The sequence below is a fragment of the Marmota flaviventris genome, chromosome 6 (genome assembly GCF_047511675.1).
Source record: "Marmota flaviventris isolate mMarFla1 chromosome 6, mMarFla1.hap1, whole genome shotgun sequence".
NCBI lineage: Eukaryota > Metazoa > Chordata > Mammalia > Rodentia > Sciuridae > Marmota > Marmota flaviventris.
The window spans coordinates 10393887-10652967 of NC_092503.1; the positions used below are offsets into that span (position 1 = coordinate 10393887).

The window sequence follows — 259081 nt, forward strand, 5'->3', positions numbered from 1 at the left end:
AATGGAACCCAGGGTTTCTTTACTACTGAGCTACATCTCCAGCCCTTTTTATTTTTTATTTTTGAGACAGGGTTTCACTAAATTGCTGAGGCTGGCCTCAAACTTGCAATCCTCTTGCCTCTGCCTCCCTGAGCTGCTGGGATTTGTGCCACTACACCATTGAATTTCTATCTTCTTTACCACAACAGTACTCATCACCTTATTTCATCTTTTTAAGAAACCTCTATGGAAATAACAATAAAATATCTTTAGCAATTATTATCGATTGATCACTTCCTATATGCCATCACTATCCTGGGTACTTTACATAAGTGTCTCCATTTAGTTCATACAAATCTATATAAGATAGGTACTCCTGTCAACCAGTTTCCAGAGGAGAAGACTAAATCTACTGAAATGTTAAAATAATTTGTTCTTGTTGAGGTATTACAGAAAATGGTAGATTCAGGATTTGAGCTAATATAAGACTCTGAAATCTAATTTTTTATTTTTCTTTTTTGCGGAGCTGGGGATTGAACCCAGGGCCTCACACATACTAAGGGAGTGTTGTACCATTGAGCCACACCCTGGACCCAATGTAACCACCCTGCCTCTTAGGAAAAGAGAAAGATGGAAAAGGGCACAGGATGCTGCTCCTTTTACTTCTTAAAGGGAACAGGTGTCACCTTGGTCTCCTGCTTTCAGTCCTCCGTGGTTCGCAGGAGGCTGTGAGGGAGGGTGGGGAGCACAGAGCTCCCCTGGGGGCAGCTGGATTGGCTGCTTTCCTGCTCCGCACCGGCTTTCTCCCCCGAGTCGGTTCAGGCAGGGGAGGCTGTGACTCCAGGGGGAAGGCGCTTCTTGCCAACTCCAGTCTTAAATTGCAGCACTCCGGAGGGGATTAGCACCTTGGAATCAGTGTACAGAGCAAACCTGAGTGTCACAAAGCAAATATTTCACATTTCATGTTAAATCAGATCCTAAAACAAGTGTGAAGAATTGGGATTAAGTGAGAAACGTACATTTCAGGAGCTGAAATGGGTTTTGATCAGGGAGAAACCCTGCCCTGTCCCATCTCTTCCTGGGGAGTCTGGATGCCATTCCATGGGCCGGATGTCACGAGGTGCACTGAATAGCAAGAGATGCTGAGGTGAGGCAGGGCAGGCTGGGTGGACAGATGTGTGACCGGTGTCACACCAGCTTTTAGACCTAGGAGATTAAAGTGGGACTTGGCGTTCAAGAAAAGGTCTTTAAAATTAAATTAAAAGGACACTAGGGGAGGAATGGCGGCCGCTGGATAGCCGCAGCATCTCCACGGCCAGGTCGGCATCCTGGCAGGGGTCAGGCTGCGGGGCAGCCCTGGGCTTTTCCTGGATGCCGCCTTTACCCAGCAGCCGCGGCCGAGGGAGGAGCGCGGGTGCCCCACGCTGCCCGTTAATCTGGGGCTTGTGGCCTGGGTTTTGTGAGTGCGTGTGTGCATGGGAACGTCCGTGCTGCGTGTCGTCCTTGAGCAGAGGTAGGACCCTAGCATGTCCTGGCAGAACTCCCCATCTCCTTGTTCAGCGAGTGTCCGGCTGTGAGCTGGAGCCGTGGGATTGGAGGCAGGCAGGGGCTCTGGACGCCCAGGAGACGAGGGAGAGGCCCAAAGTCAGGGCCTGGGAGGGAGGACATATGACACCCAGTGAGCCCAGCGCTGCCCGGAGGGCGGCAGGTGGCAGCTGAGGCCGACCTTGCAAGAAGATCCTCCGGCTCCTTCTGTGCTAAAAGGAGGCGACTTATTTTTAGTTCTTCCCGCCTTCTATTGCTTAAGTGTTGGCTTGTTTAACTAAGAGGCTGTTGCGTTTAAAATTCTCTAGATTTTTCTAAGTTGTAGTTCTAGAGCTGACACTGTCACGCTGACTTTGTGAAAAGAATTTATTTTTAAAAATAAAATCAAGTTTTTCTGTTTGAGGTTTCCACAGATAATTACCATAACACCACGATTGATGCCTGATGTGTTATCGATCACCCCAACGACAGCAGGGTTCCCCTTCCTTGTTGCTCACTGACCATCTGGAATGGCAGGGTGGAGGCCTCCCAGGAGATGGGGCTCTCTGGGGCTTGGATGCCAGCGTCAGTTACCCAACCTCTCTCCAGGAGGATCCGGTAGAACATGTGGCTCTGAGAGGTGCCCTTCTGCTTATACTCAGGCCATGTCCTTTACCTACAGGACAGGACAGGGCTGTCCCCCTTGTCTTGCCCTGGGTCCCTGCCCCCACCTCCTATCGACCACTTGCTTTACATCTGCAGGACTTCAGTACTGGCTGCAGTGTCTGCTCAGGCTGCCAGAACAAAGTTCCATAGATTTGGGGGCTCCACAGAGACTTCTTGCCGTTCTGAGGTCTCAGAGTTGGAGATGGAGGAGTTGGCAGGGTGGTTTCCCTGAAGCCTCTCCCCTGAGCTGGGGACGCCCAGTCTCGCCTTCTCCTTATTTCTCCTGGGGGCCTTGTGCAGTCAGCCTCTGTGTGTCCTAGAAGTTCAACAGTTGTTGGAATAGAATCCCTCAGGTGACCTTAGCTTGACTGATTTTCTCTTTAAAGACCCGTCTCCCAGTACAGTCACATTCCAAGGCACTGGGGTTAGGACTTAACATACCGGGACGGGCACGTGAACAGCCTTTCCTTGCTGGACCAGCCTCCAAGCCACATCTTCTCATCGCCCCCCTGACCACCTGCTCCTTTCACCTTCACTGCCAATGCCAACCCCAACCTCTTAGGCACCATCCCTCTCCCTTCCTAGGACTCCCAGAAAGGGGATCTTGGTGACCCGACATCCAGCTGAGATGGTAATTCTTCAAGACCCTGTTAGAAGCCCCTGCCTCCTTTGTGCCCTTATTGAGGCTGTACAGAGCTGGATCTGGTGCGGGGACATGCCACAGTGTGTTGGAAGGGAGCTGGGGGCCGCAGGAGGTCCTCACTCTTCCAAGTTTAGTGCTTGGGGGCCACCCCCTCCCCACCCTTGGGGTGCATCATGCTCAAACCTCATTTTTTTTAATCTAAAATATATTTTAGTTGTTGACGGACCTTTATTTTATTTATTTGTATGTGGTGCTGTGAATCGAACCCAGTGCCTTGTGCACGCTAGGCAAGTGCGCTACCACTGAGCCACACCCCAACCTCAAACTTCATTTTTGAAGTAAGGTTTCCATTTCCCCTCTGTTCCCAATTCTGCTGAGCAAAGTGGACCCTTAAGAAAAAAGGGAGGGCAGGGGTTGTGGCTCAGGGGTACAGTGCTTGCCTGGCACACGTGAGGCCTGGATTGGATCCTCAGCACCACATAAAAATAAATAAACAGAATAAAAAAGAAAAAGGGGAAACACAGGTTGTGCTTTCTGGGGTGTCTATGCCTCATGTGTGAAGATGTGTCTGGGAAGAAGAGGTCCTGGCTTCTGAAGAGGCAGTGGCTAGTGAGGTGGCTGTGGAGCCTGGTGGACCTTGACTGAGGACCCCCAAACCTGGACCTCGGTGTAGTAACCAATGTGGAGCTCTTGGGGCACAGAAGTTGCTTCTCTGCTCTTCTGACCACTGCCAAGTGAAAGTGATTTGCCAATCTAAGGCCCGTGGCTCTCACAGGTGGTCCGCAGACTAGGAGCAGGAGACCCTGTGGAATCGGTTAGAAGTCCACCTTGTCTGCAGAGTCAGGAACTCTGTGTGGACCAGCAATCTAAGTGCCTAACGAGCCCGCCAGGTGTGCTGGTGCTGCCGGGTTTGCCCCCTCCGCTGCGAGGCCTGGAGTTCAAGAAGGCACCATTGCTCTGCTGTCCTGAGGCAGGCTGGGTGGATGTGGAGAAGAGTGACGCTGAGATTACTATGATCTAGCCACTGTCTGAAATGCAAACATTTCATCAGGTTATTCCACTCAGAAAATGTTTTTAATAATTGTTGTATTTACATCTATATCATACTTTTAGGCTGTGGTGTTTGGTCCTTTCTGAGTCATTTATTTGTTCACAAAAATGTATTGCAGACCTACTATGAACCAGCAATTTGCTAGCTCTTGAATTCAATGATTAGGAAAACCAGGGAAGTACGTTCTTTTGAGTGTGTTTGTGTAGTGGCCAGAGGAGGGATGGATGTTAACTAAGCAAAGAAATTGTATTTGTGTTTAAGCCTTTACGTGAGGTAGAAATAGCAATTGAACAACCAAGTAATTATAAAATTACAAATCTGTTACAGTCTATGGAGGGGAGGTGTGAGGTTGGTTGTCTAAGGGTCAGGGAACCTTTCCTTAAAGAAGTAACTTTCAAGGTGAGGAAAGTGGTCGTTAACAACACAACAGAGGTGGAGGTGGGGAGATAAGGAAAGGAACATTGGCCTGTTGTGAGGATGCAAAGATACTGTAAGGAAATGAAAGTAGGGATTTGGAACCATACTGTGGGTTTTAGGTTTTAAGAGTAATGGGAAGCCCCATGTATTAGTTTGCATTCACTAGGTAATGCTGTGTAACAAGCATGCAAAAAAAAAAAAAAAAATCTCAGTGGTTCCCAGTTACAAATTTTTTTTTTTGACTCATGTTACATCTTGACTCTGGGCCAGTCACAGGTGTGCTCCATGGGCCCTCTTCACCCTAAGACCTGGCTGAAGCAGCATCCTAAATCTGGGTCATGTTTTTCTCACAGCAGAGGCAAATGAGCCACCAACAAACCCTGAGATGCCCCAGGCATGGACCCCTCTGATCACATTCTACTGGGCAAAGTGTCACCAGGCTGAGTCTCAGGGAAGGGTGGGAAGGTGGGGGCTGGAGGTGGGCAGTTAGGGGCAGACATAGTCAGGGTCAGGGTTCTTTCCACGGGCGGGCCCTTGAAGAGTGTGCCTGGGGCTGGTGGCAACACAAGAGATCTGTTTTGAAAAATAAAGCAACTGGATGAAGTGGGCCCCCGAGGAGAAGGTGGGGTGAGGACGGGTTTCATGTCCTATTCCAGGCTGAGACGATGATCACCAGGGTCAAAGGGGCAGGGCTGCAGATGGAAAAATGAGATTGGAGAAGAATTTTGAAGTAAAAATAAATAACCTTGATATTAACATGGGCTTGGTTTGAGTATGTTCATTTTGAGGTGCCCTGAAACCTTCCGTGTGGTGTGTCATATCGACTAGAGTAGGGTACAAATTCCTCAGAGTCCCCCCCTCCCGTTTCTTTTGGAATGTGACCTGAAAGTTGTCTGGAGAGTAGCTTTCTTAATGGGAATAACCTTTGTGTCTTTATGTCCTTGATTTCAGAGTCTGTAGATATTGAAATATTGTTCATAGGTGACAGCTCTTCCCCATTTTTGTCTCAGGTTATTCAGAAGAAGGAAGAGCATTCCTCCTGTCCTTCCCACCTACTGGTAGAGTGTCCCCCTTCACCAGGGGCCTGTGCCTCCTTCCCCTCGGGGTGGGTGGGAGCTGAGGGAGTCCCTTCCCGGCTCTGCGTCCACAGACTGAGGCCCAGCACAAGGTTCCAGCATCTTCCTCTCAGAAAATTGACAAATATGGTCCCGGACGGTGAGCAGCTGAAACCACCAAGGGCTCTTGGACCTCGGGGGCGGATTTTCATCCTAAACCAGCCCACCTCTGAGTTCAAGAGGTGTCAGTACTTGGAATGCAGAGCGGGTGGAGCCAGGCTTTCCTGTTCCAGGAACCATGCCGCGAGATCCCAATGCACCTTTGGGCTGGACTCTTGGTGACAGCCTCCTTCCGTTTGTGACTGAAGTTGCAGGGACAGGAGCACACATCCGCCAGGTCGGACGTGTGGACCTCGGGTCTGGTGTGGACACACTTGACGCTTTCCCTCCTGAACGCCATCCTGCGATTACGCCTCCATTTCTTGCCCTCTTCAAAACTCCCCAGAAGTTCTGTGTAAGGACAAGTCACCAATATCACACAAGTGTGTACTGGGTCCTCTGCATCTTGGTGCTTCTCAAAGTCCCTACCTTGATGCACAGAGAGGGGGCGCAGGGGCTGCTCATTAGAACCAGTGACCTCTGCCTTGGCTGGGAGGGGGAGTGGTCCCCCCCAAGGGCAGCTTCTGCCTGCTGGGGCTGGTGGCGGGAAGAGTTGAACCTGAGCTGACTGAGGTCATCGAGCCGAGCTGGAGTCCCGGCTGGGTTGGTCACTGAGCTAGTTATGTAATATTCAGACCTTAATTTCCTCATGGAGCATGAATAGGAATGGAGGGGTGTAATGTGCACAAAGCACACCGATAACTAATGATGTCACCTCATGGAGACACGGTAAAACCTACCACGGGTTTTGTTTGTAAAACAGGGGTAGAGAAGTAGTTCACGTGTAAAAGTAATCCTGAATTGCCTCAGGATGTGGCTCATTATGGACGGGGGACTTTATTCTGCCAGTTATTGGACCAGGAAACTTCACCTGGATAAGGACATCCAGCCACTGTGCCCTTGAGGGCTCTGTCCTTCCCTGTGGCTCAGTCAGGCCTGGCCACAGTGGGGTTTGTAAAGGGCCTCAGAGTATTGAGTGGCTTGTCCTGGAGGCTTCAGCTGGGGTGGGCTGGAATCGTTATTTATTGTTGAACTTTTGTTAACCCACTGCATTGAGGGGCTCTGGGGGAGCCACTGAGTGATCTCTGCAGCCAGTTGCTTCTTCCTAGTTGAGTTTGAAGCCTGGGGTCGCCCTTGGGTTCGCCATGTGGGTGGGAGGCTCTTCCTGAGAAGGAGCATCTCTCCATGTCCCTGTGCAGAAGACTGATGGCGGAAGCCAGCCGCCTGCCTGCGGAAAAAAATCCCAGGAGGAGGCCTGGCAGGGGCGCAGGACTGAGCAGAGGACCTGGATGTGAGCCTGAGGTCTGCCGCAGCCTGGTGCACATGTGGGTAGGTGAACCTGGGGCTCTTAATCCCCCACTGAAAGGTGACCGGAGCCACTCTCCACCTTGGCTTGTGGCTTTCCAGAAGGGTCTACCCCCGGAGGGTATCCAGTATAAGAAGGAGAATGCCAGAATATTACTCAGCCACAAAGGAGTGGAGTGCCCACACCCCATGGTAGGCATCCACGGCTGCACCTCGAGGAGAGCAGGGTGGATGCAGATGCCAGGCACAGAAGGGCAGTGCCGTGGGACTCCTCCTAGCTGAGGTTCCTGCGGCAGGCACATCAGACCAAGAGGAGCAGAGGCTGCCAGGAGCTGGCGAGGTGGCAATGGGGAGCCGGAGTTTGCTGGTGGAGTTTGGTTTAGGAAGATAACAGTTTGGGAGAGAGATGGAGGTGGTGGTTGCACGGTAACGGGCATGGATTTGACGCCATGGAATCATCCCCCAAAGCGGCTAGAGTGGTAGATTTTATGTATACTTCACTACAATAAGAAATAAAGAAATTAAACTGTAAACACGGAACAAACAAGTTATAGAATAATTGTCTTTTTCTTTCTTTTCACAGCCCAGGAAGAAGCACCTGGCTGCAGAGATTACTCAACGGGCCGCAGAGCCCCTCAATGCAGTGGACTGGAGGACACGGACAGGGACCTGGGCTGCTATGTCCGGGCCGTGGGAGCCTTCTGGCCTGGACAGTGTGCCCTGAGGGAACCCAGGATGGGAGTCAGGCACTGGCCTGGGTCAGGCCTGGCTCAGGCCTGGCTCCCGCTCTTCAGTGGTCAGCGTGAGCGCTGCGATCCTCCTTTCTTTGTCTGTGGATGCGGGGTCATTGCAGTCGGCCTCAACGCCCCCTTAGCTCTTCAATTCTCAAATTCCATTTACTTTTGGATCCGGTTCCATCCTTTTAAATGCTGTCACCTTTGCTTACTTTTATAAACACACGAGAGCAAATCATATTTGTTTACTAACTTAAGCAATGAATAACAACAAAAACGTGAAAGAGAATCCATCACCTCTGAGCCTACAGGTTGCGAGAAACCCCCTGGCTCCCCCGGAGCGCCCCAGGCCCGGCCAGCAGCCTGGGCTACCGGAGTCTCCGGCCCTGGAGGGGGCGGGCAATGCTGCTCTGCCGCGCCCTCTGGTGGCCGCTTTCCGTCATGGTCACCAACCGCAGGGTTGTGCCTTGGGCTGCCCAAGCGAAAGATTTAATTTACTCCGACAAATATTACATCTGGTGCTTCGGGTAGAGACACGGAAAATGCCATCTCTCTTTTCTGGAAGTCTCTGTCTTAGTGGCCAGTGATGAAGATGCCAGAAAAAAGTAGCCCATTCATTATATTTATGTTGTGTGAGATTGTACCTCAGAGGGTGAAGTCAATGAGAAGAATAAGTAATTGAAACAAGCATTTTTGTTCCCTTGGCAGAAATTCAGTCATTAGCAATATACCTATTTTACAAAGGGAGATTAGATAAATTAGAGATTAAAGAAAGTGGAACAGATGTTTTTCCTCTGATAAGCATCGTTCTATCAAAAAAGCAAAGAAACAACAACAAAAAAAGCAAACCTCCCGAGACTTGGACTTGGTGCAGAAAATGTGGGGGCAGAAATCCTAGGTTGGGGGAGAGGTGGCCTGCACAGGGTCACACCTGGACGGTGTGGACGCTCTCATCGTGCCATGACTCAGCGCAGTCCTTCCATGTTGTGAGGGTGCCAGGCGCCCCATGAGTTTTGTGGGCTCTGCGCCAGACGCCTCGTGGACCTTATCTTCACCCTCGCAGTAGCAGCCACTGAAGGGCGGCCATGTTGTCATCATTACACGGAGAGCAAGGAGGCGGGGGCTCTGGGCGGGTGATTTGATTCAGATCAGGCCCAGCACAGTCATGGTTCTCAACTAGGGCAGCAGCAGCACTGGGAGCAAATTCTGGGCCCCGGACCTCGTGAATTGAGAACCTGGGTGGTGGGGACAGCAATCTGATCTTCACAAGGCCTTGGGTGGATCTGAGGCTGCTCAGGTTTGAGGACCTCAGAGGGCCTTGGACTCCTCTAGGAGACTGAAACAATGAAATCACAGGTGCTGGGACCCCAGGCCCCTGGGAAGTGGATACGATTCACAGTGCAGCCAGCTTCAGAGCCACTGGAGTAGAGAGGCCAAGTGGGGCTTGAACTTGCCTCTGTCTTGCTCATCCGTAGACCTCGCCTCCTGGCAGATTCTGTAGTGTGCAGCCTGCTTCTCCGTGCGTGGGGAGAACGCGGAAGCCGTGCACCTGACTACCCGCAGTGCAGAAGTGGCTAGTGGCCCAGCAAGCAAGGCCCACACGGACCTGGCATTGTGCCCTCCCGAAAGCCAGTTGGCTCCAGAGTGGGCCTGCTGTCCAGTGCTGTGGCTTCCCGGGAGTTGGCTGCCAGTCTTCGGGGAGATTTATTTTCCTCTGAGAGAGAGCCACAGGGAGCCATCATGGGCTGAACTGATGACCCTCTGGTCTTCCTCTGAGCTTGGCTGTGTCGCACTCTGCACCTGTGAGAGCCACGAGGAGCCCACGTGAGCCTGGCAGAAGGTAAGATGGCAAGAGCCGGTTCCTGATGGAGCTGCGGAGAGCACGGAGGTGACTCTGCCAGCGGAAAACTTTCCCTCTCCAGGTAGAAACCCAAACACAGCCTTCCCCATAGCACCTACCTTTCAGGATCACCAGGTCCCATTCTGTGCTTCTGTGTGGGTCCCCTGTTTGGAGGACTCTGGCTTGGTGACCAGCCCTCCGTCATCTTGCCTATTTTTCTCTCTCGCTACTTACCGTGGTCTGTTTTGCAGTGTGGGCATTTCAGCACGTATCTTATCTTTTTCTGTCAAGTTCATGTTTGAATTTGCCACATGGCCTGTCACCAGGTCTGGGGGGAGGCTGGGGCATGGTCAGCCCTCCGAAATCAGTTCCTGTGTCATGAACAGATGATCGGTGATGGATCCGTCAGAACCTGGGGTGGGGTCAGAAGAGCTTCAAGAGACAGGTGAGGAAACCGAGGCCCCAGGAGGAGTGACCCCCAGGGTCAGGCAAGTACCTGAGGGTGGATTCCTATAACCAGCCGGGGTCCCCTGCTAACTCTGTTACTCCCTGATTAGGGCCTGGCTTTTCTGTGTGTCCCTAACTGTTGACTCAGGTAGCCTACCTGTGGGTGCCTGTCCCTTCTTACAGAGGTCTTCTCAGGGGCTTCCTTCCATAGGAGGGAAGGTCCGTTTCTGTCTACAACTAAAGCTTTATGACGGGATCTACCTAGATGGTAAACATCACGGGAGAGAACCATTCAGAATAATGGCAATGATAATGCTCAGTTTGCTCAGCCACTCGTTTTTGATTTGACGGATGTTCATTGAGCATCTGCTACGTGAGTACTGGGCGCGCACTTCAGTGAGTTCATGGGACATTCAAGTACACTCTGCAGGGAGAACCCGTTGCTGTGGGAGCACGGAGGAGAGCTCCCACCCAGCGATGGGGAGGGCGTCAGTCAAGGCACCTAGGGTAGGCGGGGAGGGTGCTGGGAGGTACAGGAGAGTGTCTCAGGTGAACAGGAGGAAGGGGACCGAAGCATGGAATGTACACCATTTTCAAGTGTGCCATTCAGTGGGGTGTGGTCGTTTCTATGGTCGGTTCTCAGGTCGTGCAGACATCACCATGTCCATCTCCAGCAGTTGCTATCATCCCCAGGAGAACTCTGTCCTCTGTAAATGACACTTGACAGTCCCTGGTCCCCGGCCCCTGGCAACCCCTGTTCTGCTTTCTGTCTCTAAGGATGTGTCTGCTCTAGGTACTGCGTGGAAGTGTGATGATGCATTTGTCCTGTGCTTGAAGTTTTCTCTGAGGATGATGCTTCCAGCGTCAGCCTTGCCTGGCGTGTGTTGGTGCCGCATCCTTTCCAGGGCTGCATAATATTCCGTGCATGTGCGTATCCACCTGGCTGTTCCCAGTGCGGGGCTGTTGTGGACCACGCTTTTGTGCACATGGGTGTACGGGCATCTGTTTGAGTTCCTGTGTTCCTTGGTTTTAGGTATGTAAAATAGTATCTATGAGTCCCAAATTTGGAAAGCCCAGCCTTGCAGACATATGACGTCACTGAAAGGTGGGTTGCCTGCTCAGGTGGGGACAGTGAGGACTGCAGGAGCCAGCAGATTGGACAGTGTGCAACAGGTGCTTTTTCCTTCAACAATTTACAGTGTTCTGTGCGGCCGTGTGAGTTCACCGTGGAGTCCGGTTGTCTCAGCCGCAGCTTCTTTGGGAACCATTGCGTTTGGAAAGACTTGATGAGGAGGGCAGAGCTGGGGACCCACCCGGGGCCTGGCTGGCCATCCAGGAGGAACTCAGTGACAGATGGAGCCGAGGGTGAGGGACTGGACCCGAGAGGGGTCGAGGGACTGGACCCGAGAGGGGTCGGGGGACTGCAGTGAGCCCGGGAGGCCCTTCTTGTGCTCAGCCTGGTGGACAGGGAACCTTGGTGTGGTGGCTGACCCTGGTGTCTCCGTGGCGGGGGATCCGTCCACCTCCCTGCCCCAGGCTGAGGCCACTCAGTGGGGCCGCCTCTATGGTTCTTGAATGCAGCTCAAACCCTTTGTGTGCTTACAAGGTGCTTGCAGACACACGCATCTGGCAAACTAACCCGTTTTAGTTTTTCTTTGAATCTTCTGCCTGGAGAAGTGGAGGAGAGACAGTTGAGTTTGTGGGTGCACAGAAGGAACTTCCCTCGGGAGTAGAGAGCCTCTGTTGAGGATGCTCTCGCTCACTCGACAGGGAGAAGGACATTCCCTTAGTCATTACAGACATGGTGAAGAGAGCAGTCCAGCGTTTGTCTGATTTTCAGTGATAACAACTTGCCTGGATGATGTGGGCACAGGAGGCACTCCAGCTGAGGTTCCTCTTTTGTTCCAAGAGTTGTGTAGACCTGCATGTACTTCTGATGACACACCTAAAAGCAATCATGTGAGCTGGCCATGGTGGTGCATGCCTAGAATCCCAGCAACTTGGGAGGCTGGGGCAGGAGGATGGCAAGTTCAAGGCCAGCTTCAGCAAAGTAATGAGGCCCTAAGCAACTTAGTGAGAACATGCCCCCCCCCTGCCCCCCAAAAAAGGAAGGACTGAGGATGACTCAGTGGTAAAGTGCCCTGGGTTAAATCCCCATCACTAATCAACCAGTCAGTCAATCAGTCAAATGACTGTAGAAGTAGCTCTGGTTGAATCCAGTAAGAATCCGGTATGACAGGATCAGTTCCCTGTGGGACTTTGTCCCAAAGTCATACTTAACATGCCACACTATTTTCTCTTGTGGGAAGGGGCCTCCACCAGCAGCGGGGAGGCAGGCCCCGCAGCCTGAGCTGTGAGAACTGGTCCCGTCCCTGTCTGCGAGATGGGTGTGGTGGAGCCTGCACACCTCCCTCATTGGTCTCAGTCAGATCATGTTGGAGGAAGAGCTTTGCAAACATCAAGAGCCATTAGGCAACATCCTAAATCAGGAATCCGTGGCGGGCTGTGGAAAATCAGAAAACCAGGACTCAGATGACCGGTGTGTCCCTGGAGGCGGCCGGTGGTGTGGTGTTTCCCAGCAGCGCCAGCGCCCTGGGCCCTGCGGCCCTCCTGGTGTGAGGAGCTGGATCTGCTGCTAATGGTGTTTATTTTAGAGTCTACACCCCCCCCCCCTACTTCATCATGCCACAAAGAGAGGCATTTAGGTTGGACCATTCCACAAATATTTATAGAGCACCTCCTAGGAGTCCAGCATTGTTCTGCTTTCTGCCAACCAGGAGAACAAATAGAGATTGTTCCTGCTCAGATGGGGCCTATAGTGAGGGAGAAAGAGACATAAAAAAGCAACAGCAACAGCAAATAACCCCACACTAATAAATATGTGACTCAGAGCTGTGACAAATGCTATGAGGGGACACCGAGTGTGGAGCCTTCCTCGCAGCACGGCTGCCAGCCAAGCGGCCGCCTCTGGCCTCTGGAGGCAGCGGCCTTGGGCTGAGGCCTGACCTTGAAGGGGAGTCAGAAGCTTCTGGCAAAAAGGAAGGCGTGGTTTCAGGGCAGAGGGTCGTCCAGGAAGGACTGGGCTGCGCTGCCCCGGCCTGGGCAGGCCTCGGGGGTTTGGGTTTCATCTGCCTGAGGGGGAGGGAGGTGAGTATGGAGGGCTAGAAGGTGGGTGGTGACGGTCCCCTTGGGGAAGGGCCCCCTGTGGGGAAGGGCCAGTCTGGATGGTGAGCCAGGACAGACCAGACTGGCCAAGGCCCGCATGGGAACCAGTCAGGAGGCTCTGGCTGGCACCAGGTGGGAGGTGGCTGTGGGTGGAGCCCTCGCAGGAGGTGGGACGGGAAGAGAAGGTCAAACACTGCCACCTGTTTCCCTCTACAGGTTAGAAAACTTCCCTTCCAGCCTGCCGGGTTGAAGGACGCTGGGTGTCACAGGTTGGATGCGAGTGCTTATTATTACTCCCAGTGAATGATGAATGCATTCAGGCTCTTACTATTTTAAAAACTTTCATTAATCGTTTTGAAAAACAAATGCTCCTTTTCTCATGAGAAGAATCAACTGCGTAACATGTTATTTTTTGAGTTTTTAATTATATTTATTGGTGGCACCAGTGACACGAGTGACACCTCTCTCACTGGACTGACGTCTGGATGATAGATAATGAAGGACATGTTAAATTCCAAAGCAGTTGGTGATCACAGGGAAAAGAAAGTGGGCAGTCATGCCCAGTCTGGGGCACAACAGGCAGGCTTCCTGGATGCCCTCCACCCGGGAGGAACCTTAAAACAGAACAATGTGACAGCTTAGGATTTGGGTTGAGGCTGAGTGGAGTGCTGAGGTGCAGAGTATGGGAACCAGCACTTGGTCTAAGTGTCAGTACTCGCTGATGCTATTCTGGGATAGATGTTAGGATGAACCCTGTTCTGTGAGTGAGGATTTGGGATCATGAGAAATTGAGGGGTTTGCCTAAGTTGTACAGTAGAGCTGGGAGGTTTTTTTGGGGGGAGGGGCAGGTGGTACTGGGGATTGAACTCAGGCACTTGACCACTGAGCCATGTCCCCAGCCCTATTTTGTATTTTATTTAGAGATAGGATCTCACTGAGTTGCTTAGCTTTTGCTGAGGCTGGCTTTGAACTTGTGATCCTCCTGCCTCAGCCTCCCGAGCCGCTTAGATTACAGGCATGTGCCACAGTGAACTGGGATTACAGGCTGTGAACCTCAAAGCCTGGCTGAGCTGGGAGTTTTGTTCTTCCCCAAACTTTGCCTTTAATATCATTTATGTGACTGCTGCAGGACGCTTGCCCAGGCCCACCCAGTCACATTTACGAGGCACAGTGGCTGACCCAACTGCGGAATAAAGCCAGAGTTTTTACTTAGCCTGGGGCAGCACGCTGGGCTGGGTATCCAGGCTTCAAGAATCATCAGGGGAATGTGAGATCTTTATGTGAAAATGCCACCCACGGCCAGGCACACCACAGAGCCTGGTGCATCAAAATCTGCTGCCCAGGTGGGGGCATTTAGTTTGGAAAATACCCCTGGGTCACTTTGATATGCACCCCTCTTCCAACTGACAATACAGAGCTGATGATTTTGCTTCTCAGGTTTTCCCAGGGTCAATTGCAGAGAAAAGATTACGTGGAAAATTCCAGAAATTTGGCTGAGGGGATAGTTCAGTGGTAGCATACTTGTCTACCATGTGTGAGTCCCTGCTCCATCCTCAGCATTACAAAAAGGAAAAAAAAAAAGTTTTAGGTTGCACGACGAGTCCTGTGATGAAATCTTGGCACCATCCCTGCTGTTCCTACCTGGACGTCGTTATCAGATCCATTGTCACAGTAGCCAAGTGCTTGCAATCAAGTAATCCTTATTTTATGAATAATGGCCCCAAAGCTGAAGAATAGTGATGTTGGCAATTTGGATATGCCAAAAGAGAAACCCGAAGATGCTTTCTTTAAAAACTGGAAAAAGTGAAAAATCCTTGACTTAATCAGAAAAAAGGAAAAAACCTCATATGCTGAGGTTGCTAAGATCTATGGTCAGAAGGAAATTTCCATCCCTGAAATTGTGAAAAAGGAAAAAGAAATCTTGTAATTTTGTTGTTGCACCTCAAACTGCAAAAGTTATGGCCACAGCAAGTGGTAAGCAATTAATTAAGATGGAGGAAGCATTGCATCGCAGGGCTCAGTACTCTGGCCTCCACTGGGAGTCTCGGAACGTGTTCCCTGAGGAGGAGAAGGCACTGTGCAGCCTCTGCAGGGCCCGGTGTTGGAGGATAGACGCTCATCAAATTGGCCTTTAGTGTGGCCTTGCTCACAGGATCAGGTTATTCCCAACCAACCGGAAGCTCTAATCTAAGATCAAGGGAACTTTGATTTCCCAGGTGGCGGAAGCAGATGAGCTGGTGATGGCAGCAGCAGCAGCAGCCAGAGCGGGCGAGGGGGCTTCAGGGGGGTGGGGCACTCAGTTGTCTGAGCAGAATGGACGTAATGGACAGAGAAGTTGCAGAGACCTGGGATCAAATCTCAGCTCTTCCAGCATGAACCAGGGAAAATTCTTTAACTTTAGGGTTCAGTTTTGACTTCTAAAATGGGGTATCTCTTTCATGAGGTTGAGCATATTATTGGACATATATATATATATATATATATTAGACATATATTATTGTACAATAATATTGGACAACCTCATGGACAGCATACTGCCTAGCTAAGGTGACCATCTTGTCTGTTTTGCCCAGGACTTTTCTGCTTTTAAAGTCCTGTGCCCTGGGAAATTCTTTAGTCCCAGCCAGATTAGAACCGCTGATCACTCTGTGCTTGGCACAATTACAGGCTCAGGGATGAGGATGAATCACCTCCCATGGTTGCCGTCCCCCAAATCCCATCACACAGGGGCTGGAGATGTGGCTCAAGTGGTAGCACGCTCGCCTGGCAAGTGCGTGGCGCTGGGTTCGATCCTCAGCACCACATAAAAATAAAATAAAGATGTTGTGTCCACTGAAAACTATTAAAAAAACTCTCTCTCTCTCTCTCTCTCTCTCTCTCTCTCTCTCTCTCTCTCTCAAAACAAAACAAAACAAAACTCCCATCTCATGGTTGTACCTACCCCAAAAGGCACCATCCCTGGAAGGCAGAGTGGGGGAGCCTTGCATGTCTGTCTTGTGGAGTGATGATGCTCTTGAGTCACTGTTGAGACCATAGCCATGTAAATTCCACCTCTGATCTGGACCAGGTTTTGTCTGGAGCCCTGGTGAGATATGGGCTGAATCTGCAAAATCAATGACCAGAGCTAAAGTGGGAGTAGTGAGCATAGAATGCAGAGGGGCTTACAGCCTCTTGCAGAAGCAGACCCCCTTGGTAGGTGGACTCATAGCTAGTTGGTTCCCTCCTCCTTTCATGGGTAGATAGAGTAAGGCACTGAGCTTCTAGAATCCAAATCCCCCCTGTAACGGGCTGAGGCAGGTTAACAGAGCCCCTACTAGAGACTCTCAGTTCCATGCCAGGAAACACAGAGCTACCCATGAGCAATCTGTGTACAGAATTAAGCTCCTGAAATTGGGCTAAATTATTTGATTTAAATACCGGTCTATCTAGGAATGAGGACCTAGGCAATGTAGATTCCCATTAATAATGAATGATTTGCAGTATTCTAATCCTGTTAAGCATACAGTTCCTTTGCAAATGTATTAGTGGCAATGTGTGTTTGTGAATTAAACCCTTGGTGTATCAGGTTTATGAACCTAATTGTCTATTCAAAAGGCTATCACTTTATCACCTCATGAAAATTAAAAAGGTTCCTTTTGTTGGAGTGTTTTGTTAATCCTCCGAATGATATTTTCTCTTTCTTTCTCATTTTCTTTTTATTGAGCTTTATTATGATTCAAATACAACGGAAGCAAATCCTGTCATTACACTGAAATTGATTATTAAAATAACAGTGATAATTATACATAGGTACTAGAAAATAACACATATGGTATGCTCACAGGGAGATTAAACTCCCCTTTCCCCATTATGCTAAAAAAAAAAAAAATTCAAGGCACTAAAAATAGGAGAACAGTTCAATATATCTCTGATATGGGTTAAAGATTGAGTGACTGTTCTACCTCAAGGAAGTTTGAGTGATTTCCACTAAAATTATCATCTAGATCCAAAAATGACATCTAATGAGAAGATATGAACAATTCATCTGAAGATATCTTAATACTAGGCTCTAAATGGTTTGCAGGGCTTTCCTATTTAGCTTCTTTATTCATTTCTTCCAATTCTGTCTCTTTCCTTTTTGAAAGGCTAAAGTCTTTTAGGTGAAAAAATTTTGGTGCCTGTTCTCTGTTGCAAAATAGTACTCAGGGGAAAGTTTTAGCTGAATTCTGCCTGGCTGTATGTGAACACCAAAAGGATTCTTTTTTTTTTTTTTTTGTAAGTTAAAAAAACGCTTTTCTGTTAGTATGTGTTTAGAAAACTCAAAGGTATCTTTGTTTTTAAACTTCAACTGAGTAAAGACTTGTAACTGCTTTGTTTGAAGAAATTTTCTTTTGAAAAGCAAAGTTTGGGAGCCCAGAAAGTGCAGGCTCAGCACTGAGCCAAGCACCTCTTGCAGCTCTTCCTCTCACCTTTAGGGAATGTGGAGTGAGTGCATGGCTGAATGTTGGCTGCAGTGGGTCTGGGGACATTGAGACATTGCTCAAGCAAAGCATTGATCCTTGAAGTGCCATTAGGAAGAGATAGTAAGTGTTCTTTTCAAAAATAATTTCAAAACTCTGTTGGGAGACATCAGGCCTTCCAGTTAGGCTCCAGTGAGAGTTAGAATCACAGATGGAAGCCACCTTCCAGGCCATTTTCCAGTTCAGATACAACATATGGTTGTCTTTTGGTATGACAGTTTCCCCCCACCTTTGGAAAATTGGTTTTATATATATACTTTTCCAACACCAGTTGGAGTCCAATCTGATAAATAAAGTAACTCCCAGAAGTGGAGAGCTGTTGGTTTGGCCTTCAAATGTTTGTTTCCCCTTTTCTGGGGTAGCTCCAGGACTTTTCTTTAGGGAATGCAGTCCTCCCAGACTCTCAGTCCACATGGATTGGGTGACCAGTCTCACCTTATGATCTAGCAATGGACACAACTGCTCAGGTATATCCATTGGCAAATTCTGTCCATTCTGATTGTTCAGGAGGAATGACATGATCCAAATAAATCAGTGAGAGTCGAGCTGGGACCTTGTGTCTTCATTTCTAGGGTGAAAGGGGAATAGAAACCTGGGCTCTTGGTTGCCATCTTGCCACATGAGTGAAGAACCAGTTGGAAAATAAAGCAAACACAGAGGAAGGCAGAACCGAGGGACACAGAGAGGCAGGGCTGCCAGCCTTGCCTGCACTCCATCATTCCATCTTGTTTTTATTTTTAAAATATATTTTTAGTTGTCAGTGGACCTTTATTTTGTTTGTTTATACGTGGCGCTGAGCATCAAACCCAGGGCCTCACACATGCTAAGCAAGCGCTCGGTCGCTGAGCCCAGCCCCAGCCCCTTGCCTTTATCTTTCCTTTGTACATTTGAATTTCATTTGTGTTCTTTTCATTTATACAAGAAAGGATTCTGTCTGGTATTGTTTTCAAACTGGATAAAATACCTAAGGAAAAAAACAATCGAAGTAAAGTGACAGAATGCTATTCCTGCGTGACACAGAAGTAGGCTCTGATGGCAAATGCCAAAAAGGGGAGCTATCTGTCGTGTGGCGTTCTCACTGGAGAACCCTTTTGCCCTTGACAGGGAGAGCAGCACTGAAAGGGCAGAGGGTGTGCTCTAGACGTGGAAGGGCATGACTTTAAATTCTGGTGGAAGAAAGAGACTTTGTATTTGCATGTAACAGGTGCTAAATCACCTTCGATCTTTATCTGAAGCCCTCATATGTGACACAGCAGCCTCGTGGCTCCCGATCCTGTTGGGGAGTACATGTTGGTTTGGGTGTGGGGGTGATGGTTGTCAGGAGGAAGCAGAAACCCCAGTCCTGGAGGGCGTGTTAGCATCAGATTGTGCATTACAGGTAGACACAACCTCGGTGGCTTAAAGTCCCCTACATTTACTATCTCACAGTTTCCATGGGTCAGGAGCTGGGATTTCAAGGATATGATTAAGCTCTGGGACAGACTAAATTCCTTCTGAGGTAGAGGTCCTCTTTCCAGCTCATTGGTGGTTGGCAGAATTAAGTCACTTGTGATTGTGGGACTGAGATCCCTTCTCCTTGGTGACTTTGATTCTCGTCCCTTCACAACGTGGCAGCCTACTTATCCAAGGCCAGTGTGCTAGTTTCTTATTACGGTTGTAACAAATCACCACGGTTTAGTGGTTTAAAACACCACTGACATATCTCAGACTTGTGTGTCAGAAGTTTGGGCACAGCATGGCTCACCTGGTTTTGCTGCTCTGAGTCCCACAAGGAGTTGGCCAGGATGGGACCCTTTCTGGACTTGTGGGATGTAGCTACTTCTTCCTCACCCAGGTTCTTGGCAGGACGCAGGTCCTTGCAGCTGTGTAGGGCTGGGGTCTGTGTTTCCTTGTTGCCTGTCAGTCACAGGCTTCCCTTGGCTCCTAGGGAGCTTCCTTTGGGCATTTCTTTGGTCCTTGCCCATGGGCCCCATGTCTCAGAACCAGCATGTCGAATCCTGCTTAAACGGGAATCTCCATGACCCTCCCTGTCTGCATCTCGGCTGCTTCTCTTCTGCAGTTTCTCTGAGTCCAGCCAGCAGAAGTTGTCTGCTTTTAAGGCATTTATGTGACTCAGTTGGGTCCTCTTGGATAATCCCGGATAAGCTTTCTATGTGGGGGTGAATGTATCTTTAATTATATCTGTGAATTTTTTTTTTTTTTTTTTTTGCCATGTAACATAACATCACAGGTTCCTGGAATTAGTGTGTGGAAGTTCTGTGGGCTAGGGACCATTATTGTATCTACCACAGCCAGTAAAAGGCTCTCGCTCCAGTCTGCTAAAGTGGAGTCCTACAGAAGGTGACCCAGTCTCAGGAAGGGCTGTCCAACCACTTCTGCCATCTTCTACAGGCTAGATGCGAGTCCCAGGCCACTTCACCTAAAGGTGGATTACGTGAGGCTGTGGGTCATGAGGTCACCCTAGGGTGTGTTCCCCACAGTGTTAGCTGGTAGCTGGGTGGGAAGGGTCATTGGCTGCCTCACAATCGTCAGATAGGTGGCCTTTAAAACCTGTGCTACTGTGAGGGAGGGAGGATTTCATCCACCTTTCCAGAATGTTCTTTTCCTACTGCAGGCTGGCCCCAAGCAGCTTTCTCTTGCCTGACTCTTTCCGCCCCTTGTCTTCTACTGTTTCTCCCCAGCTGTGCATGAGATCTGCTGGGACTTCTGAGATTTTTTTCAGGGCATGGTCTGGCCAGGTCTTTTATAGTGCAGACGACAGAATCTATTATTGCAGGCTGAGAAAGGCAAGTCTTCGGCTTAGGTGGGGGCAACTCAGTGCCCGAGGGTGGTCCTGGGGGACATCTGGTGCTTCCGTCTAGGTTCTGAGTACAGAGCATTCTTGGCCTAACTGCTTGCTGGGTACGGCCCAGGGAGGTGGCCTGGTTGCTGAGAGGTCACAGAGTACAGCGTGAGGGGTGCTGAGGGAGTCCTTGAAGACCACACCACCACCTGTGCCAACTCGCCTCCCAGCCTCGATTTCGTGGGCTGCTCTTCTCAACTTGCTTCTTTCCATCTCCAGAAACCATTTGCAAAGTCAGACATTTCTTAAAGACTGATATTCCTAAACATCCCTAGGCCCCGGACCCCTCTTGCATATGGAGTGAGCTGGCCTCAGTTACTGAAAACTGGGCTCTTTGTTAAGTGGGGGTTTATCACCACCACAGTGAGAGGAACAGAAAAATGTCATTAAATATGTGAATGCAAACATGTTTCCTGGGTTTATATTCGCCAACTAAACATAATTATGTTCCTCCCCAAAATAGTGATACTTATTTTGTATCTTTTCTGAAATAGACTGTTTTGCATTTTGTCTTATCTAGAAAACAACCCGTGTAGCACAACAGTTCTCAGCAAAAGCATTCTATCTCCTACGCCATTTATTTAATCTGATTTCCTCTATTTCAGCTCTCTGGGAGTTTTGAATTTGTGTGTGTGTGTGTGTGTGTGTGTGTGTGCGCGCGCGCACGTGCATGAGAGAGAGAGAGTGATTATGGGTGGCAATCTTTGTGATAGGTAGGAGTTCAAAAATTGACCCTAAATGAATTTTATAACGCATTAAAATGTTGCCCCTATCCATTATCAATTTGTGTAGAGAGGGTGATATTCCGAAGCAGTAGCTATCATTTGGTGTTTCAATTTAAAATTCAATTCAGTTCACCTAGTTGCAATTTAATAGTGCTGCAAACATTTCCCGTGTCTAATAAGACACAAATCCACACTTCTCCTATGCATGGAAAAGGGCTGAGAAAAATAAGACCAGCCCCATCCAGTTCTGGGTGTGAGTTCTGCTAGCTCCAGGGCCTTGCTGGGGATCAATCTCATGTGTCTAATTTAAGCTGAAACTCAAAGACAGAAACTATAAAATGTAACGTGACTCTTCTGGTTCAATGGTTTCATGGGCAGATTAATTCTGAGATGTATTTAACCAACTTGAAGTTTAGGAGAGTTTGATAGATAAGAATAAGAACTCTAAAAGGACCCTTTAATAAATGAAGACTTACTGGGGTCTCTTATTTGCTCCTCTGACAGCAATTTCATCCAAATGCCTGGGCTTTAACTTTGTTACTGTATCTTTCTTTAGATAGATGATCTCATATCCATTTTGGAAATCCTGACACTTGAGTTCAGTATGCTTTCTTTCCCTTGACGTGCATTGTCTGCGAACTGTTCCCACCTGCAAAGACTGGTCTGTAAAACTCAACTGGGTCCCTGGTACCTTTTGCCCGAGGTCCCAGATTATCACCCATATAGACAATACAGAATACGAAATAAGTGACATATTTCCTGTTCAATTTCTGTTAAGATGCATGTGCTGACTTACATGTAAATAGCCAGGAGATCCTGTGGCTGGGTGGAATGAATCTGGGGAGGGAGACTCCCTGGTGGGTGCAGCTGCCCTGTGTATGTTTTCTAATGTCCTGGGTTCTGCAGAACTTTCAAAAAATTAACACACTCACCAAATATGTTTTTCTTGCTCATTAACTTGATAAAGCCCAGTGGTTTGGTAGAATCACAGCAGCAAGCTGTAAATGATGTATGAAATGAAAAGTCTTTGCTTGCCCAGCGAGCAGGGGGAGAGCGCTGACGATGCTTCGTCACCACTCTGGCTGCTGCCTGCAGTGACAGCTAGGCACGGAGTCAGCGCCTTACTAGAGGTGACCTCAGGAGTTGAGTGAGCCTTGAGCTCATGGGCAGACCCTGGAAGTCCCAAGGATTCCCTCGGCTTTCACACCCTTCCCTGGGGATCCACAGACAGTGTGGAGGGAAGAAGTGAGCTGGTGGCCCAGGGCATGTTTGGGAGTCCCCTCTTGGGCACATTGGTGTTGGAGGCTTTGCCCTTTGGCATTCAGCTTAGTTTGTGTCACAAAGGGGCTTCACTGTGTTGTTCAACTGCAGTTGCTCCTTCACTTGATAAACTAACAAATATTTGCATACTCATATGCCTAGAACTGGGTCAGGCATTGTAGAAAACAAACATAAAGCACAGATATATAAAATACAAAACCCCCGCTTCGGCCCTCAAGCTGTCTACACACCAGTCAACAAAATATTTCATTAACGTTTCTTCCCCAAGTGGAGTAAGTCTGTTTGCATTCTGTGTGCTTGTAGGCGTGTGTGATGCTGGGAGTGAACCGGGGCCTTGCACATGCTAGTCTGGTGCTCTAACCCTGGCCCCTTATTTGTAGTCTCCTTGTTGGGCTTGTATTGCTCTCACGCTGTTTCATACATCGTAACTGAAGGGCCTTCTAAGTGTTTACCCACTTTTGTACATAATACTTGCCATCATGTTAAAAAAATGGGAAGATTAATGATGAGAGAAGACACTTTTCATTGGACCTGACTCATGGGGATGACCAACATTATCCAAATCCAAAAAGACTGTTGTGTACACCCAAGTGCAAATTTATTGCTTTTAAATGTGTGTGTGAGCTGGGAAGCCACTTTATAACAAGGTTATGGATGACCATGAACTTCCAACTGGGGCCCTGGTGAAAGATTTTGAGTGCATCTGGCATCAGGCTCTGAGAATCAACTCCTGCATCTTCCACTGAGAAGGTGATGTGCCCTGGGGCTGCCTGTGTCCCTGGGCCAGGCTGCCCGCTCACTCGGGCAGGACTAGAGGCTGCCCTTTCTCCCTGTTTCCACGGTGTCCCAGAAAGACTCCTCCTGACTGACGTAGTCTCTTTAGGTATGTAACCTAATCGTCCAGGGGAAAGTCATGCTCTCTACCTCCACAGGCTTTCCTCTGGCTTTAAGAGGCTTTGTGTGTCTTTTTGGTCCATTTTATAGTCCAACTGCAAGAGGACTATAAAACTTATAAAATAAGACATGCAAACTCATGTCTTATTTCTGTCTCTGTTCTCCTCTGCTGCTTAGAGCTGGCCACCGCATACCTGCTGTGCTACCCTAGAGCAGATGATGTCCACTTTGGGAGTCTTGATGTCCACCAGCAGCAGGACACCAGGGACTCCAGGAAGAAGAACTGTGGGTTTAGGTTTGGCTTGGGTAGCGGTGTAGGGTGAATTTCTGGGAGACTCTTTTCACCTGTTTAACTCAGGGACTTAGAAAATAGCCTCCTGATGGTGTAGCACTGTGTGAGTGTGAGTTTTCTTCTTGGGGAGGAAGGCACAGGACTTACTGCAGAGGAATGACTGTCTAGTAGATTGGATGTCCTGACCTTCTGTCTGTTTTTGTGGTGAGTGTGTATCACGGTATCATTAGGAGTTCCCCATGGTTCTGTCCTGGACCTCATGGACCAGAGAAAAACTGAAATAACCGAATTGATCGGACCAAGAAGATTTCGGTGGCCATGTGTGTATATATTCTCATTCCTTTTAATACAAAAATCCCAATAGATCAAAAGCCTCCTATAGCATTCATCAATACATTGAATGTGAACTAAAAAGGGCTACAGTCGTTGGTAAAAGGCCCATGAGTACCAGGAAGGCATTGATCTTGGGAATTAGGTTAGCTGTATGTTTAGAAGACAGAACTTCCACATTTTGATATTCATAGAAATACGCCAACCCCACCCCCCCTCCCAATAGCCATCAATGCTTTGGGGCCAGTTCCATTTTGTACAAAGATTAGCAAACACCAGTCTGAATCCATCCAGATGTTAATATGATTACTGTCTATGAAATAACATTTTTAGACCAAAAAATCCCTGGATATTCCCTACAATGAAGTCATCCCTGAAGCCACAGAATGCACTCAGCTTACAGAGCCTTTCGCATTCTGCTGAGGATCCTGCCGTGGAAAACCCAGTGGTGAAGGCAGATCCGAAAGAGCATGACAGGACCTTAAGAGAGCAAGAGCCTAATGGAGGGAGGTGGACCTCGATGGAGTCTCTTTAAAACCACAAGAGGAGTGGAGACTGAATGGGACCATGAAGGCATGTAGCCCTGGCAGAGTGAGCATAAGACAGAGGCCATACATACATCTGCTATAGGAAATCTCAGATCTGAGCACAGATGTGTCGTCAAGAATCCTGCCATGTTTAGATGCCTCCTGCCGCCCAGTGGCCGTGATTTCTGTTTTCCTTTCAGACAAACCCTGAAAGGAGATGGCTTGGGTGTCACCCTTCATAGTGAATCTGCCCCAGAAAGCACACTGGGTTTTGCTGTTTATGTATCTCGACAGACTCAGCCTCTGAGGCATCCCGCGGAGAACCAGCTAGAAAGACATGGAGGTGAAAAGCTGGCCTCTTCCCGCTCAGTGAAATGCTCACTTGAAGGCAGACCCACCCATGGCCTGCGTGGGAAGGTGTGCTTGCCAGCGGTTGGAGGTAGTCTGAGAGTTAGCTCGCTGCAGAATGGACCGCTATCAAAGGGGAGATTGCCCCTTAAATTTTGAGAGTGTCAGACATGTGCCTCACCGGGTAGGACTCTAATGGGAACAGCAGAGGAGGCGCACATGCATATTTATGACACTTTCCTCCTGTTTCCAGGACCTTCTTCCAGGAACTCAAAGGCTTTCCAGTGTTCCCTCGGGGACTGCGTGCTGGGGAGCCCTGAGATCACCCGGTTGCTCCTTGCCTCGGGCAGGCTGCGTGGAGACACAGCGCAGCCCCTCTGTGCTCCTCCTCCTACTTCGGTCTCCTGGGTGGGGGGGACTCACAACCCCAACCACGACCCATTGAATAATGAAATTCCTCCTGTTACCGTGGAAGCCCGTTTGTTCTTCTGCCTTTAGAAGGGCTTTAACAGTCTGATCACAACTTGTACACTGGGGCTGTTTTAAAGTCACCTTCTCAGCATTCTTAGATACTGCTCCCAGGAGCACCTGGTTGATGTCCCTGCTTTCCTCTGCCCTGCACCGCGGGTGTCGCGGAGCTTGCATTTGGGGTCAAACAGGCATCAGTCTGAGTATTTTCTTCAGTTCCAGTAATTCCTGGCTATGACTGGGGCAAATGACCTGGCCTCGTTAACCTCAGTTTCCTCTCTCTAAGTGGGAATGAACAGAGGTCTAGGCCATGGAGTCATGGGGAGGATTCAATGAGATGAGCAGGAATTTTGCACACAGCTGTTTCCCTCCTGTGTTGCTTTAAGACACAGTGTTGCTCATGTTCTCAAACGGACCCTCTTCTGAGGAACTGTGTAGGGATTGCAGTTTGGTGAAGGTGAGGCTTGGAATGGGTCATCTGTGGTTGCCTCCTGCTTGGATAGACCTCCGTTTCTTACCATACCCATTGCCAAATATTGAGAAATGAATGAACTGTAAGTCCAGCTGGGAACTAGTTAAAAGACCATACAATCACCTGGAGCACACCATGTTAAGTGAAATAAACCTGTCACAAGAGGACCAACACTGTGACTCCACTGATCTGAGTCAGAGCCACAAAGGAGGTAGAATGGAGTTTACCAGGGGCTGGGGAAGAGCACGGAGGGTCAGTGTTAAATGGGGACAGATTCCAGTTTGGGATGAAGAAAACATTCTGGAGGTGGATGGTGGTGATGGCCACACTTCATGTAGCTAAAGTGTGTACACTTAAAAATGGCCAAAATGGTAAATTTTATGGGATGCGTATTTTACCCCCATCATGAGCAATTTGCAGAGAGAAACTGATACTGCAAATAGTTGGCCTGGTTTTATGGAGGTGTGCTTTCTGTTTCAGGCAATCCCTCCATCGATCACAAGCATATTCCAGACTTGCTCTATATTGGGTAATTCAGAAGCTCATGAAAGCAGCGAAAGGCATGCCCTCCTGCCAGTGGAGTCCAGAGAAGGGTGCACCGGCATGCGTGTGGGGAAGCATAAGGTGTCTACAGAATGATCATGTGCTCCTCATGATACCTGATAAAGAGGCAAGGAAACGAAAGAAAGCTGGAGAATGAGGACAGCTGTGAGGGGAAGGTTGGAGAAAAGGGGTGACCATTGAAGATGGCGGCATTGGCTGGGCCCAAGGCAAGGCTGAGCTATTGGAAGGAGAGAGCAGAGCAGAGCAGTCCTGTGGGAAAATCAGAGAAACAGGGCTCGAGTGCCAGGCAAAGTGCTTTAGAACTGAATCACCAAGGGGCCGATTTTGAATTGGAAAATACCATTCAAAAAACATTTGTTAGTGTCAGGAGCTGGGATTTGGAGAGGGAAGCTCAGTTCAGGGTGGCCTGTATTTTTTGTCTCTGCAGCCACCTTCTTTTGCAGAATGGGACCAACTCTTTCTACTACAGATAGCCTCCTACCTGGGTTTGGATTCAGCTCTCCATGTGCTGAACGTAGCTAAAGTTCCCCGGGCCAACCAGCTTCTTCCAGCTTCCCAGCTTTTGTTTTGGCAACACATTCTAGACACACAAAATACTAATGTTGTCTTGGCCCCATGCCTCTCCCCCAATCTCCATATTGTAGGCATCAAATCATTTTGTTTTTCCTTTTGACAAAGGCCTGTTTGCAAGAGAGGCAGTCTAGTGTTATGGAAACCAAGGGGAACAGGAACTTGAAAGGAGCCCATGGGTTTGGCAATAAGGTGATCACTGACAATTCTCTGAAAGTGAACGTCAGGAGCCTGTGGGACCATAAGTGGCCGCATAGGGATTTCCTGAGTGGGCTGTGTCTGAGATAGGTATAGCTCCTTGCACAGATTTGTTTCTGATGGGATGTTTGCTCATTGCAAGGGCCAAAACCTGAGCTGAATTTTGCACAAGATGGTCATTCCAGGTGTCCTTCTGCGTCCCCTGGTTGATGGTGAGGGTGGTGGATGGGAATACTCCCCGTCTGTCTGCAGTAAACAAATCACACCTGGACTTCACTGCCACCAGGAGAAGCCCTGGTCAGTGTTAGGTCACACACCTGGTGGGGCATGGCTAGCTGAAGGTCCAGATGTGAAGGAACCTGTGATTTCCCCTCCTTGGGCTTTTGTCTAGATTATTTGCTTCTTGAATTAACAATCTGTGCACTTTAAAGCATCGTACGGAGTTTATTGTGGGTTTTAAAGTCCATCATCATCAAGACCATGACTATCGACAACCCAAGAAGCAGAAGAGAAAGACTGAATATTTCGTTCTCTTGGGTAGCGCGATTATCATTCCTGTCTGTATCTTTGCTCTGTGTTCACTCAGCCCCTGCAGGCCCCACGGCACGCCATTGTGGACTGTCAGCAGCAGTGCCCCGCTGGCTGTGGTCCTATGCCCAGGTTTGCTCTGTCACCTGTGCTTGCTCTGCCAGCCCTGGCCTTGGATTTGTGGCTGTGCATATGGCCAGCCTCCCCTGCTCTGTAACCACTGGACTCCCTGTTGACCTCTTGGTGGGAGCTCCCAGTCACTCTGCTCTGCTGTCCTCGGGTGTGGTTCCCCCTCAGGGATCTCCAGGCATGGTCTTGGCCCACCATTGGCCCGGGCTCAACCTCCTTTTCTCTGGGGTGAGGGTGAAGGTTAGGATGGGGAGGGATTCAATCCTTTACAGGTATTTATGACATCACCTTAAAACAAAACAACAAAACCCCATGAGTCAGGGTGTGTAATTCACCAGCTTAAAACCAGTCCAGGGACCTCCTCTCCCTGTGAAGTCCTTCACTCCAACCTGCTTGTAACAGACTGTGGGCCTGCTGTCTCTCACTGCTGAGCCTTTACAAGGGACCCTGCCTGCATCCACTGCTGCCCTGGGAAGTCCCCAAGGTGTGGAAGGACATCATGTGAGTACCAGACTGTGCATCCAGCTTGGTGGGATTTGATGAAGCCAACCTGTACCCCAGAAAGACAGAGCATGGGGCTCACGGGGGAGGGAGCGACATCTGGGGTCAAGTGTGTAGTGGGGAACCTGGTATCTCAGCAAAGGCAGCTTGAAGATGAGCCCTGAGAACTGGCTACTCAGTTCCACAAGGGGAGTGTGAATCCATTCCCAACGCTGACTATAGAATGGGAGAATGTTTTGTACACAACTTTTCCCACTGTATATTGATTCTAGTTAATATAATATAAACTTATTTGAAAGTGTAACTGAGTTCACAGTTGTCTATTAAAAATTATAATGTATTTTCTCAAATATTGGCTACTAAATGCATGTTTGTCAAGTGAATGTAAGTCTAGATTTATGTCCTAACCTGTCTATTCCTTCATCCACAGGCTGGGGTTTGTAAACTAGGAATCATCACATTGTTGTGTAGTTTCATGGCACAGTAGCTGTGGCAGGTTATGAACATGCCCAAATCAATTACAAAAGATGTGTGAGATTCCTTTTTTTTTTTGAAAACCAAACAGATTCGGCTGAAAAGGCACTAAAATGGTATGCAATTCAATGGTGCGCGATCAGTTGAATTTGGTGATGAGCTCGTTAAATGTGGAACAACTGGCTCTTTGAGTGTAATTTTCATACAGATGGTTGATATTTTCATTTATGTTAATGAGTTATATGGAAGTGAAATAATAAAGACGTATTTGAGAACTTCATTAGTCTGCAACATCACTAGATGTGAACATCTTCGTTATTGAGTTGGATAATAGTTTTGATTATAGGAAGAACATTTCTTTTAATTTTTTGTGCTGTTCAAACACAGCTACAGGCCACAGATACAATACTCTTTCATGGTTTGATCTGTATTATTAGCATTTTCTCCACTTTTTAAAAAATTGATTTTTATTTTAACTTTACAAATTTGTGGGGAACAGTGTCATAATTTGATACATGTATGCAATGTGGAACAACCAAAATAGGGTAGTTAACATTTCTCTCTCCTCAAACATTTTGAAATCAACATGGAATAATTGTACATATTTATGCACAACGTTCATTACTTTCTTAAGTCTACGTCAAAGATGAGAAATTTTTTCTGTAAGGTGCTGGGTAGTATATCCTTAGGTTTTGCAGGCCATGTGGTCTTTGCTTAACTACTCATCTGCTGTAGGAAAAGTGGCAAATGCAGCAGAGGAAGTGTGTGAATAAGTGGGTATCATTGTGTTCCCACAAAGCTTTATTTATAAAAAGAGGTGATGGCTGGATTTATCTCCTGGTCCATAGTTTGCTTACTCCTGATCTAGAACAATGAACCAAACCCTGATATGAGGGTTTGCTGATTCTGTAGTATAAACACTCATCCAGCCTGATGTTGAACTACCAGTGTGACGTCACTGCATGGGAATTGGCAAGGTTGTGCCTCACTGTTTCTCTTTCTTCATTTCTGACTCCAGATGTGTGGTGAGTTTGTCACTATGACCAAAAGACTAGACAAGAAAAATTAGGAAGAGGAAAAGTTTATCTGGGGCTCACAGTTTCAGAGGACTCAGACCATAGTTGGCCAACACCATTGCTCTGGGTTCCAGGTGAGGCAGAACATCATGGCGGAAGAGTGTGGGGGAGGAAAACAGCTCAGGACATGGCAACAGGAGGCAGAGAGAGGGCTCTGCTCACCAGGGACAAAATATAAACCCCAAAGGTGTGCCCCCAGGTGACCCAGCTTCTCCAACCACACCCTGCCTGCCTTCAGTTACCACCCATTAATCCCTATCAGTGGATTAATGCATGTATTAGGTTAAGGCTCTCATAACCCAATCATTTCATCTCTGAAAATTTTTGCATTATCTCACACAGGAACTGGAGGACACCTCACATCCAAACCATAATGTGGGATTTTATATACTTCTTGGTGGACACCTACTGGGACTATTCTGACATCTATTCGGACACTCCTTATCTGGAGATATCAGCAATTTCTAGCTGTCACCTGTGCTTTACTGACTTTACATTGGAGGTTCCCCCCAATCCCCTTCTCAGCTAGAATAGTCCACAGAACTCAGAAAAATGGTCTACTTACTAGATTTCTGGTTTATTACAAAACGATGCAATTCATGAAGAGCCAGGGGGAAGAGATGCTCAGGGCAAGGCATGGGTTTGGGGTGTGGGGTCTCAGGGCCCCTCTTCCAGCATGTCCTTGTGCTCACCAGCCTGGAAGTTCGCCAGCCTGTCTTTGAGGTATTTATGGGGGTTTTATATGTAGGTGTGATTGATTACATCATGTCTACTGGTGACTAAGTCGCTGTCTGTCCCTCTCCTCTCTCTGGAGGTCTGGGGTGGGGGCTAAAAACTCCCACCTCTAATCACAGGGAGGATTCCTCAGGCAACTGGCCCCCATCCTGTGGTTATCTAGGGGCTTTGCAGAAGCCACCTCATTAACATAAACTCAAGTGCGGTTGAAAGAGATGTGTTATGAATAATAAGAGATGCTCCTATCACTTAGGAAATCCCAAGGGTTTTAGAAGCTCTGTGCCAGGAGCATGTGGAAGACCAAATATGTGTATTTCTTATTATAAATCAAAATATCACATACCCCATTCTAGTATTTCCACCTTTCAGATATAGAAAAGAGAAATAACACCAAGAACAGATAACAGTAACATGCAGTCAAATACTTCGGAAGTGATGCATTTTGATTACTTCATGTGCTTTATTTAATGTGATGTATTCAAGTTTATATGAGTTAAGTTTCAGTAATGACTGTGTTTCACAGCTATCTCACAAAATTCCTGGCAGTTTAGCGATCGGCTCTTACGAGGCAGCAGGACTGGCCCCAGCACTGCCCTGGTTGCTTTCCTCCATCCAGAGATCAAAGTTCCAGGCATACAGGGTGCTGGGAAACGAGAGAAGGAGCTCCAAAGCCTTTGACCAACAGTGCCCGTGAGATGTCTCAGCCCAAGTTGGTGGCTCTTCTCCTCTGTCCTTAAATTTTATTGCATATTTTGATATGCAGAAGAAGGAATGGTTTTTGCTATTTCAGGTGGATTTGAGTGTCCCCGAGGGTCCATTGTGATTGAAGGCTTGGTCCTCAGTGGGGTTCCTGGGAGATGGTGGATCTTTGGCAGGTGGGACCTAGTTGGGGTCCTTAGGTTGTTGGGAAGGTGCTCTTGGAAGGGGGTTCACATAACCCCTTAAGTTTTCATGAGATGGTTGTTATAATAGGACCACTTCTGGCCCTTCCAGTCCTTTCTGCTCCTAAGACATAAACACTTGCTTTTCGTGACATATCCTCCAGCCATTGCCATGTATCATCTACTGTCCCCCATAGTGCCTGCACCAAAACGGAGCCAGTGCATGCCTTGAACCTCCAAAACTGTGAGCTAAATAAACATCTTTTTCTTCACGAGTAGCCTATGTCAAGTATTCCATTATAGCGATGAAAAGATGACCGTGGCGCTATTAGTCTTACATAGCCTTCATTTCACAGAGTTCATTATCCCCTTTTCCTGTTCTTTTTGAGGGGTGCAGAGCTCTCACTCAGCTTCTCAGCCATCAGTTCTCATGGACAGACTCCACAGGACCTCTGTCCAGCCTCCTCAGGGTTGTGCATGGCTCTGGCCCCTTATGGGTTCTCCCTTCTCACCCACCTCCATTTCCCCTTCTCTGGAGCTTCCTCCTCTCCCTGGTGGAGCCCCTCTGTCTCCCTTTAGGCTGTACTTGTCCAGCAAAGCCAGGGAGCTCATCTTCCAGGTGGCTGGCTGACCGGTGTTTCTCACACGGGAGGAATGTCAAAGTCCCCTCTGCCACACACCCTGTTGTGGTTTGGATCTCCAAAGTCTCAGATGTCCCCAACAGAGCAATGTCCTAAGGTGGGGCTCTGGGAAGTGATTAGATCACGAGGACCCTGACCTCATCAGTGGATTAGTCCCTTGATTGCTGGATGGACTACTAGGAGGGGGAAGTAGGTCACTGGTGTGTGCCCTGGATGGGCTTACCTTCCCCTGGCCTCTTCCCTTCTCTCTCTCCCCCTCTCTCTCTCTGTCCCCCTCCCCCTCCCCCTCCCCCTCCCCCTTCCCCTCCTCCTCCCCCTCCCCTCCCTCTCCCTCTCCCTCGCTCTCTCTCTCTCTGCTCTCTGGCCAAGCAGCTTTCCCCTGCCATGCCATTCTGCCTTTATGTCCTTCTTCACCTTAGGCCCCAGCAGTGGAATCAGATGGCCGTGGACTCAAACCTCTGGGACCAGGAGCCAGAACAAGTCTCTCTTCCTCTCAGTTATTCTTGTCAGGTATTTTGGTCACAGCAATGAAAAGCCGACCAACACACACACCTGCCCCACACCAGGCAGAGAGGAAAGAGGAAAGGAAAAACATCTCTCTTATTCTTTGGAGATTCCTCTGAAGTGAGAATAAGACAGGAATTGCTCATCCGTAGAATTATCTGCCTACCAGTTTCTGCTGCTTAGAGCAGTGCTTTGTTTTTGGACTAAGCTCTCAATAAATGTTAGCTATCATTGCTAATAAACGGAGGAAACTGGCTATCTAGGTTTTACAGAAATTTCGCACTGGAATTAAAAAAAAATAGGTCGAAATAAAGGAAATATTGTCTCATGCTATAATGCTATATAGTTAATTTAGATTTCTAAAAATGTCTAACAAATTCAGAAATTTAGGCCCATTATTGTGTGTGTCAATAATGATGATGATACTTGCCTACCTGGAGTTCAAGAAATCCAGCAATGAAATTGCCAGCTATCTAAATGACTGGTCTTTAAGTTTCCTTATTATGTATACACACACACACACACACACACACACACAGACACACACCAGTGTTCGGGCCACAGCAAGGTAGTCATGAAGTCTGCATCACTCCCACTATGTTTCTTTCTTTATTCTTCCATGTATTGATTGATAATATTATTGCTTTGCTCTGTTAAAGATACACAAAGTATCACTCACTGCTCTCTGGTTCTGAACTCACATATCCTGGAGGCAGCCCATAAACCCAGAGAGAGTTATATAATATGCTGCATAGGGCACCTGACTGCTGATCCATACTCCTTGCCTTGACATCTTATAGTCCAACCCACAGTGAATTGTAACCTTCTGTTTCTTTCCTACCTGGATTATATACTGGTCTTTTAACTTGACTTCTATCTTCCTTTCCTTTTAGCCCCCACCCCTTTAAAACATGAATAGACTTTATTTAAAAGAATTTTCAGTTGTTTTTAATTTATTAAAAATTTAGCAGAAAGTAGAGTTCCTACACCCCAAACTTTCCTTATCATTACATCTGGCATTAGGGTGCTACATTTGTTACAACTGATTATCCAACATGAACACATTTCACTAACTAAAGTTCGTTGTTTGATTGGGGTCTGCTCTGTGGGTCTTACTCTTCTATGGATTTTGAGAACTGTGTAATGTCAGGGGCCCACACAGGCTAATCTCACCTGTGCTCCACCTGTTCCCTGCCTTTTTCCCAGAGTTTGGCGACCACGGGTCTTTCCACTGTCTGGATAGGTTTTCCTCCTTCCTCCTTTTTGTGGTTAGATTTTAATTTATTTTCTAGACTCTTTTTGCTAATTGGATAGGCCAATTAAGTTTACTTCCTCCCCACCCCAAATCCAGTGCTTCAAGAATTGGTTTCACTCTTCCAAATTTCACATAGAAGTCTAAGAGTTCTGCAAGAAGGAAGATACTTCAATCCTTTCCAATCTAATGTGGTTTCCTATATCTTTGAGGAAGCGTGTCCTCAAGTTTCTACCCACAGTTTCAATTAGATCTTATAAACCAGGTCAGAGTTGGGAAGCAGAGCTGAAGAGGTTAGATGTGCAAGTCTGTTGTTTCCCCACTTTAAAATTGAGCCAAGTGTCTCTGGTGTCTAGACATGCCCTCCTTCTTCAGATGGGGGCCCTTCCTGGAAGATGCATGTACTTCTTGAGGCTCCTAAGGGCTTACTTCCTGTGCTGCAGCTTTAGTGAGCTGAAAGCATCTTGAATCTATCCTGGGAACTGGAGGCTTTTTCGTGCCCACATGCCAAAAGGGAGTCCTGCTTACAGGACCCCCAGCCTGCAGGTGGGATGAAGTAAACAGCAGTTCTACTCTTTTCTTGGGTTGAGAGGTCTGGTCCAATTTGGAAGTCTGGTGGGAGTTCCTCAGGTAAATATGCAGTCTTAAGGATCACCACACAGACAGAAATGTTATATGAAGCTGTGTGCTGTATTTATTTTAATATTAGTCTATGGATTAGCAGAGATGAAATTTGCCTCGGGAAAGATAACTGACAAAGGTCACCCAAGAGGGCAAAAATCTTCACTTTCAGGTTTCTCACAAGAATTCCTTTCCTTCCTTCTCTTTCTTCTTTCTTCCCTTCTTGTGGGTGACCCTGAATATTCTCCTAAACTCTTAAGGTGCTGAGCTTTGGGGACCAGGGTCTTGCCTGTGGGGTATAGCGGAAGTGGAGGGCCCTCCGGGTTTGTGGCAGCTCTTACTGAGATGGAGCCTTGGCCTCCTCCTTCTTTCTAGAGGAACAGAGCACATGGGTGAAGGTCAGCATGCTTGTCGATGGCTGTGCCACTGAGGGATGCTTTTGTCTCCATGGACTTGATGTCACTCCATGTGGTCTCTGTTTGTCTAAAAAAATTTTTTAAAAGTCTATATTCTGTGTTTGATGGGCATTTCGACAGAATTTCTTAAAGCAATCTTCAAATCTGAGAAGCCAGATTGGCAGAGGCAGTTGGGTTTCCTCGCCTAGTGGACAATAAGCTCCTTTCAATGTATTTATGTGTCATAGTTTGATCTTCCATCTTACAAAGCTCTGAAAACACAGCTCCTGTTATCAACATAGTGAATCTGTTACCCAAGCATTTGGGTGCTTCTCTTGGTGGGGCAGTCCCCAAGAAGATTCTGCAATGTGGCAGCAAGCCAGCACTGTTGGATAAAATACATGAGAGCAAAACCCCAGGGGGTGTTTATGGAGTTCAAATACTTGGACTCTTTCTTCTCTTGCCTCCGTGGGCTGGAGAGTTCCTACTTGGGTTATAGCTCGGGTGATGTTCATTCAACCTGCTTCATTGTCAAATGTGTGTGTGGCTCTAGTTTCTGGATAAGGGACCTAGGGAAGGTAGATGTGAAAATTGCTTTACAGGTGGACATTTGAGCTCATTAGATTGTATTTGCAGCTTGCAAATCCTTCCCCACACCCGGAAATGCAAAAGAACTGATTTAACTGTGTATAAAAAAAACAATAATGCCATGATAAATCCAACTATTTTTAGGTTGAGAATAACATTGTTTCTTTCCAAACAGCACCCCAAATTTTCTCATCCTATTTATGCTCCAACTCAAAGAACATTTCCAACCTTGGTGGCTTTTGGAATTTGCACAGATCTCCAGTGTATGTCTACCATTTTGGTCCGCTCTTGCCTTACTCTTACCTGACAAGAGCAACTCAGAAGAGGAAAAGTTTATCTTGGCTCATAATATCAGAGGTCTCAGCCCTGAGGCAGCATAGCATGGGGGAAGGACCCAGCAGGGAAAGGTGCTCAGCTCTTGGTGAGGTCAGAAGCAGAAAGAGAAGGAAGAAGGGGAAGAGGCACCTTCCAGGGCCCCTCCCCAGTACCCCCTCCTCCAGGCACACCCCTCTGCCTGGAGCTACCGCCCAGTCAGTCCATTGCAACTGGGGTGGACAGATGAGGTTATAGCCCTCAGAACCAATCAGCTTACTTCCAAACCTTTTGGCATTAACACAGGAGCTTTTGGGGGGCACCTCACATCAAACCTTAACATCTATGGTGTCAGGAAAGTGCTTCTGTATGGATGAGTGACTAGATTTAACTGTAGCAGAGTCCCATTGAGGTGCTGGGCTCTAGGCTGTGCATGTGACTGCTGCTTCATTTATTTTAATACTACTTAATGCTAACAATGGTTACGTGCTATCAGTGTGAATGGCAGTTAACTACTGAGAGCTGCCTAGAGGGAGGCAGGTGGCAGAGACTGGGGCAGCAGAGGAAAATCCCAGCCTGGTCCTTCACCTCCCTCTGCCTCTCTTGGCCTTCACCTGCAGCTGGACTGTGTCCATGATGGTGCACAGGTCACGAGGGTGGAGCCTTAAAGTAGGAGTAGTGGCTCCTCCCTCTGCTGTCTGCCATGTGAAGATACAAAGAGAAGGTGGTCATCAAGAAGCCAGGCCTTCACTTGAACCAGCCATGCTCATACCCTGATCTGACTTCCAGCTTCCAAAACTGTGAGAAATATTTGTTAGTTGTTTAAGCCACCCAGTCTGTGGCATTATGTGACAGTAGCCTGAGCTAAGATACACGTGGTAGAGGTGTTCAGGTAACTCGCCATCAGATCAGGTTGAATTTTCTACTAGGTGTTCTCCACTCTTCTACCACGGTTCCAGTCCTGTAACCAAGCCATGATGCTAACCCAGTGTCAAGGACTGGTCCTTCACCATTATCCACGTGCCTGCCTGGTGTGCCAGTGCCCAGGCATCCACGTGTGGGCCTGGCACCTGCCAGCTCTCTTCCCCCCCGGAAGAAGTCCCCAACTTGACTCCCACCACTTACCTTGTCTCAGAGTCTTCAAGGTGACGTGTGTATGAGTAATTGCCCCAAATCACATTCTGTCGAACACCTGTTTGCATGCCTCAACTTGAGCACTGGCTACGAGGCTTTGTGATTGTTTGTATGTATGTTTTCTTCAGTAGGCTGTGTGCTAGCTACTTGAGGGCAGTTTCTGGATCCTTTCTCTGTCCCTCCAAATGCCTAGGCCCTCATCTATCATCCAGTATTTATTGGGCACCCTTCATATGGTACTGTGTTTGGTACTAGGAACTGAGCAATGAGTAAGAGATTATTTTCCTTTCTCCCTTTGAAGTATCAGTATCAAGTACCATGCCTCCAACTAGCATTTGGTTCATTGCATTTGATACAATTACATGGATTCCTTCTGATTGTCTACAGCCAGCTCTACTCCTGGGAGCTGATTCTCTCTGCTGTGCACGTTCAGTCTAACAGAGTTCCAGAACTCTATGCTGATCCAACCTGGTTGCAGCTCCGTCAGTGGATGGAGGGACTGGCACAGTAGAAGACAGCTTTTCTGTGGGATAAGGAATCAGCTCAGAAGACAGTCCCCCTTCTGCCATATGCACAGTTATGCTGCTGCTATTGAGAATTTAAAGCGGTGATGAGTTTAACATGCAGTAAGCATGAGTCGGTCAATTTATTCTTTTTCAGAAACTCAGTATAGAACAGTGATCTCAAAGTGCGGTTCCAGGATCTCTGGAGATCCCTAAGACTCTTGCAAGGGGGCCATAAGGTCCAAACCATTATCATAACAATATGGAGATGTTATTTGCCCTTTCACTCTCTTTCTGTCATGAATGAACGGGTAGTTTCCCAGAGGCTACATGACATGTAATATTGCAATAAATTAAGTGCAGAAACAGATGTGGGTATTCAGCTCCCTTCCATGAGGCCAGACATTAAGAGATTTGCAAAAGGATAAAGTAATAGTACTCTTCTCTCTGCATTTTTTTTGTGTCAAAATGGAGTTTAGAAATTAAAAATGTGTTTTTTATGTTAACATATGATGAGTTCATGCTTGTTATTTTTGAATGAATTAAATCCTGCTCAGTTTAAGACATTTTGAATATATTAAATGTCAATAGACAAATCAAGAGGAATTGCCTATGTAAACAAAAGCTCCCTGTGGGAGATCAATGACTCTTTTTCTTGTTCTTTAGTTTTTTTTTTTTTTTTTTTTTTTTTTAAGTTGTAGAGGAACACAATACCTTTATTTGAGGATTGAACCCAGTGCCTCACACAGTTTAGGCAAACGCTCTATCACTGAGCTACAACCCCAGCTCACTATCAATCATTCTTAAGGCAGTAAAGGGGTTCCACTGGAGAATGTTTGAGAATCACTGGTGTAGACTAACAGTTAATAATGGACACTTGGCAATCACAGAGCCTGGCTTTACCATCTGCTCGTGTATGACTTTGGATAAATTACTTAGTCTCTGTGAGTGTCAGTTTCTTAACTGGTAAAATGGAACTGATAGTAGTACTCATTATCTAACTCATGGATTTATTGAAAGAATTAAATAAGGTAATACCTACTGCATACTTTGAATGGGCCTGGCACAGAGTAAGCACTGAGTACCTACTAGTTCATGACAATTTGAAATGTAACAGTAGTTTCCTCTTATGCTTGGGGTGGGGGTACATTTTCATATCCCCAGTGAATGCTGCAAACCTCATATGGAGCTGAAGCCTGCGATTTAATGCTTTTTCCCTTTTTACTAAGCCCTTATCATGCACTGTAGCTGTGATATTTGCAGTTTGAGGTGTGACAGCAAAACTAGCATGAATTTCTTTTTTCTTCTTCAGGATGTCATGGATGGAAGATTCACTTTTACTTCAGATCTTAACAACCTTAGCATATGAAGTTTTTCTTTCCCTAATTTGAGAATTTTCACTCAAAGAAGGCAATTTATGGATTTTTCTATGGCATATCTGAATCACCAGTATCACCACTCTTATGCTTTGGGGCCATTGTTCAGTAAAATAACATTAACTTGAACACAAACATTGTGAGACAGCAACAGTTGATCTGATAACCCAGATGGCTGTTAAGTGACTAATGGGTAGGTAGCACATACTGTGTGGATACACTGGGCAAAGGGATAATTCCCAACCCTAGGTAGGATAGTGCAGGATTTTGTTATGCTACTCAGATGGGTGTGTATTTTAAAACCCATAAATTATTTATTTCTGAAACTTTCTGTTTAATATTGTTTAATATTTTTGAACCATAGTTGACTATAGGTTATACTGTAAACATAGCAAGCAAAACCAAGGATAAGGGGAGACTACTATATATTTATTTTAGTAAATTAAGAAAATATGGAAAGGTATTAGAAAAAAATTAGTCACCCATGATCCAATTACTCAGAGATTGTCACTAATTATCATTGATGTATTTCTTTCCAATTTATGTGTTTGTATATCTGTATTTATATATTATCCAAATTTTGTGTTCCATATGGTTTAATGTATTGTGAGTAATCCATGATATAGTCTTACGAAACATGATTTTTTCATGACTCTATCCTATCAATTATATTCCATTTTATCATTAATAAGTCATAATAAATTTAACCTTTTCCAGTTATTACTGGGTCTTATTTTCACCACTATAAATCATGCATAACTAATATCTCAGTACATAGATCTTTGTCTATATTTTTGATTATTTTTGTATCATAGATCTGAAAACGTGTAATTGCTGGGGTAAAAAGACTTTTATGAGTAGTTCCAAGTTGTTATTTGGAATGTTTGTTTCCATTAGGTTGTTTTCAGCGGTGTATGAAAAAGTCTATTTTATGGCATGCATGTGCATAAAGATATTATTTTATTTGAGAATTAATTAATTTTTTGACACTTTGATAGGGTGAAGTACTAAACAATTTGAAAAGTTTTGCATACTCATTTATTACTAGTGAGTACAGTTTTTGGAAAATTGAATTTTTGTCCCATGAATTGCTGTTGATATCCTTTGAATTTTTAGAAGTTGGGTATTAAAATTTCCTGTTGATTTATAAGAGATCTGTAACTTTTTTTCTGTGAGACTTCTGGCAAATATTTTCCCAGTTTGTTGGGTGACAGTTTTTCCTCTTAAATGTATACTGCAAATATCACATGAAAAACTTCATATGGACAGATTTGCTTACCTATTTAAAATTTTTCTATTGTTTTTATGCTTAGAAAGTTTAACTTGAGTTTAACTAAATTTGTATCTTTTCTTTTTTTCTTTTTTCCAGTACTGAGGATAAAACCCAGGGACATATGTTTACTACTGAGCTACATCCCCAGTCTTTTTTATTTTTTATTTTGAGGCAGGATCTCACTAAGTTGCTGAGGGTCTCTCTCAGTAACTGAGGCTGGCTTCGAACTTGGAATCCTCCTGCCTTAGCCTCCAGAGTTGCTGGGATCACAGATGTGTGTATCAAGTGCCTGGTTTTTCTTTTTTTTCTCTTCTTTAGTTTTCTTCCCTTTCCTCCTTCACTCTCTTTCCTTCCCTGCTTTCTGTATTTGTCTTTAACTTGTAATTCTTTTATATGTGTGAATGTGATGTTGATGCATAGTTGAACTACAGCTCAAGGCTGACTTTTCAAAATAACCAGACTTTCAATACAAGTTTTTGAATAATCTGCCCCCTCCCCATTTATTTGTGATGGTTGCTTTATCATAAGTTAACTTAAAAATATGTACTTGGGTTTTTTTTCAGAGCCCTCCATTTTTTCTTCTATTGATCTACAGGATGATTTTTTAAAAGTTATATATGACATTACAATTCTTATTACACATATAGAGCACAATTTTTCATATCTCTGGTTGTATACAAAATATATTCACACCAATTTGTGTCTTCATACCTGTACTTTGGATAATAATGATCATCACATTCCACCATCATTTCTAACCCCATGCCCCCTCCCTTCCCCTCCAACCCCTCTGCCTTATCTAGAGTTCATTTAATCCTCCCATGCTCCCACTTCCTATCCCACTATGAATCAGCCTCCTTATATCAGAGAAAATATTCAGCATTTGGTTTTTTGGGAATGGCTAACTTCACTTAGCATTATCTTCTCTAACACCATCCATTTACCTGCAAATGCCATGATTTTATTCTCTTTTGATGTACAATCAATCAACAAATACATGAAAAAATGTTTATCATCACTAGCAATTAGAGAAATGCAAATCAAAACCACTCTAAGATTTCATCTCACTCCAGTCAGAATGGCAGCTATTATGCATACAAACAACGATAAGTGTTGGCGAGGATGTGGGGGAAAAGGCACACTCATATATTGCTGGTGGGACTGCAAAATGGTGCAGCCAATATGGAAAGCAGTATAGAGATTTCTTAGAAAATTGGGAATGGAACCAGCTATCCCTCTCCTCAGTCTGTACCCAAAGGACTTAAAAGCAGCATACTACAGGAACACAGGCCATCAATGTTTATAGTAGCACAATTCACAATAGCTCAACTGTGGAACCAACCTAGATGCCCTTCAATAGATGAATGGGGGATATAAAAGGGGGGGCATATATACACAAGGGTACATTACTCCGATACAGAATGATGTCTATACCTGGATTGTCCTGTTTGATTGCGTTTATGCTATGTTTTCATACCTTCAGAGCAGAAGTCTTCACATCATTTTCTTCAACTATCCAGTCCCATTAGCATTGTGATTTTGATGCTGATAGAGGTAAAAATCGGTTCCAGGAGACCCGGTGTCTCCACCAGGAGCACACTGTATTGCTTTACCTACCAGGTTCTTCTTTTATGTCTATTAGTGAAGGTGTGAATTTTCTTCACACAAACATTGTTAAGATTAGATAGATTTTCCCTACTTCCTTTATAAGCTCTGTTTATTGTTGATATAGATAAAAGCTATTATTTTATATTTATCTCATGAGAATAACTCTCGAATGGTGTTATTAAGTTTCAGAGTTGAATAGAAATATCTCTCAGTATTTTTAGGTGTATAATAGTATTTGTAAATCACTGTAATTTATTTAATCCATTCGCACATGTAATACAAAGTACATAATCTATAACATGTTATGTGTCATAAAAATATCATCCTTTATAATATATATTTCTGTTAAGCATCTTAGTGATTAATTAGCATTAGAGCACAATGTTAAGTAGTAGTGGTGAGGACAGACCTTTATATCTGTGTTCCTGTAGTGTCTGCAGTTGAGTGTTAACTTGTCTGTTAGATGAAGTCTTTATTATATTGATGATGGGTTTGTCCTACTAATCCTCTCTCTCCCCATATCCCTCCACTCTTCCTTCCTTTTCTTCTTCTTTTTTTCTTTATAGACATGAGCAGTACATTACTGAATGACTTTGGTATTGATGGCACTTAGTAAAGTTTTTCTTGATGAATTCTTGATGTGAAGTATTATAACCACAGATTCTCTAATGTTAAACTCCCTTTCTATCCCAGGGTAAACCCATCTGAACAGGCTTTTATTTCTTCTGAGATTTATAGGATTATTTTATCTTTCAATGAAAAAAGATAAGGAAATTTGGCTGCCTTTATGAATATTGGTAGTAAAATGACCAACTGCTTTTAAGATCCAGTTGTTTGTAAACTTTTTGGATTCAATGCAAAATTTATTTTAGAAATTAATTTTCAAGTTTGAATATACAATACAATGATATGGTCTTTTGTACAAAAATACTTTGTAAACTATATTTCTCATTAAGAAAGGTGGACTCTCTTTTTCCCTTTTTAATATGACTTGGACTCATGTGATAGCAAAATACTGAGGATTATAATCCCCTAATCTGATTAGGGAAAGTGGGGTTATACTGTATTAGAAATAATTTTTTTTAAGGAATTCATTCTTTTATTATTCATGTTGTCCTATAGAAAATAGGATAATAGGGATAAAATATGGGTGGCTGGCAACCAGACATGGAATAAAGTGGTTATTTAATAATGATTACATTATTATGCTTTAGTTATTAAGCATGAATATATTTTGTGTATTTGAATTCAGAAACATTATTTTTAGCAATACTCTTCATGACATATATATCTCCCCAAATAGAAAGGATTGCCCAATCTTATGTGCCAAGACTTTGCTGATCCTGTCTAAGAAACTGCTCACTGTAGTGGCCGGCAGGATCCCACCAGGTAACTGTGGCTCCAGCTTAACTACTGAGCCCCCAGGGAAGCTCCAGACTGGAGGGAAAACAGAGGGGAGACACATGTGTAGCAGGTTAGTTCTCAGGGCAGTGACTCTGCAGCCCTCACGGGCTCCTAAGAGGTGGGGAAGGACATGGCGGGGCTCTCATCTCGCTGGGGGCTGGGACTTTGCTGCTCTGTTCCTCTACTGCTGGTTGGCCTCGGACATGGCTCCCAGGCGGGCGAGTGACCAACTGCTGTGTTTCCTCTCTTGAGGGAACCCTCCGCAGCAGCCCTCATGGCAGCCGGCCAAGGGTGCACTGCATGGCAGTTTTGGGGTGCTTCCTCAAAGCGGCTTCTCTGACTTCAAAACACTTGGCTTCAGTCCTCAGTCTGGGATTTTAGCTCCATCTCCATGAACAGGACCTTACCTTGATCCAATTGTTTCATCTTGACTCCAGAAGAAGCCAGGAACACATCCTGTTTCTGTCATAGGTCACCCAGCTGGCTAAGTGAGAGTGACGGATGTAGGGACTGCTTGTTCCTGGGGGTATTGCCTATGTTTAATTCAATACTCACAATTAAGCCTTGAACATCTCCTATGGTCCAGTACTGTGCTGGGCCCTGGGGCTAAAAAAATCAGCGCAATACTTTCTTAAAGCACCTCAAACCTTGTTCTGCTGCACTCCCTCACCCAGTAAACATGTGCTGAGTGTCTTCTGCATGGTCTTTTAAAATTTTTAAATTAAGATTTGTATATATTTAAGGAGTGTATTGTGATAACTTGATACACTTATACCGAGGAAAATGGCCAAATCAGGGCAATCAACATTTCCATGTCCTTAAACATGTATCATCTCTATGTGTTGGAAACCTTCAAACTTTTCTACTTAATTTTGAAACATAATACCTTGTTGTAGACTGTAATCATAGAATACAGGAAAACATTCCTCCTGGTTGTAATTTGGTATCTATTTTTAAAAAATTCTTCTTTATTATTTTATGTGTTCTTTTTAGTTATACTTGACAGTAGACATCACACCTTCATGGAGTATAACTGCCTATTCTTGTGGTTCTACATGGTGTGGAGTTACACTGGTTGTTATTCATATATGAACATAGGAAACTTATGTCCAATTCATTCTATTGTCTTTCCTCTGTATCCCCTTTCCCTGTCCTTTCCAGGTGAGTGGCAACTGTTCTACTCTCCACTTCTATGAGGTCAATTTTTTTTGCCTTCACATGTGAGTGAGAACATGTGTTGATGTTGTGTGCCTGGCTTATTTCACTTAGCACGGTGTCCTCTGGTTCCATCCATGTTGGCACAAACAAGAGGATTTCATTCTCTTTATGGCTGAATAATATTCTGTTGTGCATATGTCCCACTTTTTCTTTAACCATTCGTCTGTCACTCGGACACCTTCCTTGATTCCATGACCTGGCTGTCGTGAAGAGAGCTGCAATAAACATGGGGCAGCAGGTGTCCCTTGTATATAATGATCCCATTTCTGCACAGACTTAAGGATGGGAGATCTGGTTCTTGGGGAGATGGTAATGCAAAGCTGGTCTCTTTAGCATCTCTGGACATGACCTTTGCAAGTCAGTGCCAATGGAGACAAGATGGCTGTACAACCATGGGTCTAAGTTGGTAAATGACATGATTAATGTCACAGGTTCATTTCTGTGGATGGAAGGAGAATAAAAATATTCCCAGTTATCCTTATACTCTGGCTCAGCAAAATAGTATGCTCAGTTCTGAAATTAATATTGCAGAAAATTTCAAAGTGTGCAATTATTTATACTAATTGTTGAATCTATTAACCTTAAAAATTATTTTCCTTGCTTTTATTATAGCAAAACCAAGACAATCAACATTGGAAGAAGAGCCTACAGGCTTTAAAATCACATAGGGAAGCATCTATTTTTAGATGGCTAACAAATATATTTGGTTTTGAATTTTCAATTGGATACATCTCATTAATATATAGCATAAAATGTCAAGGAGCAAAGATGGTCTGGGTTTCTCTGTGATTCAGCATCTCGTTGGCTTTTTTTTTTTTTTTTGGTATTGGGGATTGAACCCAGGGGTACTTAATTAGTCACATCCCTAGTCCTTTTTTATTTTTTATTTTGAGGCAGGGTCTCACTGAATTGCTTAGTGCCTCAGTAAGTTGTTGAGGCTGGCTTTGAACTTTCGATCCTCCTGCCTCAGCCTTCCCAGCTACAGATGTGCACCCCCAGGCTCATCTTGTTTGAAGAATATCTCCAGGCAGTGTCTTTGGCGTTAATACAGGCAGTGACTGGAGAGCGGAGATGGGAGCTGCCAGGATGCCCAACAGCTGACCTGGGACAAGTCATGGCTCCTCAGGATGGTTTGCTTGACCTTTGGGCAGAAGCTGACTATTCCAGTCAAGGCAGGTTTCCCCGTGACTAACTGGAAAATACTGCTAATGGCAGCAGAGGAAAAGTGGCAGGAGAGATGGAGGTGCAGCAAATGACCAATGATGGTTGCATCCTGCCAGCTCACTGGGAGACAGGAGGGCAGGGGACCCATTCATAAAGGCCCCAATGTATTACGTGTGCACACAACTGTAGATCCTGGGAGGGCAACAGACCATCTCTTGGGAGAACTATTGATGGGCTTCTCCTCTCCAGAATCATAGCCAGGGTCAGAGGACTCACACCCCTTCAGGGCCACCTCGAGGTGGACTATATGGGAACTCACTGAGGTGACTTCCGAGGCTCCTCTTTCTGCCAGTTCTTTGAGGGAACTTTTTATGGGGTGTAACATGTCCCAAGCCACCTCCCTCCAATGTTGGAATTTTTTCAGGACAGGCTTATGAGAACAAGAGACCTGAGAAACAGGCCCTCTGCTTCCTGACAGGCCAGTGGACCAGTGAGACTAATAATGCTGGTGACCACCTTGGATTGGGAGGGGCTCTAAAGCAGGGTCGGGGAGAGAGCAGAGTCATAGGAATGCAGCCAAGGTGCCATTTTGAGGTGACATGTATGAGAAAAAGCAAAGTCCAAGAACTATGGAGGGAAATTTAAGAATCTGATGAAGATGGTGTTGAAGGAGAGAGAGACAGAGAGATGGAAACTTATTCGAGGACTGTTGAAGTGAAATGTAGATGAACAAAGACCAAATACCCCCTTTAAAGTAAAATAGTCTTCAATCCAATATCTTGATAGAAAATATATAATAAAAATAGAATCAATTAAATTTACACACACAAATGGGGGAGGGGAAGGCATCTTTTCCTCAAATCTGTACAGGAATCATAAGGTATTATTATCTCATTGTTTTAAAATATGCTTTATTGGTAACAAGTGGCAATCTGGTTCAAGATTTTCTCATTAGGTTAAACTTTGGTAGTTGGAAGACTTGAGAAGCTGTTTCAGTACAGTTTACTCTCACTTCAGTTGTTACCTATAAAAAGTCTGCAGAATAGTTTTATTTTCATCCAGGAAACCCTTTGGCCTCTGGGGGATAAAGACCCCTTTCTTTTGCTGTAGTGGGTTTGAGTCAGCCTGCACCCAGGCTGGGACCCAGCCTTGGCCACCCTCCCGGTGGCCCTGGATGACGCAGATGGTGCCAGTGCAGGCTTCCTCTGGGTTCAGAAGCAGAGGAGGAAGGATAAGTTTAGTTTCCCTTTGAAGTTAATTACAGCCTACAGAGGCTTGTGGAAAAGCCCAGGCACCTTAAGCAGCATTAACGTTCCCTCTTCCTTTCCCCTAGTTTGCTGAAACCTGAGGTGGCGGTCTTGGAGAGCAGGTGTCGGCCCATTGCCGGGGACCTGGGGACGGGAGCCAGCCGGGCACCCTGGGCAGGGCGGGTGGGACGTGCCTTCTGAGGCCCACCTGCTGCTCCTCTTCAGCTGGTACTGCTGGGTGCAGAACAAAGGAATGCTTTGCCCTCCAATCCCTCTTTCTCGCAGCCTAGACAGAAAGGAAGCCAAAGGAAGTGTCTGCGTGGCTGCTGTCTCTTTCACACTGCACCGAGCAGGCAGGGACTCTTTGAATTGGCTCCGTTTTCTTGTTCAAAGGGATGATCTTCAGACGTATTGGAGAAGTCTGGCCGCAACATTGTGTCTTCTCATGTCTGTGACTTACCGGGGAGCGAGACTATTTCCAGGACGAGCTCTGATGGAGATTTGGACCCGTTTTGAAAATACTGTAGGGATAAACATTCCCAGATGTCCTGAGCTTGGGTGATGTGTGGCTGCTTTAAAAGGAGCAAAGCCGAGCCAAACAAGAGCGGCCTCACACTCACACAGACCATACCTGCTGGGGTGGACCTGCGTGTGTGTGTGTGTGTGTGTGAGGCAAAATGTGTGGAGGTGTTGACGTTGGAGGTGGACGTGAACTTGGGCATTTGCAGGCTGTTGTGTACTCGCTATCTCACTTCATCTTCCCAGCAGCCAAGGTGGAGGGCGCTATTTAATTAATTAATTAATTAATTTTGTACTAGGGGTTGAACCAGAGGCACTTAACCACTGAGCTACACCCCCAGCCCTTTTTATATTTCATGTAGAGACAGGGTCTCACTAAGTTGCTTAGGGCCTAGCTAAGTTGCTGAGGCTGGCCTTGAACTTGCCATCTTCCTGCCTCAGCCTTCTGAGCAGCTGGGATTACAGGCATGTGCCACCACATCTAGCTGTTTATTTCCCCTCAACTTTATTGGGGTAAGGCTGGTATGAAAAAACAATAATAATCCTGCATATAATTAATATGTAGTTTGGTGAGTTTGGATATGTGTGCACAACTCACGTTCCTATCTCCGCAGTCTAGGTTATACACATAATCTCACTTCCCAAAGTCTCCTTGAGTCCCCTTTTCTTCTTTTTTTGGGGGATGTGGTATTAACACAACACAAAATCTACCCTCTTAACCAAATTTTAAGAACACAATCCCTGTCGGCTCTCGGCACTCTGTTGCACAACAGAGCTCTAACTTACACATCTTGTCTAACTTTATGCCCACTGAAGAACAGCTCCCCGTCAAGGGGATATCTTGGACTTTTATACAGAATTCTGAGAAAACGGAATCAGAAGGTTCAGCCACTCGTCTCACTGAACTCAGCTCCCTTTCCACGACAGGCGCCTAGCAGGGTTTGTACCCTGAAGGGTTAAGAGGAAAAGAGAGAATGCGGTGGTCACGGTGCCCATCACCAGGGAAGAGCAAAGTGGCCTGAGGGTAGCCATCACATAGAACTGACTTCATCCCCGGCTCTGGGCCCCGCGAGGGTGGTTTTTCTCCTGTCACTGGTGTCTAAGAAGCCAACTTTCTTTCTGTCCTGGTTCCTTCCTTCTCGTCACATGTACCAGGCTCATTGGTTGATTATTGATACAGGAATTGCCTGGAAGGGTGTGATATTAAAACTAAATCGCTGAAGGGAAAACCCAGTGCGGATGAGCATTCAGGTGAACTGAAGCAAATGCAAACATGAGTCAAGACCATGCGAGGACCTGCATTTCTTCTCCAGGAGCCTTCCTATTGTGCAGTTTGGGGACTAGGATCTCGGTATAGTTAGGCTCCATCTCTGCTGCGGTGGCTCATGTGTGTGGCAAAGGCTTCTCAGTGTGTCAGTGCTGTGAAAGAAAGCTCCAGTGTTGGGGCTGGGGGGATCCCGGAATGCACAGCCCATTTCTGAGGTGAATTAGTTTGCTGTTCTCCGTCAAGGATCTGTAGGGCTGATAGAATGTATATGTGGAACTTATAGAATGCATGTTCTGGTGGTTAACAGACGTTTCAAAGCCATGCTTAAACATGGAATTAGGTCTTCTAACCCCCTCCCACCCCTTCTTGGTCACTGGGTCAGAGGTCACCATTTGTCATTGTCCTTGGCCTGGAGCCTTTACACGCACTGTGCTGCCTTGCTCGTTTGTGTTACCTCCCATCTCCTTGGATATTTGGTGGTGGTGCTGGGTTTTGAACCCAGGGCCTTGTGCATGTGAGGAAAGCACTCCACCAACTGGGCTGTATCCCCAGCTCCCCCTTGGATATTTGGGCTGGTAACTACCATGGCCGGCTCCCTCCTCCAGCAAACCCACCTACTGCCTTCCATTTGCTGCACCCAGCCTCCTCTTCCCCGCCATCTGCTTGGCCCTCCGGGTCTCTGGATAATATTCATCTCTTTCATTTAAAAATCCTACTTGAGACTTCTCCATGAATTCTACATGACTCCTACAGGTTTCAGTCATGCTAAGCATTCCAAAAAAGGGAAAACTGAGTAAAACCAATGTTTATTGAGTGCCTCGGAGATAGCTGGCATTTTCAGGTTCTATTTCCATTTTTAAAAGTAGAAACTGAGACTCAGAGATGGCCAGGGTCTCAGTATTCCCTGCCCTACTGGGAAAAAAAAAATCAGGCTTAAGTTTAGATCTGTCTGACTCTAATGCCCATACTCTTTATACAATGATAGCATTTGTATCTTTTTGTTGGCATTATTTTTTTTTTTAACTTGCTCATTGTAAAATAAAAGAGATAAAGCAAGCCACATAAACACAAATAGCCTACTAGAGTTTATAGGATAAACAAAAACTCTTGTAAATCCATGCAAGTCCAGAAATAGAACCTTGCCAGCCATCCCAGGTACCCTCCACGTGCCTCACTCTCCTTCCACTCCTGCCACGAGTAACTGCTGCCTGGACTTCTCACATAAGCCCTTGGTTGTATTTGAAAGGGAATGGTCTTGTCTCTCCATTGTGTGTCCCAGGCCGCATTTATCCAGTATGCCCTTCATGAGCTGTGCATCGTCTCCCAGCCCTTTCTTTTCCTTAAGATTTATACAGGTTAACATTCCTAATCTGGCAATCTGAAATTAAAAAAATGCTCCCAAATCCAAAACTTTTTTGAATGTGAACATGACATCACAAATGAAACACTCCACATCATGCAACTTTGTTTCATGCACAAAATTAAGACTATTGTATAAATTATCTTTGGGCTATGTGTATAAAGTGTCCCATCCCCAAGATTTCTCATTATGTGTAGGCAAATATTCCAAAATCTGGAAAAAAATCTGAAATCCCAAACTCTCTGGTCCTAAGCATTTCAGAGATAGAATACTCAATCTGTATATGCAAGAGCGGGGCTATTGAGTTTTCCAGAGTCAGGATTCTATAGCTTGTGTAAGCATGGGGCATTTTTGACACGTCCTCTGTCCTCTGTCTTCTCTGAACTAGCAGCTGAATTTAAAGGCCAGATCAGACTCAGGTTTGATCCCTTTGGCAAGAGTATAGGTGACCTTGTGTTTTTCATCAGGAGGACATAAAGTCTGTTTTCACTCTTTTCTAATGTTAGCAACTATTAGTCCTTAGTGCCTAAATCCATTGATTTGCAGGGATGTAAAATAGTGGTGTACTAATTCTACCATTTTGTTTTTATTAATACATTATTACTGGAATAGTTTTATAAGATAATGTTTCCCCTCATCTACTCTTGGTTACCCCGAAATGCAGTTCGCATGCAAAAGGCAGGATAAGTGTTTTTTTTTTTTTTTTTTACTTACCTATTATTATTTTTTTGGTACAGGGGTGCTTAACTGCTGAATCACATCCCCAGGCCCTTTTAATATATTTTATTTTGAGACAGGGTCTCATTGAGTTGCTTAGGGCCTCTCTAATTTTCTGAGGCTGGCCTTGAACTTGTGATCCTCCTGCCTCAGCCTCCCAGAGTTGCTGGGATGACAGACATGTGCCACCACACCTGGCTATTTAACTCATTTTTTGAGGTTCAGCATTGGTTCTCTGTCATCTTTGGAAGGTGACCACTTTAAAAAGTTGGTTTTCAATCCATGGTAATGTGCATCCTCACTGAAGCTCTGTGGACCTGATAGTCTCCTGCTGTCCTGTGTGTCCAGGGGTGCTGGGTTCACCTTTATATTTCCTGCTCACCTATTTCTACAAGGAGTTTTTCCTTTTTTAAAATAAGACCATGATCTGGATTGCTCATGCTTTCTGGTTCTTTCCAGTGGACAGAACTAGGCAACAGACTGGTGTGTGGCTTGTATTTAAAAATAGAATACCTCATAAGTTCATCTGCCATGATCCAATTCAAATTCAGGACTGTAGGGTTTTTACTTAAATTCTTTTATATTTCACCTGTATCTTTTTCCTTCCACATTAAGAAGGACAGAGGAATTGCTAGCATCGGAATGTACTGTTACTCATTTGCTTTATCCCATCTTTTTTTTTTTTTTAAGATAGACACAACATCTTCATTTATTTATTTTTATGTGGTGCTGAGGATCGAACCCAGTGCCTCACATGTGTGAGGCAAGCGCTCTACCACTGAGCTATAACCCAGCCCCTGCTTTATCCTATCTTAAGACATTAAAAAAAACAAAAAACAAAAAACAAAAAACAAAAAACCCTAGGACTAGCGATACTCAGTACCACAACTAATTTTGATTACTGTAGACAATTTAATAAAAGTAGTAAAAAATAGTTACATACTTTAAAATACAAAAACTTGACATTATTGTCAATGGTACAATAATGTCAAGTTTTTGTTTTTTAATAAAAATAGTATGTAACTAGATTTTAGTACCTACCTTCTCTCCAAAGGCATCAAATCTGAGTCTGGTTAAGTCTTTGAATACAGAGACTTGTGTATCCCTCCTAATTTACAGGAGACAGGCAATTCTTACTCTTATACATAAAAAAATGGCTGTTTTACATATACATATATACAGACACACATTTATATATATATATATATATATATATAAAAATACATACTCTAATACATTTACATATATATGCCGGATTTTTTTTAGCTATCACATATATCACAGTATAATCTCTTCTTCGTAACCCTCACTTAGTTTTAGTTCTATAATTACATATTTAATTCTTATCACATCTCCTCATTGACATCCCTTCAGTCGTGTGTCTGTGTTTGTGTTCCAACAGATGCTTTAGGAAGGTTTCCAACAGTGCTCGCATAGTTTTGTATATTAGCCATAGTCTGAGCCCTTTAAAACTGAAGGTCAGATTTGCTGGGTGTAAAATCCAATTTCATATTTTTGTTTCTTGACTATTTTAAATATGTTTCTGTATATTCTTTTGGTGTAAGAGTTATTTAGTTGACAAATTAAACGAAACGACGTGCTCTTTTGTCTAATGTTCCAATGTTTTGTTTTTTTTTCCCCGAAAGCGCTTATTTATTGATATCTGGGTGTTGATCATTCTGGGTTTATATTCTCAAGTATCAGAAAACTTTCAATACACGTGATGGTGTAGCTTTTTTCCTTTTAATTTGAGGAAAGTCTTTTTGACTTACAGTTTTATTATTTGTTCTGCTCTTTACTAAGACTCAGGTGTGAGGTGTCCTCACGTGTCTCCAGTGTTTGTCATCTTCTCTTGCATCTTTAACATCTGTTTATAAACTTTTTAAAATTAAAAAATCCCCTTGGTTCCTTCAGAAGGAGCTCACAGTGTCTTGCTGAGTATATGCTTTTTTTTTCTGTTCCCTACAATTTAGTTTTATTTCTGAAATGATTTTTCTTCTATGTGTGATGTTTTATCGTAAGTTTTATTCCTTAATTTCTGAGGTTTTTATCATTCTAATTTATGTTGCTTTTGCATGTCTTATGTTTTTGAAAATCTTCTAGTTTGTTGTTTTGAAAGAGTATCTGAAGTCTTGGGGGCTTTTTGATGTCTTTCTGGGGTATTTCATCGTCTTTAGGGGTACACTCTGATGTTCTTTTTTATTTATTTATTTTTTTTATTTTTATTTTTATTTTTTTTTTAATTTTTTATTGTGGGTTGTTCAAAACATTACAAATTTCTTGACATATCATATTCCACACTTTGATTCAAGTGGGTTATGAACTCCCACCTTCACCCCATACACAGATTGCAGAATCACATCAGTTACACATCCATTGATTTACAAATTGCCATACTAGTGTCTGTTGTGCTCCACTGCCTTTCCCATCCTCCACCCTCCCCCCTCCCCACCTCTCCCCTCCCCTCCCCTCCTCTCTCTCTACCTCCTCCACTGTATAACCCTGAGGGTCTCCTTCCATTACCATGCAATTTCCCTTCTCTCTCCCTTTCCCTCCCACCTCTCATCCCTGTTAAATGTTAATCTTCTTCTCCTGTTCTTCGTCCCTACACTGTTCTTAGTTACTCTCCTTATATCAAAGAAGACATTTGGCATTTGTTTTTTAGGGATTGGCTAGCTTCACTTAGCATAATCTGCTCTAATGCCATCCATTTCCCTGTAAATTCTATGATTTTGTCATTTTTTAATGCAGAGTAATACTCCATTGTGTATAAATGCCACATTTTTTTTATCCATTCGTCTATTGAAGGGCATCTAGGTTGGTTCCACAGTCTTGCTATTGTGAACTGTGCTGCTATGAACATCGATGTAGCAGTGTCCCTGTAGCATGCTCTTTTTAGGTCTTTAGGGAATAGACCAAGAAGGGGAATAGCTGGGTCAAATGGTGGCTCCATTCCCAGCTTTCCAAGAAATCTCCATACTGCTTTCCAAATTGGCTGCACCAATCTGCAGTCCCACCAGCAATGTACAAGTGTACCCTTTTCCCCACATCCTCGCCAGCACTTGTTGTTGTTTGACTTCCTAATGGCTGACAATCTTGCTGGAGTGAGATGGTATCTTAGGGTGGTTTTGATTTGCATTTCTCTGACAGCTAGAGATGTTGAGCATTTTTTCATGTACTTGTTGATTGACTGTATGTCCTCCTCTGAGAAGTGTCTGTTCAGGTCCTTGGCCCATTTGTTGATTGATGTTCTTTTTTCTTAGAGTCACTTTTTAGGGAATTGACCTGCATATTTTCCTATTGCTCGTTTTCATTTGAGTTCAGTTTTCCCAAAGTCTTGGAAGGAGGCTGCGCTCACGGTGTCTTGCTGAGTCTGCGGCACCTGTCCCTCGTGTTGTTTCTGCAAAGTTAATAAACACGTGGGGGTTTCTTCTCCTGACCCTGCTTCCCTTCTCCCCGCGCCCTCTCTCCCCCTGCCTCTGCCGTCCCTGCTCTGCTCAGGTGCTCTCATGCCTGGTGTGTCCTCAGAGGACCCCTTCCTGGAGGAAGCCTGGGTAGCCAGTTTGGATCTTCGAGGAGCTGGACGGTGAGCCCTTTCGCTTGTCCTGTCCTCCTTGCCAGGTGAAGGACAGGACAAGAAGGTGAAGAGCCGTCCCTGTCTCAGCGTCTCCACTCAGATTTGCCCCACACCCTGAACAGGAACACCTGTGGGCTCTCTGGGGTCCTGCTCACATCGTGGCCCATTCCTTCCCTCTGCAGATAGCAACAGCACGCAGGCATCAGGGTCTAGGGTCTTGCGCTCTCCCACTTGTCCTTTAGAATCAAAACCTTGGTCACCTGGTTGTGTTACAGGGCTTGTCCTTGTGGAGTGGTTTTGCTGCCCATGTGCTCTGTTTTCTGGGAAGTCACTGGGAGATGCAAAACTGTGCTGTTGACCCCACGGGCATCTTCCCAGGGTTCCTCTCCCAGCTGGTGTGAAAGAGGCTCAGAGGTGTGGCTGTAGGCTGTGCACTCGACTGGCTTCCTCTGGCTTTTCCTGGGGGGGCTGAGGGCACTGGAGGACAGGATCTTTGACAGTGACTGCTTGTATGTCAGCCAACTGTGCATCATTTCCATATTCAAATTCAAGAGGCTACTGGCTCTGTCTTTTCACTTTTCTCCAGAATTGGCGGCAACATCTGCAACCAGGCCCTGGGAGGAGCCTAGACATGTCCCTTCTTCCCTCCTCCACCCCAGAAGACTGAGTGAGAGCTAAGAGGGTGGTTAGCTTTGCTCCCCCACCCTCCTTTTTTCCCCTATAAACCATTTGTTTGGTCTCTGTGTAAAATGCGCTGAGATAAGAACACCAGGGCAAATGTGTCTGAAATAACCTTAAGTGAAAATAAGTAAATTAATTAGCATACAGTAGATTCTTATTGTTAAGTGGGAAGCAGCCCTTCCTGTGGGGACTGGTGTTAAACAAGATGATTGATAAATTGTTACATTCTCACAGTGTCACTCAGTGATATAATCATGCCTTTTGTAAATATTTAGTCAAGAGAGCGATCCAGCTGTTCCCAGTCAGGTTTCAGCCAGTCAGCCAAAGCTCTGATTTATCTCTCGTGCTGTTTAAGCATTGAGGAAGCTCACATTTTTATGAGCCTCTAAATACCCATAATAGTAAATAGTGAAAATGATGGCCATAATAGCAATAGCCCAAATAATTATAAAGAAGGATATCTCTGATGGCCAGAAATAAGAATAAGAAGCTATTTTTTTTTCTTTCTTTGTACAGAAATAAATGTCACTACTTGTACCTTTAAGACACTAATTCCAAGAAGCCACTTGCCCCTGGTTATCAGAGGCACAAAAACCCCGTGGATGAGCCAGAAAGGTCTGGTGAACTGAACTTTCAACCTTTGGCCATCTGTGGTCAGAAGAATAAAAAGACATTCTAAAATGTATGTGCTCAAGTTCTCATTAGAGTTGTTGAATATGCAGAAGTGCTTGTTTGGGGTGTGCAGAGTTAGGGCGTGTGGGGAGGCAGGGGTATTTCCCTGTCCCCTTTGATTGCCCTCTGAAGGCCAGAGCTGGGAGGGAAGAAGCTGCCCCACAGCAGCAGGATGAGGGGCACTGGGGGACAGTGGGGCAGCCCCTTCCCCCAGTGCAGGAGGGAGCTGGCTGGTGGGGAGCAGGAGGGAGACACCCCTGGGGCAGGTCCTGCCTGTGTGTGGACCTGCAGACTCAGAGGGCCCCTGGGAAGACAGGCAGAGTGGGAAGGCAGGAGGGGCTGCTGTCCCTGGATGGTTGAGGACTGCTGTTCCAATGGACGGGAGTGGAACAGAAGCCGGGTGCCGAGGGTCCCCGCTGTTCATGTGGTTTTCGGCTCCACTTGCTAGTTTGCTCAGTTGGCCCCTGCTGTGGGCCCTGGACCTGGGAACTCAGTGAGCGGGACATTGAGGGAGCTTGCTTTTCACCGCTCTTGTTTTCTGGGTTACTGTAGTCAACCCCTTTGTTAAGGGAAGTCACCTTCAGGCATTCCTGATGAACAACACATGGAAAAATTTAAGTTAAGTCTGTTTTTGTTAAGTTGCTAAAGGTCTGGTCCTGTTACCTAACTGTGTCGGTCTCTCCTCCCCATCCCTTAAAGGGGTGAGCTGGAAAGGCTGCCTGCCCTGATCTGATCACTAACACTGCAGACGTGTATTACTCATCTCACTGCACCCCATCGATATTTGCAGGTGAAAGAATAATAATTAATTAAAAGTTAAGCTTCTGTGAAAGCTTGTGCTGTTAATCATGGCTCAAGAGGTCTGCTCTGTTTCCATTTATGTAGTGAGTCACTGAGCTTATTAAAGATATATATATATATATATATATGTGTGTGTGTGTGTGTGTGTTTGTGTGTGTGTGTGTATTTATATGCATTTGACTGTCCAGAGGCTAACTACTTCAAAAGATAGAAAAGGTGAAAAGGAAGGTGGCTACGTTAATACGGGAGAGGCAGACAAGAACCCCAGTTACAATTCCATTCAGACAAATGGTCTTAAGGTCAGCATTGCCAACACTGGGCCGCTCCAGAAGCAACGGTGAGGGGCGTGAGCCCAGGAGGATGAGCGTCCCCATCCAATGAGAGCCGCTCCCGGGGACCCTGGCCAGGGGCAGGCCGGCTCCCACAGGCAGAGCTGGTGTAAAGGGAGGCGGGGAAACTGCGCTGAGCCCATTCTGTGTCTTACAAAAATCATACAATTAATTTAGGGTCTTTCCCGAAGGTGGTGTGACATTCTAAAGCCACATCGTTAGAGAGTCTTTCTAGATCTTGAGAAGCACTTCCTTGCCTAATGACTACCTTAGTTCTTTAAGTAACCAGAAACCACAGTGAAGACCCCATTATTTACATTATTTCAATTGATATTTCCTCATAAATTACACTTTTGTTTTCCAGGCTCATTACATTTCCTGTGTGGCTAATTAGATGAGGCAGTCCCTTTAATTTATACTCTGTTTCCTGCAATTTACACTCCTTCTCAGAAAGTGCTTGGTCAGCATCTTGTCCTTGGCTCCCAAAGAGCAGACGGAGGTTACGGAAAACATCCAACAAGGGGCTTCTGCTTCTTTAAGGACTGGGCACTTCCTTCCAGTGCTCCTGCAGACAGGGGCTTTGATGTGAGGTGCTAACAAAAGGGGCTGAGTCCAGGAGTAAAAATGAAAATTTCAAGGAACAAATTGGGGAACTGTCATGACACTGCACCAATAAGAGGTGGCTGAGCACAGGGGCGGGGGCAGAGCAACCCGTGACCTCAGGGATATTTTTAGTGAACTGCAAGCTCTAAAAGAGATTTAAATTTCACATGCTGGATTACAGTTTCCTGTGATGCTGGGTCCTGATGGCTGCGTCTATTCCCTCCATACCTGAATTGATTTATTAAGAGCCTCCTCATGAATGGCACTGCCCTCTGAATTCTACAAAACTCCCGCGGAGCACTGTTTTCCAAACTTTAATAGTGGACACCTTTCTCTCAAGGGTCCCAAGCCCAATGCCCAAAGAGAAAAATGTGTAAGTAGCTTGCTGGAAGCAGGAGCGATCCCCTCTCCTCTGGTTCCCTTCGGAGCCTGGTCCTGGTTATTCAATTCGTTGGTTCATCAGGAAGCATTTATTCCACACACATCTTGGCTGAGGTGTCAAGGGCAGGGCTGGCTTCATGGGTGACTTAAGATCTAAGTCCCGTGGCTAGCTCTCCTGGCATGTCCCCAAGACAATTGCAGGGAACACTGCCACTGTCCCTGAGTCTGATGGTCATTGTGCTCTGTTGCCTAGCAATGCGAAGTCCATCTGGAGGGTTGGTCTTCTCCTCCTGAAGAACGGAGGTTCCTAGAACAGATTTTGGACCCTCTTTGTCGACCTCAGGAAGAAAGAGCCTTTCTAAATTAGGTTGCCATATCTATGTTTGTGAATTGGGCTGAATGTAGGGCTATGGAGAGTCCATTCCATTTTTCCCCAACCCCCATTCTAGAAGCTGTTTTGATTGAACTGGGAAGAACAATTAAAAAAAGTGACTCTATCAGGTGTTTACCAGGGAATCTGCCGGGCCGTGAAGAGAGGATCCTGAACATTTTGTGCTGTGTTCAAAGAGGCTGTTCAGTTGGAAATCCCCTTCAATGCTCAACTCAAAGCAACCCAGATAAGCAAACACTCCCAGCTGTCCTTCTTTCCCTGCGGTTGGAACAATCCATGCTTTGGACTGTGGCCTGGAAGAGGGACTTTCCTTTGCCGTCAATAGGAGGTCATCAAGAAAGAAAAAGGAAGGGAAAGTGGACCCTGAAATACGGAGCCTGACAAAAAAGGAATTGTGTCTGTTGACCGCACACTCGGCCGGGGAAAATCAGAATAGAAGGTGCTGCCTATCTGATGTGACCAATGGGCCTGAGTCACCGCCAACGGGGGTGGCGGGAGGTGGGGGGGCATTCATTTCTGATCTTTCCCTGTTTTCAGGCCAGGGCGTGGCTGGATCACAGGCGGCTGAACAATTTGCCTGGTGCAGTCCTGAGAGGTTGGGGGTGGGGCTTGTGCTTGGCTTTCGGTCTCTGGAGACCTGGCGACTCTTTGGTGGCACATGACAGAAGCTCAAGTTAAAAGGGGGATTTTGTCTTCAAGATTTGGGGTAATTCTTGGGAAAAACAGGGACCAGGACTTGCTTGGTTTGTTGCCTGAGTGGGGCTCCACCCTCCCACTTCTGTCTTCTTTCCCTGGGCAGGAGGGGCTTCTTCCTGGCCCAGGTGATGGCAACGAGGCAGCCGAGAGTTTCCCAGTACCGCATCCCGTGCCCAGTCGTGCAGGAGCCATGGGCCCCTGGGCTTCCTCTCCAGTGTTAGTGCCTGCAAAATGTGATCGGCTCTTCTTGGAGCAACTGACCAGCTGGACACATCAGCTGGGGCTGGGCTGGGAATCACATCATTACCCATGGTATAAACCATGCAGATGTGTGTCAAAAGGGAGGGATAATTTCCAGAAGAAAGGGGAGTTACCCTATCATGAGATTACTCCACACACAAAAACTATAATCTAGCAATTCGTATAGAGATGAACTTATTTCTTTCTGATAAACTAAGCTTAATAAGATAGCACAGTGCTCTTATATAAAGTATCTGGATTTTATCAAGAATTTTGACAAAGTTTCTCATAATGTTTGCGTAGACAAAAATGAGGCTGTGTGAGGTGATGACTAGTCTTAAGGATAAGGGACATCAGAAAAGGAAAAGGGAATAATGGAGCAAAATCAGCTGGTTTCAAGGGGAGTTTTCAAGTAGAAGCTGATGTATATCAGGCAAGATGGTTCACTGGGATTTGGAAACAGTAGCATCAAACTTCTAAGGAAAGGAAAGTTGATTATAAGAATGCTAGGGTGGACACCAAGCTTTAGTGGAGGCTGAAGTGGCAAATGGAGTGTGTTAGCTTTCCATCACTATAACAAGATACCCGGGATAATCAACTTATAATGAGAAAAGGTTTATTTTAGCTCACTGTTTTTCAGGTGCCAGTCTATGATCCACTGGCTCTGTTCCTCTTGGGCCTGTGGTGAGGCAGCACATCTTTACAGGAGCTCTTGGTGGGGTAAGACTATACCTTATGTGTGGGAAGGGGAAAAAACATGAGGAGGGCTTGGGAGTACCCCACAATCCCCATTAAGGACATATTCCCAATGACCTAAAGATCTCTCACTAGGCCCCACCTCTTAAAGCTTCCACCATATTCCAATAGCAATACCCTGGGGACTAGGTCTTCAACCCATGGGCCTTTAGGGGGTACATAGGTTCAAACTCCATCAGGCCTATGAGTGCAGTTAGTTTGTGGAAACAGGGACTGAAAGCAGAAGAGGGAGCAAGGGGGTGGATCCAGGAAGATTCTGAAAACTTCATCCTTTTTATTCTTAAAATAGCTCTTGCCTGTGGCTGACCCTAGAGCAACGCCTGTCAAGAAGCAAGTGAATGGAAGTTCATTTCCAGACTGTGGATTCAAGAGCAAATGCCAACCGCCCTGCCCCCAGTGCCTGTTAAAGGGCTCTGTTCTAGGCATCACTGCATTGAATTGATTTATTAATAATTTGAATGAAGATGTAGAAGCTCTGGTCCACCAATCAGTGCAGGATAAATGGCGGGATATGCATGGCACCAGGGTAAAGGGTGTGCTAAAGACGACTTGGGAATCACAGAAACCCCATGGACTAAACCAGTGGGAGCGACTAAGAAGAGAGAACTTCATCCTTGTAAGAGTAAAGGCTCCACTGAGTATTAGAAATCAATTGCAGGGCTGGGCAGGGTGGCACATGCCGGTCATCCCAATGGCTCAGGAGGCTGGGGCAGGAGGATCATGAGTTCAAAGCCAGCAACTGTGAGGTGCTAAGCAATTCAGTGAGACCCTGTCTCTAAATAAAATACAAATAGGGCTAGGGATATGGCTCAGTGGTTGAGTGCTCCTGAGTTCAATCCCTAGTACCAAAAAAAAAAAAGGAAAAGAAATCAATTGCAGGGGTGTGAGCTGGGGTTTGGTGGTCTATGAAAAGCCCTTGGAGTCTGAGTAGGTCACTGAGGTTAATTAACAGTGTGAATGAAAATCTCCCCCCACGACCCCCAAGCAAGTGTGGTAGTCTCCAGGAAACTGGAAGAAATGGTCTCACCTCCTTATCATGTCAGATGATATTTAGAATTGTTGATGTTTTAGAGCATATTTTAATATTCATCAGAAACCAGCTGGAACTGTCCAGGGTAGGAGAAAGAACTATCTGGAAACTATGATATATGAACTGTTCTTGAGGGAACTGGAGATATTTATCAGAGAGTAGACAATGTGCATGCCTAATGGTCTTCCCAACTCGGAGGGTCCTTGTGTGGCCGTGAGACAACCTGGATAGTTGTAGATGGCAAACTCTGGAGAAATCAGGGGACACCATCTGGAGGTAGGTGTTTGCGTTTGAATAAATGAGGTGGAGTAATATTTAAAAAGCAGACACAGTTCCTATGACGTGATGACCTGGTCATGCCCAGTTCCGCCTGCTTCTCCGGGATGCCGAGAGCAGATTCCTGCAGCAGGTACAAAGTGGAGTCACTTAACCTCTCGTCTCCTTCTGACTCGAGGTCCTGGAGACCAGGATCTATTCTTAGCTCCGCCAGGGAACAGATGAAGGATTCTGGGTTAGTCACTCACACTTTATGAGCTTCTGTGAGATGGGGTACGTATCTTTCTCAAAGGATCATCACGAAGTTCAAATGAGGGGAAATAAAAAAGAAAAGGGAGGAAACAGGAGAGAGCCTGGAACGTCTAGGTCATCTGCCCTGGCAGGGTCCCGTTTGCCGTTCCCTTTGTGGATTGTAGACAGCTGCCAACCTCCAGAGGCCCTGCTTGCTGCAGCCCGGCTCCTTTGACATTTCATCTTCTGGAAAGTTTTGTTCAGTAGTTTATACTGGTGGCTTTGAAGCCATCTATCAAAACTCTTCTGCCAGGAACTGCATTAAGATGTTGGCAGCAGGTGGCTGATTCTCCCCAAATGCTCTGCGTGTTCCAGCAAAGGAACATTGGAGAAGGGTGGAGTGAGGTTTTCTGCTTCCTCTGCCAAACGGTATATATTACGGTGCCATCTAAAAGCTAGGGAGGAGAGTCTTCCTCAGGAACTCTCCGCAAGATTAGAGTGCACTGACCCCAGCACCCTGCTAATTATTCCTTCCTGTGTGTGTGTTTTTTTAAGTAAATAAGATGTCAACTTTAAATAATCACCTTACAGGTGTGGCATCGTGTTGTCCTAATACTTGGCGCACCTGCCCCTTCTGGTGAGGGCCGCACAGGCGCAGAACAAAGCGATCTGTACCCAGAAGGACGAAGGCAGTTTGTAATTCTATAAAACGCTTTGAGGCTTTCAGAAGGTGCTATATACATCAATAAATAATAATAATTTTCACTCTCTCTTCTTTGTAATACTCCCTTAGAAGGTTGAAAATAAAATTTCTTTCGCTATTGATTTTGTCCTTCTACATTTGGCAAACATTGATTTTTCCCTTTCCTAATGGAGCAGAAGCCAACGTAGCTGGATTTCATTTACTTTGCTCTCTGAACCCAGCATCACAGCCGCCGTTAGCGGGACCCCAGGCTGCTGCCAGGGACGTCAACCACAGTTGTTTAACTGGAGGGCATGGGGTCTTCTAAGAATTGACTGCACACATCAAGCACATAGTAGGTTCCTGGTCGATCTTTGAGTTCAGTGCAAGTCAGAATATTCGGTCAGATACAGGAAGGACCAGAGCTTGGGACATGGGAATTAGTTCATGGGAATGTTGCTCATGACTGGAAAAAGAAATGTGGGCTGAGGAGGGTGAGTGGGTGGCAGAGACGAGTGGATATTTGTCGTAGTCTGCTGGGACAGCCACCATGAATTGCCCCAGGCTGGAGGCTGCAACAGCAGGCTGTGTGTCTTGCCCGCTGGAAGCTGGAAGATCCAAGTCAGGGTTGGGCTCTGACGCAGCATGGCCTGGTGCCAGCTGGGGGTAAGGGAAACACCTGGGTACACGTGTGCGTTTTCCTCCATCTGTGCTGGGCCAAGTAGGCACAGTGGGCGACGCCTGCTTAGCAGGCATAAATAAACCCGAAGGTCTTACCTGGAAGGGAGCTCTGCTCTCTGAGAGAAGGGAGCGAGGCTTCATGTTCAGCCAAAGCAGCTTTTTAGGGAGGGTCTGGGGTCTGGGACAAGGAGTGAGGGGCAGAGGAAGGTGTGCACATCAAAGTCGCACCTTCAAATGAGGTAGTCCTGGGGGTCCCTGGGGTGTGGTGGCCATGGTGATGATGATGGAGCCCCGATTCCTGGGCCCCACCTGAGACCTCTGCACACAGGTGCTTAATTGAGAAGATGAGAGCTGGCTGCTGAAGCCCCGCTGTTGCTGTTGAACACTGAACATTGTCCTGTTTTGAGAATTGGAAGAAAAGGTACATTTGTGTAGACACCAGGCCATTCCTCTCTTCCTATTCCATAAGAAGGGGTGGGAATAGAAAGATGATCAAGAAGAAAATTTGCACAGACAACACAGAAACAGTGGGCCTTGGATAAAATTTGCATAGCAGGCAAGGAAGCAAGGGCCTTGGATTCCCTGAAGTTGACCTTTCCAACGAAGTCCAAGGGGATCTGAATCTCACTGCTAAGTGGGGTGACGTCTTGAGTCAGCTGCTTGCTGAAGAACACTTTCTATTTGGAGGACTCTTTTGAATGAAGCTCCAGCCCTCAGTTTCTTCATCTATAAAAGAAGAAAGTAGGGCTGACCCCTCTGCCCCTGGAGGGCTGAAACTCTTCTGCCATAGGTAGAGTTGAGCATAAGTGGTATTCGCACTCTTTGGAGGGGGTCCCCTTTCCCTGTATGTAGCGCACTTACTATTTCCATGGCCCCTGCTTCTAAAAAAGGTTTGAGGTGACTGTTTATTACAAGAGATTAAAACTTTATGGTTTCCATCACATGGACAAAAGGTGAGGGTTGAGGTGATTATCCTGATAATGAAGGTTAAAAAGGCTTTCTCCTGAAAACCCAGATAATTGAAACTAATGTCTATTTTGGCTTGAGTCAGCTAGATAATAGCTTCAATTCTGTACTTCACATTGCACACGTAGACTCTCCTAGCAGAAATTTACACTGTTTGCATGTTGGGGCATCAGTAAATCTGCGCCACGGCATTAAAAGCAGACAAGCCAGGCAGCTGGTTTGCCGACTAAGAGGAGACGAACACACATGGATCAACTGCCGTCTCATCCTTTTCCTTTAAACCGCATTAACCCGTGCACTCAGCGAGAATCTGGATGCATTTATGCAGAATTCCTGGAGCTCATGGATTTTTTAACAGTGTTTAACTTACATATCCACTTTTATGGAGACAATCCAGGGGAAAATTTAAAAGCAAAAATTGCTGGGCTCTCTAAACATGAAGTGGGCATGGGGGATACACAGTTCTCATTTGCTAAATATACAGCTCCTTCGTCTGAGACATAAATAAGAGCACTGCCTAAGTAGGTCAGATTTGAGTTTGGGCGTTTCAGAAGACTTGAAAGCTGAACCATGAATATCCACTTCAAAGCCAGAATCCATTTGTGTGTGTGTGTGTGTGTGTGCACGCGCGCGCACGCGCGCACGTTTTGTTCCTGAGAAGTTTTCCATCTGTTCTCATGTCATGGCTGTGCCACTGTGGCATGTCCTCAGACTCTGAATTTCTGGCAATGCGCACACTTTACTCTCCAAGGTGGCAGGAAGAGGATAATCGGGAGACCCTCATGAGGGGAGGCTGAGGAAGGGACTTTCTGGAACAAATGGGAGGTGAAGGAGGCTCCCTTGAGCTGGCACTGCTGCGTCTCTCTTTTTGGTTGCAGGATATTGAAAGAGAGGAGGGAGTGATGGGGAGAGCTCCTCTGGGGATTTGCCTGAAATGAAAACAGCGCTGTCAGAGGTTAGTGGTGTTTGGGTCACTCCTCCGGGTGCCAGCGCTGTTCTGAATTCAGGATCCTGACAGATTTAAACCCTTTCTCATCAGCAGCACTGCTACATGATCCGCCTGTCACTTTCCCAAATGATACTTCTCTGACTTCTTTTTTTGAGGAGCTCTACAAGGGGAGGGGATTTTCTCACTAACGTGTCACTCAATCCACCCACCCAGACACCCACTGCTCACTGAGACTGGCAAAAGAGAAAAAGAAAAAAAAAAGTCTGGATTTTATACCAACTTGAGAAAAAGCTTCAAGGCTTCTTCCATGTGAAAGATCTGTGGAATGTGAGGTGACTCTTCAGTTGTTACCAAAAAGCCTGGGTTTCAGGTGAGGAAGGGCATTAATGGACTTTCTGTTATTTTCTCACGCTGTCCTGCTAACGAGAGAGGATGGGCATGTTCTTTTCCTGGTTGACTGCATCTGTGGAATTGGGTGGAGCCTCTCAGAATCACCTGTAGGATGGCTTCTGTCTGCCCTTTGGAAAGAGACCGTGTTTGGTGCAGTGCGATCATTTTTGCCAAGCACTGCTCACGGGCTCCTAGTGCTGGCTGGTGTCACAGCCAGTGTCTGGTTGCTCGCAAAGGGTTGCGGAGATCTCCAGGACAATGTCCTGTCAGCTCTCATAAGTCAGGAGATCACAGCAACAACCCCTTGGTCATAGAAAGCTCCTAAGGAGTGAGCTGTGGCTTTGTGAGCCTCAGGAGCCAGGCACTGTCCCTGCTTTGCACTACCTGCCCCTCACAGCACAGTGTGACCTGAGCCAGGCGACACAGTTTCTAGACGAGCCCTGCAGACTTTGCGATTGCAGATGGCTGGTTCAAGGCCTCTAGCCCTCAATTTCTTTATCTGTACATGAAGAAAGTAGGGTTGATCTCTCTGTCCCACAAAGTGCTGAAATTCTTCTATGTCATAGGTTGATTGGGGGATAATTGGTATTCACAGGCTCCCAGAGCTGGAAGTGCCTTAGGGGTTGTCTAGTGTAAGAGAGGTAGCTTGGGGTTTATGAATCAATACCAGGGTCAGGATAGGCTTTAAGCAGTCAAACGAATCCCTTAGAAGCATACATGACACTGCTGGTGTCTGTGAGTCTCTCAGGGAGAGTGTCCATAGCATGTCCATAGTGTCCTTCAAAGGAGCCTAAAATTGGGAAAGGTCAAGATCTACTGTTCTGGTCTAAATTCCCTGTTTTGCAGTGAGGAATGAGGGGCAGCAGGAGGTGAGTGGATCACAGAAGCCAGTTGGTCCGGGGGAGGAGCTAGGCTCATTTAAGTTCTCTTCTCTCACCTGGGAAAGAGAGAGTGGAGGGAAAGAGGCAGTCCAGGAAAGAGAGAAACTGAATGACTGTCGCATCTGGACTCATTCACCATGTAGAAGGCAATTCTCTTTAACGCGAGGAAGTGGAGAGAGAGCCAACATCTGAATGTAAAACAGCAGTCACTCCTTCCTACTAAGTGGTTCACTACGGCAGGATGGAGTGTGAAGATCACTCTTGGATTCTTCCGGGAGAGGAAGGTGACTTTGTAGCCATCTGCTCCTCACCAGTGTCACTCTTCCTACCTAGGAGCTCTCCTGCCTCTGGCGCTCACGTGCTGTTCTCTGGGCGTGTGCTGAAGGAAGCCCAGCCTCTGGGCTTTGAATTCTTTTTGGTCCTTGATAGTCTCTCTCTCTGGAACTATTTTTGGATGGGGATTCAGTAGTGAAGGAACTGCTGCAATGGGTTCTTCCTGTTTCACTCGTGGCTACTCCTCTTACATAGTCACCGTTTCCCGAGTGGTTCTAGCCATGCCTTCAGTTTCCCTTCAACTGAAAGGTAATCCTTGAACTAAAATTGATCAGCGGTGTAAGACAGCAGGCAGGAAGGGTCCGGATGGAGAGTTGGAAAATCTGGATGCTGGTGTTGGCTCTGCTACTATTTTGGGAGTTTGTTATTATTCCACCAATCCATGTGAAAGGTGGTCCATGTCTCTGGCAAGACTGATTGTGTTCTCCTGCCTGAACACTCTCAGGTTCATAATTTGCAGATTTGAAAAGACAAGGAACCTGTGGTTAGAGGTGTTGGCACTGAGGCTGAAGGTCACCTACAGGGGGATCGGGTTTTGGTACCATGGCAACTCAGAGCCACGTGCAAGCTGAAGTCATGAGGGACAAGAACTAAGCTTCCAGATACCAGGAGGAGCAGAGAGGAGAGGTAGTGACTTTCCACTTCCTGCAGGGCCCCAGCTGGATTCTGTGAGAGTTCCCTGTGCTCTTATAATAAAACTAGCCCTTTACTTAATTAAGCTGGTTTGAGTGGGTCTCTTTTTATTGCAACCCCAAATTTCCTTACTCAGACATTGTGTGACCTTAGTCAAGCCACTTTGCTTCCCTGGTCTCAGTTTCATCTTGTATAAAATGAGGCCATTGAATTAGGTAACCTCTAAAGTCCCTTTAGATTTCTAGAATCTATACTTTTAATTATCTGCGTTGGCCATATATGAAACTTTGGAAAGCACAGATGCTCAAAAGCTCTGCTGGGCTTAGTCCTTCTTAGACTGGGGCTGATGACATGGTGGGTGCAGAGGACCAGCAGTGCCAAACAAGTGTATGTCTGAAAAGAAAGATGCTGGCTGGGGGTGGGGAGTGGGAGGAGAAAGGGACTCCCTGCCAAATGCCTGACGTGTGATAAGTTAGCTTAAAGCCTCTGCGGGCCTGTCCTGTCTTGATTCTCCAGTGGACTCAAGACGATATCAGAGAACAATGTTGGTAGGTGCCGTGCATCCTCACCCTACGTGAGCAGTGTGGAGTACATTCAGCCTTGTTGATTGTTCATCAATTTGATGGACTAACTACGGAACAGTAATTAAGCCAAAGAGAACATTCAGAAGTACTTATTGCTGTTTGCTGTCTGCTCAATCCCCAGAGTACTACAATAAATAGAACCATAAGTTTAATTAATACCTGCAGGTCTGATTACCCATTTAGGATAGGCCGTAGCAGACCAGAGGTTAAACTTTAAAAGACCTTCGACTGTGAGTGATGTTGAAAATAACTGCATTTGCCTGTAGTGGAAGTCTGCAGACCGTGTCCTGCCGGGTTCCTGGGGGTGGAACGGAGGTGCCCCACAGTCAAAATCTGGGCACAAAGACCAGTCCAGGCCAGCAGCACTGCCTGGTTGGGCCTCCATTACACGCAGATTCTCTTTGCTCTATGGACCTGGGGACTTTCTGTGTCCTTTCCTGATGCTCCCAACATGGTGTCCCCTTTCTGTTGCCAAGTGCAGGCTGCTATTTCCCTGCCCATTGCACCTTGGATTTGTTTCCCCAGGGCTGAAGCAGGTGGAGAGGCCCGCCGAGGACTTGGGACAGCCACTGCTTCTGGAATGCAGAAGTGGTAGCCACAGTCTTTCCCAAGGCACGGTGCTCACCAGGGGCCAGGGCTAGGGTTGTGAGGGGTAAGCTCTTTCCTGAAGCACTTACCATGGCCTTCCTGGATCCCATTTAGAACACATGGGCCATGAAATGCACAACCCAGGGTCACTGAGGGATGATGCCACTAGCATGCTTGCTGGGCTCACTGCTGGGCACCTCAGAGTGTCCACCACCTTAGCTGAGGTGTTGGGATTAGTATTTGTCAGGAACTTGGGAAGTGCTTGTCATTCATTTAATCTCCACAACAGCAGTGATTGGGATTATCCCCATTTTATAGAGGAAGAAACGGAGACCCTGGGATTTTATTATGTCACTTCTGGATATTCTCAAAATTAGGGTTCCAGCACAGGTTAGTGTGGCCCTGAAGTCTGTGCCCTTGACAATGAAGCATGAGAACCAGGGAGGCGGAGGGTCTGTTGGCATCTGGGGCCAGGAGGTGGGAAAGTCCGTGGGGACAGGTGTGTTTGGGTGTCAGGAGGAACTGGGCTGGGAGGTGCAGAGCTGCTGAGGCTTTTCAGACGGCTCGCAGAGCAAGAGGCTCCGAGTTTCGCTGCCTGTGCCCGGGGTTGGGTCAAGGGCAAGAAATGGTTTTACAGGAAGAAAATTAAAGAAAAAATAGTGAACAAAGAAGTAAGGACTGAAAGGGGAAAATGAAAAGGGGAAATGACAGGAAAGAAAAAGAAAAGGAATTAAATTTAAAAATAGCAGGGTAAGAGGGAGCAATAAGCAGCTGACAGGGAAACAATAAGGTTTCAAACCTGTGGACAGCGAGTCAGTGGTCCCAGAGTCAACTCGCAGATACCACCTTCAATACCCCCGCTGGGCTCGGTCGTCATCCAGGGATGGCACCATGATGAGCAGGACAAGGCAGGGACATCACTGTACCTGGGTGGAAAGTGCCTGGCGTGGGGTGGCATCTTCGTTCCAGTTCAGAACTGCAGGCCTGTTGTCTCCAGGAAGCCCTGGACCAAGCAGGGCTTGTGCTGACGTCTTCCGAGTGTTTTCTTAGGAAGAATCGCTCATAAACCATGAAGGGGAAAGTTTCTGTGAAGTACGAAGGCAGAGTGAAAAGATATGTTGAAATACTTGTAACCATATCAAACATTCCACAGCCCTTGGATATGATTGGAAAGTATCTAAATAGATATAAATAGGAATCTGTTTGTGAGGCTTGGCTTCAAAAAAATTACCAATTTACCCACAGAAGCTAAGCTCTCTAAATTGAGATGAGCATCTGGTAGTGACTCAAAGCCATTTTTGAATTGAAAACCAAATTTCTGGTGCAAAATCTACAAGAGGTCCTATGCCAGTCAACCTTCTATTGCCTTTTAAAAGAAGCTGGCAAACATTCTTGTGTCATCTTCTGTCTAGTTTCCCAAGAATGAAATCAAGATTCTACTGGCTTGTGAATGAATGGGTCAACCTCGTTAATCACACAATAAAGGACTTGTAGAGAATGTTGCCCATGGCTTTCCACTGTCAGCTGCCCTTCTCAGGCAGCTAGAGCTAAGGGGCAGAGGCGAAGGTGGGCAAGACCAGCCAGATGGTTAGCCCAGTCTTGTTTTTTTTTTTTTTTAATTAAGAAATCAGATCAATGTATGGTTGATACAGTAAAGTGTCACATAATCAATTGAAAAATTAAGACACAAGCCAGAAAAAAGCCTTGTTGATTGTGCAATAGCAAGAGAGTCTCATTATGTAGATGTGGTCTATGCCTGCACAAGTAAATGTGGTGAAAAGTGAAGAGGAAAATTGAGGCAATTTCCTGAATTATTCAAGGAAAAAATTCCCCTTCCCTCAATTATTCTCATAGTACTTTTCTTTGAAAGTGAGGAGAGCTGGAGAAAAGGGAAGGAATAAAAGAAAGCAAGCTTGATTGCGTTAATTCTCCACTTCATTTTGTAGATTAAGGCACCTCTATAGATGCTATTACTCATCCCTGTATACGGTGGTTTACTTCTTGACAAAATATTTCTCTGCCATTGTGTATATGCAGATTTCACCCACCCGACGATTTCCTCTAGTTAAATGGTGAGAACTTGAACTGACACTATTCTTTTTACCCCCATAAATGGGATACCTATAAAAAGACTAATTTCCCAGTAATCCAACTTATTCCAAACATTCCACCCACCAGGCAGCCAGTGAGGGAAAATAGAATTCTGCTTGAAGAAGTAAGTCATAATTACCATCAAAGGATCTATTCTACCTCCATTTTCTTGGTGGTAGAAAATATCAGTGTTTGGCCCCAGAGTAGAAGTTTTTCGACAGACAAGTCTCCAGGTCTTATCTGCCAGGGCCTCCATCTGTGGTGCGCAGGTGGAACAAGGCAAAAGGGAGTCCTTGTGCAGTGGCCTATTGAGTAGGACGCCTCAGTGGAGGAGAGCCGTAACGTATCCTAACAAAATTTGTCTTTGCGACAATATCCTGTGAGGTAGAAGTATTTTGAGGCGGGGATGCCATTTTCTAATCACCTACGGTTGTATGGGCAAATGGCAACTCTGCGTGCCCGTTATCCTAAGAGTTAGATCTTGTGGTCCAGATCCTGAGAGAGCAGTGGAAATGATTAGTTTGGGAAAGAAATTTTGGGAGGAGATGTTAAAGAAGAGTGACAGAGCCAGAAAAAGACACTGCTTAATGACAATGAATGCCGGTCTTCCAGAATACAAAGCCACTCCCTGGGGGAGGCATTGCTGAGCAGGAGAGTCTGAAATGGAACGGGCTTGAATCAAGGGGACCTGAAGCCTATCTAGCTTCAGTTTTATAAAATTGCTTGGCTGGAGCTTTGCTATGAATAGGTTCTAAGATGGTGCTAGTTTCCTGATTAGGTAGGTCCTTCTCAGAGGAAGGATTTTCACTGTGGGTGTGTGTGACCTAGTGTCACCTTGCTGACTGTGAAGAATCTCAGGGAAAATCTCAAAGCACCAACAGGGATGTGTCTGTGAAGGCTTTTCAGTCAACTCTCTGTAGCTTATAAATTGGTGCTTCTCCAACTCTGTCATGAACCCTGCATCCTCTTCAATGCCCGTGGCATGCTGAATCCAAGCCCTTTGTGGAGGGGCCTGGACTGTTTTCTCATGCACCTGTGTTAGAAAACCATCAAATTAAGCTATGAATTATTTGAATTTGAATCAGATGTTACTAATTTTTATAGACACAGCATCTTCTTCATGAGACTCTCAATAAGGTACATGTGGAATGAATCTCTTAATTATTCTTGCACTGATGTAACAATGAGGTAAATGATAGGTTTTGATATTTAATAATTTTAGAGTAGCAACTATGATTTTGTTCAGGTTTTAGAATTACTGTGTAAATATTGCTATGGGTTGTGAAGAAATTAGAAAATCTAGTAGCTTTAAAAACAAAAATATCCCCAAACATCTTGATGACTGCTGATCACAAATTCTTTGTCTAGTGTGGAAGTATCTTACTCATGAAGATTTCTTTTAAGCATTCTTTTTTTGGGGGGTTTGACAAATGCATTTTCTTTAAACAGAAAAAGGAAGAAATCCAGGGATTTGTCTATTTGTCACTGAATAAGACATTCTGAGTCCTGACTGGTGGCACACAACTGATCAAAAATTCTGAATTCGTAGTTGTGATAATATTTAAAAAGTGGAGCAAAATAATGTTGTCAAATGGAATAAAATAGTGGAACCTGTGTCAATCAACAGCCCGGGACAAGCTGCCTGCTGTCCTGCGTGCGCAGGACTCCTTCTCTCCCTCGCCTTGAATGTACTATCTGGGATAGAACTCACTAGGATCCACCAGTTGGCAGTCTGTGCTGTGAAGAGGGGACAGATTTCATCACAACAAAAGCATCCCAAGAATGTGTCTGGCAGAAGCTCCTGCAGGCTGTGAAGTCTGACTTCTATGCCCATCTTTTCCCTGACTTTCTTCTCATGACTCCCTAGGGAGGGGCTACCACCTTTGCTGGCCCACTCAAGTCCTCCCCTAACCCCCCCCCCCCCACCTGTTTCATGAATTCTAAAATCATGCTTAGTCGATGATGCCAATCCTTGGCGACATGACTGTAGGCAGAGATGACCTGGTAACATATTTGATTACCCCAGAGTCCCTTTTAACCAGTTCTACTTTTTAATCCAACTGGCAGCTTCAACTGTGTAGCAAACCCATTTGTATAAGGCCCGTTCTCATAGATCCTCCAGCTCCCTGTTCTTACTGATGGCAACTAACTCTTGGGTAGGCAAGGGAAGGGGTGTCATGGTGTTACCGCTAAGGCCCATGACTCCGAAACTCCCCCTTTTCCTCCTCTTCCCCTCCCCACTGCTATGACTTAATGAGTCCTTACTATGAGCCAGACTGTGTGATGCACTTTAAATATAACAGGTGAACCACAGGAAAGTGCCATTTTTATAGGTCCAAAATTGTTACATATACACAATTTTAATAAATATTATAAATCTTTGAGGTAACTTCATGAGGTATCTTAAGCACTCTCATTTCCAGATGAAGAGAGCTGAGGGATCAAGATGATCCATGCCTGCATTGGATAAATACTCTGTGGGTATCAGGCATTGTCTGCTGTCCGAGTGATTACACTTATGGCACCATATGTATGTTATTCAAATTGATTAAGAAGATACAGTTTCCTTAAAATGTTTTTTAAAGTTGGTGTTTTCTGAAATTAGGTATCTTGGCAATCTGAGCAGAAAAAAAATGGTCCTTATGTCCATGGGTGCACAGGCTAAGTCTGTGTGAATTCCAACCCTATGAATCATAAGCCTCCATACCTCTCTTGGGGAAAGGAGTCTGGATGGAACTTGTGCCCTGGACACCAAGGTGTGTCAGCTCATCCATTGGAATGTCTCCTTTCCCTCTGAGCCTCTTTGAGTCTGTTGTCATCACAACGAAAGCATCCCAAGAATGTGTCTGACGAGTCAGTGAGCTCATCCTCACGGAGAGCCCAGGTGAGATGCTGAGCCCATTAGCTGCAGCAAAGTAAATCTTAGTAAATGGTCATGCTGTTAATATTATCGGGGACATTCTGAAGATTTAAGAATTCAATCAATAATTTTGAATTGGTTTATGATATAATTGAACTTTTTTTTAAAAAAGGGAATATCATGCTTCAAATATTCTTTCCTTTTTTGTTTTTAGGTGGTGCTGAAGAGGGAACCAGTGCCTCACACGTACTAGGTAAGCACTCTACCACTGAGCTACAGCCCCAGCCCATAATTGAACTTTTTGATTTTTTTTGGCCTTGTGACCTATTTGTCATGCCAGTTAAAAATGGTTTTATCTATCTACCATCTATTTGTCTACTTGTATCTATTAATATGCACTTATTGAAACCATTGCAATCTTACAGACCAACCTGCATGTCACTTGCAGGGGCATCTCTTAGTCTCTTATTTTAGGCTCTTTCCTCCAATATTTCCTGACTGGGGCCATGTCCTTTCTACAAAGTGTCATATTTCAGGGTGTCAAAATTGGCAACAGACTGTATTTGTGCAGTGGCTAGAGTACAAATGCCACCTCTGCTGTCAAGCATAACTTGCTTCCAATTATTTGGGGAGGGCTCCCAGGCACTGATTCTAAGCCCCTGAGACTGTGTGTCCACAGGAGGCAGAAGGGAGTATCTGGTTGAGGCAGCTTCGTGACATTGGATCACAGGCCAGGGTACTTTTCTCCAGGATGGGAGGAAGGAGGTGTTGGTTATTAGGTCTCAGATTCTACCATTTAAGGAAAAATGGAAAGATATGTAAAATAACTTGCAGATATTGAAAAAGTAAGTGAATGATGGCCATCAGTTGGTTTTATAATACAGAGGCATTTGAATTGGATATATTGCATTGAATCATTCAAAATATGTATTTATGCATTAGATTTGTTCAGAATTCATGGTGTGGTTTTATTTTTAACAAGATGCAGAAAAAAATAACCTGTGATTCTGCATTTGTCCTTACGTTGCTCGTGACAATGATTCATGTGGCTCTGTAGCAAATGGGATTCATGTAAACACACCTAGAAACCAGTGAGAAAGATGTCATTCATTGAGGTAAAATCCAAAAATTTTGAATTCACAGGATTTTATGACATCCTCCTCCTCAACAAAGGCTTACTGAGCACCTACTGTGTGTTTAATTATTATTATTTTAAAATTACTATTGTTATTTTTTGGTACCAGGAATTGAATGCAGGGGCATTTAATCACTGAATCACATCCCCAGGACACCTCCCCCTTTTAATATTTATTTTTCTGTTGTAGTTGGACACATACCTTTATTTTATTTATTTATATGTGGTGCTGAGGATCGAACCCAGGGCCTCACACGTGCTAGGCAAATGTTCTACCACTGAGCCACAACCCCAGCCCCTCCAGCCCTTTTTTATATTTTATTTAGAGATAGGGATCTCACTGAAATGCTTAGGGCCTTGCTAAGTTGCTTAGGTTGGCTTTGAACTCCTGATCTTCCTGCCTCAGTCTCCCGAGCCATTGGAATTACAGCTGTGGATCACCACGCCTGACTGTGTGTTTAATTATAATTCAAGTAATTAATCATGATTTAGCCATAGGTTGATGTCATCATAGTGCTGGAATGAAGGCTGTTCGTGGGATGTGTTCACTGTGTCCACTGATTCAGAGTGAATTAATTGTGGCCGCTCCTAGGTTATTGGCTGTTACCTATGTATTTATGTGTTTGAGTATCTTAGGTATGGACATGTTTCAGAGAGTCTTGTGAGGACAAATTCCTTGTCAAGGAAGTTGGGAGTTTCCTCCAGTGCGTTCTCTCTGCCACAGGAGTTCTGTGCAACACCTGTACACAGATGCTACATGTTTCCCTTCAGAAACTTCCCTTCCCTGGAGAATCTCTTCATGGCAGGCAGAGTCGAAGCTCCAGCTTGGGAATACCTGAGACATCTGGGTCTAGGGTTTTAAAGGGCTTTGCTGCACATTAATCGGTTAATTGTCTAATGGCATTTACCGCAGCGTAGTCAGATGGCGGGCATCTCTCTAGCCCCCTCCTTTACTCCTTTCAACCTCCCCAAGAGGAAGCCACTCTTGTCATTCCATGGTACAGGTGGGGAGACTGACGCACCTGGTCACTACGTGGAAGGACCAAGATTCTGACCCTGGAGCTGTGCTCTTAACTGTCACACTTCATTCCCTCCATTCAGTCCTAAAATTTGGCATTGAACGTAGGACTCTCTGAATATGGAAGGTGGAGTGAGAGGAAGGAAGAAATAAATAACAATGACAAGAAAGAAACGGAGGGAACAGTTGGCTTTCCTGTTTCATGTGGTTTTTCTGTTTGGATTGATGGAGCCAAACAGCCCGAATGGCCCTGATTCCTCAGTGTCACTCTTTCTGCCCCCTCCTGCCTTCAACCTGCCTGCCCTCTGCCTTTGCCTGGCTAATTCCTGCTCGCCCCACAGTTCTCGCCCTTGAACTGCCGCTCACCCCTGTACCCTCCGCACCCCCTGATTTCTTTCCCACACTCAGTCTGTCTGTGCAATTTGTTTATTGCACGGCCTGGACTTAGTATTGTGTGAATAAGACTTGATTTTATTTTGTTTATTTAATACCTTAAAAATGTTCTTTTTAAATCTCTCAGCTATTCCTTAATTTCATGTCAGATGTCTTAGAGCTTGGATCCCTTTGGTTATTAAAATCCACATCAGTTCATTTTGGAGCATATCCTGTACCCCCAAACCCTCCCCTTTTACTCCCCAGCTTAGTCCTGGGGTCTTCCTGGGGTCTTTGGTAAAATTTCTTCTTGCATGTGGGCTCTGGGTCCCTTCTCTTTTACTCCTCTGTCACCCACCTTGGTCCCAGATCCATTAGAGTGGGGATGGGAACAGGGGACAGTAGAGCTGTCAAAGGTCTCGAGTTTTGGACTGCAGCTATCATTCCTCTCTGAGCCAATGTCAGCTCCAGTCTTACACTGGTCCCCATTTAAAACAAATACAACAAAATAAAGCACCACTCCTTCTAGAAGAGTGAATTCTTCGGAGGGCTCTGTCCTCACAGTACATTTTTTCTTATGGGAAGCAGTCTCCTTGACCTTCAGGACCCTCCTAAGCTCCTGCCTCTGTGCAGCGCCCCATGACCTCTTTTTTTTTTTTTTTTTAATTTTTTATTGTTGGCTGTTCAAAACATTACATAGTTCTTGATATATCATATTTCACAATTTGATTCAAGTGGGTTATGAGCTCCCATTTTTACCCCATATACAGATTGCAGAATCACGTCAGTTACACATCCATTGATTTACATATTGCCATACTAGTGTCTGTTGTATTCTGCTGTCTTTCCTATCCTCTACTATCCCCCCTCCCCTCCCCTCCCCTCCCCTCCCCTCTTCTCTCTCTGCCCCCTTTACTGACATTCGTTTGTCCCCCTTGTATTATTTTTCCCCTTCCCCTCACTTCCTCTTGTATGTACTTTTGTATACCTCTGAGGGTCTCCTTCCATTTCCATGCATTTTCCCTTCTCTCTCCCTTTCCCTCCCACCTCTCATCCCTGTTTAATGTTAATCTTCTTCTCATGCTCTTCGACCCTACTCTGTTCTTAGCTACTCTCCTTATATCAAAGAAGACATTAGACATTTGTTTTTTAGGGATTGGCTAGCTTCACTTAGCATAATCTGCTCTAATGCCATCCATTTCCCTGTAAATTCTATGATTTTGTCATTTTTTAATGCAGAGTAATACTCCATTGTGTATAAATGCCACATTTTTTTTATCCATTCATCCATTGAAGGGCATCTAGGTTGGTTCCACAGTCTAGCTATTGTGAATTGTGCTGCTATGAACATCGATGTAGCAGTGTCCCTGTAGCATGCTCTTTTTAGGTCTTTAGGGAATAGACCGAGAAGGGGAATAGCTGGGTCAAATGGTGGCTCCATTCCCAGCTTTCCAAGAAATCTCCATACTGCTTTCCAAATTGGCTGCACCAATTTGCAGTCCCACCAGCAATGTACAAGTGTACCCTTTTCCCCACATCCTCGCCAGCACTTGTTGTTGTTTGACTTCATAATGGCTGCCAATCTAACTGGAGTGAGATGGTATCTTAGGGTGGTTTTGATTTGCATTTCTCTGACTGCTAGAGATGGTGAGCATTTTTTCATGTACTTGTTGATTGACTGTATGTCCTCCTCTGAGAAGTGTCTGTTCAGGTCCTTGGCCCATTTGTTGATTGGGTTGTTTGTTCTCTTATTGTCTAATTTTTTGAGCTCTTTGTATACTCTGGATATTAGGGCTCTATCTGAGGTGTGAGGAGTAAAGATTTGTTCCCAGGATGTAGGCTCTCTATTTACCTCTCTTATTGTATCTTTTGCTGAGAAAAAACTTTTTAGTTTGAGTAAGTCCCATTTGTTGATTCTAGTTATTAACTTTTGTGCTATGGGTGTCCTATTGAGGAATTTGGAGCCCGACCCCACCGACTGTAGATCGTAGCCAACTTTCTCTTCTATCAGACGGCGCGTCTCTGATTTGATATCAAGCTCCTTGATCCATTTTGAATTAACTTTTGTGCATGGCGAGAGAAAGGGATTCAGTTTCATTTTGTTGCATATGGATTTCCAGTTTTCCCAGCACCATTTGTTGAAGATGCTATCCTTCCTCCATTGCATGCTTTTAGACCCTTTATCAAATATAAGATAGTTGTAGTTTTGTGGATTGGTTTCTGTGTCCTCTATTCTGTACCATTGGTCCACCCGCCTGTTTTGGTACCAGTACCATGCTGTTTTTGTTACTATTGCTCTGTAATATAGTTTGAAGTCTGGTATCGCTATACCGCCTGATTCACACTTCCTGCTTAGCATTGTTTTTGCTATTCTGGGTCTTTTATTTTTCCATATGAATTTCATGATTGCTTTCTCTATTTCTACAAGAAATGCCGTTGGGATTTTGATTGGCATTGCATTAAACCTATAGAGAACTTTTGGTAATATCGCCATTTTGATGATGTTAGTTCTGCCTATCCATGAACAGGGTATATTTTTCCATCTTCTAAGATCTTCTTCTATTTCTCTCTTAAGGGTTCTGTAGTTTTCATTGTATAAGTCTTTCACCTCTTTTGTTAGGTTGATTCCCAAGTATTTTATTTTTTTTGAAGATATTGTGAATGGAGTGGTTGTCCTCATTTCCATTTCAGAGGATTTGTCGCTGATATACAGGAATGCCTTTGATTTATGCGTGTTGATTTTATATCCTGCCACTTTGCTGAATTCATTTATTAGCTCTAATAGTTTCTTTGTAGACCCTTTTGGGTCTGCTAGGTATAGAATCATGTCATCTGCAAATAGTGATAATTTAAGTTCTTCTTTTCCTATTTTGATGCCTTTAATTTCTTTCGTCTGTCTAATTGCTCTGGCCAGTGTTTCGAGAACTATGTTGAACAGAAGTGGTGAGAGAGGGCATCCCTGTCTTGTTCCAGATTTTAGAGGGAATGCCTTCAATTTTTCTCCATTCAGAATGATGCTAGCCTGAGGCTTAGCATAGATTGCTTTTACAATATTGAGGTATGTTCCTGTTATCCCTAGTTTTTCTAGAGTTTTGAACATAAAGGGATGCTGTACTTTGTCGAATGCTTTTTCCGCATCTATCGAGATGATCATATGGTTCTTATTTTTAAGTCTATTGATGTGGTGAATAACATTTATTGATTTCCTTATATTGAACCAGCCTTGCATCCCAGGGATGAATCCTACTTGATCATGGTGCACAATTTTTTTGATGTGCCTTTGTATCCGAGTGGCCAGAATTTTATTGAGGATTTTTGCATCTAGGTTCATTAGAGATATTGGTCTGTAGTTTTCTTTCTTTGAAGTGTCTTTGTCTGGTTTAGGTATCAGGGTGATGTTGGCCTCGTAGAATGAATTTGGAAGTTCTCCCTCTTTTTCTATTTCCCGAAGTAGCTTGAAAAGTATTGGTATTAGTTCCTCTTTAAAGGTTTTGTAAAACTCTGCTGTATACCCATCCGGTCCTGGGCTTTTCTTAGTTGGTAGTCTTTTGATGGTTTCTTCTATTTCCTCAATTGATATTGGTCTGTTTAGGTTGTCTATATCCTCCTGACTCAATCTGGGCAGATCATATGACTTAAGAAATTTATCTATGCCTTCACTATCTTCTAATTTATTGGAGTATAAGGATTCAAAATAATTTTTGATTATCTTCTGTATTTCTGAAGTGTCTGTTGTGATATTGCCTCTTTCATCCCGTATGTTAGTGATTTGAGTTCTCTCTCTTCTTCTCTTCGCTAGCATGGCTAAGGGTCTGTCGATTTTGTTTATTTTTTCAAAGAACCAACTTTTAGTTTTGTCAATTTTTTCAATTGTTTCTTTTGTTTCGATTTCATTGATTTCAGCTCTGATTTTAATTATTTCTTGCCTTCTACTTCTTTTGCTGTTGTTTTGCTCTTCTTTTTCTAGGATTTTGAGATGAAGTATGAGATCATTTATTTGTTGGTTTTTTCTTTTTTTAAGGAATGAACTCCAAGCAATGAATTTTCCTCTTAGAACTGCTTTCAATGTGTCCCATAGATTCCGATATGTTGTGTCTGTGTTTTCATTAATCTCTAAGAATTTTTTAATTTCCTCCTTGATGTCTTCTATAACCCATTGATCATTCAGTAACCTATTGTTCATTCTCCAAGTGATATATTCTTTTTCCTTCCTTCTTTTATCGTTGATTTTCAGTTCCATTCCATTATGATCAGATAGGATGCATGGTATTATCTCTACTCCTTTGTATTGTCTAAGAGTTTCCCTGTGACATAATATATGATCTATTTTTGAGAAGGATCCATGTGCTGCTGAGAAAAAAGTGTAACTGTTTGATGTTGGGTGGTATATTCTATATATGTCAATTAAATCTAGGTTATTAATTGTGTTATTGAGTTCTATAGTTTCCTTATTCAACTTTTGTTTGGAAGATCTGTCCAGTGGTGAGAGAGGTGTGTTGAAGTCTCCCATGATTATTGTATGGTGGTCTATTAGACTCTTGAACTTGAGAAGAGTTTGTTTGATGAACATAGCTGCACCATTGTTTGGGGCATATATATTTATGATTGTTATGTCTTGTTGGTGTATGGTTCCCTTGAGCAGTATGTAGTGTCCCTCTTTATCCCTTTTGATTAACTTTGGCTTAAAATCTATTTTATTTGATATGAGTATGGATACTCCTGCTTGTTTCCGAAGTCCATATGAGTGATATGATTTTTCCCAACCTTTCACCTTCAGCCTATGTATGTCTTTTCCTATCAAATGCGTCTCCTGTAGGCAGCATATTGTTGGGTCTTGTTTTGTGATCCATTCTACTAGCCTGTGTCTCTTAATTGGTGAGTTTAAGCCATTAACATTTAGGGTTATTATTGAGATATGGGTTGTTCTTCCAGCCATATTTGTTTATTTATGTTACTAAACATGGTTTGTTTTCCACTTTGATTATTTTCCCCCCTTTAGTGTCCTACCTCCCACTGTTGGTTTTCATTGTTATTTTCCATTTCCTCTTCCTGTAATGTTTTGCCAAGGATGTTTTGAAGAGATGGTTTTCTAGCTGCAAATTCTTTTAACTTTTGTTTATCGTGGAAGGTTTTAATTTCATCTTCCATCCTGAAGCTTAATTTCGCTGGAAACACAATTCTTGGTTGGAACCCATTTTCTTTCAGTGTTTGAAATATGTTATTCCAGGATCTTCTAGCTTTCAGAGTCTGTGTTGAAAGATCAGCTGTTATCCTGATTGGCTTACCCCTAAATGTGATCTGCTTCCTTTCTCTTGTAGCTTTTAAAATTCTCTCCTTGTTCTGTATGTTGGGCATCTTCATTATAATGTGTCTAGGTGTGGGTCTCTTATGATTTTGCACATTCGGCGTCCTGTAGGCTTCTAGGATTTGGGGTTCTGTCTCATTCTTCAAATCTGGGAAGTTTTCTCGAATTATTTCATTGAATAGATTGCTCATTCCTTTGGTTTGAAACTCTGTTCCTTCCTGTATCCCAATGACTCTTAAATTTGGTCTCTTGATGTTATCCCATATTTCTTGGATGTTCTGCTCATGGTTTCTTAACAGTCTTGCTGAGCTGTCTATGTTCTTTTCAAGTTGATATACTTTATCTTCATTGTCTGATGTTCTGTCTTCTAAGTGTTCTACTCTGCTGGTAGTATTCTCAATTGAGTTTTTAAGTTGGCTTATTGCTTCCTGCATTTCTAGGATTTCTGTTTGTTTGTTTTTTATAACCTCTATTTCCCTGTATAGTTGATCTTTTGCTTCTTGGATTTGTTTATGTAATTCATTGTTGAAGTGATCTTTCATTGTCTGATTTTGCTGTCTGATGTCTTCCTTGAGACTCCAGATCATCTGAAGCATGTATATCCTGAATTCTTTATCTGACATTCCATCAGCTGCAGCTATTACCTCTTCTAAAGTTGAGTTGACCTGCAATGCTTGTGGTCCTTTCTTTCCTTGTCTCTTCATACTGTTCGCGTTCCTTTCTTCTTGGTGAAACTGTTGTGCTATTGAATTTTCCCCCTATATATTTATATTGGTCTTGTATAGTTGCAAAGTCTCCCTCGCAGGCACGGGCGGCGGCTCTGCCCCTCCGCCAATTGGGGCAATGTGCCTACCACGCCGGCAGGCCGCTGGGCCTGCTCTGCCAGTCGGTAGCAGGTCCGCCGTCCTTGCAGGCGCGGGCGGCGGCTCTGTCCCTCTGCGGGCCGCTAGGCTTGTTCTGTCGGTGGTCGCAGTTCTGCCTACTTTGCAGGCGCAGGCAGCGGCACTGCCCCTCTGCAGGCCTCTGGGGCTGTACTGCCAGTGGGTCGCAGGTCCGCCTACTTTGCAGGCGTGTGGGGGGGGGCGGCTCTACCCTTCCTCAGGCCACTGGGCCTGTTCTGTCTCTCGGTTGCAGGTCTGACCTGTTCTGATGGTGGTCTCAGTTCCGACTACCTTGCAGGCGCGGGGGGGAGGGGGCGGCTCTGCCTCCCAGCAGGCCGTTGCTCCTCTTCTGCCGGTGGGTCGCAGGCCCGCCTACCTTGCAGGAGTGATTGGAAGCTCTGTCCCGCCGCGGGCCACTGGGCCTTTTCTGTCGGTGGTCACCCTTCCCCTACCTGGCAGGCGAGGGGGGTGGGGGGCGGCTCTGCCCCTCAGCAGGCCGCTGGGCCTGCTCTGTGTTTGGTCCCCGTTCCCTCTACTATGCCAGCGCAGGGGGAGGGGGCGGCTCAGCCTCTCAGCAGGCGACTGCTCCTCTTCTGCCGGTGGGTCGCAGGCCCGCCTACCTTGCAGGAGTGATTGGAAGCTCTGTCCCGCCCTGGGCCACTGGGCCTTTTCTGTTGGTGGTCACCCTTCCCCTACCTGGCAGGCGAGGGGGGTGGGGGGCGGCTCTGCCCCTCAGCAGGCCGCTGGGCCTGCTCTGTCTTTGGTCCCAGTTCCCTCTACTATGCCGGCGCAGGGGTAGTGGGCGGCTCAGCCTCTCAGCAGGCGACTGCTCCTCTTCTGCCGGTGGGTCGCAGGCCCGCCTACCTTGCAGGAGTGATTGGAAGCTCTGTCCCGCCCTGGGCCACTGGGCCTTTTCTGTCGGTGGTCACCCTTCCCCTACCTGGCAGGCGAGGGGGGTGGGGGGCGGCTCTGCCCCTCAGCAGGCCGCTGGGCCTGCTCTGTCTTTGGTCCCAGTTCCCTCTACTATGCCAGCGCAGGGGGAGGGGGCGGCTCAGCCTCTCAGCAGGCGACTGCTCCTCTTCTGCCAGTGGGTCGCAGGCCCGCCTACCTTGCAGGAGTGATTGGAAGCTCTGTCCCGCCCTGGGCCACTGGGCCTTTTCTGTCGGTGGTCACCCTTCCCCTACCTGGCAGGCGAGGGGGGTGGGGGGCGGCTCTGCCCCTCAGCAGGCCGCTGGGCCTGCTCTGTCTTTGGTCCCAGTTCCCTCTACTATGCCGGCGCAGGGGGAGGGGGCGGCTCAGCCTCTCAGCAGGCGACTGCTCCTCTTCTGCCGGTGGGTCGCAGGCCCGCCTACCTTGCAGGAGTGATTGGAAGCTCTGTCCCGCCCTGGGCCACTGGGCCTTTTCTGTCGGTGGTCACCCTTCCCCTACCTGGCAGGCGAGGGGGGTGGGGGGCGGCTCTGCCCCTCAGCAGGCCGCTGGGCCTGCTCTGTCTTTGGTCCCAGTTCCCTCTACTATGCCGGCGCAGGGGGAGGGGGCGGCTCAGCCTCTCAGCAGGCGACTGCTCCTCTTCTGCCAGTGGGTCGCAGGCCCGCCTACCTTGCAGGAGTGATTGGAAGCTCTGTCCCGCCCTGGGCCACTGGGCCTTTTCTGTCGGTGGTCACCCTTCCCCTACCTGGCAGGCGAGGGGGGTGGGGGGCGGCTCTGCCCCTCAGCAGGCCGCTGGGCCTGCTCTGTCTTTGGTCCCAGTTCCCTCTCGCCCCATGACCTCTTGTGCAGCATGGTGCTCCTGGTGGCCAGGCCAGCCCCTGGCATGGCGGATCTGCAACATGGCTCCAGCGTGACCAGGAAGAGTCACGCGCCTTTGCTCCACCAGAGGCAGACAGAGGCTCCTTGGTGTGGATTCCGCTTCCTGCCCTGCTGCTGTCTTTCTAGTTCTCTCCTCTCCTCTCCTCTCTTGCCCCACCCCATTTGGGGCAGCAGGGCAGCCCACTGCATAGCAGATGCCCAGCCAGGTGGGGTGGTGTCTGTTTCCCCTTCTGGAGGACAAACTCCACGTTCTCAGAGACATTCTCTTGGAGTCCCCTCTACTTCCAAGGGAAGGGTCCTGATATTCACCCCTCCCCAGGTGGATGGCCAGGGTCTTTCTCAGCCTTCTCGACTCTCACACATCTTGTTTTTCTTTTTTAAAATTAGGATGTTTGAGTCTTAATAAGCCTTGGTGACTTATCTGGCCCCATTTCAGCTGTTTGTGTGCATACTTGTGAGTGATCTTTAGCCTTAGTTTGGAGTCTCAGTAAAAGTCCCTTTCAATGTCCTGCTACTTGGACAGTTATTTAAGATGCATCTCTCCATTAGACCAAGTGCAGTCCTTCTCTTCATCTCTTCTGCCCTCCTGGTTCTGCTAGACGTGCAGTGGGTGTTGAGCAGCATGATGGTACCAAGGGTAACCAACAGGAGGAAAACACTGACTTAGAACCAGGGACGATGTGGGTTGAGTCGAATTATTAAGCCACCAACAACTAATTTGCATCTTAAATATTCTATCTTTGGTATAAGGAGCTTGTTGGGAATCAATATTATTCAGGACATTTGTAAATATGATGGGATATTAATGCTGAAATTACCTCTAAGGTAATTGCTGAGATAGGGCAAAAATAGAGGATGAATACATAAAATCAATATGTTACCATAAAATTAAAATATTTAATACTTTTAATTTCTGCTCATGTCAAACTCTTTGGTAAAATTCCTGTAATTATGTTTAATTTCCTTTTCCTTTTTCGGCACTCATTCTGGGAACTGTCCCTATTAAAAATGAAATGGGAGATAGATAAAAAAGATAAGGAAGAGAATCAAAAGTGTTGCTTATTCTTTCCCTGATTAATCAAGGAGTCATTAGTAATATTTGAGGAATATACTATCTCTTTAATAGCAAAATTTAGAAATAAGAGTAGAAATCAATATATGCAAAAACTCAATTAGAGAATTTAGACTCTACACTTAAGATTAAAGTTTGCCGAATTTAAATCTCAGTACAAAAGGAAGTTAATTTCTATTAATATTTTGCAGAAGTCTGAGGGTTTAAACATAGCTTGGTGGTTTCAAGCTGGCTGTGATGTCCTTCCTCAACAAGGGGACCCTCCTCTTCTTTCTGCTCTAACCCCTCCCCAAGGTGCCTCTCTTTCTCCCAAATCATCAATGTGAGTTAACCGTAGTGAAGTTCACAAGTGAGCAAGTAGACTAGGCTGGTAATTACCCTGGGGGTAGTTCTCCTGGGCTGTGGGGTGGTTTCTGGGAGTGTGGGGGGATGGCTGTTTCCCCACTGTAACCTATGAGAAGAATCCTTTGCCAATGTACTCAGTGGTTTCAAGCACTTCATTTTACTCCATATGTAATTTCTAGGAACATCAATTTGTTGTGTTTTCTATTTATTAGTGGTGATTTTAGAAAGCAGAGAAGGCTCTCCATTTTTTAAAAAATAACATAAAGTTGGAGATAATTTTTTAAAAACCATTTATTTTTTAGTTATAGGTGACCACAATATCTTTATTTTTATGTGGTGCTGAGGATTGAACCCAGTGCCTCATGCATGCTAGGTGAGCACTGTACCTCTGAGCCACAACCCCAGCCTGATAGTTTATTTTTTAAAGATTTTTTTTTAGCTTATGAAAGATTTAAAAACCTACATGAGAACAGGATTAAGATACAGAAAACTCACACACATGCCACACATCTTTATGAAGTGTCAACATGATGCCCCGTGTGTTTCAGATATTTTTTGAGATATAAAACATCATGATGCAATTGAATGCCTTTAAAAACCATCCTTGTCTCCTGTTTCCCCTCTCCAAACTATTACATGAATTCAAGATGCATTATTCCCAGGCGTGTTTTTGCATTTCTACTATGGTGTCATTTAAAACGTACAACTGTGTATGGTATAATACATTGTATTATTTCTCAAAGTTTAAAACTTTTTGTTGGTGGCATTATGCTGTGCTTACTTTCTGCCAACTGTGTCTGGTTCAACATTATGTTGTTGGGAATTATTCATGCTGATGGATATAGCTTTAGTGCATTCAGCATATCTAGTGTTCCATTGAACAAATGTGTGCTGTCTGGTTTATGCATTCTCCTGTTGAGGGACATTTCAGTTGTTTGCAATTTTTTGTTATAGAAAAAATAATGCTGAGCCTATATGTCTGCTTGGGCATATGCACAAGTTTCCCTAGAGAGGCAATTCTCAAAGTGTGGTCCACCATTTGCCTTGGCTCCTTGTTGTCCTTTCAACAGGGATGTTGAGACCATTTTCATAATTAGATTGTAATGTTATTTGCCTTTTTGCACTGTTCTGATATTTGCACTGATGGTGAAAAGCAATGATTGGTTAAACCATGTGAGTCAAAAGAGTGGCATAAACTGGATTAGTAGTCATTTTATCCTTTGCTAGCATGTACTGGCAGGACAACCTTAGTGAAGCATTAAAAATGATTAATTTTATTAATTCTCAACTCTTATGTACACGTCTTCTTAAGATTCTGTGTGCCACAAGGGGGAGGGTGCATAAAGAACTTCTGCTCATGCCAGCAGGACAGTTCGAGTTACAAGCTGAATAAACTAACTGGTTTTTCATGGAGCATTATTTTATTTGAAAGAAGGACTGATAGGTAGACTACGGTTTAACTATACTGATGGATAAACTAATAATTGGGCAGCCAGCAAGTTGTCTTAGTCTATACAGCTATAATAAACTATCTTAGACTGCGTAATTTGTAACTGTCAGACTTTTATTTACTCCCAGCTCTGGAGGCTGGGAGGTGCTGGCAGGTTTGGTGTCTGGTGAGGGCCCATGTCGGCTTTCAAGATGGCATCTTGGACACACTATCTTCACGTGAAGAAAGAGCAGAAAAGAGTGAACCTATTCTAGCCAGCCCTTTTATAAGGGCCCTGATCCCATCTTCCAGGGCTCCACTCATGACTTAGTCACCTCCTAAAGGTCCTACCTCCTAATACTATCTCAGTGGCCATTAAATTCAACCCACATGAATTTTGGGGAACACATTTACACTATAACATGGTTTCTCAAAAATGATGAAATGAGACTTACCTCAAAAAACAAAACAAAAAAACAAAACAAAACAAAAAAACCTGTCAATGTTCTTAATGACAAAATTGAGCTTTAAAGAAAAAAATTAAAATTTTAATAAAATCTGACACTTATGGGCTTGAGAGTTACCTAATAAAGACTGTTCCTGGTAAGTGGTAATATTAACAAAAATATTAACATTTTATTAAACAAAAATATTAACATTTAATTTACTATTGTATAATGAAATGTGTCCACATTTGAAAGAGCTGTGTGTTAGTCAGCTTTTTGTCTTTCGAACAACATACTCATGGAAAACTACTTAGAGTGGGAAGATTTATTTTGGCTCATGGTTCTGGATGTTTCTCTCCAAAGCTCCCTTTCTTTGGGCCTGTGTGAGGTAAAACATCATGGCGGAAGGGGTAAAACAGGAAAGCTGTTTCTAGGAAGGAGAGAGAGAGAGAGAAGGAGAGAGGGAAGGAGGGAGGGAGAAAGAAAAGGGCTGGACGCAAGATCTAAGTCCTACCTCCTATAGTTTTACCACCTCCCAATACTGTCATCAACTATGAATCATTCATAGAGTAATTCACTGATGAGGTCAGAGGACAGTTGATCCAATCATTTCACAAATCTCTGCCTCTGAACATTGCTTCACTGGGGACCAAACCTTCAACAAATGAATCTTTGGGGAACACATCATATCCAAACCGTAACAGGCTGTATAACTTAATAACCCAATATTTTCTGAATGTCCAATCATGATATTATAAAGTTGTGCAAGGATACAAGATCTATTCCATGTGCAAGGCTTAATTTTCTTCATATACTATAACCAAAACATAATTAACAGATTAAACGCAGAAGTGGATCTAAGAATCCAGCTATATTTAATTAAGCCAGACATTGAAGACATTTGTGAAAATTTTACTGAATTTTTTGATTTTGGAAAATACATTTATTTTTCATAAAAATGTTATTTATCTCAACATGTGGGAAGGTGTATCATTGGTATTTTTAAAGCTAATTAAGAATTAAAATTTCTCATTTCTACTAATGTGATAAATTCTCATAGTCCTCATAAATAAAAGCCTTTTGGACTTCCCAATCATCTTCAAGAATGTAAAGGGATTTGAAAACAGATAAGTTTGGGAACTACTGGTTTAGGGTATAACTGTAGAAGTGGGATAACTGTAGGAGTGGGATTGCTGGGTCATGGGTGTATGTATATATGTTTACATTGCTCTGTGAAGATTGATCAGATTTACATTCCCATTAGAAGGCTTTGAGGGCCCTATTTTCCTGTATTCTCATCAGAATTCTGTTTGTCAGACTGTAAAATGTTTGCCAATCTGATGTGTATGGATGATACCTTGTTGTTTCAGTTAATATTTCCCTGATCACCAGTGAGTTTGACATTTGTGGACCTTTTTGGTTTCTTCTATGAGTGACCTCTTACTATCCTTTGCTCACTCATCATTCCTCACATCCTCATTAGACTGATTTTATTTCTTTGTCTGTCTTACTTGATTTCTAGGAGTTCTTTATATATTGCTTGGCTTCCACTAATTTGTCAATTATACATTACAATTATTTTCTCTTAGACTTATCTTTTAATTTTATCTTTTTGTTTTGTTGAACATATGTTTTTATTTTAATACAATAAGATTTATTGTTTTTTCTTTTTGATTTTGTGTTTTTATGCTGTCTAAGAAATTCTTTTCTACCCCAAAGTCTAGACATCTCTATTTATTTTCTTCTAAAACATTTAGGGTTTTGGCTTTTCACACTGAGATCTGTAATCACCTTGAATTGAAGTTGGTGTGTGGTGTGAGGTAGGCATCAACTTGCTACCCTTCCAGTTATGGTCCCATTATCCCAGCCCCTTTGAAGGACTTGATTTGTGCTACTATGCATATCAAACACCCAGTTTCCAGATAAGCATGTTTCTTATTTAGGCTCCTTGTTCTTTCTGTGGGGATCATTCATCTATTACACACATACCTTAGTCTCCTAATTATTATGGTTTTTATAATAATTCTTGAGATATGATAATGAAGTTTATCAATTTTGTTGTTTTTCACAACTCTCTTCTCTATTCTAAATGTTTTCTTTCTCTACAGAAACAATTGTAAACATCTTCTATGGAGTTCCATAATAAATCTTACTTGGGACTTTAATTTTTAATTTGTAAATTTATTTGGGGGCAATAAAAATAACTAATTTTATTTAATCTTATAGTCCTTCAGGTTTTCTTTTTCTTTTTGGTATCAGGGATTGAACTCCACCACTGAGCCACATCCCCAACCCTATTTTGTATTTTATTTAGAGACAGGGTCTCACTGAGTTGCTTAGTGCCTCGCTGTTGCTGAGGCTGGCTTTGAACTTGTGATCCTTATGCTCAGGTGCTGGGATTACAATCATGTGCCATTGCACCTGGCTTCAGGTTTTCTTTTAATCTTTCCATGAATATTAATAATTTTCTTCACAGGGGTCTGACACATATTTTGATAAGTTTATTCCTAGGAACATGAAGACTATTCAGTGATATTTTGAGTTGGGTGTTTTTTCCCACTTAAGTTGATTTTTGTGTCTGGAAACCCTCTGAACATTCATTGATAATAGTTTATCTGTGAATTCTTTGGAGTATATGGTGGACATTCATATCATCTATGAATAAACTTCATACACTTGCTTGCTGAATTCCTGGTTCCTCCAGTGTCATGTTGGATGGACCTGATGAGAATCACTTTGTACCACTTTTGATTTTAATGAAAATGCTTTACAAAGCCTTGCCATTAGGTGTGATGCTTGTGCAACTTCTTCTTAGTAAAGGACACTGCCAGAGAGACAATTCACTTATCCTTTGTTGAATAAGCATGTTTTTCAGTGATTAGAGTTGCACTGTGTCACTTTTGTTCACATCTATTGAGACAATGTTTTCTTTTACAATTTCTCACAGTGCCATGTATTATTAGTTTTTCAGATGATGGGCCTGTTAATGAATGGTCTCACATGGAGCTGTATTTGAATTTTTGGAATTAAATGAGTGTTTGGGAAATTCTTAAGAATTATTTTATATACTGCTGAAATTAATTTTCTGGTCTTTGAGTTGGAATTTTCCTGATCCTTGCTTACTAAAGTGATTGTTGTTTAACTTTCTTTTTTTCTAATTTGTTATATATGACAGCAGAATGCATTACAATTCACATTGCACAAATGAAGCACAGGGTTTCACATCTCTGGTTGTACACAAAGTAGAGTCACACCATTCATGTCTTCATACATGTACTTAGGGTAATGATGTCCATCTCATTCCACCCTCATTTCTACCCCCATGCCCCATCCCTTCATCTCCCACCCTTTCCCCCTATCTAGAGTTTGTCTATTCCTCCCATGCTCCCCCTCCAACCCCACTATGAAGCAGCCTCCTTATATCAGAGAAAATATTCAGCATTTGTTTTTTTGGGGATTGGCTGACTTCACTTAGCCTTATATTCTTTAACTCCATCCATTTACTGCAAATACCATGATTTTATTCTCTTTTATTGCTGGGTAGTATTCTATTGTGTATATACACCACATTTTCTTTATCCATTCATCTACTGAAGGGCATCTAGGTTGGTTCCACAGTTTAGCTATTGTGAATTGTGCTGCAATAAATATCGATGTGGCTATGTCCCTGTAGTATGCTGTTCTTAAGTCCTTTGGGTATAAACCGAGGAGTGGGATAGCTGGGTCAAAAGGTGGTTCCATCCCCAGTTTTCCCAGGAATCTCCATACTACTTTCCATATTGGCTGCACCATTTTGCAGTCCCACTAGCAATGTATGAGTGTGCCTTCTCCTCCACATCCTCACCGACGCTTATTGTTGTTTGTATTCTTAATAGCTGCCATTCTGACTGCAGTGAGATGGAATCTTAGAGTAGTTTTGATTTGCATTTTTCTAATTGCTAGAGATATTGAGCATTTATTCATATGTTTGTTGATTAATTGTATGTCACCTTCTGAGAAGTGTCTCTTCAGTTCCTTGGCCCATTTGTTGACTGAGCTATTTGTTTTTATGGTGTCTAGCTTCTTGGGTTCTTTATATACCCTAGAGATTAGTCCTCTATCTGAGAAGCAAGTGGTAAAAATTTGCTCCCAAGCTGTAGGTTCTCTATTCACCTCACTTATTGTTTCTTTTGCAGAGAAGAAACTTTTTAGTTTGAACCCATCCAATTTATTAATTCTTGATTTTAATTATTATGCTATTGGAGTCTTATTAAGGAAGTTGGAGCCTAATCTCATATGATGGAGATTTGGGCCTACTTTTTCTTCTATTAGGCGCAGTGTCTCTGGTTTAATTCCTAGGTCCTTGATCCACTTTGAGTTGAGTTTTGTGCATGGTGAGAGATAGGGGCTTAATTTCATTTTGTTGCATATGGATTTCCAGTTTTCCTAGTACTATTTGTTGAAGAGGCTATCTTTTCTCCAATGTATGTTTTTGGCATTTTTGTCTAAGATAAGATAACTGTAATTATGTGTGTTGGTCTCTGTGTCCTCTATTCTGAAATTATGTGTATTAGTCTCTGTGTCTTCCATTGGTCTGCCAGTCTATTTTGGTGCCAATACCATGCTGTCTGTGTTACTATTACTCTGTAGTGTAGTTTAAGTTCTGGTATAGTGATGCTACCCGCTTCACTCTTCTTGCTAAGAATTGCTTTAGCTATTCTGGGTCTCTTATTTTTCCAGATGAATTTCATGACTGCTGTTTATATCTCTATGAGGAATGTCATTGAGATTTTTGATTGGAATTGCATTAAATCTGTATAGTGCTTTTGGTAGTGTGGTCATTTTGACAATATTAATTCTGCGTATCCAAGAACAAGGTAGATCTTTCCACCTTCTAAGGTCTTCTTTAATTTCTTTCTTTAGTGTTCTATAGTTTTCATTGTAGAGGTCTTTCACCTCTTTTCTTAGGTAAATTCCCAAATATTTTATTTTATTTTATTTTTGAGGCTATTGTAAATGGGGGTAGTTTTTCTTGTTTCCCTTTCAGAGGACTTGTCACTGATATACAGGAATGCCTTTGATTTGTGGGTGTTGATTTTATATCCTGCTACTTTGCTGAATTCATTTACTAGTTCTAGAAGTTTTCTGGGGAAACTTTTTGGGTCTTCTAGATACAGAATCATATTGTTGGCAAATAGTGCTAATTTGAGTTCTTCTTTTCCTATCTGTATCCCTTTAGTTTCTTTTGTCTAATTGCTCTGGCCAGTGTTTCAAGAACTATGTTGAATAGAAGCAGTGAAAGAGGGCATCCTTGTCTTGTTCCAGTTTTTAGAGGGAATGCTTTCAATTTTTCTCCATTTAGAAAAAAATTTTTTCTCCATTTAGCATAGCCTTTACAATATTGAGGAATGTTCCTGTTATACCTAGTTTTCCAAGCATTTTGAACAATGAAGGGGTGCTGTTTATTATCAAATGCTTTCTCAGCATCTATTGAGATGATCATATAATTTTTATCTTTGAGTCTATTGATATGACGAATTACATTTATTGATTTCTATATATTGACCCAACCTTGCATCCCTGGGATGAACCCCATTTGATCGTGTTGCACTTTTTGATATGTTTTTGTATTTGATTTGCCAGAATTTTATTGAGAATTTTTGCATCTGTGTTCATTAGAGATAGTGGTCTGAAGTTTTCTTTCTTTGATGTGTCTTTGCCTGGTTTTGGAATCAAGGTGATATTGGCCTTAGAGAATGAGTTTGGAAGTGCTCCCTCTTTTTCTATTTCCTGAAATAAATGGAAAAATTCATTTTAAGGTATTCAAACAGGTACTTTTCAGCATTGATTTCTAATTTAATTTTGTCATTATCAGAGATGATATGAATGACTCAAGTTCTTTGAATCCTGGTATTGTGCCAATATTTGTAGATGGTCCACATGTTCATGAAAAGATGATTTAGTCTTTTCATGGTATGTGATTCTCTTTATTTCCATCAGACCAAGCTGGTTAATATTGCTGTGCCAAGCTTCTATATTCTAACTAGTACTAATTATCTTCTATGATTATAAACTTGTCACCTTGCCTATGTGATTTTGCTAATTTCTACATTGTATATTTTAAAGCAATGCTAAGTACCCTGACTTCATGTTTGTTATTGTCATGTGAATTGTTCTTTTATTATGTACTGTCATTATATGTTTTGTATTAATGCTTTTTGGACTTTAAATTTTTTTTGTCTGATATTAATATTGCTATTCCAGTTTTATTTTACCTAATATTTGAGGGGTAGTTATTTTTATGTTCCTTAATTATCTATCATCCTTGTATGTGTTTTTATTCTAGGTATATCTTTTGTAAGCCGCGTGTGACTGGATGAAAAAAATCAGTAGAAAATCCTCTTTAATTGATGACCTCAGTTCATTTTCAATCATTATGATTACTTGTATATATGAACTTACTTCTACCATCTTATTTTGCATTTCCTGCTCACTACCTTTTGTCTTTGCCATCCTTCTTCATTCCTATCTTTTGTTGCGTTGGTACAACATTTCATTTTTTTTTTCTGTTCAAATGGTTTGGAAACTGCAGAGTATACTTCTAGTGCTAGTGTTTACTCTTAACCTTAAAGCTTCTTTCTTAACCACACTTGAGGAAAACAAAGCCTGTGGTTATTATTTTCTTCTTCTAATCACAATGCTAGCCTTAATTCATATGGAGTTATTGGTTGCTATTTTTATAGCCACCATTGAAGTGAATTTTTAACTTTTTAACAAAGTTCTATGTTTGTGTGAAATTCTAAATTTTCAGTGTTTCCTTTTTGTCTTGCTGAATCACCATTGTTGATTCTTGGGTGGTACAATCCTCCTAGTCCCCTAGTTGTCACATGCCTTCAAATGTCTTCATGTTGCCATTACTCTTCAATGACATCTTGGGGGGTATTTGGTACATTAGTGCAGCTCTAAGAGATGCACTATAGAAGGGATAATTTTTAAAGAACAGATATGTATTTGCCACTGTTCTGGAGGCTGTGAAGTCTAAGGCCAAGGTACCAGCAGGTTCTGTTGCCCAGTGAGGGCTGGATCATCAAGAAGGGAGTGCCCTTTGCTCACATGACTGAGGCAGAAGGGCAAGAGAGTGGCACTGCAGGATGCCTCTAATTCAGGGGCCTTAAGGTTTGATCAAGGCAGAGCCCTTGTCACCCAATCACCCTTCAAAGACCCACTTCATACTATCACACTTGGGACAACTGAGTTTTGAAGGGGGCATCTTCAAACCATAGCCCATGAGCATCATTTTCTTTCTTGTCAGTTACTTTTCCCTTAGCATGTCAAAGATATCATTCTATAGTCTCTGCTGTCTATTTTTAGAAAAAAAGCATTTTGACTGATTTATTTAAGTAGTGAATCTTCCCAGTAACTAAGTTTGACAATTTTGGAGACTGAAATAGTTTGGACTTACAAAAATGTAAACCTCCCAGGAGCTTATAGCTTCTCTTCACCACCCTGTCTGTGGCCCCTGGTCAATGGATCTTCCCAGAAAGTACTGAGATAACTTGACTCAGGAATGTGCATGACTCAAAGAATTTGTCGTGTATTTCCAAATTTTTTTTGCAAAATAAATTTCTATTTTAAAATCTTGCACACATATCAATTGATTACATTTATATATTAATAAGACAAAGTAGGAACTGATACAAGATGTGAAGAAATATCTTTGTAAGCAGAATTGTGTTCTTGGGGAAAACACTAAGCTAGGCTTAGAGCTTTGACTTCCAGTTCTAATTCTACCCATGTGACCCTGGCCAAGTCATTGAACATCTCTGTCTCTCCCGATCTATTTCACTGTCTTCATGTGTAAAATGAAAGTACTGAGCCAGATTAGATGTTTTCAAACTGTGCTCTATGGCACCCTCTTGAACTATTTGGAGCCAAGTGTGCTTTGGGACATCCATTTTTTGCCTGGGCCTGAGCTGAGATGGTGTGTTCTTGCCAATCCCTAAAATCCTTTCAAGCCAAATTTCCTATTGTGGCAGTTCAAAGTATTTAGCATCTCTTTAGTGGCTATAATACTTTAACAACCACAACTCCCTTAGCCCCACTTGACTAAGACTTTTCTGGCTGTAGTCCAAGCTTTTTGACTCTTTTCTATTTTCTGCTCCTGATTAACATAGTAAACTTTGCTAAAAGTCACCAGCAATATCCATGCCACTACCTGAATGCCGTGCTGCCTTGAAATTTCCTCCCCAGATTAATTAGTCCATACCTTTAAGTTCAACCTCACGGAAAGTCTCAGGACATGGGCAAAATGTAGACAACTTCCTAGCTAGAATGTAACACAAATGGCCTCTGGTCTAATTCCAATAGAATCTTCCTTCTCTGAAACCTCTCATGCCATTTTCATGAGCCCAGTCTTTACTGTCTATAGTCCTATTGGAATTCTGGTTTTCAGAATTCCCATCAGAACTGCCCATTAAGCTCCACTTAAAACATACTAAGCTTTTCCAGCTTGCATCTCTTTTTCAAAAATTTAACAGTTTGTAACAAACCAACTTCAAAGGCTTCTGAACCACATGGTTAGTTCCAGCAATAGCTCCACCTCTTGGTTCCAATATTTGTTTTAGTCAGCTGTTTTGTCACTTTGGCCAAAAGACCTGACAAAAACAATTAGAGGAGGAAAAGTATATTTGGCTCCTGGTTTCAGAGGTCTCAGTCCGTAGGCTGCCAACTCCATTGCTCTAGGTCTGAGGTGAGGTAGAACATCATGACAGAAAGGCATGGGACTGAAGCAGCTCAGGACATGGCTACCAGAAATCACAGCACTTTGCTCACCAGGGACAAAAAATAAACCCCAAAGTCATGCCCACCAGAGACCTACCTCCTCCAGTAACATCCCACCTGCCTACAGTCACCACCCAGTTAATCTGTATTAAAAATTGATTAATGCACTAATTAAGTTAAAACTCTCATAACCCAATAATCTCACCTCTAAACTTTCTTGCATTATCTTACACAGGAGCTTTTGGGGGTCACTCATATCTAAACCATAACACCTACCTCCTCTTCACCTTCCTCTTGGACTGTTTTACTTGAAAACTAAGTTATAGACTGTTGTAGTCAGCTTCTTTTTGTTATTGTTGCAGTGACTAAAAGATCTGACCAGAACAACTGTAGAGGAGAAAAATTTCATTTGAGGGTTTCAGAAATCTTAGTCTATGGAAGGCTGACTCCATTCCTCAGTGCTCAAGGTGAGGCTGAAATCCTGGCGGGAGAGGGTGGCAGAGGAAAGCAGCTCACATCATGATGACCAGGAGGCAGAGAGAGACTCCACTCTCCAGATACAAATATATATCCAAAGCCCCACACATTGTTAATTTTAGAAATAGTATTGAACTAGAAGTGGGTAATAAAAATGTATAATTTACTTTGATTTTTACTTAGAACAGAAAATAACAACAGATTAGGTTTTGGGTTATAATTTTAGTTTAAATCCAAGTTAATAACACTTGCTAACTTCCTACCTCCTCCAGCCATGCCCTACCATTTCAGTTACCACTCAGTTAATCCCTATCAGAGGATTAAATCACTGATTGGGTTAAGACTCTTATAATCATTTCTCCTTTGAACCTTCTTGCATTGTCTCATGTGAGCTTTTGGGGGACACCTCACAGCCAAACCATAACAAGGACACAGGGAATTAATTTATTTCCAGTTTGACTGATAGCATCTGATGAAGTATCTTTTGGCTTTGGTTCCTAAGCTTTTCCAAATTTCTGCTCACAACAAGTTCACATACAGATTATTGTAAAAAAGAAAAAAAAAAAAAGAAAAAGGATTCAACTTTGTCATCATGCTCAACACAACAATTTTTAAATTCAATGCTTCTTTATACTGAGAAGGTCCTTATTCTCTTCTGAGTGATCTTGATCCACCTCTTTACAGAACTGGTCACAATTGCTGGCATTTGGGGAGGACAGCAGAATGAGAAGCCATGGTGACACTCAAGATGTACTGAGGGGTGAGAGTGAGAGCTTCCCTTCTTTGTGCTTATACTTCAAATAAAGTTTTTATAGTTCTAAAAATTCAGAAACTTTCTCAATACCAAGATTTGGTAGGTTATAAAACCCTACATAGTATGTGTAGATAAGATCCACATTTGTTAAAAGAATATTTCTTTACCATGCAAATGGGTTGGTAGTTATAATCTAGTCTTTAAGAATTCTGAACACTAAAGTTTCATGTGTGTAACTAACTTTTATTTAAATAGGTCATATGTTTTACAAAGGAATGCCGTTTTTCATGAGTTTCCGTTTTTATTGTTATGTTTACTTTAAGCAGTCAAATTCTCAACTTTTCTGGGTTAATTCTTCTTTTCTTCTTTGATAATTGAATATATTCAATGTGCTGTGCTGATGGGTACAGAGTGTCCCATACACTGGGATATATTGAATTTGAGTGTCTTTCTTCAAGCTTACTGGGAGTATCATAATCCAATGCTGAGATGAGCCATCTGTCATGTCAGTCCCAGGATTTCACTGCAATCCATTGGGAATATAATGCAATAAGAAAGTTCAGTTTCTTAACTAGAATCAAGGAATAATCCACGTTGTCTGAAGAATTATGGAAACAGGGCAAAAAGCAAGAAAGCAGACCCACCTAGTGTAACCACACCTTTCTCTGAATGTTGGTGCTGTGGGCTAGCCCCTAGATACTTTGTTTTTCTGTTTAGGTTTCTACTGAGGAAAGTTTTTTTTTTTTTTTTTTTTCCACATTGTTAATTTTAGAAATAGTATTGAACTAGAAGTGGGTAATAAAAATCTATAATTTACTTTGATTTTTACTTAGAAAAGAAAATAACATCAGATTAGGTTTTGGATTTATAATTTTAGTTTAAATCCAAGTTAATAACACTTGCTAGCAGTGGTGTTTTTAATTTTTAATAGTGTAAATACTAGTCACGTACTGGGGTAGAGTCAGTCTGTAAAATATATGTAGATGCTTATGTTGTTATTTCCTTCCACTAGTTAGTCATGGAATATAAATTAATTTTAATATTATCCAAGTCAGGACCTAAATTTGAGATATCCCAAGTGTGACATAAAAACCTGCCCGGAGATAATTTTGGGAACTCATGCCCCTAGTGGTGTTCTAGGTGAATAGCCTCATTTGGCATGGCGGTAAGGAAATGAGCTTCTCCTTACGTGTTTTTGGGAAGTTGATTTGTCGGTGCACTTTAAAATCCTTTAAATTCATGTATTTTGAACTCTTCATAAAAATTTTCAGAAGGCATTTTACAGAACTTATGTTTAAGAATGTCATTACAGGGCCATAAAAAATTGTAAGAAATTGAAAATAAAACCATCTAAATGTTCAAAAAATCAGAGCCTGGTTAAATAAATTCAAGTAGACTTATAAAGTGGAATACTATGCCACAATTAAAAACCTGATGCTTATATAGTATTAATTTAAAACAGAGTCAAAATCGTACATAGAATTTGATTCCAGTTTTGAAGAAACACAACACTGTGTGGTAGCCGTTTATGTGCATGGAAAGAATCTGGAATGATGGTGTTTCCTTAAAGAAGCAGGATTTGTGGAACAAAACCAAGAGAAGATAAAAGTCATGGAGTTTGCAACCAGAAGTGCCTGGATGCTGTAGTACACCAAGTGATGAGAAGTGGCTCAGGGGAGGGAGCCATTTGGAGGACTGATGGTGGCATTTATCCCTATTACTACAGGAAGTCCCTGGAGGGTCTGACCCAGGGGGGGCCATGCCTGATTTCCTTTTGAAGATCACTCTGGTTATGGTGGGTATGTAGGGCTGAAGGTGAGGGTGAGGGAATATGGTGTTGGCAGAGGTCTTGGGGCAAGATGAACAGGGCTCGGAGGTCCAGGATGGTGGCAATGGTAACATGAGAAGAGAAATGAAAGACTTGGAGATGTGGCATCAGGGAGAGGAAAAGATCCAACTTGACTTGCAGATTTAGCTCCTGAGCAGTGATTTTTCCAGCGGCCTCATTGATGGAATCAGGAAGGGGACTGGAGGTCAAGAGGCAAAGTTTCCTTCCTTTTCACTTCTGTGTGTTATACGTATTTTATCTAATCAACAAGTAAAGACAGTGTTTAGTTAAAAAGTGTTTTGACATAGGCCACCTTAAATCTGTTCACTGACAACCGTACAGGTAAGTAAACAGCAGGAAGTGAAGCCAAGAGAAAGTCATCAAAGAATACATGTTATTTGCTCTGATGACACTTTTTGCTGTTTATGAATAGACTACTTATTTTTTTTTAAAAAATTAGGTCACGTAACCTGTTTTTAATTTACTGTAAAATATATTGGGCATTTTCTCAAGTCAGTAATTATACTTATAAACATATTTTAGCTGCATAGCATCCTATTTTGTGGATGTGCAATATTGTATGCAATTAATTGTTAGTTGTCTAGGTTATTTTCAGTTTTTCTCTGTCATTGGAGATTTTTATTTGAGTACATGCAAAATAACTTAAAATGGATTCTTGGAAATGGAATTGTTGTTTCAAAAGTTCTTAGTACTTATATTTTTTTGCCTTGAATTCTTTCACGTCATAACATCATGGGTCCTGCTTTAATCTTTTTTCTGAGCCTATTCTTGTAACTTCCTTGGGGGCCACTTTGCTTTCCATCACTTTCCCTTCCTCTCTTCTTCCCTCCCTCTATCTTCTTTTCCTCCTCCCTCCTCATCTTCCTTAACCTGTCAGTTCTTAGCTCTTTAGAGAGTTTAATCCATTTACATTTATTGGTGGAAGCAATGTGTTTGGTTTTCTGTGCCCTTGCTGCTTACTTTGATTTTCATATTTTGAATATAAACTGCGTTTTCTTTCTTTTAGCTTCTTTCACAGTTTTGAAGAGTTTGAGTCACTCTAGTTTGTGTTCAGACAATGACGGGCATTTCATGTGGCACAGTGGACACTGTGGAACAAGAAACAAGTTGTCTATGGTTCTCTTAGTTTGCGGTTACATTTAGGTTTTCCACAAGCACTACCCATTCTCTCTGTCAGTGGTAAAGCACACTTTTACCTCCTCCCTTTTAAGGTGTGTGGCACTGGGAAGGACCTTGGTATTGTATATTTTGTACATAGAGGCCTATTTAATTTGTACTCTATTAGTGCAAAAGGAATAATCTAAAAATTTTCAGGATGCTACAATGTATTATTTCAAAGTCTTGCTCTTCCACTGACTGTCTCAGGTACAGTTCCTTGCTCTTTGCACTGCATGCAGATATTTCCCCTCTTATTCTCCAACAGTGAACCTCTTTCTATGCACAGAGAGAGGCCTACATAGTCCTTAGTCTCTTCTCTGCATGCTGATCTTTGAATTCTCTTTCAATATTGCAGCTGAAGGTGTGGCTGTGCACTCTCAGCTAATTACCAGTGGGCAGCAGCATCCAGAGCACCTCTTCCCTACCCAGGGATGGCTCTCCTCCACCTTGTGCCTGCTCTTGTATGCCAAAGCAACCTAGCAGATAAGAGCAATTACCATGCAATAATAATAATAATAATAATAATAATAATAATAATAATAGAGCTCATGTAAAAATAAATAAATAAATACATACATACATACGCAAGTGAGCAATTACCAGCATGCATACCGAGGCTCTCTCTGCACCTGCCCTTGCCTACGCTATTTGATAGTTGAGGCTTCACCTAGTGGCATGCATCGTATCACGCTGTACTCCCTTCTTACTGGGTTTCTGGGAATTGTAGTATTGATCATAGGAAGAATGAAAAGTCTGTGTGTGTGTGTGTGTGTGTGTGTGTGTGTGTAAGACAGAGGGAGGGCAGGGGAGGAGAGGAGAGCAGAACGGGAGGGGGAGAGAGAGAGAGAGGAGAGACCCAGAGAACACTGTAGTTCAATAACTCTCAAAGGTATCAGTGTCAATTAATAATGCTCAGAAACCTGGGGCAGTGACAGGATGGAGGAGGGAAGGGAGTCATTTGGCATAGAAAACCCTGTACCTGTCTGTATAGCTACAGTCGCATCACAGTAACTGATGTTAATTTTAAATTTATTCAATTTTTATTTCATTAAGCAAAGTTTAATTATATTTTATGCAATCTCTAATTGGCAGGAAAATTTAAGGCTTATTTTTAGAACGATCTCGCTGAATGATGTTAAATAAAATGCTTCAGCATTTAATGAGTTAACCCCCAGATCTTAATGACTGATTTCTCAGTCTTCTGGTGATGAGATTGAAAATAAATGGGTTTCATGGTGATTTGGGTACCTTCTTCCTTTGCTAGACCACGAGTGGCTGGGTTGTGATACTGGGGTCTCTGGTTTTGAGGCACAAATCTGAGCTAGCTACTGACAGGGGGCACCATCATCTACAGCCCTTGTCCATAAGAAATCACAGTAACTCAGATGCGTTCCCCTAACATAGTATATTAAATGTCTGCAGGAATATTCCTGTAACAACCCGGGTGACCTGAAGTAACAGAAATTTGGCTTCCTAGTTCTGGGACCAGAAGTCTGAGCCAAAAGTGTTGCAAAGTATGCACTGCCCCTGGGGGCTGCCTCACGTGGCTTCTAGTGGCTGCTGAATTCCTTGGCTGGCGGCAGCCTCAGTCCAATCTTTGCTCCAGGGTCAGGTGTCTCCATGTCTGCAGTCTGTCTCTGTGTAGTCCCCCTCTGCCTCTGCCATAGGGCATCGTTGCTGGATTTAGAAACCGCCCCCTCTCCCCCAAATGCAGGATGATCTCCTCATCTTTAGAGCCCTTCCTTAATTGTTACCAACAAAGGTCCTTTTGCTACATAAGGTCACATTTAAAGGGTCTGGGGATGAGGATGTAGACTGTTGTTCTTTGGGGACACCCATTCAATCTATTACAAACAATTTTTTCCATGAATTTTATGCAGAACAATTGACTTTGTATAATTTGCTATGGTCCAAATGTCTCCATTAAAACTCATGTTGAAATTTAATTTTCATTATGAGGATTTAAGAGGGTATTTGGAGTGGGATCTTTGGGAAGTAAGATTAAGTGAGGTCATAGGATGGGGCCCTAATCCCATGGGGTGATGGCTTTATAAGAAGGGAGGAGAGACCTGAGTAGGGCTATTTCCCTGGCCCTGTGATGCCCTGAAGGGCCTCATGGCTCTTCAGCGTCCCCTCCAGCAAGTAGGTCTCACCAGATTCCAGCTCTAGAATTTCCCAGCCTCTAGACCTCTATTTTTTTTTAATATAATTTATTCCATCTTCGGTATTCAATTTTAGCAACAGAAAAGAGAGGAAGACAATATTTTACAATAGTCTTAAGTATTAAAAGCCAAATCTTGAAGTATTCACAGAAAAGGAGGCAAAGTTTCCATATAGACCAACCTCCATTTTTTTCCCTTTTGGTCGATGATTAAAGAAAGTCACCAAGCATTTCCATCCACTCCTGGTGACTGCGAGTTAGCTGTACTTGCTAACATCCTGGTAGATCCAGCCAAGATGCAGGCAGCAAGAGAGCCTGGAGAGGCGGAACTCTGGAGTCTGGGCCTGAGCAGAACTCCCTGTGTACAGTGGAGGAGACGGAACTGCAGGGCGTTGGTCATGGAGAAGAGCAGTTCCATCTCTGAGAAGAAGCCAAGCATGGAGGTGTGGGAGCCCAGGGCAGGACCAGACCTCCCCAGGCTTCTATAGAGGCCAAAAAGATGGGGGAAGGGGTTCTTAAAGATCTCCGAAATGGCTTAGTCTGACACTGAGGGACGTCAGGGATATTTCTGATTTCTTGCTGGCCCTACCACCAAGCCACAGGGCCCAGGGAGAGGTGGTGACCCAAGCAGAAAAACTTGCATTATAAAATTTCTTTCTCTAAGGACCTCAAAGTAATTGTTGATTTCAAAAAGCATTCATCTTGCAGACTTAGCCACTGTTTTATTTTTAACTTGCAGGACCTTGGCTCACAAATGCCAGGGTTACATAGAAAATTGATCTGAAGGTCTCCGGGCTCACAGGGGGACATTTTTCACCATCATATGACCTGATTTATCTCTGCATGTTGACCTCTGGCACCCTGGGGTTCCTGAAAATGGGGCCTACTGCAGGTCAGCCTCAGGAGCCAGGAGTTGCATGAAAGAGGACCTCACACATTTAGGCCAGAAAGGGCTGCTTTCTTCCTAGCCCTGGGCCCACCCCGGCTCTCGACTGCTGTTCACAGAGAAGAGTGAGACACAGGAACTCACATTTTGTTAGGCATTTCCTGTGTATCAGGCATTTTAAATAGTTCATCTCACTTATATTTCTTCTCAAGTGATAGAGATTACAATTTCAATAAATAAGGGCGGAAGTTTCAGAGAGGTCAAGCCACACGCCGAGGTTCCTCAGCAAGGGCTGACGTGGAGTGTGAGGCTGATGTCCCTGAGGCCCTCCTTCTCCCTCCTCTAGTGTCTCTGTGATCTGCGTGGCCTCTGGCCCCCACCACCAGCTCCTTTCTTCCTCCTCTTGTGAACTCTGCTCTGCTTGCTCCTGTCTTTCTTGGAGGCACATATGGCTTTTCTCATCTTCCAGCTCTCAGTCCAAGGTCAGCACTCAGTGGACTTTTCCTGACCACCCCCTGGAGCAGCCACTGCAGCCATCTCACCCCATTGCGTTTTCTTACAGCGCTAAATATCAAGGGTCTGGTGTTTGCTCGCCCAATACAGTGCCGACTCTGGAACTGGCTCCCTTTTCCCTTGTGGTGTTCCTGGTCTGGCTTGTAGTGAGCCCTCGATATTTTGTTGAATGAATGAAAAAACGAATCAATGAATGAATACATTACTTTCCCAGTGACATTGGCTAGACATTTTGCCACCATTTCCATCTGTTGTCAACTTTAAGACACCACTTTCTTCGTATCTGAGTTATTGTCCCACAACATACCCCAAACAGAAGAATAAGTATTTACACTAAGTTAAAAAAAATGAGATTGGTCATATAAATGGGCAATCTTGTTTTTCGGATTTGTTTTTCCAGTCTGCGCGGGTCCACCCCTCTGCATTTAGGCTAAAGAAACCACACAGGGTATGGGAGAGCTGTCCTCGCAATGGAGAGGTGAAGAAGAGCCTGCTGGCCTGAGTTCAAGAACAGTCAAAATGGAACTCAGGAGTTGGTGTTGAGCGTCACAACCTACTTGTGGATCTTGCCATTAGTATGAAAGAAATGCCCCAAACTGAACTCATTAGTTACCCCTGATAACGTCCTTTCTCTAAAGTTCCCAATCTTAATGGTGGTACTTGCCTGCTCACCTTTCAGTGGTATCTCTTCTTAGGAACGGCATTACCCTCCTCCCTCCAAGCATGGTTGTGCTCCATGCCGTGCAGAGACCATGTTGTATCGTGTGATCTCACAATTATGTGCCTTTAATTATCTGCTTAGAATATTTCATTTTGTCTATCCTGCCATGCTCAAGTCAAGTGTCAGCTTCCCATGAAAACTTTTCCTGTCCCTTTCCACCAGTACAATGAGCTGCTCCTGTCTCTGGGCACCTGGCACACATCACCACACTCAATCCATCTTTTTCTGTAGCTCCTATCATGGGACCTTATTGAAAGTGCTCCATGCCTTGCTTCTGAAGGAAGATGGAGGTCCACAGGAGGTTGGGGACAGTTGGCTTGCTTTGCTCTAACTAAAGCCACAGTGTGGTGAAGTGTTTCAGATTGCACCCTCTAAGTCCGGGTAGCTGAAGAGTCAGAAAGCCTGGGATTTCAAAATTCACAATGGGTGCTCTCAAAGTGTGTCACGGATAATCTTTACATGAATAATTGATAGTTGACTGTGGCATCCTCAATTAGTAATGGAGGTCCATCTCGTTTCATTAGAATGTAACTTCCTGCAGGTACAGCTTCTGTTCATTTATGTCCAATTTTTTTTTAAAGTACAGTGTCAAAAATAGTATGGTTGCTCAAAAAGTTGAGAATCAATTAATCAAGTATATCAGGTTCCAGAGTGACCAAAGGAGAGGCTGATATTCAGGAAACCCATTTGCTCTCATTAATAAAACAATCTTATCCATATTAAAGTAAGAGTAGATGGGGCACAGGGAAAGGATCTATTAGTGTGGTCCAGCTGCGGACCTCTAAGATCATTCCTTCCTTCACGGAGCTCATGAATAATAAAATAAATCGGTGTGACACCAGGGAATAAGCTGTAAAGTGTCACAAAATGCCAGGAACAAAATCCATCCAAAGTGCTCTTTTTCTTCCTGAGGACAAACCTAAAAGAACTTTTCTGATTACCTGACAGTCCATTTAATCCCCAGGAAACATTCCTTTGTTATAGTTTCAAGGAGAATTACTTGAAATAATCCTTTGTACAATGTGCCTGGTTCTATTTTAGTTTTAAATCGTGTCCCCTTTCTTTTTGAATTTGTTAAAAAAAAAAAAGACATCTAATCAATGCCCAAGTGGTAGTGGTGTGGCCAAGTCTGAGTTTCTTTCTCTCCAGGATGAAGTTACCTTTTGTGTGGAGGCCCTTTTAAAAGGGACTTAAAAGATTTCAGGAGCTGAGAGAGAATAATAAAAAATGTCTGAATGTTATAATTAAACTGTACGGACTTAACCATCTCTCTTGAGTATTACTGAAGAGGAACATGCTTTTGACCAGTTCCGTGTACCCAGATTTTGGGGCATTTCTCAGATGAATGTCTACGAGAATTCCAGATCTGTCTTGGGGGGACACAGCCTTCCAGGACTCAGGCTGGTCAAGTGCTTATCCAGAGCAAAGAAGGACTAAAAAATGAAAGGAAGAGAAGGAGTTCAGTGTCCTGTGTGCCTTTGGACTTGCCCAGTTGCTATTTGGAAATGCATCAAATCAACAAGAATAGAAAAAAAATTGGAGGGTTTCAATTTAGAAATCAAGGTGATATTTAAGTTCACACCTGTGAACTCTGTCTAGGGGATCAAGGTCAGGGAACTGGGTGAGCTTCCTAGTGGCCCTCTGCCCCTGGTTCTAGAGTGTGGTGGATAGAGACTTATTCACGAGGCAGGGTCCTGGGAGCAGTGATTCTGTGCTTTTTTGACTTTACTATTTTCTTATCTTCCTGAGAATTTTCCTTTTTCTTCTGTTCTCCAAGGCCAGTAAGGAGATGGAGTTGGGGACGAATGTAATTCCTGAAGCAATCCCAACGTTTCCCAAACTCGGTGCACCCAATGTCAAAATGCAAAATAAATCAATAGTGGATGCAATAATTCAATGTACTGCTTTGGCCCTTTTTAATTTTATTTTTGTTTTTCAAAAATGGATTGCTTTTCTTTTTCTCGAGAGACAGAGTTTCTTTTTGATCTTTAAATAGTAACAAAAGGCTAAACCACAGAGTCATATTTTTTTAAGAATGAAAACTGTTCTGATAATTTGGGGGCGGCTTGTTGCAAGGAAGATTCCTACAGGATTCAGGTGGAAACGTCTTCATTCTTTCAGTTGTTCAGGGGATTTGAAGTGTTTCTTACAGCCCTTCCCCTCCATCATTTTAAGGGAAAATGGTAGATTCCATGAGTGCGTTTTAAAACAAACGTTTAGTTAAAAATAATATCCAATTTGGCCTTAACTAGAGCATGGCAGAAATAACAAAAGGTAGTTAATGTGGTATGAACTAAATGCTGTGTCAAGTTGCCAGCACATTATCTTTGTGTCTTTAACAAGGAGGACTTCACTCGCAGAAATGGCTCTTGACAAAGTTAAGTGGTCCTATACATTGTTTGGGAAATTGCCCTTATTTTGTGTGCTTCTTGTTCCAGTAATGGAACCCATGAGCAGTAGATAATTGTAGCAGCCTCATCTATCAAATAATATTAGAAGTCAACAGCTATAATCTGAACCACTTGCTTTACACAGCTTTTCTCTATATTTTCTTTTCAAATTGTCAGTTGTTACCTGTAAGTGTCCCCATTCCCTGTGGTTGATGGAAGCAAAAAGATTTAAGTAAATCAGGAGGTGAGCGGTGAGCCACAGCCAGCATACCACAGCAGATGATAACGGCTCCCTGAATAGGGAAAATCATGGTTCTTTGTCCTGCATTATATGTTACTATTACTGGTGCAGAGGCTGGGGAAGAGGGTGTTTTTAGAGAGAGTCTGGGCAGTTAAAAACTGAGTTTAAGAGGGTCAGAAATAAACCTTTCATTACCGAGGGTAAATACATGTAGCATTTCGGTATTCTGACCTACTTCTGTTCATCTCACACACTCTGTGTTGAAAACAAAGTTACCCAAAAAGAGTTGTTTGAGCTTGGTGGTTGGTACTTATGCATTTATTACATGCCATAAATAGTTGTAGATTTAAAATAGTTTAAAATGAAAATGTAGTTTTTCTGGAATAGTTATTTCAAATATCTTTGAGTTGTTTTCTTTTCTAAAAATTAGAAAAATACTAAAAGTAATAAAGTAAAAACATCAAGGTACCTTGCCCAATGGTAGGTAGTTTTTATGCATATGGCATATATATATATATATATATATATATATATATATATATATACACATACACACACACACATATGTGTATATACATATATATAATGTAATAAATAAAATTATATATATAACTTATACATCCTTATTTTTATGTAAATTACATATATTATTTGTAAAATATAGGGTCATGTTGTGCTGTATCCTGATATTTTCCCTCCCTTAATGTGTGATACACATACTCTTATGTTGATAAATCTTCTTTTACCATACCATATTTGATGGGTACGTTATATTCCATGACAGACTATTTTCAAAATTTCACTATAGAAACACTTATGCAACAAATATCTTAGTAGCTAAGACCTTTCAGCATCAATGATAACATCTTTAACTGAAATGAATTGATGGTTTAAAGGTTTTGTACAAAAGAGGGGAGACCCACTTCTTCTATTGGAGCAGGATGTGAAAGATTAGCTCTTTCCCTAAATATCGAGTACATCCAAAGGCTTTTTAGGGATTTGTAGCCTGGAGAAATGGTTGGGGGAAGTGTGGGGGCTGTGGTGAGTCCTGGGCACCTGTGGGCAGAGGGGTCCTGTAGGAAAGGAATGGTTCTGCAGGGGGCACAGAGCACCTGCAGCCTGGAGATGACACAGAGGCACACGGATGACCTGTGTACAGCCAAGGTGGCTGCATGGCCAGCTGGGGCCACCTGTTTCTGCCCTGGTGGCCTCTTCCTCCCAGTCTTAAGGCATTTACCCTCTAACAAGGTAAAGCACTCTCTTCTCTCAAGATGATCTGCTGTTGAACTATTGAACGTTCATCTGTGTGGCTGTCCCAGTGGGACAAATTCCTACAGGGCAAGGAGCGACTCAAGTTCCCAGAGGACCTACATGGTTAGGGCAGAGAGGCCTAACTGGCAGAAGCTTGTAAATTTGGTCCTGGCTGAGCTGCCCCTCTCTGCCCCAGAGTACCAAGAGTTCTGGTAGTGCATTTTTGTCTTTTGTGTACGATTTTGTTTCAGAGAGAGTTCTGGATTGTTAAACATCACCCTGCCTCATTTTTTTTTTAAATGACTAATTAAAGAATTTAATGCAAGTGATCCAACCAGTGATTCTGTTTTCTATTTTCGGTGATATTATTTTGGGGCCTTGAAGTGCCCATTAATTTCCCAGCTTGACTATTGGATCTCCCAATCACAGAATGTTCTGGGGCAAGTTTGTCCTCACAACCCATGGGTGCTCAGAAAATAGGAGCGGAACATTGGCATTATTATGCAGCCTTTTTCTGGCGGGGTGGGAGACTATAATTTATTCTCAAGGGCTGGTCCTCCCATGGCTTCTTGCACTGAGCTGCACCAAAGCAGAAGGTCAGAGGAAGAGCTGCTGCTGGTGCTCTGTGCAGATCAATGGAAAGTATCTGGTTCAACTGCAAGTTCCTATACTGGGGCCTCCGGGCCCAGCAGCAGCTGTGCTTTTAAGCCTCTGATTGCTGCAGAATCACCTTCCCTGCTAATGGAAAGGCTGTGTTTCTATTTCCATTATTGGATAATGGCACAGAGCCAAGGCCATGGACACTTTTCTACCCAGAACCAGTGTTTCAGCTTGGATGCCCTGAAACACAGCCATTTGCATTCCTAACGTTTTGATTTTTCATATATGGTATTTCAACAAAATATTTACCCAGTTCAGCAGTTTTTCAAGACACTGAATGAAATAAGGTGGTAATTTATACAATAGTATGATAAAATTACCAATTGCTATTAGAGAGGGGTCATGTGATTTCTCTTTTAATGCATGTTGCCTGAAAGTAAAAAAGTCAGTAGAAATTCCAAATGATGGAGCCTCATTTGAACCTAATGAATCAGGGAGTGGGCTACTCAGAGGAAAAGCTCTGGGTGGCTGACTTGGAAAGATGTACTATCATCCTTGGGAGGATCCTTAGATCCTTGAAATTATTTCAATATTTAATGGAAAATCCGAGCTAGGATTATATGATACTCTTTTACCCGAGGAATGTGTAAAGTGAGATACAGTGGAGGACTGACCTGTGCATATGAGTATCATTGCTGGTGCATCCTTCTCCAGAATGGATTTAAATTGCTAGAGAGCAGCTGGCCATTTGCTTAATGGCTATAGATATAAGCATCATAATTTTCATAGTAAAGAGAGATTATTAAGGACTGACATTGTTTTCAAATGCCTGTGGTAACTTACTGGTACTTTTTTTTTCACTTTAAAAAAATTGTTCTTTTTAAAATTATATGACAGTAGTGTATACTTTTACATGTTATACATACATGGAATAAAACTTATTCTAATTAAGATTCCATTCTGGTGATTTTACATGACGTGGAAACTCACTAGTACTTAAGAAATATGCTACCACACACACACACACACACACACACACACACTGAATATAAAGATAATTTGAGGGCCTACTATACACCTCCACCTACAACCTATGTTATATTCCCACAAGAAATAGATGAATAAACAGAGGCCCAGAGAGGTTAAATGAAAAAGCTAACAAGTGATAAAGGAGAATCAAACACAGGTTGACGTGATCCCCAAGTCCATGTGCCCAGTCACTCTGCAACACTGAATACTTTGCTGGAAATCTTTTCATGTTTCTGAGGCACAAAATTGTCTGACCTGTAGGGCTTAAAAATGACTATGTTTATTACAAGATAGCAATATTTAATTCCATTCAATTTCATTCCTTTAAAGGAAAAAAATCATCTGTGCGCAGCTGATTGCTTTGCCCTTTGTGCATCTGTTTTGTGTGTGAAGGTTTATAGCAATGTATTGACTTTCTTCATTATCTAAGTTTTATGCACCTAATGATACTTATTAGTATGCTTAGTGACCTTTAAAATTTTTGCAATAAGAATACACCCCAAACAACTCATCTAAGAAGCTTTTAGTTGGCAAAATGTCTTCAGTGACCAAGCTACAGCCATATATACTCATTTATGTGAATGCTACTCTTGCAATTACTGTGGAGTGACAGCTTCTCTGAGGTGTTTGAATGATGCAACCTGTTCAAGTTTAATGCTATCTATTATGAACTCCGATGCGTGCTGTTAATAGCTGGAAGGCATTGATTTTGTTTTCTGCTCTCTTATCTTAAGCCCATACATTTTGCTTGCATTATTGACTGTTCTGATCATTTCATGCACCATCTCTTTAGGAGATGTATAAATCAATGTCAGCCATGAAACTTAAGTTGTTTATTAGGCTGCCATGTAGGCTTACACCTTCATGGAAATCATCTAATGTGGTTGGTGTCAGATGTTTCAAACAATTGTTGACCAGGTCTGATGAAAGAGGACAGCCTTGGAATGTGTCACCACTGGAGGAGGAAAGTTCGTTCAATTATTTATTTGGGTCACATGTTATACTTGACTGGATGCACTCTTTAATGATGTTAATTAACTTCTTCAGGGTGTTAAATTAGTTTAGAACTGCTATGATTATAGCATGACATAAATTGGAGTCTCTATTCTAAGAGAAGCATTTGAGTTTTGCGCACCGAAAGGATATTTTGTACTGAATTAGTGCCAATGAAACTGCGTTGCTTACATTTGAACGTACTCGATGGAAGACCCATGCAGATTTCAGATCAATTTCACACTTAAATCACAAAGTCAAAAAACAAGTGCAGGAGCCTGAAAGCCTGTCCATCATTTCATACAATTACCGAGTTCTTTTTTCCAGTACTCAAAGAGCATCAAATTGCACCCCTAATCCAATAAAGAGTGTTTTCCATAATTAAGGCAATTATGAAATGCCCTACAAAATCCATTCTTAAAGTTCAGCTTCTATATGTTTCCTGTTCATAAAGCAAATTTTGAATTAGTTTAGACTTTATTTTCTTCCCTGGTTTTTTACAATGCTTTTGATTAATGTCTCTTGCTTAGGATTTTGTAGGGCATTTTTCAAATATGAAGATCTATTCTCTTCTTGGTACAGGAGGTGAAGGGTTGGACGGGGATGCATTACTCATGGCCAATTTCTGGGGCAACTGTGGATCCAGTGGCTGGTTCTCCCCCACAGGTGGTGGGAGGTAGGTTTGGAGGGGCCCCCTTAGCAATCCGTCTCCTGGTCCTGGCCATGATCTCAAAAACCCAGCAACAGTAAAAAATTAAATTCAGAAGAAAAATATGGCAATGAAACCGTCTTTGAGAATTTATTGCTTGGATATTTTTGGATTCAACTCAACCAAATGTATGTTCAAAGAAAATATATTTTAAGCGAAACTTTCATGTGAAAAATGCCGTGTGGAGGTTTGAACTGTGTCCCCTGAAAGAAATGTCCATCTTGAACCTCAAAATGTGATTTATGGAATAAGGGGTGAGATCATTCTGGATTGGTCCTAAATCCAAAGGCAAGTCCTGAGAGGAGACAGGAGAAGACAGGTCATGTGCAAAGCGAGGCAGAGATTGGAGCAAGGAAACCTTAGACCAAGGGATGCAAGGATTTCTAGTAGCCACCAGAGACCAGGAGAGAGAGACAGAATGAATTCTCATGTTCCCTCCTCTCGACACCATCTCCTCGGGGTTTAAGGTCCAACTTGAATTTTGAAGGGACACATACATTCAAACCCTAGCAGCATGTTCTATCAATACCCAGTATTGTGCTGCTCAGGTCTTCCCTGTATTAAAGCTCAACTTTAACTCAACACATACTATTTATTTTCTCTCTTAGAATGTAGGTAACACAGTGTTTGAAAACCCATCTTATTCAGCTTTAACTTCCTGAGAATGCTGAGCATAGACCTTCATCTATAGTCAGGGTTTCAAAATATGTTCCATCTAATAGCATGGCATCCTCTGCCATGAGAAAAATTCTGTTTTTGTTTCACAATTCGGGTATCAAATTGTGTATGCAGAAGAAATTGAAGCCATGGGAGAAGTAATTTCCACAAAGCCCAAATCCGGTGATTCTGAAAGCAAGTGTCGTGAGAGCTGCTTATATTTCAATATGTTTTTGAATGAAAATATGTTGTTCAATGGATAATTCCAAGTCCAAATACATTCCTGGGAATATGATGTTGAATCACACTTACAGTTGGGCATACTTAGATCGCTGTGTTCAACAGTATGCCTTTGACTTTATTTTGGGGGGTATTTGATACTCAAATATACTTCCAAAATATATTATACTTTCATAATAAAAATATGCCTCAAAAACTCTTCATCCAGGATTTTAAAAGCACCTTATTCACATCTAGTTGACTTTTGATCATTGGGTTTAGTTATTTAAACAAGATAATGTGTTTGAAAGCACTTTTAGAACTGCCACATGCAACACATACTAATTATGAAGTTTGAAAAGCAATCTTCAACTCTGAACTGCCAAATGCAAATAGGCCTCAACAACATTTCATCTTTGTTCACATAATCTTTTGTGACCCATATATTTTTTTTGGTGGGGGGGGGCGCTGGTGCATGCTTTCTGAATTTAAGCGCTTTGCTTCCATTTCTGAGTCTTAATGTTCCCATTGTCTTGATGCTCGATTTTGGTGGGGAGCAGAGTGGCAGGATGGAAGAGGGGAGGGCTTTGGGTAGAGAGAGACTTAGATGGACTATTAGAACCATCCTGTAGCGGGCAGTATGGCCGTCATCGAGTCATTGAGCCCCACTCAGCCACAGTTCATCATCTGGGAACATGACTCATCGTATCTCTGTCATAGCATGGCCATGAGAGTAAAATGGAACAAAGGAACATCTGAATGAGCTTGGTGACCAGGCTTGGCATGTAAGGCACTTAACAAATAAATGGTAGACATGATTTTGTTGTAAATGATCAAGAATAAAACTACTTGTATTTAATTTATTTAGCAAATAACAATAGTTCTAGGTCCCGGGAATACAACAGTCTAAGTCATAGTGTCAACCTTTCCAGGGCAGAGCCAGATGTTAAACAGGAAAGTCAAGGCTAAGGTAGTCTTAGATACGGCCTGAGCATGTGATGGGTGCAGGTTTTGACTGAGGCCATCCAAACTTTACCTTTCACAGCAAAATCATGTTCACCACTGTGACTTTTTCTGGTTAAATATGGCGGAATGACCATTCATCCTTATCTCCTTTTCTTCTGCAAATCCAGTTAAAATGGTGGCAAAGAAATAAAAATGGATAAACACACAGGCACGAAGAGAACATGGGTGGAGGAACCAGCAGACAAGACAATATTTCTAGAAGCCTGGAGTGGCCAATGGAATGAGCAGAGTGGAGCCCAGGAGCCCTCGAAGGGGAGACTTTGAGACTCCAGTCCATTCACGCCACTCGCTAGTTTACTGCATCTGCATGTGAGGAGAGTGGAGAGACAGCAGGAGGACGTCCAGAGCTCACTACTGGGAAGGCAGGGAAAGAAGAGGCCCCAGACTGAAAACAGGCGAGTGGTGGAAAGTCTAAGCATTAGTTGGAACACCTGTCTCCTGGCTCCATCCCAGGCCCCCAGGTGATACCCCTCACAGGCAGGAGATAGGTTTATTTTGGTGATTAATGAAGCCCAGAGGATTTAGTGGTAATTGGTGCAGCAAAGGGCAGGGATAGAGTGGAGGATGAAGTACAGGGGTGAGTGGATGTCTGTAGCCCCCTTACCCCATTCTGGGAGGGAGAGGAGTTAGTGTGTGGATGTTCTGCGGTATTTAAGCAGCACAGGTCCAGTTGAGCTTTGAGTGGCCTGGGTGATAGTGTGCATATATCACCCAGTTCAGGAAGTCAGGCATGGAGGTCAGGTAGTTTATCATAATGACCTCCACCCCATACACATGCATCCAGCCAGGGCAGAAGAAATAGTCCCTCCAGAAATAATATTACCATGGAGAAAACCCTTGATATTGAGTTGTTCTAATGGAAGGACTTACCACCCTACCACAGCACAGTGAAGCCTACTCAGCAAGCCCAGTCCAGGCCACGAGAGCTTCCATCTCTATTTTTTAGGGCTTCAGTGGACAGTCAAGAACCAAACCCACTTGTGGATGGTGTCTGAAATGAGAAAGACCAAAACAAACAGAACAAAAGGTAACTTCAGAGGAAATGGAAACAGGGCAGGGAACTGAAGAGACTGTCCAGAAAACACAAACTGAAGTTTAACCCCTTTCTCTCACCCTGCACGAAATTGAACTCAAAATGGATCAAAGACCTAAGAATAAGACGAGAAACCCTGCACATAGGAGAAAATGTAGGCCAAACACTCCAACACGTCACCTCAGGAACCAATTTCCTTAACACGACTCCTAAAGTGCAAGAAGTAAAATAAGAAAATCAATAAATGGGATGGCATCATACTAAAAAGCTTCTTCACAGCAGAGGAAATAACCAAGAATGTGAAGAGAGAGCCTACAGAACGGGAGATAAAATCTTTGCCACCTGCACCTCAGATGGAGCGTTTATTTCTAGGATATACAAAGAACTCAAAAACCTAACACCAAAACCACAAATAACTCAATCAATAAATGGGCAAAGGATACAGATACTTCTCAAATGGTGATCAAATACATGGGAAAAAAAGCTCAGTCTCTCTAGCAATTAGAGAAATGTAAATAAAACTATTGAGGTTTCATTTCACTTTAGTGAGAATAGCAATTATCAAGAATACAAGTGCAAACAAATGTAGGCAAGGATGTGGGGAAAAGGTTTCACTCATACATTGCTGGTGGGACTGGAAATTGGTGTAACCACCATGGAAAGCAGTATGGAGATTCCCCCCAAAACCAGAATGGAACCACCATTTGACCCAGCTATCTCACTCCTTGGTATATACCCAAAGGACTTAGAATCAGCATACTACAGTGATGCAGCCACACTCATGTTTATAGCAGCTCAACTCACAAGAGCCAATCTATGGAAACAACTAGGTATCCTTCAACGGATGAATGGATAAAGAAAATGTTGTATACAGACACAATAGAATATTACACAGCCATAAAGAAGAATGAAATTATGTTGGCAAATGGATGGAACTAGAGGCTATCATGTTAAGTGAAATATGCCAGTCCCAAAGAACCAAAGTCCAAATGTTCTCTGTGATTTTTGGATGCTAACCTAAAACAAGGGAGGGTGGGGAGGAGAGTAATTGAATCCATTGGATTAGACAAAAGGAAATGAAAGGAAGGGAGGTGGGGAGAGGATTAGGCAAGGCAGAATTAATCGGTCACAACTTTCTTAGCCTTGTATTTGTAACTCCAGGGTAACTCCACCACATTGTGTACAACCACAAGAGTGTGATCCTAAATAGAAAAAGTTATGTTCTACATATGTATAGTATGGCAAAACACATTCTACTGTCATGTGTAACTAAAAAGAGCAAATAAAAAAAAGAAATTCTGAACCTTTGGTACATGGTATTGATGTGTATTGGTTAGATCTGATGAAATGCTAAAAAATTTGAGACAGACACTTGGAACAGGAAGCAAGTGGGAAACAAGGAAATCACTAACTTCTGTGGCTTGTCTTTGTCCTGCTCAATGAGGAGTCCTAGGAGAAAATGACCCTGGGTTCAGATCTGTCCTCCTGACGCCCACCTGTGGTCAGGGCTTAATGAATGTGTGTGAATGGATCGCAAGAGACCTTGATAAGGGCCTTAGCAAACCCACAGGTGAGCAGACCTCTTTCATATTTCCATCTATATTTGAAACGATTTCTATAATTTACTAGTAGTAAAGCTTGTTTCTCCTGAATGTGGTCATTCTCTATTTTATCAGGCAACCAATGATGAGGAACTCATGACATTTCTTTCCTTTTCTACATTTTCTTCTAGAAGCTCATCGTCTGTCTTCTAGGAATTCAGTCTAAAATTAGGGTGCCCTTGAATGTTTGGTCCTCATGTTCTGGGTCTGTGTCTGTGGGAATCAGATCACGTGGAGTTTGGTGTTCTTTTAGGGAAAATTCATATTATATTAATTAGATGCCTGGCGACATGGCCATCCCAGGATCCCTGTAAAATAAATGTCTTGATTTTCCAGAAGGCTGGTTTTCATAATTTTGAAATACAAGTTTATGTGAGGGTGATTCTTTGTAACTACAAATTCCCAGGGAAGACCCCCCACCCCTGGCAGCTCTGTGGTTCAAAACCTGAGTTTTCTTGGTCTTCCGCAAGATGAAGGGTTTACTGTTTGTTTCACCCTCAGAGGGTCTAGTTCTTACAGGGTGATGTGTTTATCTCTTATGACATAGTCCATCTTAGGCTTTGTCTGCTGTCCCTAGGCCCCTTGAACACCAAGTTGGCGTGTATCTGGTTGGCAAATGACTTTAGGCAAGATGTGGTTTGGGGGCACTACCAATCATTCAAGGTCTGGATTTTACCTTGCTTTTTTTTTTTAAACCAGCTAAATGGCTCATTGATGAAAATTAAGACAGATTTTTTGATTTTATTGAGCATTTTAGTGGTTTACAGTCAACAGTTTGGTTAGAGTCTTTAGCTTACCATATAACTAGAAATAGAGGGTGGTAATTCATTTCAAGTCCATAGGACAATATTCTTACGATGCCAATAGTCAATTCATCCTTTATAGAGAACCAAACAAAGAAGATGAGTCCAGTTAAAATTTATCTGACTGTAAGACTCACTCGACCTGGTTTGCACAATAAGGGAATCTGAATTACTTCTAAATATTTAAAAAAAGGCAAAGCAAAAAGTCTGTGCAGTCGTGTATCTTGTCTCTGAGGCAGGAGGCTAGAGAAGATGACCTTTTAATGCCCCTTGAGTTCTGTCACTTTTAAAATGCTCGGGAGGGAAAAAGTTAGACTTTCAGAACAGTTTTTTGCTGTGAGTTTGTGAAGTGATATTATGAAGTTGGTCTGGTTTCTATCTGTCATTTCAACTTCCTGCAGTGAAATTTCCAGGGACTGAGTTTTTACTCTGCAGGACACAAATTTCTTTTTCTGCTGATTTTTTTCCCCTCATTCTTAGGCTTTCAAAACCATATACAAAAAAATGTGTAAAGAATGGTTCCCTCCATCTCTAGCCATAGGGATTTTCCTTTGGCTTCTCTGTAGATAAGATAGACTAAGCATCAGAAATAGCAAAATCAATTTCCCATTAATAGTTGATAGTGTGGTGAATGTAAAGATTAAGAGAAGGGGAACTACTTTTAGTATTCAGAAAGATTCTGTCCTGTCGTAAGTCACCAGGGTCTTTTGTGTCAGGACTGACATAGAAATATGCTCATCAGGGGTCATTCATTGATGTGAAACTTGGTGTCCGATGCCTTGTTGGTCCCCAAAAGTTTACCACTGTGTGACAGACAGTAGCTTTCTCTTTCAGTCTCCCGTTTTTTTGAGACACTCCACAGCCATGGGTATCTCCTAGATCTCCAAAACTCATGGTGAAAAGTAATTTGACCTGCATAAAAAAATCATTATATGTTAATTGTATGATGAAATCAAAATAAATAAAATAAAAGGTGCTGTTAATTAACAGTAAAAACAAAACTCACAATAGAGCTACAGGCTTTGCAAAAATATTTGTGTGTTTCCTGCCCTTCCCTAGGACTACTTGCTCTATCCCCAGCCAACTCCCACTTGTCCTCCATTCCCTCACCTCAAGGAAATTAAGAACAGTACGAAAACAATATAGGTAACATCCATTGTCCCACCATCCTGAATCAACAGCCCTTAATGCCTTGACTTTTTAAAGAACTAACGTGGATGATATTGCTGAAGCCTTTTTTAATTACTTCCCTTTCTCATTCCTCTTCCCAGAGAAAACTACTGATGTGTTCATTCAACCAGCCCAGAAGTCACCCCCTCCAGGAAGGCTTCCTGGCTATGGGGCACTGGTCTGGGCTGTGCTAGTCTGCAGAGGATGATGAAACAGTCAGGTTGACCATCTCATGTGGATATTAGTCTCCAAGTTCTTTGTTTATCTCTCTGGGAGGCCAGAAATGAATTCATTTCAGTGTTTCTTGTGTCTGGCATGATGCCTGACCCAGAATTGGGCCCAATAAATGTTTGCTCAAGGCCTGAGTCATGACGTGGAATTTCAGACATGCTCACTGGATTTGTCTGAGGTCTCCATTTCTGATTTTCCCACCGTCATGTTTTTGCAATGAAGATGTGGCTCCATCCTAAGGAGTAGTAACAGGACTCACCAACAGATGACTTCACAGTGCATTTTTTTTTTCTAGTAGATTCTTGACTCTTGAGATTCTATTTGGAAAAACAAACAAATACAAGCCATCACAACTTTTTTTTCTTATCTTTATTTTCTGAGAAGGTCACATTCCCCTTTATAACCAAAACATCCAAATGAACCAACTGAAAAGAAGAGATGGTTCTGACTGGGGGGACTCAAGTCTTGGGGGACAGAGGAAGACCTGAGGTTGATCTGTGTGCGTGTTCCAACTTACAGCCCAGTTTGGCATTTTCTGTTTGTTCTCTGTGGTTTTCCTGGTTAGGAGGGAAAGTGGCTGTGCCTCGTGGGCCACTTCACATGCTCGACCCTGGCCATGTCTGAATGGGAGTCAAGCAAGACAGGTGCATGGACGACTCTCAATCCTTACAGAGTCCAGCTTCCTTGTCATTCTGGACATGAAGTCTATTCCTTGAGAGATGTAGAGAGGCCTGTGGCACACACAGGGGTCCTCGGAGGTGGTCTAGGATGGCCCACCAGCACCTGACAGGGCCTGCCAGGATGGTTGTGGTCTTCCAGACTGGCACGGTGAGTGGTCCTTTGGATCTCTGGTTCACCTTTTCAACCCACAAGTCTGATTCATGGTAATTTGTTTTTATTTTACAAATGATAAGCTTTGAGTATTGTCTCAAAGTCTTTTTGTAAAATATAGGAAATGTAAATTACCATAGGATGAGGCAGAAACAAAAAAAGAAATAAAAAGAAATATAATAATAGTTCCTCCATTTTCCCCTGCCCTCCCCCATATGAATCGGCATCCACGTATCAGAGAGAACACTCAGCCTTTGTTTTTTTGGGATTGGCTTACTTCAGTTAGCATGATATTCTCCAACTCCATCCATTGATCTGCAAATGCCATAATTTTATTATCTTTTAATGCTGAGTAATATTCCACTGTGTATACATACCACAGTTTCTTTATCCATTCATCTATTGAAGGCAGCTAGGTTGCTTCCACAGTTTAGCTATTGTGAATTGTGCTGCTATAAACATTGATGTGGCTACGTTACTATAGTATGCTGATTTTAAGTCCTTTGGGTATAGACTGAGGAGTGGGATAGCTGGGTCAAATGGTGGTTTCATTCCATGTTTTCTAATTTAAAAAAATGTAAAATCCACAACATTCTTCTCATGCTGGGAGGGATCGCCTCTGCAGTCCTTTGCTTGTGGGTAGCCCACTTTGGAGGAGGCCAATACAGGGTGTGGGAAGACCTAAAACTGTTCTACAAAAACTTTGGATGTGAAAAGAGTAAAAAGGGCTTTCACCCTGAAGGAGTTTTGGACAAAGTATAGAATACTGCTAGATTACCATGTCAGGTCGGTATCAAACAGTATTAGAGAAGGGGGAAAATAATGAGATACTTAAATTATGATAAAAGGAAAATAAGAATCTTCCTAATTAATTTGGTTCATCTGTAGAGATCATAGGAAAGGAAATAAAAGGTGGTAGGAGCCGGGGAGGCGAAAAATCTTGCAAATTCTTCAAATGTGAATAAGATTCTGTGATAAACCCTAACTTTCTGGTAAGCATTTAATGGATCCTTTAATTGGCTTTTCTGGAAAGTTCACTGATGATATGCTGGTATAATGATCCCCGGAGCTCTAAATTGTCTAGTCATTAGCTCTCAAGGTGACTGAACACACTAATGCCTTTGTCCCATGCTCCTAATAGGGTCTTGCCCGTGTCTGACTCAGTCAGGGACAGGAGTGTATGGGCTGAGTGCTCAGAAACAACAGAGGAGCGGGCCAAGCCACCTCCCTCAGTCCTCATGTGCCTCCAGCTTCTGGAAAGAGATTCTTGGGGCAGATCCTTCCGGAATAGGCCTCCACCTCTGTGTAAGTCTTGGTTCAGCAGTTGTAGGCACCCTTAGACTGAGAATCCATTCTGGTTTAGAGAATTGACTATTGTCACCTGCCTCAGTAACATGGTTTTGCATCCCTGATTTATGTGTATTTATTTCCTCTTATTTCTAAGGCCAGTTTTCTGCACGTCACAGGTGCGGGCCAGGCCAGGGGAGTGGTAGGTTGAACAGGTTGGGTGGGCGGAGTCAGGAAGGTGCTTCTGCTTGCTGTGGAACCTGCGGCTTGGCTTTATACCAAGCAGTCAGCACACGGAGCTTGGTTTGCAATCGTACAGTAACCTGCCCTTTCTGGTCCCACAGTGCTAGTGCAAGCTGACGAGCGTGTACCCAGCCTTTTACACAGAGCAGCTCCTTCTTGTGCCCCTGGCTGAAAGAAGCTAAACTGCAGATAATTTATTCAGCATAAATTATTGCTAACCTTAGCTGAAATAACACATACTTTTGATCCTCGTTAGATACAGAGTCAATGGGGGAATTGTCCGGCTACAAAATTTTCCCTCCATCTTTCAGTTAAATCAAATTCTAAATCTTGAGGACATCTGATATTCCTCAAGGACATTAAATCTATAAAACCGATGCCTGAATCATAGGCTCAAAAATACACTCCATAGTTTGTTTTGTTAGTGTGAGCTATTGGTGCCATTTTAAACATCTAATTACACTTTTTATTCAATAATTCATTTTGTATAATTAGAGACTTAAGTTATGCAACAAGCTTATGTTTTAAAATAGGAACATTTTCCTTAAGTGTTGTACACCACACTGTATAAGATGATAACAACAAATGCATATTAATTATAATGTTCTGGATAGACAAGTTCTGTTATTTGGCCTGGTCCACCCTACAGCGTGGAGGAGATGCACTTTGAATGATATTAGAAGTTCCGGAAGTTCCAAAAGCTATGCCCTCCACCGGGTTGTTTCAGGCCAATTTTCTCACCGTACCTGCTTTTAACTTCCAAGTGGACTCTTTACCCAAGCCTGAGGCTGCTCAGGTCGGCAACCAACTTGATGGAAAGATTTCACACAAACCAGTCAAAGTGCGTGCGTGTGTGTGTGTGTGTGTGTGTGTGTGTGTGTGTGTGGTGTGGTGTTGTCCTACTAGCTCCATGCTCTCTGCTCTTCTCTTAGGGCTCAAGACCATGCTCATCTGGATAGAAGCCCGGAGGCCTAGGACTGGCTGCCAGTTAGACTGAAGGTCGACTTTCTTTCTTAGTTTAGATGGACACAATACCTTTATTTTATTTATTTATTTGTATGTGGTGCTGAGGATGGAACCCAGCATCTCACATGTGCTAGGCAAGTGCTCCACCACTGAGTTAAAATTCTAGCCCCTGAAGGTTGATATTAATCATGTAGGAAAAAACTACCCAATTTTAAAATCAAGAATGTAATATTTTAATATGGTAAAAACAATTCAAATAGTTCTAAAAGGTCTATAATAAAACAGATTTCCTTTCCACCAGACCCCAAACTTTAGTTCTGCTTCCACCGGCAACTGCTCTTCCCGAGTTCCTGGGAATCTTTTCTTCAGAGCCTGCTCACCTGAGTCCTCATGTATGCCTCTCCTATGTTACTAGTGCCACAGGCAGCTCATCTATACCATTTGGCATCTTGTTTCACTTAATTTATTTTGGCAAGGCGCCAAGTCAATGCGCATTATTGCTGGACATTAGGGCATTATTACAAACAAGTGTGTCCACAGCTCTTTGGGCACAAGTGTGAGTTGATTGGAAGCATAAATTACTGAAGTGGATTTGTTTGGTCAGAGGTAATCTATGTCTTAATTTTCATAGATATTGAAAAATCACCTGCCCCCCCCCTCCCCCCCCCCCGCAATGCCTGGCATAAACTTGTAACAAAAGTAGGCTCTTGTCACCAGAGAGGGATACACACAGGAATTGTGCACCTCCAAATCTCAGGGTAACCCCAGTCGAGGTGAGGTGGGAAGGCTGGGCTCACCCACTGGTTCCTCGACTGTGTCACATCTGTCACCCTGTGGCATACATGCTTTTGATTCATGTAAAATGCTTCCCACATATCATCTTCTTAAATCCCTAAAACAAACCCGTGGAGCGGGTATTGTTATCCCATTATAAATCACTACATCAAGTCGGTATTTGAGATCTGTCAAAAAGAAATGAAAATATGAACAATGATCATGTGCTTGCTAAGGCAATCGAAAGTAGTACACGTTGCTTGCACAGATTATTCTAGGGTCTTTGTGAGGCGTAAGTAAATTCCACCTTTATGTGTCTCTGTAATATTTGAAATGAGAGGATTTAGAAGCTGCACACTTGTGTTTTTAGTGAGATTTGAGGACACGAGAGACACCAGAGGATTTTGTTTGCAGCCACTTAGGTTATAGTTCAGAATCAGCACAAATGTATGCTCTACTCAATTTTCCTCTGCTGAAAAATAACAAAGTATATTTGACAAAGAAAATGCAGCTTTAATTCCAAAGTCTGTAAAAAGAAGAACCCAACAGTATTTCTTATTTACTTGTTTGTTAAGTTATTAGGTATATTTTAGGTCTAATCAAAATAATGGACTATTAAAAAGTATAAAGTATATTGTGCAATTAAGAATGTGTATAAAATCTCATTCTGCAGCGATATGTACCCCATGGTGGAAGGATAGGAGGACAGGAGGTATTTAATGGGAATATTTGATAATCTTGTAAACTCTTTTCCTTGAGAGTCATCTGATACTTTCCTCACTTGTTACCAAGTCATAGAGGTTATAGAGGTTATAGGCTTTGGATCTCTCTGCTGCTTCAACAATTCCTTTGCTCTTCCTCTGGCCTGTGGGCAGGAGGGTGGCTTTGACTGGTCCAGCTGGCTTTGCAGAGGAAGCCCTCTGTTTCCTCCTGGCTGAGAGGAGTGGCCTTGGAGCCTGAATGCATGAACTTGAATCTTGGCCACTTATTGTCTGTGTGTTTCTGGGCTTTAGTTTCCTCATCTATAAGACAGGATCTTGAGAGTAACTGCCTCCTAGGGTTGTTGTGAGGATTAAAAGAATTTTTCTAATAAAGCTCCTGAAATAATGCAAGGCCACCATTTGCAATAGGTCTTTCATATTAGCTGCCGTCACTGGTAGGAAGTCCCTTCTGCATTCGCAGCATTGTGCCGTGTACCGCAATGTCAATAAACATTTTAAAACTGGAGCATCCTTGTTGTCTAGAAGCTCATAGTCTAATTGATAGGTGCAAACTTTTTCTTAGGAGAGAATAAGGTAAAGTTATTTTTGAGTGGGCAGCTTCTTGGAGAAAATGGGATTTAACTGAAATAATAGAAGATCTAGTATTTCACAGTGGGGAAGGGCTTCAAAACAGGAGCTACTGCCCGGGCGATGCAATATGATTCAGACATTTATCTAATATTATGTCCTAGGTACTGTGTTAGGGCCAGTGGTACTAACAACAGCAACAACAAAAACAACAACAAAATAGTGGGTCCTCAGATGCTTGGAGTTTGCAGTTGAGATAAAAACAAAACAAAATCCCCAAAGCCCCCCCGCCCCCCAGAACTAAAAATCTTTCTGAGTGATATGTTTGAAACAGATGTCCAAAAAGACATACAGACCTTGTTTGATTTTGTGTACCATTGTATGTTACTTTATGATATAATGGTTGAGATATATATATATATATATATATATATATATATATATAAAGTGAAATGAGAATCACATTAAATACAGAGAGATGGAAGATGGAACTGGGAATTTTCAGAAAAAATTCAAATCAAATAAAAAAGGACTCAAATTTCCCTGTATGTTTTAAAACCAGATGGCTTTTATATTGGAAAGAATTTTTATCTAGATTAATTTTTATGTCAACAGCTCAAATCACATTTGGAATGAGACTTTCAGGATACACCCTCCTTCCATTTGCCATTATTCATTTAACAAGTACTGTTGAGTCCCTTGTGTGACAGGTGTTGTGCTTGATGGGCAAGGGGAAGACACCACTGAAATCGACACTGCTTGTCCTCATGGAGGGTCTATTTTATTGGAATGAGTTAAAATAAAGCTAAATGATCAAATAAAGAAAGAAACCACACTTAGGTACACGTGGAAGTTTTTCATTCTTAAATGAAGCAGGTGGAGCCTCAGTGGTTGGTGTGGTCAGTACGGGACGATCAGTGGTTGGTTAAGAGAGTGAGGTGTGATGAGTGGTTGGTGTAGGAAGGAGAATGATTGATGGTCAGTATGGAGTGGAGGCTGCCTCCAGTGTTGAATGAGGAGAATGTCCTCCGTGTTTTCTTTGCAGATTGCTTGCACCAGACTCCGGAGGATGGAATGGCAAAGATAGTAAGGAAGGAAGAACTCTAGACTTTGCTGAATTTCATCTTAGTTGTGGCCTCCACTTTAAAGTCTCAAGGCTCAGGTGGGGCTCTGACTGCCAGGGGTAAAGGCCAAGGAGTACCAAGCCAGAAGGGACCCTCTTATGAAAATGCAGAAAAAACCACTCCCTTGTAGGATGCGACAGAGGGTGATCTGGGAGAACTATTTAAAGTTCTTTCAGCTTCTCTGCAGTTTTCAAGGCAGGGAGATATTTGTTTCCATGGCTCTGTGTGTACCCATCTGACAAATAAGCCATTAACTAGAAAGTTAAATGCAGAGAGAGATGGTGAAGTTTTCCATCTAGGCCTCATGACAGTCTTGGTATGTGTGACCAGTCGTCTGTGACATACGGGGTGTTCTGGGCATCAGCACCCTCAAGATTCCACAAACATCAGAAGTGCCTGAAAATGTAACTAGATTGAAAGTTCATGGTCACTTACATTTGAAATAAAAACGTTTTGGGGCTGCAGGACTTGAACTTGAGCTGGCTGTGACCTGTTTCGTAAAGTCAAACTTACATCCACCACCCTCTTGGGAACTGGGAACAGTACAAGCTGAGCAAGAGTCTGAAACCGTGGGACACTTCAGGAGTGATGTACTGTTTCTGATGTGTTATAACATAACTTGGTGCTTCTCTGAAGATGGAAGTTAATGAAGGTTTTCATCACAATATGTTGTTATTTTAAAGTACTTTGAAGAAACAAGTCAAAGATTCTTCCTTTTTTTTATCTATTAGATCCCTCATTAAAACCTTTAGGAAGCAGGTGGACTGCAGGTGTCTGAGTATAAGCCGTGCGGACATGGGTGGGTAGAGCTGGGAAATCAGGGACCCAGCAACACGGTGGGGCTTTGAGTTCTGTAGCTCTTCCCACTCTTACTGGGCTGTATTCATGGTTGAAGTATTCTTAGAATTCCTGGGAAATCAAGATCCAATAGTTCCAATGTGTGAATCCTACATATCCAGGTAGAGTTGGTGCATTAACAGTTCTCAAGTGAGTCCTGAGTGCTATTTTGGCTTGCTCGTCTTTTAGGTACATTGGAGAGATGTGAGAGAATATTAGGCTATTTGCAGCAGAGCCACATTGAGAAACTTACAAGCAGGATGAGGTCATTCTCAACTTTAGTTCTGGAAAATGGCCCCAGTTCTTAACCAACTCTTCTTTAAAATGCCTGTCTCTATGCACAAATGTGCCCTGTGTTAGTTAGATGGAGGAATATGTCCCCCAAATGCAAAATCAAATGCACTTAAATGAGATTTTTTTTTTTTCACCAGTAACTAAGCTTTGCCCTTCAGGGAGACAGCAGCCAAAAGAGAGAAGTGTCACCCTGGTGGTTGCAGCCACCCAGAGGACCATGATGCACAGCACACAGCTCACCTGTCTCGAACCTGGTTCAACAGCATACTTTTTCCCACGGGTATGGATCATGCCATTCTCCTGAGTTTGTGTATTTCTGTCGGTGAAATGATGGCGCATAGTCATCAAAACTTGAGAGTCCTGATTGTAAAGATCTAAGTGGTGAGCTGAAAGGGAACGCTTTAAATATTGAGGAGAAGCTAGAAGTAACAGTGGGAAGACATGAGGATGAGAGAGAAGGTAACAGGGCTGAAGGAGCCTTCATCTGAGATAAAGCCAGGAACTTTGAGAGAAAGAGAGGAGTAGAGGGAAATGGACAGAGTTGAACTCGTCCTGTTGAGCACGTCCATTATGACACTGTTGACCTCCACTTGAAGTCCACCCTTGATCTCTGCTTTTGGGAGCAAACCCCATTTCTACTTTGCCCTTGGTCCGTGGCTCCTTAGTCTCAGTCAACAGAGGTGCCAGAAGGAGCCTGGGGGCCTGGAGGAGGAGCGGGTGCTGTGCTTGCAGCCTTTTCCTGCCCACCTGGAGCTTGACTCAGTTTACCAGCTCAGAGGGACCCATAGGCTGCTGGATCCCCCAGATGAAAGGCCTGAATTCCAGCCCCTGGGGTCCCTCCTCTTAGTGTCAGAAGGCATCACTCTCCCAGTAGGACAACTGTTGACCAGTTTACCCACCCCCTTGTTTGCATAAGAAAAGCCTGCATCCTGAGAAACCCAGGGTTGGCCAGGGCCACTTCTTCCCAGAGTGGGCCTCCCAGCTCTGAGGTGCACCCCCCCCCCCCGCCTTTTTTCCTTAGTCCCTGGAGAGAGACCGTGCTCCCTGAAGTTGCCTGTCTCCTCTTTGCCTTTTCAGTTTTCCTCTTTAGCCAATCCCCTCTATTAAATTCTCACTCTTAAAATAACTTGCAGGCAGTTCTCACCCACTTTTTAAGTGGGGTTCAAAGCACCTCTGGGGGATTGAAGGTGGTGATTTATGCCAAATACTGCAGACTAGCCGTTTGTGTCATGAGAGGAGGAAATGACACACACACAAAAAAGTTTCATGAAAGCTGGATTTCTATTTTAAGTCACCGTAAAAGAAAGAAAGGACAGAGAGTCAAAGCTACCCACCTCTGGTGTCACAGCATTCCATCCTCAAAATTGGGATGTTCTTCCTTCCACCTCACCTTCAGGATTCAGAAGCCATCGCATTGTGCACACCTCCTTCCCCCAAGCAGAACTCACGCTATTGTTGAGGAAATGAGCCAGATAATACAGTATTATTCTTTATTTAAAAGTGTGGTAGCATTTTATTTGTGCTATTATTTCTCCTTTTTCCTTTCTCTCTCTCTCTCTCTTTCTTTCTTCTTTTTCTTTTTGATGTACTATTTAGGAAACAGTTTAGTTTGGATTTTCCAGAAAAAAGACCTTGAGACAGAAATTGTAGTGCAAATTGCTTAATTGTGAAATGAAGGAAATATTAGACAGAAAATAGGGAAATGAGACGGAGGAGAAGGCAGCCAACCTTAGATCTGTTAGGACAGCTGCTTCAGGCACTGGGGAGGTCTGGAGCCTGTGCAAACACTCGTCCTGAGTCATCCTGTTTGGGGGTATTTGTACCCCAGCACCTGTTAAGTATTCGTTAGAGTTCTTCTGGGAGGTGATAGCTCCCAGCATTTCTGTCCATTATGTGGTCAGGCAAAAAGGCTTCAGAGGCCAGACAGACCCATGGCCAGGGGGGCAGGAAAAGGCTGTGGCAGGCCTGGCCCACATGCAGCAAGGTGATGGGATCCAGGGGATATGGTGGAGGGTGGAGGCACAATGGCATCTGCCGTCTTTTGTTCCTTTTATTACATAAAACTTCCTCATGCAAAGAGTGTTAGGGACACATGTTCATTGCTGTCAGAGAGATCACTGTGATTTAATTTGCCAGCTCATAGGCAGTTTCTAGGGGTTTGGAACCTGTTACTCTTGTGTTGGGAGGGAGGTTCTTTCCTGGTAGATACTAGACCCCTCTGGAATGTATTTTAAATCCAGGGCAATATTAGAAGTGCAATCCTGGGTTTCCAAATGGATCTTATGGGATTTCCAAATCCCAAACAATGCACATTTTTAAAGAAGCAGGAAAGTCTTAAGACATAGTAAACAGTAAACCAACTTACTTTCTTTTTTTTTCCAGAAGGGAAAATTCTAGAGGGAGAGGTAAGGAGAGAAAATGGAGATAATGTTCAAGGGGAAGAAGTAAATGTGGCAATACACATACAAAATGGAATCGGTCTTGTGTGGTGGGTGTGAAGATGGCCATTGCATCAGAAAGACAGAGAAAGCTGAAGGTGGGCGGCCAGTGTTTTCACTAAATATTAAGTGAGGACTGGTTCACCAAAAGAAAGAAACTCAGAGGCCCTCTTGGGCCTTTTGGGAAGGTGTGATAAATTTTACATAACAATTACCAGGCAAGAACTGGTATGGGTGGGGACAGGCCTGGGTCCTTGAGTGTGTGATACTAACATTCACAGTCATCCAAACACATGGACTGCCTCCGGCCCTTGCACCTGTATTTCTAGGCCAGATCTTGTGGTCAAGGGCAGCGGGATATAGAGCACATTTTGGTGGACTCTTCTGACGTTGCATTCTCAGCCAGAGAAGCACCCAGAACCCAACCCCAGCTTCTTCCCTCAGGGGGCTTTGTTCATAAGAATATGATTTTCAATCTGATTCAGCTATTGCTTTCTTGCAGCCCGCATTCCAGTGACTTGAGGACCCCTTTTATTCCTGTGTCTCTGGTCACCCTCCAGAAACAAACGGAGAGGATAGGTCTGTTCCCCAGGGAGGGTTTGGCACCATGAAAAGTTGGTGACTTCTGTGTGGTCTTTCGTGTGTTCTAAATGAGCTCATCTGTCTCCCAAATCACAAAAGATACAAGTGTCCTATTCTCTGACCTCAGTGCTGGACCCAGAGAGACTCATCGGGTGTGCTACGCTGGGAGCATCTATGCTGAGCCAACAACAGTTTGGTGATTAATTTCTCAGAGTGGAGAGGAAAAATAGTTTTCTTCCGTATTTGTGGCCACTCTTAGAGGTGTGATTTGACTTGCTTCCCTTTATTTATACCCAGAGGCTGCTTGTGACCAACTTTGGGGCTTTAGGATAAAGCAGATTTTTGCTTAACTGCGTCTCCAGATAAAATTCCAAATACTTCTAGGCAAAAGTAAAATGAATTTAAAACCTGATAGGATGTTGACAATGACTTAGGATGCATAAAGCTGAGGATTAAAAAAAGACCACCCAAATCCCTTTTTCGGAGACTGGGCACACTTGTTTGAAGTGTGTTATAAATAAAATGTAATGACATAAACTCAAGTTTCGATTACTAATGATCGGGAGCTGGAATAATTGTGCACAGAGTCATTTGAGCATTACTAATTCAGGACAGTTCTATTTGTATGGAATTATTTGCATTTATGTTTTTTTTCCTGAGTTAAAAAAGAATACCCCAGGCTTCTGCTCGGAGCACTGGGAATTAAACATACAGCGCTCATTAACAGTCTCCTGAGCTGCACAGTCTGCTTGAGTTCCTTAACACTTGGCAGGAAGAGTGCTGCCAGTGTGCTGTGTGTAACCACCACTTCCAGACTGGAAAAACCTGGTGGAGTGACACAGCTTTGGGAAACCAGCGACTATATAGAAGGTCAGTCACCCCGAAGGTGGCTTAGGAGACAGATGTTTCCTTGGGACAAGGCCCAGTGAGGACGTTTGAGCAGGTGACAGATGACCAGTGCTGTGGTGACATTCATTTTGAGTTCTTTTTAAGGGACTCTTTTACTGTTGACTTAGCACCTCAGAAGTGTGGGGCTCAATGTGACAATGTGATCACCATGGTGTGTTATGAAAGGAGCCCCCTTTGGCAGTGCCACGGTGAGAAGGACTGTCTCGGAGGCAGACAGATCTGGGTCTCTCACTTACCAGCTGATGGACCATGGGGTGGTGTCTAGTCTCTTAGCTTTGGTTTCTACCACTGCAAAACGGGTACATAAGAACTCGTAGGATGTAGTCAGCATTTGAGAAATTTTGGCTTTTATTTTTAAGTTCCTGGGCCTCAGGGATTAATCCGTTTTAGAGGCAATATCTTCAGAATTTGCAGTTGCTATAAACTAATGGACAAACTGCCTGGGTTTGGGGCTGCAGGGGATTTCATTCCAGGGTTCCCGCTGTCTGCTTTGTCCAGCTTTGAATTCAGGCCATAAAAGGTGAGCTTGCATCGGCAGCCAGCTGTTGCCACCTCCTTCTGAATGCCAATGTCCCCTCGTCTATTGACACAAGGAGAAAGTAAATAAGGTAACATCCTCGGAATTTTCTTTACACTAAACATGTAATTAGCCACTTACCCATGATGAGTAAAATTTAATTTCAGCTAAGTGAAAAGGAATGCTGATTAGATTTATTTTATTATCTGTTTACTTTCTGGGAAGAGGGCAGCTGGATGAAATCTCTTCTGGAGCTGTATTTTTCACTTCCTGCAGTGCTTACCAATGAAATATGCTAAAACTTGCAGGAACTGCACATACAAATGCAAATAATAGTTCTGTCTGCATTTTCCTTCCTTTTATTTGTTAGAGTAAAGGTTGGCTGGCTGCAGCTTCAGCCTGCCCAATGCAGAGGCCAGGAGCCACAGGAGGGAAGCCCTGGAAGTGGGAGAGATTCAAGAATGCAGGGCCAGCCCTGGGCAGCGCTGCCTTGTGGGAGGGTCCCCTTAGGAGCCCTTGCTCTCTTGGAGGTGTCTCTCTGCCCTTTGACTTTGCTCCCTTTGGCAGCTCAATGCCCCAGTCTGGTCTACTTTCCTGGGAGGCTGTGACTCCAGGATCCTGGTTGCTCCCAAATCCTTGCTCACCACAATCCCCGCTCTCCACAGCCCTCATTTCACAAAGATCCTATTTCAAGGGCCCTGCTCCCAACTAGCAGCTGAGAGGGAAGACATAGGATGCATTCTCACCAAGCTTGTGGTGAATGGCCACACTTTGTGCCTTCCCCCACAAATGTGGTATTTTTGTAAAATGGATGCTTCAAAGTGTCAGTGTTTTAATCGTAAGCAATAGATCATACATGGTGAAATTTTAGGCAGGACTTCAAATGAGACCACAAATGCACCCCCAACCTTGCCTTTACAGGAGGGGGACAGTTGTGGGCTCTGGTGTTCAAAAAAGTGCTTGAACTAATTCCAGGAAACTCGGTTAAAGGAAGCCAACGGCAAGTGGGAGACTTACTAGCATGACGCAAGGATGAATGTTTAAACCGCTCTATTTGGAAAAGGATGCTTTGGGAGGTAATAAATTACAAGCCTTTGGAAGCATGTGAGCAAAGTTTAGAAAGCTTCCTAAAAGAAATACTGTGGAGAGGATTCAGACATTAGGTATGTCACTCAGGGTTGATCCAGGGAGTCAAATCCACTCTATGCAGTCTAGACAAAGAGATTTAATATACTATAAAGAACTGTGACATTGGTCAGGGAGGCAATCGAGAAATCGGAATGAACACGCATCCAACCCCCCTGGGCTGCAGAGACCAGGGAAAAAGTGGTGTTCCAGGGCCGGGAAAATGGGACCCTCTGCCCAGAGGGAGCCAGGCAAAGCAGAGAGAGTCTGTCTGATCCTGGGGCCTCAGGAGACACCGCCTCTGCAGGGACTTCCTACTAACTCCAAGACAGGAGGAGCAGCCCCCTGGCCTTGCCTTCTCTGCTGCCCAGAGTCCAACAATCGCTCCCTGTTGGCCACATCTAGCTACCAGGTAGCTGAGCTCTCTAGGCAACAGGCTAAGGTCAGAGGAGGCTTCTGGGATCCACCTCCTTGCTGATCTGCTCAATGGGCCATTTGGACCAGACAAATTCTAAATATACCTTTTCAAGTTCAACAAACAAAGGCAGAATCACTGCATCTCTATTTTTTAAGACTCCCCTGCGAGCAAGGATTATTCCATCCTGAGACAGAGATCACCAAACATCCAGAAAGTAAGTCTACAAATCCCACTCCTTTGTTTAAGGGACGATTGTGTTTTGCGCGCCACCTGGGACCATGTGCGCTGTACTTGGTAGAAAACTGTGTGTGGTTTCCGAGGTGAGGACATGCAGGTGGGGACTGTGGAGGCTCTTCTCCATTCCTGTCTGCCTGGTTTCCTGGTCACAGAACTAGAATGGAAAAGTTTTGACTGTGACACTTTTTTATTCTTCACCAAAATATCTCTTTGCTTCCATTTAGAGGGCTTACAAGTGGCATATTTTAAATGCCTTTGCTGAGCACTGTCAGCAATAACTGTCCCTGATGCCTGCATGCAGGACACCTCCTCAAGGCACTTTGGGGCGATAGTTGGGTATACTCAGGTGTCTCATTCTGACCCATTAAGAGGCCCTGGCCCTGTCTTTCTCCTCTCCAGTCTCGCCTGTTTTCTGGAAGCCGGGTGTCCAGAGGTTCTTCCTGGAGGCCACCAGCCGGGGCTGGCTCTGCTGCAGTGGCCCGGCAGGACTTTCTTTGGGCCTGACAATCAGCTGGAGATGAAAGCAGCTCTTCCCTTTAAAGTGGTGGCGGTGGGCAGATTTTCAGAGCTGCAGTGTGCTTTGCAGAGCTGCCGTGCATCTGTCCACAGCTGTGACTTTGAAAAGAAGTGTTGTAACCTTGAAAGTCATGGAGGATGGGAGCAGGGTGCGAGGATGTACTGCCAGGCGCTCTGTTTCCTTGGCCTGGCAGGGCCTCGCCTGGCCATCTCCTGGCCACTCTATTTGCCACCTGCTTCTGGGCCCCCCAAATTAGAGTCGAGTGGTAAAGGTGTAGAACCAGAGGTAACTGAGTTTAGGGAATGTGGTCAGTGGAGGGTGAGGCCGTCGTACTCCTCCAATCACACAATATTTAACCTGAAGGGGTGTAAGGTGTGACATTCCTTTTTTTTTTTTTTTTTAAAATCAGGCTTATTGCTGAGTTTAAATGACCTCAAAGTTATGGGGTGGTGCTGCTGAACACAGGAAAGATGTCCAGAAAACAAGAGAGTTTGTCACTAGAGGCCCTGAATTCGTCATTGTATAATGTGCCGTCCCTTCCTGGTGGAATTTCTCGTTCCCTCCCTGGTTAGCATGGAGGGCTGAAGCAGCAGATGTATGATGTTCTTCCTGCCTCCTTTACCCCACTTGCCTTTTGGAAGGCAGAACATAAATAGCTTATTTGTTTGGACAAGTATTATGGTTATTAATAAATATTTCAATAACACCGTATACTTTCAGAGGACTGAACTGTAAACAAAATTGTGCCAAAAGAAAAAGAAAAGGATTGAAGCCTCCATCCTGGGAGCTTGCTTTGGTTTGCTGCTGCTGCCTGGTCTATGGGTGCGTTTCCTGGAGAGCCCTCTCAGGGATGCGTCTGTGGGCTGTCTCCAGGAGGGGACAAGGGGCGTCCTGGGCTGAGAGGAAGCAAACTTGAAGGTGGAGTTCAGAGTTCCTATCTCAAGTACCAGCTCCTCTTGGTTCCAACACCAAACAGATGATGTTGACAGGTGCTCCTCACCTACGGACTATTAACTCAGATGAGGTATTACAAATAAATGCCTTTTCTATAGATGCCATCAAAATCGTTCTAAAACTATGTTACCCATGTGGTTGCCTTCCAAGGCAAAGGATATGGAGCACATTAACATTTTCTAAATAATTTATTGCAATCCTGTGGTTGTCATTCAGCCCAGTGGCTGTATTTCAGGGTGATGACTTTAGGAACTCTGCTTGCCACAATGTCAAAGTCACTTTATCTACTTACTGTGGCTAATTCCTTCTTTTTTGTGTGTGTGATTATTTATTGAGCACTTACTATGTTTGAGGCAGTGCTGATATAAAGGTATATGCTAAACAACCTCTGTCCTCGGGTGCTGATGAATGTGGCCAGGGAGGTAGACGCACACTAAGTAAGTGATAAGCTTAGTTTGGTATTGCCAGTGGCACAGACATGGCGTGGAGGGTCTCACATCACGGGTGGGGGGGTGTGTGTCTTGGGCTGGGTCTTAGAAAATGGCTATGGTTTGAATATGGACACTAACCCCTAAAGGCCCATGTGTTGAACACTTTGTTCCCAGGGTGGCAGGATTGGAGGTGCTGTGGATCTTTAAGACGTGGGTCCTTTAAGTGGAAGGCCCTTGTGTCATTGGGGCGTGGTCTCAAAGTGGATTATGGGACCCCAGTCTCCCAGTCTCTCTTTCTGTTTCCTGGTTTGTGGTGTGAGCCATGTGAGCACTTTGCCCTGACGCATGCTCCCGCCATTGCCATTGCCATCCGGTGCCCTTGCCTGAGGCACAAAGCAGTGGAGCTCTCCAATCTTGGATGGGAAGCTCCAGAACTGTGAGCTGAATAAACCTTTTCTCTTGGTAAACTGACTTCCTCGGCTATTTCATTGTAGTGTGAGGCTGACCAACCAGGGATGGATGGGTAGTTTGCTATGGTTTGGGTCTTAAGTATCCCTCAAAGGCCCACGAGTTGGAGGCCTGGTCAGTCACCTGGGGTGTTCCTGGGAGATGGTGGGACCTTCAGAAGGTAGGACCTAGTGGGAGGAAGGTGGTTCTCTAAGGGACATGCCCTTGAAGGGAGTACTGGGACCCCAGCTCCTTTCTCCCTTTCTCTCTCTGCTTCCTGGCTGCCGTGAGGTGAGCAGGTCCCACTGCCATGATGTTCTACCCACCACCTGCCCCAACAAGGGAGCCAGCCGACCAGGGAGTGAAACCTCTGACTGTGACCCCAAGTAAGCCTTCCCTCATGTCCCCATGTTGGGAGGCTGACTAATACGTGGTTGATGAGTTGAGACCCCAGAAAAGGACACCCCAGGCTCTGATTCCAGTCCTCGCCAAGGTAGGTGGATGTGGAAGACATTGCCCAAATCAGAAGGGCATGGAGCATGCCGGGAATTCTGCTGGAAACCGTCCTCTGCCCCAAGATGCTACTTTTCTATGTATCTCTGCTGTCACTCTACCTGCCTGAACCCTTCCTCTTTCCTTTACCGTCCATCATTTGTTTGGCTATGCAACTAAAACTTGTCCAAGAGTATTCAAATGAGAATCATCAAGTTCCCAGGGAGGACTTCCTCTAGGAACAAGGTTAAGGGCTGTACTTTGGAAGTCTGTTTGGACCTTGTACCTCTCCTTTGCATATTGGGTGGTGGAGGATGGCAGAGGTGGCCTCCAGATGAATGGGTGTGCCTGTTATTAGTTTTCCTAAGGCCCGAGACTTCCACAGCTAAAGCAGCTCATACTCATTCATGATAGAGGAGGAATAAATCAGTGTTTGCAAAGCATTTGGCGATCCTTCCACGAAGGGTGCTGTTGAATGCGAGAACATCGTTGTTTTTCTGGCATGATGGATGGTGGCAAATCTCTTCGAAATAAATTGCCTTCGCTCCCATCCACATTCTTTCAACTGCACCAACTGTGTGCTTTGATTCTTGGATAACCCCTGTTCACTGCAGATTTAAGACCTTGATAGATATCAAAGCGTCAGAGAAAACCATCATAAAAATAACTAACATCAACAGAGCAGGGAGCAAGATCCACCTCCACTCTGTAAGCTGGAGCGGGACGCGAAAGAGAGATGATTGACATCAGCGTACAGACACACACCCTGTTGAGACCTGGCCACGAGTTCAGTGAGAAAGTTATAGCCTGTGGCAGCAAGAATGAACTTGGGCTTTGAAAGCGAATTGCTTTGTGGACATAACTCCCCAGGGCATTGCAGCCAGCCTCTGAGGAGCCACACTGTCAGTGTAACTGACCCCATCCCCGCTTCTCACCGCTACAGCTTGGGAGTCAGGTTCAAACAAGGTTGAATGTCTGCCTTCCTGGCAGGGACGGTCCTTTCTGAAGTCCATCCTGAGTGGAGTCCAGGTACAGAGGAACTGTGCAACATGCTCTCTTCCCATGGCCTTAAAGACCTGGGTTACATGGACCAGTGGCCAGCCAGGAGTGAGGGGGCCAAGCACAGAAACCCCACTGAGGCAGGCTGGGCTTCCTGACTGTTCTGATGCTTTATTTAGAGGCTAATCATTTCATTGATATTTACTATGTACAAAGCATTGGGCTAGGTGTTATTGAGGGTTTAAAAATAGAAAGACATAGTTATTTTTTAAAGAGAATATTATATTCCTGTTGTCAAGAAAATATATGAATATAAAGATCAACATATCCCATGCACTCTGGCTGAATGGGGATTGGATTTATCTGACTAAACTTGCTGTGGGGGTACATGCTTGTCTCCAATGGCAGGGAAGTGGGGGCAGCACGGTGGGCTTTGTGGACATGGGCCCCTCCAGTCACACAGATCCTGCACTTAGTAGGACCCCAATCTTGGTTTACTGCTCTGCTGTCACCATCTTGAATTCTTAATAATTTTTGAATAAAGGGCTCCATGTTTTATTTTGCAACTGGCCTCACAGTCTCTACTTGGTCCTGGGAGGGGCAGTGTTTGGAATGTGGCTTGCCTTAGGACATCAAAGTGGAGGAACAGCAATAGATTGCTTGGCGGAGCTGAGGAGCCCAATGGAAGAAGTGGGGGGACGGAGGGTGGGTTGAAGGAAGGCAGCCATCCTATGGTGGTAGGTGGTTTCAGGGAGTTGCAAAGTGTGGCTAATACTTCCTTTTTACATATTTTCACGTAGCTTGAGTAGCCTCTGATGTCCCAAGGGACCACGAAGTGAGAGCAGCATGCCATTTCCTGTTTATCCCCACCACAGATGGTTGGGGGCTGATCTATCCTGCCACTCCACCCCTGCCTGCACTTTGGCGTTTGGAACCAGACTCTACAGGGCTTTCCTTAAGGGACCCCACCCCCACCCCCACCCCCCAAATGTAGTGGGAGCTGTTTTGCCCACAGTCACCAGTCTTACCTGGAGGAGTTGGGTAGATCAAAATTCAATGCCTTAAATTTATGAGGTGTGAGGGTCAAATAACCCATATAAAATTGACGTTGTTTCAAGATGTCTTCATCGAGATCAGAATTCATCTGTTAAATTCCGTGTAATCGTACTCCCCTCAAGTCTCCCCAAGTTCACTCTCAGGTTAGGCTATGATCTCGGTTAATGTTCTGAGGTTAGGTCAACAACGGCAGGAAGAGGGACTTCCCAAGCCCCCTGCTCCTGTGGTTATTCTGAGTTCAGACAAGGGGTGAGTGAATTCACTGTCCTGAACCATGATTTTGGAGCCGTGTGCTCAGAAGATTGCTGTTGGCATTGGAGATGACAAAATGTGAGCAGGAGACCAAGCCTGTTGATGGCCCCTAAGGTCTTGGGCCAGCTCCTTTGTGACCGACTCCTCTTTCCCCTTCCCACATCACACTGAGATGTCAGGAGGATCCACCCGAATTGCATGTTGTGCCTGGAAATCGATTCATCATAGAAGCCCCAACTATTTCCATTAACTGTGCCAAATCTTTGGCAGGATTTCATAGAAACATGCTAGCTTCTCAAAACTTGAAAATGATAATGGAGTCCGATTTCCTGGCCCTTGTTGAGGGAAGTCCAGCACCTTCATTCTTATTGTCCACTTCTTTCTCTTCCCCTTGTCCATTCTCCTCATATCAGTCCAACTTACACCTGGAGGATGTCAGAGTCCTAAGGCGTGGCTGCTTATGGGTATCACGGAACACTGTACAGGAGGAGAGCTGGGCTTAGTGATGGGGGGTGATTAACACTGTTGAACTAGGTTGTTCCATGGTCCTAAGTCCTTCTCTAGTCACTGTTAAATCTGTCCTCTGCCTACAGGAAATTACCTGTGGTGTGTTGTTTTTTTTTTTTTTTTTTAAGTAGAAAGAAAACGTAAACCAGTGGAACTCTTAACTTGACCAGGTCCTTTTCTGATCACACTTTATAGTCAGCCATAATTAAACCCACAGCAATGCCAGCAAGAGTTCACAGGATAAAACCTTCTCGAGTCCTTAGGGGTCAGGTTACAGAGCCCAACTTTATTGTCAGGTGGATCATTAACTCAGAAGTCATGCAAGCGGTGGCAGGAATCCTCTTTGAGACTAACCTGGTGAACCAGACATAGATAAGGAAGATGCCATGCGCTCTTAGAAGCTTCAAGAAGAAACTTTGCATTTCCTTTTAGACTAATTAATACCCAAAGCAGAGATTCTTGTTGAGGGTCCATGAGAACTGACCTGAAGTTATAGGAGATGAAGCATTGCTTATGACAGCACCTTGTGCCCATAAAGACGAGGTAATGGGTCTAATTGAACAAGATGTAACTGGTGAGGAAATGTAAGTAGCAGTATCGAACACAGAGGACCCTCTCTAGTGCTCTGCCCAGATGACCTTTATCATGCCGGAAGGCAGAAATGGTGTGGAAGCCCTGGCCCAGGTGACTCAGGATGGCAGACGTGTTGGAATTCCTTGTGGCCAAACAGCTTCCGAACCAAAGTCTCTTCTGCCACGAGTCCACAGATCTTGCCTCTCCTGGTGGCTTTGTAGTTACTACTCTGGTTGTATAAGATCTGTGGGGCTTCCCTTCAAGATGATCTGCTTAGACTCTCCCTGTTCTCTCTCCTCCCTGAGGGCCTCTTTCCATCTCCCTGGACGTGGTGGTGCGGGTCACCACAACATGGTGGTCACCACAACGTAGTCTCTGCTCACTTGTGTGGTACCATTCCCCTTCCCGTTTGGTGACTCATAGCCTTTTGTCAGGAAGATACTAGGAGACTCAGGGGATATGGGTGTTGCTAACTATTATTGCTAGTGTTTCCACTTGGCGATTCTTGGTACATTTTAATGTTTTTCCAAATCATAAATCCAAAGAAAAATTAGTCATAAAATTTGCAAAATCGGAAAAAATCAGTACTTCCATAAGATGTTACACTTAACACAACAACATAGAGGTAGTTACGTGTTCTAACCCATCCTCTGATGCCAAGAAAACACCCATACAGAAAGTCCATCAAGGCCAATGTTTCTGAACCTGGAAGTGGAAGGGGCAGAGAGGACAACAGTGGCCACGGTCTAATGGGTCTTTCTTGCTGTAGCTGTTGCCAGGCTCTGAGTGTTTGCTTCTCTTGGTGCATCCTGCTTGAAAATAAAATAAATATGAATAAACTAATGTGCATAGTACATTTTATACAATCCTGTGGGTGGTGCTCCAAGAAATTACATGCTTTGGAAGCAGAATAAGCCCTTCAATTGGCTACTCAGACACGATTCTGTGGGGGCTTGCTGGGAGATCTAAATGTTACGTTATTACTACTCAAGAATGTTTGCTGGCATTCTTTGGTGTTTGAGTATTGTCTACAGATGTTTTGAAAATACTATGAAAAAATTCTTATTTATGAAAAATGTAAAATTATCCATAATAAGGAGTAAAGATCATAAAGAATGTTGGAAGTGCTTTTTTTCTAAAGAGAGAGAGAGAGAGAGAATTTTTTAATATATATATATATATTTTTTTTTTTTTTTAGTTTTCGGTGGACACAACATCTTTGTTTTTGTATGTGGTGCTGAGGATCAAACCTGGGCCGCACACATGCCAGGTGAGCGCGCTACCGCTTGAGCCACATCCCCAGCCCTGGAAGTGCTTTTATAAATAACAAATCTAAGGAATTTATAAGAGTTCCTCAGAATTCCAAAATTTCATTTATGAATCTGAAAGATTCATATTGGTCAGGGATTTGGGGGATAGAGCTGTGTAACAAACAGCCCCCAAAGCTAGTTGCTTAAGAAACACTAATTCATTAACTACTACAATTCTCTGGGTTGACTGGAATCTACAGTACTCAACCTGCTGGGATATTGTCGTCTGCTGCTGTCATCTGGGAGTGGTTTGGGCTGAAACTTCCGGGATGACTTACTTGCGTCCTTTCTGGTTGCTGACAGCTCCAACTGGGAGCTCAGCTATAGCTTTTGGATCTCTTCTCACTGTTCTCTGTGCACAATTCTCTCCCATGTGACTTCTTCATGTGGCTTCAACTTGTTAAAACAAGGAAACTGGGTTCTCAGAGGGAGCGTCCCAAGAACATTCTTTCTTAAAGGAAGGAGAAGCTATAAGTTTTTTTAAGACCTGGGAGTGGCGGTCCCTGATGTCATGTAGGCCTTATTAGTTAAAGCAATCACACAGCTAGGCCACAGTCAAATAAGAAAAATCAACTCCATCTCCTGGTGTGAGGAACGGCATTTATGGATAGGGAAGGGATTGGGGGGGCATCTTTAGAGACCATTTAATATCAGCTATCCTCTGGTTACAACAGTTCATGTCACTCTCCCCTCCCAAGAGTCCTCATATCTGCATCATTCTCCTGATGTCTGCAGGAGCTGATTCCAAGACGTCTTCATCCCTCACTTGACACCTCGGCCAGTAAGGCTCGACTGTGGCCTGGGGCCTTGGTCCTCCCTGGCAGGTGGTGCTGTAGTTCTCTCCAGGCACTCTCAGGGCCTCCCCTTGTCTATGTGGGTTCCTCCACTGGGGTAGCACACACTTCTCACCTGAAAGCTCAGGACTCCCAAGAAGGAGCACGCTGAGATGATGAGCCTTATTGAGCATGTGCTTATGTCACCAATGCCCAGGTCCTATTGGCCAAAACCAGTCACATGGCTAACACCAGACTCAATCTGGAAGAATGCTACAAAGGTGAGAGGAATGGTCCATTGGGAACCACCAAATTAATAGTGTGCTGCAGACGCTCAGTGCCGCAGCTGTATGAATGTGAACAGGTGATGAATGCGCCACCTCTAGTTCATTCACACAAAGACCTAATTTTGGAAAAATGTGTCTGTCCCTGAAGGGCGCTTAGCTTCACATTAATTTCAATGTGTACTCATGCCTGAACAGCCTCTGGGCTCTCTGACTTGGCTTATGATCCTGGGAGCTGCCCGTGGAGACCTGGAGGCCCTTCCCTTGATTTGGAGTCTCTACAGATGAACTTGTGGCCTGCAGGAGAGCACCTGTCTCCTTCCACTGCTCCTGGGGGTTTCTTTCCAACCTTTTTTTACTTTGTTTATTTTAGACTTTTTAAACTGCCAGGACCCGTGCGAGCCCCTATAGTAGTTAATGTTGGCTGGCTTTAGCACCGCCCATCCTGCTCCCTGTCTCTCCATAGTTGTAGTTCACGTCTACTAACCAGGGGATTTAGCTTCTTTAATCTTATGTGTGTCACACACACATATTTATATCTATATTTCATAGTTTATTATAACCTTTAGGTCTTTTTGAGTTGATCCCTTTTCATTGAAAGTCATTATATTTTTGTTAGGAACTAACCCAATTAAAGTTTACATTAAATACACACACACACACACACACACACACGCACTCCTAAACCAATAGTCCCTAATCTGTGTTTCCCTAAAACTGCTCTCTGCAGAAGGACTAGCCCCATGATTCATTTTTATATTTAGGCCTTGGATATATTGAAGCTAATTACTGTATTTGAACTTTGGCTCCTATAGGTTATAGGTCAAGAGCCAATTGGAGGTATGGATTTGCTATTTGGGACATGAAATCCCAAGAGATTAACTGGTATCATCCACATCATTTTAGTTATAATAAAAATTTTAATCATGGAGCGAGTTTAATTTCTGGGCTCTCTCTGACTTTTAAAAATGTTTTTGGAAGCTTAAGTAATGGCAACAAATCATAAATGGAGGAAACTGTTCAAGACTTGGAACCAGGCAATCTCGGTGACATTAGGCAGGGAAATGGAGATGAGCAGCAGTTTTCTTTTATCTAATCCAGTAAAATCCTTTTAAGAGAAATTTTGAGCTTTGTTAGCTTGGAACACGTAGCTGCTTATGGGGGACGATGAGATCATGTTTTTCTATTGCACTGAGGAAACTTAATTATTAGAAATTCCAGACTTTCTAGGGGACTCTGACTCATGTTTTGAGACCACATTTTACCGAGTTCACCATGACATTCACATGACCATCTCTCCCCTCTCAACTGAAGCGCACCCAGTGCCACATCATGTTTGCAAGTGTGTTTGTCTTTTGGCTATTTTATCCTTTTTTCAAACCCTATCACCTAAATCACATTAATCACACCAGGGGATCATTACCTGGTATGGTTTAGATCTAGAAATGTCCCCCGCAAAGCTCATGTTTTGAAAGCACAGCCCCTGATGCAGGAGAGTTCCCAGGTGGGGCTTTAGGCAATGATGAGAGATGGAGCCTCATCAGTGGATGAACCATTTGGTGGCTTAGCAATTGGAATGGACTTCCAGGTGGCAGCTGCAGGCAGGCAGGGCATGGCTGGAGGAGCAGTCACGGGGCGTGTCTAAGGGAATCAGATCTCCTCCCTGCTCCTTGCTCTCTGCTTGCCAGCTGTCATGAGCTGGGCAGCTCCTCTCTGCCAAGCCTCTGCCTTGGTGTCCTGCCTCAACTCGGGCCTAGACCACGACTGAGATCTCTGAAACTGCAAGCCCCAAACAAACCTTCCTCCTCCAAGTTGTTTTGTCTGATATTTTGGTCACAGTGATTTAAGTCTGACTAACACATGACCCATGACTGGGCCCTGCTACAGATCAGCTGGTCAGTCTCTGGGGTAGGAGACCGGTCATAAATGGTTTTTATAAAGACCCATAAACCCAGCTATTTGCCTTGTTCTGCCTGCGTCTCAGCCGCTGACCCTTGGAGGAAACCCAGCTGAGTGGAGTGTGGACTTTCACGTTCTCACTTTCAGCCTTCAGAAGGCTCCCAGCACTGCCTGACTTTCACATCACACTCCTCCGTAAGCTCCCTTTCCTTCTCGGCGATGACTGTTTCATACTTATTTCCACGTCTCGAACCTTCTCTCTTGCCTCTTCTCCTCCGTGCACACTCAGCCGGTAACTACCCCACTCCTCCTTGGCAAGAGGGAAACCCTCAGAAGGGTGCCATGGTTAGGATCTTAAATGTCTCCCAAAGGAGCGTGTGGTGAATGCTTGGTCCCCAGCACACGGGCCAACACCACTGGCCCTTTCTAGTTGGCTTTGGCACAGGGTCTTCTGGGTAGGGCAGAAGACCTCCCTCTGTGGTGACGTTGGGTTGGGCCAGTGTCCATATTGGTTTGTGTTTCCTCAGCATGGACTGATAGGGACAGGGCCAGGGAAGGGGCTACTGTGGAGAGAGGCCCGCCCTGCAGAGCACAGAACAGGGTTGTTCCTACCTGTGCGCTTGATGCTTTCATTTCAAGAACCTCCTATTAAAAGCACTTTGCTAAAAATAAAGTTTCTCAGATAGTGAGAAACTTTAAGGAAAAGTACCTATGAGGACTCCCATTGTTCTTGTCACTGTGTAATCACAGATTTTGAAGAAGGTATCATTTAAGCAAGAAATAGGAGAAAGAGAAACAAAGATATCTTCTTCCATGTTGAATTTGTTAAAAAAAAAAGTCCCAGGTTGACTCGTGCAAAGATTATTCCAGGGGCTGGGGATGTGGCTCAGTGGTAAACCGCTTGTCTAGCATGTGGAAGGCCCTGGGCTCCATCCTCAGCACCACAGAAAAATAAATAAATAAATAAAATAAAGGTATTGTGTCCATTTATAACTAAAAAATATTTTTTAAAAAATTGGGGGCTGGGGATGTGGCTCAAGCGGTAGCACGCTCGCCTGGCATGCGTGGGGCACTGGGTTCGATCCTCAGCACCACATAAAATAAAGATGTTGTGTCCACTGAAAACTAAAGAATAAATATTAAAAAAAATTCTCTCTCTCTCTCTCTTAAAAAAATATTCCAAAAGAGAGTGGTTTTCTCGTGTGGATTGGCTGACTGGGCTGGGACAGTACCCAAATGTGGACTGGTTGTACAGGGTTTCTTGTATTAGCTTGTACAACTTAATGGGCAGTGTGATCCGTTTTAGTAGGTAGAGTAGGGGTGATTTTCTGGGTGCACCATATCAGGACAGTTATTTCTATGGTTTGGAAGTTCCCCAAAGGCTCATGCATGTTAGCAGGGTGTCGTGGAAGCTTTAGGAGATGGGGCCCAGCAGGACAAAGGTAGTTCACTGGGGACATGCCTCCAAAGAGCATATACAGACTCCAACCCATTCCTCTTTTTTTTTTTTTTTTTGTTTCTTGGCCCCTGTGAAGTGAGCAGCCTGGCTGCACCATGTACTCCCACCATAAATGTACTGTGCTGCCACAGGCCCAAAGCAACAGGGCCAAGTACCCATGGACTGAACCCTTTGAAACCGCAAGCTCAAATTAACCTTTTCTCCTTTTAAGTTGATTCTCTCAGGTATTGGGCTACAGTAGCTAACAATTACAAAGTAGCAGCTCTGTCTCTCCAGTTGCAAACCCAGTGCATGTCCCCATGGTGGTAACTTAGTGGCATCCTCCCAGCTGGGAGGTCATCCATCCTCTTTCCCTTGGATCCAGGTTTCCCAGGATATGAAACTTTCAGTGCCAAATAGAGAGCTCTATGAGTCTTGGACGCTTGATCACCCTGAACACTGGTACTTGTTTGGAAATGGCTCTTTTCTCTCCATGAAAAGAAAAAAAAAAAACAACCATCCTGAGTTGAGCACGGCAGTACATGCCTGTAGTCACAGCTTTTTGGGAGGCTGAGATGGGAGATAGTTACTTGAGCCCAGGAGATCAGGCCCAGCCTGGGCAACATAAGTGAGAGTAATTCTCAAAAGAAAATCCTCTCTGTACTTCTGTCCATGGATAGGAGACCCATGGACCCGGACTCTGCTTCCTAACCTGCTCAATACTATTCTCTCCCCTGTATGGAAGTGTATTGCAGATATTCTGCCTCCAGACAGTGTTAGATGTCTTTCTACCTGAAACCCAGCAATTCTCTCAGCTTTGTCTTGACTGTGGACTGGCATCCTCATCCACCAGTTTACCCCTCTGTGTTCTAAAGAACTCTACAATCCATCTTGCACCTTTCCCTACCCGGAAAATTATTGCAATTTTTACATAGAAGCTGTTTGTCCCCTCTTCCGGATTGGAGGTAGAACCAATAATCCAGGCTACCTTGCCACTGTCAATATAACTCATGGGAAAGTCACTTAAATTCTCTCATTCTCACTTTCCACCTTTGCAAACAAAGGTGTGGCATTCCCTGTATTTGGGGATTGAAAGGTTCTCTATAAGAATGGATAGTTAATAGGATAAAACATCTTCCCCTAAATATTTTCTGCCTCAGTCTGGCTGGGCACAAATCACGAGCCACTGAAGCAGGAACAAACTTTATTTCTGAACTCCACCAGCACACTCCACACACGCTCCTGGGAACTCCCCACGCGGCTCCTCCAGAAACCACTAACTGGAAATCCCCCCTGCGGCACTTCCCCAACCAATGGGAACTCTCTGGGAATCCCCTCGAGAACTCCAAAGTAGCTGGAGAACTCCAAAGTAGCAGGCCAAGGTGGACAGCAGGGGTCTAATATTACAATTGAATACACAGCTTAACATAACCATTATCATCTCAATGGCTTGCTGGTGTCACCTCTCAACCACTCGGTTCTGGCAAAAATGCCATGCGTCATTCTGACTGGGCTATGGCTCTCAGCAATTTTCAAACTCCATATTATGAAACTAGGTTGTCAAATGACCGTCAGCTTCTCCTTTCACACTCGCTTGCCACATGTTAACTGGGAATAGAGATATCACTGTTTGGAATATGCACTACTGATATTAGATGAGAAGGTTTTCCTGAAGTCTTGCAGCAATGCCTTGATGCTGAGGTGTTTGGAAACTTGGACTGAAGTTTGGCAAATGTTCACAAATGGCCTAGAATAATTTAGCTCTTCAAAATTATTTAATTTTATGAGTGTGGGCCTTTTTCCCCAATTAAATTATAGGATTATTGAGGTCAATAAGAAAGAGTCATGATTCTAGAAGTTCTCACAGGGCCTAACCCAGAGCCCTGGACACTCTGAGCGGGAACGTCGTGTACAGAGACTTTGAGCGAAGGCGTCGTATTTCTCCACGCATTGGCGTTTGTGTTGCTTCGTGGACAGCCAGTCAGCAGAGTGGCCTTGGAGAGTGAATTATGACTGGAAATAGCTCGAGGTTATGTGAAGAACATCCATTCATTCATTAGGTTGTAATTAACCCTACAGGGTCCCACTGTGGTGTTACATTGAATAAAAACAGAGACAAGATAGAAAGCTCTTTCATGTTGACACAAACCTGAATAGGCCAGCTCTTAACCACCGAGGTGGAGCTATATTTTGTCAAGATAATTCATGCCTCACTTTGAGGTGGATCTAGCACTGGGAATATCTCCTCTATTGCTCAGCTTGTAACCCACCTCGGGGTAATAAGGTGCCATACTAAGATGAGCCCTGGGAGAAAAATCGGACTAATCATTTTTCTTATTTTTAAATATAAAATGGAACAGACGGAGTAGGTACCAGATGATTCTGATAAAAGCTTTCAATCTTTCTTGTCCTCTATTGTGCATCTTTTTAAAATGGAAAGAATTCTGATTATGGATATAGGGACTTGAGATAGTTGTGCATATTATGCCATGAAGTACATTATTATTTTTAATAATATGCTGGAAGTATAATTATTATGATTATAGTTTACAGTGAGTATTCCTAAAATAATCAGAATCGTTGCATTCCTTTCAGCAGGGCAATTGCACATGATGTACCGGTGGAGGCCACTATGAATAATTTGACCGACCCACTGTTTCAGGGATTGGAAATGTTTCACCTTGACTCTTGCTACAATTTGAATATGGAATATCCCCAGCTGTTCATGTGTTAAAATCTTGGTCCCCAGACTATGGCGCTATTGAGAGGTAATGGACCTGGAGGAAGTGGGGCCTGGTGGGAGGAAGTTAGGTCGTTGGGTGTGGCCTTGCGGGGATATTGGGACACTAGCCCCATCCCCTTCTCTCTGCTTCCTGGCCACCAGGAGATGAGCAGTTTTGTTCTACCACATGCCCCCACCAAGGTGTACTGTGCCACCACGGGCCCGAAGGCAGTGAGGCAATGACCATGGACTAAAACCTCTGAAACCATAATCCAACTAGTGGTTCCCCTTTAAATAGACCCACTGTGACCAGACGCTAACACAGCTATCAACCCTGATCCGTTGGTAATGACTGACCATGGTATGGAGATCAAGGTTTTTTTTTTTTTTTAATGGTACTTAGGATTGAACCCCAGGTGCTGACCTCCAGCCTTTTCATTTTTTGTTTGTTTGTTTGTTTGGGGACAGCGTCTTGCAAAGTTGACAAACTCATGATCCTCCTATCTAGGCCTTCAGAGTTGAGATCTGGATTTTTATGCTTTATAGGGTAAAGGGCCATATAGTAAATATGGGAGGCTCTGTGGGCCACAGGGCCTCTCTTGTAAGTGCCTCACTTGCTGCTGCAGCACGCAGACAGTAGGTAATCCAGAGGGCATGGCTGCATCCCAAGTAAGCCTCATTGACAAGGACTGGTGCTGCCGTATCGGGCCCAGGATGGTTTGCCAGCCTGTCCTGCAGACTCAGAAAAGGTCAAGACTGATTAACTTTGTCGGCTGTGGGCCTGAAAACAGGAAGTGGTGCCGTAGGTACCAACACTCGGCCCTCCTCTGTGAGTTCACAGCATTCAGTGAAAAAGAGTTCTGACCATAATTCTGATTATTGGTTGGTGTGTATAACCTAGGTGTATCAGGAATGGTCTGGGATAAGAATCAGCCAGTTGCTTTCCACAAAAATTAATGCAGCCCATAATCCCTTATCCATAATTCTAAAATCTAAAAGCTCTGAAAATCCAAAGTTTCTAATTTTGTTGCAAAACCTCTGAGCTGACCTGGACTCACTTGGTGGCAAAACCTGCTTGAGTGGGTGTAAGGCTCTTAGCTCTTTGCTTATCCTGCTGAGCAGGACAATTGATTTGTCTTGCTGTTTGATTACAGAGTGCCACCCCAGATCCTGCCAGGCCTACTGCTTACCTTGCTGAAAGGCATATGCTCCAAATTACTTTTCTAAAATCCTCAAATTTCTGAATTCCATCCCTTCTGACACGGAGTTTCTGATGGGACATGGCTATATCAATCTACTCTCCTTTTCTTTTATATTATGTGGATGGAAGAACATCTCCAAGAAATGCACGTCTGAATAACGAGAATGAATTAGTCTAATCAGGCAATCTGACCGATTACTAGTTATAATGGTGTAATCAGCTTAATCACCTGTGTTAATGAAGAGTTAAGCTCCTGATTTTAAACCCAAGTAAAGCTGGGAAAATCAACATTAATCTTTCCCATAATGACCTTTCCTCTACTCCTTTTGTGTAAATGTATTTTGACGGATAGTGCTGTTTTTGGAACGTCCATCCATAAGAAGTGGTGAAAATCTTTTTGTTCACTAATGGGATTCTGCAAACCTGGTTGCCTCTGCAGGTGCGACTAGGTGTGGCATATTGCAGTGAATGTCAAGGGCATGCATGAGTCATCGTGTCTGGGCCTGTAAGAACCAGAATTTGGAAGGACTAGATGGTAGTCTTGCCCTTCCACTGTCTAGCTGTGTTATGGGCTAGTTTCTTGCTCCTCTATAAATGGAGACATTGACACAAGAATGGGTCAGCATGTCTCACATTGATTTTCTACACTTCCTACCTTTTAACCATCGCTACTTCAACATTTACTCTTTTGCTACTGTTTCCACTGGGCCATAATTTCCTTCAGAGTTGGAAAACATGTTTTATCCACTTTGCATCTTCAGTTGTTAGCACACAAGTCAATGTATTTGTTGATAGACAAACTAACTGAATGCTCATAGATTCAAGGAATCAAAAAGTTGAAGCAGTATGCTACTGCCAGACCCAGGGCTGACACTATTTTATCAATCTCACAACAGCTCTATGAATATGGAGCATTGTGTCTGATTTAAAATGTGAGGCAACTGAATCCCCCAAAGGTGAAATAACTTGTAGAGAAGTAGTGCAGGCTTGACCCCCAACTCTGTCTTACTGCAAAGTGTGTGTTTTTTTCTACCAAGTTATTAGATTAGATCATGCCTGTCTCTAATGACTGATGAGTGCCCCTGGATCCTTCTAAGATGTTCAATTCATCTGGAGTCCTATCTTCTGGAAGATATTGAGATGAGCAAAACACAGTCCTCGGCCCGCAGAAGTCTACAGGCAGAGAAGCAGATGGGCAACCTGGATGTCCCCTTGCTTCCTTGTGACACTCCTGGCCTTTGCCCTCACCCCTGAGAGCCTTTCCTAAACACTGCACCAGAGTGATTCTGCTGATACCAAGAAGACCCGGTCTGTCCTCTGCCCCAAACTTCCCCACCGTGGGGTCTTGTAGGGCTTAATCCAACAACCAGAGCCTTCTAGGTGGCCTGGGACGCACTTCACAGTGTGGCTGTCATTGCTGCTCTGACGTAATCTTGTGTCACTCTAATCCATCTTACTTAAAACTGCAGCTCCTCCTACTCTTCCCAGCCTGGTACATACAAGGCACTCAGATGTTTGTGGAAAACTCAATGAACAGGGGGTGGGGCTGTAGCTCAGTGGTGGAGCACTTGCCTAGCACATGTGAGGGCCTGGGTTTGATGCTCAGCACCACATTAAATAAATAAATAGATAAATAGATAAAGGTAAATAAATAAATAAAGGTTTTAAAAAATAATAGAAACATTAAAAAAAAAAAAAACCCTCAGTGAACAAAATCTATTGTTTGGTGAAATGAAGTTGGTGCAGTGAGGATGTAGGCTACAGTGCTTTAGGGACCCTGGCTAGGTCTCCATCACCCAAGTCTATTATTTAAAATAGTTACAGGAATAAGTACAACCTGGATTTCAGATACAGTTGTCTTTCTGTGTCTGTAGTTCTGCATCCAAGTTTCACTCAACAGCGGATCAAAGATAGTCAGGAAATAGAGCCACAATTGTGACTATTCTGAGCATATACAGGCTTTTTCCCATCATGATTATTCCCCAACAACACAGTATAATACTATTTATGGAGAACTGATATTATGTAAGTAATCCAGAGATGATTTAAAGTCTACAGGAGAATTCACATAAGGTTATATGCAAATATTATGCCATTTTTAAAGGTACTTGAACATCTGCAGATTTGGGTACCCATGAGTGGTCCTGGAACCAATCCCCTACGGATACCCGGGGATGAATGTGCAAGGAAAATGGGAAAATTATGGAATATCTCATGAATAGAAAATGAGGCAGTTAAAAATAATAGTCTTCTAGAACACTGTTTAATGACGTGGAATTATGTTGTTTTATATTCTGAAGCAAAAATCAAAAGAGCAAGTTATAAAGTAGTATAAAATAATCCAGTTTTGGATACATATTTCAAATAAAGTTTAAAATTATTTCCACGAGTTCTTAACTGTTTGTGCTGCAAGATCTCATGGAGTCAGTGTATTCCTTCTAAAATGAACACATGTAGATGCATTAGAAAATAGGATAATGAAAGAAGCAAATGTATTGAAATGCTGCTGTGGTTTGAATGTGTTCTTCCAAACTCCAGGGTGGCCCAAGTGGTGGTATTACAGTGCGGGCCTTGAAGGGGCGCCCAGGCCACAAGAGCCCCTCCCTTGTGAATGGCCTGGAGCTGTGTTAACAGCCCCTCCCTTGTGAATGGACAGGAGCTGTGTTCCAGGTGGCACTGGGCTCTCTTGCCCTTGTCCTTAGCCTCATGAAGACACAGTGCTCTCCAGACGGCCCAGCCCTCCCGGCAGCCCGACCTTGATCTTGGACTTCCTACCCTCCAAGTGTGGGAAATAAAATTTTGTATTTCTTAAATTACTCAGCAGTACAAATGCACTAAGATAAATGCACTTCTCAAAAATGTTGCGCAAACTTGACTTAATTACATGTGTGCCTTTTAACTATCACCTAAGGAAGAAGACAATATACTTCAGTACAGGTACACCAAAGTCGAATTTCACTCTTAAATGACAGGTCAGTGTGAAGGCTGCTGTGGCTTAACTTGAACAGAATATTAAATTGTGGGGTGGTCTTTGCAAGGCATAGTCATTCACGTTGAATAGCCAATCGATTTTTGTTTGTTTTCATTACCAGTAGTAAAAATGTTACTTTACAAAGACTTACTTTTATAAACGGAATAAATTCCTTTCATAGCTTATTGTAATAACCTCTCTTAAGAAACACTGGAATTCCTCAAGCCTTTTTTTTTTTTCTTTTCAGAACTTTGATTTGTTTTTACTGTGATTTAGAATTTTAAAAATTGTGGGTATAATTTATATACAGTGGAAAAGACAATCTTAAGGTATAGTTTAATGGATTTGGGGCAAAGTATAATCCTGTTTCCTTCCTCTGGACCTTCTGTCACCACGTTACTTCTGTTATACTTGAACTTGGTACAAGTGGAAGGAGTGTTGCAGTATGGGCCCTTTGGTATCTGACTTTCTTTTGCTTATTGTTTTTGAGTTCTATCCAAGCAATTGCGTTTGTCAGTTGTTCATTCCTTTTTATTGCTGAGTAGTATTCCATTGTAAACAAATTGTTTATCTCTTCTCTTGATGGACTTTTAGATTATTTCCAATGGTTGGCTATTATGAATAAAGCTGTGATAGTCATTCTTATATGAATCTGTTTTTGGAAATATGTTTAATTTTATTTGGGTAAATAAATACCTAGGTATGGAATTGCCAGGTCAGGGGGTAAAATTATATTTCATTTTATTATAAACTGCCTGTTTGGAAGTTTGTGGGTTTTTTTTTCTCCTTTTACTTCTTATTATCAGTCTTGATAAGGGATGATCAACTTTGCCAGTCTTTTTAAGGAAAAAATCCTTTTGGCTTTGTTTAATTTCTCTATTCATTTATTTTTCAGTTTATTTATTTCTGCCCTGATCTTAATGATTCTTTCCTTCTTTTTAAGTTAGGTTTAATGTGCTGATTGCTATTTCTGGAGGTAAAACTGCATAGTTGTATTTTATTTTTTTTCTTCTTTTAGAATGTAAATATTTAAAGGTATAAATTGCCCTCTAAGGACTTTTTTGGTTGTATCTCTACACTGCAAAATGCTAGATTTTCATTATTGTTCCATTTGAGATATTTTATACTTTCCCTGGTAATTTCTTTCTTGACCCCTGAGTAGTTTAGAAGTAGAATGGGCTATTTATAGATACTTGGGGAATTTGCAGATTTTAGAAACTACATCTCATAAATATTTGGGGTATTTGTAGATTTAAAAAACTTATTTAAAAAACTTCTATTTATTAAGTCTATTTTCTGCTGTGCTTCAGGTCTCTTTGTTTCTTTCCCTATGTGTTAAGTTCACTGTTCTCACTGCCAAGTCCAATATGTATTAAGGTCACACAATACTTTACTTTGGATATTTCATTTCCAAGTCTAAAAATTTCATTTGGTTATTTTAAATAGTGTCCAATTCTCAGTTGAGATTCCTCATCTGTTCTATCATTACTCTATTTTTCCTTTATATCCTCAAACATATTGAAATTATTTTAAACATTCTTCTGATAATTTTAATAGCAATGTCATCTCTGGGACTTTTTGTAATGATTTTTTTCCACTATTGATTATGAGTCACATTTTGTTGCTTTTTTCACATGCCTAGTACTTATTGCCCAAGATATGTCATAGATATGAAACTGTTGATAGTATAGATCATGTTCTTTAAGGAATGTTATTTTCTACAATTAATTTAAGGGACTCACTTTAATCCACAGTAGTACTATTAAAGTGTGAATATTCTTAGGTCTTAAGTGAAGTCTGGAATGTTTAGTATGGCAGTTCTACTTTGCCTGGTTGGTAATCCATTCTTTTTCATGGTGAAATCTCGTGGTGCCCCCTTGGTTCTTTGTGCTAGACTTCTCAGGCACTTTTTCCTGAGTGTGTACAGCTTGGTTTTTATCCAGACTCATGATGGGCCCATGCGTATTTCTGGAAATCTTTCATTGTTTAACTTCTCTTGACCTAAAGCTCCCAGTTGCTTCAGTGACCTCACACGTGGATACTGTTTGCCTCACCATTGGTAATGAGACAGCTGAATGCTCTTTTGACCCTGCTTCCATGGACTGCACATTATGCTTTCAGGCAGAAAACCAGGTAGGCATAGGGGTTACCCCGTGTATTTCTCCCATCTCATGGATTACAGCCTTGTTATATGTGCTGCTAAAGGCTGAGAATAGATGCTTCATACATTTTGTGAATTTTAATGGTTGTTTTCAGTGGTAGGGCAAATCTGACATGCATTATTCTCTATTACGACAAAGTGGGGTCTTTTATCAAAGCCTTTTGAGTTAAATTCCAGTTTTAAGGACATGCTACTTCACTGCTTGGTGGCTAAAATGATAGCTAATTTTATGTGTCAGCTTGAGTGGGGCATGGGGTACCATTAATCATTATTTCTGGATGCATCTGTGAGGGTGTTTCCAGATGAAATTAACATATGAATGGTGCACTGAGTAAAGTAGGTGACCCTCCCCAGAGTGGCTGGCCACCATCCAATCTGTAGAGGCCCTAAACAGAGTGGGAATTCACTCTGAGCTGAGGCTTCAGGCCTGTACTACTAACCCTCTGGTTCTCAGAACTACACCACTGACTTCCCAGGGACTCCAGCTTGCAGGCCGTGGATTGGGGGAGCGCCTCAGCATCCATAAGTGCATGAGCAAATTCCTTGTTATAAATTTCCACACATATTATATTTATATATAACCATATATACATCTCCTTTTGGTCCTGTTTCTATGGAGAACCCTGACTAATGCACAAAACCACTGTCAGGTACAGATTAACAAACAGTCCAGGTGTGTCGTATGTCATACAAGGTATGTCATATCTGTAGACAGACACTATTATCACATGTAATTTAGTGACCAGTCTAGTAGTATAATTTCAGAATTATATTGACAATTATAAATGATGAATAAGATACCTGCAGCAACCACAGTGTGGTATGAAATATATGGACTGCATTGATAAAGTCATTAGCAGTACTGTGGTGCAATTTCTATTTGTCCCAGCTTTAAAGTTACTGATATTTTCTTCTTTAGTGTCTAATCTGCTATTAAGCCTATCTAGTAACTTTTTATTTCATATATTATATTCTGTAGTTTTAGAAATTCCTTTTAGATCTTTCATTTAAGTTTCCATTTATTTTAATACTACTGTGGTTTGTTGTTAAAGGAAATAAAAAATTTTGGTAAGAATATAAGGTAAGAACATAAGAATATTTTATACTTGGTAATAATATAATAATACATATAATAATATAATATCTTTTCTGTTTAAACTCATGGGTCACCTGGATCCAAAATATTAACAGTAGTTAGCTCTGCATAGAGAATATGGGAGATTCTTATTTTCTTCTTTGTTATTTTCTGTTTTTTCTAATATGTTTTCAATGGGCATATATTACTTTGTAGAGACTATGTAGAACTTTAAACATATTAATATTCAAGTGGCATATAAAGACAATATAATATTCTTGTCAACATTTCATCTTTGTAAAAAATGTGTTGCATGATATTGTATTCATTATATTCTAGTTAAGGTAAAATGATTAAACAGACATGTTAAAATGATAGTAAGTTTTCTTAATGATGGAAAACACATAAAAAAGCAACGTGATTAAGCATCAGGTCAGTATTTATTATAGCTGTTTTCTCAATTTTAACATGTTTGATATTCTATAAATAAATCTATCTCACATACAGGAAAGTCATTTTTTCAAAATGATGATTTATATGAATAGTGTAATGGTAAATACTTAATGCTATCTCTGCCTTATTAGTTTAATACATTTTATTTTCCAGTGTTGGAATTCAAAATGATTATGTCTTGTCTTTGAGAAGAGAGAGTTCTTTGATTATTCATGATAGTTAACCACAAGTATCTAACCAGATTATTTAAAGGTAGGAGTCACTTCAAGGGAGTAGGTTAAGCTCTTGGGAAATAAGTGCTTTTTTTCCTTCAGGACATTTACTAAATCACCAACTTGTGACTTGAGGTCAGAAGCCAGTAATGATTAACTCCCAAGTTGCAAATTTTCATTTTGAGCAACCATTATTTAAAATAAAAGAATCCCACTTTCCTGTGGCTGTGTGTAATTCTGCTAGTCCTGGACAATGGGGTACAAAGACTAGACACTGGAAGAGGCAGAATTTCTAGATAGTGAACTCATCTATTTAAAAATTCAGGAACCACATAATGCGCGAGTGTTAAGTGACACCTGTGGGGGATTCCATCAGAAGCAGAGTCTTTTCTCTGAAGTGGAACCTCATGGCAGCTTGGATTCTGGGGAAGTGTTCCTCAGGCATCGTCCTGGACAGAGGAGGTGGCTGTGCTCTGTGTCTGGTGCTCTTGACATTTGGGACTGTCCTGCCTCTGGGCAGCAGTGTTAGTGTGTTCAGTAAGACACTGCTAAGTGACACAGCCATAACTTGGACCCACTGGGACATTTCTCTTCCACATCTGGTGTACAAATTTGTTTCTCAGTGTGTGAAAGAAGCACTCCATCTTCAGCTGGGCCGGTGATTTGTAGTACGTTTAGTATTAATTGCTCACTATTCTGGGAACTTCACATATCAATTTGACTGTGCCGAACAGTGTGATCATTCACTATAAATGCATCTGAAATATTTCTTTGTAGCGGCAATTGCTAAAATGAACAGATATTCCTTCTTATCATAAAATGAATTATACCTTACATCCTCAGGCTTGAAAGGGGTGTATGGAGTCACCTACATAAACAGCAAGAGGAAGAGGAGCCTTCATTTATAAGAAGTTCAGGAGAAACATCAGCAACTGTTGAGGTGACTGCAGGAAACACATCGGTTTGGCTTCCTGTGGTCTCAGGGATGGAATCCCAGGACCGTTGGAAGGCTGGGGGTCTCCTGGGGCTTCAGATCACTTTTACATCAGCAGAGAAGCTGCCTCCAGTGTGCATTCCTCTCTACTATACTGTCACCGGAAATTTCTAGAACTTCTCTCAGCTCACCATTTTCCAAAATCACTTTTGGACCCTTTGCCTGCACTCCTTTTCTCTCTGGTGGCCTTGTGACTCGTACAACCACCTCAAAAGAGGAGATATACTTAATTATGTAGATTCCCTATTTTTGAGGATTTAAACATTGTTTTGCTAATAACTATGGAGAGACACATGTCCTTAATAGAAGATGACAAACAGAATTTTTAAGAAATCTAAAGTAATTACAGTGAATCGCACTGTTCCCTAGTCTACACAGAGATCAAGAGAGGCAGGATTTTTTTTTCTTAGCTCTGTCTACTTCTTTTAATTTTCTTTTTGTTTAATTTTTTTTTCGTTATACATAATATTAGGGCTCATTTCAGCATAATTATAAAAGCATCATACTTCCCCTTCCCTTTCCTCTTCCCTCCTCCTTTTCCCTTCCCTCTACTCCTACTGGTCTTTCAGTTGTTTATCTTTATTTTTTATTTTTTTTTTAAGTAGCGTCTTTGGGTCTACACGCTGGTGAGACTCACTGTGGTAGGTTCACATGTGTACACAGGAGAGTTGGATCAGATCACCCCACTGTCTTTCCTTGCCCTGCCGCCCCACCCCCGCTTCTTCATGATGTGCTTCTTCTCTGCTGACTGATTCTGTCTATACCCGCTCTCCTGTTCCTTAAGGACTAGTGAATTCTGCATTTGCCCTGTTGCAAGAGTGACCTCTTGAAGTACTTGGTGAAAATATGGATCAAATGGCCCCAGTCAAGATGGGGAATGTCAGAGTTTCCAGAGGAGAGTCCTTGATTTTCTGACTTACATGATTTCTCAGGAAATTTACATGATTGGACACACTTGGGGAGTGTCCCCTCCACTCTCTACTGCCGGCGGGCCCTGCGGTTAGTGGGACCAGGGCACTCTTGCACAGCAGTGCCCGGGAGGAGGCTGACTTCCTGCTCTCGGGAAGGCTCACCCATCCACCCACGACCTTCAGCCTCCCCCAAACTTTCTGAAGGCTTCATATGGGGGTGTTGGAGGCCGTTGAGCAGCAAAAGGAAATGAAGGTTTGTGCTGGCCCAAAGCGCAGGCCAGGCATGTGCTTGCTCTTGCACTTGTGGAAGTGGGAGGCAGCTGACTCTGGGGTGCAGGAGAGCTTGGCTCTTCAGTCTCTTTCTATCAGTCTTGATAGGTCTTATCTTTGTTTAAAAAATGAATGAGAATTTTTGACAAGCAAGACTTTGCTTTTTTCAATACTAGTGGGTTAAAATTTCTCCGCCTTGAAGAAGCTAACACAGCCATTTGCAATCAATAACAGAGAGTGGCCGGGGTCTCCCCTCTCAGGCAGGCGTGTTGTTCATGCTGGAGTCCGGTTCTTCTGGGCCACACAGACACAATTAGATATCCGGAGCTGCTGCTTCCTTGTGACCTTTGTGAGGAGCTCAGCAAAGTCTTTGCCTCTCAGGAGAGCCCCGCGGGAGGACTGGTGGGCCCAGGTGGGGCCCTAGGGCTGCAGCCTCTGAAGCTACTGGCTTACACTGAAAAAGAAGAAAAACAAACCCCACAAAATTGCCAAAGAAAAACCATCTTCCTGCTATCTGGTGCAAGTAGCAAAGTGCTCTTTTAATTGTAGCTGTTGCTCTAATTTAAACAGAAAGTATTTTACATCCATTTTTCTCAAACTGCTCTAATCGCGGTAGTGTTCATTTTGCCTTAATGTAGCAAATACGTCTGACTACTTAATTTTGCTCCTTTTTATAATATGGCACTTTACATTTTAACATCCCAGGCTGTTCTTGTATATTTCCAAAGTAGAAATAGACCGACTAACCTCCCTGAGTTACGCTGTGACTTTTAAAATTAAGCAGTACTTTCCCATGACTTATTTCATTCAACTCCAAATCAAATAATGGCTTTCGATGTCTCCGGTATTTTAAATTTAGATGGAAATTAAGTTCAACATGAACCATATTGGGTATATAATAGTCAAATATCATTTTAAGAGATTATTGTTTGAATGGATCATTTTCTCAGGGGCTACTATTTGTAGCTAAGTGAGTAACAGTGGGTTGCTCCTGTCCTTATTAATGCATAGATGGCTTTTCTTGTTTTCAATCACATAGATAAGAATCTTTTTTCCAGAGAGAGAGGGGGGAGAGAAATTCCCTCTGTAATATTATAATTTTCTCATGGGATGCATCAATTTCTCCATACATTTGTCTTAAATTATTAGCATAGGCATCATCCACACAGTGATTCTTGATAGAATGATTTTAAGTGCATTTTGAAGTTATTACTTTTTCTGTAAACGTTATGTACTAGGTTGAGCAGTGTCATTGGTGAATCCTTAAATGGTTGCAGACCTTGTCCTTAATGGGGACTGGCAAGAATGTCATTGAGAATCCTGTAGTAGAGAAATCTGAACTGTAGACCATGAAACTCTGATTCTGCATGATTTTCTAGTTTTTCTCTGCTGTGCCACCCCTGCAAGTTCTGGTCCCATAAATGCAACAAGTGTTGCTGAAAAGCAGAGTACTTCTCATATCAGTGCTACCCACTCATTTCATTTTGTAGCTTTTGCAATAACCTTAAGGTGCTTGACTGTGTTTGCATTTAAATTAACATTTATTTGATGCAATGTTGGGTGCAAACGTCAGCCTAATGCTGAGGAAAGGCACTTGTCCAGAGAGGTGGAAAGCCTGGGCTTTGGTCATCTTTCTGCTCTCCTGAGTTTGGGAGAGCTGGTTAACATTGTCTCTGTCAACCTTATTTGAAAACTGAAGATGTTGCCACTGGACTTCACCCATGTGGACTTTGGTTTTGAAACTGTAGCTGGAGCTAGGTCACCACCCGCCTTGTGTTCTGCTGTACAGAAGTATTTTCAATTTGGGGAACAGAGAGTGCAAAGTGTCTTGGATGTGTATAGGAAGCTGGCGATACTTGGAATATATTTGATACTGATTGTCATCAATTTTTCCAAGGTAGGATTCTGACATGAAAGGTGGAGAAGGAGCTATGTTTGTAAGTTTTGAAAACTTACAAAAGTTTTTCCTGAAAGGGGGAAATGCTCCTTAAATTTCACTGGATCTGGATTTTAAATAAAATTCCTCATCATTTAGTTCTTTACATGGATCTCCAAAAGAGATAGGGCAATGAATCTGTGGCAAAGGCTTTGAGTCTGTAGTTTGGCTTAACTTTTTCTGGATTATATTTTTAAAACTGCTAAACAGCTAATAAATTCCCTTAACTGTTTGGATGCAGATTTTGCCTGCATTCAGGGTGTGAGATGCCTAGTTTTGTAAAGCAGGACATAAATAAAGGGAATAAATAAAATGTCACTCCACTAGGTTTGTTTTTCTCTTTTGTGCTGAAATCTGCTGAGATTCGTTTTGTGGACGGTAGGTTGCTTCTGGTTATCAGGCAGTAAAGGCATTCTGTTATGGTTTACTATTTCAGCAGCTCTGAAAGGTGGCTTCTGAACACTTGTACTTATAATAGGCAGAAATGATGAAAAGCCATTTTTTGCTAGTGATGTCCAAAGCTTTGATTTACCTCTTCAGAAGGTGAAAGATTTATTGCTGACACCTAAGGTGGTTTTGAAAGATAATGGGTCACGGGGCCATAACTGGGAGAGACTTTTGAGGTTTGATCTCGGGAGCCATGGGTTAGCGTGGGGAGGAGAATTTTCAGAGATATTGATCATGGCTGCTGTGGGGCACATACAGAAAGGTGGTCACCAGGAATTGGGATCCTGGCCAATAAGAGGACGTGTGGATTAATGTCGTCATCTGGGTTGCTCTTCCAAACGTGCCAGGGGGTGAGATGTGGCACCTGCATTGCAGGGGCAGTGAGAGTCTTGATTATGTCACATGCAACTGAGAACCCAGATCATCAACAAGGGACCTACCTGGGTCTGGATGCTGCATTTATATGATTTTGAGCACTTTCTGGACCCTACCAGGATTGGATCAGTATCATGGAGATCAAATTCCCCAAATGAATTCATTGTATTTCCACATACATTTGTGGGATGTCTGGATGCTGGGGCTCTCATCTGGCAAAACCCAGTTCTTGTGGTGGAAGTGATGTGAATGTGAGCATTTACAAAGTGGTGCAGTAAGAGACTCACCAAGAAGTGGATGCGGAGCTGGGCACGGTGGCACACGCCTCTAATCCCAGCGGCTCGGGAGGCTGAGGCAGGAGAATGGTGAGTTCAAAGCCAGCCTCAGCAAAAGTGAGGTGCTGAGCAACTCAGTGAGACCCTGTCTCTAAAATAAAATACAAAATAGGGCTAGGGATGTAGCTCAGTGGTTGAGTGAGATCAATCCCCACTATCCAAAAAAAAAGAAAGAAAAGAAAGAAAGGATGTGGCATGAGAGACACAGAGATTAGGAAGCCACTTCATTTATGGGTAGAAGGATTCACTAGAGGGAGTTAAAGGAGATGGATTTTGAATCTAATCATGCACAATGGGTTCAGGTAAGAAAAAGGCAAATATGTAAAGGCCTCTGTATAAAGCGCCAGATAGTAAATTTTTTTAGCTTTTTCAGCCATATGGTTTCAGTTGCAATTGCTCTACTCTGACAGTGTAGCAAGCAAGAAGCATAGTAGATAAATGGGCATAGATGTGTTTCAATCAAACTTTATTTTGCAAAACAGGCAGAGGGCCAGATTTGGCCTGTGGTCTTTAGTTTGTTGATTCTTGCTGTAGAAAGATAATATGCAAAGACGAATGTCATCAAATATCAGATATTAAGATGATCTCATTGTAGTACTATTTTCCTTTTTAGTTTTGACTAACATGACTTTGCAGTTTTATATACAGTATCTGTTTGTATAAACTAGGGCATGTACATCAGAATAAACCCAGATCCCTCCAGCATTTACAGTTTCCATGCATATTGGCCCAGCTTCTAACTCCCACACTTCCAACTCGTTGCCTGAAGGCTTTCTCTGGCAACCAGAGCTGTTAGGCCATGGGCGGGGAGGACATTGTACTAGGGAATTAATAAAACCCGTCCTTCCTTCAGGTTCTCAACCAATGATTGACAGGAGCTGGTGGATGCATATCCCAGTTACATCACAGCTCCGGAGGGACCTCGCTCTGTATGAGTTCCACTGGCTCTGAGTTTCCCAGTGGGATTAAGTCCAAATGCCTACATTCGAAACTTGCTTCACAGCGGTCCTTATTGGTTTCTTGCCTTCTCTGCCTCATGCACCCCTTCACCTCTAAGACCCTGGGTGACTCCCAAGTCATCTGTTTATATCCAAATTCTTGTATTAGCATTGATTTCTGGAGGAATGCAAACCAAGGCCCTATTTTGGGTCTGGAGGACAAAATAGACTCTACCTGTGAAAACTCAGGAAGCCCTGACTAGGAGGTGCTGCAGGAAACCATCCCCCAAGCAGGACCGCGGTGCCGCAGTGGAACTGTTGGAGGATCTTATCTGCGTGCAGAGCCCCAATAACAAAACATTTTTCTTAGTGATGCACATATTTGCCTCCTTTTTGATCTATAGCAGATGCCATTGACTCCCTCTGACTCCCACTAGATCTGCAAACAGTGCCCCTGCCCTCACCTCAGTCACCTGCATCCATCTCTACTTCTTTTTGCAGGAGCTGGACTGGGCACAGGTGTGACTTTGTCTTGTTGCGTGATAGGATTGAAAGACACTTGTACAGATAGGCTTGCTGGGATGGGGTTGGAGGCACCAGATGGGATTGCAGAAGATCAGGCTGAAAACGTTGGAGAGGAAGATGGGGGCTGGTAATGACTGGCTGAAGAATTTGCATTTCATTTTGTATCCAGAATTGAGCCATGAATGATTTTTGAGGAAGGAGTGGCAAGAGTATTTAATAAGCTTGAATCAGTATTTACTGCCAACCTGCAGTGTGGCAGGTATTATAGGGACAGAAGGTGCTGAACTTTTTCATACTTTTTTTCACTTTGTCTCAGGTAGAAGGGCCCCTCCCTCCTCTATACCCAATTATTTCTTCTAATATGATGCCTCTGGCACTTGAGGGTGTTTATTACCACCACCTTTCTCCACCCCTACCTATTTTATTCACCACCACACCAAGCTTTGTGCTACAGTTAGCCATAATTAACGGTCTTACCCTATTATTTTCTATAAATGACATTAAGTCAATAAGAACATTAAGCTCAGACTTTTAGGGGAAGAAGTCATAATCTGCCAGCATGAATCCTGGGAGATACTGGTCTTTTTTCTTTTCCTGCTACCGGAGATTCAACCCAGGACCTGGTACATGATGGGCAATTGTTCTACCACTGAGCTATATCCCCAATCTCCAGACCTGGTCTTCTTAACCAAGGATGTTGAACATTTTTGCTCCAATGCCTGAGAGTCTTGGGCAAAGAGATCAAAAATAAGCACTTATTGTTGAAACGATTGTTTTCTTTTTCCATCAGATAAATGCCCGAGTCACTGTTCTACCCTCTGATCCAAGGACTTCCAACCCTTTAAATAGGAGGAACTCTATTAAATATTTCATCATGAGAATTCTCAATACACATAAAAGAATTTGTAGTGAAAACAGTAATAATGAACCTTCATATACCCTTTGCTCAGATTCAGCAATTACCTAGAGTTTCCCTTTATTATTTCCTCTGTTTATTCTTTTCCTTGTGGCTTAACTATGTCAGAGTCAATCCCACCCACCATCTCTTCTTTTTAATGGCAGAATATTAAGTTAAAAGGTCTGGGTGGGGGCACTAGATTTGAACATGTGTTCTATTCTTAGAGTGCTGGTGCTAGTCTTTGAAGATTTGGCCTGAAGGTTAAAACATCGTGAAAAATAAGACGACGGGTGTAAACCTGCAGTCTCTCTACCCCTTACAGCTTTGGCCTTATTACTTGGAGTAGTAAATCTCACCCCTTTTCCTCGGTGTATTGAAACTAAAGAGGAAGGAGTTGATTCCCACTGTTCTTCCCACAAGTTTTCAGCAGGGTCGGGCCAATTCACTGCTTGTTTTAGGCTTAGCATTTCCCCTGAGGTGCAGGGATGAGGGCCGTTGTGTAATTGAAGTGGCTGGATGGTGGGGGCGTGAGATGGGAGAGGGCTTTGAATTTCATGGGCTTTTCTAAGGCTTTCTGTCTTAACTAAAAACATTGGCATTTTCTGGGAAGTTGGCTGTATGCTTATTGAGAAAGAGAGGCTTCTTTTCAGTGCAGTGTGACATTTCTACAAAAATCGATGATTTAGAAACAGGTATCTGAAATGAAATGTGCGGCCTCACTTTCCATTTGTTGGAGAGCCTGCTGGGCTGGGTTTGAAATCTTCATACATGTTTGGGATGCCTTCAGGGGGTAGAAAATACATCGACTCTGCCCTTTGGAACATGGAACAAGTATCTTTTGGAGCGTGGCAAAAAATAGAACAACAAGTGAGTTCTGTATTTCCAAATTGATTTTGTGGTATTTACTTAATCTGTTGTTTACTTTTAGTACCAGTGTTTATTTTTTCCTTTTATCTTGCAAGCTTTTCATCTTTATTAGGCTTGATTACCTAATCCAGTAGAAGGGATGGTAATGATTGTGACTCAGCTGGCTCTACCTTATCTGTGTGTCAAGTTGAAACTTGTTCTTTGATTATTAGAGGTAGTGATGCTTATAGGAGCAAGATGATGTTTTAATTTTAAAAATTAAAGAAGCTGGGTAACAAATACTGACACAGCCCAGAGGGAGAGGCTCCAACCCTTTGAAAAATCCAGCTCCTCTCCCCCACCAAGTCGCTCATGAATTTCTACATCTTCTCCAAAGTTCTTAAAATATAAAAGGATTAACTTCTAACATTACTAATAAAGGGGAAGAGAAAAATAGGGGAGAATATAGAAAGACCCTAATAAAAACTCAGTACAGGCTAGCACTTAATTCCATCCTACAGTAAGTAGAAGGAAGCATCGTGCAGATTGCGGAGCAGGGCCATTTACTCAATAAGGTCCTAGCGAAGCCAAAATGAGCAACTACAGACAGATGAGGTGATTCCCTGAGATACCACCCCACACCAGAGCTTAGAAAAAGGGAAAAGAGGAAATATTTGAGGTTCTCTGAATTTGGGTTATGTCCTATGTAGCTTAAAATGGGTTGCTTGGTCATTGTCACTGGGCCTAAAGAGAAGCAATCTGGTGAGACTACACCACGGCTCTCCAAGGTAGGCAGGGGGAATTCATCTTGTCTGGGAGCAGGTGGGTTGGGGCTGCTGCCACCTGTGAATCTGCTGGCTTGGCTTGAGCATCACTGACATCATGGTCCTCCCCTCCCCCACCCCCATCCCCCATCCTGTACCCACCATGGCTGCTGTCATCCCCGGAGAGCTGTTGGCCACATCTCCTTCAACTGCATAATACCTGCTGCAACCCAGACATGGTCTCCATGTCACAGACGAGGACCCTGGGGCTCAAAGCAGGAAACTGGTCTGACATGGAACAGTTAAGACAGTAAATCATGATTCATGGTTACAGAGTGTTTGCTGGGCCACCTGCCTGGCACTGCGAGAAGTGCTTTGCCTAAATTGTCTGACATGACTTTGTGGTCTTAGATGGGGAGGCAGAGGCCGGAAGAAGGTGGCTGATCTGCCAGAAGTCACACTGCAGCTAAGAGGGGAGTGAGAACTTGAAGTTAGGCAATTGTGTCAGAAACTGTGAGAAGCAGGATTCGAGCCTAAAGGCCCTGGACGGGAAGCCCGGGATCCTATCACTGCAGCTCCCTGAATCCAGGGGCCCTTGCAGGACAGAGGCCAGCAGGCCAGTCAAGGGTCATGTCACTCGTATTTCTTTATAAATACTTCAGTGGATGTAACAAATTTTCCAGTAGTCATTTGGTAAATTTGGCATTGACTCAGGCTAATCCTCTGCAAAATCATAGAGAATTTGTATGCATGAGACAGAGAGAGAGAGAGAGAGAGAGAGAGAGAGAGAGAGAGAGAGAGAGAGAATGTGTGTGTGTGCGCGTGCGCACGTGCTTCCTTATCCTGTGGCACTCCAGCTGGCTCAGGCTCCAGAACTTTCTCTCAATATTCGTTTAACTTACTGAGCTTTGCCTCATTCAAGGAACTGACTTGAATCTCTTTGAGAGAATTCTTTGTGCCACAGCTTTAACATCTAAGAATGGATCAAAGGCTTCTTTTTTCCAGAATGGCACACTAACATTTTTTTTTTTTTTTAGGTGCAGATGTTTTCAGTGCTCAAAGAAAATAAGTGACTATGTGCAGAATTTCAGGTCCTGCAATGGGGAGCTTGTGGTGTAATCTTGAGGTGTATTGTGCAAGTACAACCAGAGTGGGGGTGGATCAGAAACGATTTTTTTGGGGGGTAAAGAGAGGCTCATTTCTTTAAAAACTGCCAAACAGGCCCATGTTGCCTATTCCACTACAGTATGATCCCGAGGCTTAATCCTCCCTCCCTCTTGGCTAGCTAGAAGATTCAAGGGGGGGGGCATGGATCTGGGGGAGATGTAGCCCAAGGAAAGTGGGTCAGTAGGCTGAGAGACAGGGGACAGATCTCTATTCAATTTCCGCGACTGTGCCCTTTGTCAGAGTTGCCTACAGACATGGTGCCTGTGTGTTCCAGTTTTGCAGAATTACCTTCCCTGGTTAGAACCCAATCCCCCGACCCCAGGGTCTGCACAAATCCTGATCAATACCCTGCCCCCTCTTCTCTCTCTGCCAAGCTGTTCCTCCTCCCAGAGCTCTGCTGTGATTTGGGGCATCTGAGGAATTAACTGTTTCTCTAGCAAGGACTTGTCTTTGCCTAACGCCAGGTGGATGTCTCAACCCCCTGTAAAGCTGGCTCCTCCCTCTGCACACCTTAGAGTCACCTCTTCACGGGGGAAAGCTCCTCGGGAGGGACCTGTTTCCAGCCTCCCTGCCAGCTTGGCTCTGGTGGGGGGACTGGGGCCAATTAGTGCTGAGGACGCTATTGCTCCTCTATGGGACCAGCCCTGAGCCCCACGTGGTTGCTTGTCCTCTCTGCTGGGCCAATGATGCTCCACGGGGCTCTCTGTAGCTCACACCTGAGGCCATTAAAAGAGTCCTAAAGCTTAACTAACTGCTGCTCTGGGGGATGAATTAATCCACTAACGACAGGCGCTCAGGTGCGCAGTGAAAACTGGGCCAGCGGAGTGGGTAGGGGATGGGGGCACAGAGTCTCCCCTGGAGGAGCACCGCGATGTGGGAGGCACCTCCACAGCCTTCCCTGCATCCCTAATGGGCGGATGTGCTCCACCTGCTGCTGCACTCGAGCCAGGAATGCAGGGCTCTGGGGTCACAGCCATTTCTCCTTTCTCCAGCCCTGAGGTCTAAAGGCCATTAAACGAGAAATCCTTTAAGAATATTTTCTTTTTTTCCCCTCTGCCACGTTTTCTTTCTCTGTCTCTCACTAATCCCAGAATAGGGGTTGATGTTCCTCACTAATCCTACGATTTAAAATATTCTCCTTTGACTTCCAAGCTTGACATGGCAGGAGAGAGACGCTGACATGGCTTTTGTTTGGAGTGCGTCAGAAAGATTTTGTATCCAAGACATGATGAGATTGTGCCCCAGCAAATTTCTTAATTTTATTTTCTAGTTCTGAAAAAAAAAAAAGAAAAGAATTGCAACCGACCTTAGCAGTGAGAAATCCCTGCACCTCTCTTTTACAGAAAGTACTTGACAGCGAATAACATCCTATATTAATAGACCAATAATTGCTACATTTCATACCATGTAGGTTTCCCCCTGAAACCTCAGTCCCATTCAGATACCGCGGTAGAGGCTGAAAGGTAGCACTAATGTGCCGTTCTAGCAGCATTTCTCCACTTCTCATCTTTTTATTGACCCTTTAAGTGGAACTTGAGTTCCTCTGGGTAGGAGCTGGGCTTCGAGATTGAGTTCCATGATTTTGTGGGGTTCTTTAGTGAAGATTCTGAGATCCTGAATTGCATCAAGAGAAGTGTTAGCTGGTTCAGGTTTCAGATGAAAGCATCTCACTGATTTGCTGAGCGTTGTGGTTTGGAATCAGGGCTTCAGGGATGAAGCTGCTACACCTCCCCAACCAGAGCTCTTAACAGAAATCACCAGCTGTACTGTGCACAGTGGCTTTGCTGAAAAGTGTTAGCTCGACCCTGTTTCAGTGGCCGTGATGTCTTATGAATAATATTTTCTGATATTTAACCAAAAGCTCTCCTGCTTCTTCCAAACCTGTTGCCTTGGATGAGGGAGGCACTTGTGCTGTCGTCTGAACAGGATTACCTCATGCACCTAAAGGCCGGCCTTCCCCAGACTAAATAAATGTGGTGCCACCCTCTATTGAGTTTAAAAATTACTTCTAAGCTGGTCAAGAAACAAAAGGGAAATGCAAAAGCTCGGGTTTTCCCTTTGTTTTCCACTCTCTCCTTCCAACTCTTGCAGGGGTATCAACACATACTTCATTTAGCCAGGGAGGTGGCCGTTTTTATTTGGGATGGCCTCAGTTGGCATCATAAACTTGAATTTACCATTGGTGATGGGCCTCGCTGACGCAGTCATGGCCAGACCACAGGGAGCCTAGAGACCCTTCACCAGGACAGTTAGCATCCTGATGCTCCCAGCCTCTTCTAGAGAGGCCAATACATTTCCCTTCACAGTGGAGGGTGAAAAACATGGCTCTTGTTTTCTTCTTTAAATGACAAAAGAGGGTTAAGTAGGTTGGCAACAGGCGCAGACCCACCATGTGTGGAGGAGGTACCAGCTGACGTGGGTGCCTGTCAAGCCACCCTGAACAAAGGCCCTTCCTTTGTGGTAGATGGAATTTTCAGCCAGTGGTTGAATTGCTACCCAGGGATTCATGGCTGGCACTTTCACTCCAGAGACCCTTTTGGTCACATAGAAGAGGAAAGAAAAAGGAAAGGGGAAAAGATAAATGCATTTTAGGGCATTGCCAAGGCAGGACTAGTCATTACGGATATCATGGAAATACCGTCTTTGCCACTACAATGGAACAGGTGATGGTAGAAACAAGTCCTAGACATTTTTAAATACATGGGGCACAGATCACTTCAGGCCTCTTAAGAAACTTAAATATGGAATAAGAGAGCCTAACATTGATTATTTATAGTGAAGAATCCCTTCTACTGCTGGTGGGAATCTACATAAACACCAGGCATCAAGATTTTAATCTTGAGCACTGTTGTAGCTGAATACCCACCTAAAACATTCAGGGGAGGGGTCATTCTGAGCGAAATATGTTCTGAAATCTCTGAGGCAAAGCCTTTTTTTTTACTTATCATTAGAAATGTTAGTCATGAAGAAGGTTCTTTGAGACTTTAAAAGCTGTTACAAATCTTGCAGGCACCATTTTCCTATGCTGTTTTTGCCAAATCAAATTTCATTTGGAATAATAATTCTCCCTCTTAGTCCTATGATTTCTCAGGGTGCCTCTAATTCTTTCATCCAGCACTGAAAACTTCTTAGTTTACAAAATCTGTCACAGATCTAATATAATACTTTATAAAAAATGTCATATTACCCTTGGCTCAAAACTTTCCTCTCCTTTCATGGTGTGGGGGACTGAATCCAAGGCTTCATGCGAGTTAGGCAAGTGCTTTTCCACTAAGCTCCATTCCCAGCCCTGGCCCCAAACCTTGATGGGTCTCTATTGTACTTAGAGTCTTGCTATGGAAAGGAAAGGGACCATAGATACTCAGTCTCTTGCTAGATATAGAAATTATTTGCCCTGAAATCTTCTTCTGCCCCTGCTCATCACCTCTAGAACTGGGGACTTCCTTGCCTCATGAAGTACTTGGTTTTATCATTGAACAAAATGAAGTAATACCACATGTGTTTTTTTGTATTAAAGCAAAATCCCATTCCTTAAAGCTGGTATCAGACCCAATTTTGCCCACAGGAACCATTAGTACCTGTTTTCCTCCATCTTGTGGCTCCTCCTATGGCAGAAGACTTTACCCTGGTTTAACTTGATTTTTTTACCAATTCAGGCTCAAAGAGCTATACCTGACAATGTGGCATGGTGTCAAGAAGGAGTATCAGTTTCAGGGGACACTCTAGTTTATATCGTTGTTCCCTGAGAGATGTGGAGCTGGAACAAGCCCAAACCTGTTATCTAGACTTTCAGGGGCTATCCAGGAAGCCCATCTACCATGTCTCCACATCCTTTCCGAGTCTTGGGAATGCAAATCCCCTGACTCGGGCTGGTGTCTCTTCACGGTTTTCTGACTACAGTATGATGGGTCTCTCTTTGGTGTGTCTGATAAGATACAAGAGCGATGTAAGTTATGGTGACATGATAAGATTTTAGGAACCCACTACTGGCACAGTGCTGAGAGAATGAATGTGACCTTTGCCATCATGGGGAAGACAGTAAGCTTCTTAGGTGGGCAATAAAGCAGCGAGCAAAGATACTAGTGATGGCAAATTTTAGGAAGTGCCCTGAAGGCCCGAGCCACGGGTGCTGTGCCAGAGAACCATGACTGTGTAGGTCTGATTCAGACGGGCTTGTTGGAGAAGGCCTCTCTGGGGAGACAGCATTGAGTGGCACTTGGGGAAAGGAGAGGGAGGAGGAGGGAGAGGAGGAGGGAGAAGGGGAGGGCTGCATGTACCAGGATCTGAGGCGGGAAAGAGTGGGGCTGCTGAAGGGACCCAGCGATGCTCTGGAGGCTGGAGTGTGGAGAGGCTGTCAAAGAAAGAGGGCAAGTCACGCGAGGCTTTGTAAGCCATTTAAAGATTTGACCTTTTCCCTAAAAGCAGAGGGAGGCTCTGTTCTGAAGACATTTAAGCAGAAGTTGTGAAGTGTGTGTATGAGGGAGGGGGATGGAGAGGCTTCCATCTTAGAAACCTCCCTGGCTCCAGGGTGAAGACTGGTCCTTGGGTCTGGCCTCCTGGGGCTGCTACGGTGGTGTGTGTTTGGCTGAGCTCCTTCTTACTACTCTCAGTGTGTGGGCTGAAGGAGGGGCCCTGCGGAGGAGCTCACTGATGGGGGTGCCTACCTGGGAGTGGGCGTGTTTGGAAGAAGCTCCAGGTGAGGGTGATCTGTCTTGGCGAGTAGCCACCCCCTCACACCCAGGCCACTAGCCAGTTTCCCCCAGTGTCTTGCTGGCATGAGGTCCCTGTGACTGCCCAGAGAAGGGCAGCTCTGTTTGGAGGAAGAGCCTGGGAAGAGGATGCGTTTACACCTGAATCTTCCAGAGAGATTGGTGGGAAACGCGAGAGGAGCCCAGGAACCCAGGAAGATGGAGCGGTCTGCAGTGGACCACAGCCTGCTCTTCAGACTCCAGGGTCCACCTTCCCCCGTGGACGCCTGGCCCTGTTTCTGCAATCTGGCTTCCTGAAATCTTGGGTGCTGATCTTTGCTGAATGAAGAGGTGAGATGTGTCTATTCCCTCCCTTAAAGGGGATCTCCCTTCTCTAAACCCTGTTCTCCATCTTCTTTCCATTGTTCTCAACCTCCCTGAGGTTCGACCCAAACCACAGGCCAAACTATAACTCAGTGAAATGAAGGGTCCCATGGGGATGTCCAGGGTCCTGTCACGGTCCTGTCATTGCAGGAGGGCAGCCTGCTCTTGTCAGCGGCTTGACCTCTGTGGTGGAGGATGGCCAACCTGCCCTGGACAGTAGAGTCAGTGGTGGAAAGAGGAAACTTCAGGGTGGGGAAGAGACCCTTCCCTGAGGAGTTTCATCCATTTCTGCTGTGTGGATTCTGTAATGAAACCTCCTCCCCATCTCTCTAAGAAACCATCCCTGTAGAATATGGGTTTCTCCCTGATACACAGAATTGGATTTTGGGGGGCTGGTGTTAGTTGGGGTGCTGTCTTCCACTTGATGGGGAATCTGTGGGGGCTCCTTGAAGTTGGTTAACAAAAATGTAAGGAGAGGATTTGGGGGGCCACACCCGTGCATGTGTAGGTTGGTTTTGTTTTGACTTTTAGTTGCCTACACTTTTTGGTTACTCATGAGGCCTGTGAGCATCAAAATTATAGATTATTGTTGATTCGTGAAAGAGAAGAATCTGGTGCCGCCAGGACCCTGGTGCAGCGTTCTGTGATTACATTACGTTTTGTAATTGTTTGGAGCTGGGTTATTTGCCCAATTCCAGCACACATGATTACTTCCTTCTCTTGCCTTGTAAATTGGATAAAGCTCTTATCAGTGTTCTCCCAGCCATAGGAAACGACCAGAGTTTTTCAGGCCCTCACACTGCGCTTAGAATTTCCACGTATCTAAAAATACCAGGCCTGGTGCTGTTTGTTTAACACTGTGAGTGCAGAGCTCTCTTTTGGACTCTACCAGTCTCTGCTGCAGAAAGCAGAGATTACAACAAACAGAAATCCATCAACAGGAGACCACAACTGGCCAGCGTTAGGGACACCCTCAGGGCTCGCCGTCTGGATGTCTGTAGACAGGGTCTTGGGAAGAACCAGGGTAGCTCATCATGCTGCCAGGTGGGTGGCCAGGCAAGCAGCCTCTCTGGGGGTTCTTGGGGGAGCTCTCAGACCTGCTGTGGCAGCTGCATGAGGCTGGGCCTGCTGTGTGGGGGGAGAGGTGCTCTGGGTGGCCGGCAAGGCCAGGACCAGAGGGCAGAGAGGTGTGGAGCAGAGCTGAGGTGTGCCAGCATCTACCCACGCATCACCTGTGTGTGCAGTGCACCGAGTGCTCCCACAGACTCCCTTCCCAGCCAGCCTGACAAAGGACGCAGAGCTGCATGGTCCCTGTCTGCAGGGGACAGATCATGACTCAGGTTTCATATCCCGAATGACGGAAGAGACTTCACTGTGACTGAAACTTTGCCTTCTGATGCTGGCTGGTGCTCTTTCTGGTTTTTTTGCTGGCTCACTGTCATCCCTGGGGTGAATGCTTTCTAGCTGCAAAATACCAGCCTCGAGTCAGAGAAAGGTGGAGATGTTTGGGTTTGAACTTCCTTGGACGTCAGAGAGATGTCGTCAGAGAGAAGAGGAGGGGAGCTTAGGTCCCTGCCCGAGGGACTTGCCTGACTGTTTTGTGGAATGTGAAAGGAGGGGACCTCAAGCCACACAGCCTCAAGGCTGGAAACGCAAGGGTACCTGAGATCCACACCTGGGCTCCAGGTTGCATCCTCTGAGCTCCGTTCACTTGGATGAAGGCGTCCCTGGCTGCAGCAGTCCTGAGTACCACGGTGTTACCAAGGATGCAAAAAGACCCAAACTTTGGTTATTTATGTGCGAGGGCTGCACACTCTTTCCACTGAGGAACCATGTATACTTGCTGGTAAGAGAAATTAGGTATAATTTTAAACAAAACACTTGTTATTTTTTGTGCTTTGCTATAAACGTTCCCTCAGTTTTCCAGGGTTTAAAAGTCTAGTTAAAAATAGGACTGTCAAAAAAAAAAAATCAAAATTTCTAAAAATGGTTCCCAAGTAAGGGTTTATTTAAAATCTACTTATGTATTAATATATACAAATAACAAATATAAACAGTGTCAAAAAGCAAGAAACACAATCAAGTACTTAAAATTCTCTCCATTATTATTCAACTAAGAAAAAAAAAACCCCAGCTGATCTCTTTTTCTTTTTAAAGCAAAGCATTTTGAAGTGAGCAGCCACTAAAATTACTGGTAACATGGAGCCGTGGACCTCAGAATTGTGCAAGCTCAGCTGAATCTTCCTCCGGCTTCTCCCCTGCTCTCCACCTTGGTGTCCACCGCACTGTAAAGGCTTCCTGTCCTTTTCCAGAAGGGCTGCCTCTCTGTATTTCCTTCCCTGCTCCTTCTGTGCAAGGGAACTTGGTTTGCCCGTGTTGACTCATCCTGCTTGGCTGCTGTGGCTGGTGGACACTTCTAGCCTGTACCTTGTGTCCCTTCTCCATTTTGCCAACAGTGGAAAATGTTCCTGTGCTCTCTGTGACAGGAAGAGGCAGGTAGAAAACAAAGCCTGGGTGACATCCCACTTCTGTTTTTCCTTAAGTTTAACTTGTGGAAGAGAAAGAAGCCAGGAAATGACCAACCACCTCCTTTTGTCCCTGGAGAAAGTTCACCTGGACTCATTTCACTGTCTCTGGTTGCGGATGCTAAGAACGAGTCGAGGACTCTCAGCCCTCTGGAGCCCTGACATCCGCTCTCACCTGAGGGGGCTTGGAGAGAGCAGGGCTGGCCAGTCCTCAGTGCACAATGCTCGGTCCTCAAGCACTCTACAGGTCCACCCTCCGGCCTGTTCTCTCCCTGGCGAGAATTGGGTCCCCCATGGGGCTGGGCGAGTCTGTCTGGGAATATGGTGGAGTATTCCAGGGTACTCTTCTTCCTCTTCACCTCTTTGAGGTTAGAAGTGGCAATTAAAAAGGAGCACAGGTCCACTGCAAGGCTTCTGGCAGAGTGACACATCTGTCCTTCCTAACAGCAGTCAGGAAGAGTCCTAAATTAGGACAAACCAAACTGTGTCTAGCTCCAGGTGAGACACCAGCACTCATAGATGTATGTGGACCGATGTTCCTTACCTGGGGCTGTCTGTTGGCGTCACAGGGAAAGGTGCTTGAGAACACTGTGGCCTGGGCCCCTCTCCACCATGGCAGCCTCATAGTTAGAAGAAGTTACCAGGGAAGTAGCTCCACACCCCTGTTAAGAGCCACTGGTTTGGGGAGATGATGTAGAGCTGTTTGGAGGCCATCTGACCACTGGTCCTGGTGGGTTTCCTGCATCTCACAGGGCACCGAGGTAGCACGCAGTGCCCTGGTTGCAGGGGGGGAAGGTGGACCATTTGGTGCTTGGGAAAATGAATGTTCAGTCATCCTTCACTATACAAATGAGCTTTGCTAGGTATCCTCATGGGCAGGGAGGCACAAGGAGCCTGGGACCAGCAAGGAACAGGCCCACCCCAGTCCTGGCTCTGTTGCTGTATAGCCAAGAGACCATGAGGTCCTCATTTGATTGTTCTGGGCTTTGCTTTTCTGCTCAGAAGGAGATGAGGTTGGGTGACGTGTAAGCTCTTGTGAATTTCTAGGCTACTTTGAGTTCAACTTAAAAATATTGCTTAAATAAAGTCTTATACAACTGACCTGTTCTCACCCCAGAAAACCATGAAACAGCAAAAAAGAAAAGAAAGACACCATTATTCCATGACCCTGCTACAGAGACAGCCTTTAGATGCCAGTTCCTGTAATCCGTGTCAAGGTGAGCACATGAACATGCATGTGTGCCCACAAACGTCAAAAAGCATGCGTTTTTGTATGTATACATATTACAAAAAGATGATTGCATCAATGCCGTCTTGTAATCTGTCTCTTTAGTTAGCATTTCAGGAACCCAGGACCACTTTTCCATGCCACTGAGCATGTAGTTGACATCGTTAATGTATGGACAGATCCTTAGAGATCTTGGAGACTCCTGATTCTGCCCCTGACTAGCTGTGTGACCTCAAGCAAGTGACTTCATTTATCTAAAATAGTCATAATAGTAATGCCTACCTCACAGAATGGTTTGAGGACTAAATCAGCAATATATGACAAATATGTTATGTCTGGCCCATAAAAGAGTCCAACAAATGTTAAGTAAAAGTGATGCTTTATAATTCCATTTTACTAACAAACGTAATACAATCATTCACCTCTTTTTGCATAGATTTCTCCTTTCTGCTATACACATTGATGCATGGATCATTTTGTAGATAAATACTTACAAATATTTGTATATATTCTTACAACATATTCCTGAAAATATAATTGTTGAGCTAAAGGGGAGGTGTGCTTAAGAGATATCAGTACGTAGAGCCAAGGTGTCCTATGGAAAGGTTACAGCTGTCTATGTGTGTGTGTGTATTTGTGTGTGTGTGTAATTATATGTATTCTTTTTATTTTACTTTTTGAATTTAAGGGGAAGGGAAAGGTGAAGATGATGTCATTCTATCTTGTTTTTATTTTTATAAGCATATCCACTCTGCCCATTTTTCTATTGCAGTATTTGCCTCTTCATCTTTGATTTGTAGGAACATTCATATATTTGGAGTAGCAACTCTTTTTTTCACTTATGAATCTCTGAGAGCCAGTTTCACACCCAAGTCCTGAGGCGAGTGCTGGTACAAATAGGACAGTCCCTGCCCTGACTTTTTTGGATGTAAGGTGTGGGGAGGAGAAAGGAAATGAAATAAATGATAGTCTCTACCACTGAGGAGGTATCTCAGAGGGCCATCTTGGCTTGGATGGGCTTTTCCTGAGAGGTTCCCTGGGGGCAGTCATGAGTGAAGAACTATTGGAGAAAGACAGTTCAGATGGGGGCTCCAGGAATGTAGATTGGAAATATTTGTTCCCTATTGGCTCTTTATTTATTTGTAGCATTCTGCTCTGGGTTTATGTTGACATCTGTTACGGTTTGGATATAGTTTGAGAGTATCCTTAAAGGTCTGGAAATTGAATCCCCAAAGTGAGGCACTTAAAGAGTGGAAATTCCATCTGACCATGGTGTGGGGAGGTGGGCCTTTGAGTGGTGGTCACTTTTGGGTAAGGTCATCAGGGTGGAGTCCCCACAATTGAATATTGGGGACTTTGTAAGAAGTAGGAGACAGACTAGAAGAGTCACAAGGTCACTCCTGCCTCTTGCCATGTGATGTTCTGTATCACCCTGGAACCTTGCCAGCAAGAAGGCCATCAGCAGATGGCTCTGCGGCTCCCTCGTCCTCCTCCGTGTCCCCGCCTTCCCTCGCGGTGTCCCGCCCCGTCTCCACCTCCCTCCGCAGCCCCAGTGGCCTTCTCGCCTGTCCTGGGTGCCGCGTGCGGAGGGCCAGGGATCCACGCTGCCTACACGCCTCCTCGGGGCGGGCTGAGGCGAGAGCAGCCTGGTCCACATGGCAGAGCAAGGAGCAAACCACTCCCAGGAGGCAAGATAGAGGGGCGGGGGCTCCACCCGCTCAGCTGATTGGCTCCTCTGCCCAGACCACGGAGCTGCTCATTGGGGGACTCTTTTGGCTCTGCCCACTCGACCCAGCCAATCTGCCTCAAGAGCGGGAAAATTTAAAAATGACCTAAGAGTTCCGGTGGAGTGTGCTCCCGGGAAGTGCCTGAGGTGCCTAGGGGAATTCCTGGAGAGCTGATGCGGTGCAGAGCGGGTGCTAAAAATCAGGTTCCTTCCTGCTTGACAAGTGGCTCGTGAATTGTGCCCAGCCAGACTGCGGCATTTGGTGGCCCCTACGGGAAAAAGTCTTGACTTTGGACCTCCAGAACTCGGAGCCACAGTAAAGTTCTTTTCTTTATAAAGTTATCCAGCATCAGATATTTCATTAGGGTAATGAAAAATGGACCAAAATTTAACATCTCAAAGTTTTAGATTATTAAAATCACTAGTATTTATTTTCCACACTTGGCATTTTACCTGAAAAGCCTACCCCTTAAGGTTTTTATTTTTAATTTTCAAAACTTTCACTCCAGATGAGACTGATGTGCATTTAAAATAAACGTCACGGAATGCTTCTGTAGGGAAGGTGGTTCTGGGCTTGTGGGCAGTGGGACGAACCTTCCTGACGATCTTTTAAAACATGCGCTCAATGGGCTTCAGAGGACAGGAGGAAAAATGTCTGGATTCACTGGAGAATTGTGAAAAGAAGAGGTTTGTTCTCAGTCCTCTTTTCTGAGCTATTTGATTTGTATCACCTCATGTGCTTAACTCACGGGATGAGCCCAGCTCGCTTTGGTGGTATAGGAAAGTTTTCTGTCCACCTAATTCTGCTGAGATGTAAATGGCTGAACAAGCTATCTGTCCCTTGCTGGTTTACATCCTAACAGCCCCTTAAAAGGAGAACAATGCTTATACAAATGTACAGAACGGTTTCTGACTGAATGTGAGGAATGCATTGTCGTCTATGTGAATCCTTATCTGCATTATTAGAGCTACCACAAAAGCCGTATTTCCAGAAAGATGTGGAGGGTCAAGAAGTATGGTATGCAGGTTAAGAGTGTGAACTCTAGAGGCAGAATGCTGGGTTGGATTCTGGTTCTGACATTTACTAGCTGTGTGAGTATGGGTGAGTTCATCTACTTCTCTGTGCTTTGCTTTCTTTCTCTCTATAAAATTAACAACAGTACCCATCTTATAACAATGAAGACGTTGAATGGTTTATTAAATATACGATGCCCAGAACACCGTTTGAACACACGTTCATTTGATAATTATTTTTGTTTTAACCAGGAGGGACTTTTTCTTGAGAAAAAAGTAGAAAATTGGACTCCTCTCTGGAGTCATGCCCTGTAGAGTTCCGTCCTTTATTCTTTTGGGCTCCCTCTCCTCTGTGTAGTTCTCTGTTTGACTCACCTTCAGCTCCATTTCCTTACCCGACTCTGCCCTTAATCTCTCTGACTCTCCTCTTCGTCGGCTTCTCCCCTCCCGCATTTCTCTCTCCTGGACCACTTTGCCTTTCAGGATTCATCTATCACCTTTTCGAGCTGGTTTTCCAAATTCATATTGTTGGGCCAGCTTATCAGTATTAAACATCTGGACATTTTGTCAGTTAAGATCTATGTGTGTGTTTGCTGCAATGATTAAAAAAACACAGATTAAACTGTCTTGAATGATAAAGGAGTTCATTAGTTGAGGAATCCAGAATAAATTGCTTCAGGTAGGGTTTGACCCAGGGGCTGCTATGATATAACCAAGGCCCTAGGTTTTCTCATCAGTTTGCTCTGTCTTCCTTGGGGTTAGACTGACAGCCAGGAGCTTAGTTGAATCTACGAAGTAGTCATACTTTTTCTTTCTCTGCCATACCACTAAGAGAGGAAAAAGCCTCTTTCAATAGCTTCAGAGGTGAATCAATCCCACCACACTGCAGAGCTTTAAAATTTGGATGTTGCCTTATGCAAAACTGTGTGGGTGGATCCTGACAGGTAAAGAAGCATTCACTGCAGATGTAATGCTTCCTTTCAAATTTATCAGCACTCATCCAGGGCAGTACTGGAATCTTCTACCAGTTGTGTTGGTAGAGTCATCATTCTCCCACTTCCTGTGTTCAAAAGCTCATTTGGATCTCTTTCCCTGTTCCTATAAAACCCCATAGGTATTCCAGTTAATAAATCCCGATTACACTTCCACCGTGATGTCAGCCTATGCCTTACCCATTGGTCTAGTTTGGTATTAGCCCCACTCTGTAGTTTTCTGTGGACACTGGCTTCTGCTGTAAGTTATGTGCCCATGTTATTAGCAGTATGTCTGCAGAGTTATGTATTTCTTATAATATTCTGTTTTACATTTTTACTTAAGCCTTCCTCATTTCCTGTCTGATTTTTACTACTCTACTGTATTTAGAAGGCACTGGAAGCCTCTCTGATATTTCCCTGAGTCTCTCACACTACCCAGCACAAGCTCGCTATAGTCTGGAAACTCCATCAAGCTCCAGACTCCTTGAAAGCTTGCTATGGGAGACTCTGTGCAGTCATCATGGAACCTTGGGCACATCTAAGTGCTGACAGAATCACCTCCCAGCATGCCCTGCAGAACTGTGGGTCCACCTGGTGTGAATAGTTGGAATAAGAAAAGATTTGTGGTCACACAGTTGGAAGAATGTCACGTTAAATAAGATCAGCACTGTCTTTATGAATTTACAGAGCCTTGGTAGGATAATATGCTTTGCAAATATGTAGTTGATTGTGTTTTCTGGTTGAATTTGATCACCGAATTTCTCTTTTAAAAACAGAATTTCAACAACAACAACAAAAAAATGAGGGTATTATTGCAGTTGTCAGCTGTGCTGGGTATGGTAGAGTCACTTAGAAATGACTAGTGCTATAGGCTCTGCCCTTGTACACATCCATAGATCCCTAGAAAACTCTGCTCCATCTTGTAGCCATGTTCATTTGTACTAATGAGCTATAGCATATGATGGTTGTTATGGTTTGGATCTTAAATGCAAGAGCACATGTGTTAAAGTCTTAGTTCCCAGCTGATGGAGCTGTTGACAACTGGTGGAAATTTTGGGAAGTGGAGCCCTTGAAGGAATACTGGGACTCTGCCCCCACCTCCGCTCAGCCTTCCCTCTCCCTCTCTCATTTACAACCTGGCCACCAATACTCATGAGGTGAACAGCTTTGTTCCACTACCTGCTCCTTGCACTAATGCTCTACCTTACCCAAAGGTAATAGGGCTAAGGAATCACGGGATTAAACCTCTGAAACTCCCAGAAAAAAAAATTCCTTTAAAAATTTGTTTTAAAATCTCAGATTCTTTGTCATAGTGATGGAAAACTGACTGGCATAGACACTTGATATTGAGAGCGGGTCATTTCTGGGTCTATACCTGACAATGTGGTTAAGAAGCCTTTGGGATTGGTTTACAGAACAACCTTGGAAACCTTTAGAGATACAGGCCAGAAAAACCCTAGCGTTTTGTAAGCAGATCTTGGTGGGTGATTCTGATGAGGACTCAGAAGACCAGAATACTTATATGGTTGGGGACAGTAAAGGCTGTAATTATGAGTTTTCATATGGAAAAGAGGACTCTATTGAGAATTCCATTCATATTATGCTTTGGCAATGAACTAGCTTATATTTTGTCTATGCCCTGAGACTTTGTGTGAGTAAAACTCTAGACATGATGTACTGTCTTGTCTGGTTGGGGAAATTTCAAGGGAACACGGCATTCAGGTAGGTAGTGGCATGGGTATAGCTGGCTGCTTTTAGCCAACTTTACAATGAAAATTGGGAGCAAAATATAGAGCAGAAAATTTTGAAAACTTGTAATTTGGACAGAAAAGAAATGGGGTTTCCAAAGCCCTTTGGAGCTCATATCCTACCACTATGTACCCCAGATATTGCACATGGTGCTACATGGTTTTGCTTTCCCTGCTGGTTTTGATCTTGCTTTGGTTCAATTCCTCTTTACTGTCTCCCTATTCCTTTCTTTTGCAGTGGTAGTATTTAACCCATACCATTGTATTTTAGAAATATGCTACTTTCTTTTTTACTTTTATAGTGTCTCATAGCTAAGAGTTTGCCTTGAGTCTTAGAGGAAACTTTGGATTTGGACTTTACAGTAATGTTGGAACACTTAGGGATTTGGGGATTATTGGAGATGGACTGAGATGGACATGAGATATTGGGATCCAGAAATGGAACATTGTGGTTTGAGTCTTAAACTTTAGGAGGTAGGGTCTAGGGGAGGGTTGCTGGGGACATGTCTCTGAAGGGGACATTGGGACCCTGGCCCCCACTTTCTCTCTCTCTCTCTTTGATTTCCCAGCCACCAAGAGATGAGCAACTTTTCTCCATTTTGTGCTCCCCTTGGAGATGCTCTGCTTGCCACAGGCCAAGGAAAAGGGGGCAAGCAACCAAGGACTGAAAACTCTGAAAACATGAGGCGAAATAAACCTTTCCACCTTTTACATTGTTTATCTCATCAGAATGGAGGTTCCTCAAAGACACATCTATCCCATTTCTAAGTATTTATCCAAGGGAATTAAAGTCAGCATACTCTAGTGATATGTGCATGCCCGGGTTTATAGCGGCACCATTCACAATAGCCAAATTACGGAATCAGTCTGGGTGTTCATTAGCAGATAAATGGATAAAGAAAATGTGGTATGTATACACAATGGAGTTTTTTATACATACATAAAAAAGAACGAAATATGTCATTTGTAGGGAAATAGGGGATTGGGTGAGAAGGAAGAGAGGGAAAGAGAAGGCATTGGAAATGAAACAGACCAAATTATGTTAGGTGCATATACAAATGTATCACAATGAATTCCACTGTTATGTATAATTATAATGCATATATATATATATATATAAAATTCGTTTATCTCAGATATTTTGACGTAGCAATGGAAAATTGGCTGGCACAGATGGTTTCTAGTTTGAACCTTGGACAGCTTATGGAAGACACTCGTGTTCTACAGTACAATCTTAGTTTGGGAACCCATGAAACTCAAGAGATGGTGTTTATGAAAGAAAGTGGATACAGTCATTAGCTGAATGACTGAAATTAGGAGGAAGATTTAGATACTATGCATTATATTCTCCCTCTCAGAAAAATCTGGTTTGAAATCATTGCTTTAAGTAGATGTTTCTTAAGTCTGATTCTTTTGCTTACAAAATGTGTTGTCCTTTTATCAAAAGACAGAACATTATGTTGATACGATACAGAGGTTTAATGATAAGGAGACATTAAGCGCTTTTCATTCTTCCCTGAGCATATTTTGTTTTCACAAAGATTTCTCCCATTTTTTGTTATGGATCTTGCTATTTGATAGCAATCATTGTAGATTGTAGGGTGGTCAATAAAGAAGAGAGAATGTGCTATTTATTTATCAGAATGTGTATGTCGATGCACGTGAGAAGTGCTGATGTAAAGTTCATATGGTGAGTCATTTTTCAAAGCTTTTCATGGAGAAAGGAGAGTCCCTTTTATAAATGAAGTTATTATTGCAATTGGTCAGGAAGAGAAGGGAAAACGGGGCTCTGTTTTTCCCCTGGCAACTGCCACACTTATTCGAAGGGTCAAACTAACATCTCTAGAAAAGTCGACCCAGGTCTATCCAGAGAAGAGAGCCAGGGGAACACTTTTCTTGTCTCTCCTAAGCAGATGCATGTGGGTGAGTGAGTGGCTTTGATGTAAAATATTACCTCAAATAAGGGTGGTTGTGAGAATGGGAAGTGGGACGGGGTTTAAGTTTAGCACACGTCTCTGAAATGAATCTGACACTTGACATGCAGACACGATGACTAACCAAACATGCAGCACTCAGCCAAGGCTCTGGGTCCATGGGAATTAACCAGCGTTCCTCTCGTAGCATCTTTTACAGTCAAACTCTAGGGTGCTTAAGAGTCCCATAGGGTGACCCACATTCCAGGACCACCTTTATCCAGGATCCAGATTCAGAGGACTGGGGAGGGGACCTGGAATCTGCCTTTTTTGCAGGTGTTCAGATGATTCTGAGATGGTGTGTCCTCAGCTCCCCTTCAGAAGTCCTGGCCTGGAAGTCTCCATTTCTGGGCAGTGGATGGGCCTGGCTGTCTCCTTGCTGGGTAAGGCCTGCCAGGAAGCCATGCAGACCAGCTATGTCATTAAGATAACACTGTAAACGGAACCCAGACGAGTCATATGTAAGCTTATTAAGTTCAAATGTTTTCATAAGCAGCTTATCCTTTCCAAAAATTGGGTTATAATAGATTTTGGAGGCAGTCTTTGAGTTTTCTTGTCAGAAACAATAGCCAATGTAGATCTGGGGCTGTTGTCGCTCACGCACTGGACTCTGTAATGGCAGAAGCACAGATCTTTCCAGACGATGAGATGCTAACAGCACTGGACCCCTGTGCGTGGGCCTGCGGTGTGTCTTGTGTTCTGGCCTCTGATCGTCTGGAATGCAGCAAACCAACTGCATGTTAAAAGCCCTTCATTCACCTTAAAAGTGTCCCAGGAGGTTATTTCTTTCTGTCCCACAGAGTTTAGAGCCTCCCCTGAGGAATGGGACTCAATCATGGCTAAATTAACTCTTCAGGTATCATTCTATCAGACTTGGATGAGGGGAATCTGATTACTCTCAAATTACAGTCAGCACTCGGTGGGACATTTATGTAAATTGGAGCTTTGTGCTTAACCTAATCCTAAAATGGTTTAGAATTTATGCAAAACTAGTTTAGTACTGATCAAGGTTTTACTCTTTGGGGCCACTGATAAAATGATCAAGAGCAACATAAAACTTTTCTCGAGGTTCACTGGCTGTTTGTTGGTCCTTACTATGTAGACAGGAATAGTTTATGGGCTAATCTATCAAACCATATCCTATATCCTGGTTTTTCACATTTCTCAAAGTCCAGCTCATGACACTATTGTCAAAATCTATGTGAAAGAAATGTGTTTTGTGAGGTAAAATTCAATTTAAGTGGTGGTGTAAAATAATGCCTGCTCTACTTTTAAATGTGTATTTAAGTAAGAATGCAACCACTAGACATTTTGGATGCTTCTCTGCCTGTGACAGAAACTAGGAAGATGTGTGCCCACTTCCATGTGAATGACATAATATCTTATATTGGGATAGCCATAAAACACTGATGAGCCCTTTGCCTGGTCATCATCCGAACAAATCAGCACCGACCACACTAAAACTAAAGTTATTGTGGTTGGCCAACTTTTCTTGGAAGAAGAACTTCACTTGGTTCTAATTGTGCAATTCTAAATGAACAACTCATTCAGTTGTAAGTAAGATAATGAATATAAAAATTCTGGATAAAATATGAAGCTCTAGTAGTTTAAAATAGTATTTTTGTTATCTTACTTACAACTGAATGAGTTGTTCATTTGGTACCTCTGGCAGCTAACATCTTCGTGGGTTCCTTAGAATTTAGAACTTCCACAATCTAAAATTTTGCCAGGGCTGTATTGGATTTTAAAATTATGGAGACACCCAACCAGTAAGAATTAACCTTAGCATCTTTCATAACAAAATATTTTCTTTCTCTCTTTGGCCTAGAAATCTGGGGATTATAATCCAAAATCTGTCTGAGCACGTATTTTTATGAAAGTTTTTATGTCAGGCTTTGGTCCCACAGTTAGACCAATGATTCTCCATTGGTGGTGGTGTTCTTCTCCCTACACTCGGGACACAGTTGACATTGTACTTTTCATAATAGGTCAGGGATACTACTGCACATCGTGGGTTTCTAGGGGGATGCGTTTATGGTTTGGACCTGGAGTATCCCTCAAAGGCCCATGTGCTGAAGGCTTGGTTCCCAGTGCAGCCTGGGGCTTGTGTGAAGTGATTGGATCAAGAGAGCTCGGATATCCGTGGGTTAATCCATTGATGGGTTCATAGCTGAATGGACTATCAGAAGCTGGTGGAAACTGAAGGAGACGGGACCTCGTTGGATGTGTGTCCTTTGGGACTCTGTCTTGTTGCCGATCCCTTCTCTTCTCTCTCTACTTCCAGGTTGACATGAGGTAAGCAACTTTCCTCTGCCATCCCCTTCTCCATTATGTACTTTTATCATAGGCAATGAGCCAGCCAATCATGGACTGAAACCCTTGAACCTATGACCCCAAATAAATCTTTTCTCCTTTAAGATGGTTTTTCTCAGGTATTTTGTCACAGTGATAAAAAGTGACTAACACAGACGATAAACATCCTATATTCTACTGTACACAAGACAGTTCTCCCCTAACCCCAGTCTTCCAAAGAATGACCTGGTTCTACATGTCAATAATGCTGCAGTTGAGAATCCCCAGTCTAGGTCCTCCTGGGATTACCCAGGTTGTAGTCCTGGGCTGACATTCCACGAAGGTGAGGACTAGTTTTCTATTTTTTCATCTTGCATTGAAGATTCTTGCTCTTCATTTGTCTATGACTTGCTGTTATGGAGATCTTGTCAGGAATGTCAACTCTGAAATCAATGAAGAATTTACCAAAAGTTTAACCAAGTTTTGATTTGAAGGGGACGGTCCAAGGGAAATTTGTCTCATTTACTCTAGTATCTATAGAAAATTTTGCTGTATTGAGTAGATCTTGAAAGAAAAATCTATAATGACTCAACATATATGCATTTTGCTATCTTAATTTTTCCAAGTATTTCCAAATTGAGGTGATGTGATGCCCACCTCCCGAGCTGGGTTAGTATGTATGGTGATGGTGGTAATTTCAGGCTTTACTTGTAGCTTGATATGCTGTGCTATTATCTAGGGAACATTCATATTAAGAGCATTTTTGTGAATTTAGTGAAACTGTGTACATTCCACATACAACAGCATGAGAGCTGCAGCTCATGGAAGAGACCAGACCTGGATCCAGGCTGCTTTCCTTTCTTACTGAGTCTCTCTGGGTGACATAGAAAACTCATTTGGTTGTAAAACCTAGACCAGAGACAGCCAGAAGTGCCAGTTCTTTACCACCTCACCTCCAGGTACTGACCTGGCTCCAAATCCAGACCCAGGTGCCATGGTTGGGAAAGTGTCCCCCTAGGGCACAGGTTTGTAGCATGGTCCCCAGCCTGTGGTGCTATTGGGAGGTAGTGGGAACGTTAGGGGATGGGGCCCAGTGGGAGAAAGTTAGCTACTGGAGCTTGTCCTTGAAGGGGATTTTGGGACCCCACCTCCTTCCTCTTGAATTTTTTTTTTTTTTTGCTTCCTGGCTGCACACAGTGAGTAATTTCCTCTCTCACATGCTCCCATAATGATGTACTGCCTCATCACAGTCTTAAAAGCAAAGGAGCCAATCAACCATGAACTGAAATCTCTGAAACTGAGTCAAAATAAACCTTTTCCCTTATTAAGTTGATTATCTCAAGTACATTGTTATAGTAATGCAAAGCTAATGAACACACAGAGTTCCTCCCCAGGGAAAGTTTCCCCAAGGACATAGTGTCACATTCCAGAGAGATGGCAGAAGCAGCTGGCAGTTCCCTTAACCTGAAACTCTCTTGTAGAAATTGTGCAGAATGCAATAGGTGAACATCAGTCCACGGAACCTTCAAGAGAAGCCTCGATGCAGAGTTTGGGCTGAAGGGGAGATGAAAGGTGTGGGCTGGGACCCCCAGTGGAGGTGAAGAATGTCATTACCCATCACTTTCTATATAAACATACTGGCAATAGAGTCTTCTTGGAATATGATACCTGGAAAATAAATCAACCTCTTTTCAATGAACTTGATTGCTTTCTTTTCTATGAAGCCAGTGTGAGCTAATAGAAAGCTGTTGGAGTGCTCAGTCGCAGAGTCTAATTAAACCCAGATGCCTGCCTCTTAATTAGTTTTGATCTGTCTTTTACCTTGAATTTTTCCATATGATTTAATAGCGCAAGACAACTCACCTCCTCAAGGATGTGAGCAGCGTGGAAATGATAAGTAAATGACAAGCCAAAACAGAGATGCAAAGCTTTAAAATTAACGACTTTTTAATAGCACACTAACATAGAACCTCAGCTGTCTGTGGTGTGAGTAAGTAAATGGCTGAAGCACTGGGACATTTTCTTTATTTGCTGGGGGTGCCCATAGATGTGAGCAGTTTCCCCGGCATCTGTTTATTTCTTGTCTGCTTTACTTGTCAGTCACATGTATACATCCTGTACCGTCCTCCTCGGTCCTTCCCGTCAGGGCCTCTTCTCCCTTCTCTAGTTGTACTTTTACTCTTCCTAAGGCTTGACCATCCATTAAAATATCCCCTCAAGTGGATTCTTTCTTTGCCCAGGATCTGCCTATTGGTTGTGCGCATGCTCTTGCAAATAAGACCAGGCCCAGGGAGGAAGATATCTTGTGTTTTCAGTCCTGTGGCTTCTGAACTGACTGGTTTTAAAGGTGCAGGCATAGACTGGTCCTCCCTACCTGTCCTTAGCATGTGATGCTGCTCTCAGTCACTTCTTCCCATTAGTTATGGATCTGTCTACTTCAAAGAATGCTAAGGATTAGCCATCCAATCCTGTTAGGTAACGAAACCATGGCCCCCAGTGCATGAGGGTGATGTAAATGCTCCTTTCAGTCTAGTGCTTTTCCTATGATGTTCCATGGTCCTAATCTCAAAGCCATTTGAAGTGCTTTGGACATTGTTATTTAATAGAGTAAAATCTTGGAAGTCCAAATTTTTGATCTGTCTACATGAAATGAATGGTATCTCAAAACTTCATTGGAAATCTAATACGACCTGTTCTTCAAATGTTCATTTTTGTTCGTCCTAAGACATTTAGTTTTCCCCCAGAATGAAATTGTAGAAGCTGTCCCTCCATCAGCATTCATGACTGATTTTGTTCTCCATCTTTACTTTGAGTGACCACAATTTTGGTACCAATTATCCTCAGGTAAGGTTTTAAAAAACAAAGCAAAACAGTATTTCAGAGAATAAGTGGTCTTTAAGGTGCCTTAAGGAACTTTAAAATGTTCTTTATCTTAGCCATAGATTTCTGCCGCAGTCCGGCTGCAGCAAAATAACCAGGGGGTGGGGGGGGTCACAAGCAACTTGTATAGATTGATACAGCAGGAGTGGGAGCCGTTTATTGTAGGACAATAGAGGTATTTATACATTCCACATAGTTTATCTAATTAACATAAACTCGATACAGCAGTCAACCAATAAGGAATCTCTACACTTAATGGCTCGCTGGCGTTACTTCACAAACCACTCCCTCTGGCAAAATGCCAGGCGCCATCCAGACTTGTTTACAGACTCTAACATTTGCCAGGCGCCATCCTGACTTGTTTACAGACCTTAACAGATTTCATTAATTAAAAACACATAATTATTGAATGCAGAGGTAACCCCACCGAGCTGGCATTGCAGGGTGGTCATGAGCATGGGCTTGGACCCCATTCCTTGGATAGGTTCTTGGCTTCTCTGAGCTTGGTTTTTACCTAGGATGGATTCTTAGGGAACATGTAGAGGTTTTAGGAGCTGATGCCTGGTTTAGTTTTCGAGGGCTGCAGCACAAGTACAGACTGAGAAGCTTGAACAACAGAAAAGCATCCTCTGCCTGCTCTGGAGGCTGGATATCTGTGGTCAAGGTGTGGGCAGGACTGTTTCTGTTAAGGGCTTGGAGGGAAGGATCTGTTCTGGTCCTCTCTCCTGGCTTCTAGGAGCTTTGGCTCATAGGTGACACTCTCCCTTGTCTTCACACTCCCCTCTAGGTATGTCTGTCTCTGTGTCCAAATTTCTTCTTCTTATAAGGACACCAGCCAGAGTGGATTAGGGCCTCCCCATGAACTTTTTCTAACTTGATAGCTTCTATGAAAGCCCTAACTCAAAATAAGGCCATATTCTGAGATTTGGGTGTTAGGAGTCCAACATATCTATTTGGGGGCATGTGATTTAATCCATGTCTAGGAGTTGCTAGTGACTGGCTTATGGTAAGCATTTATTAAATCTGAGTAATTATTATTAGGTCAATACATATAAAGTTGATGATATCTGACCATTTTTACCCATAAACATGATAATGCAATATGGTGCAACATGCTTTTCCATTGCTTGTCTCAGCCTTCTGTGTGCCCTCTGTCTCCAGCATTCCTCCTCATGTCTGGGCAGCCTGCATGAGGTGGTTTGGTGAGAGGTGACGGGGAAGTGCTGCTGACTCACTCTGCCTCTTGGTCCTGACTGAACTGGGGCCCCAGCTCTGGGATCGCTTCTTTCATTTTCTTCCTCTGAATGATGTGAATTTGCTGTGCAGTAGCCCAGTCTTAACCGCCAGGCCTGTCACATGGACGTGACCCCTCCATGGCCCTGGGAGGGCCAGACATGTATTCACGTGGATAGGTCTTTATAACACTTGCACCTTAAGACATTTTAACCTCGATTACAACCACCATCTCTTTGCACTGAGACCTCTACTCTTACTTCCCCCTCAGCTTGGGCGGTACTGAGTGACTCTGGGCAATTCTGATATAACTTAAGCAGACGATGAGACGGGAGTCGGTCTACTTTGGGTTTGGTGGGGTCCACCCCTGTGATTTGCAGTCACTTCTCTGTTAGATCAAGCACTGCTAGCTGCCCACGTGCAGAACAGCTTCCAGGATTGCTGACACCCACAAGGGCAGGGTGGGTGCCACCTTGTTCCACATGCACAACCTCCTTCACGTCTCCGAGGTGCGTGTTGGCAGTGATGGGTGAAATGTGGTTTGAAAAGGATGGGACTTGCTGTGGTTTGAGTGTTTGCCTTCAGCATTTGTGTGTAGGAAGATTGATTCCCCAGGCAGCAGTATTGGAAGATGGGCCTAGTGGGAGGTATTTGGGTCCCGATGGCCTCTGGAATCCTATCAATACCTTATTGTCATTGTCCTGGGAGTGGGTTAGTGACAGAGTAGGCTGTCATAAGGCAGGTCTGCCCCTCCTTCTCTGCCTCTTTCCAATGTGCCACTTGCCTTTCTGCCACTCATCAGGGTAGAACATAGCATGAAGGTCCTGCCAGACACCACCCTCTACCATGGACTGCCAAGCTCCAGAACCATAAGCCATGTAAACTTATTTTCTTTATAAATCACCCAATCTGTGATACTCTATTTTTAGCAACAGAAGAGAGACTAAGACAGAGCCTGAGGTTAATTTTTGAAAGTTTCATCAGGTATATGATATTGTAAGGAAAAGGTTTGGTTCTTATCAAGACCTAGTCAAAATGGAAGTTCTCTGTCATTAGGAATATAGTTATTAATATAGCATCTATCAATTGTGCTAAGAAAAAGGATGAACTATCTTTTTATTCTTTGTACAGATATATTAAAACATTTTGTCTTATGAAGAGGTGATCAAAGAATACCCAGCCAAAAAAAGAAAAATACTATAGTAGATGTATGCTCATTATTTAGTTAACAAAGATATTATGATCTTATTGGTTTTTTTACGCTCCACGTTAGATTTTTCAGTTTAAATTCTGTAATTTGTTGAAATTTCTTTTATCAATTTTAATGTAAAGAAGGTCTTGAATCTAATGTATGAAATATGATATGTCAAGAGCTTTATAATGTTTTTAACAACCAATAAAAAAAAATTAAAAAAAAAAAAGAAGGTGATTCAACAACAATTCTCTATTTATAATTTCATATCCTTTTTCTTAAAGAGGGACGACTGTAAGGTTGTAAAGTCTTCTGCACCAAGAAGGCTGGATCCCCGTATGCCCTTGGCTTCCTTATCTTTGGCTCTGACTGCTTTTTGTGGCATTCAACCAATTCTTTTTGTCATATTCAGGACATTTTAATATATAGCAATAAGGTGAATATTATTTCAAAAGGCTCTTGACTCACGGGTAAGTTGATGGTGGTAGCAGATGAAGGGAAAGTGCTCTAAGTACTTTGTCCCTTGTGGCCTCACCCCATCTGGCGCTGTGACAGTGGTGGCCTTCCCATATGGGCGAGCCTCTCAGTATGAATGGAGGGATTTGTTATTTATTAATAGGGGGAGCCGCTGTTGTACTCATGGAATAATTAAACAATGCTTTCTTAATTCTGCAAAACTCCTATGTTTTATTAATGTTGAGATAAATTATTGACCTTTTATTCTAACCTAAGTGTGTTCTAGTCTTATTATAACTAGGAAGCATTTGACTATTGTTGACAATACTTTTATTTATTCAATACAAATTTTCTATACCTGTTTCTTAACTTATTTATAGAATGTTGAAGAATGTCATAAACAGTGACATTATTTATCTTGGGAACATGTTGTTAGGACTGGACCTGTTTCATAGTTGTAGAGAATTGGTGCAAATTTCTAAGCAGTTCTGCTTTCCAAACCCCATGCTCATTATAAGATTATATTTAGTTCTCTTGCTTGATCTAAACACATTTCAATCTCATTTTGTATGAGCATTCTCAGCCTCAGAAGATGCAAATTTGTATGGCCTTGTTTAGCAAGAGCATAGTAAAGGATTTTAGATCTTTAAATGGTAAGTTTAACTAGAAAAGTCTGGGCCACCTTTAATTCTGTGAGCATCCTGAGCATCCCTGAAGGTTGGGGCAGCCACCCCTGTGTCAGTAAGGGACAGCCAGCCCACTGCACATGTCTGAATTGTTAAACAGTCACTCCTGTTCCTGTCCCAAGGGTGGTCTACACACTCCACCTATGCCTTTACCACAAGACAACAAAATGACGAGACCCAGTGGTGACTACAAATCATCAGGCTCTTGAAGTGACATTTTCTGACATTGCCTTCAATTGTGCAAATCATACAGAATTGTCCTTAAATTATGCAAATTGTGTTATAAAAAGGAAACAACCTAACAAGAACCATGTCAGTGTCACATCAAAATGACTATAATGCCATAGAAAAAGAAAAACGACTTCTGAATCTGATTTCATTCGTTAATGGCAACATGATTCCACGATGAAGCTGTTCTGGTTGACAGTGGTGGCCTTCCCATACAGGGGAGCCTCTCAGTATGAGTGGAGGGATCTGTTATTTATTAATAGAAGGAGCCGCTGTTGTACTCATAGAATAATTAAACAATTATTTCATGTGTGTGTTCCGTATGTGTGTGTGTGTGTGTGTGTGTGTGTGTTCTAGAACTTAAAGTCTATCCCAAACATTCCTTGAAAGGTGGAACTGGAACCTTTCACATTCTCCATCCTCAACTCTTCCCTGAGCCACCGCTGGGTTCTGCCCAGTTTTTAGCACCGTGAAGAAAGGACGTAGCCAGGGAGCCCTTTCACCATGAGAAAGATGTGGGACATGACACAGAGAGTGCTGGGCTCTGCCTCAGCTTTGTGCTGGGTGGTGGTGACGGGGGGATGGGCAGGGGCTGCCCATCTCCTGGAGAGCTTTTAGAGAGGTGGGAGCCGTACTGTCTCTAGCACCCACTGTGGTCACAGGGTGGCCCTCCTGTGCTCCCACTGCCAGAGGAGCCCTAGTGCTGGGCCGGCTTCTCTTCTCTTCCCCCATGTGCGCATGCTCCTCCTGGGTAGAACCTGACCGAGATCCTGGGAGATGTAGATTTTACACGTCCAGCTCTGGGTCTGTGGGAGGAAGAAATGGTGCTGGGTGGCAGGCAGCTGTCTGACTCGGGAATTGGGGGACTGCCTGCCTTCCCTCCTGCCCTCCTTCTCTGCCTCCTCTTTCCCTTCCTTCCTTCCAGCTCCAATTCCAATTCATGCAGAGACCCTGGTCCTATTCACAAGATTCCTTTTAGCAAATTTATCATGGCACAGTTATAAGCACTTGCAGATGATGACTTTAAAGGCTACTGAGCAGTGTTTCTATTTTTCCTACTACAGGGCAAGCCTGGGCAGATTGGTGGTGAAATAAGCTATAAGTTGCAGGTAGGTAGACTTGCTGGCATCGAACTTGCAGATTTCTCAGCATACCTACTATCTGAATGTGTGTATCTGTATATGCATATTTTCAGACTATAGATCTGAATGGATACGGTGTTAATTCATTTTATCTCAGCATCTTCTGCTCTGAGAGAGAGAGAGAGAGAGAGAGTATGAGTGTGTGTGTGTGTGTGTGTGTGTGTGTGTGTCTTGGCTTCTTTCTGTCTGGCTTTTCTTCACCTGCACAGCATTAGAACACACAGAGGTGGGGAAGGGGCGTGCAGAGGTATTTTAAAGAGCTCATGAGGAACTCTCCTCTTTTCCTTTCTTCTTGATGCCTTGGTGGAGCAAGAAGGGAAAATAAACAAAGGAGAACTGACACAAGAAGAACGAGAACTAAAACTCAACCAAAGCCAAGATGGAGGTGGACTTCCTAGGGTGGGTCCTGAGTTCATCTTGCTGTTCTACTTATCTAGATGGCTCTGAGGCCCTTCTCATTCTGCCTACCAACCCCTATTCTTCTATTTCTTTATTCTGCTAATATTTACTAGGACAGAGACAATACAAGAATCGGAATATGAAAATACAGCATCTTGAGCCCCAAACCCTCAGTCTAATGTGGAAAATAGAGATGTCAATCAACAATCACAGCACAGTATGGGCCTTGTACGGCAGGGTCACAAATGTACAAATATTTAAAGAGGAAATACAGCCTCGTCATGGCCTATAAGGGTCTCTTCTGCAAGTTTCCATCCACCTTGATCTGTTGTGTGTCTTTGCATCTGAATGTGTGTTGGGCTTTAACTAATCAGCTAGTTATCTCAATCCAGCTAGTGAATTTAGTTGCTAGATTAATGAATAAACTAAATGCTATGGGCTAGTTAATTTTTCTCAATCTCTTCTGGCGTAAATAAATTATCTCTTACAAGTTAATTAAATTTTTTCAGGTGTATTTAATCTTTTACTTTTATTCCTCCCTCAGTGGTGATCTATTCCAGAATGGCATATGGATGTGGTATCGAGGGGCTGACTCACTCACGGTCTTGTGGAGGTGGGGAAGAGGCACATTTGCTGGCCCTTTCCTGTACTTGACGTCTCCCAGACTCTACCTGTAATGTCCTCTCTGCCCACCTGCTACTGAGGATGATGATGATGGGAAGATGGACATGGAGCCTGTGGCCCCTGGGGCTATCTGGGCTCCTCCTCATTTTCCCTGGCATTGCTGGTGCCCCATGACGCTTGGAGCCAGGGTGGCCCAAGGCCCTTGGCTCTGTGGCGACTTTCCCACCCCCTTTCCCCTGGCAGCTCCATTGGCCACTTCCTCTTCCTTTCAGGCCAAGTGGGGCCATGACATGGAGGTCAAGGGTCCCTGAGGACGCTAACCCGGGCCTGCCTCCCTCAGCACTAATGGACCTCTGAGCCCAGCAATCTCTCTCGAACCCCAGAGAGAAATGGGCACACGCAGAACCTTTCTCTTTTGACTTTCCTTGTGAGCAAAGCCTCCAACCCCACCTGGGGAGAGGGAAACCATGACACATCCACCTCGCCTATTGCTGCCACGTGCCTTCACCTTCTTTTTGGTTTCTACTCGCCCCTGGGCTGGAAAGGTCCCCATTTCTATTGGGACCCTTTCTACCCTTCGTCACATGTGCTTTCTTGCTAAGAGGTAAGTTTTTGGCTTGACGTTAGTGGTGGATGGTGTGCGGGGAGGGACCAAGGTCTACTAACAAGGGGTGTGTACATCAGGATATTTAAAAACCTACACTGTCCTGGTGGTATTTGCTATGGGGGACCCTGCAGAAGTGTCATAAAACAAGTACTTTAACTGAGGCTCGAGGGATAAGTCAGAACTTTCTAAGTAGATAATAGTAAGAAGACCATTCCAGTCTAAAGCACAAGTGTTTTCAAAGCCACAGAAGCTAGCATTTGCCAAGTTGAGGGGAAGATGTGTTGAGTACCTGTTGTTTTAGCAGGTCCTGGGTAGGAACTCATTTTGTTGGTGGGGGCAACCCACCAGCTCTTATAAGCTCTTCCCTGAATATCAAAAGGTCTGGTTCCAGTGAGAGACTCTAAATTCAAGGCATTTGTCTCCTTTCTGCCCAACGATATTCTTAAAATGACAAATAGTAACAATAAACAAGTGACAAAGCACAGGGTTGTCTTTTATGATCTTACCCTTTACTTTTTAATTTTGCTTCATGGACTAAATCTGGAAGGGGAAATTCACAAATAGGAAAAGGTTAGAGGGTTTTTTCTCTTGGATGAAACAGGACAGCCCTCCCAGCTCCTGCTACCCCCTGCTGTGAAACAGGTTCACTATATTCCAGTTTCCAATCATGATAATGTAATCAGTGGCTGCCCTATGTACTCATTTGACCCATCTGGTATGCCCCAGTTTGGTGAGGTAGAACACTCAGCAACATAAGTGAAGCAACTTTGCCACTCACAGATAGGCAGGGGTGACAGAAGTGAGGCTTCAGGGACAGCCAGTCCCTCGAGGTGCACAGGAGCTCCCCAGGTGCATGGGAGCTCACCTGTGTATGTACCACAGTGTACTGGTGCAGAGGGCCCCCAGAAGCATTGCACTCGGGATTTTTATATCCCGGGGCCACTTGGATTTCTGACAATGCCCTGCAGGATACCGTGTGCTGGAAGGGAGGCTGGGAGCACAGCCAGGCTGTCCTGGACGGTTGCCCCTTATCTCAGGATGTTGCACTCTGGCAACTTTGCAGTTGTTCTGAGAAATGCAAGCAGGAAGGGGCAGGGCTGGATTGGCCAAGCACATCTGGGGACCTGTGCTCCTGTCCTCTGACTCATCCTCCAGCCAAGGGGTCACCCTAGTGGGTGGTCCCCAACTTCTGTGGTCTCAAGGTCTGGGGTCCTGCCTTCGTGTCTCTTCCTAGCCAGAACTACCCTCCCAGTCACTCCCTACATGATGTTTTTGTTCTTAATACAATGTTCAGTCTGGTGTTGCCCCTGCTTTTCTGGTCCCCGTGGTCCCTCTTGGCTTTTAAATTCTCCTATCCAGTGTGGTCAGGTGTCTTGACTGTGCCCTGATACACCTGTGCAAGCCTCCCGTGATAGCCTTTTAGTTCTACCTACTGCTACCTGGGCTGCTCAAGAGGGTCATGATACTTGATCAGTGAGTGTTCTATGTACTCATTGGATTCATCAGACAGAAACTAGGAGGGTCATTTATTTAATTCTATTTTTCTCAATTTACTATCCCTCAAGCTTCCATTGAATTGAACTTGATTCAACTTTCATGGGAAGAATGTTCCCATTTAAGCTCAGCTCCTTCAGTGTGCTTCCTCTGCCCTTCAGTATTTGTCTGTATGTTTTCCTATCCTTTCCTTCTCCTATCCCAAGGGCAGAAACGGCTCTTCTACCTGGGCCGCGGGCTGATTCTCTTCTGCCTGCTCACACCTCCAACATCATTAGCTTCCCACAGGGTTCACTTCTTCCTACATTCACTCTCTCTGTTTTTTGATATATTACGATTTCCCAAACTTAAAGCAAACCTCCCCTATACTCCACTCCCCCTTTGGACCCCCTTATCTCTTCCTCTTTTACCTTGAACATTCCTGAATTCATAGCCTGCGCTTCCTGTTTCTTATTCTGTACTCCCCACCCCAACCATTGCTTCTAGTCTTCCGTAACTGCTTCCTGGTGGGTCAGCCGAGAGCTCCAACTTCCCAAACCTAGGAGAATTTTCTCAGGACAGCCCCCCCTGCTGTTGCCCTAGCTGTTAGGCACCCTTCCGTGCTGAGAAGGCTCTTGGTTTTCATGCCAACTTATTTTATCAGTTCTCCCCTTTTTGGTTTCTTCCTTATTCTTTTTCTTTTCTCTTCTTCCACGAATGTGAACTTCCTTTTACATTTTCAGTATTGCATTATCATTCTCACATTATCATTCTCATGAATACCTCTTTCTATAGCATGAAGTGTCCACCAGATTCTGTTCTAACTTCTCTCTCTCCAACTATTAACAGAGTAGTAGAGGTGACTGCTTATTTCCATTTTTACTGATCAGACTATTCAGGGGCAGAGAGGTTACATGATTGGCCAAATTTACAGAGATAGTAAATAGCAGAGCTGGGATTCAAAATCAGAGAGTCCACATGCTGAACCACTGTCTTTTCCCAGGCTTTGAAACTCACTCAGCCTGTGCCTTGCACCTGCACCCTTTCCCCTCACTGTGAGGCCCCACTAACCTCCCTCTGACAAGTGCCACTGAGACCTTGTCATCCTCCCCACCCCATCCCCGAGTCTTACCAACCTGGCATCTCTGCTCTTGGCCCCGACACTGGAATTTAGGGACACAAAACACAGAGCCTCAGAAGAGAACTGTCTGTAAACCGTTGGAAAGCAGAACACACCACTCGTGAGCAACCCAGCCTGTGTCCCTGCGCCCACGTTCTTTCCCAGGGCTGGCCAACTGGCTGTTTGAGAAAGCAGCAAAACCACAAGATAACCACGGGGCATCTTGAGGAGTCACTCCTCTAGGGAGCATGTTCATTAAAGACTTTGGTGACCAAGGAATGACAATAGCTTCATTGTAATAGTAAGATGTGCACCCTGGGGGGGAGATTTAAGATGCTAATGAGACATGCCATGCGGGAAGCAGCATTATTAGAACATGTGTGCAAGGGCGTTGTGCAAGTGCAGCCCCCTCCAACTCCATCTCTAGTCAGCCCCCCTGCTCCTGCTAAACCCCAGACCAAGGTGAGGCGAGTCCTGCTCTGAGATCGCCTGCACCCCTGCACTCCAATTCTCCAGTGGGGACTTGCCCTTTATCATAAACCTCTTGCTCTGCTACTCAGACCTGATTCTCCTTGAACTCTTTACTGTGATGTGGTCAAGGACCTGGAAGGTCTAAGGAGAGCTCTGCTCTGCTCCTGGAGCCCTCCTCTTGGCTCGTCGGGTCCAGTCTACCTGGTTCTACACTTGGCATCGTCACTGATGCTTCGACATCCCATTGTCTTGTAAATGCTTTGTCCTTCACATGGCATCTTCTGCTACCTCATAGTCAATGTTTGTTCTCCTTTTAACTGGCCTCGGTGCCAGCTTCCCATTAATAAAGAAGATGACATATGATATATGAATAAAATATTTCTCATAGAGTGGCTCTCTGGAAAATTCCTGTGTGTTTGGTATGTCATTAAAGGGTTGCTACATTTTTATGATTCTTCTTCTCAACTCTATGTGTCTATGAGCAAGAGTCTTAGCCCAATATATCTCAAGCACAAATGTCCACAACTTTGGAAAATAACCTCATATCTACCTTTACAAAAAGATGCCATCAGATTTGTTAGTGGGTTCCCAGCCTCAGATGAAGCAGACAGTTCTATTTGATAGAACAAAACATTTGTGTTTGAGAAGCCTTGATCCCTGCTGGGAAGGAGTGCAGAGGGGGTCCGGAGGAAGTCCTCAGGGGGTCCCGAGGAAGTCCTCAGATGGGCGATGGCTGTGTACCTTGGTAACTTGGTTCATGTTCCTAGTCTCATGCCTGCTTTCAGCTCAGAATACTCTATTCTGGAACTTTCCTCCAAGCCCTACTTAGCATTTCAGCACATGAATTTCTTTATATTCTTCATCCAATATCTGCTTTAGTACGTAAGTTTTTAAACTTAAGAAAAAGGAGAATTTTCTTTTCTAAATAGTGCAAGATTTTATTTTCAATTGAATGATCAATAAAAGTAATATCCTCAGATCTTGGGTAAATGGCGGTTCCTGTCTTGCCCACCAGGCAGCTCCCCTGAACACGTACTTGGGGTGGGAAGGAATATAGGGTTTGGGAGGAAAATTTGGCTGGAACTCCTGGGTATAAAGTCTTACTCCTTGGTGTCCTCGTGTACAAAATTAATCCCTGGGAACCTTAATTTCCTCATATTTACAGTTTGTCTACTTAACAATACTTTCCTATCTCATAGCCTTTTTTGGAGGATATAAAATTCTATGCAAAATATAAAAAGTTTTATAAATATTATTTGCTACATTCATATTTGAAGAATTTACTGAATTCAATTATCATTTGTTAATGTTTAAAATAGCCAATGCATGAGTGACTATAATTATTTTTAGTTCCCATCATGGTGAACAATTCCCAAGGCTACTTTATTAAGGAGAAGCAATATAAATGTGAACAGTAGATCTCATTTTTATTAAATGAGAAATGGGCGCACATCATGGTGTATTTTGTACTATAATTATGGGTGCTTTGAAAACATATTTTTGACTAAAAAAATAAAAGCATCATATTCATTCTTATTTTTCACGTTCTATATCTGCAAGTCACAAGGAAAAATGCCCACAGACCAAGGTAATGGGGGTTCGTTTATGATTTGGCCCTTTATGATCTGCAATATAATTCAATTGGTGAATGTATTTTGCATGATTTTCCCATAGAGCATGCTGTATTTAATAGCATCTGGCACATGTTGGAGAGCCCCACTGCATATCATGAGATGTTTAACTCACATTGACTACTTTATAAAAGCAATTTCCATTCTGTTGTGTTCTTTTTGCAGATGGTGATCTGAAACAGTTAACAGTGATAACTCTTCGCTTTACTTATTTGTGACTTATCACTGTTGCAGATGGAGAAACAGCACTTATGGATTACTTTCTATTCCCTGATTCTGAGCTGAGACTTCTCCTTAGACAATACCTTGGCTTTCATATTTACGTCTCTAGTGCCAGATGGTAGCTTGCGTTCATGTGTGTACTAGATTTGTACCTGTAATAGTCAAGCACAACACTATATTTAATAATAACTGGTACCTACAGAGACCAATGAACCTGATTTTTAAGGCAAAATTTGGAGCAAACCCAAATACTGTTTGAAGAATGTATCTGTCTTGTCCAATTTTGAATACCCATGAGTACACATGAGTTCAACAGAGATTGAGCCAAGGGGGTGACTCTATTGGGGCTGAACTGCTAGGCTCCTGCCTGCTCTCGGGGATTGTATAATCAAGCAGGGGAATTTATTCAATAATAAAATATTTATCATATGTGTCCTCTGTGCCAGACGTTGTATTAATCAATTCTGTACAACTGCATTTTATTTGTAATACCTTAAGGCAACTACAAAATTTTCCAATGTGAAGCTTTGAAGGGGTTGGGGCATAACAAATTTGTAAGTCAGTGTGACAAACTTATTAGCCATTAGTGGTCTAATAATCCCACCAATAGGCTCAATCTTGGTAAACTGGGCATCCTAGTTGGTAAATTCTCTAGTTTGAATGTTCAATGTCTCCCAAAGGCCCATGTGTTAAAAAGAAAGAGGTAGTGAAAGTGGTGGAACTTTTGAGAAGTGTTTGTGGGGCGTTCTTAGGTCATGGGGGGGTATGATCTTGAAGGGGATTGTGAGACCCCGTTTCCTCGTTTGCCTCCTGGCTCATGATGGGAGTGGCTTTGCTCTATCACGTGCTCCTTCCATGATGTGCTACTGGCCCAAAGCAATGGGGCCAACAGATCATGAACTGAGACCTCTAAAATTGTGAGCCCAAACACAGTTGATTTTCGGACATTGGTTATGCCAAATCTTATACTTTAATCCATTCACCAATCATTTACCAAAGAAGGCTTTAACTTTCTGTTTTCAACATGTAGAATCTAAAGTTTTGATATAGGAAAGACATAGTGCCAATAAAAGAAATGTGTTTTCTAATTCATTTAAAGGATATGGAGATTTATAGCTTTTTTAAAAAATACTTGGTATACATCATACATTTATTCATGACTATCCTTCTGAAATCAGCAACAGTATTTTAAAAATAATGATTATACTACTTGGTCAAGCAGAACTAGCAACTTCCATTTTTAAATAAAGTACAAATCAGTTAAAAATTTCAATCAGTATATACACACACATACACACACACACATATATGATACAACATACTAGTTATGTTAAATGCTACAAACCAATGTGAATCCAATGGAATGGAAAAAACCACATATTTAAGCTTTAAGAACCATTTTTCTCTCTTTATGGGAGATTAATATCTTAATCATGGCCTCTTTAAATATCATTACATATGTATCCACACACAGTGTCCATTGCCCAGCTGCTTTTTATGCATAAAGTGTAATCATATCAGAAGAAAACTGACTGCAAATCACCACCACGCGCGCGCACACACACACACACACACACACACACACACAACACACTCCTATATATTGATATATTCAAATATCATTGTCAGATTCTATATGTGATGTTATTGAATTCATTTTCATTTAATCACTTGGTCTTTAAAAATCTGCTGATTTACATACTTGTTTAGAGAGTATCTGTTATGAACTAAGTACTGGGTGCTGAGGGGAGAATTGAATTAGGAGCATCCTGCCCTCCAGTAGAAGGCAAAGGATTGCCTTTAACAGAATGCGGGAGGAGCTCTTGTGGAGGTGAACAGTGGGCAGCTGGTTTCAAAAGAGAAGAGAGAGGTGGCGTGCTTTGGGGGCCTGATGAATGATGGAGGCTGTGCCGATGAAGAGGACAGGGGAGGAGATGGCAGACAGGGGACCAGCCAGAGATCTCCAGGCAGAGAATGGGCATGGGAGGCAGCTGGGGCAGGGTGCACATGAAGCTGGCTCAGGTTTGGGCACTTGGAGATGAGTGACTGGAGATGAGGAGCCAGTTCATGGAGGGCTTTGCAGGTGTGTGACCAAGAACAGGTTGCTCTCCTCCACCGTCACTGGGGCAATGGTGAGCCAGCAAAGGATTTAAACCAGGATGTGAGCCTGTCTTTGTCTTACAGTGATGCTCAGGTAGCAGTGTCGAGGAAAGCTTCACGGAGGTAGGTTTGCAGGCAAGGATTTGGTGATCAGCTTCAAATTGAACCTCAATATGTGGAGAGAGCTGAGGATTGGACAGACAAGAGAGATGGCAGGCCTGAGTGATGGATGGACAGGGAGGGACCTGATGTAGGGATGAGTTGAATGAAAGCTCCTAAGAATCATGTTGTACGTGGGATGGCAGTGCCACATTTAACAGGAGAAAGTGTGAAAAGAAACTGTGTTGGGTGCAAATCCATACATTCAGCTGTGTTCCGCTGAGGTCAAGGTGCTGTTGGACTACACGGGAGAGGAAGTCCTGTAGGCAGTCTTAGCAATGTGTAGTTCACCAGGCACAAGGATAAATAAAACACGAGTTCCTGCAAAGATTTCACAATCCAGTCGAAGCATTGGTTGTCCACAGTCTAGAACAAACACCACAAGCCAAAGCTGACCTGAGCTGCAATGATGACATTCCAGGAACTATGGCCACTTGTTTTCTGCCCCAGCTCCCCCGCAGCTCTCCTACTTCTTGAAATCCAGGCTCTGACCCTGGCCAGACTTATCATTTTGGAGCACATATCTCACTGTATCATTGCCCAGTTCAAAACCCTCTGATGGCCCTCATTGCCTCTGAGATAACCCCAGACTTCTCAATGTGGCATTTGGGGTTCCTCACGGCTCAAATTCCACAGTCCTCTTCCACAGCGAGAGAGGGAACCAGTCCACTTGACAAGATGTCACTGTGTGCATGTTCTCTTGCTCTTGCCACTTTGCCTTGTGTTCTGTTTTTTTTTTTTTTTTTGATTTATTTTTTGGCTTGGACAGGCGTACTCAACTGCTATAAGGGGACAGTGTGCTCACTTCTATTCAGCCTTGATATTTACTGTCCCAAGAGCAGTGCCTCCATAATGGAATATGTGATGGAGTGAAGGGATGGCAGGTGGGTGGAGAAGAGCAAGAAGACCTGTGTCCTGGTCTTGGCCCTCTGCGTTTCAAATCATGTGATCTTAGTCAATCACTGTCTTTATGTTCAACTTCTTCATGCGGTAAATAGAGTTAAGAATGCTCTTGCAGTTTTCCCTGTGTGATGGAGAGGTTCAGAGTAACAAATAGATGTAAAGTAACTTGTAAATGAAGTACTTTATAAATGTGTTTTATGTGGACATTTCACTTTAGGCATTGAAATGTCTATTTCTAAATAATAAGACAAAATGTATAACGAATGACATGTTGCAATTGAAAGCCTTTTTTCTTCCTGAGAAATTTTTGATGAATATATAGTGAATAATAGGGAGGGGCTCTCTGTTGCCCATCTAAATAGATTGCTTAGTACATGCTGCCTGCTAGGTATTGGTAATTTCTCATTTATTTTTTTCCTTTTGAAGATTATGTGTATTTATATGTCATAACTGATGCTATAAATTATTTTCTCTAACATTTGAGGAAATTCACCTTTATCTCTAGTTTCCTAACTTTGACTTGGATTTGGCTGCACAGAGGATAATGGAAAATTCCTTGTACTTGCTGGGTAGTCCGCATGTATTTACAATGTGTTATTTTCTCCATGTTAATAAGAGAGCATGTGGAGGATCCCTCAGTGCAGAAGTGCAGCCAGGGCGACAGTGATGAGTAGCCTCTTTGGCAATTGTATTATGCTCTCTATCTGCCGGTCTATGCATCTTCAAAAATGAGTGTACATTTATTGTGGGAGAGCAGAAACTGGGGCTACTTTGCAGATTAGCATTTGAACATCTCATCTGAAATAGAAGTCCTAATTGGCCCTACATAGCTGTCAAATATATTCCTGTCCTTCTGCTTGGACCAGAGTTTTGATTTTTTCTTTTATTTATTTTTTCCCTGCAACAGCAAATCACAAACTATTTGCATATCTGTATTTTCTAAGAGTCCTATTTGCATCCCTCATTTCTATCTCCTAAGCTTCTGGCTTTTAGCTTGAAGCATCACTTAGCAACATTAATAGCCACATTCGTATTACTAATATCATAGCTGCTATTATTGAACATTTCCATGTGCTGGGACTTAGTCATATGATCACATTCTTTACAGCAGAGATGGATAGAGCAACTACATTAACAGATAAGGACTATGATATCCCTATTTCCTGATTAGGAAAATGAAGCATGCAGAGGTTCAGAAATTTGCCCAAGGACACACATATATTTAGTGGCAGAGCAGAGTGCAACATGTAGAACTTTCTGATTCTAAACCCTGGGCCCTTGACTACTGAACAACACTGCCGTCTGAGGCTTTGTTTCTTGGTTACATATTTTTTTTTTTTTGCAAAACAGTTGCTCTTTAAAGAATTATGAATTAGGTTACATCCTGTGCTGCTTCTCTCTTCTCGTATTCTTCCCTCTGCTTAATTCAATCTACGCTTGCTTGAAAGTGAGTCCCAATTGGAGGATGTTGTATGGGCTGCCAGAGCTGAGCAGACAGTGGTCCCCTCTACCTGTTGGGACTGCTAGGCCTGATCTGGGGTGTCTGTCAGCTCTGGCCACTGGGGGCTATGAGCAGCCTCACCCTTTTGCCTCATGATAGATGTGCCTGCCATTCTCTGTGTGGGATGTGAAAATGTCAGGGGGTCCGTGAGAGTCCACAACCAGCTCCTCCTCTGTGAGATCTCCACCGAGCTCTGCTCCTCATCTTTCAGAGCGCTGTGTTCTGTCCCACCAAATCCCACCCTTCATGGATCATTGTTCATGTCCACCGATCTTTCTAGAGTCTTGGTTTTGATTTCCATTAGAATAAAACTTCCTGAGGCGAATACAAGGCGTATAGGGATTACCTGTTGATGGGCAAGCATTTCAGATAAATAGGCAAATCAGCTTCTGTCAGGTATGACCTGTTAGGACCCTGCGACTAGCATTTCAAGTCAGAGGGAAATGGAAGAGTAAAGTAATTATCTGGACAATTTAACAGGAAATAGTAGCAGGCTGAAATTTCCAGATAATGTGTCTGCATCCCATATAGCTTAGATGAGAGAGTCTGAACTGGGTTGCACACCTGGTCCTATGCATTAGGCTTCTCACTCACCCGTGCAGTCTGTGAGCCCGTTAGGAGAGGACCCTGGTTGTTTATCTGGAGAATTCATTCGATTCCCCTCTGCAGCCTGGCCTCTAGTCGTCCAGCAGTGTACACAGTACAGCTGTGCATCACGTGGGCTTCTATTCCTTTCAATCACCCTGTTGGAGAACCAGGTAACCATTTATAAATACATGTGTCATATGCTTAAAAAGTGCTCTCACATGGGAATAGTGCAGAATGCCATGCGGTGCGCTGTCCATGGCCTGGATAAAATGCTTTCTTTATAGATTCGTCTCTGGTGCAGCAATAGCCATCCAAATGAGGCACCAAAGCCCATTCCACTTACAGCAGCAAAGGGCACCACAACGCCGAAGCATCTCTTTCTCCCCAAAGGCACGTTATTTTGTGCTGGAGACTCTTCGTCGGTAGAAAAGCACACAGACAGCATAGCATTTGGGCTCTTCCATTAGATCTGAATGCTGGGGGGTACAGGAGGAGGGAGAGAAGGAGGAGGTGACTTATTTCAATTCCTACATAACACATAGAGTCACCTCTTTCCTCTGTGAGTCCCGATCCCACAGACCTCCCTTCTGCCCAGTTATGCCCTGGAGCATTTCCTCCTGGATTTCTGCGATCGGTCTGTGGTAGTTGGTATACGCCGAGCAGAGCCTGAGAGCACTTGATAAAGCCAGAAGGGGCATACAGGGGAGTCTTTATAAATATATAATAGGCAGCACCTCTGGATAACACTTAGACATTTTAACTGCCTGAAAGTGATGTTATTTTGAGGGTCTCCAATTGTAACATCATGAAAGGAGCCACATGGATGATGGGGAAATGGAAGAAGATAATGCATTTAACATGGCGTTTTTTTGGACTACTCTTTCATCAACTATTGATTTGATTGCAAAAGCCTTTAGTTAGTGCAGGAATTCCACTGGTAATAATTAAATTTTCAAGAGATAGGCTCGTAGGAGAAATGAGGGGAGTGGGGAGGGAGGGAGGGGCCTCATGTATAGTGGGTTCCCCGAATGTTAATGACTCTGTTAGAGTTACATAAAATTAACAGAAATTAGATCTATGGTTATTGAAGAGCCTCCTTTATATTGAGAAGAGCCATTTAAGTGTAACGATTGGGGATTAGAGTTGCACAGTGTTTTAACTGTTCATTTGCCTGCCTAACTGACCGCTGGGCGGGATGCAATCAACTCAGGATATTGTGAAGCTGCTCCTGTTTCCCTTTAATTTGGATTCCTTTACTCAGTCTTCTTTCTAGCATCACCGGTGAGCTAGTTTGGGGCTCTATCTTTTCATTAGGTGAGGTTTACTGCAGCTAAGAGTTCCTGCAAAGTATACAGTAATTAACCATTTCCCTCTATTTATCTCGATTTCTGTCTAGAACTCCCCATCCCCCATAGAGTCCAATTGGAGTGTGGTTTTAGCTTGTCCCTCCTGCGCAGGGCTCATGATGGCTGTGAAAGTTTACCATGATTTGAACACCCAGATCAGACAAGAGTCAGGGGAACATTCTGATGGGAACAGCGCTGTTTAAGACAGGGAGAGGGCAGCTCCTGCAGTCTAGGGATTCTCTCTCTTCCTATAGCCATGTTTTGTATGCTAATGTGCCTCCGATGGCGAGACCTGACTTTTTCCTGCTTTCTCCAGCACCGGTTGTCTGGTTGTCTGTTAGCTCAGGTTTCCTGGGAAAAGATAGACTTCGTGAGTAATGGGGTGAGAAGTGAGAAGAAAAAGGCATCTGACTGCTGATGATAAAGACTTGTGGAGAAAGAGTTAAAACCCAGCCTATTGTCTGACACGCGCTTCTGTTAGGAAACTGGGGCATATAGTTAATTCACTAGGGGCCGACTGTTTGATTTCTCTCCCTGCTGCTTGGCATGGGAATGAAATTGTAGCTGCGTTTCCAGCAGAAGGTTGGATTATATTCTCTTTTGTAGGAGTTAAACCACATCGAATAAAATCTATGCACAGCCAAACAAAGTTAAAGCAAAACATAAAAAGAGAAGTTGGGGGAGTTAATAATGACATGGGTTTCAGCGTCAACGTGTTGTCTGTGCTTAGTGCAATTCTTTGGGTGTCCCGTGGTCCTTGGCAGAGAAATGTGTGGAGAATATTCTGTAGCCATGAGGCTTTGGGTTCACCTTTCTACTGTTCTTTCTGATGTAACCCTGGAAAGCTTGCCTCTATAGACGATGGACTCATTCACAGTGCCTTATGGCTTCACCACTAACAGCCATAAAGCTTTATAGGGAGACAAGTCTATATAAAAACTATACCACCCATGAGCCTGTGACTTCATGTGTGCTCACTCAGGATAAATAATTAAGGGAGCATGGGGAAACTAGTTTCTTACATAAATATTAAAGGGTCCACTTTGATGTTTAACCACATGTTGGACATGAGAGAGCCAATGTTCAACTGATACATAATGGCGAAGATGATGCTTGTCCTACGGCTGTGTTAGGAAGAGGCTCTGTAAGGAAAAGAGATAATCCCAGGATGCTGTCCAAGCTCCGCCCCTCTTCTCGGCTACACTCTGCCTTTTGTGGAAGAGCACACAAGAGTGCAGGGGTGAGCAGTTATAGACAAAAGGAAACTTCCAGGTGGGAGCTGCCTGCCTCTAGGTCCTCAGACCAGCTCTAAGTCACCTTGCTTTGGAATGCAGAAGTTACAGCTGGGGCTTAAACCATCACCCAGTTTAATAGTTAGAGTTATTCCTGTTCTCATCTTGAAATCACAAATGATTTTTTTGGGAAGTTTTTTGAATAGCTTAGACTAAAGTAATAATCAGATAAGCTTAGTGGTAGATGAGGACAAACATTGTTTTGCCAAAGACTAGAATATGGATACATTTATCTCTATCTTTGTATATATGTCTCCATATATATCCATATCTATCTATACATATGAATATCTACCAATATTTCCATCTCTCTCTCTATATCTAGATCCACCTAGTCAGTTCTGCTCTCACACATATTTTGAGAGTGTGAATTGGCTCCAGCATGATGGATATGTGAGGGAACAATTTGAACACAATGAGAATTTTGTGGTGGTTAACGTGTGATTTTGTCAGCGAGAAGTACTAGGTGAATCCTGCAAACTGTACCCAGCAGATCCATGCCTTGTGGGAACACAAAACCCATACAGCTCAAGTATCTGCCTGCTCCCTCAGTGTGCCACACATGTGCTGAGCCATGCCCACCTGCATCCACGTACCTGGGGAATGTGCTCCAACCCCATCCTGTCCTGTCCTTCTACCACCACTTCACAATAACCTACAGGCAGCTGCCTGAGGACGCCCACTTCCACAAACAAACCACAGGCCTTTGTCAGGGTAAAATGCCATGTTTATTGTAATATTTATGATTTCTTAACCATTTAACACGTACACTACTGTCTTCCTTAAGCTGCTATTTTTAAGTGCTTCTTAACATGTCACTGAGAAATTTTTAAGGGCTATGTTCCTAAATCCCATTTTCTCTACAAGGAAGGCCTATAGATTTCATTGTGTAGTTTTATACAGTTTGGTGATATTTAGAACCCTGTATGTTGCACTGTAGCATAACTGATTGTATTTGTTATAATCATTCAGTAACATCTGCCTTCCTCTTTTTTTTTTTAATCTTTTCTGGGTTCATTAGAGTCTCTTCTAGTTTTTAACTCGCTTAATAGAAAATAATATTCACCATCATTTGAATATTTAGCTTGGTAAAATCATAGATCTCTTCATATTGCATAATCTTGATAAATGTTTGTTGAAATGATGTGAATTGGTTTATTCACTGTTAGATAATAGAACCTATAATTAAGGATGCTAAGATTCCTGTCTCAGATATCTATTCAACCTCACTACTCACAAACCCATGAATTTCCCAGACCTTATTTGCAGAAATAAAATTCTACAGAGATGGCAATATTTTCAAGGACCAAGTTTAATAATGATATATTGAAAGAGAGATTATAATGAAAACACGGCTTAAGGATAGATTCACTTTCTCCTTGACTTGTAAATGTTATTAGTCAAGTTTAACCTGGGACTGCAGTTATCAGAAACTCAGCATGGTTCTTCCTACGTCAGCTTCACCCTTACCTTTGAGTTAGCTGCACGTAAGATGTGGCCATAACTCCGGCACTGCAGATCAGATGGACATCAGCAGTAAGGAGTTATGGGTTGAACCTCAAATGTGGCCAATAGGTGCCTTTATACTGGTTTCTGGCTCTCTTAAACTCTCCTTCTTCCAAGGAAGAAAAAGAAACTGGTAAGTAGGAGAAAACAGTCCCCCCGCCCCCAATATGGAAAGCCTAAGTTCCCAATTCATGTGCAGAAAGAAACATTTTCCAATTGATGATTTCCACAGGTGGTATTCTGAAATTTAAATTTGATGACTTACCTCTTCCTCTGAGTTTGCACCTAGTAGAATTTAGTGCATTACTAGAGCAGATCAAAATGTGCTACTGGGTAGAAGAATTTCTTAAATAGATTTCTTAAAATCTTTCAAATCACTGTCAATTAATTTTTGAAACATTTAAAAATATGTATATGAGATTTTATACCTAGAAAATTAAATAAAAATGATTAAATACATTTTAAAATAGTTAGAAAAGGTGTATTTTCTAATTATTTTTTCTCCTTATTTTTCCTGCTTCTTTTGTCCTTTGCTGTTGTAATATCTTTGTACAACTTCTATGGTGATTCTGTCTTTTTTTTTTTTTTTTAAATTATTGCTCACAGCTATCTGTGAGAAGTTTCTGTAGTGGAAAGGCCAAAGTTATGGCTGTCAGGAATTCCTATTTAATAGGGCAGTGTGTGAGAGAAAATTCGTTTACTGCTTACTTCTCAGTTATCAGAGTTGGTGATTGTAGGTATTTCTATGATCTGACCTTCTCCTCCACCTTTGCTCATCCACAGACTGCTTCTCACAAATATGGCTTGTGTGTGCAACCCCTGGTTCAGGCTCAGCTCTTCTGTGCCTGATGGGGCAAACCTGGAGGAGGATATTGACCAATGGGAAATGAAGATGATGTGAGTAGGAAGGAGGGGCCAATTGAGAGGGAGACAAATGTCAAAAATGTCTACTCCACAACTTGGACTAGTTATATAATCTAATTCTAAAGCTAATTCTCCAAACTATCTTTTTTCTGCTCTCCCAACATTGAGGTTTCATCAGAATGATCACTACCTAAAAAAAGGTTTCACAGTTCTCCTCCCTGCTCCTATGAAAAAAGAGCTGTTTAAGTAATAAAGTAAGTAGAAGGCAATAAGCAGGTAGCAGATAAAGGCAGATCAAGAGAAATCACAAAATGTAAGAAAACATCCTAGCCTTTTTCTCTTTTCTTTCTTTTTTTTTTCTTGGTACTAGGGATTGAGTCCAGTGGTGCTTAACCCCTGAGCCACATCCCCAATCCTTTTTATTTTTTTATTTTGAGACTGGGTCTCACTAAGTTGCTTAGAGCTTCACTAAGCTGCTGAGGCTGACTTTGAGCTTGAGATCTTCCTGCCTCAGCCTCCTAAGGTGCTGCGTCCTAGCTTGTAATGCTAAAGGCATGCATCGTAATTTGTAATGCCAAAGAAGATGACTTGGATTTTAATTGGAAGTCTGAACACAGACAAGAGACTGTAAGCACAACTAATGACTCTAGGAGCTAAACAACCGTGGGCCATTTTAATTAACCTGGCTTTGCTTTAGTCTGGTGCGGGCTTCGTGATCACCTGGCTCCTTGTTCTGCATTTCTTAATGGAAACGCTTTGGCTTATTGGGCTGGCTGTTTCCTTTTAAAAACAGAATACATTACCAACCTCTCCCCTTGGTTCATGTGATAAAGTAGTTCAAGACATTTCAAAACTGGAGACTCTTAAATATTCACTGTTAGAAAACCCACACACATTGAAAAAAAACTTGTTAGTGATGATCCTAAATGTTAGGAAAAGCTTGACAGTGGGCAGTGGATATTCTGAAACTATGTTAGTTAGGTTTTTGTCACTGTGACCAAAATACCCAACGAGACCAACTTAGAGAAGGAAAGGTTTATTTGGGGCATATGGTTTCAGGGGAGCAATCCATGATTGGCTGACTTAATTGCTTTGGTCCCAAGGTGAGGCAAAAATCGTGGCAGAAGGGTGGCGTCAGAGGAAAGCCGCTCAACTCATGGTGGCCAGGAAGCAGAGGTGGGGAAGGTGAACCCTTCTGGGGCCTGCTCACAGTGGCCACCTCCTCCAACCACCTTCCACCGGTCTGTGGTCACCACTCAGCCCATTCAAACCAGGATGGACTGATCAGGTCACAGCTCTTATAATCCAATCATCTCACCTCCGAATATTCCTCAGGAGCTTTGGGGTGATCCCTCATATCCAAACCATAACGGAAACCTCAAATAAATGTCCTCAGCCTGGCTTCTTAGCTTGCTCTGAGTTTTCTGGTCTCCCTCTCTTTTCTTTTTTTTTTCCTCCTCAGACTGATTGAGTGAAAACCCAGCAGATAAAATCATTTTGCAATACAGAAGCAATCTCACAACTTTGGGCCAGATAATAGCCCTGTTTAAGTCTGCAGGAGGGATACTTTATTGACAGTAAACTCCTACAGCCTATGCACAAATATTGGCGGGCAGGTAACCAACTAACAGTTGGAAAAGGTAGGCAAATAGGTGAGGTCACATCAGAGTCTGAAAAGACCCTCATGGTCATGGCCTGGTAAGTGGAGAATATTTTCCTCCTCCATTTTTTGTCACCTATGGGGCGATATTCAATAGTTCCTTCTCCAACAGTTGCTCCTGGCCACACCTTTGGTCTACACCAGTGGTTTTCAATCCTGGATGCCTGTTAGAATCACCTAGGATGTTTTGAAAAATACCACTGTATCTGTACCTAGAGATTCTGATTTATTTGGTCTGGGAAGAAGCACAGAATTTGGTAATTTTTGAAGCTTTCTGAGTGACTTTGAGTTTATACACACATTTCCTTGCAGTGTTCTTGGGTCTGCTAGAATCACTTATGGAACTTTAAAAACCACCAATGTCCATGGCATGCCCCTGACCAATGATTTCAGACCCCCTGGGGTTCAGATCCTAGAATCATTAGTTTAAAAACTCCATAAGGACGCCATGAGTTCTGCAGTGGAGGTTAAAACCACTGACATGGAATGAAGTGGGGGCCATAGAGGACAGCTGTGCATGTGTGGGGGACACCTGGGGCTGAGATGGGCCCTCAGAGGGATTCTAGGAGGACTGGCATTGCCAGAGAGAAAAAGAAAACCCCCAGCACCCAGTTAAAGATGAAGACTTGAACTTGTGTCCCTCCTCCTCAGGTTATGAGTTGGGATCTTTACCAAGGGGGCACCAGGCATCCATGGGGAGACTGAGGGAAGGGACGCAGACATACTTTCCTGGAGAGGTCACTTCAGCAGAGGGAGAGGTGGCGGGGTCTTGTCAGGAGGTTTCTCAGGGTGAGCATTTGCCTCTCCTCTACCCTTTCTTCTGTAGCCGTTTCTTGCTGAGTGGCATCTTTTCCTACTTCCAGAAGATCTCTGGCAACCTGAATGTTCAGGAGATCCTTGTCATGACCCACCCAAGCCCACCCACCCCAGAAGCACCCAGCTACCTAAATCAGAGCAGTGGCAGTCACAACCAACTCATCTTCATCTCTGAGTCAATGGTCTTACTCCTCAACAAGGCCATTTTCACATGTGTGTGTGTGTGTGTGTGTGCGCGCGCACAGGAATTCCTGGAGTCTTTGTTTGAAGGTTCCTGGCTGCCCTCCAGGGACCCTGGCTCTGTAGACCTGCAGTGGCCCAGTGTGCTTCCTTTGAAGGTCTTCCCAGCCGTTCCCACCACTTACCGCCCAGACCTCACACTGGCCGTGAAGCAGAGGCATCTCACTGTGGGTTGTTGGTTTTCAGAGGAAAATGGCTAAGAACCCAAATGAAGATCTGCGGCTCTTTCCTTACACACCCTTGGCTTTCATCAATATCAGCTGTTTCTACAGAACTCAGGGTTTGAGCCCTTATCTTTTTTTTTAATTTGTTCTAATTAGTTATACATGACTGTAGAATGCCCTTTGACACATCATACATAAATGGAGAATAACTTCTCATTCTTCTGGTTGTACATGATGTAGAATCACACCAGTCATGTGGTCATATATGCACATAAGGTAATAATGTCTGATTCATTTGATTAACCTTTCTACCCCCATACCCCTCCCCTCCCTTCAACTCCCCTCTGTCTAATCAATTATACCTCTGTTCTTCCTTAGCTTCCCCCCTTTATTGTGAATTAGCATCCACATATCAGAGAAAACATTTGACTTTTGGTTCATTGGGTTTGGCTTATTTCTCTTAGCATCATATTCTCCAGCTCCATCCATTTACCAGCAAATGCCATCATTTCATTCTTCTTTAAGGCTGGGTAATATTCTATTGTGTATATATACCATATTTCTTTATCCATTCACCTGTTGCAGGACACCTAGGTTGGTTCCACAGTTTAGCTATTGTGAATTGAGCTGCTATAAACATTGATGTGACTGTGTCACTGTAGTATGCTGATTTGAAGTCCTTTGGGTGTAAACTAAGGTCTTTTGTATATTTCTATGTATGACATTTTCCGTTGTCATATGTTGTAAGCCGTGTATGACACAAGTGGGCAATTGGTACTGGTCCTAATTCCTTTAAATTAGAGCCTTTCCCCAAAAATGTGGTTGGACAAGTTTTTCAAAGGCCTTGATAACATTATTCTAAACACACAGCAGAACAATAGTGTCAGTTCTCTTGGGTATTGGTTCCCTCAGCCAGGGCCAGCAGGTCCTGTGTGGAAAACCCCCTTCCCTGCTCCAGATGGCCACTCCCCACCCGGACTGTGGGTTTTTCTTTCACCGGCCCTTTATATGCAGATTTCTAAGGTCTGTAGGGTGAGAGTGTGGCCTGGGGGCTTCTTTGGTACTTGCTCTTGGATCCCTTCCTGTCCAGGTTGAAAGCAGCTCCCACAAGTGTGGCGTGTGTCTCACCAGTGCAGAATACTGCTGTCTTCATCACCTGGCCCATGGGCCTGGGCACGGGAGGAAAGTCAGAAGGTCCACATCCCATGATGTATTGGGGGGGATTTTTCTTAGCATGCATGGGGTTTGAGGAGATTGAGTAAATCTTCTCCCAAACATTGGTGATTTTTATAGTTGAATATCCTCCTGTGTGGACCCCACCATTTGGGGGTGGCTGCTATTCCCCTGGCTTGTATCTTGGGGGTTTTAGATTTATTTTTCCACAATGGAAAAGAGTGGGAATTGCCTCTAGTTGACTCACGAGGAGACAGAAATGCAAGAGGATAAGCACCTGGTTGAGGCCACAGGGCTGTAGGTGGTAAAGTCACGCTTTAAACCCAGATTCACCTGGCCATAAGCCCGCACGTCTTCCCCTGCACTGCCTTTCTTCTCAGAACAATGCCCTAAACATATGGGCATGGAGGACGCTGAGACAACACCATCCAGAGCCTCATCCTGCTGCCGCCCCTAAGGAGATGCAAGACACGAGCAAGTCCGTTAATTTCCATGAAGAGCTCCAAGTCTAAAAGCCTCATCTTCCTTCAACATGAGACTTGTTACTGTGTATTTCCTTTTATTTTGAACTTCATGCATGCTTGCATTGGGTGGAAGGATTCTATAACTCTGGGGCTATGTGACTTTTAAGATGGTCTCCCATCTCCTCCCCACCTCCATGTTTGGAAGGTTCTATTACTGGGAATTGGTTCTGAGGCTCCTGGTAGGGAATCCAGAAGCCCTCTGCCATGATTCTGAAAAGTAGCCCTTGTCTTTTTCTTTCCTAACCAGCACGACAGATGGGAGAGTAAATGGCTGTACTCTTCAACAAAGCCATTTTCTAGGTTGCTCCTGTTTGGAGGTGGCAGTATTAGGTTCCACAATCTGATAAGTCTGTGGGGACAACAGATGTAGAAGCTCCTTATGGAAGTGGGTTCTCAGGACAATAATATAGATTCTAGAGGGACTCTGTTTATTGGGGGACATTGGCAAAGATGGAAGAGATGGAATTCAGGGGTATGATGTGTCGTATTTACCCGTTATCATTTTCTGTCCTGAGTTTTGCTACATATAGAGCAGGCATTGGATTAGCTTCATAAGTGCATTCAGGGAGCTCATTAGAAATGCAGAACCTGTGTCCACATTAGGTCTACTGACTCAAAAATGTTCATATTGAAAATATTCTCATGAAATTTATGTACACATTAGCATTTCAGAATTCCCGCTCTTGAGTAATATTGAAAAACACTGACAAATAGGATCAGAAGGATGGATCTGAAGGATGTGATAGAGGGAGAGAGTAGTAGAAGATTTGTCTTGGATGCTAGAATGTCTAAATAAATAAATAAATAAATAAATAATCGACTGGGAATGCATTGTGAAGCTTAGCAATAAGAATGATAGATCATGCTTTAGAGTGTAACCTCCCCCACCCCTCCTCTGCCTCCCATCTTTCCACAGTCCTAATTAATAGGCAAGATCCTTGCTGGAATGCCAGAGTTGGTTGTTGTGATGTGGACCTCTGTGTTGGGATACAAGGGCGGTCCAGCGGGGAGCAGAGAAATTTGGAGCTTTGGGGGCAGGGAGATAAAGAATCACTCTTTCCTTTCACTTTTCAGTCTCTGAACAATAAACATGGGCAGACAAGCTCTTTATAAGAAATAGCTGATATGGGGCTGCCAAACTGAATTTCCATGAAGACTCATAACCCTTAGTGCCTGCAACTGAGCAGAACTGGGGACAATGGGGACACTAGTCTATGGGGAATATTAGTTAAGAATCTACTTTGCTTTTTTAGGAAAGAATAACTTATATTAATTACTACAACAAACACTCCCAGGCTTAACATGATATATTTCTTGCTTAAGTTACAGTTTAGTGTAGATTAGGTGACTATTCTGAGCATCAAATCAGGGACCTAAACTGTTTCTTTTTGTAGCTCTGTCATTGTATGGCTTCAGGTCACCTTGGCCTCATTCAGACTGAACAGAGGATTGTGTGGGATGCTTTGATAAACTAGACCTAAATTGACATCAATCACTTCTACCCATGTTCCCATCAACTGGAATTTGGTCACATGGGCATACCTCGTTGCAAGAGAGGATGGGAAATATAGTTGAGAGGAAATAGAAGAATCTGTCATTGTTTCAATAAGCAAGAGAATCAGTACTGCCTCACTCATCTGGAAAGTGATGGAAAATCCCCTCTGCCTTGTGTGTTTACTTAGCTGAAACCCATTTGTCTGAGACAAAATGTGTTTTTATGTGTGTGCTCTCTGTAAGTGAGTGTGGAAGTACCATTTTATAACGTCCTAGAATAGATGGGTATTGAGTGAATGTCGGGGAGTTTCTTTGAGGACAACTGGGAGGAACTGGGGACCCTGCAAGAATCTTCATGTCCCTCAGCATGCTCCTTTAAAGTCAAGGGTGACATATCCGGTTGGGACTTGTAAAGGAGATCATGGATGCAAAGTCAAGAGTGAGAAAGGAAGGGGGTGGGGAGGAGACTAGGAAGGAGGGCGGCAGGAGGGAGGAGGGGTGGCTTCAGCAACCTAGTTGGTACAGCTCACTGCCAGGAGGATCCCAGAGGTGAGTCTGGCTGGCTCAGTCTCTTGTTTTGCTTCCTGATTGTCAAGCAAGGCTCTGGACTGCTGTCTCTCTCTTCCTCTGACCTTTCCCCACCCCATCCGCTTGCTCTCATAAGAGGCACTGGGCATATTCCCTGCCTCGGTTCTGTCTGGTTGATACTTACATTTCTTCTGCTCCTTGATTCACCATTAATTCTTGCTTTTAAACCAGGGGCCATGAAATGACAGGGGAAAAGAGTGAGTGCCCATCCTGGGCCTGTTATTATACATCTGGCATCCTTGCAAATAAAACCTTTGAAGTCGGTGCTAATAATCTCAATACTTAGAAAAGAAAACAAAAATCTCTGGTGATAAGAGAGGTTAAATAGTTTTTCTGTGGCCACATTTCTAATAAGTGCTAAAGTTAAAATTTGAGACAGGTATCTGACTCCAGGGACTGGGCTTTTTCTTCCAGCTAGGATCAGCCATGAACCCTCATTATCCCACCACCCCAGCCCTGGCATGTTTGTTTCTCCTGGTGACACCTTTGAAGTTCAGCTCTGTGGCCCAGCTTCTTAGCCTGTGACAATAAGTGACCGAAAGTGGCCATTACAGAGTATGGCCTCCATAGGACAGCCACTGAGATCCTGCATGAGACTTGGAAAAGAAAAAGAGATTAAAAATCGGGAGTGAGAGCTGGAATGCAGAGGTAGGATCTAGAACTTTTGCTTCTTCCAATCTCTATGGGATATATACTTGGGTGACACTTAAGAAGTCATTGTTGAATGAATGGAAACCCCTGTCCCTGAGATAATAGCCTTGGGCTGCCCAGAGGTAGATGTAGGGATTTTCCTATTGGGTTTTTGCTCACTGTCCTCCTGTGAGGCGATGGCAATTGGGGGACCCAGAAGCTCACCACAGGATCATTGTTCTTGGGAAGCAGTGTGCACCAAGACCCCTGTGTGCAGTTACGTCACGTGCTATGTCAGTGTGCAGAGAACAGCATGGTGAGGACAAACACGGGACTGTTTGAGTCCTAGCTTAACCTGTACTGACAGGTGTATGTGGGTAAGTTCATGTAACAGGTACCAGTTGCAATTCTGTCATTGTTAAATTTTGAATAAGAAGCAACTATATAGTAAAGGCGTGTGTGTGTGTGTGTGTGTGGTGTGCTGGCAAAGTGCAAGCCCTCAATAAATTGTAGCTATTATCTTTATTCCAAGCAGATGTAATCTCTGCCCTGTAGAAACGTGTGCTTTGAACCAGCTAATATTTACTCTGATTCCTTATTGAAACAATAAATGGCAGAGATGGGGCAGGGTCAGCTTTATGTGCACTAGGAGCTGGACTGACCCAAGACTTTCCCACTTAGAGCCTTGAGTGGCAAGGACCAGTGGCATCAACTGGGAGCTTGGAAGAGATTCAGACTCTCAGGTCCTACCCAGATCTCTGAACCAGAATCTGCACGAGAAGCAGATCTCTAGTATTGTGCGTCCACACTGAAGGCACTGGGAGGATCTGCGAAGCTGAGATGCACATCTTCAGACTGCAGGGAGGATAAGTCATAGCTCCAGAAGGAAGTGCTGATGATTTTCTCCTTGGAGCAGAGAGAGAAGTATCCATGGGCTCTCCTCCATTGTCTGAAAGAGGACTTCCTGGGTGCCATGTTTGGGAGGGGTATGATGGAGATGTGGGGATTGAAGCTTCCCTTGGATCTACTTCTGATCGCACCCTAATTGCTTTTGGTGGCCTGTTGCCGGGGTGCGTGGATGGACTGCTGAGTCAGAGCATGCTGGGGAGGGGAACGGAGTGTGTGTCTGCTGCTGGTGGCCTCCGCAGTGGTGACCCGTGGCCTCCACGGAGCGCAGTGCAATGGTTGCTATGGTAACTGCCGTGCTTGGTCAGGGGTGACTAGCTGAGCTGCAGGAAGTGGATCACCGGCCCTCCTGTTGCCGACACAGTGGTTCAAGTGTGGTCTGGCCCCACCAGCTTGGGAATTGGACGGGGGCCAGAAGTGAGCTTTCTTGTTCCTTATTTGGCTGTAAGTCCTTCACGCTGGGGGCACCAAGAAAACTAATGAATGAAATTAATATGAAATCGAAAGTATTCAATGCTAGTATGATAAAACACAAAGCACCTAAAGGATGTAGGAAGTTGAGGCATAGATGCATGAACTCACCCCTGGAACTGCTGTTCTGGTTTAGAGCTGATCAACACAGAGCTCAAGGAGCTGAGATGGACTCCTCTCTGTGCCTCATTTTATAGATAACAAGTCTTAAGACCAGAAAGGTTCAATCAAGGTCAAGGTCAAGGTCACACCACAGTGGGCAAATGAAACTCAGTTTATGATATCTAGAAGCTAATGGACTACAGAAACTTAAGAGAAGACTCAATTCCAGACCTCTGGGCTCCTTATTCCTGGTGTAGTGTTCATTATGACATCAGATATCACTTCTTTGATTTACTAATATTCTTTTGGGTCTTAGGAAAGAAGAATGTTACCTGTCCTCTGATGGTTGGTAGCAAGGTCCAGAAGAGTGTGGCCCTGGTCTCATGTTGAGTTAGATTCCAGTCCTCGGTCCTATATTTCACTATGACTTTGGGTCAAGTTATTTTCCTTCTCTGAGCCTATGTTTATGAAACAGAGGTAATAAAATAATGGTAATAGTAATAATAACTGCCTCACAGGGCTTTGAAATCATGTATGTAAAGTGTGTCTGGCAGAGTTGGTGTTTAGTAAATGTCAATCCTGGTTCTTGCCCTGAACTTCGAGTAGAAAGGGCTTCCACTTTATGTACCTGACCTAATTACTGAAGACAATTTGTAATATTAAATAGGGTACATATTAACTACATGTTAGTAGTTTTCGATTTCAGACTGTAGTGACGTGCTGAAATGAGCGGCAAAGAGCAAATGGGTTATAACTGCTAAGCCTCCAGCCGTCTGTGGATCCTGGGTGACAATAGCGAGCACTTGAAACCACAATGATAAAGCAATACAGAAATGTACCAACAGCTTTGAGAGGTGTGAATAGAGCGTATTGAATTTGAGTCAAAGAGAATTATTCTGCCATTATATAAAAGGACTAGCAGAGTCTCATTTAGAATATCATTTTCAATTCTTATCACTTTGGTGTTAGAAGGATATTGTAGCAATGGATAAAGCAAAGCAAAAGCAATGAATGTGCTTCAAGAATTCAGTGAGCTTGGTGGTCTGGAAGAGCCAAAGGATCTAGGCTTGTGTTGAGGAGAAGGGAGAAAAAGGGGGTGTTCCTGAGGCCCAGCTGACTCCTCGGAAGACAGAAAGAATCACTACCACAGAGTGACTGCTTTTGTGCTTATGAGAGAAAGAATGTTGCGGGGGAGAAACTAGGTCTTGTGCAACTTGCAAGCAATTCCCAAAGATTCTCGGGTTTGTATACTTGGTGAGTGAGTTTCCCATGGCTGTCACATCAGAGTACCACAAAGTGAATAACTTAAATCTATTCTGTCATAGTTCTGGATGCTGGAAGTCTGAATCAAGATGGTAGCAGGGCCTGGTCTCTCTGAAGACTCAAGGGCAAAATCCTGTCTTGCCTCTCTAGCTTCTGGTGACTGCTGGCAATCTTTGGCATTCCTGGACTTCCAGCTACATCACTCCCTTCACTGCCTCCATGGCCACAGGACTTTCTTCTCTAAGTCTGACTCTGTGTGTCTTCTTGTAAGGACACAAGTCATACTGTATTAAGGACCCATCCCACTCCAGTGTGACCTTATCTTTATTAGCCACATCTGTAATTACCCTATTTCCAAATAATATCATATTCCAAAGTTCCAGGGCTTAGAACTTGAGCACATATTTTGAAGGGGGCAGGAAATTCAACTTACAGAGATAATTTGCAAAGTTGTCCATTGAAAATGATTGCTCTCTGCTACCAGGAAAGTTACTATGCAGATTTTTGGCTGTAGGATTTTTTTTTTTAACCTTTAATTGTATGTGTGTGTGTGTGTAAGTGTGTAAGAGAGAAATTCAAAACATTTCCACTAAGATCAGGAACAATGCAAAGATGTCATCTTCCTTGCCTTTCACTTTCAACCATAATTCCTAGCTAATGCAATAATATAGAAAAAGGCTGGGGAAGAAAGAAATCAATCTTTGTTCACAGATGACATTATTTTCTATGTGAAGGATCCAAAAGAATCCAAAAAGAAAAAAAAAAAAAAAAAGAAAATAAACAAAAAACAAAATAACCCCACCTGGAACTAAAAAGTGATTTTACTAAGGTTGCAGGATTCCTATAGGTTTAATATATAAAAGCCAATTTTTTTTCTTATATATTAGCACTGGACAAGTAGAATTTGAAATTAGAAACAATATGTTAGCACAAAAAAGAAAGAAAGAAATACTTAGATTTTAACCTAATCAAAAATATAATCTGTATAAGGAAAATTAGCAAACATGCCGCAGTCTGGCTGGGCACAAAATCACGAGCCACTCAAGCAGGAACAAACTTTATTTCCCAAACTCCCGCGAATGCCACGCACATGGCCTTCTCCAGGGACACACTACACCAACAGGAAATCCCTCCTCCGGAATTCCCTCCTACCGCACTTCCCCAACCAATGGGAACTCTCCGGGAGTCCCGCCAGAGAGCTCCAAAGTAGCAGGCCGAGGCAGACAGCAGGGGTCTAATCTCCAATTGAATGCACATCTTAACACAATCATTATCATTTCAATGGCTTGCTGGTGTCACCTTTCAACCAAAAATGCCATGTGTCATTCCTACTTGGCTATGGCTCTCTGCAAACATTTATGAAATAAATTTTAAAAAAACTAAATAAATGGAGAGGTAATTCTATGTTCATGGATAGAAAGGTTTACTGTTATCAAGATGCCAGTTCTTCTTGAACTATATATTCAAGGCAAATCTAGTCAAATTCCCAGAAAGTTATATTACAGATTTTGACAAACTGATTCTAAAGTTTATTTGGAGAGGCAAAGTAGCCAACTCAATATTGAAGTAGAAGAACAAAGTTGGAGACTGACACCACACAGCACCAAGACTTGGTAAAAGTTAGTACAGTATTCAGGAAGGTGTGGTATTGAACCACAAATGGAACAGAACAGAGAGCTCAGAAATGGAGAACCTTATAGGAACATTGCCAATGACCTTGGAGAAACAAGAAAGGACCATATAATGGAACAAAGATGGTCTTTTCAACAAATGGTGGTAGAACAACAAAGAGATTAATCTAAACGCAGGTTTCATACACTTCACAAAAACTAAATCAAAATGGCTCAGAGACCTAAATGTAAGTATAAAACTTCTAGAAAATAACATGGGAGAAAATTTGGATGAACCCGGTTTTGGTGATGACTTTTTAGATATGACACAAAAGCAAGGATCCATGAAAGAATAGATTGATACGCTGGACTTCATCGAAATTAAAACTTTCTGCTCTTAAAAATATATTGCAGTATGACAAACACAAATTCGGAGACAATATTTGCAAAGGACATTTCTGATAAAGGACTATTATCCAAAAAATACAAAGAACCCTTAAAAATAAACAATAAGAAAATAAAAATCTCATTAAAAATGGGCAAAAGACCTGAACAGTAATCTCACTGAAGGAGATACACAGATGCCAAGCCTACGAAAAGATGACCCACATCATATGTCATCAGAGAAGTGCAAATTAAAACAATACACCCACGCCACACTTACAAGGATGGCCCAAATCCAGAACACTGAACGCAGGAAAGTGCTGGGGAAGAGGCTGGCCCCAGGGACTCTCCTTCACTGCTGGTGGGAATGCAAATCGGTGCACTCTGGAAGAGAGTTTGGTGGTTTCTTACAAAGCTAAACATACTCAATATATGTTCCAGCAGTTGTGTTTCTTGATATTTACCCAAAGAAACTGAAAATATCTCCACATAAAAAACCAGCATACAGATGTCTATAGTAACTCTATCCATAATTATAGAAACTTGGAAGCAATCAAGACGTCTTCCAGTGATGTGAATGTGGTACATTCAGACAAAGCCTTATTATTCAGTGTTAAAAAGTAAAGGCGCTATCAAGCCAAGAAAAATATGGAGGAAATTTAAATGTATCACTAAGGGAAAGAAGCAATCTGAAAGGGCTACATATTATAAGACCTTCTTGAAAAAGGAGAACTATGGAGATAGTAAAAAGATCAGCGGTTCCCAGGGTTGGAGGAAGGAGAGATGAACAGGTCCAGCACAGAGAGTTTTTTAGACTGTGCAGCTGGTCTGTATGATGGTGGACACATGCCATGAAACATTTGTCAAAACCCGTGGAAGGTACAACCCCAAGGGTGAGGCCAAGTGTAAACTGTGGCTAAAAGTGGTGCATCTTTGTAGGTTCATCAGGTGGAGCCGAAGTGATGGGGGAGTTGATGATGGAGAGTCTGTGCATGTGTGGGAGCAGGGACTATTTGGGAAATCTCTAGCTTCTGCTTAATTTTGCTGTGAACGTAAAACTTCTTAAAAACAGTCTTTTTAAAAATTTTAAGAATATTTTAATTATTTTTTTTTGTTAGGGTGAGAAATACTACGTAAAAGTGACCATCGCACCATTTTAAAATGTGAACTACTGCAGTGTTAACAATATAAAGACCACAGAGCTTCTCAGGGCTGGGTCATATGGGAGAAGACTGAAATGTAGCAAAGTCACCAAGACCTCCAGCAAGATGCCAACCAACTAAGTGCATCAGAAACGCTACTTCACTTTGGGTGAATATTCTGAAAATTGAAGATTAGGCAAGACAACACTCATTTAAAAATTAAAAAAGAAGAGTTGGTGAAAACAGAAGTTGAACGGCCTTGGACAGAGGCAGAGGGGCAGCTTTTGGATGTGGAAGAGCAGGCACTGGAGCAGGAAAGGGCTCTGGAAGTATTCTCGGGCTCTAGGGAAGCTCATCCCTCCCCGTGGGGCCTCTCCCAGGTCAAAAGGATATAAGGCAGGGGGAGGACAGGAGACTTCCTGCCCTGGTCCAGGTAGGGGCCAGAGGAGTATTTTCTGATGGTAGTTGAACTGGTACCAGGGACTGTGAATTAGGTCTAACACAGAGCCCAAGCTGCAATCTCAATGAGCAGAACGAAACCCCCTGGCTTGAAACCTCACCGGAATGTTTCCAAGTCCTGGCAGTCTTGCACTCTGCTGTGTGTTTCTGCACCTCTGTGTCCCTCTCTGGGTCAAAGCCAGCATGTCACTTCACTGGCATTGCAACCTACTCTTCCCTCACCCTGAGCACATTTTCCACAGGGAAGGGGAGGTGGACTCTCAGGTGCACGTGGTTCAGAACCTTTTCATGGAGGGAGACAGGGTGGCCAGCTGGCCCCGCCCCTGCCTCCCTCTTTTCTCTCAGTCCTCTGGCTGTGGCTGCCTGTACTCCCGGGTGACTTGCCAATGACACCTACTGGCGCAGCTCAAAGGCACGTACAGCATCTCTGGAGCCCCGACAGGTAAGGGGCGCCATGATGGTGGGGGCCCAGAGCTTGCCTCCCTGGCAGGAAGCCCAGGGCCGCTGCGGGGCCTCGATTTCCCCTGTGTCGTTACCAGGGACACCTCAGTGCGCAGCCCTTGCTGACGCCAGGGGATGCAAATGCAGGCAGAGGAAGGCCTGGCGGCTGGGGCGGGAGCTCGGAGCCGGGCAGAGAGCCGTGCAGCCGAAGAGGATCTCCGTGGGTAATTAATACTGGAGAAACAATGGGCGACAGAGCGCCTCCCTGGAGACGAGGCTGTCAGTCTCCTTATTCATTTATTCTTTTCTAACCAAATTGATGGGCCCGTCTGCTGCCTCCTAGATCCACACGGATGATGAAACTGCAAACAAGTTTCATTTAAATAATGGGCAAATCTTCCAATTAGTCAGAGCCTATCAGAGCCTAATTCTTGTGCCTTAAAAATGACAAACTGCTCTCTCTACTGCCTGTTTGTTGAAAAGATAAAATAGGGGGAGGGGGACCCAAATGAAAACACTGATTGAAAAAAATTTAGATACACAGATTAGACTACATATTAATCTTGGGAGAACTTTACAAAGTCAATAATTAACATGAAGATTCATCAGTCAATATTTAAAGACTAATTAAAAACGTATATAGTCTTATTCCTAGGGTATATGAGTTTTTTTTAACAATTGAAGTATGTTAATTACCCTATAAAGCCAAAAAGGAGTTTTAATAAAGGGATGATTGTTGGTGATACAAATAAACAGACATTTAAAAATAAGCACCTTAAAATTAATTTATTAGCTGTATGTTTAAATGTTTCTGATACCGATGAAGGTAAATGAATCTTCTACTGGATACTTATTTGAATCCTTGTTCAGAAATCATTCCTAGGTATGTAAGAATAAATCACATCCAACGTATTCATTCATTATTCCATCACATACCCAGCAAGCATTTATTGAACACTTATTGTGTAGCAGGCCCTCCCAGAGGAACTTGGCCAGAAATAAGAAATGTCTGTCTTCAAGGAGATTGATAGGTAAATAAGCAATTGTCATACGTTAAGTTGTCCAAACTCTTAATGTAGTGTTTCTCAAACTGCAGCAAGCATAGGAATTGCCTTGAAATCTGATTAAGATGCAGATTTGGTGTAGGTTTGGAGTACAATGCAGCTTTGACATTCCTCACATGCTCACAAGTGATGCTAAGGGCTATTCTTTGAGGGTAAGGTAAGCAGAGATAGCCACTGGGATTCCGTGGAAGAAGGAGAGGTGGACCCTCAGCTCTGTGGGGAATGGGCTGGACTGGGCCAGATCCAGAAATGGCCTCTTGGAAGAACATATAGGTGAACCAGGAGGTGAAGTGTGAGCCGGAGGGAGCCTGGTCAGAATTGGGGAGTGTGTGCACCTTCTGTCCTCAGTCCCAGAGGTCAAAGAGCCCTGTGTCTGTGTTTGGAAACTGCAGTTCACTTGAGATGGCTGGTACACTGGGGGGTTTCAATTGCACACACCAGTAAATTTACTCCACTTCTCTTCCTTTTTTTTTTCTTTAATCCCTGACCCCTTATTTCCTTGAGCTAGTTAAAATTGATTTCCAGACTTCTGAATAAGGGGCGCATTGGAAAGATTGTCAATCAACAAGATTAGCAAGTAGTCAGGGGCCTTTCCAAGAGGACCGAATGATCTCAATCTCCATAGGAAGAACTTGGAGACTTTCAAGAGTCTTGAACAACCAGTGCTGTGGGTGTGTGCATGTGCATGCGCACACTTTAATCTTCAACCCCAAACTAGGGAGTGGCTTTGCTTGTGTTCCGTGATTGGATCTAGGAATTCACGGATCCATGTAGAGAGCCATGGTTAGCAGACACTTGGCAGCTGAGACCATGTCACACAGGCCACCCAAGCCATCTCACGTCTCATTGGTGAAATCTCTTTTGTTTCACACTTTAAAAAATGTTTCCATCTGAAAATTTTGAATTTCCTTCTCCAAAGACCTTCTGTGTCCCCTGCCCCCATCACACCTTGTGTCAGTATAAGTTTTCTCAAATACCATTAAAAAAAAACAAACAAAACAAAACACCACTCTCTTGACTAGGATCTCTCAGAGACTCATTTCTGGTTAAAATGTTTAGTCCAGCCTCACAGCTGGGCACTCTGCGCTTCCCTCGGAGGACACCTCCACGTCCTCTGCCCAGGGCCGTCCTTAGCATGATGCATTCCAACTCAGCGGTTTTCCTTTGCTGTCCCTCCTGTGATTCTTGTCAAATCCTGTCTTGATTTCCCACTTCTTCCTCAAGTCCTGGCTACTACTGCTACTAGTGGACATCTGCTGAAAGTCTGCACAAAACTCAGTATTGGGCAAAGTACCTTACAGCCTCAATCCTCCAGAGCATCCGGTGGAGGTATTGCTCTATAGGCTGGGAAAACGGGGCCTCGTGAGCTAATGTTCTCACCTGAAGACCACACAAGAAAAAGTGCAGAACCAGAATTCAGAATTCAAGTTTAGGGCGGTGGCGGGCTGGAGCAGGGGCTCTTGGCCACCGTCCACTCTCCTCTCTCTTGTGGCAGGACCCGCCTGGCTCACAGCAAGGCCTGTAAGAAAGGTCTTTTCTGTGTTTTATTCATGCTTTGTTCCTTCTGTCCTTCAGTTTAGCTCCCAAGAGGCTTCCTCATCTAAAGCACCCCATTCTGATTATTCTATAGCCTTTATTCCCTCTAGCATGACATTGGGGTTTGGTCTTGCACCCCGGCCCTGTCGTGCCATTGTTGATCCCTGGTTTTGTGTCTGTCATGCCTTATCTTTTCACCTCTACTGTGTTTTTAAATATCTATATGCTGCCTAGATCCATAGGTGTCCAACACTTATCAAATAAATGACTTCACTTTCTAGCATGTTCTCTAGGCTGATACTTCCCCCCCACACACACATAGTGGGAAGCTTAAAGGCAGCAAAACATATATTAAAACACACATATCTCATCTGTATAAATTTGCACTGAGTGGGGTGCTTCTCAGGGTAGAATCCACAGACCCTGGGGGATCCCTTACACCATTTAAGCAGAGGGAAAACTCGGTGGGGGAGGTGTCAAAATATTTTCAGCACATTAAATGTCATTGGACTTTTTTAAACTGCGTTGACAATGATGGCACAAATGCAATGATGGGATAAAACTGCTGGTGCCTGAGTATGGACCAAGTCACTGGTCCCAGACTGTGCTAAATGAACAAACCAACCAACCAACCAGTGCCCGTCTCACTGAAGAATGGCCTTGATATGGCAGTAAAAGTGATTAATATTTTTAAACCTTAGACCTTGAGCACACATCCTTTCATCATGTGGGGAAAAGCAGGAAGGGTCCCCACGATGCTTCTGCTATGGGGTGCGGTGAGGGGGTGTCTGGAGGGCAAGTCGTCCTGTGATTGAGTTGTGCACTGAACTAGCTGCTTTTTCATGAAACTCTGTTTTTAACTTGAAAACATCTGACAGACAGACTGGTTATTCAGACCTGGGTCTTTGGCAGACATTTTCTTTTAAAAAATGAACGAAGGGAGCCTGTCACTTCTAGGAAAACAACTGACAGCATTTGCTGCCAGGGAGCTTTCAAGCAAAAATTAGAGTTTTGGAAAACTCGTATCCAGCACTATGAGACTGACAGCTTCCCAAGGCTTCAAGATGCTTCGGGTGAGGCTGATGGTGATATTAACGCACATGAGTTTTGTTTTGCTGTTATGTAATGTATGTCAACAATTGGAAGACTTGCATAAATTAATGAAGTGATATTTTCCAAGTGATCAATGCACAAGAAAAAAAATTTATTTCAAAGTGAAGAATAGATGGATGGATTTTAATATAACCAGTAGGAGAAAGTTTATCAATGTGGTTTCAGATTCCATAAAACAACTAACCTTTGAGAAGCTAAACTTGTTGAGTCTTGTCATACTATAGACGAATATCCACAATTACCAGAGAAGGCTGTAAAGTACTCTGCCCTTTTCCAACTACATATCTGTGTCATACTGCATTTTCTTCTTATGCATCAACCAGAACAAAAATCTCAGCATATTAAATGCAGAAACGGAAATGAGAATTCAGCTATGTTCTATTAAACCAAAGAGTGAAGAGATTTACAAAACTATAAACAATGCCATTCTTGTGACTGTATTCTTCTCCAGAAAATAGCTGCTTTTCATAAAATTATTTGTGACAACATGCATCAGATTTATTGTTGTTTTTAAAAAAAGAAGTAATAAATATTTTTTTAAATTATCAGTTTAAATTTCCAATATATTAAAATTTAATACATACAATCCTCATGAACAAAAGCATTTTGGGGTCCTCAATGTTTTTATAAGTTTGAAATGGGAAACCAAATCTTTTGAGAGCTATTGTTAAACACAGCTGTGGAGACAGTGTTGCAAAGGAGAAGTGCCATTGCTTCTCTTCTTTCTTGAAAAACTATCATCAACATCTACCTAGTTCTACAACCTGGTCCCTGTTGGCTCCTCTTCCTGAATATGGTAAAGATTCACCCACTTCTCTCCATCCCCGTCTCCTCTTCCACGTCACAGTCCAGGTCACAGGAGGAATGGCTGTTTAGTCAGCCTTTTCACTGCTGTGACGAAAGGACCCACCCAGAACAACTGTAGAGGAAGAAAAGTTTATCTGAGGGCTCAGGGTTTCAGAAGTCTCAGTCCATAGACAGCAGGCTCCATTCCTCAGAGCTTGAAGTGAGGCAGAACATCATGGCGGAAAAGTGTGGCAGAGGGAAGGAGCTCATATGGTGATCAGAAAGCAGAGAGGGGAACTCTACTTGCCAGATTCAAAATGTCTACCCCAAAGCCACTCCCCCAATGCCCCACCTTCTCTAGCCATACCCCACTGGCCTTCAGTTACCACAAAATTAATCCCATAAGGTGATTAATTCACTAATTAGGTCAAGGCTCTTGAAACCCGATCATTTCTTCTCTGAACCTTCTTGCATTGTCTGACACGTGAGCTTTTGAGGGCACCTCACATCCAAACCATGACACTAGCATAATATCCCAGGTGTTTTCCACAACCCGAGTAGTTCCCTCCTATGTTACATCTCACTCTAGACTTGGCTATGTGGCTTGCCTGGACCAATAGAACCATGGCAACAGGATTTAGGAAGAGTCTTGACAATCACCAGAGTTGGGACTTGGTCTCACCGACTGCTTTTGGAGTTTTACAATTGCCATGATATGAACACACCTGGCCAGTGACAGAGGTGTGACTCAGTCTCCTTTATCACTTCCTTAGCTTGGTACCTGGCAGTTGACTGTAAATAGGTACATCAGTGAGCCCAGCTCAGACCAGCAGAACTACTCAAGTGAACCCAGCCTAAGTTTCTGAACCACAGGAGTTTATGCTAAAAAATGGTTGTGCTTTAAGCCTCTGAGTTTTTGATTTATTGTTTTGGTGTTGGGGGCAGTTTGTTAAGCAGCAGGTGCTAACTGATACACCACCATCATTCCCTGTCTGGGTTACTACAATGTTCCCTTCATTATCTCCTACCTTCTAATCTCTCTCTTCTCACTTCTCGTTTTTTCTTCATGCAGTCACTAGAAAGATCATAGATGAAAACTTCCAATGGCCCTTCATTATCCTTGGAGTGAAATGTGAGCCCCATAGCTTGGATGGCTTACAGGCCCACGCTGATCTGGCCCCTGGTGACCTTTAGATGAGTTCATTTCAGTCTGTTTTGCTTCCTGAGCATCAGCCACATGACCACCTCTCTGCCTCAAGCATGGCAGCTTCTCCTTCACCCGGGGATCTTGCCCAGATCACAGTCCCTCTGGCTCTTTGCCTGAGTGGTTCATTTTCATCCTTCAGTCCTCAGATCAGAATTTGGTCCCTGGTGAGACCTTCTCTGACTGCTCGATCCTCAGTGTCGTCCCTGCTCTTCCCCGTCACAGATGCCCATCACTCCTCTTAACCCTCACCTCTCATTTATTATCAGAACTTCATCTCCTCTGTGCACTGATATGCTTCTAGCTCCTCCAGCAATGCTTGACCCATCAGAGGATTTCAGCAAATGCTCAACCAATTACTGATGAGTTGGGAAAGAGGGCAAAATCTCTCAGGGCTGGACCCACTCATAGAATCCTGTGTGGGGGGCATACTTTGAGGAATGGCCTCTTTCCCCCAAATCTTGGCATCCTGATTCAAGAAAACACAATGTGATACAATATAGTGCTCTTTAAACTTGCTGTTGCAAGAATCACTCATATTAATAAGGTGCAGAGCTTGGGTCCTATTGAATCAGAATCTCTGGAGCAGATACCTGGGAATCCATATTTAAGCCGAGTTATTCTTAGGATTAGCAGGTAGGGGCACCACTGCCCAAATGGCCACAGTGCAGGCTTAGAGTCAGGAAGTGCTGGTTTTCAGTCCTGCCCTGGGTCTTGCTGGTGGAATCACCTTAATTCTCTCCTTCCCCCCTGCCTCACTCACTCATTTACTCACTCACTCTCTAATTCATTTCTTTAATGCAGTTTTATTGGGCACCAGCTATGCTCAGGCACAGCTCTTGGTGATGGAGACGCAAGAATGGGCAAGATCCATAAGGATCGGGCGCTCCATGGGACTCAGCTGGGGACAGGGAAGACAAAGGAGCAAAGTGATTTCAGGTAAGATAGATGCCATTTCCCAGATGAAAAATGAGAAGGCAGTCCAGGTGCTGGGTAGGTACTAGAGGATGTTTTCAGATTGGATGGTCAGGAAAGACCTCCTCTCTGAGAGGGTGGGCATTATGCTGAGATAGGATGAGAAGACTCTGGCCTAGAGATGATGGATCATGTCAGCATCCCAGACAGAGGGAGCATGCCAAGCCCCCAGCCTCAGTGAGTCTTCTTCCTCTGTAACACAGTAGGAACCAGTCACGCTCTTGGATTACTTAGGGGTATCTGATGCTAGAGCTTTGTAGTACCTGATACTCGATACTTGGTTGCTACTCAGCACTTTTTATATCCTTCTTATTTGGGGGCAGGAGATGAGATAACCACTCCTTCATTTCTGCAACAACTACTAAGGTGTGTGAGGCCTGTGCAGGTAAGAGGTTCTCTCCACAAGGGGCATATGGCCTGGGAGGTGTGCTGAAGCTTGCAGAGGGAATGGGCCAAAGCAGAGTGGGAAGTGATGTGTGGAATGATCCCCATCCTCCAAGGAGTTTTGATGGGACCAAAAGACAAGGTCTGGAGGGTGGCTCAATGCCCAGGGCCTCTTAGGATGCTCTTTCTGGGGCTATGTGGAGACATCAAGGTGTCAGAAGGACTAGAGGGGTTTAGAGAGGTGATTGAAATGGTCCTGGAGATGACCCAGGTTTATTGAGGATCGATTTTAATTGCAGGTTTTGAGTTACTTTTTCAGCACTAGAACTAAAAATCACACGAAGCCACATGGAACAATAGAGTTGATTGATTTAGTTCAACAACTGCTTCATCGGGACAGGGAATTAGGTATTTAATTGAATTGACTGGCTGTTGAGGAATTTTGTATTAGCAAAATCACTAAGGTATAGTGGTCTGGGCCATGTCCTTTCCTCATGTGGTCAAATTTGGTTTTGTTGGATGATCGTTTACCTCATAAACCATAGGACAAAAGGTTGGAATTGTTTTAATAAAATGTTGCAGTAATATCATTAAATAAGCTAGAAGCAATAATGTCAAAGCCAGTCTCTGGTAGTATCAGGAGCACTTGGGATCCTGTGTCACCAGAGTGGAAGTCATTAATATAATATTGTGGCTTTGAGCCAATTTTGAAGTTGTGAAAAACAAATTGTTGTGCCAACTCAAAAAGACAACTCTATGCATGTTTGGAATTACTAAATTGTATGCTTGACTTTGGTCAGAATTACTAGTGCATTTTGTATAGCACATGCTGATAAATAATAATCACACTTGAGCATTGTGAAGTATCAGTACAATTGCTCTCACGTTTGATATTTTCCTAAGTGTCTTTAAAATTTCTTTTAATTTACATTAAGTTTTTTGTTTCTTTTTCATATACTGTAAATAGATTACGAGCTGGTTAAATTCCAGATTATTTTTATGACCTATTTTTCACAGAAGGCTGTTTTCAGTCAAGGGCTCCCTCCCTCATCAGTTTTTATGGACACTGAAGGCTATTCTCATATTTGGAAAGGGACGAAGATTATTTTGAGATGAGTCAAAGTAGAAACATTTGTGGGCATCAAAGAAACCTTGACATTCCTAGAAAAAAATGAGCCCTATCTCTGTGTTTCCCTGGTCCCCCCCAACAATCCAGCATGCGTTAGGCAGGAAAGCGTTCAACCCAGGACAGCAGTGCGGAATGGCAGGGCCTACAGCACATCATGCCTCTGCTCGTCCCCATGGGCTGACCACAGGCTCAGGAGAATCAGTCTCAAGTGCCGAGGAGTGTCGGGGCTGACTCTGTCTCTGACATCCGTGTGGGATTTGGGGGAAGTCGATCCAGATCTTTAAAATTTCATGTTCTTTTTCTTTTACAAAGTGAGGTGATTGGGCTAGCTCTGTAGTTTTCAAACTTACTGTTGCTGTCACAGTTTTTCTTACACTCACTGGGGACTGTAAGAGAATGGAGCAGATCACAGTGAATGGTTCTGGTGGCAGGAGGTCATGAACGAGGCAGAAGCTCCTCTGTTCAACTCTTAGGGTTCCGAGGAACACAGTTTGAACATGCCCTGGCTAGAGCGTCTGGGATCCTAGCCCTCCACTGAAAATGGGCACTGGCCACGCTCCTGTTCACCACCTTCCAAGTGGTTAGTGTAAGAAACTAGCTTGGTAACTAACCTTACCAGCATGGTTATATTCTATAATATGTAAGACTTGGTCCACATCTTATTATTATTATTTTTTTACAATAAAATAAATGACTTTGGAATAACATGTGAAAATGGTTGTCATAACTCTTCCCCTGTGGTTCTGATCTGAAAGCCTGGAGTGGTGCCATGTTGGGAAGAGCTAGAGTTTGGGGACAAGTAGAGCTATTTTCAAATTCTGGTTTGACCCCTATTAATCAGAGACAATTGCAGATGCATCAGTGAAAATCCCTCAGTCTGTTTCTTGTTAGTAAAGTGGGAAGAGTGAAACCTACCTCAAAAGTTTAGATGCTATCTACTCATAAAAGCTCCTACATAAATTAGTGAATAATAATTATAATAATACCGCCAAACATTTTAGAGGGTTTTTTTTTTGTGTGTGTGTGTGTGTGTGTGTAGAGTTGTACAACATAGGCTATTTTAACTCTACCAAAGAAGTCACTTATCCATATTACCATTTTAAAAGTGGTATCACTTTGTCTACATGACTAAGTCAACAGGAAGAAAATTAAATGAGGGTAGGGGACCTTTCTCCGCCATACTGAACATGTAAGAATGTATTTATTTTCTTGAAATATGTGTTCTCTTTATCTTTCATATTTCCACCATTGCTAGAGACACAGGTAGAAGACGTGTCTATCTCTTAGCTATTCTAAGATCAACAATGGTCAGAGCATGAAACTGAAAGGCCCTTATCTTTGGCCTTGGTCCTTGGCTGGAGATGTCAGAGGCAGGGACCCGTGGGGGTGGGGAACAGTTCCCAGGGGTAGCTCCCTCTGTTCCAGTCAAATATTGCCATCAGTGGATTAGTGCCCATTGTTTTCCAGATACCATGATATTTTTAAAAAATATGTAAGGGTTGGTGATGTGGCTCAGTGGTAGAGTGCTTGCCTACCATGCACAAGGCCCTGGATTCAATCCTCAGTATCTCTCTCTCTCTCTCTCTCTCTCTCTCTCTCTCTCTCACACACACACACACACACACACACACAAATAATAATAATAATAATATTTAAAAGTTAGAAATGCAATTTTTTGTGAAATCTTTTCATTTTAAAAGTTGACTTTATAGATAGGCAGGTAAGGAGGAGCAGGTTGTGGGCTGAATTAGAGTCTAGTGCGGATGTGGGCCTCAGACCCAGCTTTGAGATGATGCTAGTAGGAGAACAGATGGGTGTTGGTGGGTGTCTTGGGTGCTGTGGGGGAATTATTACTGGAGGCCCAGTCTGCCTACTTCTATTCTGTCCTCCCTGCTCTGTCTGTTGGGACTCCCAAGGTAGAAACAGACACAGGATAATAACGAGTAGGAAGTAGAATGCAAAGCCGGACTCCTGACCCTCCAGTGCAACCGGGGCGCCACAGCCTGCAGGCAAAGTGAGGCCTCCTTCTCCCCCTGCCCTCCCTGCCCCGCCCCCTCCTGCCTGTTCCCACCCCCATGGCTCTGCATCTAGTCCTTGGGACCTGGTTCTCCCAAGTGCCTGCAGAGAGGACAAGGCCCAACAGTGCCCAAGTCCACTCGTTCACTCTGCCACACAGGACTGGAAGGGGCTGTGAAGTGGGGAGAAAGGAGCCTGCCTTCGCGGGGCAGCACGCCCACAGACCAATGCGAGGCGTCCCATCTGCGTCTTTGGTGACTGCAACTGGTGAGCAGAAAGGAGAACTGGTCTCCTTTCTGTGGGGGTGGATCAGAAGTAAGGGTGGTAGGAGATGCTTCCTGGGGTGAAAAGTGAGAACAACTGTGACCTTGGGTCATTTTATTCTTTAGCTGCTAAGTAAAGTCTTCCTACCAGCCCTGTCACTCTGTCACTTGTGTCTCTAGTCTATGAGCAGGAACCAAGGAGCCCTGCTCCCTGCCTGGTCTCCATCAGCGGGTCCCTTCCCTTCCTCTTCCGTCCTGTTCAGCTGCAGCCATGCTTTTCAAAGGCCTGCACCCTGGCCAGGAATGACGGCTTCAGGCTAGACTAGACTCCCTCATCTGACCTTCCAACCCCTTTCCCTCCGAATCTGGTCCAAGAGGCTTTTCCAGGGGTACCTTTGGGGACTGCCCATTGTGTTCTTCTGGGTTTGGGTAGGTGGATTTCTCTCCAAGGAGATGCTGATGCCAAACCCGCCAACGCCCCCATGCTCTGCTCCTTTCCTAGGCAGGGCTCCGGAGAGCCAGAGGCCTGTGTTAGGAAGAAGGACTATTGTTACTAGAACCCTCCCACTAAAAAAAAGTGGGGTGCCAAATTTTGTGATGACTATAATTACAATAAAATATTTACTTGTCAGAAAGTACTAGAAAGAAATATTCTAAAAGTCACTATATTAACTATATTAGAAGGTAGAGATTGATAGGAGATTCTCTCATTTTATAACTTTTTATAAAGTTCTTATATTGCTTTGATAATTACACTAAACAACAGAAAAGTAATGACTTTCATTATTTAAATGGTAGGCTCTAGTTGATGAAGAACATCCGTAATAATCCAAATTTAAAATTCTCCAGCTTTATAAAAATAAAAGAGGAAAAATGTCAAAAGGAAATAGAAGATAAGTAGGCTAATAGATTACTTGCAGGATTTGTATAGGTTGTCTATGTCAATGGAAGATAAGCATTAAAACTTTCCTATCTATTGAATCAAGAACCTAGATGATAAGCTGCAATCATTTAAGGATATCATTTTCCAAAAAGGAATTTTCCCTGATCTTTCTTATCATTAGAGATGAGCTTTTAAGGTTTATTCTTTTATTTAAAAAAGAAAGGAAAAACCCACTAAGTCAACCTTAAAAAATAAAGAGGGAGAAAGAAAAATGCAGCCTCTGATAGATTGCCCAGTTGAGAATTATTTACACGAAAAATCCTGCCTAAGCATAATTTTTCGAGATGACATGTGCTTTGAAAATACAATGTGATTTCATCTTGAATGTAAAACTGTCTTTTTTTTTTGCTGACACCGAGAGATACAGAACCTGCTGATGTAACACAGATGGCAGTGGGTTCAATCAGTCCTGAAGCCTATAAATCCATGTGATATACAGTATATGGTGTAGTATCGAGAAAGACACCATTGATTTATGTAATTGGAAATTTGAGCAATACAGTTTTACTTAATTATGTTTGTTTTCCGCCCTGAGAGCCTGCATCTCGGACGACTGGGGGAGGGTTTGATTCGCACAGAGCTGCGTTTTCACCCACCCCAGTCCTCCTTTTGAGTACAACGCAGGGTCTAACAGCCTTGTCTTTGTGGTTCGCTGAGTGCAAGAAGGAGCAGTTTGCTGGACAGTGAAGGCAAATCCTGCTTCAAGGATTCACGAATAAAGCTCCAGGAAGGGGGACTGAAACCATACCCAAACCAACCCCAAACAGATAAAAGCAGCTCGCTCCCCAGTTTCCTGAGATTATTCACGTTTCACATTTATCTCTTTCTATAAATGGGGATATGATCCTTTATTTTAGAAAGAATACTTGTATATTAGCTCCTCGGGTGCAGAGAAGATGCAGCTCAACACGTTTGTTGAATGGGTGGGTCTCCCTCCGGTGGAATCCTCGGAGCCAGGCCAGCAAGCCTTTCTCAGATGCTGCCTTTGTCTCTCCACTTCCTGGCTGCAAAACCTGCCCATGTTTATTATTTAGGGTTTGCTGTAATTAGACTCATCTCTGATTTTTCCAGGCTTATCACCTGCTCTCTGATAATCCCTCTTCTTTGACCTTTGGTGACTCACTTCCCTACGGAGGAAGTGCATGCCAGAGGCAGCAGTGGGGATGTCTGCACCCTCCTTAGGGCTCCTATGAGGAGTTTGCACAAGCTTCCGATCACAGAAGTGGTCTCCCTCCACCTGCAAGGGGTCTACCTTCACCTGCAAGTGGTCCTTCCTGACCTGCACACCATTTCTTAACACCCTCCTTGAAACTCATAGCACCCAGCACCTGTACTTCTTTTTCTTTTATTAAAAATTTTTATTAAAAATTTACTTATCTTAATATGGTGCTGAGGATTGAACCCAGGGCCTCACACATGCTGGGTGAGAGCTCTACCACGGAGCCCCAGCCCCAGCCCCAGGGCCTGTACTTCTGATTTTGCCCTCTTACCTATACTTTCTTGTAAAATCAGTTGCGTTGTTGCTATGTTTACATATAATTTTTGTCCTGTACTCCAAAGCAGATGACCTTATAAAATTGTTTAGGTCAGCTTTTTCACCATTGTGACCAAAAGACCTGAAAAGAATAATTTTAAGGGGAAAAGTTTATTGAGGGCACATGGTTTCAGAGGTCTCAGTCCATAGATGGCCAACTCCATTGCTTTGGGCCTGTGGTGAGGTAGAACATCATGGCGGAAGAATGTGGCGGAGGAGAGCAGCTCAGATGGCACCAGGAAGCAGAGAGAGAGAGAGAGTACTACTCTGCTCAACAAGGACACAATATAAACCCCCAAAGCATGTCTCCTGTGGGCCCACCTCCTCCGGTTACACCCTATCTGCCTACAGTTACCACCCAGTTAATCCCCATCAGAGGATTGATGTGCTGATTAGGTTGAGGCTCTCAGAACCCACTCATTTTACCTCTAAACTTTCTTGCTTTGTCTCACACATGAGCTTTTGGGGGACCCCTCACATCTAAACCATAACAAATATTTTGGAGTACCAACAGAGCCTAACACAGTGTGTAATAGGTGTTATGGGTTGGGTTGTGTCCTCCTGCCCCCAAATTCATATGCTGAAGTCCTTACACTGAGTGCCTTAGAATGTGTTCTTGGAATTTGGAAATAAGGTTGTTGTAGATATGATGTAGTTCAGTAGTATCAGCCCTTAGTCCAGTGTGAGTGGTGTTCTTAGAAAAATAAAAGAAATTTGAAGACAGAGACACATACTTGGGGAGAACATGAAAGCAGGTATTGGGAATGTCAAAGATTGCCATTAAGTCACCAGAAGCAACAGAGACCCCTGGAATGAATTCTGTTTTAGAGTTCTCAGAAAGAACCAACCTTAATGACACAATAATCTTTAACTTCTGTCCTCTAGAATTGGGAGAGAATACATCTCTATTGTTTAAGCCATCCAGTTCATGGGATTTTGTTAAGGCAACTCCAAGAAACAAATGCTACATGCTTAAAATGGACTTATTAAATTGAATACATTGAGAGAGAGAAAGGGGTAAATTGCTCACTGTGGACTTCTTTTTTTAAAAAATAAAAAGTATATTTGTTAAAACAAAAATTTTAAAAATTATCTTTGATTTTTAAAGCAGTTTTAGGTCCACAGCAAAACTAAGTGGCAGGTTCAGAGTTTCTGCCCCCACATATGTATAGTTTCTTCCACTGTCAAAACCCCTCGCTCGAGTGTTATGTTTATGACACACACTGACACATCATTATACTTAACACCTATAGTTATCATGAGGGTTCACTCTCGGTTGTCACTTAGATGCATTGTAGAGTATTTGAGAATTGTATAATGATATGTATCCACCATCATGTATCATACAGACTATTTTCATTTACCTAAAAATCCTGTGTTCCACTGTTCATCCCACTCTCCTGACCATGGTAATCACTGATCTTTTTACTGTCTATAGTTTTACCTTTGCTAAAATGCCATGCAGGTGGAATCAGATTGGCTTCTTTCACTTAAAAGTTGAGTTGAAAGTTCCTTTGTGTCTTTTCATAGCCTGCTGGCTCATATCCTTTTAGCACTGAGTAGCATCACATTTCTGGATATACCACAGTTTATTTATATATTTGCCTACCGAGGACATCTTGGTTGCTTTTAAATTTCAGAAATTAAAAACAGAGTTGCTGTAGGCATCTGTGTGCAGGTTGTTGTGTGGCCATAAATTTTCAATTAATTTGGGTAAATACTAAAGAGCATATTATTGGATCATTTGGTAAGAGTATGTTTAATTTCCCAAGAAATTTCCAAATTGTCCTTCAAAGTGGCAGCACCCTTTTGTATTCCCACTAGCAATGAATGAGAATGTTCTTGTTCTATATCCTTGCCAACATTTGGTATGTTCTGAGTTCAGAATTTTATTCATTCTAAAAGGTACACAGTGGTATCTCATTGTTGTTTCAGCTTACATTTCCATAGTGACACACAATGTTGAATATTTTCTCACAAGATCACTTTCCATTTGTATTTCTTCTTTGCTGAGGTTCCTGTTCAAGTATTTGCTCAATTTTTATCAGGTTGTTGTTGAATTTTAAGAATTATTTGTATGTTTTAAATAAAAGTCCTTTCTCAAATATATCTTTTGCAAATATTTTCTCAGTCTGTGTCATCTTATTCTTTTGAAGTATTTGGTAGAGAAGCTTTAAATTTTAATGAAGTGCAGCTTATCAATCATTTCTTTCAGAGATCCTACTTTTGATGTGGTGCCTAAAAAGTCATTTCCATATCCAAGCTCATCTAGGTTTTTGTCTTGTTGTTGTCTTGAGTTTTACTGTTTTTTATTTAGGTCTACAATACATTTTCATTAATCTTTGTAAAGCATATAATGTCTGTGTGTTTACATTTTCTTTCTTCCTGTAGGTGTCCGGTTGTTCTAGTACCATTTTTTGAAAAGGCTCTCTTGCTTCATTTATATCCTTTGGTCCTTTGCCAAAGGTCATATGGTTCTTGTCCTGGGCTATTGTTTGTCTGTTCATGTATCAATACTACATTAACTTGATTACAGTAGCTGTATAGTGCGTCTTGAAGTTTTGTAGTGTCAGTTCCTTGACCTTGTTCTCCTTCAATATTGAGTCGGTTTCTCTGGTCTTTTATCTCTTCATATAAACTTTAGAATCAATTTGCCAATAACCATAAAGTAACTTTTTTGGATTTTGATTGTTATTTCCTTGAATTTACAGGTAAAGCCAGGAAGAACTGGCATCTTGATAATATTGAATTTTTCTATCCACAAACATGGAATACCCCTCCTTCTATACAGTTCTCTGATTTCTTTAATCAGTTTTGTAGTTTTCTTCATATAGATCTTGGATGAATTTTATTGGAATTATACCTTTTTGGTGTGCTAATGTAAATAACATTGTGTTTTTAATTTCAAATTCCATTAGTTCAGCGCTGATTGATTTTTGTACATTAAACTTGTATCCTGCAACCTTTCTACAATTGTTTATTAGTTCCTAGAGATTTTTGTTGATTCTTTCAGATTTTTCACCCAGACTATCATGTATGTCAGCTGGGAACAAGGAGAGTTTTATTTTTTCCATCAATTTGAATGTCTTTACTTTTCTTGTTGTCTTTAATTCCACTGGGTAGGGCTTCTTATATGATGTTGAAAAGGAACGATGTGAGGGAAGATGTTTCCTTTCTTTTTGATCTTAGCAGTCAATAGATGTCTGTCATGTCAAATGATTGAGTTATGTAGTTATATGTGGTTGAGTTTATCTATATCCTTACTCATTTTCTTCTTGCTGAATCTGCCTATTTCTGGTAGAGAGAAGTTGAAGTTCTCACTATCATAGTCGACCCATTTATTTATCCTTACTGATATATTAGTTTTTGTCTCATATGTTTTTTTTGTTCTTTTTAGTTATACATGACAGTAGCGTGTAGTTCAACATTATACAAACATGGAGTATTATTTCCCATTCTTGTGGTTATACGTGTTGTGGAATTACACTGGTCTGTATTCATATACGAACATAGGAAAGTTATGTCTGATTCATTCTACTGTCTTTCCTATTCTCATCCCCCAACTCATCCCTTCATTCCCCTTTGTCGAACCCAATGAACATCTATTCTCCCCCTCCCCATGTGTTAGCATTCACATTATCATAGAGAATATTTTGCCTTTAGTATTTTGGGAGTGGCTTTTTCACCTAGTGTGATAGTCTCTAGTTCCATTTACTGGCAAATGCCATAATTTCATTCTTTGTTATGGCTGAGTAATACTCCATTGTGTGTATATACCACATTTTCTTTATCCATTAACTATTGAAGGGCATATAGGTTGGCTCTATAGCTTAGCTATTGTGAATTGAGTTGCTGTAAATATTGACATGGCTGTGTCACTTACCATGCTGATTTTAAGTCCTTTGAGTAATGCCGAGGAGTGAGATAACTAGTGGTGGTTCCATTTCAAGTTTTCTGAGGAATCTCCATACTGCTTTCCAGAGTGCTTGCAGTTTACAGTCCCACCAGCAATGTATGAGAGTACCCTTTCCCTACATCCTCATCAACATTTATTATTTCTTGTATTCTTGATAATTGCCACTCTGACTGGAGTAAGATGGAATTTAGTGTAGTTTTAATTTGCGTTTCTCTAATTGCTAGAGATGTTAAATATTTTTTCACATATTTGTTGATCATTTGTATTCCTTCCTCTATGAAGTACCTGTTCAGTTCTTTTGCCCATTTATTGATTGGGTTATTTGGTTTTTTGATGTTAAGTTTTTTGAGTTGTTTATATAGCCTGGAGGTTAATGCTCTATTTGAGGAGCAGGTGGCAAAGATTTTCTGCCATTCAATAGACTCTCTCTTCACATAATTGATTGTTTCCTTTGCTGTGAAGCTTTATAGTTTGATACCCTCCCATTTATTGGTTCTTGATTTTACTTCATATGCTTTTGGAGTCTTTTTGAGGAATTTGGTTCCCAAGTTGACATGATGGAGATTTGGGTTATTGTTGCTTCTTGTAGGTGCAGGGGCCTAGGTCCTTGATCCATTTTGAGTTGATTTTTGTGCAGGGTGAGAGATAGGGATTAAATTTTATCCCACTATATATGGATTTCCAGTTTTCCCAGCACCATTTGTTAGAGGCTACCTTTTCTCCAATGTGGGATTTTTGCAACTTTGTCCATTAATGAGATAACTGTATTTATGTGGATGTGTCTCTGTGACTTCTATTCTGTACCATTGGTCTTCACTTCTGTTTTGGTGACATTACCATGCTGTTTTTGTTACTATATCTCTGTAGTATAATTTAAGGGCTGGTATTATGATGCCTCTTGCTTCACTTTTCATGTGAAGGATTGCTTTGGATATTCTGGGCCTTTTATTTTTCCAAATGAATTTCATGAGTACTTTTTCTATTTCTATGAATAATGTCTTCTGGAATTTTAGTAGGAATCATATTAAATCTGTATAGAACTTTTGGTAGTGTGTCTCATATATTTTGATCTGGAAAGCAGATTCCCTCAATTTTATAAATTAAAAATTGTTATTTCTATTTATTAATATTAGCCCTTTACCTATAACTTATATGTGTCTTTATATTTAAAATGGGTTTCATGTAGATAGTATATAGTTGGGTGTTTTTTCCCCCCACTCTGACAGTCTGTCTTTTAATTGGTATATTTAGACCATGGATGTTTAAAATGACTATTGCTATGGTTGGATAAGTACATACCACATTTGTTTCTGTTTTCCATTTATTGCCCTTGTTCTTTGTTCCTATTTTTGTCTTCTACTTATTTTCTCTCTTTTGGAGGTTTTAGCTGCGTACTTCATTCTATTTTCTCTCTTTTCATGTCATTATCAGTTATACCATTTTTAACAGGTGTTTATGGTGGTTGCTCTGGGGTTTTCAATATACATTTGTAACTAGTTCAAGTACAGTGTTAGGCAACGCTACACCATGTCACACATAGCATAAGTAACCTTGAAATAACAAAATAATCCAAATTCCTCCCTCCTATCCTGGGACAATGCTTTCGTTTTTTAAATTTTATGCTAGTGTAAAAAATTCTCAAATACCTTGTTGCTATTATTTTTTGAAACAACTTATCTCTTAGATCAATTATGAATAAGAAAAATCAAAATTTTATCCTCCCTTAACTCTTCTCTGATGCTCTTCCTTTATGTAGATTTAAGTTCTGATCTGTTTCATTTTCCTTCTTTCTGAAGAACTTCGTTTAACGTTTCTTGGAACACAGCTCTACTGGAAGCAGATTCCCCCAGTTTTTATTTGTCTGGGGAGGTCTTCATTTCCCTTCACTTTTGAAGGATAATCTCTCAGAGTATAGGACTCTAGTTTGGTGGGATTTTTTCCAATAATACTTTATTTCACTTCACTCTCTTCCTGTTTGTTGATTTCTGAATATAAACTGGATGCTATTTTCATCTTTGTTCTTCTGTGTGTAAATTTTTTTTCTGGCTTCTTTCAGGATTTTTTTCTTTATCCTTGATTTTCTGCAATTTAATTGTCATATGCATATGATCAGTTTTCCTCCCTTTATCCTTGTATTGACTTTGAGTTACTACTGCGAAATGCCTGAGGCAACTTGTTTATAGCAAGAGAAGGTTTTTAGCTCACTGTTTTGAAGATTCCAGTCCAAGATCAATAGGTCCCATGACTGTGGAGCTCTGATAGGGGCACTGGGTGACAATGACAGGGAGCTTGTGGCAGAGCAAGCTATTTATGTCATGAACCAGAAGGCAGAGAGACTGAGAGACTATTAGCCCTTTACCTATAACTTATATGCGTCTTTATATTTAAAATGGGCTTCATGTAGATAGTATATAGTTAGGTGTTTTCCCCCGCACTCTGACAGTCTGTCTTTTAATTGGTATTTTAGACCATGGATGTTTAAAATGACCCCCTCAAGCACATATCCAAAAGGCCCAAGGACTTCTGCGAGGCTCCACCTCCTGAAAGTTACGCTACCTTTCAATAGCACCAATGCATCCAAATCAAAGCATTTCTTCTTGGAATTCTCTTAAGTTCCAGGATCCGTGGTTTGATTTCTAACACCAGTTTGGGGAAAGTATCAGTCATTCTTGTATCAAATATTTTTTTCTGTCCCTTTCTTTCTTTCCCTTCTGGTATCCTTTGGATTCCTTCTTAGATTCCCATCTCTTCTCGCCGTGCCCCTCTGTTCTGGCATGCCCACTGCTGTATCCATTAAGTGCTTAGCATATGTCAGTCCTTTTTGGGCTGCTAAAACAGAAGACCTAAGACTGAATGATTTATAAAGAACAGAATTTAATCTCTTATACTCCTGGAGGCTGGAAAGACTGGTATCAAGGCCCTGGAATCTCATGTGCCTTGTGATCTCAGGGCAGAGGTGGAAAGACAAAAAGGGACATGATCTGGTCTTCACAGGTAGAAGAGCAGGAGATAGTGAACTCACTTCCAAAAAACCCTTTGTGTAATCATATTAATCCCTTCATAAGAGCAGGGTCTCCTGACCTAACACCTCCCATTAAGCTTCACCTCCCAACCTTATTGTTTTTATATGAGCTTATTGTATTATATAAGCTTCTAACACATGAATTTTGGAAGGGACATAAGCATTTAAGCATCAGAAGCATATTAATCATAGTGTTTTAAAATTCCCTAGTCTGGTAATTTTAACACCCCTTCCATATTGGAATCAGGTTCTGATGCTTGCTCTGTGTCTTCAAACTGTTTCTTTTAATTATATTTTTGGCTTTTAGTATGACTTGTAATTTTTATTGATAGCCAGACACAATATAGTGGGTAAAACAGAAAAACAAAGTAAAACAAAACTAGGTAAATAAACCTTTAGTAATGTGGTGGTGAGGTTAGTGAGAGGGGAAGCATCCTATAGTCCTAAGATTAATGTTCTATCTTTTAGTGAGCTTGTGCCTCTGGACGATGAACTTTACAAATGCTTCTCGGGCCACATTCCAGGCGGGACAGGAGGACTAGACTGGGGTCGAATTAGGTAGTTCACTTCTCTCATATGGAAGCCTCTGGAATGCTGGAGTTGGGTATTTTCCTTCCCCCAGTTAAGTACAATAAAACACCAATAGTTTTGGCTTTTAAAGTAGCTTCTTTTGAAGGAAGGAAAGAACTGATGATGTTCTGCCATTTTTCAAAATGGTTCCCTTCCTCTCCTCTTTCTGGAAGCAAGAAGAGATTTTCCTTTGATGCTCACTGTGAGAACCAGAGGTAAAATCTACAAAAGCATGGGTCTCTCCTAGGACTGGCCCTCTGGAGTTTTTATTCCTGAGACTGTCGATGCATAACTTCCAGAAATCTGTCCATATTTTAACTTGGGTTTCCTATACCAGCACAGGTCTCTGTGAGTTGTGATTCTCTGTGTCCGCCTGACTCTTTACTTCTGAAGGCAGTGGCATGGCCTGTGACCTCACTTTTCTGGAAGACCTAGGAAGAGTGTGGATTTTTCAGTTTGTTTAGCTTTCTACTTGTTGTTAGCACAGAGTGACAAATTCCAAGCTCTTTCCATGCTGCACTAGAACTCAGAAGCCTTGTGGGCTTTTTACTGATGTGTGTTGCACACAGCAATTCTGACTATGTGTTTAAGACAAGACTGGACTCATTTTACTTTGAATATAATGTAATTTTAGAATAATAATCCATTGCTGGAACTTCAATAGGAGTTCATTAGATATAATGGGAGTTTGGATTAAAATAGCAGAAAAAATGTTTCTTGGATAAATTAATTGCTACAGGAAATAATCAAATTTAATTCATCAAAATAGAACAAAAATTAGGTAAATTTAATCATTAATATTTTATTAAGAGCCGAGTGTGTTTAGAAATAGTAAAACATTTCTTTCATTTTTTCCCCTGGTCTAATATATGGCATGCAAAATATCCCCATTAAAAATGGACAGTCTATTTTTATTACTTTGGGGATTACACAGTCACCCAATATTAGAAGTCATGCTGGATTATTATAGTAGGTGAGCACTCAGATTGTCCTTGCCTGTCTCACAAACTCTTTTATTCATTAATAACTATAAAGTCTCCCATTGCATAGGACTTTTTCTTTACTAAGTGGAAGGAAAGCATCACTATGCCTTTTGTAGTTGAGTTCCATTGTAATTTGGAATTGAAGTGTCCCCCTAGGGCTCATGTGTTGAAGGTTTGGTCCCCAGTGCAGCTGTGTTCAGAGGTACAGCTTTTGGGAAGTGATTGGATCACGAGGGCTCTGACCTTGAGAGTGGATTAATCCATTGATGGATTAATCATTTTATAGCATTATTGAGAAGTGGTGTAGACTACAGGAGGTGGCCTCCTGGGAGGAGGTAGGTCACGGGGGCATGTTCTGGAAAGCCATAGTTTATCCCTGGACCCTTCCTTACTTTGTCTCTCTTTGCTTCCTGGGTACCACACGCTCCCCTCCATGATGTTCTGCCTCAACAAAAGTTAAAAGTGAAGGGGCCAAGTGGTCATGGACCGAAACCTCTGAAACCACAAACCAAGATGAATCTTTTTTCTTTTCAGTTGGTGTTCTCAGGTATTTTGTTCTCAGCAATGGAAAGCTGACTAATAAGTTGTTTGGAATTAGTCTGCCCTAAAAATTAGTATTTGTTTCCCTTTGTACAACTCTGAGTTTTTGAGAACTGGGGCCTATATTTTATCTTCAATGACATAGTGCAACATTTTTTCATTTTTTGTTCAGCTACTTAGAAAATGACTTATGACTTTTAAAATGTTTTAATGTATAATGTCCTTCAGTTATAGAAGTATTGAATAGTAATATTTAAAATGAAAAAAACCCTGCAATATCCTGAATCTATATTGAATGTACGTAACTGTATGATAACATAGGACACAGATAGGTGAATAAATTTCATATGTCAAGTAAGCTTCTTTTCTGGGGCACAGCCTGCATTCAAAGACAGACACATTGTCGGAATACACACACACACACCACACACGCACACACACACACACACACACGTTTAAGATGATAAACTGCCAGTTTAAACAGCTATGTTTCTTCTGGTTTTTTGCCCACAGAATAACTCTTCCTAACTCATGGGAGGCTCTTTGGGAAAGACAGTGAAGAGACTAATTCTTCAGAGATTAGACATCTTTTCATGGTCAGAACAGTCAGATGGGGTTTGTTTGGGGGATATGATTTATTTACATAGTTGGAGAGCTTTAGTCAATTGAAATATTTTGTTAAAATATATTCCTGGTTATAGCTGTGATTCTTTGGAAGTAGAGAAATAAGTTTCCTTGCATCGGGATTTCATTAAGCTCTAGATTTTCTCAACTTTTCCTCTTACCTGTTTCTCAGTTTTCCTACTTTCCAGTGTGGTGAACTGACTCAGCCTCTTGATGCCCGTTTATCTATTATGGATTTATGTGGTGCTCTGTAGGCAGGTATTATTCTTTTTGATGAGATGCTAGAAAACCTTGAGCCTTGCAGAATTGGCAGAGTTTTTATGTTTGGCTTGTTCAGTCTCAGAAGGGTGAGTGTTCATCACATTTTCCTCAGAGAGGAGTCCAGAAGGCTACCTTGCCTTTTACCGTGGAGACAAGGGGCAAAACAGACATCCCTAGTTGCTATTCAGCATAGCTCTGATTCAGGCTCTGTGTCAGTTGGCTGTACCCCACATCGCCTCCTCTCTAGTAGGAAGACTTAGAGATGCATTTACAAGGGACGAGGGCCCTGGTCTGTGGCCATCAGTCAAGTCTGCTCCCTGTAGGCCTCAGCACAGTCCAAGGAGCAGTTGTCCCAGCTGCACACATAGAGGAGGGGAAGGGAAGGTGGAAAGATGTCACGTGTAGAGAGAAGGAAATGAGCATATCTCTTGCCTGCGGGTCTTTTCCTACTTGACCTTCCTGCAGTGAAGGAATGGTAAAGATCGGCATTCATGGTCAAACACACACTCCAAACTCTGGCAAAATAATGACAGGATCACAGTTGCATTTTTTGTTCAGGATAAATAAGTGTGAGAATTGTTGGGTGAAATGAAACTTTATTTCCAACTCCCCCTCACCCCACCAAATAACCTTCCTGAATAAGAAATGTATTCAATTTATAGTTTTCTGATTTACAGAAATGACGTAAGAAACAGTGTCAGGTGGTAATTTGTCACTCAATTCTATAGCATTTAGTTACATATGACCAATTATATTACCCAACCTGATCAAAACCGGTACTGTGTGTGCTTATCAATAGCTAATGTGTGGGTATACGCATAGAATCAAACAGTATAGACCTGAGGTGTTCATTTCTGTTGTGATAGTTACAGCATTTTTTGAGGTTCTGGGGATCAAACACAGGGCCTCACACATGCCAGGCAGGTGCTCTACTACTGAGCCACACCCAGATCCCTGGCCGCCCAAATATTTCATATGGTTTCAAAAATATCAGAATCACATTCCCCTCACCATCCCTTCATTCCTTTTTTGTTTGTTTGTTTTTCTGCACACCGATATATTTCTTTTAACCGAGAGGCTGACATATGAGAGGAGGTTTGTCCTGACAGAATTTCCAGATTAGTGCAGTGGATGAATTTCATGAACTCTGGTGAGAAAGATAACTCCTACAACGTTTCTGGGACTTCAGCAAACTGATCAGGAAAGATAGTAGGATTTGAATGTGTTTCTCAAATGCCAAGTGATTTTTATGCCTCCCTTCCCATTCCAAGATCTACCCAGGCTAGAGGTAAACAAGTCCTGGTATAAAAATGCTAGTGGTATTTTTTTTTTGATTGATTTTTATTTTTAAAATACTTTTCTCTCAGATCTCCAAACCAGAAAAGCAACAGGGATTCAAACCTTTCCCCCTTCTCGCTGGGGCTCTTGGCAGCGGCAGCACTTACCTGTTGTGCCCATCATCCCCACTTATTCCGGGCAACTGGTACGTTTGCTGCGTTCCTTCCTCCATGCTCACAAAGGAGCAGTGTCTGGGAGCAGCGTTCCTCCGTCTCTGCCCCGGAGAAACTTGCGAGGACTGGTCGTAATGGGCTCCGTGGCTCATCTTCCAGAACCACACCCCAAAGATCTTCTCTCCTTTGTCACAAGTCAAGACCCCAAAGAACTTCAGCTTTCTCCTCCTCGGGAGGAAAGGGTCGGCCACCAAAGAACATGTTTCATCCCTGTTTGGAGAGCTCATGGCATTCTCTTTTTGGAGGGGAATTGTTAATATTGGGTCTGGGGTCTGTCTCTGCATCCATTTCCTTCAAAGTTTCTCTCAAGAGGTTGAATTTAAAAAACACATAAATAAAATTCAGAAAATTCAACTATCCAGCTCAGCTTTCCCCTTTTGCTACAGTTGAAGCTGTATGGTTTATTATTAGGATTGAGCAGAAGCATCTGCATATATTACAAATAATCCTGCAAATTTCAGTATTAGCCACCCATCCACCTAGGCCAACAACAATGCAAGTTTTATTGTTACATTTCAGGATCAAGTTTTGGAGGGAAGAAAATCCAGAAGAGTGATTAGTCTAGTTCAGTCATCTGTACTGATTTGTAGTGGTATACTGCAGCAGACAGTTAAATGCTCATTTTGCCCTCAGTTTCTGTTTCATAATGCCAATGAGTCATCAGTTCCTTTGTTTAGTAAATCGGCATTTAGCTCCTAGTGTGCACTATGCATCAGGCTAGGGACACCTCAGCAGACAAGGAGACCATGAACTTGACCCCACATCCTTACAATCCAATGGCTGTAGGTAATATCAATAAGTAACTTCATCATAACTGCCCATCTCAATTTAGGAAGCTTGTTAAGATCTAGCACTTCTGGTTACTTTCAAGATGAGAAAATAGACGATTTTGAAAAACAGAAGGCAATACAGAGTGGTGGCGGTTTATGTTATGTGACTTTTTGAAAAATGTTAATTTATAATGTTCTGGGGTTTGCTAGGAGGCCGCAAGTGTTGTAAAAAACTGTATCTGCTTATTAAGGCAAAATGGTTAATTTTGATATGTTTACTTTGTATACAATACAAATAAAATACCTATAATACATTCGTTCTTTCTAGGGAGTCAACATCGAGTGTGGAATGCCAATGTCAGGGAGTCCTGGAGAGAGTCTCATCTAATGCCCTCTTTTTATAGAGGGGAAACCAAGGAGGGGAGAGGGCTGGATCACCCCACTGCTTCAGCAGGGTGTAATTGAGATCAGCCGAGGCTGCGTGACCTCAGCACTGGCTTCAACTATAAAAAGGAAATTGCAGAGGAAAACACAAACTTAGAAGAGGCTAGGTTGTCTCCAGGGACTTGGTCTAGTGCGAAGCCTTGTTCTGGAGGAAAGCTCAGAGGCGGGGGTCTGTTAAGAGCTGCTGCTTAGGTGGCAGCTTGCTGGGGCCCCCAACAAGGCGAGGCTGACGACTTGGAAACCTTAAAGAATAAAGGACACAGGGCAGCTTTCAAGATTTCACTGTAAGGGTAGTGACTCCAGTTTCCTTAGAAATTTTAGTTATTTAAAAATAAAACACAAAATGTTTTGGAGAGGAGGGAGAATTCATTGAAATGCATTCATTTAAAGCCAGTTACCCATTTCATTAATTGTAAGTCACAGTTGATTTTAAACACCCTCCCTGTTATAGACCACCAAGAAGGAAAAGCCGCTGCTCATTAGACTATGGTCTGCTGGTGTCTTACCACTCAGAATCTACTTTTTGCTTGTTTAAGGAGCTCTTTGAACTTAGACATAGGGTTTCCTCATCTGTCACTGTTATGCTTATAGAAAAAAGGAAATAAAAGAGGCCACAGCAGGTTGAGGTCTTCCTAAGTCTTCTCCATGTCTAGACTCCAGTTCTTTTGCCTGGCTTTTCATTGTCACTGATGTCCGTGATCTTGAGCCATCTGAGCCATTACAGGCACTGAAGTTTCTTAAAAGCATCTGTACGATGATGCAAAGCACTTTACCTGGCTTTGAAAGGCAGCTAGCTGCCCGGCTCCAGCTCAGGAATGTGTGCTGAATGCTTCTTAGCCCACCCCCCCTTGGCATCTGCTCCCACAGCCATCTGGTTCTGAGTTCCAACAAGAGTACATCTCCATTTTTCCATGATTTTTTCCAAGTTGCTGATGTTGGTCATGCTAAGGTAATGAGAACCTGTCAAGATTGCCAAGAGCAAACAGAGATTGTCATATACCAGCCACTCTGACACACATCTTGATTTGAGATTTCAGAGTTGTAAAGACATCAAAAGAAACATGTGTCTCAGGACTGATGTACTTCGGCACCAACATACTCCTGGGCTTTATTGCTCTTCTTCCTTTGCTGTCTGACCTATTTGGTTTTAGGCGAGTTAAACTAGCTGCTTTGTTTTGCTATTGTAAGTAATTGAGCTTGGGGTTCTGTGGAGCACCTGCCTGACTTTCCTAGGGGTTGGCATTCCTCAAGCCACCTTTGCAGAAGATGGGTGATCTCTGAGCTCAGGTGCTTCATGGGGAGGGAATTCTGCAGTCAGACGTCTGGGAGTGGCTATTCACCACATTTCTCTCTTGGAGAAGTTAATATCAATGGTGTATTTAAGCCTCTGAAAAGCCCTGCACTAAGGAGTCCTGTTTAGATGTTTCCCTTGCTGTTCCTAGACTTATTTCCCTATAAAAGCCTTTTCTCCCCCTTTTTATGTTGTGCCCCAGCAGTTCGCTCCTCCTCGTGGATGCTTTGGTACTCAGTCCTGCTCCATCCCTGCTGGCCTCCCAGAGGGTCCTAACATTTATTAGGAAGTCATCGATGGTGGCTTCCTTTCAGGGAAGAGCATGTCCACAGAAGAACTAACAAGTCCCTTGGGGGTTCTTACTCCTCAGGCAGCATGAGGTTGTCACCAAGTTAGATCCTGACCAAGTTTTTTTTCCCAGGGCCAGTTTCTTTCCCTGCCCCCATCAAGGGTGCTCCTGTGGACCTCAGAGACTCTGGTGGTTGCTCTGTCTTAAATTGCAGGGCTCCTCTTGAGTCTGTCCTTGCATGCACACCTTCACCCCCTCCCTGGATCACCATCCCCATTCACCCCTGTAGTCATGCTAGAGACGTCCAGAGCAGATTTACACCTGGACATAAACAGAGCTGCAGACACACATATCAGTTCAGGGACTAATCGTCACCATGTCAATGTGTCACATGTGCTTCAGCCTCAGGGTATCCTAAAATGAATTCAGAATGTCACATCCTTCCCAAGACACTACTCTTGGGTTCCTTATTTTTTTTTTTCTTTTCCTGGTGAAAAAGCACAGAGGAGATAAAGCCCCAAACAAAGGCATGGCCCTTCCTCTTCCTTGTTTCCCTACAGTCAGCCCTTAACTTCTGTAAACTTGAACTCATGAATCCCCTAGGCTGGATCCTTCCTCTCCCTGTACTGCTTCAGCCTTAATTCAGATCCACATAGACTCCGGCTTCCATATTGGTGTCCTTGGAATTCTTCTTGCTGGGATCCGTCTCCCATGATGTTTGGATTCTTTCTTCACCCTTATACTAAGCCACTTCTTCTCTTAAATAAATCTACTTCCTACTGAAGAAGTGTTCAGTGTAAACCAGTTGGAGGCCCTCAAAGGACTGGGTGAGAGGAAATGTGGGTTAGAGGAAGTGTATATCCATATCTGGTAGAATAACATGCAGCTACTTTAAAAAGTGGTATTAAGTTAACTGTTCATGCTACATTTTTAAGTGATTTAAAGTAGTATGTATTAAATAACCCTTACTAAGAAAACATATATACTTTATGTATGTATTTAATATGAAATTTCTGGAAAGACATAAAATACTCAAAGTTGTTTGTTTTCTGGCATGGGATTACACATAATTTTATTTTTCTGGGCTTTTGTGTTTTGAAATGTATAACAAAGATGTATGCTTTTAAAATTAAAAAATATAATTTAGAAGATAAAATTCCAAGGTCACCTCCTCTGTGTAAGATCTCTGGTCTTCAGAGCACTCACGGCCACCGTGCTTCTGTATTCAGGGAGCTCACAGAGAACCAGCTGGGTTGTGTTGGAATGATCTGCCTTCCTACATCTGCTCTCTGTACTGGAATGCCAGTTCTTTGAGGACAGAGGTTACAGCTTGTTTATCTTATACTCTGATATTTAACCCATCTGGCCCCCAATGAGTGTTCAATAGTAAGTAGTGACTGAAGCTGATTTTGTATAATGAAAGATTTCTATAAGACTCTTTTCCTGCTGGGGTGTTGTGTGTTTGTGTGTATGTGTGTCTGAGTACACACATATTTGACACCCACAATGTGTTCTCTATGTACTATCTGTTCTAGGTACTTTACTGGCATGACCTGTCAGGTGGCTACAATCATTACTGCTGATTCAGTGGTAAGTGGAGGCTTGTAGGTCAGTGGATCTGTCTGAGCTCTGTGGCTCACTTAGAAACCCTTCCTCTCAAATGCTATCCTACTGTCTCCTGTGGATCACTGTGACCACAGGGCACTTTGGGAAACAGATAAGCTCACCACAGCAAAGAGCCCAGGAGACACCTGGCTCCTGATGCAGAGGAGTCTTGTTCTCACCAGAGTGAAGACAGTGGAAGCCAGCACCTGTATGCCAACTACATGGTTTTGCTCAGAGTTAGTTCAGTGAGTGGTATGTAAAATAGAGGGGCATTTCAACTCAATCTTGACAGGTCCTCATTGCCTAAGCATGACCAACATCAGCAACTTGGAAAAAATCCTGCAAGAATAGAGATGCACTCGTGTCGGAACTCAGAACCAGGAGGTGGAGGAAGCAGCAAGACAACTGCTATGATGTGCTGTATTTATGTTGTCTTTTCTTTTTTCTAGAGAGGCAACCTCTCTGTAACTTATTTCTACAACACATAGCTACCCTCAACACTCATTCTGACCAGATTATCTTTGTAAAATTATTTGTAAGAGTGGAAAATCCTAGGATGATTTGTTTCATCCCATATTCCTGAAATATGGCCCTGAACAGACACCCAAAGTATAATACATGAGAACTACCAGTAACTTCAGTATCAGGAATTAAATCTGTAAGAGTGGTTGCCAGCCATTTTGGGGACTCATAGATAAAGAAGGGCAGAAATTACAGAAAATTCAGCAGAGAGCCACAATAGCCTTGGAATATTTCATTAGGAGATTGCAGAGCTGATTCCATAATTATTATCAGTGTATGAGCATTTCTTATATGAAAGACAGTGATAAATTCCCCCTACCTCTAGTGAACGTCAGAGAAGCAGAAATGAGTCTTTAGCATCGTGTGAAGGATTTAGGCTAGATAATAAGAAAAGTTATTAACTACCTTAGTGAGTTCAAGTGAGTCTGAGAAATCTCCTTCTCGGAAAGTCTTTAAAAATGATAGAGATTTTCCTATCAAGAAAGGATTAAGTGTGGGCCTGCCTAATGTAGAAGAATAAACAAAATAGTCTGTCAGAGTTTCTGCCAGCCCTCGGGTACTATGACACTATATATATTTGAGAGCACATAAAATTGATTTTTATTTTACATTTTCCTTTGAGAAACAAAGAAAAATAGCCATCTTTTTAAAGTTCAAGCTTAATTTTCAGAGGGTTATGGAATGATGTGTTGCTGTGGGGTGGAATGGGAACGTCAGAGGGCAGGCACTGAACTGTGGCCAAGTTGACTTCCATTATTTTTCCAAATTTCATTTTTGCTGCTTTCCCCAAAAACTTTAAAATGGATTCATTTAGTTTAGTAAATTTCTTAGCTGGGATTTTCAGCCCTATTTGTATTTCGAGGGATTATACCAAATATACCTGGCCTGCAACGCCAGGTAACCTCAGGCCTGTGGTGATCCTTGCTCATTCTTAACCATTACCAGCATTTGGATGGAAGCTCCTTCTGTCTCCTGCACATTCATGTGCTTAGCATAGTCTGTTAATATCTCCTCTAAAGAGAACAGCCCTTTCTATGTAAATTGGTAGTTCAGGGAATAGTTGGGTGCTTACAATGTCAATGAAAGTCACACAAATCAATTGGCAAAAATTATTTTCTGCGATTATATTGTTTTTGCAGTTACATTTTTAATTTTGACAGTTTAAGTGTGTTGAGAGTTCACGATAGTTAAAGGCCAAGTGGAATGTGGGGCAGGTCACTGCTGAGATTCCTACTGCTTAGCTAATGAGGTTTTCTTTGGATTTTCAGTGTCATTTAATCTCATTAACATTGAAGAGAAATATTTTAGAACAAAATAAATGAACAAATATTTATTGGGTGCCTCTGATGTGCAAGGTATGTATTCGGTAGAGTGGGGCATAAAACCTTGTTTTCAAGAGCCTCACTAATTGAGAAGTGAGTGGTAATAAAATGAGGGTAGAGATCTTCTAGGAAAAGGTGCCACACAGTGGGGCATAATTAATTCTTAATGAATTACACAGGTGAAGAGTCCTTGATTTTGGAGAGAGAATTGCAGGCCATATGAGGACCCTTTCTTTCCAGTGGGTGGATCTGAGTCAGCTTCAAGGTCTTGGCAAAACAGAGAAGGGGTCTTGGGGAGGGGGGTTAAAAATAATGTGGGTAAACACTGAGTGGGAAAAAGCAAAAGGTGTGTTCAGAAATCAATGAGTACAACTCTGTTGGGAAGGAGACTTTGAGCAAAACACTGGGAAGTGTTTGGAAACCAGTTCTCAGTTTGTACCAAGTGTGTTCATTTTATATTGCTGTGTGACAAATTACCACAAATGTAAGAGCTGGAAATTCTACTCGATTATTACCTCATAGCTCTGTAGATCAAACATCTGGGTGGGTATAACAGGGTTATCTGCATAGGATTTCCCAGGTAAAAATCAAGGGGTCAGCTGGGTTAGGATGGAGGTTCTGGAAAGAATTAATTTCCATCTCATTCTGATTGATGGTAGTACTGTGGTCCTTGCAGTTCTAGATTTCTTGCTCACTGTTGGGCAAGAAATACTGTCAGCTCCTAGTGGGCACATTCAAGTCCTGGCCATATGGTTCCCTCCATCTCTGCCACACAGGACCTTCCTCATGTGGAAGCCCTCTGGCTTGGCTGAATTTCTCTGATGTCCTCTTCTGCCACCAGCTGATGAAAACTCTCTTTTGAAAGGTCTCAAGTGATTAGCTGAGGGTCACTCACACCTCTCTTTTGATTTATTCAGGGTCAACTGACACATAGCCTTAATTACATCTCTAAGATCTCTTTTGCCATGTAATATAACAGGATCATGGGCATCACTCGAGGAGATGAAGACCTCTGAAGATGGGCAGTGCTCTGGCTACCACACCAAGCTATAGAACGGTGCTACCATTTGTCTTCGTGTTGCCTAAGAGCTTACACTTAGAGCAACATGTGTGAAGTAAGGTGATCTGTTCAAAGAGTGTCAGCATTGTGGTGGAATTTGACACTTTTGACAACTCCGTTTTATTTTTAATCAAATATCCTCTGCATGGAGGCAAAATGGGCCTTTAAGGAAAGTTCTTAGAGAGACTTCCATTCATCTTTCAAGGTTATCAGCATGCGAACGGCTTCCTTATGCCTGTAAAGATTTTGGCAGCACTGCTAACTTGACCTAGATAGGAGGACAAACTTGAAAGAGTAAGAAAATTCCACTGAGGGTGTGTATACTATTCATAAGTCCTTTTTTTCTTTCCTTGGCCTGAGCATCCTTGTATTTACTATGTTTTTTAAAAGAGTCATGCCATTCCACAAAAAGTACAAAATCCTATTTCAAGGCATGGAGAGTAGAGTTGTGTCAGAATTTAGTTAAGGAAAAAAATAACTCTAAATGTTTATAACTAAAATTTACCATGCTAATGGTATTCTCTAGTCCGACATGGGTGCAACATGTTGAATCATTCAGGGAAGAAGTGGTGTTTATTTATGTCTCTCGCACTGAGCATTGCATTCACTATGAGATTTGACAGTCTTCGAGTGGGCAGTGGGAAGGGGAAAGAAGGAGGAGTGCCCAGTGCAGCAGAAGACAGTTTCCTTACAGTATCCTGGGGGTCAGCTGCAGATGCAGCGTGGCCAGCAGAATAAATACCAGTACCCTACTAGCTTTAGGCAAAGCACTCAGCAAGAAGTTGCTGGTTTCAAAGTCTTTGCTTCTTACTAAACTATGAAAGACTCTCTGTCCCTTTACTGGGGATGCTTAACTTCATTTAGGGAGAATGTGAAGACCTTTCTCATAATCTGTGAATCCCGTGCTAATGAATAAATGCAAATATTGTTATCACCTTCCATTGACAGAGGACTCCATTGTTACAATGGAGAAAAGTGTTAATCCTTTTGTAATTAATGCCTTTTTGGGGTCTGCACAGGTCAAGGATGTAGTTGGATTTTGGTAAATTAACTTTGAAGTCCTTTCCTTAACCCTCATTTTTCTTTTATCTTAAAAAGTAACCATTGCATATAACTTTGTTCTTTTTCTTTTATCAATGATGGAAGACCTGGTTTATATGCTAAAATGAAACCAAACCAGACTAAAGAAGAACATGAAGGACAGGTGGTCCTTTCTACACTAACAAAGCATGTGGAAAAAAAATCAACATAGGTCATGTGATCATGCATAAAGAATAATCATTCTTTTAATAATTTCATTAATATAGAAACTATGTTGTTCTCTCTTACAGCCATCAGGGAGAATGCTGCTTCTAAATTCTGTGACATCTAAAGCCAAAATGGAAAGTGAAATGTAATATGTCACATTAAACTGGCAAGCTCATGAATATTTGTCCTGTTAAGGACAGTGTGACATACAAGAAAACCATAAAATATATTTTTCTCTCTTGGATGCAACATGCATTGGAGACCAGTGATGTGTGGTTTTTCAGTCCAAGAGGGCTAAGCACGGTTCAGAGAGGAGAGGCAGGGATCCGGGTGGACAGAGTGGGCAGACAGGCACTGAGGCATCTGTGATAGGGTGGACTGAGATAGGCTTAGCAGTGGAGAATGGCAAGAACAAAGTCATGATCACAACCGCATCATCACTACCAGTGACATGTGCATGCAGGAGGCACACAGCATTGCACTGACCTGATGCAGTGGGCTTTATGTGCAGACAGAGCTTGCTTTAAATTCAGCATAAGCCTTGGAAAAACAATAGAACCACTTTGGCCTTCCATTTCTCCATCTGTAATAAGAATAAAAGTTACCTAAGGGTTGTGAGGAGGTTGAGTGAGAAGAGGTCTAGAAAGCCCTTGGGATGCATTGGAAACATAGTCAACATGCAATACTATTTAGATCTCAATTATTCTTATATAAAAATAGTCATGTGCGGCTGGGGTAGATCACTCAGCAGTAGATAGCTTGCCTAGCACATGCGAGGCTCTGGGTTTAATCCTCAGCACCACTTAAAAGTAAATAAATAAAATACAGGTATTGTGTCCAACTACAACTGAAAAATAAAAATAAAAATAGTCACATGGATGACCACCCAAGCGTTCCACTTGCTCATGAGTACAATAAAATATCCAGCACAAGCTGAATGTCTACTGCACACCAGGCTTTCTTTGGAGGGGCTTGACATGGATCACCTCCTTTGATAGACACACCAGCCCACTGGGATAAGTGGCATTATTATCCTCCATCTGTGTATGGGGAAAGTTGAGTAAGGACAGATTTGGTAATGTGGGAGGTCACACAGTTTATAAGTGACAGAGTTGGGACTTCAACCCATGCCATCTGATGCTGCAGTCTGGCTCTTGGTCACTGCTCTGTGATACCCAGGACTCCTACTCTATAAGCTGGATCCTTGACTGACAGATCTGCTGCTGCTTCTGGAGGAGGGAGTCCATTGGTCATCAATCCCCGGGGCTACAGCGGGCATATGGAGCATCTCCTGGAGTGGGGTGGACCAACCTCAACCCGTGAGATGACAGGACTGCTCAAAGTTGTTGTTACTCAAGAAATCTGTCCTTTATTACTTATTCTAGTAAGTGCCAGGTGGTTAGAACATCTTTAAGAATTAGCAACACTGTTTCTGAATGAGGAGAGAAAGAATTTTCTTCAATATGACTTTTAAAGAATTAAAAAAGGAATAGCACTGAAAGAAATAGAGAATATGCACGGGCCCCACAAGGCTCACGATCTGGGGAGTGTTTTTTTTTTTTTTTTTCATAGCTGATCTTAGAATAATTTCAACAGCCAACCAATCAGCAAGTCTTCACAGAGCTTTACCATGTGCTAGCTACTGAGAAACGTGAGGTGATCTCTGATTCCCAAGGAGCATTCCATCCAGTAGGATGTCTAGAATACTAAGAAAGCTTGGCATATGGATCATGTGTGGACCCAGAATAGAAATGCAGGTGCATGATTTACTAGCTGTGTTAGCTGGACCTTGTTGGTTCTTTTTTTTCTTTTTTCTTTCTGGTAAGGTGAGGAAAATACCACCCACCTCCCAAGAGTGCTGTTGAATTTTAAAAACAACAATAACAACAAAATCTGAGGTCATATCTGTATATCTGGAGAGCATCTAGTAAATGGTTAGTAAACGGCATGTGTTACTACTCTTCGTATATTTTTGACATATATACATAAGGAGATTGCCAACTACGATGATTAAAATAGAGGTACAAACAATAATTCCATGTTCCCATCAGAGGGCCAAAAAAGGCAGGCATTTGTGTTCAAAAGCAGTTTTCTGAGAGTGACAGGGTTTGAATTAGTGCTTTTCTCAGTGGTTTCTAAAATTAAAAAATAAAAAAATAGAAATTTCTCAGGAGTTAACAGAGCACTGGAGCCAAATACCTTTAAGTACAACTGGTCACAAGGGTTGAAGAGGTTCAACAGGTCCCTTCACTACTTGACTTCTCAGAGCCATTGAGTGATAGTTGCCTACTAACCCTCCCAGAGGAAGACCCCAGATGCAGCATCTACCGGGCACATTGGCTCTCTGTTCTTTCCTGGAGCTCGAATGACCAGGGCGGTGGAGCAAACTTGGGCAAGGGCAGGTGAATCCCTGCCTCGCAGGGATTGGGCCTCAGGGTGTGGAGCTGGGCAGCAGCTGAGCAGTATCAGCTGAGCCTTGGAAGGAGCAGAGGCAGGAGCATGGTGAGCCACTGGAGGTCAACTGAAGGGGTCCCCTGGGGAGAAGGCTGGGGGTGGGGGACAAGATGGGGAATGAGTGGAAACAGTGTTTTTTTTTTTTTTTCTTTTTTCTTTTTTTAAGACAGCACTTGTTTTTAAAGGAAGGTTAACTAGACAGGTCCGGATGGGCTGTGGGCAGGACAATCCATGTCCCCCAAGCCTGAGAGGACCAGGCTCTTCCCAACCTTGGTCTGCGTGTCCTGTCCTTCAGTGACAACGCGGTTTCTGCTGTGCTTCAGCCTCATCATGGCCAAGTGTCCAGCTGTCCCAGGGTCTCAGTGTCTGTGCCGGGTCTCCAGGGCAACACCTTCCTTAACTGAATGACGGCTGTACAACGTCTGGGTTGCTCTGAGTTTGTCTTCTGCTTCAAACTGTCCCCTGGGGAACCCGGGAACTCATGGAGCCGCTCACCACGAGGTGCAGCTTCCTCCACGGCTGGCCTGTCTAAAACCACAGCCCTCGAGGAGGCTTGCGGTGCCTTTCACGTTCACACGTGTGTCACCTGGAAGGCCTCCCGGGCCGTGCAGGCAGCTGACGGAGTGGGACACACAGACGAGGTGGCCTATCAGCCTGCATGGCCTTTCCCCTCTGAGTTACCAAAGAACCAAAAGCAGACGCTTTTCAGCACAAATGAGAGTTCCAAAGATAACTGAGGAAGAGCTGGTGGTCAGAGTTGACAAGGCGGAGGCCCAGGACAGTCTGGATTTCTATGGAGAGAATAGTTACCACTTTTCTGGAATCTTCTCTCTCTCCCCACCCCTTTCCATGCGCCTGGCTTGTCTTATGGGGATTATCAGGTCCATGCCTGGGAGTGACAAGATGCCTGGCAAGGTCCCCGTGGTTTCTGACTTCTTCATTCCTTCTGAGCTGGACCTGGAATGTCTCCTCCTAGGACGTGAGAATTGCAGGTCAGTTTTGCCCTGTTCAGGCATTTGGTTATTTGGTGTGTGCGTTATTATTATTATTAATTATTGAAAAGCATATGGGGAATACTTCGTTTAGATTCCCTCCTTTAACAAGTGAAGGGTGAAGGGAAGGAGGTGCTCAGGACTGTGGAGAAAACACGAAGCCTGCCCCGCCCCCATCCCACAGCTGCCCGGAACGTCACGTGCACTTATGGCAGCAGTGGTCAGTGACAAGGCAGTGGAAGGCAGTTCAGGTCACAAATCCAGAGCAGGAAATGTATTTTCATCTTGTTATTTATGACCCAGCCTTAAAGGAAAACAGATGGTGCTGCTTTCAGAGCTGTTTTGCTCTTGTTTCAAATGGCTAATTCCAATCAAACACGGCTGCTATTCTTAGCCCAGGCAGCTGCTGCATTGTCAGAGCTGGGCCGTTTTTACCAACGCCACCCCTCCCCCGGAGTGGCCAGAGAAGACCACAGCCACCTCGCGGCCACCATCGCGCCAGCCCTTAGGGAACCGAGTCTGTCTGCAGCCCACGCTGCCACTGCACCACACCGCTTAGGTTAGGTGGGCTGCTTTGGAGTGGGATCCCACTTCCACTCCTCTCTCCCTTGCATCAGATCCCATGGGAGGCCCGACTTCCTCTTTAAAAGCAAGGTTCATTTGGACTTAGAGAGTAGAGTGACCTCTCAGCGTTTCTTT

At 43.3% G+C, this 259081-nt stretch overlaps 1 long non-coding RNA gene across 1 annotated transcript; it reads left to right on the plus strand.

Annotated features, from left to right (window-relative positions):
* Positions 1–7891: 7891 nt before the first annotated feature.
* Positions 7892–228647, plus strand: LOC139706012 (uncharacterized). Its single transcript, XR_011707687.1, has 3 exons — positions 7892–9373; positions 72939–72977; positions 228519–228647. It is a non-coding gene; the product is annotated as an uncharacterized lncRNA (long non-coding RNA).
* Positions 228648–259081: the final 30434 nt, after the last annotated feature.